This window comes from Bos mutus, chromosome X (assembly GCF_027580195.1).
Source record: "Bos mutus isolate GX-2022 chromosome X, NWIPB_WYAK_1.1, whole genome shotgun sequence".
Lineage (NCBI taxonomy): Eukaryota > Metazoa > Chordata > Mammalia > Artiodactyla > Bovidae > Bos > Bos mutus.
The window spans coordinates 14,877,519-15,165,876 of record NC_091646.1 but is presented as its reverse complement, the minus strand read 5'-3'; the positions used below and the strand labels follow the sequence as shown (position 1 = coordinate 15,165,876).

Sequence of the window (288,358 nt, the reverse complement as noted above, 5' to 3'; positions counted from 1 at the left end):
ATTTTGGAAATGATTCCTATTTTCTCATCCAAATAAGCAAAAATCAGCAAAAACACACCTGTGTTTGTATAGTTAACATAAAAATAAATAGCAGCACCTCCAGGCTTGAAAATAACAATTACCTCTCAAATAATCTCCCTGAAGCCTAAAATAATTTATTTGCATTTTCAGAAAAGGAAATTGAAGTTAAAAATGCACACAGATGCTCAGTAAATAGCTATTGAATGGAACAGAATTCTTGTTACAGTCAATAGAAAATAACTGTGGGTCAGCTAGCAGAGGTAGGTCAAGGATGTAGCTTGTGGTTAAAAAGATTTTTAAAAAAGCAAAAAATACAGAAGACTCTGTCATGGACTGTCAAGGTGTCAAAGGTCAGAGCATGACCAGAGCATCTGTGATTGTCTCTTATGGAAGGGATTAAATATGTAATTCCAAACCTTCTCAAGGGAGCTTTCAAGATATTTGAAAATGCACCTCTCTGGCATATTTGAAGTGTCTTATCTGTTACTGTTCCCCATTGTATCTTTCTCTTGTGAGAACTTGTATGTATGTACTGGTATATGTGTGGCAGGAACATGGTAACATTTTGAAGTAGGAACCAATCCAATGAAGTTTATCATCCTGAAGTTAATTTAATTCCCACCTTTACCCTTCATTCTATACTTCTAACTACAGTTCTGGAGAAGACTCTTGAGAGTCCCTTGGATAGCAAGAGATCAAACCAGTCAATCCTAAAGGAAAACAACCCTGAATATTCATTGGAAGGACTGATGCTATAGCTGAAACACCAATACTTTGGCCACCTGATGATTCATTGGAAAAGACCCTGATGCTGGGAAAGATTGAAGGCAGGAAGAGAAAGGGGTTGGAGGGGATGAGATGGTTAGATAGTATCACTGACTCAGTGGACATTAGTTTGAGCAAACTCTGGAAGATAATGAAGGACAGAGGAGCCTGGAATGCTGCAGTCCATAGGGTCACAAAAAGTTGGACATGATTTATTGACTGAACAACAACAACTATACTGCAAGGGAGCAGAATGTCTTCTAGATGATCTGAGAGCAGTTATACATGGTCTTCTGAGTTAGTGATCCTAGAGAGGCCCTACAGTCAGAATAAGGATGGTATACAGTGAATTGTATGGACAGATTCGGGAAGGTGGACTGCTGCTGTTGATAAGTTGCTTCAGTCATGTCCGACTCTGTGTGACCCCATAGACAGCAGCCCACCAGGCTCCTCTGTCCACAGAATTCTCTAGGCAAGAGTACTGGAGTGAGTTGCCATTTCCTTCTCTGCAGGAAGGTGGGAGAAATAGTCAAAACATTTCAGCAGAGACCTAGTTATTCATTCCAGCTTAGGCTTGAGCTAACATCATTGCTTCTATATACTATGCATTTAAGCACCTACAATGTGCCAGCAGTATGTAACATAACTTACAGAAGCCATCCACAACAGCCATACAGGTCTCCCAGGAATTCATGTTGTTATGCACATTTTTTATTGTCAAATTGAATCTTAAAATAAATTCTGAAACATCATGAAGCTAGGCAGTTAAAACAGCACAATTTGTTTCAAGGTCAGGGGGATTCTTGAGCTGCTACAGTACTTGGTGGAAAAAACAAAAGCACAGATTAAAGCAACCATTCTCAATGTCAGTGTTGTAACACATCATCACGTCACAATCAATTTTTATAATTGTAGTTGACTTATAATGTTATATTAATTTTATCTGTTATATTAACTTGCTTATTTCTGTGATGTAGATACTGGATAATTTTATCTGTTATATTAACTTGCTTATTTCTGTGATGTAGATACTGGAGGCATATCGAGGTATTTATGCAAAAAGTGCTGAATCTGCCTTGGGAAGAGATGTTCTCGGCCAGCTTTCCAGAGATGCATGGGCCAATTTCAGCATCATGGCTGCTGCACTAAAGTTTGAAAAATGGTTTCCATTTTTATATATGCTAGAGTGGATTCAGGACTATCCCTAAAATACCATCATGCTTATTCACTTGCAATCAAATACATTTCCTTTATTAGGAGAATATGCCATACATGTCATTATTATGCATATTAAAATAAAAAACAAAAAGCCAAGGACTGTATTTTGTATTGAACATTAGCAAGTCTGGCATTCTTATGTAGCAGTTTGTTGAAAACTATGTTTTCACATGCTGGTCAGTAATCTAACCACATCTGAGTTAGGTGAGATTCTGTTAAATTATAGATTCCTGTTCCATCCATAAGAAAAGGAAAATGGTCTGAAAATGGGACCATGAGACTGCAACATGACAGCATGCTTCAAACATGCATGAGTCATGTTGAATGTGAGGTTTCATCAAACTATTATCCCCTTTTCAAGAGCTATGTCAGTCAACTATTAGCCAGTAACATGAATGGGAACTTGACTCCAAAAGGACTTGGTGTCCTCAACAGCCAGTTGCCTAGTTACAGGGAAGCTGGGCTTGTTCCAGGACTCTTGGCTTAGCTCATATCCCTATGAAGATTTCTCAAGAAATGGATCCCTGCAAGTCAAAAGGGAACTATTGGGTATTTAGAAAAAAAAAATGAGATGGGGCTCCCACATCTATATATATATATCAATATGCTTATGGCTTGAACTAAGCTTATTAGAGGAACCTGAAGTAGAGTGCTGGGAATGTATCTACCAGTCACACACACATGGTATGCCAGTAGATGTTAATGTATAAACACAAAAGGCCCATGAAAAACCTAGCATTTGGAGATGTTGTATTAATTAGTCAAAAATAAATTATTGAAGGACTTCTCAGAGTATTTATTATTCAAATATGTTCTGAATTTCCAAAAAGGGGTTATGGTATGTGGTGCTTCTGATTCACCATGGAATCTTTTCTTGTGTGTGCATCTAAGATTAAGGTTCTATGGTTTGGGATATGCAAAAATAAGGAGATCTTGAGATATTTATTTTAGTCATCATTAAATTAAGTGGAAAAATTAAAGGTCTAGCATCCCATGATGCTCAATCTTCTACCTGGGAAGAAAAACAATTCTTGATCCATGCACATATTTCCTTCCAGACAATGTAGCAGAGTTAAAACTTCTACTTTTTATTAGACATTTTATAGATATTTGGATGATCTTTAATAGGATTTGCAATTTTTTAAAGGGCCACTTACTAAATATTTTAGACTCTGCAGGATACATATGGTCTCTGCCTCATACTTTATATATCTGCCAACCATCTATCTATATACATACTTATTTTATACTATTTTCAAATTGTAAAAAATCACTCAGCTTACTTACATATAAAAATATGCTTCAGACCAAATTTGACCCACAAGCCACAGTTTGCTGACCCCTGATCTACAGTGACAGTTTCAAAGCTCATTGAAGGATTCAACATCAAACTGAATGACAAGCTTTCAAGGTTCTCAAAGAGGCTTTCCACTCCTCTTCACCCAAGCCCTCCTGATATGACTGTTAAGGTCTCTAAGATCAGACCTATTTTCTCTATGCTTCTGGGAATATGCAGCCCCTTGTGTCAGCCAAAACCAATCATTTTTCCTCCCCTTGGATTGATAGATTTGTGTTGTCCGCTCCCAGACTATTATGCATCATCAAGAGAATGTGACAAACGTATGTAATATCTGAGGTTAAATTATAAACGACATTGTGCTGCCTGCCTCAGTTTCACTTTCCTTCTTGACCACTTGTTCTGTGGGAAGGCAGCTGTCATACTGTGAAGACACTCAAATGGCCCTATGGAGTGGTGCACTTCGTAAGGAACTAAGACTTCCTCCCAGTAACCAGCAAGGAACTGAGGAGTTTTGCCAACAGCCACGAGAGTTAGTCATCTTGGAAGTAAATCCTCCAGCCTCAGTCAAGCCCATGGATGACTCTGCATCCCAAACGACAGCTTGATGGCAACCTCACGTCACACTCTGTGTCAAGACCACTCACCTAAGTGATGCCCATATTCCTCACCCACAGAAACTATGAGGTAATAAATATTTGTTGTATTTAGATTGCTAACTTTGGGGATAATTGTTTACACAGCAATACATAATACCCTCCTTTAGCTAACCATTGTGAACAACTAACTTGATGGCAAAATTATGGTTTTTTCAATTTCCCATAGTCATTTTTTGTAGGGATATTTTGATGTATATTTTGTTAGAAATAATGGATTACACAAATTCAACCTCTGTTTCTAGCTGTCATCTAAATGGTTAGAGACAGGTGAGATAAGGGATAGGGTGAAACTTAGAATTGAGGTGAAGCTCAGGAATAAACTAAAAGTAGAGTAAGACTTCCGTATGGGCCAAGGATGGGGTATAGATCAGATATGGGTTAAAAACAACAAAATTAGGGTAAGTCTACTTACATCCTTTAATATTTTTTTCATAGCAATTGATTATTTTTTATTCACATATTATGTTAGTTTCAGGTGTACAACATAGTGATACAATACTTTTATAAATCATATTCCATTTAAAGTTATTATGGACCTGGACTTCCCTGGTGGCTCAGAGGGTAAAGCATCTGCCCGCAATGCAGGAGACCTGGGTTCAATCCCTGGGTCGGGAAGATCCCCTGGAGAAGGCAACCCACTCCAGTACTCTTGCCTGGAAAATCCCATGGACGGAGAAGCCTGGTAGGGTACAGTCCATAGGGTTGCAAAGAGTCGGACATAATGAACAACTTCACTTTCACTTCCACTTTTATAAATCATATTCTATTAAAGTTATTATGGACCGAGACTTCCCTGGTGGCTCAAATGGTAAAGAGTCTGCCTGCAATGCTGGAGACCATGGTTCGATCCCTGGGTCAGGAAAATCCCCTGGAGAAGGAAATGGCAACCCACTCCAGTGTTTTTGCCTGGAGAATTCCATGGACAGGGGAGCCTGGTGGGCTATAGTCCATGGGGTCTCAAGGAGTTGCATACTACTGAGCAATTTCACTTTCATTTTCACAGACCTAGAAATTATCATACTATGTTAAGTAAGTCACACAGAGACAAATACCATATGATATCACTTATACGTGGAATCTAAAATAAAAGATACAAATGAACTTATAATTTTAAAATGACTGTTATTTTTGGCTAAGCCTGTCTTGATTCCTTCTGCTTCATTTTTTGAATAACCAAATTATTACTGTACACTGACAGAACAACAGACTTTACATATGTCAATTATAGTTAACTTAGTAATTTTTCTATACCCCTACCATCCCTTTATACCCATAATTACTTATTTATATGTTCATGAATGTTTATCAAGTGAAATAAATATTGAGTTGGCCAAAAAGTTCATTTGAGTTTTTTTATAAAATGCCATGGAAAAACCCAAAGGAACTTTTTGGCCAACCCAATAAAAGCTACTTGAGGGCAAGTGTCCTTAGTTCTCAATCTTACTATCCTTCCCAATGCTTAATGAAGCTAGGCAGAACAAAGTACACATAATATAGGACTGAGCATTGCAAAGTATCACTTCTAGTCCCATTTGGTAGCTTACAAGAGTCGTTTTGATTCTTTGAGTCTCAATGACCTAATAGGAAAACCAGGATAATAACTTTCTCACAGGGATACTTTGAGGTTAAAATGGAATGATGAATGTGAAAGAGCTTTGGTAACTTGGAATCTATGGAAATGTTAGGTGTTATTAAAACAGAGATCCAAATACACACTAAGTTAATTTATTCAAATGCTTTAGAGATTCTGTTTTTGTTTTTTTTTTTTCTAATAATGAGTCGTTTCTTTAAATGTATCAGTTAACAACTGTGTTTTCCTATTAAAGTCTTGTCTACATTTTAAAGAAGAAATAAAGCATATGGAAATCCTGATATAATCCATCTATATTACCATAAATATATAAGGAGGAAATATCAACATCTTATGTATGCTTTGTTTTTGTTGTTTTTAAAAGTTTTACTCTATAGAAATTAGGACATATCCCCACCTGTGATTAAAATGCATGACTGAAATTTAAAAACCTATTTCAGTCTCTTCAAGAATGTGATGTTAAATATGTTATCTCTCCCAATTATATGGTGAGATGCCTGAGATGGTGCATTTTCTTTCATTACAATTCAGTGCTCTTGCTCCAAATTCCTCTTTGTTTCCATTTCTTAAATTATAAAATCAGTGCATGCTGCTTCGTAATGGATTTGCTATTTGTTATTTTCTGTCACAGTAGTAGCTTAACTAAACCATTCACAGTTCATCAGTCTAAAAGAAATCCCACTCCAGCATTGCCATAGGGTGCAAGGAGGTGATTAATTAAGAAAACTTACAGATTTCTTATATGTGATCCCATGTGTTTCAAATCCAATGAGAATGAGAGAGTTTTTTGATACTGAAAAGAAAATTTGATCTTACAGAAAAACTTTGCCAGTAGTTCCATTCTCAGACTAGACAGACTACATTTCACACAATTGAACAGATTTTGGCATCAATGCATGTAAAAAAGAACCCTTTATGTTTTCAAATAGAGTTGAAATGTTACATGTTATCTGAAAAATGCAATAAACATTTCTGTGTCCATTTGATGTAGTCATGTTCCTGTGTACTGTGTGAGTATAGATGTGATCTTTGGAGAGGCGGTCCTAAGATGGCGGAGAAATAGGATGGGGAGACCACTTTATCCCCCACAAATTCATCAAAAGAACATTTGAACGCTGAACAAATTCCATAAAACAACATCTGAATGATGGCAGAGGACATCAGGCACACAGAAAGAGCCCATCGTCTTCGAAACAAGATAGGACAAAATATAAAAGATAAAAAGAGAGACAAAAGAGGTAAGGATGGAGATCCATCCTGGGAAGGGAGTCTTAAAAGAGGAGAAGTTTCCAAACACCAGGAAACACTCTCACCAGTGTGTCTGTGGGGAGTTTTGAAATCTCAGAAGGCAACATAACTGGGGGGGGGAATAAATAAAACCCACAGATTACATGCCTAAGGCAACTCTCAGCACCCCTAGCCACCACCAGCAAGCAGGGGCTGAACAGGGAGGTGCAGGCTGCATTGCTTAGGATAAGGACCAGGCCTGAATGCCCTGAGGGAAATCTAAGGGAACTAACGTAAGATAGCAATCCAAACTGTGGAATAGCCAGAGAGACAGGGAAAAAAAGAGAGAGAGAGACACAAGTGTGCTTAGAAAAGCCCTAACCTAAGGCACTGCCAGGCCCACTCACAGAACAAGGGACTGAACGAATACCAGAGGAGGGCTAGCAGGCTGTGGACCAGCCTATCCCCCAGCAGAGACAGGCAAGCGGGGGGTAGCCAGAGTCAGAAAGGGGCAATCTCAGCCCCACAGAGGCATCCTCTACCAAACTGCAAGCAGGCTCCATTGCTAACCAAAACTTCTTGGGGATTCTGGAAGGTTGACATCCTTCAGGAGGGTCCCAGCCAGAGATCAGCTCCCCAGAAGAGACACACGGCACACCTGACAAGAGCACGCCTGCAATCACCCAGAAAACCGAGCGACTGGAACGCGGGAGGTGATTAGACGCACCCCCCACCTGGGGGAGACTGCGCTTGCCAAGTACCTAGTCACCTGAGCTGCTCAGACCTGGGAAGGGCACAAAACGCAGGCCCAATCGAGTCTGTGTCATTGTGGAGTACCCAAGAACCTGAACCTGAGTGGCTTAGACCTGGGAAGTGCACCCAACCCAGGGGCCACCTCAGACAGTTCCCTGGCAGAGTGACCTAGAGCTTGAGAAGTGTAGACCATGAAAGCACACATGCTGTGATAGGGGGCAAACCCAGTGTGGCCAAGACACTGCGAGCACTCCCCACACATGCCAGTGATATTTGTTTGCAGCATTTCTCCCTCCCCACAGTGCCACTGAACAAGTGAGACTAAATAAGTGACCACCTTCACCCCCTTGTGTCAGGGCGAAAACTAGACAATGAAGAGACCAGCAAACAGAAGAAGCTAAAATAAAATAAAGAAAACAGAGGAAGTGACAGGTGCAACAGATTAAAACCCTGTATTTAGCACCGACTACATTGGAAGGGGCCTACAGATCTTGAGAAGTATAAGCCGGATCAAGGAACTATCTGAAACTGAACTGACACCACAATGTCTGCAACAGCTCCAGAGAACTTCCTAGATCTATTTTTACTATTATCATTTTAAAATTTTTTTCTTATTTTTAAGTCTTCTATTACTCCTTTAATTTTCATTTTTATAACCTATTACCTTGCAAAAAGACCTTATTTTTAAAGCAAACTTCATATATATATATATATATATATATATATATATATATATATATATTTTTGTGACTTTGTATTTTTTTTTTAATATCATATTTTTGAGAGTCTAACCACTACTCTAGATTTTTAATCTTTGCTTTATGGTATTTGTTATCAAATTTTGTACCTTTAAGAACCCAATCTTCAGTACTCATTTTTACTTGGGAGTGTGATCACTGGTTTGATTGCTCTCTCCACCTTTTGGATCTCCTTTTTCTCCACAAGGTCGCCTCCATCTCTTCCCCCCTCCCCTTCTCTTCTCTACCCAACTCTGTGAATCTCTTCATGTGTTCCAGGCTGTGGAGAACACTTAGGGAACTGATTACTGGCTGGATCTGTCTCTCTCCTTTTGACTCCCCCTTTTCTCCTCCTGGTCACTTCTGTCTCCTTCCTCCCTCTTCTCTTCTCTGTGTAACTCCATGAACATTTCTGAGGGGTCCAGACTGTGGAGAGCACATAAGGAACTGATTACTGGCTAGCATGCTCTCTCCCCTTTTTATTCCCCCTGTTCTCCTCCTAGTCACCTCTATCTCCCTCTTCCCTCTTCCCTCTTCTTTTATCCAGGTAACTCTGTGAATCTCTCCAGGTGTCCCTCACTGTGGAGAAACTTTTCATCATTAACCTAGATGTTTTATCATCTGTGCTGTAGAGATGGAGAGGTCTTGAGGCTATTGTAAGAAAAAGATGGAAAACCAGAGGCAGGAGGCTTAAGTCCAAAAGCTGAGAAAACCAGAGAACTCCTGACTCCAGGGAACATTAATCAATAAGAGCTCATCCAAAAGCCTCCATACTTGCACTGAAAACAAGCACCACCCAAGAGCCAACAAGTTCCAGAGCAAGACATACCACGCAAATTCTCCAGCAATGCAGGAACATACTAGCCCTGAGCTTCAATATACAGGCTACCCAAAGTCACATCAAAACCATAGACATGTCAATCTCACTACTGGAAACTTCATTCTACTCCAGAGAGAAGAAATCCAGCTCCACCCACCAGAACACTGATGCAAGCTTCCCTAACCAAGAAACCTTGACAAGCCACCTGTGCAATCCCACCCATAGCAAGGAACCTCCACAATATATGAACCACAAACTGCCAGAATACAGAAAGGCCACCCCAAACACAGCAATCTAAACAAGATGAAAATGTAGAGAAATACTCAGCAGGTAAAGGAACAAGATAAATGCCCACTAAACCAAACAAAAGAGGAGGAGATAGGGAGCCTACCTGAAAAAGAATTCAGAATAATGATAGTAAAATTGATCCCAAATCTTGAAAACAAAATGGAGTTACAGATAAATAGCCTGGAGACAAGGATTGAGAAGATGCAAGAAATGTTTAACAACGGCCTAGAAGAAATAAAAAAGAGTCAATCAATAATAAATAATGTAATAAATGAGATAAAAAACACTCTGGAGGGAACCAACGGTAGAATAATGGAGGCAGAAGATAGAGTAAGTGAGGTAGAAATTAGAACGATAGAAATAAATGAAGCAGAGAGGAGAAAAGAAAAAAGAATTAAAAGAAATGAGGACAACCTCAGAGACTTCTGGGACAATGTCAAACGCCCCAACACTTGAATCATAGGAGTCCCAGAAGAAGAACACAAAAAGAAAGACCATGAGAAAATATTTGACGAGATAACAGTTGAAAACTTCCCTAAAATGGGGAAGGAAATAGTAACCCAAGTCCAAGAAACCCAGAGAGTTCCAAACAGGATAAACTCAAGATGAAACACCCCAAGACACATATTAATCAAATTAACAATATCAAACACAAAGAACAAATATTAAAACCAGCAAGGGAAAAACAACAAATAACACACAAGAGGATTCCCATAAGGATAACAGCTGATTTTTCAGTAGATACTCTTCAGGCCAGAAGGGAATGGCAGAGCATATTAAAAGTGATGAAAGAGAAAAACCTACAACTCAGATGAGTGTACCCAGCAAGGATCCCATTCTAATATGAAGGAGAAGTCAAAAGCTTTACAGACAAGCAAAAGCTGAGAGAATTCAGCACCACAAAACCAGCTCTTCAACAAATGCTAAAGGATCTTCTCTAAACAGGAAACACAGAAAGGGTATATAAACGTGAATCCAAAATAACAAAGTAAATGGCAAAGGGATCATACTTATCAATAATTACCTTAAATGTAAATGGATTGAATGCCCCAACCAAAGGACAAAACTGGCTGAATGGATACAAAAACAAGACCCATGTATACGTTGTCTACAAGAGCCCCACCTCAAAACAAAGTACACATACAGGCTGAAAATGAAGGGCTGGAAAAAGATATTCCATGCAAATAGAGACCAAAAGAAAGCAGGAGTAGCAATACTCATATCAGATAAAATAGACTTTAAAATAAAGGCTGTGAAAAGAGACAAAGAAGGACACTACATAATGATCAAAGGATCAATTCAAGAAGAAGATATAACAGTTATAAATACATTAGCATGCAACATAGGAGCACCGCAATATGTAAGGCAGTTGCTAACAAGTATGAAAGGGGAAATTAACAATAACACAATAATAGTGGGGGATTTTAATACCCCACTCACACCTATGGATAGATCAACTAAGCGGAAAATTAACAAGGAAACATAAAATTTAAATGATACAATCTATAGGACATTTCACCCGAAAACAATGAATTTCACCTTTTTCTCAAGTGCACATGGAACATTCTCCAGGATACATCACATCCTGGGCCATAAATCTAGCCTTGGTAAATTAAAAAAAAATGAAATCACTCAAAGCATCATTTCTGATCACAATGCAGTAAGATGAGACATCAATTACAGGAGAAAAACTATTAAAAGACCCAGAGGGATGGTATGGGGAGGGAGGAGGGAGGAGGGTTCAGGATGGGGAACACATGTATGCCTGTGGCGGATTCATTTTGATATTTGGCAAAACTAATACAATTATGTAAAGTTTAAAAATAAAATAAAATTTAAAAAAAAATTCCAACATATGGAGGCTGAACAACACACTGCTGAATAACCAACAAATCACAGAAGAAATCAAAAAAGAAATCAAAATATGCATAGAAGTGAATGAAAATGAAAACACAACAACCCAAAACCTATGGGACACTGTAAAAGCAGTGCTAAGGGGAAGGTTCATAGCAATATAGGCTTACATCAAGAAACAAGAAAAAAGTCAAATATGTAATGTAACTTTACACTTAAAGCAACAAGAAAAGGAAGAAATGAAGATCCCCAGGATTAGTAGAAGGAAGGAAATCTTAAAAATTGGGGCAGAAATAAAAGCAAAAGAAGCAAAAGAGACCATAGCAAAAATCAACAAAGCCAAAAGCTGTTTTTTTGTGAAGATAAATAAAATATACAAACCATTAGTCTGACTCATCAAGAAACAAAGGGAAAATAATCAAATCAGCAAAATTAGAAATGAAAATGGAGAAATCAAAACAGACAACATAGAAATACAAAGGATCATAAGAGACTATCAGCAACTATATGCCAATAAAATGGACAAGTTGGAAGAAATGGACAAATTCTTAAAAAAGTACAACTTTCCAAAACTGAACCAGGAAGAATTAGAAAATCTTAACAGACCCATCACAGGCACAGAAATCGAAACTATAATCAGAAATCTTCCAGCAAACAAAAGCCCAGGTCCAGACGGATTCACAGCTGAATTCTACCAAAAATTTATAGAAGAGCTAACGCTTATCCTACTCAAACTCTTCCAGAAAATTGCAGCTGAAGGAAAACTTCCAAAATCATTCTATGAGGCCACCATCACCCTGATATCAAAACCAGAAAAAGATGCCACAAACAAAAAGAAAAATACAGGCCAATATCACTGACTAACATACATACAAAATTCCTTAACAAAATTCTAGCAAACAGAATCCAACAACATATTTAAAAGATCATATATCATGACCAAGTGGGCTTTATCCCAGGGATGCAAGGATTCTTCAATATCTGCAAATCAATCAATGTAATATACCACCTTAACAAATTGAAAGATAAAAACCATATGATTATCTCAATAGATGCAGAGAAAGCCTTTGAAAATATTCAACATCCATTTATGATGAAAAAAAAAAAATCCCTCCAGAAAGCAGGCATAGAAGGAACATACCTCAACATAATAAAGGCATATATAATAAACCCACAGCAAACATTATCCTCAATGGTGAAAAAATGAAAGCATTTCCCCTAAAGTCAGGAACAGGACAAGGGTGCCCACTCTCACTACTACTATTCAACATAGTTTTGGAAGTTATGGCCACAGGAGAAAAAGAAAAAAAAAAAGGAATCCAGATTGGAAAAGAAGAAGTAAAACTCTCACTCTTTGCAGATGACATGATCCTCTACATAGAAAACCCTAAAGGCTCCACCAGAAAATTACTACAGCTAATCAATGAATATAGTGAAGTTGTAGGATATAAAATTAACACACAGAAGTCCTTTGCATTCCTAAACACTAACAATGAGAAAAAAGAAAGAGAAATTAAGGAAACAATCCCATTCACCATTGCAACGAAAAAATAAAATACTTAGGAATATATCTACCTAAAGAATCAAAAGACCTATAGATAGAAAACTGTAAACCATTGGTGAAGGAAAGCAAAGAGGACACAAATAGATGGAGAAATATACCATGTTCCTGGATTGGAAGAATCAATATAGTGAAAATGAGTATACTACCCAAAGCAATCCATAGATTCAATGAAATCCCTATCAACCTATCAACAGTATTTTTCAGAGAACTAGAACTAATATTTTCATAATTTATATGGAAATACAAAAAACCTCGAATAGCCAAAGCAATCTTGAGGAAAAAGAATGGAACTGGAGGAATCAACCTGCCTGACTTCAGGCTATACTACAAAGCTACAGTCATCAAGACAGTATGGTACTGGCACAAAGACAGAAATATAGATCAATGAAACAAAACAGAAAGCCCAGAGATAAAGTCATGCACCTATAGACACCTTATCTTTGACAAAGGAGGCAGGAATATACAATGAAGAAAAGACAATCTCTCTAACAAGCAATGCTGGGAAAACTGGTCAACCACTTGTAAAAGAATGAAACTGGAACATTTGCTACTATACACAAAAATAAACTCAAAATGGATTAAAGATCTAAACATAAGACCAGAAACTATAAAACTCCTAGAGGAGAACACAGGCAAAACAGTCTTCGACATAAATCACAGCAGGATCCTCTATGACTCACCTCCCAGAGTAATGGAAATAAAAGTGAAAATAAATAAATGGGACCTAATTAAACTTAAAAGCTTTTGCACAACAAAAGAAACTATAAGCAAGGTGAAAAGACAGCCTTCAGAATGGGAGAAAATAATAACAAACGAAGCAACTGACAATTAATCTCAAAAATACACAAGTAGCTCCTGCAGCTCAATTCCAGAAAAATAAATGACCCAATCAAAAAATGAGCCAAAGAACTAAACAGACATTTCTCCAAAAAAGACATACAGATGGCTAACAAACACATGAAAAGATGCTCAACATCGCTCATTATCAGAGAAATGCAAATCAAAACCACAATGAGGTACCATTTTGTGCCAGTCAGAATGGCTGCTGTCAAAAAGTCTACAAGCAATAAATGCTGGAGAGGGTGTGGAGAAAAGGGAACCTTCTTACACTGTTGGTGAGAATACAAACTAGTACAGCCACTATGGAGAACAATGTAGAGATTCCTTAAAAACCTGGAAATAGAACTGTCATATGATCCAGCAATCCCACTGCTGGGCATACACATCGAGGAAATCAGAATTGAAAAAGAGACATGTACCCCAATGTTCATCACAGCACTGTTGATAATAGCCAGGACATGGAAGCAACCTAGATGTCCATCAGCAGAGAAATGGTTAAGAAGGCTGTTGTATAGATACACAATGGAATTTTACTCAGCCATTAAAAAGAATACATTTGAATCAGTTCTAATGAGGTGGATGAAACTGGAGCCTATTATACAGAGTGAAGTAAACCAGAAAGAAAAACACCAAAACACTATCAGTTCAGTTCAGTTCATTTCAGGGGCTCAGTCGTGTCCGACTCTTTGCGACCCTATGAATCGTAGCACGCCAGGCCTCCCTATCCATCACCAACTCCTGGAGTTCACTGAGACTCACGTCTATCGAGTCAATGATGTCATCCAGCCATCTCATCCTCTGTCACCCCCTTCTCCTACTGCCCCCAATCCCTCCCAGCATCAGGGTCTTTTCCAATGAGTCAACTCTTCGCATGAGGTGGCCAAAGTATTGGAGTTTCAGCCTCAGCATCAGTCCTTCCAATGAATACCCAGGACTGATCTCCTTTAGGATGGACTGGTTGGATCTCTTTGCAGTCCAATTGACTCGAAAGAGTCTTCTCCAGCACCACAATTCAAAAGCATCAATTCTTCGATGATCAGCTTTCTTCACAGTCCAACTCTCACATACATACATGACCACTGGAAATACCATAGCCTTGACTAGATGGACCTTTGTATACTAACGCATATATATGGAATTTAGACAGATGGTAATGATAACCCTTTATGTGAGACAGCAAAAGAGAAAAAGATATATAGAACAGTCTTTTGGACTCTATGGGAGAAGACGAGGGTGGGATGATTTGAGAGAATAGCATTGAAACATGTATATTATCATACGTGAAACACATCACCAGTCCAGGTTCAATGCATGAGACAGGGTGCTCAGGGCTGGTGCACTAGGATGACCCTGAGGGATGCAATGGGAAGGGAGGTGGGAGGGGGCCTCAGGATGGGAATACATGTACACCCATGGCTGATTCATGTCAATGTATGGCAAAAACCACTACAATATTGTAAAGTAATTAGCCTTCCATTAAAATAAATAAATTTAAAAAAATAGATGTGATCATTGCCCTTTAGGGGCTTGTATATTAGAAGATATATAAATACTTTGTTTTATATGAGACATAGTAAATGTTAAATCCAGGTATAAGTTTGTTTTCTGGATGCAGAAGGACAAATGATTGATTATGAATAGAGAGACCAGGGCACTGAATATGTGCATGACGGAAGAGAGAATCTATTAACAGAAACCAAAGGGGGCATATAGCCATATAGACAGAAGAACTGTCTAAAAAAAATGCTGAAGCACAAAAGTGTTTAGAGTCCATAGAGAGTTAAGTCCTTTATTAAGGATTGAGTTTCATATTCAAGGGAGAGTAAATTCAGAAGTGGAACTGAAAAACTGGTTTGGAGGTCCAATTGGGGAATACCATGCTAAGAAATTTGGAGTTTATTTTGAAGGAAATTGGGAGTCACTGACAGATTTTGACAAACAGAATTTAAGATGTCACCTTTGCTTTATAAAGACAATCCTGAAATGAGTATAAGGATTGGTCTAAGGAGATAAGAGATTGAAAAAAGAGGTGCTAATAAGCCCAGAAAAAAGAAGTGTGTCTGAACGGACATAGTGGCAATCTGAATAGAAAGGACTGGGACTGATATGGGAAACACTGTAGAGACAGGATCACCAGGATTTAACTGACTGGGTAGGTAGGAAAGTACAGATATGAAGTCATTTAAAATGAATCTGAAGTGTCCACCACGGGTAACTAGGGATTGTGATATCCTGATGATGTGGAAACTGAACAATCCAGTTACAGCAATGGTGTTGTCAGAGGTGTTTACATACACAAGAATCTACTTGTGGATTGGAAAAAAAAGAAAGAAAGAAACACCAATACAGTATACTAACGCATATATATGGGATTTAAAAAGATGAAAATGATAACCCTGTATGCGAGACAGCAAAAGAGACACAGATGTATAGAACAGTCTTTTGGACTCTGTGGGAGAGGGAGAGGGTGGGATGATTTGGGAGAATGGCATTGAAACATGTTTAATATCATATATGAAACGAATCACCAATCCAGGTTCGATGCATGATAACAGGATGCTCAGGGCTGGTGCACTGGGATGACCCAGAGGGATGGTATGGGGAGGGAGGTGGGAGGGGGGTTCAGGATTGGGAACACGTGTATACCCATGGCGGATTCATGTTGATGTATGGCAAACCAATACAATAAAAAAAGAAAGAAAGAAAAAAGAAAGAAAGAAAGGAAGGCTGGAAGTGATTGATCTTCCTTATAGAAAAGGAAAAGAGCAAGACACATCCAAAAGTCAGGTGTACATAAGTTAAACATGGTGACTTTTAGTAAAAAGACATTTGTTCACTTTCACATGGAGAAATGAGGAAGAAGTCAGCACTTAGCACATAAATCATGGTTTCTGCTTAGGTGAATCAGGCTTACAGTCAAAATGGTGGCCAGGCTTCCACATGGTCTACCCAGAAGAGTGGAATATACCCAGAAGAGGAGAATATAGAATCATCCTGAAGGAATGGACAGTTAAAATTACAGGAGGGATTTTAGAGACTTGGAAACAACCCAGATAGAATGACTTCTTAGGTATTCAGCAAAATAACAAAAGCTACAGTTAACCTTGATTATCTATTATGTGCCACATACTGAGCTGGGTAGTTCACATCTATCATTTCATTTGACCCTCACAACAATCATATTAGGTGATGATTGTTACTCCAAAATCTTAGATAAGGAAATGGAATGTGAATTTAAGACATTTTCTCAGAGTCACAAAATGTAATTGTTGCTGACAGAAATTGAACACGTATTTCTTTTATCTCAAAGCTCATTTTCTGCTTTGACTCCAGGTTACTATTCAGGAAACTTCTATATAAAACTGAAGAAGGAAAGTTAGGGAATTACAGATATTAGTCAGAAAATCTCTGGGAAGAGGCAGACTGTGATTGTGGAAGCAGGCAAGAAACTTGAACTGGCACAAGTTTTTCCATGTGGATGTGTGTGAGGGGGAGAAAAGCACAAGGAAGGGAAAGGGGAGCAGAAAACATCAGCCAAAGCCATACTGAAAGGTACACAGGGCTTCTCCTTTTTAGAACAGTGACCAACTTCAATCAATGAACCTCTGGGATCCTTAGCTGAGATGTAGCAAGATCCCGTGGGTGATTTGTTCCTTCCACCTCCACCTCAGCCCAAGTGTTTAATTAGCTGAATGCTCCTAGAAATCTGTGCAAGTGTAAACAAACTGGAGCATAATATATGTGGAAGCAACTTCTAGCTGTGAAAAGCTTACCCAGTGGGCAAGTAGTTCTCAGGTTGCTGCTAAGAACAGTGCAGCAGTTTCAGTTCTGAAGCCCTGCTGGAAGGCTGCAGCTACAGATATGTGTGTCAGCAAACAACTGTCACCTAGCCCAGCGGAGGTTACCTGAATGGCAATGTCCACTGAAGTAGCAATGTCCTGGGGCTGAGCTTCAGGTGGATCTGACTGTAGTCTAAGATTGTTATCTCATATCCTTTATTGTATCCTTTGATGAATGCCTTAATGAGTCCATTCAGGACCAAAATTATGGGAGAAACCTGTTACTAAAAGCAATGGGCCCTGGCGTGCTGCAGTTCATGGGGTCGCAAAGAGTCAGACCCAACTGAGCAACTGAACTGAAGTGAAAATCAATGGGTTCCCAACAATTTGTCTGACCCAATCTCTATGCTTTATGTTAAGGAAACAGAGACTATGACATTCATTCATTCATTCATTAAAACTTTTAACTCTCCATTTCAAAAACTATGGTAATCAGTGAGAGCAGGATACAAAAATTAATATGCTGGTCTATGCTTATTATAAATTAAAGTATAGAAAGAAAGATTGCATATCTTGATATAATATATTGTCTTGCTTCTCAAAAGAGGGCCTGGGGACATATTCTTAGGGTTCAGAGATGAATCTATCAGATTGTGCATGTGCAGATAGATGTGTGACAGAAACTTACTGAGTAATACAATCCTATTTGGGTATCTGGAAGCCTACTTTATTATAACATGTTATATATGGTATAATATGCTATGCTATGTTGAACTACACCATATGTTATAATAATGTAACTTGAAATTTCAGAGCCCAGATTTGTGTTTTTGTTCCAAAGAAGGTCAGTGCCATATTTGTGCTCATTTTTTAATCAGGTTGCTGCCAATTAGTACCCTTTTTGCTGTCATAGAAATGAAAGGAACAGTTTTTATAGTACAGATAATGAGTTCAGGCCCTGCAAAGGTCAAATCATAGCATTATGTGACATGCAAACAAAAGTAAGATAGGAGATTACAGGAGCATTGAGTCATTACAAAGTTCAAACAATTGGACAAGGTACTTTATAAAACTGTAGATTAGTTCTAAGATGTACTTTGATTTCCATACGATAACATCATTGCATTAAATTATTTGAATTGTGTATTTATGTGTTTAAATACTTTTTTGGTCATAACATATACATAATTTTAGGTTTGGAAGTATTTGAGTAACAGGATAAAAATAATTTGTTATATGCTGATTTTTCCTTTAAAAATTGTCCATATATTACCTAAGATTAGAAAACATTGTTATACTGTTCAGTATTATCTATCCTGCCTGCCTCCATCCCCAAGTGCACTGATAACGATCACGAGATATTGATTTCCTAATAATCCACTTTTATGGCCTCTCACTAGTCCTCATCTTTATTGACTCTTCAGATGTATTTGGTAGTGTTTTTTTCATTTCCTTCTCTTTGAACTCCTTTTTACTCTGACTACTGAGAAATTACTCTTTTCTTCTGTTCCCCTGGCCACTCTTTTTTAGTCTCCTTCTGGAATTATTATTCTTGTCAGCCTAATGGATATTGACATGTCTAAGAGTTTTTCCATAGTTTATCACCTCTTACACTTGTGTTCCTAATGTTTCAATTACTATCTATTCAATAATAACAAAATTGAAATATTAATAATGTAGCTAAATCTCTCTCTGAAGCACCATACTTGTACAACTGTCTGCTGGAAATCTTCACCTAAATGGTCCACAGCCTTCTCAAATTCAAGATGGACAAAACGGAACTCATCAGCTACACACACACACATACACACACACACACACACATTCTCTCTCTCTCTCTCACACACACAACCACTCACTTCTTACTTTAGTGTCCTCCATCTTGTGAATGGCAGCCATTTTGCATTCCTTATCTCTTTCTACCATGTATCTGAGTCAGAAATCTTCAAGTAAACTTAAGAAGCTATGTTACATTGTAAAGCAACTATATTCCAATAATTGAAAAAAAAAAAAAAAAGAAGCAGCAGCAACAGCTATGGTTCATCAGATGCAAGCAGACAGCAACTTCATTCTTTTCTTTTTCTGTTTCAACTTTATGCTTATAACTTGTTTTAATACAGATAAATTAGGCAGTTCAAATTGCTTTTTCATTTACTTTCAAATTCTAGTGAGAACAGGGTCATTTTGTGGTTTTTGTTTATTTTGTTCACTGCTAACTCCTAGATGCTGGGGAAGAAAATGGCCGCCCACTCCAGAGTTCTTGCTTGGAGAATCCCATGGACAGAGGACCCTGGTGGGGTTCAGTCCATGTCATTGCAAAGAGTTGTACACAACTGAGTGACTGAGCACAAAAAATCTTTCTGCTGTCTAGTGGTTTACACTTTTTCTGGGATCACCTAGTTCTCCAATCATCCTTTTGGACAGAGTCCCTATCCAATAGGACTCAGCCTGCCTCTCTTCCTTGTTGTTGTTGTCCAGTTTCCAAGACTTGTCTGACTCTGCAACCCCATGGACTACAGGATGCCAGGCTTCCCTGTCTATCACCAACTTCCGGAGCTTGCTCAAACTCATGTCCATAGAGTCAGTGATGCCATCCAACCATCTCATCCTCTGTTGTTCCCTTCTCCTCCTTCCTTCAATCTTTCCCAGCATCAGGGTCTTTTCCAATAAGTCTCTTCTTCATATTAGGTGACCAAAGTATTGGAGCTTCAGCTTCAGCATCAGTCCTTCTAATGAATATTCAGGGTTGATTTCCTTTAGGATTGACTACTTTGATCTCCTTGCTGTCCAAGGAACTCTCAAGAGTCTTCTTCAGCACCACAGTTCTAAAGTATCAATTCTTCAGAGCTCAGCCTTCTTTATGGTCAAACTCTCACATCTGTACGTGACTACTGGAAAAACCATATAGCTTTGACTATATATATATAGCTTTGTCGACCTCTCTTCCTATGGACTCCACATCTGGCCCACAGGAAAACAAAATTCTATATTTTTCACCACAAACTCCAGAAGTACACACCAATCATCATGCAGCCCTATGTCTACATTCTGCATAAATAAGATTAACTTAAACCATAGCTTTTTTAGTTGCAACTCTTCAGATATGAGTCAGATGACAAAACCTGAATCCCTTAAAACTCCAAGGAATTCATGTCAAATTCTTCCTGAAGCATCCCTGACTTGATTTAAGGTAGGTGGAAGCTTGCTCCTCTCCTCACCCAGGGGAAGCAAAATACATCTACAACTCTGCCCAAATAAACCTGAATCCCTTTTTCAACGTTGCATAAATTCATAGCCATTTTCTAAGAAAATGGTTGGTGGGCTATTGCTGGCAGAATCAGTTTGTGGCTATTCCTTTACAAGTGCTATAAAAATGTCTACTTCAGTTCAGTTCAGTCGCTCAGTCGTGTCCAACTCTTTGCAACCCCATGAATCACAGCACACCAGGCTGCCCTGTCCATCACCATCTCCCAGAGTTCATCACGTCCATCAAGTCAGTGATGCCATCCAGCCATCTCATCCTCTGTCATCCCCTTCTCCTACTGCCCCCAATCCCTCCTAGCATCAGAATCTTTTCCAATGAGTCAACTGTTCACATGAGGTGGCCAAAGTATTGGAGTTTCAGCTTTAGCATCATTCCTTCCAAAGAACACCCAGGGCTGATCTCCTCTAGAATGGACTGGTTGGATATCCTTGCAGTCCAAGAGACTCTCAAGAGTCTTCTCCAACATCACAGTTCAAAAGCATCAATTCTTTGGTATTCAGCTTTCTTCACAGTCCAACTCTCACACCCATACATGACAACTGGAAAAACCATAGCCTTGACTAGATGGACCTTTGTTGGCAAAGTAACGTCTCTGCTTTTGAATATGCTATCTAGGTTGGTCATAACTTTCCTTCCAAGGAGTAAGCGTCTTTTAATTTCATGGCTGCAATCACCATCTTCAGTGATTTTGGAGCCCCCCCAAAATCATGTCTGACACTCTAAACAAATAAATTATTATATTAAATCTAAATAAAGACTTCAAATAAAAATCAGAGATTGTTAGACTGACTAAAAAAGCAACTGTGTGTTGATTATAAGAAACACATTAAATACAGAGAAACATACAGGTTAAAAATAAAAGGATAGGAAGATACGTATCATGGAAATACTAAGCATAAGAAAGCTGGTATGGCTATGTTTATGACAGACACAAGAGTTCAAGATGAAGATTTACCAATATCAAACAAAAGTATTCTGCAATGCTAAAAGGATCAATTCATTAAGAAGAGAGTGATCTTACCATATTCACCTAACAATAAATCTGTAAGACACTTCAAGCAAAAATGACAAAAGTAAAAAAAAATAAATAAATAAATCCATGATTATAGTTGGAAATATTGATCATCTTCTTTTAGTAATTGATAGATCAATTACACAGCAAACTAGCAAAGATATAGAAGACACAAATAACACTATCAACAAAAAATTGACATAATTTATATTTATAAAATGGACATGAATTTGAGTAAACTCCAGGAAACAGGGGAGGATAGATATAGAGGAACCTGGTGTGCTGCAACCCATAAAGTATCAAAGAATTGGACAGGATTTAGCAACTGAACAACAACAACAATGAAATACTACGCCTGAAAAGTGCTAAATACAATTGCTAAGATACACACAGACAAATCAAAACAATAGAATATATATAGGCCATTAATCAAGTCTAAATAAATTTAAGTGACTTTTGAATCTTATTATTATTTTTCCTCTTTAAAGCTACAAAGCAAAAGAAGCCAGACAGAAAGAGTACAAGATGTATAATTCTACTTATATGAAGTTGAAAAAAGGCAAATCTTATCTATGGTGACCCATCAGACTAGTTGTTGCATTGAGGTGGCAAGGCAGGTGGTGATGGGCTACAAAGGATCATAAAGGAACATTCTGTGGCAATATGAGTTCCTCAGCCATATACATTTGTCCCAATTTATTTAACTAATTACACATTTTAAAAGGTTTCATTTTATTATATATAAATTATGCCTTAAAAAAGAAAAAAAAATCATGTCTCTCATGTATAATAGGTGCCAGAGTAAATACTGGGGAAGGAGTTTTACCATGTGAAGGAGTAGGTAGTTGCCTGAAATCATCCTATGCATTGTGATTAAGACAATCTGGAAGGCTGTGTCAGAAGAGAGTAATAAGGGATGTTCTCTGGTCTCACCTTCCTTCTAAAGTGTCTCCTAAATTCACTAGTGATGCCCATTTAGGTTGATTCTGGTTGTGAATGCTGAGTAAATATGTTCCTGTAATCACACACTTCTTTCAGGTTTTATCACCTATCTTCTCCTAGAAACCTGTTAGAATATGTGCTCAGTCGCTTCAGTCGAGTCCAATTCTTTGCGATGCTATGGATTGTAGCCTGCCAGGCTCCTCTGTCTAAGGGATTCTCCTGGCAAGAAAACTGGAATAGGTTGCCATGCCCTCCTCCAGCAAATCTTCCCAATCCAGGGATCAAACCCATATCTCTTGCGACTCCTGCATTGGCAGGATTCTTTACCATTGTGCCACATGGGAAGCCCCTGCTAGGATATGCATCCACCAAATTTCCATAATCCTTTACCATTTTACTCTCCCTAAATTTAGACCAGATCACTTTCTCATTTCCTAATATTAACCTTCCTCATGATACTCCAGTATCTCAGGATATATCCCACTTTTACTTCTATTCCTTAGGGACTGTTTTATTTACTATATAGTAATTTGGGTACATTTGCATCTCCCTTTTTTATATTTCCAACAGAACCACTGCTACTTATGTTATTTCTACATTTGGCATTGAAGTTGCTGAAACAGAGTGTCTCATTACAGAAGTCATATTTGATTTAGAACGTAAAGGATAAAGAGCTTATTTCATATGTTGATGAGGAATTAAAAAAACATTTTAGGTGGAGGGAAAGGCATATGTCAAAAGACAGAGATGAAAAATCTCAGGTTGTTTATGTAGTATAATGAATCTTTTTTATTTTCATGAAAGCTTAAGGACAAGTGATGATGTTGCAAAGATAGTTTGGGGCAGTGTTATGCTGGTAAACGCATAGTAATTGACACTAGGAGTCAGAGCTGGGACAGGAATTCCTCATTTATAGCATTTGCCAGTTTCCATCATGATCAATTTTAAACTATCAGTGTGCCATCACTGAATACAGAGTTGCAAAGAGATATGAACAACCAGCTCGTACAAGCTGGTAAGAGCTACTTCAACCATGTTGCTGGCTGGCGTCACTTCTAGAAGATCATCTTATGAGAACAAGTAACAATCTCAGTATCTAAAATAAGGGGTCCTTGGGGACTTGCCTGGTGGTCCAGTGGTTAAGAATCCATGCTTCCCGGATCAAGGAACTAAGATCCCCATGACACACGGCGTGGCCAAATAAATAAATAAAATAAGTGATTCTCGTTTCCTAACACATACAACCTCACTCTTGTTCTCAATGGATGCTTCAAGAGATGCAATTAGTTTCAAAATTTTTTGAAAGTCTCATTCAATTTATTCTGATAAATGAATGCCTGTATTCATTATGGAGAATGTCAAAACCCAGCAGTTTCTTCTGAACCTTCTTTTTAAACAAGCATTCCATCGAACGCTAAATCATTGAAAAAAATGAAGAAAAAAAGCAAATGTTTTTTGCTTATTTTGATAAAAAGATTTAGGAACCACTTTGATGAAAAAAACTAATTACTTGAGTCAAGAAGGAAGATTTTCTACAATTATTGAAAGCAACTCAGTATTTATATTATTACTAGACTTTAATGATTTTCAATAGTTGTTCTACTCAGTAATGATCATTTCTTAATATTGTTTGGCACAAGGTCATTTCATATAGAATTGTATTATAGGAATGCTGATAAATTGGTACTTATTTAACCTTTTCCAGTGGGGCCTATGATATCACTTGAAACTGCTGCTAAGGCTTTAGGAGCTATCTCTCAGAAATAACACTCACTCTCACTCCATAGCAACTGAACTTGCTGATGCTAAAATCTGGTCCAGCAAGCAGAGTATATATGAAAGAGATCTTATTAGGACTACTTTCAAATCTTAGCTCAGACCACTCATACTGTGGTCCCATAATTTGCTGTACTGTTTGGAACCAAAAGCAGATTCCCGCCCCCCTCCCCGAAATCATATCGTTATGGGGACTTCTAAAGGAAGGATGGTGTTATGGGTTGAATTCTGTCCCCCAGAAAGATAGTTTAAAAGTCATAACCCCTTAAATATGTGAGTGTGCCCTCATTTTCAAATAGACTGTTTACTGTGATAACCAAGTTAAGCTGAGGTCAGAGGCTGGCCATAATCCAGTATGCCTAGTGTTGTTATAAGAGGAGAAAAAAGAGATAGACACTGAGACACAGGAAAAATGTGACAATGGAGTTCTGTTGCTGCAAGCCAAGAAGCACCTGGAGCTATCAGAAGCTAGAAGAAGCAAGGCAGGTTTTTCCCCTAGAGACTTCAAAGGGAGCTTGGCCCAGATAACACCTTCATTTTGAATTTCTAGCCTACAGCTGTGACAGAATAAATCTCTGTTGGTTTAAGCCACTAAACTTGCAGTACTTTGTTACAGCAGCCTTAGGAAACTAAGACACATAGCAAAGCCTATTGTACTTTAATGGAGTTCAGTTTTAGAGCTCCAGTTAATACATTATGTAACTCTCCCTTACCATGCCCAAAAGTGTATTTATTGAAAGATGTCTCTTAAGGTTTTACTTCTTCAGGTTGCAATGGGATATCAGGGTTCTTCCCCTGAACGCAAAACTACTGACCAGTGGGTACAAAGATAGTGACTGCAGAACGAGGAATCTGAAAGAGATAGACACTCCAATATTTAGAGTGAATAAGCCATGGAGTAGGGTTTCCTGGCATTTTAAACTCCTGGGAACATTACTCAATCCTGGCTCACTCTTTTTAACTGATTTATTGTCTACTGAGTGCACCTAGGCCTGGAATGACTCTATACTTTACATAGTTTGTAACTTCTAATTAATGGAATGGGAAATGTAATTAGAATCATTGATGTCGACACAGTGGCCATAATTAAATAGGATTCAAAGATGGTAACGTTACTTCCTCATAAAACATCTGGAACACAGGGTCTTTTCGTTTGTTTTCTGGAATTAATTAGAACTGTTGTGATGGTTTAAGGTCTACAGTTTACAACTGTCCTAATAGTTGCTTTTAGATGGATTCCCACTGTTCGATTTGCTATCTTTTTTCTTTTTCTTGGCCAGAGCCCAAACTTTTCCTTGACCTCATTTCTTTCTTCTTACTTCCTTTCTGTGCACATCTATGTTCTTAAGTTATTTTGGTATGCTTCCTTCCATAAATCAAGACAAAGAACACACTAAATGACTCAACCTCTGATGGTGACCCCTCTCCACCTCCTTTACCCTGCAAGTGCATCTGTATTCACCACCCTAATCATTTCCATTGTGTTGGTTTTCTTCTAAGAAAACTGACAATACTCACAGTAATTTCTAAGTAAGATCCAGAAAATTGTATTCAACAGAGAAAATTGGAAATGCATACTATTACTGTATAGTTATAGGACAACAAAATAATCAGGCTGTTTCGACATTCTTATAATAATGATGACCATATAGTTGTTCCATTTATTTCTGTGTGAGAGCTGGCTACACTTGACAGTCTTATTCTTTATGGATATTAATTTTTCATGTGAATTTCTTTTTTTACTACTAGAAATACAGAAAATATTAATAAAATGAAATCAGAGAATTTGACATGACTACATATTTTGTAACTTTCTTAAAATAAAGGAAAGAAATGTTGGATTTATTTTTACAAAATGCCTCTGCATTTGGTAGGCACTTCTGTATTTTGTACAGTCTATTAGTAGCCTCCCTTAATTCAAGCTAATTTTTTTAAATTAATGTTGCCCCAATGTAGTCAAAATACTATTGAGGTTTAAGCTCTTATTTTTGAAAGTGGAAGTCAAGGATTCATAACAGATTAGCATGTTTTCATGAGATGTTACATAAATCACATATTATCAAAATAGTGGTGTGAGTATGATCATATTCTAGCAAAGGCCTTCTTCTGGGTTTCAGCCTGCCTATTTGTTGCTGTGTCCTCATATGGTGGAAGGGGTCCAGGGAAACTCTGTGGAGTCTCCTTTATAAGAAGAGTCCTCATGTTCATGAGGGCTCCACCTTCATGACCTTCAGTTCAGTTCAGTCGCTCAGTTGTGTCCAACTCTTTGTGATCTCACAGACTGCAGCACACCAGGCTTCCCTGTCCATCACCAACTCCTAGAGCTTGCTCAGACTCATGTCCATCGAATTAGTGATGCCATCCAACCATCTCATCCCTCTGTCATCCCCTCTTTGTGACCCCATGGACTATACAGTTCATGGAATTCTCCAGGCCATAATACTGGAGTGGATAGCCTTTCCCTTCTCCAAGGGATCTTCCCAACCCAGGGATCGAACCCAGATTTCCCACATTGCAGGCAGCTTCTTTACCAGCTGAGCCACAAGGGAAGCACAAGAATACTGGAGTGGGTAGCCTATACCTTCTCCAGCGGATCTTCCTGACCCAGGAATCGAACCGGGGTCTCCTGAATTGCAGGCGGATTCTTTACAACTGAGCCATCAGGGTATTCATGATCTTAGCATGTTCCTAAGACGCCACCTTCCAATACCATTATCTTTAGGGGTTAGGCATTCAACATATGAATTTTAGGTGGCCACAAACATTCAGATCATAGCAACATGACACCACTCTCCTGTACATATCCCCAAAGAATTTATCCTCAAGGATCATGCACGCCATTTGACAGCTGATCCTTGCTAACCAAGCCTTCATTCTGGAATACCTTTTCCCATCTATACAGATAATATTACTCCTTAAAGGCTTCTGCATATTCGTACTGTCATCTTCAGTAAGGAAGAACAGAGACTTCAACCATTATACTAGACATGCTTATAATAAATAATTTCGTGGGTTCTAACAAAAACTCTGTAAGCTATTATTTCTGCACTTTACATAAGAAACTGAGTCTCAACAGGTTAAGTATGTTGCTCAAAGGTACACAGCTAATTCATGTAGGAATCAGCAGCTACCATGTCCAATTCTAACTACAAAGCTTGCCTGCTTTCTATTGTATAGTGTTCTCTCTAAAGCATCATACTCATAATATAAAAAAAGACGTTTTCTCCCCCCTGTAATGTGAAGTGGATTCAAGAAACTAGTTCAAGAGTGTCCACTCCTGTGCTAAGCAATGGCAAGAGAATGTCAAAACAAACTGTGTTTATCACTGTTCTCCACAAGATAAGTAAAGCCAGTTATTTATCTAGTAGACCTTGACTCCATAGCTAGGTTGACCAACTGCCCCAGTGTCAGTGAGACAGTCGAGTTTTAGACCTTAAGATGCCCCATGTCGTGAAACAAGTCAGTCTTGAGCAAACTAGAAGAGTTGGGTTGTCATAACTCCACCTTCAGAGTAGAAACACCATGGGTTGTTTTTAACACTCATAATATGACCAATTAAATAAGATGGGGTATCAAAGGTCAGATTTTTTTTTTAAGTTGATGGAATTCAGAAACACCATTCAAAAGCAGTAGTTCTTTTTGAACCAACAGCATACACATCATCTGGACACTTGCTAGAAAGTATACTCTGACTCCACCCCAGACCTACAAAATCAGTTTCTGGGGGTGTGGCCCTGAAATCTATGTTTTAACAAGCCCTCTGAGTGATACTGAAGATTCATCATTCAGCCTCAAAATTCATGTGGACTTTGCTGTCTACTTCTAACTATATTCATGTCTGTTTTATTGTAAAAATTATTTCCTCCCATTTTCAAGTAAAAGTGACTCTGCAATAGGACCTCTCTCCAGTTTGTTATCCTTTAGCTTTATGCCCATGGAGTGCATGTATTTCTGGCTGCAAAACACAAGAGAGGTGACTCCATTTCATTCTAACAATGACCTAGAAGTGTTAAATCTCACCATTACTAGAGAGGATATGAGGGCTCTGAAAGGTGAAGCCTTGGCCACAGTGTGGGAAAATGTCTGAATCACACATGTATGACTAAAGGTCTGTTTCTCTCATAGGTTACATATTTATCTGACATTTTATTTTATTGTTTGTTTTTTTATTTAATTTATTATTTATTTATTTTATTATTTGTTTTTAATTTTTTTGGCAATACTGCATGGCATTCAGGATCCTAGTTCCCCGATCAGAAATTGAATCTGGGCCCCCTGAGTGGAAGCGTGGGGTATCAACCACTGGACCACCAGGGAAGTCCCTCTAGTCTATAGTCTAGTCCCTTTAGACTATAAATCACTGAATAATAAGGACTATTTTATATTCTATACCTAATATAATACTTTGTACAATATCATATATATATAATATTGTATGAATGATTTAAGGGAAAAGGGAAAATGAAAGTCACTCAGTTGTGTCCAACTCTGTGTGACCCCATGGACTGCAGCCCACCAGGCTCCTCTGTCCCTGGGATTTGCCAGAGAAGAATACTGGAGTGGGTTGCCATTTCCTTCCCCAGGGGATCTTCCCAACCCAGGGATTGAACCTGTGTCTCTTACGTCTAACCTCCATTGGCAGGCAGATTTTTTCCCATCTGAGTCACCAGGGAAGTAAGTGTATTAGTAATTTAAGAAGCTGACTATTTTTTTTTCTTTTTATTCCCTAACATTTCCTTTTTATTCCCTGCAAACTATGGAAATATTTGGAAGGACAATTTAAACTCCATAGATATAAGTTAAAATGGAAAATAAAGTCATGAAAAAGATTATGGGTTTTGACTACTAGATTAAGGACCCATGAGTATTAGAATTCAATATCTCACCATGGCCACCCTCTCCCACAGGGTCCCTGAAACATAGATGTATGAGGTGCACTGGCAAAGGACACTCAATTTACCAGTGTAATGTGAGCCTGGCTTATATATGCAAATTCAGGGAATGTGGGCACATTGTTTAGGTCCAAACTCACATACTAGGATCTTACCAAACTCTACCACAGCCAAAAGAGAACAGAGCATGAGACAGCCAGGGTGGTCCAGGAAAGAAGGCTCTACTTCATTGTACCACTGTAGAGGAAGGACGATTTGGAAGACAACAGGGGAAATATGTGCATGACCTTTGCATCCCTGCTAATGGGTCAAGAATCCATTCATGGAGGAAGGAATTTGGAAATGAGAGATACTGAACTTTCTCCATCACCTACCCCCAATTCCCATTTGGAATATTGGAGTTAAAAATAACTACCCATTTGGAATACTGGAGTTAAAAATAAATATTAGTTCTATATTTAGGCAGGCAGTCTAGCATAAAGTAGCATTTTTCAAAATGTTTTCTTTGGAATAAAGGTTTATTTTGTCAATTAAGTTTGGGAAACCCTGGGCTGTATGGTTTCTTTACTGAAAGTTTTATTCAGAGCCCTGAAAATACTACGAGCATCACGAATCTTTAAAAAGGGTTATAATATGCAACTTCTTTGAAACCTATTTGTACATTTTCCCCATTGAAACACCCATTTTATTGAATACATTGTAGGGATGCCAATCTAGAGGAAAGATTATGGGATTTGGCATTTCACTTCATGCTACAGCACTTCCTAGTTGCATTAACATGATCTGATCTTGCAATGCTTCAGAGTTTCTGTTTTCTCACACATTATTCTGCCACAGAAAATAACCTGCATGAACAGGGAGAATACTACACTAAATGAAATAAGCCAGACTCAGATGAATAAATATTGCATGATCATACTTACACCTGGAATCTACAACAGTCAAACTCATAGAAGCAAGGTACAATGGTGATCACTAGGGGTAGGTGGTAGGAGAAATGGGGAGATGTTGATCAAAGGATACACACTTTCAGTTATAAGATTGAAAAGTTCTCAGGATCTAACATACAGCATGGTGTCTAAAGTTAATAATACTACATTATACAATTGAAATTTGCAAAGTTAGTAGATATTAAGTGTTCTCGCCACAGGATAAAAAATGGTAATGATGTGAAGTGATGGATATGTAAATTAGCTTGACTACAATAAGCATTTCACAATATATAGGTAAATATTTTGTATTATCACTTTGTACATCTTAAATAAATACAAGTTTTATTTGCCAAATACTGCTCAACAAAGCTGGAAAAAAAACAAATAAGGTTCCTGCTCAAAGAGCTCTCTATCCTCTATCCATGTAATTCTCCAGGCAAGAATACTGGAGTGGGTAACCATTCTCTTCTCCAGAGGATCTTCCCAACCCAGGGATAGAATCCGGGTCTCCTGCATTGTGGGAGGACTCTTTACTCTCTGAGCCACCAGGGAAGTCCCTATTTATAGCAAGGCTGACATATCTGTGTAACCAGTTATAGTACAAGGCAGAGTTGAACAAATTCTAAAAGTTGCTATATACATATTCTCAATTCTGACCAAGAGTGTTAGGGAATGTTCCTTTAAAGGAAGTGGTATTAAAGCTAAGTCCTGAAGTCTGGTTACAAGTTTGATACTCAAATAATGCTAGGAAAAAATGTAATTTAGGACCCTGCATATTATGAACTTTAGTATAGGCTGACTTAGGGGTTTAGATTTGTCTAGAATAACTTCATGATGATGGACAAGTTCCATATCAGTGCTGTCCAACATGGCAGCTGCATCCTGATGTGCCTGCTGAGATCCTGAAATGGGGCTGGTGAGACAGAGGGAAAAAATTATTCTATTTAAATTTAAATAGCCATATGTTTCTACTGGCTACCATATTGGAGAGCCAGTTTTAGGAATTATTGACAGTTCTCTATACCTTCTCTTCCCCCAAAGACAACCTCAAGACTTTTCTAAATCTCTAATCACACAGCTGCATTTGTGCAGGACATTCTTGGACTCCTTGCTTTTACTTGCAACTCTTAGAGAAAATTATTTCCATGGATAAAAACTCCCTTGAATTTTTTCAAGTTCCAGAATGTCTTGATATGGCACTGTCTTGAAAACAATACATTTTTGGAGCCAGCCTAGGCTGAGAAATTCAGAATGAGAGCATGATTTAAATACCATGGTGTTTGTAGCCCTTCAGGTCAGAAGACCAGTTTTTGCCTTAATGAGCAAGTATATCTGTTAGAAGGTACTTCTTTTTACATCATCCCTGTGAATGTAATACCAAAGGCCAAGTAAAGGAGATAATTAAATAGAGCCAGAATCTGTGTTTTGACTGTTTCCTTTAACTTCCTAAGATTCCGTTTTAGGATTTGTGGGATTTGGGGAAACTGATTGGGGATGGGGCCAGAGACCTGCATTGTTACCTGTCTCTACAGCAAGACAGGTATGACTTGTACAGGTAGATTCTTCCCTTAGTGGAAAAACTATGCACTGAGGACTGGTTCCTCTCAGGCCTGCCATCCCTGAGTGGAAGGAGTGGCTTCAAAGCAAGTTATGAATAGATGATGCTTGAACACATAGACATCTCAGATAGATTCAACAACCAGGTGATTCTAACCCCACTCTTTCACAAATGTTGATGAGCTATGTTAATAGAAATTAGAAACTGTGTTCACAATGATGTTAATATCTTAAGTATTTTGTCCAACATTCTTTCTCAAAAACTTGGCTTAAAAAAAATGAGATGATCAAGATCACAGTGGTGGAAATGACAAGGCAGACAGATTTTGAGCTCAAACTTTTATGTGCCTGACTTTAAGCCAATTGCATATGACTACATAATGCAGGTGTATACATTGATCCTTGAAGCAAAACCCTGCTGGATTTAGTTCCCAAATCTCAGAAAGGTAACTTGTGTAACTGTGCCCTAACATCATATCTGTTGATTAGATATTTGCAACCCCCTTTTTTTCCCTCTGTATCTACATATCACATCTGATCCTTATACACTCCTAGAGCTGCATGATACCAGGATAAACTCATTCTCTCTCATCCAATCCCCCAAGCAGGAAACATATTTTTGTGTAGGTAATGATGGTTGACATGGACATGACAGGCAATCTTTTTTTTTTAATTTTAATTGGAGGGTAATTATTTTACAATACTGTGGTGGTTTTTGCCATACATTCACATGAATCAGCCATGGGTGTACATGTGTTCCCCTTCCTGACCCTCTCTCCCACTTCCCTCCCCATCCCATCCGTCAGGGTCATCCCAGTGCACCAGCCCTGAACACCCTACCTCATGCATCAAACCTGGACTGGCAATCTATTTCACAGATGGTAATATATATGTTTCAATGCTATTCTCTCAAATCATCCTACCCTTGCCTTTTCCCAAAGAGTGCAACAGTCTGTTCTTTACATCTGTGTCTCTTTTGCTGTCTCACATATAGGGTTATCATTACCATCTTTCTAAATTCCATATATATGTATTAATATACTATATTGGTGTTTTTGAAGGAACAATATATCACCAGTACATGGAGACAAGCAGGACAGTGGGAGTATGGAGGAAACATTCTAGGCAACTGGCCTTAATTTATCAGCAATAGCACTTAAGCAAGATCCCTTTACACATTTCTAACTTTTAACACACTCCACATGAACCTTCAGTTTATGTTATAAATGTACTCATCCTTTGTAATCCATTAGCAGTTAGCCATTTGATATTTATAAAACACTTACTAAGCAACAAGTACCTGTTAGATGTTAATGCATTTCATAAATCTGACCAATGAATATGATTTTAGGACCAAAAGGGTGAGAAAAAAAAAAAAAAACAGTGTAGTATTAATAGATGTTACCTTCGATGCAGGAGAGTGTTTCTGGCTAAGGAGAGACTGAACTGGGATCAATTCAAATTTCTTCTGCTATAAGGGTTGCTGGGAAAGAGATGGAACTAGACCTACTGTGAGTTGGAAACTGACAAACTCTTGAAAAATACTGTGTCCTGTAAGCTTCTAACAGCCTTATGAGGTAAACATCATTATGGTCTTTATTTTATGGATGAAGAAACTTAGGCTCAGAAAAATGGTCACTTATCCAGCATCACAGTTAGTGAAGGGATGAACCTGATTCTGATGCTTGTGCTCTCTACCACTGTGATCCACTGTCTACTTCTCTACTTAGGGGCTCCTGTAAACTCTTTTCCTTGTCAAATTCTCTGCCTTGGAAAATTTAGAGGAGTTGTGTTCAGAATTGGTAGGAATGCTTTTGACCTGACAAAGACTGGGGATATTTTTTTTCCAGATCTAATAAAACATAGAACATGTTTTATTATTGGGAGAAAAGCTATGACCAACCTAGACAGCATATGAAAAAGCAGAGACATTACTTTGGCAACAAAGTTCCATCTAGTCAAAGCTATGTTTTTTCTAGTAGTCATGTATGGATGTGAGAGTTGGGCTATAAAGAAAGCTGAGCACTGAAAAATTGATGCTTTTTAACTATGGTGTTGAAGAATACTCTTGAGAGTCCCTTGGACTGCAAGGGGATCCAACCAGTCCATCCTAAAGGAAATCATTCCTGAATATTCATTGGAAGGACTTATGCTGAAGCTGAAACTCCAACACTTTGGCCACCTGAAGCGAAGAACTGACTCACTGGAAAAGTCTCTGATGCTGGGAAAGATTGAAGGAGGGAGGAGAAGGGGACAACAGAGGATGAAATGGTGGTTGGATGGCATCACTGACTCAATGGACACGAGTTTGAGCAAGCTCTGGGAATTGGTAATGGACAGGGAAGCCTGGTGTGCTGCAGTCCATGGGGTCACAAAGAATTGGACATGACTGAGCAACTGAACTGAACCGAAAACATGTTCTTCATAGCAAAAAGAGTACCTACTCAGGTTGGTTTGAACACAAGTCCAGAGATGAGGCTCTGGGAGATGACTGACCATGACTGATATAAGAATAATAAACATTATCGCTTACTGAACACTACTGTTTTTCAGAACCATTTCATATATTTTCTCTTGAACTCCTCATAATGAACCTGTGAAATATGGATTATTTGTGGACCCATTTGATAGATGAGGACAAAGAGGCATGGGGGTGTGGGGGGAGACTAGCTAGCTAATTTAACATTGACTGTGATCTGCTCTTTAGTTTTCTGTCTCCTGCATTAATTGTATCAATTTGACTGCATCATAGGGTGCCCAGGTATCTGGTTAGGCTTTATTCAGGATCTGTATGTTTCTGGAAGAGATAACATCTGAATCTGTAGAATGAGAGGACTGCCCTCCCCAGGCTGGGTGGGCATTAAGCAATCCACTGAAAGCCTGAATAGAACAAAAACCTGAAGAAAACAGGATCCTTCCTTCCGGCCTGCCTCAGCTTGGACACTGGTCTTCTTCTGCCCTTGGACTGGAATTTACACTGTAGATTCACACAGTTCTTAGGCCTTCAGACTCCAGCTGGAATTACACCACTGGCCTTCCTGTGTTTCCAAATTTCAGAAGGAAGATCATGGGACTTAGCTTCCATAATTGCAATTCCTTATAATAAATATTGTTATTTATGTGTATATATACATGCATGCGTCCATGTGTGCTCAGTTGTGTCTGACTCTTTGCAACCCCACAGACTGTAGCCCAGCAGGCTCCACTGTCCATGGTATTTCCCAGTCAAGAATACTGGAGTGGATTGCCATTTCTTCCTCCAGGGATCGAACCCAGATCTCCTACACTGGCAGGCAGATTCTTTACCATCTGAGCCACCTGAGAAGCCTTTACATATGCATTCACATGTACATATCTGAACATATACACTTGTGTGTGTTTCCATTTGGTTATATTTCTCTGGAGAACCCTGACTAATATATCCATCCCTAAATGATTATACCCTTTCCCTACTCTAACACCTTGCTACAACTAGTTTGCTTCCCATCTTTTTAACTATACCATTTTAAAATGCTGTGTAAATGGTGGGGTAATACAGTATTATAACATTTAGGATGGGCTTTTTTCCCTCACCATAATGCCCTTGAGAACCATTCAAGGTGTTGCTTGCACCAATAATTTGTTCTTTTTCATAGCAGAACAGAATTTCATTGTACAGATGTGTCATTTGTTTATGCATTCACCAGTTGAAGGACATTTGGATTGTTTCCAGTTTGGGGTTATAACAATTAGGGCTGTTATGAACAAAAGTACACAGGATTTTTTGCAGACATTAGTTTTTATTTCTATGTGATAAATACCCAGGAGTATAATTACTGGATTGTATTTTAGTTGCAAGTTTAGTTTTTCTTAAAAATATATATATTATTTTTCTGCATGGTTTTACCATTTTACACTCCCACCAGTAATACACAAGACCTAGTTTCTCACATCATTGCCACCACTTTGTATGGTCACTATTTTTTTTATTCTAGCTGTTTTGCTAAGTGTATAGTCACATCACATTGTGGTTTAATTTGCATTTCTGTAATAGCTAATGGTATTAAACATCTTATTTTTCATCCATATATTTCCTGCAGTGAAATGTCTCTTCATGCCTTTGCCCATTTTCTAATTGGATTGTTCATTTTCTTTTGTTGAGTTTAGAGGTTTTAACAATACATACTGTAGATACAAGTCCTCTCTCAGATTTGCAGTTTGCAAATATTTCCTTCCAGTTTATAGCTTGCATTTTATCTTTGCAACAGGGTCATCTGTGAAGCCGATTTTTTGGAGGTCTACCATATTTGTTGTTTTTGCCTTGCTGGACTGTGCCTTTGTTGTTATATGTACGAACAACTCTAACCATAGGTCATGAAGGTTTTCTCCTATGTGGTCTTCTAAATTTTTGTTTTTTGTAGATCTATGTTTCACATTTAGATCTATAATCTATCTTGAGTTAACTTCTGTATAAGTTTGGGGTTTGGGTAGTAGTTAATTTATATGCCTATGGATTTCTTTTAATTTATTTATTTTAATTAGAGGCTAATTACTTTACAATATTGTATTGGTTTTGCCATACATCAACATGAATCCGCCATGGGTGTACACGTGTTCCCAATCCTGAACCCCCCTCCCACTTCCCTCCCCATACCATCCCTCTGGATTTCTTAGATCTAGGAGTTTGAATATGCTTAGTACATACCAAGTTTTGAATAATGCAAAAATGACAGAAAAAAAAAGGTATAGGAGAATAACTAGGGAAGCAGGAATAAAAGGAAAGGGTTCTTTAAAACATAATTTACCTAGAAGAGTTTTGGTGTGTGAGCAACGGCTAATAGTTTGCTGCTAATGTCCATGAGATTTAGCAAAATTGCATATTGTGCCTTTACTGAAAATGTCTTTGCAAATCCAGGGCTGACTCCATGTATCAGCAGAAGAGTCACAGAGGACATCCCTCATGCTGAGAAGGGACCTCTCACTGCAGTCAATTTTCTGAAACTCTTACTAATTTGATCTTTGAGTTTATATTCCATAACTGAAGTCTGATGGCACAAGGAATATGTTGCTCAGGTTGAAGTCTCAGCCCATGTCTGGTTCTGTCACCCTAACCACACAGGATAGCTTTACCATTGCTGGCTCGCCTGCCCTATATGGCAACTGCTGTCACTCTTTGCACTTGAGAGCAGCCTAGGCATGAGAGGGTTAAGTTTGGGTGCATGTACTCTGCTCATTAAGACACAAGGCACCTGGAAGAGTTTGTGCTCATCTCTTGAGAGTCACAGTATTCAAGGCGCCACACTATTAAATGCCAATAAAAATCATGTGTGGCAGAACCAATACAATATTGTAAAGTAAAAAAAATAAAATAAAATAAAAATAAAAATCACCAGGACAGGTTGAAAGAGACAACATACAAAAATGTTTTTCCTGTTTTTTAAGGAAGGGACCCTACGTTTTTACATCAGACTCCACAAAATATGCATTTAGCCTAACACCAAAATTGCAACTTATTTAATTTATGTGCATAGGAATTCTTAGAATATCAGAATTACAGTCAATAAAAAAGAAGTAATATACATCTATAAGAAGCTCATAGACATACATAATTCCCAGTTGAGACACTTACAGATTTAATACAGTAGACAAAATTTCAGTGCCTCTACCTGCTTATTTCAAAAGTTACCCAAAAGCTAAGATAAAAAAATGAAAAGAACAATATAAAGCATATGTTCAAAAAAACAAAAAAGAGACATTTTTGAAGCCTCAACAGACAAAATAGAAGGAAAAACTGCCAAGAGTAATGAAGGTCAAACATATGAAGGAAGTTGCAGACAGAATAAGCCCATGAATGCAGATCCCCCCAAAAAAATATGCAGAGCACACTATTCCATGGAGTGTGGTACACCTAGTGGTATAAAACCTACCCACATTCCTGTTTGCAAAACTCGACTAAAGTGAAAAACTGGCAAAGGATAGTTTCTCTAGACTTTATTTGGTTCTTCACAGTAGAAATAGGGATGAATGAGAAATCAAACAGGCAAAGTGATATTAACAAAAAGCAGTGAGGTAGTAAGATAATGAATGAAGGAGATTATGCTGCCAGCTGCCCTTCAGTGCAAATTGTGAGTAGAAACTTAAAGAACTCACTCACACACACACACACAAACTGTGAGAAGGTAAAACCTTCTTAATATGAAAAGAATATTACCTCTTCTTTGGTACAAATTGCCTGCATTTAGTTTGCCCAAAATGTAACCATGTATCTGGACAAACATAAGATATAAAAGGAGGAACAGAAGATTTAAAAGAAAAACAACCAACCAACGAACAAAAAAAAAAAAAATATTAGGCAAAGAACATTCAAGAAAAGAATGTTGCAATAGAGCTGATAAAAATTGTAAACAAGCATGCTGTCAAGAATTTTTTTAAAAACCAGTAGTCCAATTATCTCTATTAAAAAAATCTCAAAGAAGAAATATAATAATCCAAAAAATTTGGTTAGGCAACAATGCCAATAATAAAATAAAACAAAGTGCAGAATTCAGGGAGGAAATTAAAGAAAAATAGCAAATGTTAAAATTAATATTAAAAGGAAAACATGGAAATTTTTGCATTTTGTGGTGAAATGTGTGAGGGTAATCAAAAGTTACAAATTTAAACTTCAAAGATAAATAAGTCTTGGGGAGGTCAGGTACAACATGATGACTATATGTAATAATACTGCACTGCATATTTGAAAGTTGCTAAGAGACATGGATCTTAAAAGTTTTTTGCAATAAAAAGAACCACAACTATATGTGGTGATAGATTTTAATGAGATATTATAATGATTTTTCAATATACATATGTATCAATTATGTGTACATCTAAAACTACTACAATGTCCTATGTCTATTATATGTGTATGTCCATTACATATTAATACAAAAGTAACATGTGAAATTAGAACCAACACAAAGAATAATAGATATTACTGAAAATAATGCAAGAGATATGTAAAACCAAGTTAGCAAAAGTTTGCAAAATAATAGAAAAAACAGATTTAAAAAGGTAGAGAAGTATAAATATGCAATATATTATATTATCACATATATCTAGCACATATTATACATATATGCAAATACTGAAGAGATCTAACATGTGTGTTTTAGCTTGTTCTTGTAGTGTAACACACTTCCTCAAATCATAGTAGCTGTAGGAGCAATAGACATTTATTTTCCTGTTTTTGTATGCTGAATTCAGAAGCATCTGAATTCTAAGAAATTTGCCATTAAGATGTCATCTGAAGGCTTGCAATGGGCTAGAATATCCACTTCCAAATTAACTCACACAGTGTGCAAAACTCTGAGAGAGAGGGCCACACTTTTGTGCATTTTACCTCCAGGAGCCCTAGCAGGTTTTTACAGTGAAGATGCAGGAAGGGCTAAAAGTAGCTGTTTTGAAAGATGCCCAGAGCATTCTGTTCTTCCTAACAAGTCCTTCCTCAAGAGAAACAAATTTACCAGAGTCTCACCTAGAGCCAGTTATCCTGGAATGTGAAGTCAAGTGGGCCTTAGAAAGCATCACTATGAACAAAGCTAGTGGAGGTGATGGAATTCCAGTTGAGATATTTCAAATCCTGAAAGAAGATGCTGTGAAAGTGCTGCACTCAATATGCCAGCAAATTTGGAAAACTCAGCAGTGGCCACAGAACTGGAAAAGGTCACTTTTCATTCCAATTCCAAAGAAAGGCAATGCCAAAGAATGCTCAAACTACTGCACAACTGCACTCATCTCACATACTAGTAAAGTAATGCTCAAAATTCTGCAAGCCAGGCTTCAGCATTATGTGAACCGTGAACTTCCAGATGTTCAAGCTGGTTTTAGAAAAGGCAGAGGAACCAGAGACCAAATGGCCAACATCCGCTGGATCATCGAAAAAGCATGAGAGTCCACGAAAAACATCTATTTCTGCTTTCTTTTTTTTTTCTTTCTAATTTTATTTTATTTTTAAACTTTACTTAATTGTATTAGTTTTGCCCAATATCAAAATGAATCCGCCACAGGTATACATGTGTTCCCCATCCCGAACCCTCCTCCCTCCTCCCTCCCCATACCATCCCTCTGGGCCGTCCCAGTGCACCAGCCCCAAGCATCCAGCATTGTGCATTGAACCTGGACTGGCAACTCGTTTCCTACATGATATTTTACATGTTTCAATGCCACTCTCCCAAATCTTCCCACCCTCTCCCTCTCCCACAGAGTCCATAAGACTGTTCTATACATCAGTGTCTCTTTTGCTGTCTCGTACACCGGGTTATTGTTACCATCTTTCTAAATTCCATATATATGCGTTAGTATACTGTATTTATGTTTTTCCTTCTGGCTTACTTCACTCTGTATAATAGGCTCCAGTTTCATCCACCTCATTAGAACTGATTCAAATGTATTCTTTTTAATGGCTGAGTAATACTCCATTGTGTATATGTACCACAGCTTTCTTATCCATTCATCTGCTGATGGACATCTAGGTTGCTTCCATGTCCTGGCTATTACAAACAGTGCTGCGATGAACATTGGGGTACACGTGTCTCTTTCCCTTCTGGTTTCTCAGTGTGTATGCCCAGCAGTGGGATTGCTGGATCATAAGGCAGTTCTATTTCCAGTTTTTTAAGGAATCTCCACACTGTTCTCCATAGTGGCTGTACTAGTTTGCATTCACACCAACAGTGTAAGAGGGTTCCCTTTTCTCCACACCCTCTCCAGCATTTATTATTTGTAGACTTTTGGATCGCAGCCATTCTGACTGGTGTGAAATGGTACCTCATAGTGGTTTTGATTTGCATTTCTCTGATAATGAGTGATGTTGAGCATCTTTTCATGTGTTTGTTAGCCATCTGTATGTCTTCTTTGGAGAAATGTCTATTTAGTTCTTTGGCCCATTTTTTGATTGGGTCGTTTATTTTTCTGGAGTTGAGCTGTAGGAGTTGCTTGCATATTTTTGAGATTAGTTGTTTGTCAGTTGCTTCATTTGCTATTATTTTCTCCCATTCTGAAGGCTGTCTTTTCACCTTGCTAATAGTTTCCTTTGATGTGCAGAAGCTTTTAAGTTTAATTACATTCCATTTGTTTATTTTTGCTTTTATTTCCAATATTCTAGGAGGTGGGTCATAGAGGATCCTGCTGTGATGTATGTAGGAGAGTGTTTTGCCTATGTTCTCCTCTAGGAGTTTTATAGTTTCTGGTCTTACCTTTAGATCTTTAATCCATTTTGAGTTTATTTTTGTGTATGGTGTTAGAAAGTGGTCTAGTTTCATTCTTTCACAAGTGGTTGACCAGATTTCCCAGCACCACTTGTTAAAGAGATTGTCTTTAATCCATTGTATATTCTTGCCTCCTTTGTCAAAGATAAGGTGTCCATATGTGCGTGGATTTATCTCTGGGCTTTCTATTTTATTCCATTGATCAATATTTCTGTCTTTGTGCCAGTACCATACTGTCTTGATGACTGTGGCTTTGTAGTAGAGCCTGAAGTCAGGTAGGTTGATTCCTCCAGTTCCATTCTTCTTTCTCAAGATCGCTTTGGCTATTCGAGGTTTTTTGTATTTCCATACAAATTGTGAAATTATTTGTTCTAGCTCTGTGAAGAATACTGTTGTTAGCTTGATAGGGATTGTGTTGAATCTATAAATTGCTTTGGGTAGTATACTCATTTTCACTATATTGATTCTTCCAATCCATGAACATGGTATATTTCTCCATCTATTAGTGTCCTCTTTGATTTCTTTCACCAGTGTTTTATAGTTTTCTATATATAGGTCTTTAGTTTCTTTAGGTAGATATATTCCTAAGTATTTTATTCTTTCTGTTGCAATGGTGAATGGAATTGTTTCCTTAATTTCTCTTTCTGTTTTCTCATTATTAGTGTATAGGAATGCAAGGGATTTCTGTGTGTTGATTTTATATCCTGCAAATTTACTATAGTCATTGATTATTTCTAGTAATTTTCTGGTGGAGTCTTTAGGGTTTTCTATGTAGAGGATCATGTCATCTGCAAATAGTGAGAGTTTTACTTCTTCTTTTCCAAATTGGATTACTTTTATTTCTTTTTCTGCTCTGATTGCTGTGGCCAAAACTTCCAAAACTATGTTGAATAGTAATGGTGAAAGTGGGCACCCTTGTCTTGTTCCTGACTTTAGAGGAAATGCTTTCAATTTTTCACCATTGAGGATAATGTTTGCTGTGGGTTTGTCATATATAGCTCTTATTATGTTGAGGTATGTTCCTTCTATTCCTGCTTTCTGGAGAGTTTTTATCATAAATGGGTGTTGAATTTTGTCAAAGGCTTTCTCCTCATCTATTGAGATAATCATATGGTTTTTATTTTTCAATTTGTTAATGTGGTGTATTACATTGATTGATTTGCAGATATTGAAGAATCCTTGCATCCCTGGGATAAAGCCCACTTGATCATGGTGTATGATCTTTTTAATGTGCTGTTGGATTCTGTTTGCTAGAATTTTGTTAAGGATTTTTGCATTCATGTTCATCAGTGATATTGGCCTGTAGTTTTCTTTTTTTGTGGGATCTTTGTCAGGTTTTGGTATTAGGGTGATGGTGGCCTCATAGAATGAGTTTGGAAGTTTACCTTCCTCTGCAATTTTCTGGAAGAGTTTGAGCAGGATAGGTGTTAGCTCTTCTCTAAATTTTTGGTAGAATTCAGCTGTGAAGCCGTCTGGACCTGGGCTTTTGTTTGCTGGAAGATTTTTGATTACAGTTTCAATTTCCATGCTTGTGATGGGTCTGTTAAGATTTTCTATTTCTTCCTGGTCCAGTTTTGGAAAGTTGTACTTTTCTAAGAATTTGTCCATTTCTTCCACGTTGTCCATTTTATTGGCATATAATTGTTGATAGTAGTCTCTTATGATCCTTTGTATTTCTGTGTTGTCTGTTGTGATCTCTCCATTTTCATTTCTAATTTTGTTGATTTGATTTTTCTCCTTTTGTTTCTTGATGAGTCTGGCTAATGGTTTGTCAATTTTATTTATCCTTTCAAAGAACCAGCTTTTGGTTTTGTTGATTTTTGCTATGGTCTCTTTTGTTTCTTTTGCATTTATTTCTGCTCTAATTTTTAAGATTTCTTTCCTTCTACTAACCCTGGGGTTCTTCACTTCTTCCTTTTCTAGTTGCTTTAGGTGTAGAGTTAGGTTATTTATTTGACTTTTTTCTTGTTTCTTGAGGTGTGCCTGTATTGCTATGAACTTTCCCCTTAGGACTGCTTTTACCGTGTCCCACAGGTTTTGGGTTGTTGTGTTTTCATTTTCATTCGTTTCTATGCAAATTTTGATTTCTTTTTTGATTTCTTCTGTGATTTGTTGGTTATTCAGCAGCGTGTTGTTCAGCCTCCATATGTTGGAATTTTTAATAGTTTTTCTTCTGTAATTGAGATCTAATCTTACTGCATTGTGGTCAGAAAAAATTCTTGGAATGATTTCTATTTTTTTGAATTTACCCAGGCTGGCTTTATGGCCCAGGATGTGATCTATCCTGGAGAAGGTTCCATGTGCGCTTGAGAAAAAGGTGAAATTCATTGTTTTGGGATGAAATGTCCTATAGATATCAATTAGGTCTAACTGGTCTATTGTATCATTTAAAGTTTGTGTTTCCTTGTTAATTTTCTGTTTAGTTGATCTATCCATAGATGTAAGTGGGATATTAAAGTCTCCCACTATTATTGTGTTATTGTTAATTTCTCCTTTCATACTTGTTAGCATTTGTCTTACGTACTGCGGTGCTCCTGTGTTGGGTGCATATATATTTATAATTGTTATATCTTCTTCTTGGATTGATCCTTTGATCACTATGTAGTGACCTTCTTTGTCTCTTTTCACAGCCTTTGTTTTAAAGTCTATTTTATCTGATATGACTATTGCTACTCCTGCTTTCTTTTGGTCCCTATTTGCATGGAAAATCTTTTTCCAGCCCTTCACTTTCAGTCTGTATGTGTCCCCTGTTTTGAGGTGGGTCTCTTGTAGACAACATATGTACGGGTCTTGTTTTTGTATCCATTCAGCCAGTCTTTGTCTTTTGTTTGGGGCATTCAACCCATTTACGTTTAAGGTAATTACTGATAAGTATGATCCCATTGCCATTTACTTTATTGTTTTGGGTTCGAGTTTATACACCATTTTTGTGTTTCCTGTCTAGAGAATATCCTTTAGTATTTGTTGGAGAGCTGGTTTGGTGTTGCAGAATTCTCTCAGCTTTTGCTTGTCTGAAAAGCTTTTGATTTCTCCTTCATACTTGAATGAGATCCTTGCTGGGTACAATAATCTGGGCTGTAGGTTATTTTCTTTCATCATTTTAAGTATGTTTTGCCATTCCCTCCTGGCTTGAAGAGTTTCTATTGAAAGGTCAGCTGTTATCCTTATGGGGATTCCCTTGTGTGTTATTTGTTGTTTTTCCCTTGCTGCTTTTAATATTTGTTCTTTGTGTTTGATCTTTGTTAATTTGATTAATATGTGTCTTGGGGTGTTTCTCCTTGGGTTTATCCTGTTTGGGACTCTCTGGGTTTCTTGGACTTGGGTGATTATTTCCTTCCCCATTTTAGGGAAGTTTTCCACTATTATCTCCTCAAGTGTTTTTTCATGGTCTTTCTTTTTGTCTTCTTCTTCTGGAACCCCTATGATTCGAATGTTGTAGCGTTTAATATTGTCCTGGAGGTCTCTGAGATTGTCCTCATTTCTTTTAATTCGTTTTTCTTTTATCCTCTCTGATTCATTTATTTCTACCATTCTATCTTCTAATTCACTAATCCTATCTTCTGCCTCTGTTAATCTACTATTTGTTGCCTCCAGAGTGTTTTTAATTTCACTTATTGCATTATTCATTATATATTGACTCTTTTTTATTTCTTCTAGGTCCTTGTTAAACCTTTCTTGCATCTTCTCAATCCTTGTCTCCAGGCTATTTATCTGTGATTCCATTTTAGTTTCAAGATTTTGGATCAATTTCACTGTCATTATTCGGAATTCTTTATCTGGTAGATTCCCTATCTCTTCCTCTTTTGTTTGGTTTGGTGGGCATTTATCCTGTTCCTTTATCTGCTGAGTATTCCTCTGTCTCTTCATCTTGTTTAAATTGCTGAGTTTGGGGTGTCCTTTCTGTATTCTGGCAGTTTGTGGAGTTCTCTTTATTGTGGCGTTTTCCTCACTGTGTGTGGGTTTGTACAGGTGGCTTGTCAAGGTTTCCTGGTTAGGGAAGCTTGTGTCGGTGTTCTGGTGGGTGGAGCTGTATTTCTTCTCTCTGGAGTGCAATGAAATGTCCAGTAATGAGTTATGAGATGTCTATAGTTTTGGGGTGACTTTGGGCAGCCTGTATCTTGAAGCTCAGGGCTGTGTTCCTTTGTTGCTGGAGAATTTCCTTGGTATGTCTTGCCCTGGAACTTATTGGCCCTTGTGTGGTGCTTGGTTTCAGTGTCGGTATGGAGGCATTTGATGAGCTCCTGTCAATGAATGTTCCTTGGAGTCAGGAGTTCCCTGGAGTCAGGGTTTGGACTTAAGTCTCCTGCTTCCGGTTATCGGTCTTATTTTTACAGTAGTTTCAAAACTTCTCCTTCTATACAGCACCATTGATAAAACATCTACATTAAAGATGAAAAGTTTCTCTACAGTGAGGGTCACTCAGAGAGGTTCACAGTGTTACATGGAGAAGAGAAGAGGGAGGAGGGAGTTAGTGACCCAAATGAGATGAGGTGAATCAATAGTGGAGAGAGTGGGCTAGCCAGTAGTCACTTCCTTATGTGCACTCCACAACTGGACCACTCAGAGATGTTCACGGGGTTATACAGAGAAGAGAAGAAGGAGGAAGGTAACAGAGGTGGCCAGAAGGATAAAAGGGGGGAATGAAAAGGAGGGAGACAGATCCAGCCAGTAATCAGTTCCCTAAGTGTTCTCCACCATCTGGAACACACAGAAATTCACAGAGTTGGGTAGAGTAGAGAGGGGTTAGGGAGGAGACACAGGCGACCTGGTGGAGAAAAAGGAGGGTCCAAAGGGAGAGAGAGCAGTCAAGCCAGTAATCTCACTCCCTAGTGAAAATGGGTCCTGAAGATTGGGTCCTTAAAGGTACAAAATTGGTAACAAATACATAAAAGCAAAAATTAAAAATCTAGAGTAGAGTTTGGAATTTCAAAAATACGATGTTAAAGAAAAGAAGAAGGAAAAGAAAGAGAGAAAAAAAACGAACAAACAAAAACAAACAAGGTCATAAAATTATAAAGAAAGTACAGGTACAAAATTGATAACTAATACCAGAAAGCAAAATTAAAAATCTGGAGTAGAGTTTGGAATTTCAAAAATACGATGTTAAAGAAAAGAAGGAGGAAAAGAAAGAGAGAAAAAACGAACAAACAAAAACAAACAAGGTCGCTAAAATTATAAAGAAAGTACAGGTACAAAATTGATAACTAATACCAGAAAGCAAAAATAAAAAAATCTAGAGTAGAGTTTGGAATTTCAAAATACAATGTTAAAAAAAAAAGAAGAAGAAGAAGAAAAAAAAGAGAGAAAAAAACAAACAAATACAAATAATGTCACAAAAAATTATAAAGAAAATACAGGTACAAAATTGATATCAAATACCAAAAAGCATAAATTAAAAATCTAGAGTAAAGTTTGGAATTTCAGATATACAATGTTATATAAAAGAAGAAGAGAAAGAAACAGAGAAGAAGAAGAAAAAAAAAAAAGTCACAGAAATTATATATAAAAAAAAAAATATAGGTACAAAATTGATAACATATACCAAAAAGCAAAATTAAAAATCTAGAGTAGAGTTTGGAATTTCAAAATACAATGTTAAAGAAAAAGAAGAAAAAAAAAAAAAACAAAAAAAAAAAAAACAAGGTCAAAAAATTATAAAATATATATATATGAAGTTTGCTGAAGAAGAAAAAAAAATAGGGTCTTTTTTTTTTTTTTTTTGCAAGTAATAGGTTATAAAAGTGAAAATTAAAGGAACAATAGAGGACTTAAAAATTTTTTTTTAATTAAAAAAAAAAGAATGATCGTAAAAATAATAAAAATATATCTAGGACTTTTTTTTTTTTTTTTTTTTGTGGGTGTTGTGGGTTCAGTTCATTTTTGGCTAGTTCCTTGGTCAGATTTATATTTCTCAAGATCTGTAGGCCCCTTCCTATGTAGTCCGTAGTAACCACAGGGTTTTGATCTATTGCCTGTAGCTTCCAAGGTGTTTCCCTCTGTTATATCTTCTTCTGTTTGCTAGTCTCTTCAGTGTCTGGTTTCCACCCTGACACAAAGGGCATGGTGGAGGACACTTTTTTTTTTTTTTTTTTTTAGGCTTACTTGTTCAGTCGCGCTGTGGGGAGGGAGGGAGGGATGCTGCAAACAAATAACACTGGCGTGGGCTCGCAGTGCCTCAGCCACCCTGGGTCTGCCCCTGCTCACGGCGCGTGTAGCCTCCCTGTCCACACTGCTCGGACTCTAGGTTGTTCCGCCGGGAACAATCCGAGGCTGGCCCTGGGCTGCATGCACCTCCCAGGTCCAAGCCGCTCAGGTTCAGGCACTCGAGTAGTCCTCAGAGGCGCAGACTCAGTTGGGCCTGCATTTTGTGCTCTTCCCAGGTCCGAGCAGCTCAGGTGATGAGGAGTTTGGCGAGCGCCAATGCTGCGACTTATCGCCTCCCCGCCACTCGGTTATCTGGGTGTAAAACCGGTGCACCTTCTCAGGCAGATGTTGACCGTCCAGACCCCCAAGAAGTTTTAGTTAGCAAAGAAGCCTACTTACAGTTTTATAGATAATGTCTTTCTGAGGCTGCGATTGCCCCCTTCCGGCTCTGGCTGCCTGTCACCGGAGGGGGAAGGTCTGCAGCCGGCTATCTCTGTTCAGTCCTTTGTTCCGTGCGCGGGCCTGGCGGTCTTAGGTTGGGGCTGGCTTTTCGCGTGGTAGATATCCCACAGTCTGGTTTGCTAGCCCAAATTATTTCGCTCAGATAGCGCTCAGGGTATTCAGGCCAGATTCTTACTCTCAGCGATGCAGCCCACGCCGCGCCTCCCTGCCCAGCCCCCGCTTGCTAACGGCGGATGCAGGCGTCTGCGCTGCTTCTCCGCTGGGGAGTTATCGTAGGGCCTCGCAATCTGCGAGTTTTAATTATTTATTTATTTTTCTCCCTGTTATGTTGCCCTCTGTGCTTCCAAAGCTCGGCACAGATTCGGCAGTGAGAAGGTTTTCTGGTGTTTGGAAACTTCTCTCTTTTTAAGATTCCCTTCCTGGGACAGAACTCCGTCCCTCCCTCTTTTGTCTCTTTTTTTTGTCTTTAATATTTTTTCCTACCTCCTTTCGAAGAGTTGGGTTGCGTTTCTGGGTGCCTGATGTCCTCTGCCGGCATTCAGAAGTTGTTTTGTGGAATTTACTCGACGTTTAAATGCTCTTTTGATGAATTTGTGGGGGAGAAAGTGTTCTCCCCGTCCTACTCCTCTGCCATCTTGGCTCCTCCCCTATTTCTGCTTTCTTGACTATGCCAAAGCCTTTGACTGTGTGGATCACAATAAACTGTGGAAAATTCTGAAAGAGATGGAAATACCAGACCACCTGACCTGCCTCTTGAGAAATTTGTATGCAGGTCAGGAAGCAACAGTTAGAACTGGACATGGAACAACAGACTGGTTCCAAATAGGAAAAGGAGTACGTCAAGGCTGTATATTGTCACCCTGCTTCTTTAACTTATACGCAGAGTACATCATGAGAAATGCTGGGCTGGAAGAAACACAAGCTGGAATCAAGATTGCCTGGAGAAATATCAATAACCTCAGATATATATGCAGATGACACCACCCTTATGGCAGAAAGTGAAGAGGAACTAAAAAGCTTCTTGATGAAGGTGAAAGAGGAGAATGATAAAGTTGGCTTAAAGCTCAACATTCAGAAAACGAAGATCATGGCATCTGGTCCCACCACTTCATGGGAAATAGATGGGGAAACAGTGGAAACAGTGTCAGACTTTATTTTTGGGGGCTCCAAAATCACTGCAGATGGCGACTGCAGCCATGAAATTAAAAGACGCTTACTCCTTGGAAGAAAAGTTATGACCAACCTAGATAGCATATTGAAAAGCAGAGACATTACTTTGTCAACAAAGGTGTGTCTAGTCCAGGCTATGGTTTTTCCAATGGTCATGTATGGATATGAGAGTTGGACTGTGAAGAAAGCTGAGCACCGAAGAATTGATGCTTTTGAACTGTGGTGTTGGAGGAGCCTCTTCAGAGTCCCTTGGACTGCAAGGAGATCCAACCATTCCTTTCTGAAGGAGATCAGCCCTGGGATTTCTTTGGAAGGAATGATGCTAAAGCTGAATCTCCAGTACTTTGGCCACCTCATGCGAAGAGTTGACTCATTGGAAAAGACTCTGATGCTTGCAGGGATTGGGGGCAGGAGGAGAAGGGGATGACAGAGGATGAGATGGCTGGATGGCATCACTGACTCGATGGACATGAGTCTGAGTGAACTCCTGGAGTTGGTGATGGACAGGGAGGCCTGGCATGCTGCGATTCATGGAGTCGCAAAGAGTCAGACACGACTGAGCGACTGAACTGAACTGAACTGAAACTACTGAGATTTTCTTTTTACCAGAGCCTAATTGATATGGGGGACAGGAAATATCCAACTCCTGTAGTATTCTCCAGCCTTCATGTGAGGAAGAGGAATTCCCAATTTAAGCCCCACATAGCTTTCCTTTCTTACCTACGTGGGAAAAGGAACTGAGAAGTATCTCAGTATACTCAGTATAACGATGGACATAGCCCAGCAGCACAGGCTTACTAAAATACTAATACTTCATAGGACTATAGAAAATATCCCCTCCACACATGCCTTACCACCACATCAATGGGGCTCCTGTATAATAACCAAGGAATACAACTGAAGGAACCGAATGTCTCAGATTTTATTAAAACTTAATACTCTATTTATTATAGAGTATTTATTAATACTTAATACAAAACTTAAGTTTCTAGGGAAACCTAAAGAAAACAGAGTAGATGAAAACAAGTATCTGATAATGTTAGCAGATAACATCTGATAACATCCTATAGCATTAGCAAATAGAAGAAACATAGCCAAACTCCTAGTCAGATAAACACAAATCCTCACTCTAAATCCTTTTTTACCACAGTTCGTTTTGCACAATACTTCATATTTGCCTTTCAAAAATTTACAAAGTATATTACAGTGCAAAAAATATAGTATGAAAAGGCAGAGAAGGCATGAAAACCAAATTGAGATAAAGCAGAGATGTTGGAATTATGAGATCAAGAATTAAAAAAAAAAAAAAAAAACCTGATTCACATGCTAAGGGCTTAATGGACAACGGGGATAATGAGGAAGAACAGATGGATAATGTAAACTTAGAGGTGAAAATTCTAAGAAAGAATCAAGTTGAAATGCTAGAAATAAAAAGCAGTTATAATAGAAATAAAGAATGCCTTTGATGGGCTTGTTAATAGACTGGATATGGCCAGGGAAAGAATTAGTGAGCTTGAATAAAAGTCATTAGACATTTCAAAAACTTAAATACACAGAGGAAAGATAGAGAAGAATGTTTATGACCTGTGGGACAAATACAAAAGATGTAAAGTAAAATCAAAGAAATAAGGGATAAAGCAAAATATATAATGTACTATAGAAGGGGCTTCCCAGATTAACAGAAAATGGAAAAGCAATTGAAGCAATGATACACACGAGACTTGTTCTCAAAAATTTCAGTAAAACAATAGAGTAACTGACTGACAATAAAGCCAGTTGCTTTATTATCAACAATAACAAATATACAAAATGAGGATTAATAATTGGAAAACAAATATCATATGAAATAAATTAAAAGAAACTTAAATGAATACTTTTGTAAATCACATGCAAACGCACATGAACACAAGTTTAAAACATATATCCAAAGAGGCAGAATATCTGAACACATCAAATATCACAGAAGAAACAAAACTGTCAAACAGCAAATCTCCCTAAACCACATGAGGTAGAGATGATTTCACAAGTGACTCTCACACAAAATTTTAAGGGAGAGATAACTATAGCACTACATAAATTGTTCCAGAGCTTAGAAAAAGAAGAAATTTCCAAGGAATTTTTATAAACTATTCTTTACTTTGATGTAAAAGAAAAAGTCCTAACAGGTATTGCATAGACAGAAAAATATGGACCAATGTTACTTATCAACATCAAGGTAAAAAATTAGTGCTCAAGTATTAGCAGTTGAATCCAGCAACACATATGTGATGACCAAGTTGAGTTCATTACCAAAATGCAAGCACTGTTTGGTATTAAGAAATTTTGTTATCAGTTTAATAGATTAAACCACACAGCTGGTGTGTGGTGTCAACTGAAAATTGGCACATCACCTGGCATGTCCGAGGTCAGGGGCGGCGGCCAAGAGTGCCAGGCTGCGGTGGCGCAGGAGTGGCCAAGAGGAGCTACCCCACGTCTGAGGTCAGGGGTGGCGGCTGAGAGGAGCAACCCCACGTCCAAGGAGCAGTGGCTGTGCCTGCACAGGAGGGCAGAGAGGAGCTACTCCACGTTCAAGGTCAGGAGGGGCAGCGGTGAGGAGATACCCTTTGTCCAAGGTAAGGAGCAGTGGCTGCGCTTTGCTGGAGCAGCCATGAAGAGATACCCCACGTCCAAGGTAAGAGAAACCCAAGGAAGACGGTAGGTGCTGCGAGAGGGCATCAGAGGGCAGACACACCGAAACCATAATCAAAGAAACATAGTCAATCTAATCACATGGACCACAGCCTTGTCTAACTCAATGAAACCAAGCCATGCCATGTGGGGCCAACCAAAAAGGGCGGGTCATGGTGGACAGGTCTGAAAGAATGTGGTCCACTGGAGAAGGGAATGGCAAACCACTTCAGTATTTTTGCCTTGAGAACCCCATGAACAGTATGAAAAGGCAAAATGATAGGATATTGAAAGAGGAACTCCCCTGGTCGGTAGGTGCCCAGTATGCTACTGGAGATCAGTGGAGAAATAACTCCAGAAAGAATGAAAGGATGGAGCCAAAACAAAAGCAATACCCAGTTGTGGATGTGACTGGTGATAGAAGCAAGGTCCGATGCTGTAAAGAGCAATATTGCATAGGAACCTGGAATGTCAGGTCCATGAATCAAGGCAAATTGGAAGTGGTCAAACAGGAGATGGCAAGAGTGAACATCAACATTCTAGGAATCAGCGAACTAAAACGGACTGGAATGGGTGAATTTAACTCAGATGACCTTATATCTACTACTGTCACCAGGAATCCCTTAGAAGAAATGGAGTAGCCATCATGGTCAACAAAAGAGTCTGAAATGCAGTACTTGGATGCAATCTCAAAAATGACAGATTGATCTCTGTTCGTTTCCAAGGCAAATCATTCAGTATCACACTAATCCAAGTCTATGCCCCAACCAGTAATGCTGAAGAAGCTGAAGTTGAACGGTTCTATGAAGACCTACAAGACCTTTTAGAACTAACACACAAAAAAGATGTCCTTTTCATTATGGGGAACTAGAATGCAAAAGTAGGAAGTCAAGAAACACCTGGAGTAACAGGTAAATTTGGCCTTGGAAGATGGAATGAAGCAGAGCAAAGAGGTTTGCCAAGAGAACGCACTGGTCATAACAAACACCCTCTTCCAACAACACAAAAGAAGACTACACATGGACATCACCAGATGGTCAACACCAAAATCAGATTGATTATGTTCTTTGCAGCCAAAGCTGACTGTGGCTCAGATCACGAACTCCTTATTGCCAAATTCAGACTTAAATTGAAGAAAGTAGGGGAAAACCACTAGGCCATTCAGGTATGACCTAAATCAAACCCCTTATGATTATACATTGGAGGTGAGAAATAGATTTAAGGGACTAGATCTGATAGAGTGCCTGATGAACTATGGACTGAAGTTCGGGACATTGTACAGGAGACAGGAATCAAGACCATCCCCATGGAAAAGAAATGCAAAAAAGCAAAATTTCTGTCTGAGGAAGCCTTAAAAATAGCTGTGAAAAGAAGAGAAGCAAAAAGCAAAAGAGAAAAGGAAAGATATAAGCATTTGAAGGCAGAGTTCCAAAGAATAGCAAGAAGAGATAAGAAAGACTTTCTCAGTGATCAATGCCAAGAAATACAGGAAAACAACAGAATGGGAATGACTGGAGATCTCTTCAAGAAAATTAGAGATACAAAGGGAACATTTCATGCAAAGATGGGCTCGATAAAGGACAGAAATGGTATGGACCTAACAGAAGCAGAAGATATTTAAGAAGAAGTGACAAGAATACACAGAAGAACTGTACAAAAAAGATCTTCACGACCCAGATAATCATGATGGTGTGATCACTCACTTAGAGCCAGACATCCTGGAATGTGAAGTCAAGTGGGCCTTAGAAAGCACTACTACGAACAAAGCTAGTGGAGGTGATGGAATTCTGATTGAGCTATTTCAAATCCTGAAAGATGATGCTGTGAAAGTGCTGCACTCAATATGCCAGCTAATTTGGAAAATGCAGCAGCGGCCACAAGACTGGAAAAGGTCAGTTTTCATTCCAATCCCAAAGAAATGCAATGCCAAAGAACACTCAAACTACTGCACAATTGCACTCATCTCACACACTAGTAAAATAATGCTCAAAATTCTCCAAGCCAGGCTTTAGCAATACATGAACCGTGAACTTCCAAATGTTCAAGCTGGTTTTGGAAAAGGCAGAGGAACCAGAGACCAAATTGCCAACATCTGCTGGATCATCAAAAAAGCATGAGAGTTCCAGAAAAACATCTATTTCTGCTTTATTGACTATGCCAAAGCCTTTGACTGTGTGGATCACAATAAACTATAGAAAATCCTGAAAGAGATGGAAATACCAGACCACCTGACCTGCCCCTTGAGAAACCTGTATGCAGGTCAGGAAGCAACAGTTAGAACTCACATGGAACAACAGACTGGTTCCAAATAGGAAAAGCAGTACATCAAGGCTGTATATTGTCACCCTGCTTATTTAACTCATATGCAGTGTACATCATGAGAAACCTTGGGCTGGAAGAAGCACAAGCTGGAATCAAGATTGCTGGGTTATTGCAATGTCAATAACCTCAGGTATGCAGATGACACCACCCATATGGCACAAAGTGAAGAGGAACTAAAAAGCCTCTTGATGAAAGTGAAAGTGGAGAGTGAAAAAGTTGGCTTAAAGCTCAACATTCAGAAAATGAAGATCATGGCATCTGGTCCCATCATTTCATGGGAAATAGATGGGGAAACAGTGGAAACAGTGTCAGACTTTATTTTTGGGGGCTCCAAAATCACTGCAGATGGTGATTGCATCCATGAAATTAAAAGACGCTTACTCCTTGGAAGAAAAGTTATGACCAACCTAGATAGCATATTGAAAAGCAGAGACATTACTTTGCCAACAAAGGTCCATCTTGTCAAGGCTATGGTTTTTCCAGTGGTCATGTATGGATGTGAGAGTTGGACTGTGAAGAAAGCTGAATGCGGAAGAATTGATGCTTTTGAACTGTGGTGTTGGAGAAGACTCTTGAGAGTCCCTTGGACTGCAAGGAGATCCAACCAGTCCATTCTAAAGGAGATCAGTCCTGGTGTTCTTTGGAAGGACTGATGCTAAAACTGAAACTCCAATACTTTGGCCACCTCATGCGAAGTGTTGACTCATTGGAAAAGACTCTGATGCTGGGAGGGATTAGGGGCAGGAGGAGAAGGGGATGACAGAGGATGAGATGGCTGGATGGCATCACTGACTCGATGGATGTGAGTTTGAGTGAACTCCGGGAGTTGGTGATGGACAAGGAGGCCTGGCGTGCTGCAATTCATGGGGTCAAAAAGAATCAGACACCACTGAGTGACTGAACTGAACTAATAGATGAAAATTAAAAAATCTTGTGTGCACATTTTAAAGTGCTGAAAAGACATTTCAGTTCAGTTTAGTCAGTCAGTCATGTCCGACTCTTTGTGACCCGATGGACTGCAGCACGCCAGGCTTCTCTGTCCATCATCAACTCCTGGAGCTTGCTCAAATTCTTGTCCACTGAGTCGGTGTTGCCATCCAACAATCTCATCTTCTGTAGTCCCCTTTCCCTCCTGCCTTCAATCTTTCCCAGCATCAGAGTCTTTTCAAACGAGTCAGCTCTTCGCATCAGGTGGCGAAAGTATTGGAGTTTCAAGTTCAACATCAGTCCTTCCATGAAAACCCAGAACTGATCTCCGTTAGGATGGACTGATTGGATATCCTTGCAGTCCAAGGAATTCTCAAGTCTTCTCCAACACCGCAGTTCAAACGCATCAATTCTTTGGTGCTCAGCTTTTTTTATAGTCCAACTCTCACATCCATACATGACTATAGGAAAAACCATAGCTTTGACTGCTGCTGTTAAGTTACTTCAGTCATGTCCGACTCTGTTCAACCCCGTAGACGGCAGCCCACCAGGCTCCACTGTCCCTGGGATTCTCCAGGCAAGAATACTGGAGTGGGTTGCCATTTCCTTCTCCAGCGCATGAAAGTGAAAATAAAACTGAAGTCGCTCAGTGGTGTCCGACCCTCAGCGACCCCATGGACTGCAGCCTTCCAGGCTCCTCTGTCCATGGGATTTTCCAGGCAAGAGTACTGGAGTGGGGTGCCATTGCCTTCTCCGAGAAGCAACACTATGAAGTGAGTATCATTAGTGGTAACCTTTGAGTCATTTTTTTCTATAGAGGTTACATATTTTATTAGATTTTACATCAAGAATGGAAATTGAATTTTATTAAATGTATTTTTTATAAATTTCATAAATGGAAAATGCTGGGCTGGATGAAGCACAAACTGGAATCAAGATTGCCAGGAGAAATATCAAGAACCTCAGATATGCAGATGACACCACCCTTATGGCAGAAAGAGAAGAGGAACTGAAGAACCACTTGATGAAAGTGAAAGAAGAGAGTGAAAAAGCTGGCTTAAAACTCAACATTCAGAAAACTAAGATCATGGCATCTGGTCCCATCACTTCATGGCAAATAGATTGGGAAAAAATGGAAACAGTGGGAGACTTTATTTTTGGGGGCTCCAAAACCATTTTAGGTGGTTACTGCAGCCATGAAATTAAAAGATGCTTGCTCCTTGGAAGAAAGGTTATCATCAACCTAGACAGCATATTAAAAAGGAGAGATATTAATTTGTCAACAAAGGTCCATCTAGTCAAAGCTATCGGAGAAGGCAATGGCACCCCACTCCAGTACTCTTGCCTGGAAAATCCCTTGGATGGAGGAGCTTGGCAGTCTACAGTCCATGGGGTCGCTAGAGTCAGACACGACTGAAGTGACTTAGCAGCAGTAGCAGCAGTGTTGCTTCTAAAGACCATTATGTCAAAAGTGAAGGGATGCCTTGCCTGTGATTAGTCTAAGTTGTATAAGACCTCCTGGAAGACTCTTGAATGACTCTCCTTTCTGGCTAGATGAAGTAAGTAGCCACAGTGGGAAAGCCCATGTGGCAACGAAATGTGGACAATCTCCAAGTCATAATCAACATATCCCAGGGCCCACTAACCCTATTATGACAAGGGAATGACTTTTGACAAAAACCTGAGTGAGCCTGAAAACAGATTTCCCAATTGAGCCTCCAAATGAGTAAACAACCTGGTCAACAACTTGATTTCAAACTCATGAGACATTAAACACAGGACCTAGTTAAGTCATATTGAGAATCATAATCTATATAAACTGTAAGTTAATAAATGTGAGTTTTAAGTCAATGAATTATGTTTTACATAACATTTCATAACTAGTACAACTCCAAAGCCAGAATCTGATGAAACACTGAATGGTTTTCCATTAGAGAAAGGAAAAAGAGAAGACTGTCTCATATTGCCACTTTTATCAAACATTGGTCTGAAAGCACAATCCAATGAATTTATGTAAAATAAAGTAAAAACACATAAAATTTGGAAAGGAGCATTGGGAATGGTAAGTAGCTGAGTAAATATTTTTTTAAAGATTACTTACTTCTCTTGCTGCTGCTACTGCTGCTAAGTCGCTTCAGTCATGTCCGACTCTGTGCAACCTCATAGACAACAGCCCACAAGGCTCCTCTGTCCCTGGGATTCTCCAGGCAAGAACACTGGAGTGGGTTGCCATTTACTTCTCCAATGCATGAAAGGAAAAGGGAAAGTGAAGTCGCTCAGTCAAGTCCAACTCTTAGCGACCCCACAGACTGCAGCCTACCAGGTTCATCCGCCCATGGGATTTTCCAGGCAAGAGTACTGGAGTAGGTTGCCATTACTTCTCTTAATTTCTTGCAAATACAGAGTACTGTTTAATATAAAATTTATAACATTTTTTCATGGAGTTTCTTATGTGTGTGTATGTAATACCTATGACAACAATAACATAAAGTCACAAAGCAAGGGTAGAAATATTCCTATACAGTTGTTAGTTTTCCACATTTTAGTTGACATGCTCAAATATGAACTCTGCAAGACATTTGCAAAGAATTAAATATGAATATTTGAAAATAGAGCAAATACTAAAAAAAACTGACATATAGTTATAAGGTTTTGTAATTTGCTTTACAGTAGAAACTAACACAACATTGTACAGCAACTATACTTCAATTAAAATTAATTTTAAAAGACCACTGAATAAAAATATAATAAATATTTAAATAAAGACAAGGTGAGAATAACAAATGACATTTAAGAGCACTATTAATTAAACTGTTATCAATAATTACATTAAAAGGCAATTATTTTAGGCAGGGTTTGGCTAAATTAATTTAAAAATCACAATATTTAACTATATCCTGCCTACAAGAGCAGAATATAAAGACACAATTAAATATAAAGACACAAACTGAAAGTAAATGGTTGCCCATTGTTATGACATGCCAAAAAAAGTGCACGTTGGATGGCTGGGGTAGTTATGATGTCAAGAACAAAATTATTACCAAGTATCAAGAAGAAGAGGGATTTGCATAACTCAGTGGATCTATGAGCCATGCTGTGCAGGGCTAACCATGATGGATGGGTTGTAGTGGAGAGTTCTGACAAAACGTGGTCCACTGGAGGAGGGAATGGCAAACCACTCCAGTGCCATAATAATCCCATGAATGGTTAGGTCCATGAATCAAGGTAAATTGGACATGGTCAAACAGGAGATGACAAGAGTGAACATTGACATCTTAGGAATCAGTGAACTAAAATTGACAGGAATGGGTGAATTTAATTCAAATGACCATTATATCTACTGCTGTGAGCAAGGATCCCTTACAAGAAATGGAGTAGCCCTCATAGTAAACAAAAGAATCCAAAATACAGTACTTGTGTGCAGTCTCAAAAATGACAAATGATCTTAGTTTGTTTCAAAGGCAAACCACCAAGTCTATGCCCCAACCACTAATACCAAAGAAGCTGAAGTTGAAAAGTTCTATGAAGGCCTGATACTTGGAGTAACTCACAAGTTTGGCCTTGGAGTACAAAAATGAAGCAGGGCAAAGGCTCACAGAGTTTTGTCAAAAGAACATACTCGTCATAGCAAATATCCTTTACCAAGAACACAAGAGACGACTCTATATGTGGACATCATCTGATGGTCAATATCGAAAGCAGATTGATTATATTGTTTGCAGCCAAAGATGAAGAAGCTCTATACAGTCAGTAAAAACAAGACCTGGAGCTGACTTTGGCTCTGATCATGAACTCCTTCATTGCAAAAATCAGGCTGAAATTGAAGAAAGTAGGAAAAACCAGTAGACCATTTAGGGATGATCTACATCAAATCACTTGATTACACAGTGGAGGTGACCAATAGATTCAAGGATTAGATCTATTCAGGTACAGGCACAGAGTGCCTGAAGAACTATAGATGGAGGTTCCTAACACTGTACAGGATTCAGTGACCAAAACCATTCCCAAGAAAAGAAATGTAAGAAGGCAAAGTGGTTGTCTGAGGAGGCTTTATATATAGCCGAGGAAAGAAGAGAATCAAAAGCAAGGGAGAAAGGGAAAGATATATCCAACTGAATGCAGAGTTCCAGAGAATAGTAAGGAGAAATAAGGCCTTCTTAAATGAACAGTGCAAAGAAGTAGAGAAGAATAGTAGAATGGGAAAGATTAGAGATCTCTTTAAGAAAACTGGAGACATCAAAGGAACATTTCATGTAAAGTGGGCATGAAAAAGGATAGACACGGTAAGGCCCTAACAGAAGCAGAAGAGATTAAAAAGAGGTGGCAAGAATTCACAGAAGAACTATACAAAAAAGATCTTAATGAACTTGATAACCACAATGGTCTGGTCACTCACCTAGAGCCTGACATCATGGAGTCTGATGTCAAGTGGGCCTTAAGAAGCACCACTACAAACAAGGGTAGTAGAGGGATGCAATTTCAGCTGAGCTATTTCAAATCCTAAATGATGATTCTTTTAAAGTGCTGCACTAAATACGCCAGCAAATTTGGAAAACTCAGCATTGGCCACAAGATTAGAAAAGGTCAGTTTTCACTTCAATCCCAATGAAGGGCAGTGGTAGAGAATGTACAAACTACCAGATAATCGCACACATTTTGTATGCTAATAAGGCTATGCTCAAATCCTTCAAGCTATGCTTCAGTAGGATGTGAACTGAGAATGTCCAGGTAGACAAGCTGGGTTTAGGAAAGGCAGAGGAACCAGAAATCAAATTACCAACATCCACTAGATCATGGAGAAAGCAAAGAAATTCCAGAGAAAAACACCTATTTCACTGACGACACTAAAGCCTTTAACTGTGTGGATCACAAGAATGTGTGCAAAATTCTTTTTTTTTTTTTAAATTTTATTATATTTAACTTTACAATATTGTATTGGTTTTGCCATATATCAAAATGAATCTGCCAAAGGTATACATGTGTTCCCCATCCTGAACCCTCCTCCCTCCTCCCTCCCGCCTCCCCATACCATCCCTCTGGGTCGTTCCAGTGCACCAGCCCCAAACATCAAGTATCGTGCATCAAACCTGGACTGGCAACTCGTTTCATATATGATATTTTACATATTTCAATGCCATTCTCCCAAATCATCCCACCTTTGCCCTCTACCACAGAGTCCAAAAGACTGTTCTATATATCAGTGTCTCTTTTGCTGTCTCGTATACAGGGTTATTGTTACCATCTTTCTAAATTCCATATATATGCGTTAGTATACTGTATTGGTGTTTTTCTTTCTGGCTTACTTCACTCTGTATAATAGGCTCCAGTTTCATCCACCTCATTAGAACTGATTCAAATGTATTCTTTTTAATGGCTGAGTAATACTCCATTGTGTATAAGTACCACTGCTTTCTTATCCATTCATCTGCTGATGGACATCTAGGTTGATTCCATGTCCTGGCTATTATAAACAGTGCTGCGATGAACATTGGGGTACACATGTCTCTTTCCCTTCTGGTTTCCTCAGTGTGTATGCCCAGCAGTGGGATTGCTGGATCATAAGGCAGTTCTATTTCCAGTTTTTTAAGGAATCTCCACACTGTTCTCCATAGTGGCTGTACTAGTTTCAATTCCCACCAACAGTGTAAGAGGGTCCCCTTTTCTCCACACCCTCTCCAGCATTTATTGCTTGTAGACTTTTGGGTCGCAGCCATTCTGATTGGCATGAAATGGTACCTCATAGTGGTTTTGATTTGCATTTCTCTGATAATGAGTGATGTTGAACATCTTTTCATGTGTTTGTTAGCCATCTGTATGTCTTCTTTGGAGAAATGTCTATTTAGTTCCTTAGCTCATTTTTTGATTGGATCACTTATTTTTCTGGAATTGAGCTATAGGAGTTGCTTGCATATTTTCGAGATTAGTTGTTTGTTGCTTCATTTGCTATTATTTTCTCCCATTCTGAAGGCTGTCTTTTCACCTTGCTTATAGTTTCCTTTGTTGTGCAGAAGCTTTTAAGTTTAATTAGGTCCCATTTGTTTATTTTTGCTTTTATTTCCAATATTCTGGGAGGTGGGTCATAGAGGATCCTGCTGTGATGTATGTAGGAGAGTGTTTTGCCTATGTTCTCCTCTAGGAGTTTTATAGTTTCTGGTCTTACATTTAGATCTTTAATCCATTTTGAGTTTATTTTTGTGTATGGTGTTAGAAAGTGCTCTAGTTTCATTCTTTTACAAGTGGTTGACCAGTTTTCCCAGCACCACTTGTTAAAGAGATTGGCTTTAATCCATTGTATATTCTTGTCTCCTTTGTCAAAGATAATGTGTCTATATGTGCCTGGATTTATCTCTGGGCTTTCTATTTTGTTCCATTGATCTGTATTTCTGTATTTGTGCCAGTACCTTACTGTCTTGATGACTGTGGCTTTGTAGTAGAGCCTGAAGTCAAGCAGGTTGATTCCTCCAGTTCCATTCTTCTTTCTCAAGATCGCTTTGTCTATTCGAGGTTTTTTGTATTTCCATACAAATTGTGAAGTTATTTGTTCTAGCTCTGTGAAGAATACCGTTGGTAGCTTGATAGGGATTGCATTGAATCTATAAATTGCTTTGGGTAGTATATTCATTTTCACTATATTGATTCTTCCAATCCATGAACATGGTATATTTCTTCATCTTTTAGTGTCCTCTTTGATTTCTTTCACCAGTGTTTTTTATAGTTTTCTATATATAGGTCTTTAGTTTCTTTAGGTAGATATATTCCTAAGTATTGTATTCTTTTCGTTGCAATGGTGAATGGAATTTTTTCCTTAGTTTCTCTTTCTGTTTTCTCATTATTAGTGTATAGGAATGCAAGGGATTTCTGTGTGTTGATTTTATATCCTGCAACTTTACTATAGTCTTTGATTAGTTCTAGTAATTTTCTGGTGAGTCTTTAGGGTTTTCTATGTAGAGGATCATGTCATCTGCAAACAGTGAGAGTTTTACTTCTTTTTCCAATTTGGATTCCTTTTATTTCTTTTCTGCTCTGATTGCTGTGGCCAAAACTTCCAAAACTATGTTGAATAGTAATGGTGAAAGTGGGCACCCTTGTCTTGTTCCTGACTTTAGAGGAAATGCTTTCAATTTTTCACCATTGAGGATAATGTCTGCTGTGGGTTTGTCATATATAGCTTTTATTATGTTGAGGTATGTTCCTTCTATTCCTGCTTTCTGGAGCGTTTTTATCATAAATGGATGTTGAATTTTGTCAAGGGCTTTCTCGGCATCTATTGAGATAATCATATGGTTTTTATTTTTCAATTTGTTAATGTGGTGTATTACATTGATTGATTTGCAGATATTGAAGAATCCTTGCATCCCTGGGATTAAGCCCACTTGGTCATGGTGTATGATCTTTTTAATGTGTTGCTGGATTCTGTTTGCTAGAATTTTGTTAAGGATTTTTGCATCTATGTTCATCAGTGATATTGGCCTGTAGTTTTCTTTTTTTGTGGGATCTTTGTCAGGTTTTGGTATTAGGGTGATGGTGGCCTCATAGAATGAGTTTGGAGGTTCACCTTCCTCTGTAATTTTCTGGAATAGTTTGAGTGGGATAGGTGTTAGCTCTTCTCTAAATTTTTGGTAGAATTCAGCTGTGAAGCCATCTGGACCTGGGCTTTTGTTTGCTGGAAGATTTCTGATTACAGCTTCAATTTCCGTGCCTGTGATGGGTCTGTTAAGATTTTCTATTTCTTCCTGGTCCAGTTTTGGAAAGTTGTACTTTTCTAAGAATTTGTCCGTTTCTTCCACATTGTCTATTTAACTGCCATATAATTGCTGATAGTAGTCTCTTATGATTCTTTGTATTTCTGTGTTGTCTGTTGTGATCTCTCCATTTTCATTTCTAATTTTATTGATTTGATTTTTCTCACTTTGTTTCTTGATGAGTCTGGCTAATGGTTTGTCAATTTTATTTATCCTTTCAAAGAACCAGCTTTTGGCTTTGTTGATTTTTGCTATGGTCTCTTTTGTTTCTTTTGCATTTATTTCTGCTCTAATTTTTAAGATTTCTTTCCTTCTACTAACCCTGGGGTTCTTCATTTTTTCCTTTTCTAGTTGCTTTAGGTGCAGAGTTAGATTATTTATTTGACTTTTTTCTTGTTTCTTGAGGTATGCCTGTACTGCTATAAACTTTCCCCTTCGGACTGCTTTTACAGTGTCCCACAGGTTTTGGGTTGTTGTGTTTTCATTTTCATTCGTTTCTATGCAAATTTTGATTTCTTTTTTGATTTCTTCTGTGATTTGTTGGTTATTCAGCAGCGTGTTGTTCAGCCTCCATATGTTGGAATTTTTAATAGTTTTTCTCCTGTAATTGAGATCTAATCTTACTGCATTGTGGTCAGAAAAGATGCTTGGAATGATTTCAATTTTTCTGAATTTACCAAGGCTAGATTTATGGCCCAGGATGTGAGCTATCCTGGAGAAAGGTTCCGTGTGCGCTTTAGAAAAAGGTGAAATTCATTGTTCTGGGATGAAATGTCCTATAGGTATCAATTAGGTCTAACTGGTCTATTGCATCATTTAAAGTTTGTGTTTCATTGTTAATTTTCTGTTTAATTGATCTATCCATAGGTGTGAGTGAGGTATTAAAGTCTCCCACTATTATTGTGTTATTGTAAATTTCTCCTTTCATACTTGTTAGCATTTGTCTTACATATTGTGGTGCTCCTATGTTGGGTGCATATATATTTATAATTGTTATATCTTCTTCTTGGATTGATCCTTTGATCATTATGTAGTGACCTTCTTTGTCTCTTTTCACAGCCTTTGTTTTAAAGTCTATTTTATCTGATATGAGTATTGCTACTCCTGCTTTCTTTTGGTTCCTATTTGCATGGAAAATCTTTTTCCAGCCCTTCACTTTCAGTCCGTATGTGTCCCCTGTTTTGAGGTGGGCCTCTTGTAGACAACATATGTAGGGGTCTTGTTTTTGTATCCATTCAACCAGTCTTTGTCTTTTGGTTGGGGCATTCAACCCATTTATGTTTAAGGTAATTATTGATAAGTATGATCCCATTGCCATTTACTTTATTGTTTGGGGTTCGAATGTATACACCCTTTTTGTGTTTCCTGTCTAGAGAATATCCTTTAGAATTTGTTGGAGAACTGGTTTGGTGGTGCTGAATTCTCTCAGCTTTTGCTTGTCTGTAAAGCTTTTGATTTCTCCTTCATATTTGAATGAGATCCTTGCTGGGTACAATAATCTGGGCTGTAGGTTATTTTCTTTCATCACTTTAAGTATGTCTTGCCATTCCCTCCTGGCTTGGAGAGTTTCTATTGAAAGATCAGTTATTATCCTTATGGGAATTCCCTTGTGTGTTATTTGTTGTTTTTCCCTTGCTGCTTTTAATATTTGTTCATTGTGTTTGATCTTTGTTAATTTGATTAATATGTGTCTTGGGGTGTTTCGCCTTGCGTTTATCCTGTTTGGGACTCTCTAGGTTTCTTGGACTTGAGTGATTATTTCCTTCCCCATTTTAGGGAAGTTTTCAACTATTATCTCCTCAAGTATTTTTTCATGGTCTTTCTTTTTGTCTTCTTCTTCTGGGACCCCTATGATTTGAATGTTGTAGTGTTTAATATTGTCCTGGAGGTCTCTGAGATTGTCCTCATTTCTTTTAATTCATTTTTCTTTTATCCTCTCTGATTCATTTATTTCTACCATTCTATCTTCTAATTCACTAATCCTATCTTCTGCCTCTGTTATTCTACTATTTGTTGCCTCCAGAGTGTTTTTTATCTCACTTATTGCATTATTCATTAAAAATTGACTCTTTTTTATTTCTTCTAGGTCCTTGTTAAACCTTTCTTGCATCTTCTCAATCCTTGTCTCCAAGCTATTTATCTGTGATTCCATTTTGATTTCAAGATTTTGGGTCAATTTCACTATCATTATTCAGAATTCTTTATCAGGTAGATTCCCTATCTCTTCCTCTTTTGTTTGGTTTGGTGGGCATTTATCCTGTTCCTTTACCTGCTGGGTATTCCTCTGTCTCTTCATCTTGTTTAAATTGCTGAGTTTGGGGTGTCCTTTCTGTATTCTGGCAGTTTGTGGAGTTCTCTTTATTGTGGCATTTCCTCACTGTGTGTGGGTTTGTACAGGTGGCTTGTCAAGGTTTCTTGGTTAGGGAATCTTGTATCTGTGTTCTGGTGGGTGGAGCTGGATTTCTTCTCTCTGGAGTGCAATGAAGTGTCCAGTAATGAGTTATGAGATGTCTATAGTTTTGGGGTGACTTTGGGCAGCCTGTATCTTGGAGCTCAGGGCTGTGTTCCTGTGTTGCTGGAGAATTTGCTTGGTATGTCTTGCCCTGGAACTTGTTGGCCCTTGTGTGGTGCTTGGTTTCAGTGTAGGTATGGAGGCATTTGATGAGCTCCTGTCAATTAATGTTCCCTGGAGTCAGGGTTTGGACTTAAGCCTCCTGCTTCCAGTTATCGGTCTTATTTTTACAGTAGTCTCAAAACTTCTCCTTCTATATAGCACCACTGATAAAACATCTAGGTGAAAGATGAAAAGTTTCTCCACCGGGAGGGTTACCCAGAGAGGGTCACAGCGTTACATGGAGAAGAGAAGAGGGAGGAGGGAGTTAGATGTGACCCAAATGAGATGAGGTGGAATCAGTAGAGGAGAGAGCAGGCTAACCAGTAATCACTTCCTTATGTGCACTCCACAACTGGACCGCTCAGAGATGTTCACAGAGTTAGACAGGGAAGAGGGAGGAAGGAGACAGAGGTGGCCAGGAGGATAAAAGGAGGGAATGAAAAGGAGAGAGACAGATCCAGCCAGTAATCAGTTCCCTAAGTGTTCTCCACCGTCTGGAACACACAGAAATTCACAGAGTTGGGTAGAGTAGAGAAGGGTTAGGGAGGAGACACAGGCGACCTGGTGGAAAAAAAGGAGAGTCCGAAGGGGGAGAGAGCAGTCAAGCCAGTAATCTCGCTCCCTAGTAGAAAACGGGTACTGAAGTTTGGGTTCTTAAAGGTACAAAATTGGTAACAAATACCTAAAAGCAACAATTAAAAATCTAGAGTAGAGTTTGGAATTTCAAAAATACAGTGTTAAATAAAAGAAGAAGGAAAAGAAAGAGAGAAAAAGGAAAAAAAAGTCACAAAAATTATAAAGAAAATATAGGTACAAAGTTGATAACAAATACCAAAAAGCAAAAATTAAAAAATCTAGAGTAGAGTTTGGAATTTCAAAAATACAGTGTTAAAGAAAAGAAGAAGAAGAAGAAAGAGGGGAAAAAAAAACAAAAACAAACAAAGTCACAGAAATTATAAAGAAGATATAGGTACAAAATTGATAACAAATACCAAAAAGTGTAAATTAAAAATCTAGAGTAGAGTTTGGAATTTCAGGAATACAATGTTAAAGAAAAGGTGAAGAGAAAGAAAGAGAGAAAAAAAAAAGTCACAAAAGTTATAAAAAAAAAATATATAGGTACACAATTGATAACAAATACCAAAAAGCTATAATTAAAAATCTAGAGCAGAGTTTGGAATTTCAAAAATACAATGTTAAAGAAAAGAAGAAAAAAAAACAGGGTCACAAAAGTTATTAAAATATATATATATGAAGTTTGCTTTTTAAAAAAAAGGGTCTTTTTTTTTTTGCAAAAGTTATAGTATATTATAAAAGTGAAAATTAAAGGTGTAATAGAGGACTTAAAATTTTTTAAAAAATTTAAAAAGAAAGAAAGAAAGAATGATCATAAAAATAGTAAAAATATATATGGGACTTTCTCTGATGTTGTTGTGGGTATTGTGGGTTCAGTTCATTTTCGGCTAGTTCCTTGTTCCGGCTTATATTTCTCAAGATCTATAGGCCCCTTCCTATGTAGTCGGTACTAATCACGGGGTTTTAATCTATTGCCTGTCGCTTCCAAGGCAGTTCTCTCTGTTATAGATTCTTCTGTTTGTTGGTCTCTTCGGTGTCTGATTTCCGCCCTGATACAAAGGGGGCGGTGGTGGACACCTTTTTTTTTTTTTTTAAGGCTCACTTGTTCAGTCGTGCTGTGGGGAGGGAGGGATGCTGCAAATAAATAAGACTGGCATGTGCTCGCAGTGCCTCAGCCACACTGGGCCTGCCCCCCACTCACGGCGCGTGTACCCTCCCTGCCCACACTGCTCAGGCTCTAGATTGCTCCTCCGGGAACCATCCGCGGCCAGCCCTGGGCTGCTTGCACCTCCCAGGTCTAAGCCACTCAGGTTCAGGCACTCGGGTGGTCCTCAGAGACACAGACTCGGTTGGGCCTGCCTTTTGTGCCCTTCCCAGGTCCGAGTAGCTCAGAAAAGAAAGACAAGACATATACTTGTCTTTCAATGATGAAGTGTTTGGCGAACACGGTTGCTGCAACTTATCGCCTCCCTGCCACTTGGTTATCTGGGTTTACAACCGGCACACTTTCTCAGGCAGATGTTGACTGTCCAAAACCCCAGGAAGTTTTAGTTAGCAAAGAAGCCTGCTTACAGTTTTGTAGATAATGTCTTTCTGGGGCTGCGATTGCCCCCTTCCGGCTCTGGCTGCCTGTCACCGGACGGGGGGACAGTCTGCAGCCGGCTATCTCTGTACAGTCCTTTGTTCCGTGTGTGGGCCTGGCGGTGTCTTAGGTTAGGGCTGGCTTTTCGCATCTACTGTGGTAGATGTCCCACAGTCTGGTTTGCTAGCCCAAATTATTTCGCTTAGGTAGCGCTCAGGGTATTCAGGCCAGATCATTACTCTAAGTGATGCAGCCTGCGCTGCGCCTCCCTGCCCAGCCCCAGCTTGTTAATGGCGGATGCAGGCATCTGCGCTGCTTCTCCGCTGGGGGATTTACCGTAGGGCTCATAATCTGTGGGTTTTAATTATTTATTTATTTTTCCTCCCTGTTATGTTGCCCTCTGTGCTTCCAAGGCTTGGCACAGATTAGGCAGTGAGAATGTTTCCTGGTGTTTGGAAACTTCTCTCTTTTTAAGACTCCCTTCCCGGGACGGAGCTCCATCCCTCCCTCTTTTGTCTCTTTTATTGTCTTTTATATTTTTTCCTACCTCCTTTAGAAGACAATGGGTTGCTTTCCTGGGTGCCTGATGTCCTCCGCCAGCATTCAGAAGTTGTTTTGTGGAATTTACTCGGCGTTTAAATGTTCTTTTGATGAATTTGTGGGGGAGAAAGTGTTCTCCCCATCCTATTCCTCCGCCATCTTAGCTGCTCCCCAAAATTCTTAAAGAGATGAGAATACCAGACCACCCTACCTGTCTCTTGAGAATCCTGTATGTGGGTCAAGAAGCAACAGTTAGAACTTTACATGGAAAAACAGACTGGTTCAAAATCAAAAAAGGAGTATGACAAGGCTGTATGCGGTCACCCTGTTTTTTTTTTTTTTAACTTCCATGTAGAGTATATCATGAGCTGTACTGGATAAATCACAAGCTGGAATCAATATTGCTGGGAGAAATATCAACAACCTCAGATATGCAGATGATACCACTCTAATGGCAGAAAGTGAAGAGGAACTAAAGAACCTCTTGATGAGGGTGAAAAAGGAGAGTGAAAAAGCTGGCTTAAAACTCAACAGTCAAAAATCTAAGATCAAGACATCCAGTGCCATCATTTCATGGCAAGTAGATGCAGTGACAGTTTATTTTCTTTGGCTCAAAAATCACTGCAGATGGTGATTTTAATTTCAGCAGAAATTAAAAGACACTTGCTCCTTGGAAGGAATGCTATGGAAAATCTAGACAACATATTAGAAAACAGAGACATCACTTTGCTGACAAAGCTACAAATAGTCAAAGCTATGGTTTTTCTAGTAATCGTGTATGGATATAAGTGTTGGACCATAAAGAAGGCTGAGCACCAAGGTTGGATTCTTTGGAATTGTGGTCCTGGAGAAGACTCTTGAGAGTCCCTTGGACTACAAGGAGATCAAACCAGTTAATCCTAAACTAAATCAAGCCTGACAAGTCAATGGAATGACTGATGCTGAAGCTGAAGGTCCAATACTTTGGCCACCCGATACAAAGTGCCAACTCATTGGAAGGATTGGATGCCAATTCACTGGATGCTGGGAAGGATTGAAAGTGAAAGGAGAAGAGGGCAGAAGAGGATGAGACGGTTGGATGGCATCACCGACACAATGGACATGAATCTGAGCAAACTCTGGGAGATAGTGAAGGACAGGGAAGTCTGGTGTGTTGCAATCCATGGGGTTGCAATGAGTTCAGACACGACTGAGTGATTGAACACCAACAATCAAGAAGAAGAATTCATATGGATGGAAATATCAATTAGTCAAGAAGGAATATAGTCCATAATACCTATATCATGTACCTAATAACAGAGCTTCAAAATACCTGAAGTAATACTAACACAATGAAAAGAATAATTCTATAATCATGCTTAGATTGTTCACACCAATTTTCAAAAATTTATGGAATAATTAACAAAAGAAAAAAATGAAGATCAGTGGAACCATAAATGATCTGTAAAACAGTATCAACTTTTCTGACTTATGTCATATTTGTAGAACAGTATGTACAACATCTGTAGAATATCCTTATTTCCAAGTATACACGGTACCCTCCCAAAGATAGACCTTATGTTTTGCCATAAAATAAGTCACAATACATGTGAAAGGATCCACATCACATACAGTAAGTTCTCTAACTAAAAACTAATTAAATTAGAAATAAAGTTAAGATATCTAGAACAACTCTAAATATTTGGAAATCTAAGAACAGACTTCTAAATAAGCCATAGTTCATAGAAAAAATCATGAAGGAAGTTAGAAAATATTTCCAACTATATGATAATAAAAATGCACATTAAAATGTGCAGGACACAGAAAATGCAGCATTAGGGGAAAACATAATTACGATGCTTATATCAGAATATAATAGCCTAAATTCAAAGACCTAAAAGTCATCTTAAGAAGCTAGAAAAAGAAGAATGAAAAGCCAAAGTAAGTGGATGGGAGGAAATAATAAAGATAATAGTAGATATAAATGAAATTGAAAACAACCAACAGAGAAAATAGTACCTATTCCAAAATTAGATAGTGCTTATTGTTGCACACTCCTACAATGTCCTGAAAACATGAATTCTACATTTTAAATAGGTAAAATTATGGTATGTGGATTATATCTCAATAAAGCTTTTTTAAAAAGTTGGTTATAGTTATTTGGAAAGATCAAAAAAGTTTGACAAACCCATAGATTGACTAACCAAGGAAAGGAGAGAAACAAATTATTAACATCAGCAATGAAAAGGATTATAAATACAGATCCTATAGACATATAAAATAATGCTAATGGATTTGACAAATAGATCAAATAGACAAGTTCCTTCAAAAATGCAACTTGGCAAAAGTGACATGATGGAACAGAAAATCTGAATAGCCCTCCATCTATGAAACCAACAATTTCATTATTATAAAAATTTTCACAAAAAAATCTAAAGCCAAAATTATTTCAAAAGTGAACCCTATCAAACATTTAATGAGGAAATAAAACTCATTTTGCTCCAACCCCTTATAAAAATGAGAAAAGAATGCTTCCAGACATGTTGAGACCAGAATAACACCAATATCAAAAGCAGACAAAGATGTTACAATAAAAGTATTGACTAATACTCTTTTGAACACATCAGAAAAATTCTTAATATTAGCAAAACAAATCTAATAATTATAAAATTTATTAAAATATACATATTGACCATTTAGTGTTTAGCTCATAAAAACAAGATAAGTATAATTTTTGAAAAAAATCAAAGCTATTTATAATATTCTATATCTTGCTATTTTTGCATTTGTTGAACAGTTAGGATGTACGTATTTCCTATTATGTATGTTTTATCTCCCAATTTTAAAAATCCCATAAATAAATACTGAAGACTAGTTACTGCTACACATACTGAATACTTCAAAGTTTATTATGTCTGTAACTTATTTTGAAATGCATTAAATAGTTTTAGATTGCTAGAGAGAGATATAAATAGCCATTTGATAAAGCAAATATAGTGAAATGTACATGGTAGAATGTATGTGACTTACCTATGGGAGTTTACTGTATAATTCTTCCAGATTATAGGTATGTTTGAAAATGTTATTAACTATATTGGGGGAAAGAATGACATAAATGTTTTAAAAACACTGTTGAGAAATATAAAATAATACACGAGTGATTCAAATAGCATACCATGTTTTTGACTAGGAAAACACACTGCATAAACACATCAGTTCTCTTGAAGTAAGGGGTAGTAACTGGAAAGGCTGATTTGAAAATCCATGGAGAAAAACAAAATAAAAGGAGGAGGAGGGGGAAGAGGAGTACAACTAGCTTTAATAAGTATTCAAACACATTATAAGCCTTTAATAATTTAAAGAGTATGACTCTGGCTCATGAATAGATAGATCAATAGCACAGAGTACAAAACTGAGGTATGTATGCAAGTATATACATGAGAATTTTTAATGATGCAATACCCTGTTTGTGGGTAAAATCAATTATTCAATAAATGGCTTGGTATCTGGAAAAAACTAAGTTGAATCTCTCACCTCACACTTTAAACAAAAATAAATTCCACACGGAGCAACTATTTACATGTAAATAATCAAACCATAAACATTCCAGAAGGACCTATGGAATCATTTTTCCCCTAGTAATTACAGGCTAGAAAAGGCTTAAAAGAGTAACAATAACTGAAGTCATCAAAGAAAAGACCATAAAATACTATATTTTTAAAATTACATGAAAAAGGACACAGTGAAACTCAAGAAATTTTAAAACAGTAAGAAAACACATTTTTAAAAATTTGTAATTCACACTATAGAATGCTCATTTCCTTACTGTATGCAAAGCTCATGTAAATAAAGGAAAGCTTAAAAACTCTAGAAAATTGGGCAAAGGAGTTTAACAGACAAGATAGAATTTTAAAAAGAAATGGAATTGAATGATTTCAAGGTGTTCTCAGAGCCTGTTTTGCAATCTTTTCTGGATTTACTGCTGATGCCCTGTATCACCTGGATAGGTATGTCCATCTTAGCAAGGTTCTCTTCTTTGTGCTTCTATCTGAAACTGTGTAAATCCAAATATTGGCCAATGCCTAGGATCGTGCTGTCCTATAGGGCAACCACTAACCATATGTAACTTTCAATTGAAATTAAATTTGTAATTCAATTCTTTGTCACACTTTGTTTCACTCAAGAATTTAGCTAGGAGCTTCTGCATTGGATAATGCAGATATAAAACCTTTCCATTATCACAGAAAATTCTGTAGTGCAACTCTGATATAGAGTCCAGACTGCAAATTTTTTCCCTAAACCTAAAATACGTCAGATTTGCCAGAGAAACTTATTAAAATATGTACCATCTCTCTCATATGTAAATTGCACATGCATGCATACATGCTAAGTCGCTTCAATCGTGACTGACTCTGTGCAACCCCATGGACAGCAGCCCACCAGGCTCCTCTGCCCATGGTATTCTCCAGGCAAGAATACTGGAGTGGGTTGCCATTTCCTTCTCCAATTTAATCGCTAAGTTACGTCTAACTCTTTTGAAATTCATGGACCATAGCCCACTGGGCCCCGCTGTCCATGGGAATCCCCAAGCAAGAATACCAGAGTGGATTGCCATTTCCTTCTCCCATAAATAACACACTACTGCTTAAAAACCTGCTGCTGATGGTTCCTTATCACTAATATCAAGGATGGGCAGACTATGGACCTTAGGTCAAATCTAGCTCACTACCTTTTTTGTCAAAAAGATTCTACTGGAACACAGCTCTCATCACTCATTTACATATTATTTACCACTGCTTTTGCCAACAAAAGCAAAACTGAGGTAGAAATGAATAGTTGCAACAGAGAAAGCATGGCTAGCAAAGCCATCTTTACTATATGGCAAAAAAAAAAAAAATTGCTAATCCCTGACTTATGGGACAAAGTCTAAGCTTTGGCTTGGCCTACATAAGTGATACCTATGGTCCTCAAAAATCTAGCTTTTGTTTAACTCTCCAGCATCATCTTTCCATGTCATGAGACAGCAATAACTAACCTGTTTTGTCTTCTCGAGCATGGCATCCTAATTCTTTCCATTGTGCTTCATCCATACCATGTCTTATGCCCAGGACGTCTCCCCTGATTCTCTGTTTCTTTTGCCTCCTTTCCAGTACATCTCAACTCGGTTCTCACTTCCTTTGTGAAACTTTCCTAACCCCAGTCAGAGAAGGCAATGATACCCCACTCCAGTACTCTTGCCTGGAAAATCCCATGGATGGAGGAGCCTGGTGGTAGGCTGCAGTTCATGGGGTTGCTAAGAGTCGGACACGACTGAGCAACTTCACTTTCACTTTTCACTTTCATGCATTGGAGAAGGAAATGGCAACCCACTCCAGTGTTCTTGCCTGGAGAATCCCAGGGACGGGGGAGCCTGGTGAGCTGCCGTCTATGGGGTTGCGCGGAGTCAGACACGACTGAAGTGACTTAGCAGCAGCCTAACCCCAGTGCTAAGTGACCAGTACCTCCTATGTTACTATCCAACGCCCTGACTCTCCTTCTGTCCTACACCACAGTGTAAGATAATACACAGGAAAATCACATTCTTTAGTTTTCATTCTCTGCCAAGGGCCTACCAACATTTTAACGGCCCCAATCAGTTGTTAAGGAAAAAGAAAAAAGATTCCTTACTAGTACAGATTCAGAATATAATTTGTTTTAAGCATCCCCACTTTTCTCCATGTATGATGGCACATATTTTGCCTATCATTCCCATACATATTTTGGTCACTTCTTTACCATAATATTGCAGTTGCCTGTTGACTTGTCTACTTCCTTCAATAGATTGGGAGTTCCAAAAGGAAGGAAGCCTCACATTAATCTCTGTGACTCCAATACCCAGGACAAGACCAGCACTGAGTCAGTGTTCTGAGAACACCAGTGAGATAAATTTCCCTCACACACAAGAATTCATCTTGTGGAATGAGGCAGAGGGAATGAGGGAAGAGGCAGAGGGGCTAGATGTTGATCATTTTTCCTATGTCCTGTGAAGCTAAAATCCAATTTCTGGTGCCCTCAAGGCAGTAAAAAGTATTTTGGAATTAGCATATTATTGACTTTCTTTTATTATGTTTGTTTTATCTAGTTTAATGTATTTTAATTATTTGTTGTAAAATTCATACCTTGAGGTAACTTCATATAGCAAATGCAAGTTTCAAAGTCTAATATATGAAAAAGATAAAAGTGTTTATATCTCTAATGTGTCACCCATGGAATAAAAACAACTGATGTGATTCCAGATATTAATACATTTGGAATTTAATTTGGATCAGATGTAGCTGGTAAATGGGGCTTTGTATGAAGCTCATTTATTAGAGGTTTCTATGTAATACCAATACCTGTATTTTTACAGGATTTTCAAGGCTTAATTTTGTTCTAAGTATTCGGGACACCAAAGCAGAATAATCTGATAGCCATCTCTTGCTGTGTAAGCAAAAGGAAGATAGGATTTGAGACAGGCTGGAACCTGGGACATTTGGTTGCAGTGCTTGCACTCTGAACAAATATCTCCTCTAGCAAGAAAATGCAAAGGAAACTATAAGGTACTAAAAATAACTGTGTGCATAGGCAGTTGGGAACAAATTATGGACAAGATACAAAAAGACCAAAAAAAAAAAAATCCAACTTGAACTTCTAATGAACTGGGAGGAAAAACAGGGTGTCAGGAACAAAAGCATCATACTGTTTATGCACCACCCACCCTGCACTCAACAGCACCTAAGAGTGGATAATCCACCTAAACTACCCCTCTGGCCTGACTCCTGGACACACCACACCCTCACTCCATATAAAGAACCAGCTCGCCTCCCACCCAGCCCAGTGACTAAGGGAACATATGTTACTTGTTTTTACTCCCCTTTGCTGCAGCAGGGTCCCCAATAAAGCCTTGCTTGAATTTGTCTAGACTCTTATCAACTTCTATTGATGAGGAAGAACCAGCCCAAGAACGCTGGTTTATATCAGGTTGATTGGTGGCTGGTAGGGGAGGTTTTCAGGTTTCCAATACTGGAATCCTTAAGACCTACAAAAATTCAGATTGCTCAAAGCTTTTACAGATTTCATTTCAAGATATGTTTTTCACATGAATTGTAGAACTATGAATTTGCCCTAAATCTATACTATTAGATCCATATTATTGAATTCAACCATCTAGAATCAATGGCTCTTCAATGTTGCCATATCTACCTACATAATTGAGTTCAGTTCAGTTGCTCAGTCATGTCTGACTCTTTGTGACCCCATGGGCTGCAGCACACCAGGCTTCCCTGTCCATCCCCAACTCCTGGAGCTTATTCAAATTCATGTCCATTGAGTCAGTGACTCCATCCAACCATCTCATCTTCTGTCATCTCCTTCTTCCACCTTCAACCTTTCCCAGCATCAGGGTCTTTTCCAATGAATCAGTTCTTCACATCAGGTGACCAAAGTACTGGGGTTTCAGCTTCAGCATCAGTCCTTCCAATGAATATTCAGGACTGATTTCCTTTATTATGGACGTAACTGAGAGCACATCTTCAATCCAAGAGAAAGCATCTCCTCCCCCAAGAAATTTGAAATAAGATGCTCTGTGTCAGAAAAGCTTTGTCTTGAGACCCTGCTTTCACACACAAGGGCAAAATTGCCACACTTTATATCATGGCTTTGATTTTGAATTCTCTTGAATTTCTACCTTTGCTCAAGTCAAAACATGTTTTAAATACAAAGTTCATATACAACATGATTAAAATGAAGTAGAAAAAAAAATAGTAGCTTTCTGGCAACTTTGATCCATTCCCAAGAGAACTCAATTAAAAAAAAAATACTTAGTATTAATGAACCATGCCTCCACTTAACACTCAGAAAGGGTCTACTGCTCCTTCAGTGCTCAGCTCAGACTGACTCACCAGTATTGTTGTGAAGGTCTGCTCAGTTTCATGGCTCATCCTATATTTGCACACATTATGTTGACTTTTCTTCTATTTGTTGTTTGATTATATAATCTAGGAGAGATAAAAACTATATTCTTAAATCTTATCAGCTGGCATCCTCTTAGGAGAGTATGGTTTTTTAATTTTATGGTTACTGAATGTGTCAAAGTAAAACCTTCCTCCCCAGCCCTTGGCCACCTTAGAGCACTTTGGAAATGGACTAGGAGGAAAAAAAAATTTAAGAGCCAAAACATCCTATTTAATAAAATTGTAGAGGTTGTTCTTGTTCTGGAACAGTCTAAAAATGACATGAAAAAAGTGCTAATAATCAAAAGGGAAAAGGGACAGAGAGGGTTTAGCAACAGATGGACAGGAATCCTGAGGAGCTGAGTCAAGTAGCACAAGGGTCCATGTGATAAGAATGACCATGGGATTTAAAATCTATAATCATACCTTCCTATGTAAGTCAACATCTTTGCTTTTTCTAATTTTGCTTCCATTACCAATGAATCTATATCCATCTACACGTGACTCTGAGTGGGAGGTGTTAGTTAAGGGTAAATTAAGAGAAAGATGGTAAGGTCGGAGTCACCAGATCACATACAGGATGATAATTTAAATTTGACTTTATGAAATTCTAATTTAACTGGATGTCTTTTTTAATTTGCTAAATCTTACAAATCTAATGAGGTTACATGTCTAGATCAATATAGGGTGTATAAAAGGGAACAGGCACGAGAAAACAAGACATGGAGAAGATAGAGAATTCAGTTCGTGTAAGCCCTCTGAGGTGTTGGACTGGGATGGGGCCTCTGTTTTCCTCCACAGTGAGTACAACGATTTTAAATTAAATATTTAATGGAAAGGTAACTGCATGGGGCCGGAGAACTTGGGGATACCTAGTCAGCAGAAAGTCCAGTTAAAATTCCTTCAATTTTGTGTATATGTTACTACTTTCAAAAGCATACTTCTCACATTAGAGGGAATTCCAGAGGGTTGAGTTCCACACAACTGAGAGGGACATTGTATGTGGTTGTGACATCAACAGACTTAGGGTAGGTAATTCAGATAACTCCAGTTTCCCTTATATTTTATTTTTTTTGGCTGTGCGGGGTCTTCATCACTGCACAGGCTTTTCTCTAGTCGTGGTGACCAGGGGCTTCTCTCCAGCTGTGGTGTGCCAGCTTCTCATTGTGATGGCTTCTCTTGTTATGGAGCACAGGCTCTAGGACGCACAGACATGGTTGCAGCACATGGGCTCAGTAGTTGCAACTCCTGAGCTCTAGAGCACAGACTAAACAGTTGTGTCCACAGGTCGAGTTGCTCCGCAACATGTGGGATCTTCCCGAACAGGGATGAAATCTGTCTCCTGCATTGACAGGTGGACTCTTTACTACTGAGTCACCAGGGAGGCCCTCCCCTATACTTACTATTCTGAACAAAGCCAGAGTCCTGAAGCCAGAACAGAGATATCCCTGGTCCCTCAGTGAATGTGATCTTGTGGAAATCAGAGAGAATCAAAACCGTTTCTGGAAAGGACATCCATAACTGACAACAGCAGTGTTTCGACTAGAAGTTCCTGAGCACAAGGACATACCCCTCATGGGGTACCAAGAGTAGTTTCCTTCATTTTATTTACATAATTATTTATAAATAGATGTGCATGTGTGTACTGCTGGTTTCAACACCTGGCTGTAGAATAGATTCTTTTTTTTTTTCCTATTAAGGTTGGTTTTACTTGTTTTCTCTCCACATCCTTTGTTATCTTGTTTATTCCTTTTGCCCTGTTCCAAATGGAGAGATTATGTCAATAACATAAGCTCAAAATTATGTAGTTTCTCAACCAAAAAGCTTTATTACTATCTTTCCTCGTATTTATTATATGTATGATTTTGCTGAGGCCAGGATTTGACTTAATACATTGCCAAGCTTATGTAAAGGGACACATTGCTTAGCTAGTAAGTCAGTCCAGCCATCTGCCCAGTATAGCCTTCTTGATTTAGCTCTCTCCTCATGTCAGAGAGTGCATATTTTTGTGGTGGAATGATAAAGTCCTAGTATACTTTCCTTGTGAATGCAAAGATTTAGTATGCGATACAATGATTGAGACAGACAGATGTCCTCATTCCTATGAATGAGAGGCACACCAAACTCAGGCTGAACCAGGTAGTGTCCAGGAATTTCCCCAGAGGAGAGGATGCTTGTGTCAAATCATGAAGCTACCTTTAGGGGAAGTAGCTAGAGAAGGAGGGGAGAGGGGAATGGAGGGGCAGGGGAGAGAAGGAGGGGGGAGAAAAGAAGGTGGGAGGGGGAGGAGAAAAGGGGATAAACTTTCAGGCAGAGTGAACAGCATAAACAGAGAAGCAGAATGAAGGAACATGGTTTATTTTGAGAACTGGTAATTGCTATGACTGTGGTCGAGAATGTGAAGGGGAAGATGAGTGAAGGCATGGCAGATGTGGGTGATATCTAGAGATAGTACAGATGGAAGAAGTCAGGGATAGAAAACTGACAAAGTATAAACATCTGCACCAAGAAATTAGAGCCCACCTTTCTTTTACTTCAATTGCTTTATATATAGGTAGCTATTGGGACAATGAAGCTAGAACAATAAAACTATACCAGGCCAAAGTGGAGCTGAGGGTGGGTGCAGAAGTATCCTTTCCCTCTCAGCAGCAGGTTTAGTTTAGTCTTCAAAGATCTTAACTTTCATAACATTTTTTTAATGTTCTATGCTTTTTGACTGACCATATCAAAGTTATATTTCACACACTGAAATGAAAAGTGTCTGCATTGAATCTACAAGGAGGAACCCCTCCCCATAACAGTCCTGCTGGTATCATACATGACCAGCAATGGTTGACATGGATCAGAGGTCATGACACTCAAAGAGATTAAGTAAATGTCTCTTGTCTCTTATACATTTCAAGCACAAATGATCTAATCTGTGACCTAATAATCAGTACTCAAAGATTCATCAATTAAATTAACGATATCAAAAGTAAAAGCTTCTTTGAACCATTTCAACTTGTGTTCATCTGAAAGTGGGTGATGTATGATGTTGATTAAGAGGATATCAACTTAATAAGTCTTGCCACATACAAAGTTCTCTATTGCATGAAAATCTTTGAGCCACAACATACTAGAGACTAATTATGAAAATTGACTTTTCAATTTGCTTCTCACTATAATTATCCAACTATCATACATTATTTGCTTGGAGAAATTTCTCCTTTGTAAAATGGTCTTTTTATTATCACCAGAAAAAGAGTCAGGTGTGACTAGTTGAAGAATCTATGTCTTTTTAATATTTACTCCAGTATAGAGATGTCTGGGTGAAAAGAGAGAAGGTTACATAAATAATAGACTCAAAAAAAGGTTTCTAAATAACTTATTGAAAGAAAGTGTTAGTTGTTCAGTCATGTCCGACTCTTTGCGACTCCATGGACTGCAGCCCGCTAGGCTCCTCTGTCCATTGGATTCTCCAGGCAAGAATACTGGAGTGGGCTGCCATTTCCTTTTCCAGGGGATCCTCCCTACCCAGGGATCGAACCCAGGTCTCCTGAATTCCAGGTGGATTTTTTACCCTCTGAGCCACCAGGTACTAGTAATAATATACATGATGATACATATCTTTCAAAGTCAAGTCATTCAATATGAATTATGTACCAAAAAGCTTGAAATCAAAAGCAATCACTTTCCCCACACTCCCATTTGCTGCAGCATCCATAAACATTAAACCCATACAACTGTCCAGCAAGGTAGATAGGATTTTCTTCACTGTACTCAGGATGCAGTTGAATGTTGAAGAATTTATATAATTTATTCAATATTTTACTGAGAAGTTACAGATTCAGGCTTTGAATCTAACTCTACCTGACTCAGATACCCATGTTCTTCCTGTTTCATTGGATTGCTGGCCACCTCCATATACACTTATTCTAACCTTGGTCCAGGCCTTAGGATGAAATGAAGAATTTGGTCAAATGTGCTATGAATTAGCATTCCCCTCTTTAACTAACTCATAATGCTATTAAAATCAAAGGGCAGCTAGTTTGTGTGAACTGTTCTTAGTTAGCCCAGACCTATTTTTAGTGAACATTACTTTTCTGCTAGTACTTTCTAAATGTATATATATATATATATATAAGTACATAGCACTTTCTACATAAAAGGCACTGTTTTAAGCATTTTATATTCATTCATTTTATCTTCACAACAACTTTACAAGACAGGTAATATTATCATCTTCATTTTAGAGTGAGGATTCAAATCCAGCAAGATCGATGCTCTTAACTGTCGTGGTAGACCAGCTACACTTACCCATACATTTGTTGAATAATTAATTTTGAAATCTTACCACCAATTGCTCTCACGCTTACTGATCTCTGTTTTCCAAACTCAACATTTTCCCTTTTAATAAATCAGGCAATGTGTGTTTATCCCCATTCTGCTGGTTTTTCTTTAATTTTCCACAGCTTCTCAAGGGTAAATTAGTTATTGCTTTTGACCTTGATAATTTATCTGCATAAAGAGCCTTCAACACCTTTAAAGAGTTTAGATAGTCAGAAATGTCTGACTTGGATCTCAATTCTCTTTTATCCATGTTTCCTCACTCTATTCAGTTTTAGGATTATCCTCTTTGATGTAAAAAAAAAAAAAACAAAAAAAAACTGAGGACTTGAGCAGTTCTGCTTTTTTAATTCTATCACCATATGCCTTTATTACATACAAGGAGGGTATCACTCCTTCACTATTTGCCTGAGTATTGCAAAGTTAGATCAGGATTTTGTGATTATGAGATACAAAAGCTTGGGTTTCTACGGAATTCAGTCAGTACTATGGTCAGGGATCCAGGAATGTCTGAATCACATGTTGCCAGGCACCCTTCTTCCCTATGGGGAAACACACACTCACACACGATATTAAATGAATAACAATGTGCTGCCTTATCAGTAGCTTTACAAGTGTCTGACTCTCCTCTACACAACTCCTTAAAAAAGTTTTGTTGGAGTAGATGACCTTGCCCAAACATCCATAAGGGCCTCTTGTGCATCTAAGTTTAAGATTCAAATCTGTGCCCTTATCTCTTTCTAATTGCCACCTAGGAAAAGAAATTATATTGATTCAGCAGATTACAAAAATGTTTCTTGAATAATGACTATATTAGTGAACAAGGAAGGAAACAAAGCATGTGTAGAGAATAGAGAAAAAATTCCCTTCACCATGGAAGGATTTTCTGCAAGAGCTAGTTAAACCATTCTCTAAGTGGTCTCTAGGAGTCCTAAATCCATTCTTCATCACATATCAGAAGTTTTTAATTCCAAATTACATCAGAGTTTGTAAGTCTTCTTCACTAGAAACTTCCAGGGTTCTCTATCTGGTCACCAGTCTTATGGATAGGAGAGAACATAGTTACAGAAGCAGTGGTGACAGGAGTGACAGCCCCTTGACCTCTTGATTGCAGTTATGATGCTGTAACCCTGAAATCTATCTCATCACAGACCCTCAACTTCCATTCTTCATGCTCTTACAATAATTTGTAAGCATGTAGCTTCCTGTATCAAATGTATTCCTGCTTTAAGTAGCTAGAATGTTTTGTCTGTACTGACTTACACACATGTATTAATAGAAATAATGAACTAAGATAAAAGAAATTATAATGGAAACCAAATGTTCCCACCCAAAACCTCTCTATCCTTAGACCTCTACCAGAAGCAATCTGTGATGGACATTTGTGTTTAGTTCTCATGCTTACCTCCACTGCGTTATATAAAGGCTCTGTGTTAACAGTTTCTCAATTTATGAACTTAAGACAGAGAGGACTACAATCCTTTACACCACTTGAACTTTTTCTTTAAATCCTACCCCAAAACATGAATAAACTATCCACATTTTAGTTTTGTTATTATAACCGTAACCTTCCTAACCTTACATCAAATGCATAAGTCTCTCTGTCTCGTCATTCTATCACCTTTAACAGTAGCTCTGGCTGTTCCATCATGCAAAACTGTGATATGACTGCCCTCCACTCTTTTTCTCCTGGCCCCATTTCTGTCAGCTAGCCTTTGCAGTGCTGTAGAATCAACGCCCCCATCTCTCTAGAGAAGAGCATTCCTAGCATTTGTTTAAAAGTGCATTCAGGATTGCCTGTTCTTCTGTCACTCATCAATCTGCAGGAGTAGGCAAGTTGACACTGAAGGCACTTGTCCAACTTATTCTGTAAACAGTATAAAAGAAACCCCCTGTTTTCAGCACCACTAATAAACCCTGTTACCTGTAACTGCCAACTCCAAGACCAGACCTAGAAAATCTATTGGCATTCGCCACAGTCTTCCCCTGGGCTGTTTCGTCTTCCATTTGACTTCATTTGCCAATGTTTCTATCTTCAGTCTTCCAGAAATATGTTGAAATACCTTCATCACTAGAGATGCCCTTCCCAATCTCCTTCCTGATATTGATTCATTCCTGTTTCAATTATCTATCAACTCAATAACAATGCATGACAACAAAGCACAAGCCCTCAGTGGCAAACAACCATACACATTTGTTTAGGTTATTTTTCCCTGATGTTCAGCTAATCTGAGCTGGGCTGACACATGCATCTGCAGTCAGCCTCAGAAGCACTAGGTGCTAGTCGTAGCTAGGCTCCCTCAGGTGTCAGCTGGGGCAATTCTGTTCTGCTTTATGTGTCTCTCACATCTCTCCAACAGGCCAGCCCAGACACATTCTCATGGCAAAGGCAGAGAGATTAAGAGCAAGCAAACTCAATTCTGCAAGCACTTTTCAAGTCTCTGCTTGTGTCACATTTGCCAACATCCTGTCAAAAAAATCATACTCTGGCTGACTTGAGTCTGAACAGGTAGGTTTCCAAAAGTTGCATGGCAAGAGGTGTGGGTAGGTAAAGAATTAATACCATGAATGGAATCCATTGACCGCATATTATTTTGCCTTCTTTATTCTTATATTCATAGTGTTTCTGGAGAGAAGGCAGACATATGAGAATGATGAGTGCACCAAATACAATGGGAAACCTTTATGCTCTTTTAGTCCGCATACTTGACCCATATCATTTCCTAAATCTAGAATGACTCTTTCACTCCTTTCATCTATTAATATTCTAACCATCTTTCAAAGACCAGATCAAGTGCCATCACTTCTTGGAAGCCTTCTGTAGATGATATCAATTTTTTCTTCCTACTTATCAGCTATTCTCTAGCGTTCTAATAATAGAACTTCAGTTTCACTTTGGAGAATTGACATTTCATGTCAGTTTTTAGGATTTCCCGCATCAGTTTTTAGGGTTTCCCATGAGACAGAACTCATTATTCAACTTAAGCAGTGGGTGTATGATTTGGCCAGTCAGCATATGACACACTGTGGTGGTAGTGGTTGGTTCGGTATAAGCATATGGATCAAACTGGTCCAAATCAAATAATAGTACTGTGATTTAAGCTAAAACAACAGGATCATAGGCTGATGCATTTCACTGGAATTGCCAAGTTATTGGCATAGAACCCTAAACCTTCCAGTGATCACCTTTCTGACAATAAGGACAGAGCAGATAGTGAGTAAAGGCAACACTACAAAAAAACAGAGCCAGAAACCAAGAGATAAACATCTAGATCTAGATTTAGCTGATATATATATATATATATATATATATTCTTTTCATTTACTTTTAATACTTTTTAAAATCCCTGGATGTTTCAGTTACTTGAATCAATAAATTTCATTTTAACTTGGACCCATCACTTACAGTCCAACACATTCTGATGAATAAGATTTTACAAAATCTAACCCCTGCATATACTTTATTATGACTATCAAGTGCATGGATCTTGAGCCTTATTCCATCCCCTACTTTCTACTTTGGAGTTTCTTAGTGGAGGAACATATCCAATGGAGACATACAGAATCACCAGAGGAGAGAGCATTTTCTAACTACAACCCCTGATCTGAAGATTCAGATATGCCTTCCAGTTGCCAGTTAATTCTAGAGTGAACTACTATGAAAGTGAGCTTGTTGAGTACCTAAGCTGTCTTGTTGATAGAAGTAGGTAGGTTGTATCATAGTGTGCTCTTTGCAAATTACTACTTATTTCTATGCTTGATAAATATCTTTTACACTACATTGTATGCTTTATAATGGCAGTACCCAGATATGTTTGGCTCATCTGTACTCTACACTGTACAGTAGAGTACATGTTAGGGACTCTGGAGATATTTGTTGCATTAATAAATGTTGAAAATAAATTCTGTTTCTTATTTATCTCTATACCACAACAGCAATGAACTCAGTAAGTGCTTGCTAAAATAAAATGAAAATAAATGACACAATCTGTTTCAAGTCATTGATTTATTTTACAGTTCACAACCATCATTTCACCCTCCTCTCCATCCTCATCTTCTCTCCACAAAGTCCTTTCTGTTCATACTTAGCACTTAAATAGATTTAGAGATTCTCAAAGTTAGCCTTCCTAGAGATTTTCCATGTTCGTCCTTGGTTATGTGCTTCTCCTTATATTTTTTACATGACTTTTTAAATTAGAGATCTTTCTTCCTGTGAAACTTACATCATTTTCTTTAATGTCTTCCCTTTTGCTTTTACAATGGTTATAATGTAGGTAGCCCAAATTGCATTTTTCCAGCTTCCTTCCTGCACTATAGCATTCTTTATACATTTTTCCAGTTTCAGTCCACTGAATTATAACTACCTTTCCTATGACCTTTTGGATCTAAAAGTCAAAGTTAAACACTACCTCCACCCTGTTTCTAGACCACCATCATTAGGAGAATAGAGAGAACCCCAGAGCTAGTCACCTCAGGATTAAAACATCTTGCACCTGATTTCCTCATATCATTTATTGAAGAAGAAACCGTAAACCCCTGTGTGCTCCAGAGGAGACTGTTCCTCTTCTAGTCTCCAAATTTCCATTGAATGGAGTTAAATAAATGAGCACCTTCCTCTTGTATGCTTCTAGTAAGACGCTCATTCATCCCCTCACCCCCATCATTTTACCTTTAGACAACCAGAAGTCGTCTTACTATACTCTTCATTTGCTGCTGCTGCTGCTAAGTCATTTCAGTCATGTCCAACTCTGTGTGACCCCATAGATGGTGGTCCACCAGGCTCTCCCGTCCCTGGGATTCTCCAGGCAAGAACACTGGAGTGGATTGCCATTTCCTTCTCCAATGCAGGAAAGTGAAAAGTGAAAATTGAAAGTGAAGTCGCTCAGTCATGTCTGACTCTTAGCAACCCCGTGGACTGCAGCCTTCCACCAGGCTCCTCCGTCCATGGGATTTTCCAGGCAAGAGTACTAGAGTGGGGTGCCATTGCCTTCTCCAATACTCTTCATTTACTTACATCAAATTATGATAAGCAGCTAGATCTGCCAGGGCATTCTTTATCCTCTAGATTATAATATTTATATTCTTCAGAATAAAATCCTTTTCTGACCCCATTGCTTCTCCCTTTGAACTTCTGAAGACATACTACTGTGCTTCCTGAACCTCGTGGTACATATTCAGTGAAAAACCCCTATGTTTTTAATCTCTTGTCTGGAAGTTTCCTTGAGCTTCTTGCTCTAAAGAAAGTCTGGCTCTCCCCTTAGGACCACATCCTCTACAGTATTTCTTCTGATGACTGTTCTATACTCCTTATACATTTTATTCAGAAAGTGAGTTCCTTGTTGTCATTTTCAGAATATGAAATTCATCCCTCCATATACATGTGCTCTGCACTCACAATTAGACCAACCATGACTAAAATTATTTGGGGGGATAATGTAGAAAGTCCTCCCCCCAAAAAACTTGAATTTTCCACATACTGGTAATTATTTACATAGAATTTACTTTGTATTAGTTATTACAGGTAATCTAGAGATGACTTAAAGTAAGTGGGAGGGTGTGTGTAGGTTATATGCAAAGACTGTGCCATTTTATATGAAGGACTTGAGAAACCGCTAATCTCAACATCCACGAGGGGTGGGTCCTGTAACCAACTCCCTGCAGATACTTAGGGGAAACTATATTCATTTCATTTTCCTAAAACCCCTGAATTTTTTATCTCAACTTACCAGACTATACCACCTCTGCCCTTTCTTGTAAAAGACATGTGTTGATAGTCTAGGTCTTTATCTTAGAACTGAGTTTAGCTCTTGCCTCTTTCAAGTTTTCTCCAACACTACTATTGTCACAATTTTTGGTGATTTCAATATCCACATAAGTGATAATCCTCAGAAAAATGTGCACAATTTATTGACTTTTCCTCATCTCCTCAACCCTGTTTTAGCCACTTACTTCCATGGTTGTGCTCTGTATCTTCTCATTATTAATCAATCCAACTCCCTGATTTCAATAATCCTTTGATTCACCAATATCTTCAATCCACTGATACAAACACCTTCTCACTGCCTTCATTCCTTTGATATCTTCACTTCCCTTTTTTCCCACCTTTAAATTCTACAGTCCATCATTACGATCACTTTTTCATTCAGTCTTACAAGTTACAGTCCTGTAACTTTCTTAGTTTTCTCTTGATTCATTGTATTCTCATGGCAGAATCACAAGCTTAGCAAGCCAGATCACTACCTACTCTATGTCTAAACATGTACAGCAGAATGTAGCTGTGGAAAAAACACAACCATGCTGACTTGTCTCACTTTAAATTTGTGATAATTCACCTCAATGGAGTACTTAATTTGTACCTTTTCTCATATTCATATTCCTGTTCTCTTGGAGTGAGACACTCATTGGAGTGTCCCAGAGATCAAAGCTTGAAATATTTTTATCTACTTTGACTTCCATTTAATGATTTTATAAAATTTCATGACCATAAATTAAGATTTCTACACAAACCAAATGCATATTGCAAGAAAGTCTCTTTGCCTAAAATCTAGACTCTTATATCCTACTAGATACTTGTCATCTATAGTATCTGTGACCATAAACTTAACATTTCTAAAGCAATTTCCTCATATTTGCTCCAAACCTACTCCTGATGTTCTCTCCCATCTCAGTTGATGGCAACTTCATCTTTACATCTGAACAAACCAAATCCTTGGAGACATCTTCTTTTACATTCCTTTATTGAGTCCATGACCAAAAAACCATTGGTTTTAAATATATTCAGAATTGAACCAGTTCTCAATCCACTCACCACTCTCATTCTTAACCACAATATGATGATATTTTATTTTTGTATTTTTGATAGCTACCTAAATGATATTCACTCCATCCTTGCCTCATCCAATATATTTTCAGTGTATCAGCCAGCATAATCCTATTTGAAAATATAAGTCAAACCATGTCATCCCTCTGCTCTAAATCTTCCATGACTCCCCATCCCATTCAGAATAAAAACCAAGTCTTTAAAATAGACTCAAGATTCAATGTGATCTAATCCACCATTTCCTCTGTAACTTCATCATCTACTAGTTTTCTCCTGCTCATCACACCGCTCACCTGCTTTCTATTCCTCAAGTATCCTGCAAATACTTCCACCACAAGACCTTTTAACATATTCTTACTCTTCCTGAAATGCTCTTCTCCAAGGTATTACCATTACTTGCTCTTTTACATCTTCCATTAGCTCTTTGCTCAAATATTACTTTTAAGGCTTTTCTTTATTGCCATTTTAATAATTATAGTTTCCAATCTAGCATTCCTTATTCCTCTTTTACAATCTTATTTTCCATCCATGGCACTTGCCATCATTTTATCAGCTAAATAATTTAATTATTTGTGCTTTTCTTGACCCTCAACTCAATCTAAGGGCCAAGAGGGTAGCGTTTTATACGCTAATATGGCCCCATCACCTAGAACACTGCATATCATAGAGTAATCGCTCAATAAAAATTTCTAAAATGTATGAGTAAATACAGCTATATATGGGTTCCCTCCTTCATTTAATGCCATAAAATATAATAAAATAGCACTTTATTTTTGTTGTTCCCAAACATATAAGCTTTACTTCTTTATTGGTCAGAATTCAGAATTGGGTGGTGGAATTCTCTTTTTATTATCTTTTGAACAGGCCAAGTCAGTAATTCATTATCTGACCCTCTCCTAGCTGATAAATGCTTCAGTACATATTTCCTATCATTGGCATATTATATTTCACAGAATACTTTTAACATCTATGAACATCAAGAAAATTTCATTTTTGTCTCCTCAAACACCAAAATGAGTCCTGCTTTGTATTTTATTCTTATTGAAACTATCCCAGGGGTGGGGAGGTCCTAAGATGGCAGAGGAACAGGATGGGGAGACCACTTTCTTCCCCACAAATTCTTCAAAAGAATATTTTAACGCTGAGCAAACTGCACAAAACAACTTCTGAACATTGGCAGAGGACACCGGGCACCCAGAAAGGCAACCCATTCTTTTCTAAAGGAGGTAGGACAAAATATAAAACATAAAAAGAGAGACAAAAGAGTTAGGGACAAAGACTCGTCCTGGGAGGGAGTCAAAAAGAGGAGAAGTTTCCAAACACCAGGAAACCCTCTCACCAGTGGGTCTGTGGGGAGTTTTGGAATCTTAGAGGGCAACATAACTGGGAAGAAAAATAAATAAATAAATAAATAAATAAAACCCACAGATTACATGCCTAACAGCAATTCCCAGCGGAGAAGTAGCCCAGACGCTCCCATCCATCACCAGCAAGCTGGGGCTGAACAGGGAGGCACTGGCTGCATTGCCTAAGGTAAGGACCAGGCCTGAATGCCCTGAGGGCAATCTGAGGGAGCTAACCTGAGATAGCAACCCAAACTGTGGGATAGCAGGAGAGAGAAAAAGAGAGAGAGAGAGAGAGACAGAGAGAAAAATTTCCCACAAAAAGCCCTAACCTAAGGCACTGCCAGGCCTGCTCACAGAACAAAGGAATGAGTGAATACCAGAGGAAAGCTAGCCAGCAACAGACTGGCCCATCCCGCACCAGAGGCAGGGAGGCAGGCGGGCAACAGCCAGAGCCAGAAAGGGGCAATCTTGGCCCCAGAGACAGCATCTTCTACCAAACTGTGAGCAGGCTCACGGTTGCTAACCAAGTCTTCCTGGGATCCTGGAGGGTTGACACCCGCTGGGAGGGTTGCACCCAGAGATTAGCTCCCCAGAAGAGATACACAGCACACCTGAGACGGTGCTCCCACTATGCACCCAGGAAACCAAGAGGCTAGAACAGGAGAGGCAATAAGATGCACCACACCTGGGGAGTGTGCGCTTGCCAAGCACCTGGTTGCATGAGCTGCTCGGACCTGGGAAGGGCACAAAATGTAAGCCCAACTGAGTCGGTGTCTTTGTAGAATACACAAGAACCTGAACATGAGTGGCTTAGACCTGGGAAGTGTGCGCAACCCAGGGCCCACTTTCGACAGCTTCCCTGCAGAGCAACCTGGAGCCTGAGCAGTGTAGACTGGGAAAGCACACATGCCATGAGCAGGGGCAAACCCAGTGTGGCCGAGACACTGTGAGCACTCTCCACACACGCCAGAGATATTTGTTTGTAGTGTTCCTCCCTCCCCACAGCATGACTGAACAAGTGAGCCTAAATAAGTGACCACCTTTGCTTTCTTTTTGTCAGGGCAGAAATTAGACACTGAAGAGACCAGCAAACAGAAGAAGCTAAAATAAATAGAGGGAACCACTATAGTAGTGACAGGTGTGACAGATTAAAACCCTGTAGTTACTACTGACTACATTGGAAGGGGTCTATCGATCTTGAGAAGTATAAGCTAGAACAAGGAACTATCTGAAACTAAACTGACCCCGCACTGCCTGCAACAGCTCCAGAGAAATTCCTAGATATATATTTTACTATTATCATTTTTTACATTTTTAAATTTTTTTATTTTATTTTTAAATCCTCTTACTCCTTTAATTTTCATTTTTATAATCAACTATTACCTTGCAAAAAAAGACCCTATTTTTAAAGCAAACTTCATATATATATATATATTTTATATTTTTTTTGATTTTTTTTTTATATTGTATGTTTGAGAGTCTAACCTCTACTCTAGATTTTTAATTTTTGCTTTTTGGTATTTGTTATCAATTTTGTACCTTTAAGAACCCAGTCTTCAGTACCCATTTTTACTTAGGAGTGTGATTAGTGGCTTGATTACCTTTTATCCCTTTTGACCCTCCTTTTTCTCCCCTATGGCACCTCTATCTCCTCCCTCCTCCTTCACTTCTCTACCCAAATCTGTGAATCTCTTTGGGTATTCTGGGCTGTGGAGAACACTTAGGGAACTGATTACTGGCTAGATCTGTCTCTCTCCTTTTGACGCCCCTCCCCTCTTCTCCTCCTGGTCACTTCTATCTCTTTCCTCCCTCTTCTCTTCTATATGTAAATCTGTGAACCTTTCTGGGTGTTCCAGGCTGTGGAGCACACATAGGGATTTAATTACTGGTTAAATTGCTCTCTCCCCTTTTGATCCTCCCTCCTCTCCTCCTGGTCACCTCTATCTTCCTCCTCATCCTTCTCCTCTCCATGTAGCTCAGTGAACTTTTCTAGGTGTCCCTCATGTGGAGAATCTTTTCTCCAGTAATCTAGATGTTTTATCAACGGTGCTCTCTATATGGAGAAGTCTTGAGGTTACTGTAAGAATAAGACTGAAAACCAGATGCAGGACGCTTATGTCCAAAATTTGAGAACACCAGAACACTCCTGACTCCAGGGAACATTAATCAATAAGAGCTCATCCAAAAGCCTCCCTATCTACACTGAAACCAAGTTCCACCCAAGAGCCAACAAGTTCCAAAGCAAGACATACCACAGAAATTCTCCAGCAATGCAGGAACATAGCCCTGAGCTTTAATACACAGGCTGCCCAAAGTCACACCAAACCCATAGGCATCTCAAAACACACTACTGGACTCCACTCCAGAAAGAAGAAATCCAGCTCCACCAACCAGAACACCAACACAAGCTTCTCTAAGTAGGAAAATTTGACAAACCACTCATCCAACCACACCCACAGGGAGAAACCTCCACAATAAAGAGGAACCACAAACTGTCAGAATACAGAAAGGCCACCCCAAACACAGCAATCTAAAGAAGATGAAAAGGCAGAGAAATACTCATCAGGTAAAGGAACATGACAAATGCCTACCAAACCAAAAAAAAAGAGGAGGAGATAGGGAGTCTACCTGAAAAAGAATTCAGAATAATGATAGTAAAAATGATCCAAAATCTTGAAAACAAAATGAAGTTACAGATAAATAGCCTGGTGACAAGGATTGAGAAGATGCAAGAAAAGTTTAACAGGACCTAGAAGAAATAAAAAAAGAGTCAATCAATAACGAATAATGCAGTAAATGATATCAAAAACACTCTGGAGGGAACAAACAATAGAATAATGGAAGCAGAAGATAGGATAACTGAGGCAGAAGATAGAATGGTAGTAATAAATGAAGCTGAAAGGAAAAAATAATTTAAAAAACGAGGACAATGTCAGAGATCTCTGTGACAATGTCAAATGCCCCAACACTCGAATCATAGGAGTCCCAGAAGAAGACAAAAAGAAAGACCATGAGAAAATACTTGAGGAAATAATAGTTGAAAACTTCCCTAAAATGGGAAAGGAAATGGTCACCAAAGTCCAAGAAACCTAGACAGCCCCAAGCAGGATAAACCCAAGGCAAAACACCCCAAGACACATATTAATCAAGTTAACAAAATCAAACACAAATAACAAATATTAAAAACAGCAAGGGAAAAACAACAAATAACACACAAGGGGATTCCCATAAGAATAAAAGCTGATCTTTCAATAGAAACTCTTCAGGCCATAAAGGAATGACAGGACATAGTTAAAGTGATGAAAGAGAAAAACCTACAACCCATATTACTGAACCCAGCAAGGATCTCATTCTAATATCAAGGAGAAATCAGAAGCTTTACAGATGAGCAAAAGCTGAGAGAATTCAGCACCACCAAACCAGCTCCCCAACAAATGCTAAAGGATATTCTCTAGACAGGAAACACAGAAAAGTTTTATAAACTTGAACCTAAAACAACAAAGTAAATGGCAACAGGATCATATTTATTAATAATTACCTTAAATGTAAATGGGTTGAATGCCCCAACCAAAAGACAAAAACTGGCTGAATGAATACAAAAAGAAGACCTCTATATATGTTGTCTACAAGAGACCCACCTCAAAACAAGGGACACATACAGACTAAAAGTGAAGGGCTGGAAAAAGATATTTCATGCAAATAGAGACCAAAAGAAAGCAGGAGTAGCAATACTCATATCAGATAAAGTAGACTTTAAAATAAACACTGTGAAAAGAGACAAAGAAGGACACTATGTAATGATCAAAGGATCAATCCAAGAAGAAGATGTAACATTTATAAATATATATGCACCCAACACGGGATCACCACAATATATAAGGCAAATGTTAGTAAATATGAAAGCGGAAATTTGCAATAACACAATAATAGTGGGAGACTTTAATACCCTACTCACACCTACGGATAGATCAACTAAACAGAAAATTAGCAAGGAAACACAAACTTTAAATGATAAAAAGGATCAGTTAGACCTAACTGATATCTACAGGACAATTCACCCCAAAACAATGAATTTCACCTTTTTCTCAAGTGCACATGGAACCTTCTCCAGGATAGATCAGATCCTGGGCCATAAAACTAGCCTTGGTAAATTCAAAAAAATGAAATCATTCCAAATATCTTTTCTGATCACAATGCAGTAAGATTAGATGTCAACCACAGGAAAAAAAAAAAAAAAAAAAAAAACTAATAAAAAGTTCAACGTATGGAAGCTAAACAACATACTGCTGAATAACAAATCGCAAAAGAAACAAAAAAAAAATATGCATAGAAACGAATGAAAATGAAAACACAACAACCCAAATCCTATGGGACACTGTAAAAGCAGTGCTAAGAGGAAGATTCATAGCAATACTGGTTTACCCTCAAGAAACAAGAAAAAAGTCAAATAAATAAACTAACTCTACACCTAAAGCAACTAGAAAGGGAAGAAATGAAGAACATCAGGATTCATAGAAGGAAATAAATCATAAAAATTAGGGCAGAAATAAATGCAAAAGAAACAAAAGAGACCATAGCAAAAATCAACAAAGATAAAAGCTGGTTCTTTGATAAGATAAGTAAAATAAAAATTATTATTTAACAAATAATAATAATAAATAAATAAAAATTCATTTAAAAATTATTATTTAACAAACTGTTAGCCAGACTCATCAAGAAAAAAAAGGAGAAGAATCAAATCAACAAAATTAAAAATGAAAATGGGGAAATCACAACAGACAACACAGAAATACAAAGGACCATAAAAGACTGCTATCAGTAACTATATGAAAATAAAATGGACAACTTGGAAGAAATGGACAAATTCCTATAAAAGTCTAACTTTCCAAAACTGAGCCAGGAAGAAATAGAAAGCCTTAACAGACCCACAACAAGCACAGAAATCAAAACTGTAATCAGAAATCTTCCAGCAAACAAAAGCCCATGACCAGATGGCTTCACAGGTGAATTCTACCAAAAATTTAGAGAAAAGCTAACACCTATCCTACTCAAACTCTTCCAGAAAATTGCAGAGGAAGGAAAACTTCCAAACTCATTCTGAGGCCACTGATACACTAATACCAAAACGAGACAAAGATGCCACAAAAAAAGAAAACTACAGGCCAATATCACTGATGAACATAGATGCAAAAATTCTTAATAAAATTCTAGTAAACAGAATCCAACAACATATTTAAAAGATCATACATCATCACCAAGTGGGCTTTATCCCAAGATGCAAGGATTCTTCAATATTTGCAAATCAATCAATGTAATACACCACATTCGCAAAATGAAAGATAAAAACCATATGATTATCTCAATAGATGCAGAGAAAGTCTTTGAAAATATTCAACATCCATTTATGGTAAAAAAAAAAAAAAAAAAAAAAACCTCCAGAAACCAGGAATAGAAGGAACATACCTCAACATAATAAAAGCTATATATGACAAACCCACAGCAAACATTATCCTCAATGGTGAATAATTGAAAGCATTTCCCCTAAAATCAGGAACAAGACAAGGGTGCCCACTCTTACCACTACTATTCAACATAGTTTTGGAAGTTCTGGCCACAGAAATCAGAGCAGAAAAAGAAATAAAAGGAATTCAGATTGGAAAAGAAGTAAAATTCCCACTGTTTGCAGATGACATGGTTCTCTACATAGAAGGCCCTAAAGACTCTACCAGAAAATTACTAGACCTAATCAATGAATATAGTAAAGTTGCAGGATATAAAATTAACACACAGAAATCTCTTGCAGTCCTATACACTAACAATGAGAAAACAGAAAGAGAAATTAGGGAACAATTCCATTCACCATTGCAACGAAAAGAACAAAATACTTAGGAATAAATCTACCAGAGAAGAAAAGGACCTATATATAGAAAACTATAAAACACTAATGAAAAAATCAAAGAGGACACAAATAGATGGAGAAATATATCATGCTCATGGATTAGAAAAATCAATATATTCAATCCCTATCAAGCTACCAATGGTATTTTTCACAGAACTAGAATGAAGAATTTCACAATTTGTATGGAAATACAAAAAAAAACCTCGAATAGGCAAGGCAGTCTTGAGAAAGAAGAATGGAATTGGAGGAATCAACCTGCCTGACTTCAGGATATACTACAAAGCTACAGTCATCAAGACAGTATGGTACTGACACAAAGACAGAAATACAGATCAATGGAACAAAATAGAAAGCCCAGAGATAAGTAGATACACCTATGGACACCTTATCTTTGAAAAAGAGGTCAAGAATATACAATGGAGAAAAGACAATCTCTTTAAAAAGTGGTGCTGGGAAAACTGGTCAGCCACTTGTACAAGAATGAAACTAGAACACTTTCTAACACCATACTCAAAAATAAACTCAAAATGGATTAAAGATCTAAATGTAAGGCCAGAAACTATAAAACTCCTAGAGGAAAACATAGGCAAAACACTCTCCGACATAAGCCACAGCAGGATCCTCAATGATCCACCTTCCAGAGTAATGGAAATAAAAGCAAAATAATCAAATGGGACCTAATTAAACTTAAAAGTTTTTGCACAACGAAGGAAACTATAAGCAAGGTGAAGAGGCAGCCATCAGAATGGGAGAAAATGATAGGAAACAAAGCAACTGACAAAGAATTAATCTCAAAAATATATAAGCAACTCCTGCAGCTCAATTCCAGAAAAATAAATGATCCAATCAAAATATGGGCCAAAGAACTAAACAGACATTTCTCCAAAGAAGACATACAGATGGCTAACAAACACATGAAAACATGTTCAACATCACTCCTTATCAGAGAAATGCAAATCAAAACCACAGTGAGGCACCGTCTCATGATGGTCATAATGGCTGCTATCCAAAAGTCTACAAACAATAAATGCTGGAGAGGGTGTGGAAAAAAGGGAACCTTCTTACACTGTTGGTGTGAATGCAAACTAATACAGCCACTATGGAGAACAGTGTGTAGATTCCTTAAAAAACTGGAAACAGAAGCTCCATATGACTGAGCAATCCCACTGCTGGGCATGCACACTGAGGAAACCAGAATTGAAAGAGACATATGTACCCCAATGTGCATCGCAGCACTGTTTATAATAGACAGGACATGGAAGCAACCTAGATGTCCATCAGCAGATGAATGGATAAGAAAAAAGTGGTTATGTACACAATGGAATATTATTCAGCCATTAAAAAGAATACATTTGAATCAGTTCTAATGAGGTGGATGAAACTGGAACCTATTATACAGAGTGAAGTAAGTCAGAAAAGAAAAAACCAATACAGTTAGAACTGGAAATGGAACAACAGACTTGTTCCAAATAGGAAAAGGAGTACTTCAAGGCTGTATACTGTCACTCTGCTTATATGCAGAGTACATCATGAGAAACGCTGGGTTGGAAGAAGCACAAGTTGGAATCAAGATTGTGGGGAGAAATATCAATAACTTTAGATATGAAGATGACACCACCCATATGGCACAAAGTGAAGAGGAACTAAAAAGCCTCTTGATGAAAGTGAAAGAGGAGAGTGAAAAAGTTGGCTTAAAGCTCAACATTCAGAAAATGAAGATCATGGCATCTGGTCCCATCACTTCATGAGAAATAGATGGGGAAACAGTGGAAAGAGTGTCAGACTTTATTTTGGGGGGGGGGGCTCCAAAATCACTACAGATGGTGAATGCAGCCATGAAATTAAAACACTTACTCCTTGGAAGAAAAGTTATGACCAACCTAGATAGCATATTGAAAAAGCAGAGACATTACTTTGCCAACGAAGGTCCGTCTAGTCAAGGCTGTGGTTTTTCCAGTGGTCATGTATGGATGTGAGAGTTGGACTGTGAAGAAAGCTGAGCACCGAAGAATTGATTGTTTTGAACTGTGGTGTTGGAGAAGACTCTTGAGAGTCCCTTGGACTGCAAAGAGATTCAGTCAGTCCATCCTAAAGGAGATCAGTCCTGGGTGTTCATTGCAGGGACTGATGCTAAAACTGAAACTCCAATACTTTGGCCACCTCATGCAAAGAGTTGACTCATTGGAAAAGACCCTGATGCTGGGAGGGATTGGGGGCAGGAGGAGAAGGGGACGACAGAGGATGAGATGGCTGGATGGCATCACTGACTCGATGGACCTGAGTTTGAGTGAACTCTGGGAGTTGGTGATGGACAGGGAGGCCTGGTGTGCTGGGATTCATGGGGTCGCAAAGAGTCGGACACAACTGAGTGACTGAAATGAACCGAACTGAATGTATATATATATGGAATTTAGAAAGATGGTAACAATAACCCTATATGTGAGACAGCAAAAGAGACAAAGATGTATAGACCAGTCTTTTGGACTCTGTGGATGAAGGCGAGGGTGTGATGATTTGAGAGAATAGCATCATCAGTTCAATTCAGTTGCTCAGTCATGTCCGACTCTTTGCAAACCCATGAACCATAGCACACCAGGCCTCTGTGTCCATCACCAACTCCCGGAGTTCACTCAAACCCATGTCCATTGAGTCAGTGATGCCATCCAACTATCTCATCCTCTGTCATCCCCTTCTCCTTTTGCCCTCAATCTTTCCCAGCATCAGGGGCTTTTCAAATGGGTCATCTCTTTGCATCAGGTGACCAAAGTATTTAAGTTTCAGCTTCAACATCAGTCCTTCCAATGAACGCCCAAGACTGATCTCCTTTAGGATGGACTGGTTGGATCTCCTTGCAGTCCAAGGGACTCTCAAGAGTCTTCTCCAACACCACAGTTCAAAAGCATCAATTCTTCAGTGCTCAGTTTTCTTTATAGTCCAACTCTCACATCCATACATGACCACTGGAAAAACCATAGCCTTGACTAGATGGACCTTTGTTGGCAAAGTAATGTCTCTACTTTTCAATATGCTGTCTAGGTTGGTCATAACTTTCATCCCAAGGAGTAAGCATCTTTTAATTTCATGGCTACAGTTACCAACTGCAGTGATTTTGGAGCCTAGAAAAATAAAGTCTGACACTGTTTCCCCTGTTTCCCCATCTATTTGTCATGAAGTGATGGGACCGGACGCCATGACCTTAGTTTTCTGAATGCTGAGTTTTAAGCCAACTTTTTCACTCTCCTCTTTCACTTTCATCAAGAGGCTCTTTCATTCTTCTTCACTTTCTGCCATAAGGGTGGTGTCATCTGCATATCTGAGGTTATTGATATTTCTCCCAGCAATCTTGACTCCAGCTTGTGCTTCTTCCAGCCCAATATTTCTCATGACGTACTCTGCATATAAATGAAATAAGCAGGGTGATAATATACGGCTTTGACATACTCCTTTTCCTATTTGGAACCAGTCTGGTGTTCCATGTCCAGTTCTAACAGTTGCTTCCTGACCTGCATACAGGTTTCTCAAGAGGCAGGTCAGGTGGTCTGGTATTTCCATCTCTTTCAGAATTTTCCAGTTTATTGTGATCCAAACATTCAAAGGCTTTTGCATTGTCAATAAAGCAGAAATAGATGTTCATATGTGAAACAGATCGCCAGTCCAGGTTCTATGCATGAGACGGGGTGCTCAGGGCTGGTACACTGGGATGACCCTGAGGGATGGCATGGGAAAGGAAGTGGGAGGGGGGTTCAGGATGGGGAACACATGCATACCCATGGCTGATTCATGTCAATGTATGGCAAAAACCACTACAATATTGTAAAGTAATTAGCCTCCAATTAAAATTTTTTAAAAAAGAAAATATCCCCACCAAGATTCCCTCTCACATGTGTAGAATTCTATATATGAATCAATATTTTCAAAACTCTTTTGGAAAAATTTTTTACTCCAACCACAATTTATATCAAACAATTTTGACATCTATCAAATGATATTTACCTTCTTATGATAAAAATAGCATGTTTGCCTGGATTTTTATTACTTTGATTTTCTGGAATCATGGAAAACAATTAGATATTTTACTATGCAAGATATTTTCATATTTTATATACATACGGATTTAATGCTTCTGTAAGATTGAGTTAAACAAAGGAAGGAAAATGTCACAATCCCCAAAAGTATCAGAAAATTGTGGTATCATTATAGTTTCACATATCCATCTGACATGCTCTGAGTCTAATTATAGTATCATTACACTTGTTCTGACTGTTATAGTAGTACTGGATTCCCTGTCCTGATCCAGTTCCAATACATTGCTACTGCTACTGCTAAGTCACTTCAGTTGTGTCCGACTCTGAGTGACCCCATAGATGGCAGCCCACCAGGCTCCCCCATCCCTGGGATTCTCCAGGCAAGAAAAGTGGAGTGGGTTGCCATTTCCTTCTCCAATGCATGAATGTGAAAAGTGAAAGTGAAGTCACTCAGTCATATCCAACTCCAATACATTAGTAAAGAGCAAAAGAGAAAGACTTATGGTTAAAAGTGGTTGATTGAGCTCACACTTTTACCTCTAGTAAGTCCCACGGAAGCAACAAAACTGATAAAAGAAAAATCTATAAGACAACCCTTCTTCTCTCACACATCCCTCTATCCCAGCACCTAGAACAGTGCCTGTCACAATGCAGTGGATCAATATATATTTATTGAATAAGTGAATATATAATAAAAATAAATTTTTCCACAATAAATCTAAACAATAGGGAAGAGGTTAACAATTCATACTTTGTATAATGTATGGATAAATGAAAGCATATATCAACAAAGAAACAGAATGGAGTAAACTAAAATGGGAAATATTCTAGAAAAACTTTCTGGAGTATGCTTTTTTAAATTTTCAATAAAAAAATCAGAAAAACACTAAGTTTGGGGGCAATATGCAGGTCAGGAAGCAACAGTTAGAACTGGACATGGAACAACAGACTGGTTCCAAATAGGAAAAGGAGTACATCAAGGCTGTATATTGTCACCCTGCTTATTTAACTTATATGCAGAGTACATCATGAGAAACGTTGGACTGGAAGAAACACAAGCTGGAATCAAGATTGCCGGGAGAAATATCAATAACCTCAGGTATGCAGATGACACCACCCTTATGGCAGAAAGTGAAGAGGAACTAAAAAGCCTCTTGATGAAAGTGAAAGAGGAGAGTGAAAAAGTTGGCCTAAAGCTCAACATTCAGAAAATGAAGATCATGGCATCCGGTCCCATCACTTCATGAGAAATAGATGGGGAAACAGTGGAAACAGTGTCAGACTTTTTTGGGGGGGGCTCCCAAATCACTGCAGATGGTGACTGCAGCAATGAAATTAAAAGACGCTTACTCCTTGGAAGGAAAATTATGACCAACCTAGATAGCATATTCAAAAGCAGAGACATTACTTTGCCAACAAAGGTTCGTCTAGTCAAGGCTATGGTTTTTCCTGTGGTCATGTATGGATGTGAGAGTTGGACTGTGAAGAAGGCTGAGCGCTGAAGAACTGATGCTTTTGAACTGTGGTGTTCGAGAAGACTCTTGAGAGTCCCTTGGACTGCAAGGAGATCCAACCAGTCCATTCTGAAGGTCAGCCCTGGGGTTTCTTTGGAAGGAATGATGCTAAAGCTGAAACTCCAGTACTTTGGCCACCTCATGTGAAGAGTTGACTCATTGGAAAAGACTCTGATGCTGGGAGGGATTGGGGGCAAGAGGAGAAGGGGACGACAGAGGATGAGATGGCTGGATGGCATCAGTGACTCGACAAACATGAGTCTGGGTGAACTCCAGGAGTTGGTGATGGACAGGGAGGCCTGGTGTGCTGGGATTCATGGGGTCGCAAAGAGTCGGACATGACTGAGCAACTGACCTGATCTGAAGCATCAAAAGCTGATTGTCTTTTGGAGTTAAAATAGGAGAACTAAAGTAAAATAACTCCATGAGCAAAAATTCTAACATTTATTAGTAATATTACTGCATGAGAACAGTCAAAGGATTATAAAAATTAAATTTAAAGAGGAAAGAATGGGCCTACCATATAGAAAACATACAATAAAACTATAATAAGTAAAACAGCACAGAATCCACAAATTATCCAACTTTCTTATGTACTCAACTTCTTCCCCAAATATCCTTCAATCTTCTTAACTAAAATCTAGCTTTCCTCTCAGAACATTATTTTGTTAAGCCCTTTCATAATCCATGCACTCTATAAAATCACTAATTAAGAAAATTAAGATGTACCTTCCTTGTTGCCCTTTCCTACTTACAGATGGTTCCTTTAAAATCTCATTAAAACCCCCCAAATATTAGAATCTAAGCAATTTGACTTATATCTCCTTCTCCATGTCACTAGTATTATTGTTTATGAACCTGTCAGGTATTTTCCTAACTATTCAAAGACCTTTTCTCTCAATCATGCTGCTGCTGCTAAGTCACCTCAGTTATGTCTGACTCTGTGCAAACCCATAGATATCAGCCCACCAGGCTCCTCTGTCCCTGGGATTCTCTAGGCAAGAATAGTGGAGTGGGTTGCCATTTCCATCTCCCTCTCTCAATCATAACTTCTGACAAGTGGACAGCTTTCCTTAATAACCATGAATACAAACTTCTAAGATTCAGGCTTCTAGGCTCTTTGACCTCAGTGGAAATTTTAGTCTGTCATAACATCTTCTCTTTATTCGTTCTATATTTGCTTTCAATTCTGTGGTTCTTCATGTCAATAATATATTCATTAATACTCTAAATTAAAAGGTCACTCTGCCCTTTAAATTCATGTTAAAAACCAATCCCTGAAATAACTAAATTATCTACATTCTCTGTGACCTCACCCACAAAGAACAATACTACTAAATAAAGTCCAACAACATGGCAGACCCATTCCACTCTAAGAACAAAACCACAGACAGTGAATGGGCTCATAGCACTAATATCAATCCTATTTCATTCTGTAAGTTCAAGCTCCCTTTACCCACAACAAATGTAACAAAACTTTACTCATCAAGCATTCAATGTTGTACCTCCCCTCTGACTGCCAAGATAGGATCTTGCTTCTAACTTACAAAGAGACAGAAAAGAAGAACAGAAATACTTTGTCCTCTTTGCTTATTTGCAGCCAGACTCTCAATCTAAACAGTGTATTTAATCCTTATACCATTTCTTAGGAAACTGACATTATTGATAATCCCCTCTTTTATCTGTATTAAACCATTCCCTCTCTGTCAATTATTTTTCTTATATCACTATTGAGACAAGTTGAAAGCTGTAGAAACTGTGTTAAGGTGTGATCATGTTTTTTAATACAAAAAAAGTATATGTGTGTGAAAGCATGTACACAGAGATGTATGTAAAGATACACTTCAAATTTTAATGGGAAACTTGAACTTTTTGCTTCATAATTTTGTTTTCACTCTCTAAAAACTATCTTATTACTAGTTTTTTTTTTTTAATATAAACTTGAAGAAGAAAACGTAAATCAGATATATCTTCACATTTAGTGAATCAGTCCCCAGGAATGAGACTGATCAAGTGTGTTTTTTAAAGCTCAAGAGGTGATTCTGATGCACAGTAAGAACTGAGACTGTAGAAAACAGTCTGGTGCACTTTATAACATTAAAGACTGAATTACCATATGACTGATCCAAGCATTCTACCCCTGAGTATATACCCCAAGAATTGAAAGTAGGCATTCAAACAGGTACTTAATATACCCATGTTCATAACAGTATCACTCACAATAGCCTAAGGGTAGAAAAAAACCCATGTGTCCACTGATGGATGAATGGATAAACAAAATACAGTATAAGATACAATGAAATATTATTAAGCCTTAAAAAGAATGAACTTCTGACATCTGCAACAATGGGGATAAACAATGAAGACATTATACTAAGTGAAACAAGTTAGACACAAAGGGACACGTATTGTATGACTCTTCTTATATGAAGTACCTGGCGCAGTCAAATGACACAGAAAGCAGAATGGTTTTTGCCACTGATTTGTGGAGGGATAAATGGGTAGTAGTTGTTAAATGGGTACAGAGTTTCAGTTTGGGAAGTTTCCCAAATAATTTGACCTCATAAGTTTAGAGTAAAAATACAGAATCTGAAATTTTGAATACACATATATAAAAATCTGAGCACCTTATTCAATGATGCCTATGTCAAACATTCTTTAGAACTTTCCTTGTTCAATTACACATTGCCTGGTTTGTGAGTTGGTGACTTTAAGGTACAACGAACTAATGAACAAAAACAAGTAATAGGTTAATGTGGTCAGTTCAATCACAGAAATCCACAGTTTGGGAGATGGGAATGGAATCAGCCCAAATTCTCCTGTTACCCAAATACCCTGAGTAATTTGTACTAAGGCAAGGTGCTTTTATTTAGCTTGCTGAATAATTTTTACTCTGATGACTAAGCTTGAAGAATCTACTATATGTTGTTATCATCAACTGGTCTCTCAATATTGCTTTGGAGTAGAAGTTATATAACTTAATAGACTAGACTTTCCAGCATCTGAAAACATCCCAAATATAAATACTCCTCCACTTCTGAAATTTCAGGGTTTTAGATTTTAACCTATTTCAGGAATAGTCAACCTCAAATCTTAGCATACAGTCAATTAAAATGCCTTCTTAGGCATTTTAATGTAAAATGAAGAGATTTAGATGGAAGTTTTTTTCATGGTTTCCTATAATTCTTCTCTATTTGCTCAGAAACCAAATGCAAATCAACATTAGCTAGAATATTATATATATAGTTCCTAAACACAAATTACAACTACATTTTGATTAAAACAGGAATTCACGCAGTATTAAAAGCTCCTTCTACCCATGGCATAGAGTGCCAATTTCCTTCTGTCCATAAAATACAGCTGATTTACTGTGGCATATATGAAATATTCAGTTTTCCTGATTTATCTTATGTTGTATCTTCTGAGTGACACCTAATAAGTAGAAAGGAAGTAGGGATGTGGATGTCTTGCTGTGCTCTAAGTGTAGCTACTGGATAAAGGGTGAAGGTCCAGTGGTATTCATGCAGGGATGATAATTTTTTCTTGGACTCATCCTCGGCAGGAGGTGGGCCAGAAGCAAGCTAATGTTCTCATAAAAGTAACGTTGACTGACACCAAGGTCCATTAGAGACCGGTTCTCCAAGGTGTTTTACATAAAAGGCAACGTACTCAGGGTCGGGTACCTAAGTAAAGTGAATGCTGGGCACCTAACCTTACAACAGGCATGAAAAGAGCCACAGTGATGCCTAGCCTGCGTAGAGAAGTCTAGGCCTGAGATTGTTAGGCTCAGTTGGTTGAAAGTTATATCAGTACCATTATCTTCTGTCATTAGAGCTTTTCAGTCATTGGCATCAGCACTACTGGATGATTACATATCATATCAGAGTAGGTGCCCCATTTTCTTTGTGGGAGAACTGTTAATTAACATTTTGTAGAGGTTAATGGATTTGCAGCTAAGTAGGATAAGAGCAATACTGTTGATCCTTAGTAACTACCAGAGTCTTATCTCTCACTTCTCTGCTACACATATCTTAGGTTCAAATCAATTTAACTTTTCCCTGAATACGCCCCCATAATGTCATAAAATCACATCTTCCTTCATGATAAATCTACCTAGAACCCATGACTGCCCTCAATCCCCACTGAAAATTGTCAATAATATACTCATTCTTCAGACCTTCTACCAGATAGGATTCCAATCATGGTTCTTATTTAATTCAACACTTTAAAATAGTTACCAGGTGTCTTCCTATGTGATGAAGATCCTTTCTTTGTGTCCACATTTACCACATTTATCATGAATTGCCTCACATGACAAACACAATTGATGTAAAATCTTCAGCTATACTTTTCTAACTCTTATTTAACACTAACTACCCGGGGGCAAGGACAAACCCACACTTTAGCCAACAAGAACTAAAGGCAGTGTTTAGCATTAGCATTCAATAAATGCTTATTGACTGGAATAGCACAAAAAGATGACTGTTAAAATCATAAAAGTATTTTTATTCAAAGTTATATCCACAATGTACTTCCCACTTTTTAAAGGATACTTTATGAGATTTCTAAAATAGTGCATAGTAGAAGTATTTATAGCATCTCCTACATGAAACAGACTAATGGGGAAAAGAATAAGGCTGAAAAAATAAAAGTCCATCGTCAATTAAACTAGGAAGTAGTCTTTCTCTCAGAGAAGGCAATGGCACCCCACTCCAGTACTCTTGTCTGGAAAATCCCATGGACTGAGGAGCCTGGTAGGCTGCAGTCCATGGGGTCGCTGGGAGTCGGACATGACTGAACGACTTCACTTTCACTTTTCGCTTTCATGCATTGGAGAAGGAAATGGCAACCCACTCCAGTGTTCTTGCCTGGAGAATCCCAGGGATGGGGGAGCCTGGTGGGCTGCCGTCTATGGGGTCGCACAGAGTCAGACACGACTGAAGCAACTTAGCAGCAGCAGCAGTCTTTCTCTCAAACCTAAATTATGAAGAATACATGTCAAGAAAAGAAATGAAAAGGACTTCTGTTTTCCAGTTCCACATGTAAGGAGCTTGGAAATCATAACTCTATCCTAACAAGTAAAAAGCTAAACAGACTGAAAGATTGGTAACTCTTCTAAGATCCATAAGAAAAGGGGAGGACTGCACAAACCACTCCCTATTTGCAAGATTTCAGAAAGACAGGTGAATACAGGGAGTCCTGGCTTAAACAGAATAAAGACACATGAGTAGAAACCATGAGTAGATGAACCAGAGCAGGGACAGAAAACCCTGAACTGTAACTGTCAAATCATTGCAGGCTTAGTGTGGAAACTGACAGCTAAAGACTTCAGGGGACAACTCCATCAAAAGGGCATCCCCACAATTTTGTGAGATTTACCTCCATTGATTTGACCAGATTCCCACAGTAAATGTCAGGAAAAAATTCTCTCATGCTTCCATCGGGGGCAGAAGAAAAGGAACCATTCTGAAAAATAGATTCCGAGGCCATCCCTCAGGGGAAACTAGTTAACCAGAGCCTAACCTGCTAGCATATTATAAGAACCTGCTAGAATATTATATGGTGGAAAGGAGATATTCAACTCAAGTCTCCTCTATCTGTCCTCTGCCATCTAAGGATAGAGGAAAAGACTCAGAAAAATTTGAGAAGTTCACAATTCAGAGGCAAACATCCAAAATACAGGAGAGAGGGGGAAAGTCATGTTCATGTACTAATGATTGGAGCTTAAATTGACACTTTTTTTTTTTTTTTTTTGCAAGGGAGTAGAGACAGAAAGAGAGAAGGCAATGGCACCCTACTCCAGTACTCTTGCCTGGAAAATCCCATGGATGGAGGAGCCTGGTAGGCTGCAGTCCATGGGGTCGCTAAAAGTCAGACATGACTGAGCAACTTCACTTTCACTTTTCACTTTCCTGCATTGGAGAAGGAAATGGCAACCCACTCCAGTGTTCTTGCCTGGAGAATCCCAGGGATGGGGGAGCCTGGTGGGCTGCCGTCTATAGGGTCACACAGAGTCCGACACGACTGACGTGACTTAGCAGTAGCAGAGACAGAAATAGAAGATTGGGATTAATGTATACACATTACTATATATAAAACAGATAATCAACAAGGACCTACTGCATAGCACAGGGAACCATACTAAATATTTTGTAGTAACAGATAAGGGAAAAGAATCTGAAGAAAACATATATATATATATATGACTGAAAAGCGAAAGTCTTTCAGTTGTGTCCCATTCTTTGCAACCCCATGAACTATACAGTCCAAGGAATTCTCCAGGCCAGAATACTGGAGTAGGTAGCCTTTCCCTTCTCCATGGGATCTTCCCAACCCAGGAATCGAACCGTGGTCTCCTGAAAGGAAGCCTGTGTGACTTCAATATAAGTGAATCACAGTGATAAATAACTGAAACTAACACAACATCACTGATATGATGCACATGAGTTTGAGTAGGCTCCGGGAGTTGGTGATGGACAGGGAAACCTGACATGCTGCAGTCCATGAGTTCCATGGGGTTGCAGAGTTGGACAAGACTGAGATACTGAACTGAACTGAACACAACATTGTAAATCAACTATACTTCAAAAAAATTGTTTATAAAAATTGATGTGAATGGAAATAAAAAAATATTCAAAATAAATTAAGGTAATCATGTATGTTGTAGAAACCATAAGTTATGATCTCATTTATTTTTTTAAAAATACAAAAAAAAGTACATGCCTCTGTGTAGACACATGTATGTAAAGATAAGCTTCAAATGTTAATGAGAGATTTTTACTTTTTGCTTCGTATCCTTTTATTTTCACTCTTTAAAAACTACCTCTTAATAACTTGTCACTAGTGGTTTTTTAAAAATATGAATTATAAAAAGAAACAGCAGTCAGATGTATCCTCACATCAACTGAATTAGAGTCTCCAGGGGTAGAGACTGAGCAAGTGTGTTTTTTAAAGCTTAAGAGGTGATTCTGATGCACAGCAAGAACCAAGACTGTAGAAAACAGTCTGGCAGCACTTCATAACATTAAAGATAGAATTACCATATTATCCAGCAATTCTACCTCTAGGTATATGCCCCAAAGAATTGAAAGCAGACACTCAAACAGATATTTGTACACCCATGTTCATAATATTGTTGTTCACAATTGCCAAAGAGTAGAAAAAACCCAGGTGTCTACTGATGGATGAACAGATAAACAAAATACAGTAAAAGATACAATGAAGTATTATTCAGCCTTAAAATGAATGAAATTCTGACATCTGCTACAATGTGAATAAATCTTACAGACATTACACTGAGTGAAACAAGCCAGACACAAAAGAACAAGTATTGTATGATTCCTCTTAGTACTTGGAATAGTCAAATTTAGACAGGGAAAGTAGAATGCTTTTGCCACTGCCTTGTGGAGGGAGAAATGGAGAGTTATTGTTAAATGGGTACAGAGTTTCAGTTTGGGAAAATGAAAATGTTCTGAAGATGAATGGTAGTAATTGTGGTGCAACAATGTGTGAATGTACTCACTGCCACTAAACTGTACACCTAAAATGGTTAAAATCTGGTATTATATCAATATACTTATTTTTACCACAATAAACAATTTTAATGGAATTACACCAACTCAATAAAGAAAACAAGGACAGATAAGTATCTTTACAACCTCTAGTAGATAGGAAATTCTCTAAAACCAAAATAACTTGGTTGCTGAAAATTCTAATCAACAATTATTCATTTATAATAATGATATCCAGAGGCTTAGACAGACTCAATAAGAAACTGAGTCTCTCTAGTGAGTGTCCTTTCTAAATCCAACACTGCAAGGGGAAATTTAGTGAGAAAAGAGACTGCATGGGAATTCTTGCTTTATTTTTTGGCATTTTGTCCTGAAATATGTAGAAAAGTCATAGCAGCAATACAGTTTGGAGGACATAGTGGAAGGTGGAATCAGATTTGTAACTGTTGACCAAGGTTTATTGAGCAAAAAAAGTGAACAGGAAATCACACCAAAAAAAAAAAAACAGTGAGATACAGGGAAAGGGACCATGACATTCACCCGAGTTTATTTGCTGATTTCAAGAAGACAAATAATGGAAAAAAAAAGAGAAATATATTCCTAGGTAAACAAAGACCTTTATAGACAAAGTCCTCTGAGAATATATCAACAAACCCCAAGTCATTCTGCTCAGTTCTTCCCACAGTGATTTAAGTTATCAGGAAAACTGACAACAAGAGGAATAGCAAAGAGGGTCACTGTACCTATGAATAGATACTTTCTCCGAAAGGAACAAATTCTGATCAAAACCCATAAATAATATAAAACAGAGGAAAGACGTAATTTCCTCTAAAAAGCTGTCTCTTGACTCCACACCATTTTTTAAATTCAAATTTCTAAAAGAAATTGTCCAGGTTCACTGTCACCAAAATCTTGGATCCTTTCTTGAACCTGAGCCGATCAGACTTATCTCCTACTACAGCTCTGGAAGTGTTCAAGTGATCAAGGTTACCAAGGAAACTTTGGTTGCCATATATACTGATCATTTCTCTTATTATCTGACAATCAGAGCATCTGACACAGTTGACTAGTCTCTCTTCACTGACCTTCATTTTTCACTTGACCTTAAGGATACCCATTTTTACCTAGTAGCAAATTTGGTCTATTCATTCTTTGCTCTTTTCCTAGACTGTAAAAGGCTGTAAAATCCCAGGCCTCAGTCATTTTACCTATTCTCTCTTATATTGTACTCACTATTTTGGTTGATTCATCCTTAATACCATCTATACATTGATGACTCACAAATGTCTATCTTCAGCACAAGCCTCTCTTTGGAAATCTAGCTTTCTATAGCACATTTTTAACTTAACATCTTCATTCACTTGGCTGACGGGAATGCTAAACCCATAAGGTCCAAAACTGAGCTACTAAACTTTGACTTTAAATCTGTTCTTACTTAAATATTCTCCATCTTAGTTGATTTCTTTGAGTTACTCAGACCAAATACCTGGGTATCCCTGCTTGTTGCCCCTCTCTTTATCATTCTACACCCGATATATATAATAGGATTTATAAGATACAAACCCTATCAGTGCCACCTTCAAAATATACTATATCCAGAAATGAACCACTTCTCCCCATATCCACCACAACTCCCCTGGTCTTCACCATCATATGATCTTACTTGGATTATTGCAAAGGCTCATTGCTTGTTGTACTGCTTTTACACTTGCCTCATTTCATCCAATTTCCATACAGCAGTCAGAATGACCCCGTGTCATTAGAGAATAAACTCTTTTTTAAATAATCATGTGCCCTGTATTACGATATGAATAAAACCTTGAAAATGCTCCCAAAGTAGAAAATGTGCAGATAAGACTAATCAAGCATAGAGCTATAAAACCAGAGGTTTAATTAAATAAAAACAGACCAAATATACTGATGTAGAAATTACAAGAAGCACACTAATTCTTATGTCTCATAGGAAACTAAAGGGAAATGGCAGATATCTGGAAAATGCAGAGAGTGAAAAGTTTATATATCACAGGTTTTGACCAAAGCCACGTCAGCAGTCATTAACATTGTTACACAAAATTATACTTTTAAGTATGGAAGGATAAAAATTAAAACAATTCAATAACTAAAACCAAAAGATGAAGTTAAGGTAAAGCAGAAATAAATGATTAATAATGAGAAATAAGATATTAGTGATTAAAAGTGGCAGAGCAATTAAACACTCTCAAGAATTTATGTGAAAAATCAAGAAGATACACAAATCATTGGCTAACATAATCAGCAAAGAATTGAGAAATCACAAAAATAGAAAATTGCAAATTACATGGGGAAAATAATTTTAGATACAAAAAGTATTTTAAGTAAAATATAACAACTGGCATAAATTTTATGCAAATAAACATTAAAATAAAGATTAAATGACTTTCTGAAAAAATATAAATTACCTAAATTGATTCATGTTGATAAGACCTAAGCAATCCACTAACCACTATCCATGGAAGAAACCGAAAATATTTTATAAAGAGCAAATCTTCCCAAACATTTCCCACCCATATACTTTCACAGATGAGCTCTGGGAAACAGAGAACAAACATAATTCCAAGGCTATTTAATCAGGTACGGAATACAAAAGAATAATTCAAATTTCAATATATTTAAAAGGTCAGCACTATATAGACAGCAAAATTTGACAACACAATGAAAACTGTAGAGAACTGACCTAATCTCATGTATTATTGATTTAAAAAACTTACATAAAATATTGGGTAGATCTTCCTGTAGCATATTAAGAGAGTAGTATCAAACAGTCCTTGTGGTCACAGAAGACTAGGACAGAACTTAGCAACTAAACAACAACAATCAACCATATTACACGTCAGTGTCCTCACTTAGACAAACGGTTCAGTTCAGTCACTCAGTCGTGTCTGACTTTTTGCAACCCCATGGACTGCAGCACGCCAGGTCTCCCTATCCATCACCAACTCCCAGAGAGCTTACTCAAACTCATGTCAATTGAGTCAGTGATGCCATCCAACCATCTCATCCTCTGTTGTCCCCTTCTCCTTTCACTTTCAAACTTTTCCAGCATCAGGGTCTTTTCCAAGGAGTCAGTTCTTTGCATCAGGTGGCCAAAGTATTGGAGTTTCAGCTTCAACATTTGTCCTTCCAACAAATATTCAAGACTGATCTCTTTTTTTTTTTTTTAATTTAATTTAATTTTTTTTTCTGGACTGATCTCTTTTAGGATGGAATGGTTTGATCTCCTTGCAGTCCAAGGGACTCTCAAGAGTCTTCTCCAACACCACAGTTCAAAAACATCGATTCTTTGGCACTCAGCTTTCTTTATAGTTCAACTCTTACATCCATACATGACTACTTGTAAAACCATAGCTTTGACTAGACAGATGTTTGTTGGCAAAGTAATGTCTCTGCTTTTTACTATGCTGTCTAGGATGGTCATAGCTTTTCTTCCAAGGAGCAACCCTCTTTTAATTTCATGGCTACAGTCACCACCTGCAGTGATTTTGGAGTCTCCAGAAATAAAGTCTGTCACCATTTTGTTTCCCCATCTATTTCCCATGAAGAGCATATTTCTAGCTAGACCAGTTGCCATGATCTTAGTTTTCTGAATGTTGAGTTTTAAGCCAACTTTTTCACTCTCTTCTTTCACTTTCATCAAGAGGCTCTTTATTTCTTCACTTTCTGCCATAAGGGTGGTGTCATCTGCATATCTGTGGTTATTGATATTTCTCCTGGAAATCTTGATTCCAGCTTGTGGTTCATCCAGCCAGCATTTTGCATGATGTACTCTGCATGTAAGTTAAATAAGCAGGGTGACAATATACAGCCTGATGTACTCCTTTCCTGATTTGGAACCAGTCTGTTGTTCCATGTCCAGTTCTAACTGTTGCTTCTTGACCTGCATGCAGATTTCTCAGGAGGCAGGTAAAGTGATGGTCTGGTATTCCCATCTCTTGAAGAACTTTTCACAGTTTGTTGTGATCCACACAAAGGCTTTGGCATAGTCAATAAAGCAGAAGTAGATGTTTTTCTGGAACTCTCTTGCTTTTTCGATGATCCAGTGGATGTTGGCAATTTGATCTCTGGTTCCTCTGCCTTTTCTAAAACCAGCTTGAACATCAGGAAGTTCACGGTTCATGTATTGCTGAAGCGTGGCTTGGAGAATTTTGAGCATTACTTTGCTAGCATGTGAGATGAGTGCAATTGTGCAGTAGTTTGAGCATTCTTTGGCATTGCCTTTCTTTGGGATTGGAATGAAGACTGACCTTTTCCAGTCCTGTGGCCACTGCTGAGTTTTCCAAATTTGCTGGCATACTGAGTGCAGTGCTCTGACAGCACCATCGTTTAGAATTTGAAATTGCTCAGTGAATTCATATGTTGCTATACACTTAGACAATGAGGAGATTAAATAACCTTAGAGAGACTTTATGGGGGTCAAATGAGTCAATCGGTGTAACAGACTTGAAAAATAGCCCCTGGTTCATAATATGTGGATGGATGGATGGATGCACAGAAAGATAAAGGTAGAAAGATACAGATAAATATTTATTTACATTTATATTTGATTTATAATTAAAGTATTTACACACCCACATCTCATACCATATTGCAAGTCCCCTGTATTCATATATCTCCATCTCCAAAAGATGTTACTATCAGAAGAACATAGATCTGCAGTCAAAAATCAATTTAATGAAAGCCAATATTTAATTTATTCGGAGAAGGCAATGGCACCCCACTCCAATACTCTTGCCTGGAAAATCCTGTGGATGGAGGAGCCTGGTGGGCTGCAGTCCATGGGGTTGCTAAGAGTCAGACAGGACCGAGCGTCTTCACTTTCACTTTTTACTTCCATGCATTGGAGAAGGAAATGGCAACCCACTCCAGTGTTCTTGCCTGGAGAATCCCAGGGACTGGGGAGCCTGGTAGGCTGCCCTCTATGCGGTCGCAAAGAGTCGGACACAACTGAAGCGACTTAGCAGCAGCATTTAATTTATTTCTTTAACATTGTGCTAAGGACAGAGGTCCAAGAAATACTTTTTCAAATCATCTTTCTTTCCTTCTCTTATCCATTTCCATCATATTTGAAAACTATTTCCATGCCTATGTCCTCAGAAAACCCTGAAAAGTGAACAAAGTTCATCAGTCTTTAAATTCTTCCCACCTCATCAAGACCCACCCCTCAACACTACAGTACTGGCTTAATCAATTGTACTTAACCCTCTTCCCTCCTCCTTTAGCCTTTCCAACCATGTTTTTCTCTTCACATACTTAAATTTAAAGCACAAAAGCTAGAAATATGCTCTTGTCAGACAGACCCTCTTTCACAGGTCCAGGAAAAGTAAGAGTAGACTTCCTTAGAACCCAGATTTTCTTAATTCAAGAGAAGCACCACAAATGCTGAGAAAACTCAAACAATGGTAACTTTTATCTTGTTTCCCTATTATGGACTTTATGCATGTGTACATGTACACACACACAGAATCCATACACATTCTGATAGAACTAGGCATCATTCCATAGCAGTGTAAATAGAATTACTATCTTCTTTTAAAAGGATAGACAATATTTCATTGTTTGGCTGAAACATTATTTGATTCCTCTCCTATTAGTAGATATTAGTTGCTTATAGTTTATTTTTGCTTAAATATACTACACTAAACATCCTTATAAGTACCTCCAGATACCTTTTAATTTGTGAAAATGTTTATGTGCTTGTGTGTGTGAATATGAGTGTATATGTTTGTGTGTGTGTGTGTGTGTGTATATATATATATATATATATATATATATATATATATATAGGATAAATCACTGAAGTAGAACTGCAGGGTCAAACAATATATGATTTTAACATATTGATAATGCTGAACTGATTTACTTTACATGGCAAGTGCTCAAGAACCCCCATTTCTGCCTATCCTCACCCATTTAAACTACTTTCCAATTTTATACTGAATAGATGATTTTTCATAGTTATTTTAGTTCATAGTAGCTCAATCATGATTGAGATTAATCACATATGTTTATTAGTCATTTGTATGTCTCTTTTCTGTGACCTGCTTATTCACATTCACTGGGCATTTTCCTATTGTGTTATTTTTATTGTTATTAATGCATTAAATCACTTTATCCATCAAAAATATAGTAATTTGTCCTAAATGTAAATGTTTTCCAGTTTGTCATTTTCTTTTTGTGAATATAAATTTGAAATTTTTACAACATAGTTGATCTTTAATGTTTTAGATTTTCTATCATTCTGAGAAAACTCATACCCACACAATTTGTTTTCAAAAGTCTTATTTTGGTCTTGATTTTCTCTTCTCCTTTTTAAACTTCTTAGGCAATACTTTCCTAGACAATTGTCCCAAGGCACTCACTTAAAAAAAAAAACCACCTCCATATTTTCCCACAGACTTGACATGTAAAATTTATGTTGCTGCTGCTGCTAAGTCACTTCAGTCATGTCTGACTCTGTGCGACCCCATAGACAGCAGCCCACTAGGTTCTCCGGTTCTTGGGATTCTCCAGGCAAGAATACTGGAGTGGGTTGCCATTTCCTTCTCCAATGCATGAAAGTGAAAAGTGAAAGTGAAGTCACTCAGCCATGTCTGATTCTTAGCGACCCCATGGACTGCAGACTATCAGGCTCCTCCGTCCATGGGATTTTCCAGGGAAGAGTACTGGAGTGGGGTGCCATTGCCTTCTCCGAAAATTTATGCTATGACCCCACAGATGTTTGGGCCTATTTCTTGATCCTCCATTCCGTTGCTATTTCCTGCTCTATTACAAAACTCTTATTGTTGTTCAGCTACTGAGTCATGTCTGTCTCTTTGTGACCCCATGGACTCCAGCATGCCAAGCCTCCTTGTCCCTCACTATCTCCTTAAGTTTGTATTATAACTAAAATTTTGTAAGATATAGATCCAGATACTCTTCATTAATCTTTTTTGCATAGTTTTCTAGTTGTACCCCTCTAGCTCCTGCCCCTTTCTTTCCTCTACTTCCTCACAAACTCCTCATCAAATATGCCTATAGTCAGATTTCCTCTCGTCCAATGCATTCTTGAGCTCAATGGCTTTTTATAACTCTAAAATTCATTTCACATGCCCAAATCTCTTCTCCAAGTTCCAGCACAGTGTGTATAGCATGATTCTGTGTGTGTGTGTGTGTGTGTGTGTTATGCATGGAGTAGCATAAAAGTGATTAATGTATGAATGCAGACCAACTATTGTTTCCTCGGTACCCAGTTGTAATATGTATTTCTTTATTTACATATTGTCTGTCTTACTTTCTATACCACAAGATCCATATACCAAGGACTCTGTCTTGTACCATGCTTCATCTTTGTTCCTAGAAGATATTTTCACTGGGTATGGGATGGCATTATATCTTACACTTATAAAATTACTGACTTCCAGTGAATTCTGTAAACCAACTGGTAGAGAAACAAACTTTGTTCTTGCTGCCAGCTCCAGCAGATCTGAACATGACAACTTTCTGCTTCCCTGTGAACCTGTGGATCACTTTAGCTTAAGAAGGATTGCTTACATGAAAACTACCTCTTGGAGAGGGCAGTTAGCTTATTTTGGCAGGTGTGACATCATTTCCCTAGAATGCAAATAAGACTACTTGAGGATGGGGTGGAATGTATTTTCCAGGCTCTCCTCAACCCAAGCCCTTCAACTGAGTACTACAGGGTACTAGAGTACTATTTTCTCACCTGACAGGATCTAACCCACTTTCTCAGAGCCAGAGTTGCTGGGTTAGTAAGTCTCCTCCTGGGTATGTATGTGCTTCATTGAAATCCATTGGAGCCACTCATCAGAGAACTTAATTGTGTGTCCCTATGAGGCTGTCAGCCATAAGAACCATGTCATTGATTCTAAAGGCAAAAAGTGATGGTCTGAAGCTGTTCCATTCTTAATGGATGGGGTGGCTGTCATCAGTGACATTACTAAAACTCATGCCTGTTTAGGGAGAATAGAGTGTCCTATTTATAATTATAGGACTTCATTAGGGCATCCACTCCTTGGTAATTGACTTTTCAAAAAGCTTTCTGCAGTTTGTCATAACCAGGCCTATAGGTCTGATTTTGACAAGCCTAAGTTATCTGAAGGGCAGATTAAGCTTCAAAAGCAAAGTCAATCTAGACAACATCACAGTTAAAAGATACCTTTAAGATCACCTACTCCACTTCCAACATTTTACATTTAAAAAAAAGAATGAGAGCCGGATTCATTTTGATATTTGGCAAAACTAATACAATTATGTAAAGTTTAAAAATAAAATAAAATTGGAAGAATTAAAAAAAAAAAAAAAGAATGAGAGCCTGGAAAGGCAATGCATTTTCTCCAGCATACCAGCACACTTCCATGCCCATCTTCAATAAATGCATATGATTGATAACCATAAAATGAAGATGTACTTAATAATCAGTTCCAGCTGAGTGATACCAAATAAGCAGCCACATTTATGAAGGATGTGCCACATTTAGAACATCAGGAGAAATTCTGATCTGAAACGGCATATAAAATATAGTAGTCACTTCTGGAATGGCAGAGGAAGGAATTTCAAAAATCTATTCTCCCAGAAAAACAAGAGAAATACCAGCAAAAATTGTCAAAATCAACCCTTTCAGGATTATGGAAATTCACAAAAGGCTTAAAACGATTCAAGAAATGTTTATTGGAGAAAGACAGCTGAATTTCAGTAAGAACAGTAAGTTCTATTGCATTTTAGTTGTTCTATCTCCACCCAGCCATGCTCCATACACTTAAATACTCAACAACCTCACAACCACAACACTTCTTAAAGTCATCAACCTAAAAGCCACACAAGGCAGAATGTGTTTGGAACTCCCCATTTCACCTAACCACTAAAGAACTGTTATTATTTGACGTGTTTGGCAATTCCCTTGAAAAGCCTCATCCACAATGCTTCTCTTCATTTGTGTGAGTCAGAGTTTCCTCAGGTGGAAAAGCCCATCCCCATGGTGTTTGCCAAAAACAACCAAAAACTGTTTAATACTGCAGCTATAAGAAGTAGTAGTGATACCACTTAGATCAAAGGAGAGACTGACCAAAAGGTAAAACAAATACTTGGTAAAACGATACTATTTATTGAGCACTTTGAAAAGCAGGATGTTTTCTGAAAATCTAGGAGTCAATTCACACATGCAGGGTTGTGTGAGTACCCAACAGATACCTGAAAAGACTCAAAACGTTCACCACAGATTGATCTTAGGGTCCTACACAGGTAGGAAGTGAAAGCTAAGACAGAATTGTCAAATGTCTGCCTGAGAGTTGAAGGCATGCCTAAGCACACATATAGGGACCCCTGGAGAAAAAATCACGGAGAAATACTAATTCAGACATTTACATAAACCTCTATTCAGTCACCCTATTTGCTTGGATTGTCAGAGAACCAAACTGTGAAGGCAGCATAAAAATAGTAAATCAGTATAGCAGATAGGCACTCAATGAAAGATGCTGGAGAAAAGGAATCAGGTGATCTATGGGTGGGGATCATATTTTGACAGGGCATTTCATTTGCAAAATCACTAAAGGTGGCTTATATTGCTATTGGATGTAGTTCTTCTCAATCATCTGGACGCCATGGGTCAGTATAGGATAGGAATGTAAATACAGCCCTAGAGAGCAATCTACACAATGGCCAACACCAAAGGAGCTCTAACTGCCCTTTCTGCTGCCTCAGATTTCTCTGGAGTTCCACAGGACTCACCTGGGAATCTAAAGGCTCTATCACCAAACTGAAAGCAGTAGGTGAGGCTCATGTTTGGTCCAATTTCCTCCAAATAAAATGTTTACTGCATCTCTAATCTATACAAATGTATCTAATTCTTTCCCAGCAGATTTCAAGCATATATGTAAAAAACAAGATTACATGACTTCATCAGCATGTGAAACCCAAGCACTTATTTAGATTAACTGATGTTTTAAAATTTTATCTTATTTTTAAACTTTACAATATTGTATTAGTTTTGCCAAATATCAAAATGGATCTGCCACAGGTATACATGTGTTCCCCATCCTGAACCCTCCTCCCTCCTCCCTCCCCACACCATCCCTCTGGGTCGTCCCAGTGTACCAGCCCCAAGCATCCAGGATCGTGCATCGAACCTGGACTGGCAACTCGTTTCATACATGATATTATACATGTTTCAATGCCATTCTCCCAAATCTTCCCACCCTCTCCCTCTCCCACAGAGTCCAAAAGACTGTTCTATACATCAGTGTCTCTTTTGCTGTCTTGTACACAGAGTTATTGTTACCATCTTTCTAAATTCCATATATATGCGTTAGTATACTGTATTGGTGTTTTTCTTTCTGGTTTACTTCACTCTGTATAATAGGCTCCAGTTTCATCCACCTCATTAGAACTGATTCAAATGTATTCTTTTTAATGGCTGAGTAATACTCCACTGTGTATATGTACTACAGCTTTCTTATTCATTCATCTGCTGATGGACATCTAGGTTGCTTCCATGTCCTGGCTATTATAAACAGTGCTGCGATGAACACTGGGGTACACGTGTCTCTTTTAATTCTGGTTTATTCACTGTGTATGCCCAGCAGTGGGATTGCTGGATCATAAGGCAGTTCTATTTCCAGTTTTTTAAGGAATCTCCACACTCTTCTCCATAGTGGCTGTACTAGTTTGCATTCCCACCAACAGTGTAAGACGGTTCCCTTTTCTCCACACCCTCTCCAGCATTTATTGCTTGTAGACTTTTGGATCGCAGCCATTCTGACTGGAGTGAAATGGTACCTCATAGTGGTTTTGATTTGCATTTCTCTGATAACGAGTGATGTTGAGCATCTTTTCATGTGTTTGTTAGCCATCTGTATGTCTTCTTTGGAGAAATGTCTATTTAGTTCTTTGGCCCATTTTTTGATTGGGTCATTTATTTTTCTGGAGTTGAGCTGTAGGAGTTGCTTGTATATTTTTGAGATCAGTTCAACATCCATTTATAATAAAAACTCTCCAGAAAGCAGGAATAGAAGGAACATACCTCAACATAATAAAAGCTATATATGACAAACCCACAGCAAACATTATCCTCAATGGTGAAAAATTGAAAGCATTTCCTCTAAAGTCAGGAACAAGACAAGGGTGCCCACTTTCACCATTACTATTCAACATAGTTTTGGAAGTTTGGGCCACAGCAATCAGAGCAGAAAAAGAAATAACAGGAATCCAAATTGGAAAAGAAGAAGTAAAACTCTCACTGTTTGCAGATGACATGATCCTCTACATAGAAAACCCTAAAGACTTCACCAGAAAATTACTAGAACTAATCAAAGACTATAGTAAAGTTGCAGGATATAAAATCAACACACAGAAATCCCTTGCATTCCTATACACTAATAATGAGAAAACTGAAAGAGAAATTAAGGAAACAATTCCATTCACCATTGCAACGGAAAGAAAAAAATATTTAAGAATATATCTACCTAAAGAAACTAAAGACCTATATATAGAAAACTATAAAAAACACTGGTGAAAGAAATCAAAGAGGACACTAATAGATGGAGAAATATACCATGTTCATGAATTGGAAGAATCAATATAGTGAAAATGAGTATAGTACCCAAAGCAATTTATAGATTCAATGCAATCCCTGTCAAGCTACCAATGATATTCTTCACAGAGCTAGAACAAATAATTTCACAATTTGTATGTAAATACAAAAAACCTCGAATAGCCAAAGCTATCTTGAGAAAGAAGAATGGAACTGGAGGAATCGACCTACCTGACTTCAGGCTCTACTACAAATCCACAGTTATCAGGACAGTATGGTACTGGCACAAAGACAGAAATATAGATCAATGGAACAAAATAGAAAGCCCAGAGATAAATCCATGCATATATGGACATCTTATCTTTGACAAAGGAGGCAAGAACATACAATAGATTAAAGACAATCTCTTTAACAAGTGGTGCTGGGAAATCTGGTCAACCACTTGTAAAAGAATGAAACTAGAACACTTTCTAACACCACACACAAAAATAAACTCAAAATGGATTACAGATCTAAACGTAAGACCAGAAACTATAAAACTCCTAGAGGAGAACATAGGCAAAACACTCTCCTACATACATCACAGCAGGATCCTCTATGACCCACCTCCCAGAATATTGGAAATAAAAGCAAAAATAAACAAATGGGACCTAATTAAACTTAAAAGCTTCGGCACATCAAAGGAAACTATTAGAAAGGTGAAAAGGCAGCCTTCAGAATGGGAGAAAATAATAGCAAATGAAGCAACTAACTGATCTTTTATATCTCCCCAGAGAACAGTGATAGGTACACAATTAATGACCTGAGTATTTCATGTTTTCCAGGACAAAAGGGAGTTTCGGTTCAGTTCAATTACTCAGTCGTGTCTGATACTTTGCAACCCCATGGACTGCAGCACACCAGGCCTCCCTGTCCATCACCAACTCTCAGAGAGCTTACTCAAACTCATGTTCATTGAGTCGGCGATGCCATCCAACTATCTCATCCTCTGTCGTCACCTTCTTCTCCTGCCTTCAATCTTTCCCAGCATCAGGGTCTTACCAGTGAGTCAGTTCTTCGCATCAGGTGGCCAAAGTATTGGAGTTTCAGCTCCAGCATCAGTCCTTCCAATGAATATTCAAGACTGATTTCCTTTAGGATGGACTGCTTGGATCTCCTTGCAGTCCAAGGGACTCTCAAGAGTCTTCTCCAACACCACAGTTCAAAAGCATCAATTTTTGGCTCCCAGTTTTCTTTATAGTCTAACTCTCACCATCCATACATGACTCCTGGAAAAACCATGGCTTTGACTAGATGAACTTTTGTTGGCAAAGTAATGTCTCTGCTTTCTCCATGAGCGAAAACAGAATTCGTAGAAACTTTTAGAAGACAGATCACCACTTTAAAACCAAAGACATAATTTTAAATGAAGAAAAGAAATAACGCCTGTGTTTCATTAATGCACTCACAACATTTCTCTCCCTCCTCTCTTTCTCTCACACTGTTACCTAACTTTTAAGAAATATATAAGAAGATTAGTAGAAAGCTAGTTTGTATGCAAGGACTCTTACCTTTAATTTATGGAAAATTCTCCAAATCCCATGTGCTTCCATTTAAAGCAGGAGGTTCTATGTTCTAGTGAAACCTTCTATGTTTTCATATCACTTTCTACTCAGTCATGGTTGATTGGTTTTGCATGGATGACCAAAGTAGGGGAAATTTTAATACCTGACTGCACAACTACATGTTAATTGATCCAGAGTTAGGAACATAATTGGAGCTTAGTCAAACAATTCCAGCTTGATTTTTTTTTTAATTATTTTTTATTGGAGGATAATTGCTTTACAGAATTTTGTTGTTTTCTGTCAAACCTCAACATGAATCAGCCATAGGTATACATATATCTCCTCCCTTTTGAATCTCCCTCCCATCTCCCTCCCCATCCCACCTCTCTAGGTTGATACAGAGCCCTGTTTGAGTTTCCTGAGGCATACAGCAAATTCCTGTTGGCTATCTATTTTACATATGGTAGTGTAAGTTTCCATGTTACTCTTTCCATACATATCACCCTCTCCTCCCCTCTTCCCACGTCCATAAGTCTTGATCTTTTTATTTTTAAAATGTGGTGGAGGAAAAGAAATGGAGTCCCCTCCTGAGTATGATGCAGAATTGTGAAGCATGAGAAGTGCTAGTGGATATATTTTCTATAGTGTGGGGAAAAAATCAGGTAGGGTGAATAAAATCAGCACAGAAAGAGTAGATACGTGTGCTTCTGTGTTTGTATGAGATAGAGAGAAAGAATGAATGAATCCAACAGATATTGGAGTTTATTGCTCTAGGTATCTTTGATGTCATGGGAATTACTGTCATTTGTGTGGTTACATGAGCCTTGGAATAAATCTACCTGCTTACTTCAGCTGTTTAGAAATCTGTTTCTGTCAGTAGCCACCAAAAAAGCCCTGGCTAATATGCAAAGAAATTTAAGTATAGCCAAACAAGGAAAGCATTAGGTGAAGAGGACTTTAGAAAGATGTGCTATGTAGATTTTGAGGATAAGTAGATCATCACCTGTCAGAGAAGGAAAATAATATTGTAGTCAGAATGACATCAGTAGCCAAGACAGATGAGAGGAGGAAAAGTTTTTCTCAGTTTTGTGGGACATGGAGACAGAGAAGTTCAAAATAATCTTCAAGTATAATAACTCAGGAGAGAAAACTGGCCTACAGATATGACTCCAGTAGTTAAAACACCCAGTTGTTATTTGAATCCATGAGAGAGAAGGGACCACCTAAGGAGAGAGTGGAATATGAAAAGGAGAGACTTTAGACAGAACACTGAGGAGTGCCACATTAATTGATGAGGAGACTGAGGGGAGCCAGCAAAGGAGCTAAAAAGAAAAAATCAAAGATGGTAGGCTAACCAAAAGAAATCAATATCTCAAAATTCAAGAGAGGAAAAGCACTCAGTATGTTACAGGATAGAGAATTAACATAAGAAATAAATGATGAAGGCAGGGAGATGTTAGACTATTGTGCTGGTCTCGGCAAGAAAAAATAAGGGAGCAATTGTATGTATGTAGTGAAAGTGTTACTCACTCAGTCGTGTCCAACTCTGTGACCCTATGGACTGTAGCCCACCAGGCTCCTCTGTCCATGAAATTATCCAGGCAAAAATACTAGAGTGTGTGGCCATTCCTTTCTGCAGGGGATCTATCCAAGCCAGGGGTTGAACTCACATCTCCTGCATTGGCAGGTAGATTCTTTACTATCTGAGCTTCCAGGGTAGTGGGAAGGATTTATTAGGTAAATATTTAGGAGCTGATATTGTCAAGACTCAGAATTACCTGTATTCAAAAGGTCAGAAAGGAGAAGTCATGGATCTTGCCCAGATTTTCAACTAGGTCTATTGAGTACATAATTAGTGCCAATCACTGAGACAAGAAACATAGAAAAGCTGTTTGGTAGAGATACTGATAAGTTCAGTTTGGGATATTTTGATTTTTAAGTGCCTATTCAACTGTGTGTGTGTGTGTGTGTGTGTGTATTTATTTATCAAGTATACAGCTGAATACGGTCAACCCTCTGTATTTACAAGTTACACACTCAAGGATTCAACTAATTGTGGATCAAATTGCCATTGGTTGAATCCTTGGAGATGGGACCTGTGGATACCAAGAGGCAATGGTACTACACCATTTCATGTAAGGGACTTGAGCATTCATGAATTGTGGTATCCACAGGGGATCCTGGAACCAATTTCCTGTGGAAACAGGGATGACTGTATACAGTTGTGGAGTTCAGAGAAAAGATCTGCACTGGATATACAATATTGTGAGTCTTGTTGTTCAGTGGCTAAGTCGTGTCCAACTCTCTACGACTCCATGGAATGCAGCACACCAGGTTCCTCTTTCCTCCACTATCTCCCAGAATTTGCTCAAATGCATGTCCATTGAGGATATTTTGAGTCATCTGCTTCTAACTGAATTCAGGAACTTTATGAGATTGCCCAAGGCCAAATTGACAAGAGGGACAAGGAAAGGTCCCTCAGGAATGCCAACATTTAAGGGTCTGCTAAAAGATAATGAGTCTGCAAAGGAGAATTTTTCAAAAGCAGCTAGAGAGGCAGCAGGAGATCCAGACATATGTGGTTTCTCAGAATCCAAAAGAGCGCTCATGAGAGAATAGTCAATTCTGTCATATGTAATAGAACTGTTGGTGGATCAGGGCTTCCCTGGTGTCTCAGTGGTAAAAGAATCCCCCTGCAATGAAGGAAATACGGGTTTGATCCCTGGATAGGGAAGATGCCTTGAAGAAGGAAACAGCAACCCACTCCAGTATTCTTGCCTGTGAAATTCTGTGGACAGAGGAACCTTGCAGGCTACAGTCCATGGGGTTGCAAAGAGTCTGACACAAGTGAGCTATTGAGCATACTGTGAAAAGAAGACTACAGCTATGAACTGGACAAACATGGAGGTCATCAGTTACCACAGAGACATTCTGTGGGAAGATTAATGGTGGAGAAACAGGAGCACGCTGGAGGGCTTTAAGAAGTTAATACATCATCATAATCAAGAGAACAAATACAGGCAACTCAGGAAGTTTGCCTCTAAAAGAAAAGAGAAACAAAGAATTAGTTGAAGGGGGAAACTTTAAGTGCAATCCTGAAAGCATCTATAATTTTTTTTTTCATATGCCTTCTTATTGATAGTAGTGTGAGGCTGGGGTCAGACTACCAAGTGTCTTAAATGGCATTCTAAGACATTGAAGGCTTTTTTTTTCCCCTCTAGCCAATGTGGGACCATTGGGAATGACACAAAAAAGTCTAGATTTTCCAGAGAGTAAGAGGGTTTTTAAGGATAAGATTAACAAAAAGAGACAAACTAGGTATCTTTTGTAACAGTCCAGGTGAGAGAGATTGTCTTGAATAAGGCAGTGTTAGTTTATTTAGGACTATTAATGAAATGTAACAGGGTGTGGATATAAAAATGAAGAAAATACAAGGATGACTTATAAATATTAATCCTGAGTAAATGGCTCAATGGTGTTGTCACATACAGATGTGGGAACCCAGGAGGGACAAGCTTATGGGTAAAGTAATGGTGGGATTTGAAAATATTGGACTTGTGAAATGGCCAAGTGGAAATGTGTAGTAAATATATGGGAGACGGAGAGAGAACAAGAGGTGAAGGAATAACTACATTTAAGGTATTTTACCACATAGAAGCCTAGTGTAAATTCTTAATTTAAACTAAACACTTTTTATATAACTTGAACCTATATTTATATAGTTTGAAGCTTTATTGATATAGTTTGAAGCTATTTTTATATAGTTTGAAGCTATATTTATATTTCCATTTGCCTCAGTTGAATATATATAATCATAAAATGTACAATTTCATTAACTTAAAAGATGTTTGATCTCTAGGAAACTCTGTATATCAAGAGCTCTATAAAATAGTTGTGTAACTCAGTAACATCCCAAAGGATACTTAGGGGGAGAAATGGCTACCAAAAAACCCAAGACTTTTGGACAACTTTAAATAATATACTTTTGTTTTCACTGAAAACTAAAAAACTCTTTTGATTAGTTTATTATTAATAAGGTCTCTCTCATATATGCTTGAAAATTACCATTATGATTGTTATTTATTCTGTCTGATTATATAGCTAAAGCCATACCATGAATAATGAATTTGCTTTCTGATGTAAAATCTATGAAGTATATAAGTGATGGGAAGAAAGGGTCAAAGTCTTCCAGCCTCTAGACAATAAGAAACTCACTCAAAGCCAATCTTAGTGTAGAGAATTTAGCAACTGAAGGATGATTTTATATAAAAATAAGTATAGATGTATTTAAATCAAAGAAAAAGTGGGAAAACTTCATGCCTTAGAGCAGTTTTGCAGGCGTAAATACAGGCTATTGATGTAGCAAGCTGAAATGGGAAAAAGATTAATTATTCAAATTAATTTTAAGTTAATAATTCAACAAGAATATATTGTACATATGGCATAATCCTTGATACTCTGCTGGCAGTGCAAAGCTATAACTGATTCAGTACCTAACCTCACAACGCTGGTTACCTAGGGAAATGAAGACATAAATTCAGGTCATTACAATACCAAACAGACTATAATGGATGCTAGAGCAGACGTTCAAAAACAGTTTAGGAACATAGGGCAGGAGAAATTCATTTGACCAAGGATTCACAAAGAAAGGAACATTTAAATTAGATATTTCCTGGAAGGACAGATACTATTTTGACAGAAAAACATGAGGAGGATGGTAGAAGAAATGGCTCAAAAGTGGAAAGAAACACATTAGAAAATTGCAAGCAGCTGATGTAAGCAAGGCTAAAGCACAGGGTACAGGATGTAGCTGGTGTTTACTGTTTGGGCTTGCCAGCATCTCTTTTTCTTCTAGTAATGGCACCCCCAACACTGTTTGGAGTCAATATTATATATTCTGTTCCTTTTGTTCAATTGGAAATGAAAGGAGTCCGATGATGGAGCAGAAGACCCAGGTCTGGGCAATTGAGTCACAGAATCCCTTTTGCCACATTGTTTACTCAACGAGTACACATGTGACCTCAGCGAGTCCAATTAGACTGAAGCCTTGAACTTTTACACACTTTACCAGGAAAATATATACTCTCTTTTCCAGTGTACATGAATTTGTGAAGTCAAAAGTCTGAAGATTCCGCAGGTTGCCATGTGGAGCCTGATAATGAAGCAACACAGGTGAGAGAAGAGTTAACAAGTGGAGATGAATCCAGCCAGGATAACACTGTTTCAGCTCCTAGCTTGGTGTCATTCAAGATTTTTTTTTTAACATACACTAACAAAATCTCCTTTTACAAAGCCTGTTTGTGTTACGTTTTCTGTCACTTGTATCCAAGGGTTACTGTCTAACAGTTGCAGGATCAGAGGATGAAGAAGAGAAGAAATGTCTAGAAAATTAGGGTATAACCTACATCAGATACTTGCCAGGTTGGCCTCTTTTGGCTCCTCTCCTACCCTCCTAAGGGCTTCCCTGGTGGCTCAGAGGTTAAAGTGTCTGCCTCCAATGCAGGAGGCCTGGGTTCGATCCCTGGGTGGGGAAGATCCCCTGGAGAAGGAAATGGTAACCCACTCCATTATTCTTGCCTGCAGAATCCCATAGATGGAGAAGCCTGGTAGGCTACAGTCCACGGGGTCACAAAGAGTCGGACACGACTGAGCGACTTCACTTTCACTTTCTACCCTCCTAAACACAAAGGCTGGTTTCTCAAAGATTTGAACACTGCCAATGGGCCAGTAAACGAAGTATGAAACATCCATGCAGGGGCCTCAGCAGCTCATTGGTCTAACGATGGGGTTCTTAATTTTTCCCATCTTTGTAATAACCACTTAACAAGCAGCCATTCACAGAGATCCCAAGTGCCTCACTACTGCTGCTGCTGCTCCTGCTGCTAAGTCGCTTCAGTCGTGTCTGACCCTGTACGACCCCATACACAGCAGCGCATCAGGCTCCCCCGTCCCTGGGATTCTCCAGGCAAGAACACTGGAGTGGGTTGCCGTTTCCTTCTCCAATGCATGAAAGTGAAAATTGAAAGTGAAGTTGCTCAGTCGTGTGCCTCACTACTTTCCTTCAAAAAAGAAAAATGGAGACTCTGACAAGGAGTTTATTTTTTAAGCTTTTTTTAATGTTTTTGTACCATGGAAACTTATTTTTATTAGCATTATTTTTATTGGAGTATTTTACTGCTTTACAATGTTGTGTTAGTTTCTGCTGTACAGCAATGTGAATCATCCACACACATACATACATCCCCTCTCCCTTGGACGTCCTTCCCGTTAGTACTCAGCCATGAAAAGGAACAGAATTGTGCCATTTGCAGAGATGTGGATGGACTCAGAGGCTGTCATACAGACTGAAGTAAGACAGAAAAACAAATATTGTACATTTACACATATGTGAGGAATCTAGAAAAAAGGTACAGATGAACTTATTTTCTAGACTTTTTTTGAAATAAAGGTCCAGAGAAAGAAGCAAAGATAGTATAGACAGGTCTCTTGTATCCTTCCCCCAACTACCCTCAATAGCTACCACTTATATATCAACACTGTCAAAACCAGAAAGCTGATACTGATACAATGTAGGGCTACCATTCTATGTCTTTTGATTACACATGTAAGTTGGTGAAATGACCACCTTCCCCATTACCATAAAGATCTGCTTTGGATAAACCTTTTATAGTCACAGTCACTGCTCTCCCTACCTCCCCTCCTGTCCACTATCTCTAACTTCTTGCAATCACTAATATGTTTTCCATCTCTGTGGTTTCTATCCAAGACATTTATAAATCTTCCTGACCTTCAAAATTCAGTCATGAATCCATGTTTCAGCAAAACTGTTAGAAACCAGAGTTCTCCAGGCGAATACACTGCCACCAATTTCTGAATCATGAAGGAAGGTAGCAGAGCACATGTTTCCAGGGTGTAGTTACTATGCAACTTAAAAACAGAAACAACAAAGAGGACGCCAGTGGAGTCTGGATATCTTGTGCTGGCAGTGTTATTTTAACATGTGAGTTTTGGATCATCATTCAATATAGCTTAAGATATTGGTAAGAAGTTTTAATACAGAGGCTTTTTTCTTTTTACAAAGATGCAGAATCATCATCTCTGTATCCATCATTAATTAGTATCCAGAAAGAAGTTACTTAATCCTCAGTGTTGGGACCAAGTAAGAAAACATTTAGTGACAAAATCGGTGAACAGTAGACAAAAGAAGGTAGAGATATAATAAGAAGTATAGAAAGAGCAGATATACTGGTTCAACTTACTTAAAGACATTATATCTTTCATATAATGAGGCATCATTTGGGGAATACCATCAATGGATGTTTGTTTTTTCCACAGTTTTCTATGTGGTTAGTGAACTGGGTCACACTGTGTGCATTATCCATGCAGGATCCTCACAGGGTTTTTAGTGAGTCAGAACAATTTTCTGGCCAATTCTCAAGGCAAATGGTCTAATCTTCAGGATACAGTTCTCCTGCGGAAACCATTGTCTTGGACATCTGCTGAGCATAGAGGACATCTTTCTAGGCCAGAAAAAGCACATGTTAAACAGAAAAGAAATCATTATGAACTGGATTAATAGATGTGTAGAGAAAGAGGTTGAGAATCTGCCATTGGTAAGATTTGGCAACATGTGCAGGATATTCAAACCCTAATTTCTCATGAATGAGGAATGAACATCTGCTCAGAATAGCAATGGAAGAGAATATTCAGCTCTCTACCAAATACATTTGCAAAAACAGGAGCCATGGGACCATAACCAAGCTATTTTTTCTGTACCCATTTATGTGCTAGTTAATATGTCACTAACTCTACCCTGAGAAATATTCTACAACAAAAGTTCCAGTTCTGGTTCTACATTCTGATTCCCATTGGAGTTTATTTAAAATGACTACACCTGTCTTGCACCAACAGTGTACTGAATCAGAAAATCCAGGAGTGATGTTCTAGAATATGTATTGTTGCAAAGCTCTCCCACTGATTCCAATGTGCAGCCAAGTTTGGCAACAATTGCTCTAAACATTATTCAGTAGAACATGTCTAGAACTAAATTTTCCATTGCCCAACTTGATTCTTAGTCAATGAGCCGGCCGACCCATTTCAACTTGTATGTTTGTATTTCTTAATTCTATTTCCTCCTCTCGGGGCTTACTGCTACTGCCTTGGTTTCAGGCACATGAACTTGGTGCATTGCAATAGTGAGATAACTTGTCTCTCTAGCTTCAGTCTTGCACATCTCCATTCTATCCTCCACAACTAGAGAGTGCGTCAACACACGACATCTCTAGAAGAACCCATCCACCAATGGATAGGCTTCACAAGAGCCTTGCTTGGATGCAACACAGGTATACCCTGCTGTTCAAAAGTTTGCTTCATACCCCTTTTGCTTTTACAAAAGATCTACACTACTACCTGTTTTCACTTACCAAAGGAAATCTGAAGAGGATTTTTTGCTTTCAGGGAAAAAAAAAGGCAAAAAGTGAAAATAGTCTTTAGCAAGTCATTATAATGGCAGTGCAGACCCCAAGCAGTGAGAGGGTCACGGCAAAGCTCCTTCCCCGGGAACTACACTCAGCACCGTAGCATCCATAGCTTTGAACTGTGCCTCCGAGTGTCTGTGCTTTGTCTCCACTTATTTTTTGTGAATCCCTTAGAAAGATATGTTCTAAGGTAATTGCTTCTTGGTTTTATGCCACTTAGGATAAGGAAGTTTCATAGGATCACTCTAGTTTTGGATAGTGGGCGAAACCTGTATATAGCATCTGTTCTACTCCTGATGAGAGACATTATTTTAGAAATCCTAAAGGGGAGAAAAAAATGGGTGTAATGAGACAGCTGGTAGACAAGAAGCAGTGTGCTGTGGAAGAACATTCAAGAGTAAAGAATTTGTTATGCTGGGTATCTGATTTTGTCTTTCCCCCAAGAAATACTTATTTCCTTGCAATGCATGAAGATGTGAGGATTATATTTAACTCTGACCATGCCCCTACTAAAAACGTTTCACCAGCTCCCCCCACCACTGACCTAGTTATAAATTCTAGTTCTTTGTATGACACTTAATGAATTGTGCACTAGCTATCTCCCTTTCCTCATCTTCATCTGTTTTTATACTTAGTGCTTCAGTGATATGAGTTTTCTAAACTTTCGTCAATATACCAAGATGTTCTAAACCTTGGCACGTGATGTTTCTTCTGTTTCAACCTTTCCTAGTCTTCCTTCGAAGGTTCAATTCAGATGCTTTCTCCTTTGAGAGACTGCCCCTAAAACCACTCTAACCCTAAACATATTTAAGCATTTACTCTTCGGTTTATATACTTTGTACATAAATGCATCTACTCTGAGCTTAATTATTAACTTTTAATTATTTGTTTATGTGCCTATATCCCTACTATATGAATAGTTCCTTATGACAGGCTTTATTTTTCTCATAATCTTAAATATTTTTGGAACAGTTAAAACTTAATTGCTGCCAAATATTTTTTAGTTTATATAACTATTCCCCCATTTCTGGGATTTTAATATTATTCCCACATTTTCTTTTATAAATAACACCACAAAGACATCTTTATCTATAAATATTTGAGTGTTAGAGTGTATATTTATTTTGGAAATATTTCTTTTTTAAATTTATTTATTTTAATTAGAGGCTTATTACTTTACAATATTGTATTGGAAAAATTTCTAGAATTTGGATTAATATTTCAAACAATATGGACCATAAGACTTTTTGATTCAGATTTGTCAAATAGCACTACAGAAAAAATGTAAATTTTGAACTCCCATCATCAAGCAGTATGTCATGTCTCCTCACATTCAATAGTATTTTGTAGATCCTCTCTTTTCTACTGACAAACATTAATTTTGGTAAAATAATGTAGTGTCATATCTCTACATGTAAAATATATAATAAATGTAAATGTAAGATATATAAAATATAAATATATATAGACACACACATTTATATATTTACTCATAAGTCTGAATCTCTGACAGGCCCTACATTTTCTCTAGAACTTCAAACATATATATTCAAATGCCTATTTGACATCTCCAGAAGGCTCATAAAAAGGTATATGAAATTTAACAAAGTAAATAAGAACTGTTTATTTCCCCCATCAATCAACTTTTCCTTTCCCAGTCTTCTCCATTTCAGTAAATGACATCTCCCCACACCACATATTGCAAAATTGAGGAGTTATGCTTAGTTTTCCTCGTTTCCTTAGATTTCCATAGTCAATTCTTACCACATGCTATGGATGTTACCTCCAAAACCTATCGCAAATTTGTGAATGGATCTCCATCTTCCCTGCAGCCACTGTGGTCTCAATCATCATCTTTTCTCATCTGGACTGTTGCAAAGCTTTCTAACAGATCTCTTTGCTTCTAACCTTGATCCTTCCTGCAAACAATTCTCCAAAAAGCAGCCGGAATAGTTTTTTGGCAAACTCAACACATATGATATTATGCCCCTGTTTAAAACTCTAAAAGGGAATCTCAAATGTACTTTAAATAAAATCTACTTCTTACCCTATTATTACCTTACCTTATCAACATTTCAGCTAACTTTCCCTCTTACTGTAGTCCTCTTCAATCTTTACATGATTGACTTGTTATTCAGAGCCACAATTAAATACCTTCTCTTCAGGAATCTTCCACAACCACCTGTTAAGAAGTCATCCAGTTATATTGATTATCCTTTAACTATACTTTATCTATCCTTTAACTATCCTTTAGTTATATTTTAACTCTTTGCATAGCATTTATCCACATCTAATACTTACTTCCTTGTTTAGTCTAAGCTCTTCCCACTGAAAATAATTTCCATGGAGGCATGGCTTCTACATGCTTTGTTCTATAATACATTCCAAAAATTTCAAAATATACCTGACACATAGTTTTTCATTGTATTTTAGTTAAATAAATATTTTGGAAATTTTACCCAACTGAATGAAAGTATCTTATTGCTTTCATTTGCATTACTTTGTTTTCTGACAGGATTGAATATTTTTCATATATGTAACAGTTATTTATGTTCTGTCAGTATTCTGTTTCTAAAGCAAAATAAGTTTTGTAAGTCATTTAGTTTTTCTTAGAAGTTACCAGTGCTCTTACTCATAAGGCTTCTTAAATATTAAAGATACTTAGTACTTGTCACGGAGAAGGCAATGGCAACCCACTCCAGTACTCTTGCCTGGAAAATTCCATGGGCGGAGGAGCCTAGTGGGCTGCAGTCCATGGGGTCGCTAAGAGTCAGACATGACTGAGCGACTTCACTTTCACTTTTCACTTTCATGCATTGGAGAAGGAAATGGCAACCCATTCCAGTGTTCTTGCCTGGAGAATCCCAGGGATGGGGGAGCCTGGTGGGCTGCCATCTATGGGTTCGCACAGAGTCGGACACGACTGAAGTGACTTAGCAGCAGCAGCAGCAGTACTTGTCAATTACGTTGCACATATTTTACTAGTTTGCCATTTACCTTTAATTTTACTGATTTTTGGCACATGAAATATTTAATCCTGATGTAGTCAAATATACCAGTCTTTTCCTTTGCCACTAACTGTATAAAGTTATAGTTCATATTACATTGAAAAATTAGAGTGCTGATGAATTACTAATATGTTCTTTAAGTTTAAATGATTTTACTTTCTATACTAATTAATCTGCCAAACTTGTTATAAAATATTTAAAAAATGATCTGTATTTATGTTTTCAAATAGTGCATTTGATTAATAGCGACTAATTCTCCAGGGTTTTTAATATATTTCTCATAAATTTAATCCATGCACACCTGTGTATGTGTATAGTAATAGTAGGGGTGGCAGTAGTCACACTAGTGCTTATAGTACTAGTGATGTACACGGACTCTGGAGTTAATAAACTGGATTGGATTACTAGGTCAAGCAGTATCTATGTGACCGTGGACTTGTCCCCTATATTCTTTGTGTCATAGCTCCTTGTATATAATATGTGAATACTAATAGTACTGGATCATAATATATGTGGATTAAAAGTGATAATGTGTAGCAGAAGCTGCTAGTTGCCCAACAAAATCCATCTTCCCCTTCTTCAAGCCCACAGTTAGATTATCTTTTTTCCCAGCTACCATCCAGTTAGGTATAGCCACAGAACTAAGTGATACATGAAACTTCAAGATCTGGCCTACATAAACCTCCTCCATACTCTTTCTGCCTCTGGCTGATTGTGTTGGTGGTAACCATGGGAACCTTGGAAGCCACTTATGACATTGAAAAAGACAGAAACTCTGACAAGCTGGGCCCCTAAATGATTTACACAGACTACAGTAACCACTAATTTGGAATCTCTACTCAAGACTATTACATAAACAAGATACAAACTATTCTTTCAAGCTATCATATGCCTGGTTCAATTTGTTACCACAACCTAACCAACTGTAATATCACATATAAATTGATAAATAAATAACTTAATTAGCACATGATAAGAGCCTAATGGCTTCCTAGGTGGCACTAGTGGTAAAGGGCCTGTCTGCCAGCACAGGAGACTTTAGAGATGCAGGTTTGATCCCTGGGTCAGGAAGATCCCCTGGAGTGGCAACCCACTCCAGTATTCTTGCCTGGAAAATCCCATTGACAGACAACCCTGGTGGGGTATGGTCCATAGGGTAGCAGAGTCAGACATGACTGAAACAACTTAGCACAGCACACAAAAGAGCCTACACCATATACATACATAGCCAGATAAGAAATATACAAATACAGGTAGATATTAGGTACCAAATATGTGTTGCTTGTCTGTCTGTTCTGCTTCGTGACCCTTCCAATTCTTATAACATCAAAATATTTTGAATACTGTAAATTATACTGTATTCCTTAATATTTTCTAGGCTGAGTGCCACTTTGTTACTTTTCTATAAATATGTTGAGTTGTTTGTCCAAATGGATTTTTGAATCATTTCGTCAAATTGAAAGAATTACAAGGGATTTCTTTTATTGAATTGTTATTAAAGTAATGAATTACATTGGGGATACTTAATACATTTACTTTATTCATTTTTAGTGTATTGTTTATATCCACTTAATATGATTCTTTAAAATAAAGAAATACACATATGCTTTTATTAACTTCATTCTAATGTTTTTATAATTTTCAAATGTTTTGTAATTATTTTAAGATTTTCTTATATTGCATGCTCTAAAAGATTACTGCCCATTTAGAATTACCAATCATAAATATATAAAAGCACATATGGAGCAAAAGCTGCTAGCTATCCATCAAAATCCCTAGCTGCTCATTCAGTCAGACATGGCCGTGAGACTAAGTTGTCTCCAAAGGACTAGAAGTGGATGTTTTATATATACATACACACACACACACATATACATACACACATAAATATGTATACACACACACATACACACGTGATGTGCTTAGCTGCTCGGTTGTGTCCAATTCTTTGCGATCCATGGACTGCAGTCTGCCAGGCTCCTCTGTCCATCAAGATTCTCCAGGCAAGAATACTGGAGTGGGTTGCCATGCCCTCCTCCAAGGGATCTTTCCCTACCTAGGGGTTGAATCCAGGTCTTCTGCATTTCAGGCAGATTCTTTACCATCTGAGCCATATGTATGTCCAAAAGAGATATAGAAATACAGCTATAGATATATCCATGTCAAGGATGTGTATGCATGTGTATGACATTACCACTTTAGTGCACTTTCACTCTTTCTATTAATTTATATATTACTATAGTTCTTAATTGATTATCTTTGCTTCACTAAATTGTGATATGATTTTTCAATAAATCATCTCTTCCTATAATGCTATGCTCTTTTTGAAATGGCTATAATTTATAGAATACTAAGTATTAAAATTAAAACATGATACTGTTATATAGGTCCAGATTTTATGTAATCACCTCTATGGTTTCAGCATTTTGCTGGCTTTATGAGTCATATGTTTTTAACCTTACTAGGAACTGATGTATGTTTCCTATTTAGGATCCTACTTTAAGAGTTGTCTAATTTTTTGTGCTTCTTTTTAAAAGAATTTGATGCCAAGCTTATAATTTTAAAACAGATAAATTGTATATATTTTCTATCATTTGAAGCATTTTATAGAGCAAAGCAAAGGTGAATCACTCAGAAAAGTGTCTATTCTAAAGTTTTTTGGTTTCAGCTTTGTGATTACTTTCTTTGAATTGCCTTCACTAGATAATGATGTATTACTATTTTCTACCTTTTGAGAATTTCAGTCCTTTATATTTTCAGAGAAAATTATTGATTTCAGTTAGATTTTATAATTCATAAGTATACAATTGAACACAACATTTTCTCCCATTCCCTCCCACTAGTAGCCCTTTTCCTCCCCTCCCTCTTTTTCTCTCCCTATTTTCATGTCTGTGACTATATGCCATCCAAACGACTTTCCAGATATTTTATGTTTTTTTTCTTCATCATACTTTTCAGAGTTTTTTCTTAATTTATTGCCTTCCACCCCAAACTATCTTAATTATTCATTCATTAAATTTGTAATTATCTCTTTCTGTTTCTGGATGATTTACTTCCTCAACTTGTTTGAGGAAATGATTTGAGGAACACTAGCTTCTTTTCCTCGGAAAAGGTTCCAGTACTCTTGCCTGGAAAATCCCATGGACGGAGGAGCCTGGTAGGCTGCAGTCCCTGGGGTCGCCAAGAGTCGGATACAACTGAGTGACTTCACTTTCACTTTTTCACTTTCACGCATTGGAGAAGGAAATGGCAACCCACTCCAGTGTTCTTGCCTGGAGAATCACAGGGGCAGGAGAGCCTGGTGGACTGCCGTCTATGGGGTCACACAGAGTCGGACACAACTGAAGTGGCTTAGTAGTAACAGCAGCAGCAGCTTCTTTTCCTCATCTCTACAGGTTGTAAGCAACTGAGAAACATTGAGAGAATGCAAATATGGATGGAGTCACAATATGGGAACCCGAATGCAGCTAGCAGTGTATCAGTGTATCCAAGTCTCTTATCCTTTTCCTGATGTGAGCTTCAGGGACAGTCATATGCATGCATAAAGGGTAAGGGTATGAACCAGCTCCTGTAGTAGACTTTCATCATCACATGGTAGACAGGAAGCATAGAACATACTTTCCAGGGCATACCTGTGTAGGGTGAAAGAGAACAAAGGGAAGACGTGCCCATGATGCCTGACTTTTCCCCAGTGACCATCACTGAGTAACAACCACCTGGGCATTTGGACCTACGTGTTTTCACTAATCAGACATATACATCTTCCTCTGGTGGTGAGGCCTGTTGTAGGATTTAAGAGAGGAACCTGAAAGGATAACTCCAATACTTTGTCCTCCTGGGAAGTGGTATGGGCTCGGGAATCTGTGTGTGCAGTGTTGACAGCTGACAGCTTAGAGCTGAGTGCCTCCTGGAAATTCAATTAAGTGTAAAAGAGCTTCCATTCCCAAAGTCACACTCATTCCCCAAAGGTAGCCCACATATAGAGCTGTATGGATGTAAGGGTACAAAGATGTCCAGCTACCTTTCCTCAATGTGGGGTATCTACGCAGGGCTGTCCCAGCTCCAGACCTCCCTGTGGCAGAGATCTCTGCTGTGACTGCTGAAGTTCAACGTTGCCCAATCCGCTTTCTTCACAGGGGTTACTACTGAGAGCTTTTACCAAGAAACATTCTCTATTCAAATCTGTGTCACAGAGTGTTTCCTGGGGAACTCAACCCAAGACAAATGCACACTGGATATACTCGGGAGCTTTTTAATAACACTAGACCCCAACCCCAGACATTCTGATTTAATTGGTCTAGGGGAAAGCTTAAGTATTTTAAACACTCCCCAGATAATTCTAATGTGCACAATCTTAACCCATTGAGCTTAGTAATGAAGCATATGGTGTGGCCATACCCCTTGGGAAAGTAAACTAGTAATATTTCAGAGAAGTACTGTTCCAATTCTGTTGAGATACTCATCTCTACATTACTAGTATCAACCACTTCTACTTTATATATCCCCTTGGGACCAGCTATGAAGACAGTTCAAATTTTTGCCCTCAGAAGACTATAAGTTAGGTCAAAATGAGACATTAATAAAATTACTTCTATTGTGCATTATTCCCCAAGCAAAATAGTTTCTCTTTATTCTATTTTCCATTCAAATTAGGCCCATCTGCATTGTTTAACATAGCTCACCAGAGATTATGCAATTAGCCCAAATAATTACAACATGAACGATGTCCCAAATTTGAACACTCTGAATCCCCTTCAATTCTTTCTTTCTCAAGGAGAAATTAAAGAACAAAAATGAAATCCCATCAAATTAAAAGTCCAAAGAAATTAGTTAGAAATGTTTGCCTTGCCAAATTTGATATTCCTCTAGGTCTCAGAGGACTCTGGTGCAAGGGCATGTGTACATGTGTGTATTGTGTATATGGCTTTCCTTCTTCATCCGTAGCTAATCCACTGGAAATGTGCAAGTCCTTTAGTTCCATCTCAGAAGGTAAAATAATCCAGCTTTCTATTTCTCAATGTGTCTCTCTTTTCCAATGCAGTGCAGCACCAGGCTAATATTGAGAAGATTTGGGAATCAGGAATATTGATGGAGCTGCCCATAAATTCTCTTCAGCAACATTATATTCCTATAATCTGGCATTTTGTGTGTTACAAGTGCCTGTTTTTGTTAGCAGCCAGACACAGTTTGGTGTAAAACAAGTAGACAGAAAAAGCATGAGAGAAAAAATGGGTAATGGAATTGTTGTTTCAATTTTTATGCCTTTCTATTTGATAACTGATGATATTGAATATTTTTCATGCATTAATTATCTGAAATATTTATTATATAACAGCCTGCCCAAGACTTGAAGGACTTAATTTACACATGGAGTATACTTAGGTTCCTTGTAAGTGTGGGGCAATGAGAAAATCATAATAACCTTGGAAGTGGCTGGTTGTTGATTAAAAAAAAATAGTTCTAGTTTTCAATATGAAATTAGCCTGATTTAAGAACTTTCTGCTCAAGAAATAGATAGTGGGATCCTAATTATAATTGCATTAAACTTATATATGAACCCCAGAAATACTTTTGGATTCCAATTATAATGGCATTAAATTTATGCATTAATTTAAGAAATTAATATTTACTGGTTTTAAATGTTCTACATGGAAACATTGACATAAGGGGTATCTATTCATAAAGTTGATTGCAGTTTAAAGTATGAACTAGATCTATATCTAGCTATCTAGTTGTTTAGTTATACTTTAACCTAAATAAATCCAAAAAATTAAAAAAAAACAGGAATACGTAACATACAACAATTTTGTCTATTTAAAAACATGAAACAATGTATACTTATAAATACACACACACACACACACACACATATATATATATATATATATAGTAAAATATTTTTAAAAATAAGTAGAAAAGATGCATATCAACTCAGGGAGTCCTCAATTCCACAAAGGGAAAGAAGAGAAGTAGGATGGTTGAGAGGAGTTTTAGTTATGTGGAATTTGTATTTTAGTTTAAAAAATATTTGAAGCATATACAAAAATACTAATATTTATTCAACATAGATGTTGGGTACACAGGTTATGAAATTTTCTCTAAGTTTGAAATACAATTTACTCATTATTTGTTAAGTATTTTTTCTTAATTTTTGAAGTTCAAAAATCTCACTGGTGTATGGCTAAATGTTTTCTGGTTTTCTTTCACTCTGCTGGTCCTTACTGTGCCCTACTGAACCAAAAACACAAGATTCTATTGTAGCCTAGGGGCCCTTCTCTTCCATGATTTCTCCTCCATTTGTTTTTTCCTCTCTTGTCATTTCTATAATTATAGATTATCCAGTTCTGTCATTTATTTATCTTCTCACTTGTTATTCCCATTTTAACATTTAAAAAAAAATTGCTCTGGATTGTAGAATACGTCTTCCAGTTTATTAGGTTGGTGTAAACATAATTGTGGTTTGTGATCTGAATTTTAAATCATTCTAACTAGGCTCAAACACAGTTTCATGAATCAAAATAGGAATCATTACTGTCAAGACATTTTTGCCAATGAGAAATAAGTTTGTTTATTCCTGTGGCATAAAAATACATGCTTCAGGGTTCGATAAACTCTTGGAAAGTATTTTCTGTGTCCTGCTGGTTGTGGAAGCATTTTCCATGCAAAAAGTTGTCGAGAAGCTAGAAAAAGTGGTAGTCGGTTGGGGAGAGGTCAGGTGAATAAGGCAGATGAGGCAAAACTTTGTAGCCCAATTCATTTAACTTTTGAAGCGCTGGTTGTACCATGTGCAGTTGAGTGTTGTCATGGAGAAAAACTGGGCCCTTTTTGTTGACCAATGCCTGCTGCAGGTGTTAAAGTTTTTGGTACATCTCATCAATTTGCTGTTACTCTCAGATGTAATAGTTTTGCTGAGATTCAGAAGCTGTAGTGGATCAGTCCAGCAGAAGACCACCAAATAGTGACCATGATTTTTTTTTGGGGGGGGGTACAAATTTGCCTTTGGGAAGTGCTTTGGAGCTTCTTCTGTGTCCAACCACTGAGCTGGTCATTGCCAGTTGTCATATAAAATCCACTTTTCATCTCACATCACAACCTTATTGAGAAACGGTCCATTGTTGTTGTGGAGATTAAGAGAAGACCGCATTTCTAAACAAAGATTTTTTTGATTTCTGGTCAGTTCATGAGGCACTCAGTTATCCAGTTTTTTCACATTTCCAATTTGCTTCAAATGCTGAATGATTGTAGAATGGTTGACATTGAGTTCTTTAGCAACTTATTGTGTGTTCAATTCAGTTCAGTCACTCAGTTGTGTCCAACCCTATGGACTGCAGCATGTCAAGCTTCCCTGTCCATCACCAACTCCTGGAGCTTGTTCAAACTCATGTGCATCAAGTTAGTGATGCCATCCAACCATCTCATCCTCTGTCATCCCCTTCTACTCCCTGCCTTCAATCTTTCCCAGCATTGGGGTATTTTCCAATGATTTAGTTCTTTGCATCAGGTGGCCAAAGTATTGGGGCTTCAGCACCAGTCCTTCCAATGAATATTCTCATGTATTAGGTTGTTGCAAAATTGCAGTTTGAATTTGTAACAACTTTTTGCAGAGAAAACACTTCTACAACCAGCAGGAGGCAGAAAATGCTTTCCAAGAGGTTGTTGAATCCTGAAGCATGGATTTTTATGCTACAAGAATAAAACTTATTTCTTATTGGCAAAAATGTGTTGGTTGTAATGAATCCTATTTTGATTCATAAAGATGTGTTTGAGCCTAGATAGAATGACTTAAAATTCATCATCTAAAACTGCAATTACTTTTGTACCAACCTATTAATAGTAATAGACTTACAAGATAGGTCACAGAGATTAAACAAGTTACTACAAGAGGTACTTGGAACATTTTTTGGTACACAGAAAGCACTTGATAAGTGTTAGTTATTATTACCATGCTAACTAACTACCTATTGCCTTAATAGTCTACCTGTATATGAACAGTGATGTCAGTCCTCCCACTCACGGTGCACCTTGGATATTTCTGGAAGTTCTCAAATAAAGATGTCTCACATGTAATCACGACCAAGTCTGACTGTCTGGCATCTGTAGTCACTACAGAGAATCCTCCTTGATCTTGTTTTCTTGTTTTGTTTCCTTCATACTCACTGATAGTAAAAACCTCCTGGAGAAAACTCACTGATTCCACTACTTTCCATGGGCATATGAGTATCCATATCAAGAGTTGTTATCTCAGGAGACTCCCATAGAAAGAAATCCACCAGGTGCCCAAGTGTTGCTGGGTTCTATTTTGGGTACTCTGGGGAGGGAGACCAACTCAGAGATACATTTTTTAAACCTGGTCCCTGGAGGAGCTCTTCTTATGCTCAGCTTCTCACAAATTACTTCTTGAGTTAGTGTCATTATTAGCCTATGTCTTTACCTCTCTCCATTAAGGATGATCTAAGAATCTGCATGTTAAATGACCACTTTTTAATCATGCAGACACAGTTCAATAAAGTTTGATCTACCTGCTGTGCTTCTTCTCTGTATTTTTATAGACATGATCCTTCAAAGGGTAGGTTCTATTTCACTCTTTATTATAGTGGAGGGGTGGAACAAGAATGGGAAATGTGTTGTTTGAGAGGATACCTATCTTGGAGAGTCTGAAGAAACCCTGAAGTTTCTAGGTGGGGATCAGCATATGGCCAGATTGTGCCTGTTCAACACACAGATGGTGGGTGAAAATTGACCTTGACCACCGTCAGCCTCCAGCCCTAAAAAAAGCCATGTTGACCTTGACCACCATTAGCCTCCAGCCCTAGAAGAAGCCATGTTGATGCAAGCTGGTCTTGAGGGGGCTTGCTAGATCAATTGAACTAATCCATTATATTACCATATGGAAAGGTATTCCGCTTGTACTCACAGTACCTCAACAGCTACTGACTCACCACAGCCTATGAGACTCCAACAGTCTGACATGTAGAGACACTAGGAAACTCATTCCAGTGATTAATGAGTAGGCAGGGCTGTTTATGCCCACAACTGGGTAAGCAATGTAATTGCTTCACCTTTAAGGGGAATCAATAGCTTGGAGGAGGGGGGATCAAACTGAAACTTCAGTACAGAATTGAAACACATGCAATGGATAACAAATGAAACACACTAAGGTAAATTCTAGATTAGAATTGAAAAGTTACCACAAAAGTATAAATACAAAGATTTCTTTGATAAATGTTTGTTGAAATACAAAATTTGTTAGCATCAGGATAAAAGAATGATTTAGAAGATAATAATATCATACCCTATTTTACAGGTGAGGAAACAGCTGTAAAACATAACATGACTAGGCTAATAAAAATCTTCAAGACCTGTGAACTCTTTAATCTCTGTATTCTATATTATATATATTAGAACTATACACTTTACATTGGGAAAATATTGATGCTCATAACAATATCTGGTTGTAAACTAATAGGCACAAAGAAGAGTTTAAGGGCACATAAACTTCTAAGAGAGATAAGCCATCTAAGTAAGGCATAAGTTGTCAACATGTTGAACAAAGGGTGCTACAGCCAGAAGCCTATCACAGAAGGCCTCAGGATCAGATTTAAGTGACATCTGTTAAATACACTACAAACATTATTGAAGACACACCTGTGAAGATTTACTGAAGGCTCTTTTGGCTCAAGATGGTGAACTGACCCAAGAATTAAACTCAGATTTCATCAGGCAAGTATTTTAACATGTGCCTCAGATTCAATTGAAAATAAACTTATGAATTAACACAAGAAGTATAGAATGACTGGACTGAAGCAGAGGTAAATTGTACAAAATACGTGAAACAATACATTTTCAATTTTTTTCATTGTGGGAATAAAAGGACAACTTCATAGGAAATGGATCTAGCCCCTTGAAAACTTTGTAAGGAGGTTCTTAACGAAAATTTAGAAATGATACTTTGAATTAGCTAAACTACACAAGTTCCAGGATTCAGGATCTTGAACTCGTCTGAATTCTCTAAACTGTCAGAGTCAGATAACTAATTTCTCTTTGTAATTATATGAAGCTTCTTATATATAAAAAAGTAAATTTCAGATCTCAACACACCACCAACCTTATTAACTGTAAGGCTTGTCAAACAGAATGAATGGGAATCAGTCCATTTACATTTTTAGAGTTTACAGTAAAAATGGGTGACCAAAAATAGACCCAGATGTCTTTCTTCATGATTAGAAATACAAGTCGAATGTTTCAGAAAAGTTACTTTTTACCAAAAACACAAACAAGGAAAATGGATACCTAATCTGACCTGGCCTTTGTTACAAGCAAGTTAGTATTTAATATGTGATATAGCAAAGGGTTGTATATAAAATATTGTTAATATATGTTTGGCTGCTTAGTTTGTGATCAATTGTATGGTCTTCCCATGATAGTTATACAATCATTAGAGCTATAGAAATAGGTTCTTACCATTTCTGTCATTTATCATACCCATCTTTGCATGAAATGTTCCTTTGATATCTCCAATTTTCTTGAAGAGATCGCTAATCCTTCTCATTCTATGGGCATGAATCTGAGCAAACTACAGGAATAGTGAAGAACAGTGAAGCCTGGTATGCTGCAGTCCCTGGGGTCACAAAGAGTCAGACATAACTTAGCACCTGAACAACAACAACACAGAAACAAGACTGTAATGTAGGCTTCTTGTAGTTGATTTCGCTAATAATTAAAGATTTTGAACTATAATTCATCCATGTATTCACCATGTATTCATTCACTTAAGCATTTCTTGATCTCCTACTATGAGATGAAGATTATTGTTGTTGTTTAGTTGCTAAGTTGTGTCCGACTCTTTGCAGCCCCGTGGACTTTAAGCACTACAGACTCCTCTGTCACAGGATTTTTGAGGCAAGAATACTGGAGTGGGTGGACTTTTCCTTCCCAAGGGCATCTTCCCGACCCAGGGATTGAATCTGTTTCTGCTGCTTAGCAGGCAGATTCTTTTCCACTGAGCCACCTCAGTTGATGGAGATAAAGCACTAAAAAAAAAACAAAAAAAAATTCTTTCTAGCTAATACTGCAAGAATTGTATTTGAGTAAAACAATTTCTCTTTTCCTTATTAGTGCATGGTAGTTCCATGGCAGCTTCCTGAGAGTATCATTATGAATATGTACAAAGCAAATTCCAGTAGTATTGGTCAGGAGTTAGTAAACTTTCTCTGAAAATGTCCTGATAATAAATATTTTTATCTTTTCAGATTATATATTCTCTGTTGCAAATATTTGACTTTGCACTTCTATTAGCAAAGCTGCCAAATATTCCAATATAGCTTTAAAAAAATTAGATGTTTGCCTGAATTTGGCCCATGGGTCTAGGTTTTTGAGCCCTTATCTTGACCATTTTCAAGTTAAAATAATATATATATATATATATTAGAAATGGATTTTCATGCAAAAATGAGTTCATTTTATAGGTAAATTGAATGTACAATCCTAAAAGATGATGCTGTGAAAGTGCTACACTCAACATGTCAGCAAATTTGCAAAACTCAGCAGTGGCCACAGGACTGGAAAATGTCAGTTTTCATTCCAATCCCAAAGAAAGGCAATGCCAAAGATTGCTCAAACTACCACACAATTGCACTCATCTCACACACTAGCAAAGTAATTCTCAAAATTCTCCAAGCCAGGCTTCAGCAGTATGTGAACTGTGAACTTCCAGATGTTCAAGCTGGCTTTAAAAAAGGCAGAGGAACCAGAGATCAAATTGCCAACATCTGCTGGATCATCAAAAAAACAAGACAGTTCCAGAAAAACATCTACTTCTGCTTTATTGACTATGCCAACGCCTTTGACTGTGTGAATCACCATAAACTGTGGAAAATTCTAAAAGAGATGGGAATACCAGGCCACCTGACCTGCCTCTTGAGAAACCTGTATGCAGGTCAGGAAGCAACAGTTAGAACTGGACATGGAACAACAGACTGGTTCCAAATAAGAAAAGGAGTACGTCAAGGCTGTATATTGTCACCCTGCTTATTTAACTTATATACAGAGTACATCATGAGAAATGCTGGGCTGGAAGAAGCACAAGCTGGAATCAAGATTGCCGGGAGAAATATCAATAACCTCAGATATGCAGATGACACCACCTTTGTGGCAGAAAGTGAAGAGGTATTAAAGAGCCTCTTGATGAAAGTGAAAGAGGAGAGTGAAAAAGTTGGCTTAAACCTCAACATTGAGAAAACTAAGATTGTGGCATTCGGTCTCATCACTTCATGGCAAATAGATGGGGAAACAGTGGAAACAGTGTCAGACTTTAGTTTTTCGTCTCCAAAATCAGTGCAGATGGTGATTGAAGCCATGAAATTAAAAGACGCTTACTCCTTGGAAGGAAATTTATGACCAACCTAGACAGTATATTAAAAAGCAGAGACATTACTTTGCCAACAAAGGTCCATCTAGTCAAGGCTATGGTTTTCCCAGTACTCATGTATGGATGTGAGAGTTGGACTATAAAGAAAGCTGAGCACTGAAGAATTGATGCTTTTGAACTGTAGTGTTGGAGAAGACTCTTGAGAGTCCCCTGGACTGCAAGGAGATCCAGTCAATCCATCCTAAAGGAGATTAGTCCTGGGTGTTCATTGGAAGGACTGGTGTTGAAGCTGAAACTCCAATACTTCGGCCACCTGATGCGAAGAGCTGACTCTTTTGAAAAGACCTTGATGCTGGGAAAGATTCAGGGCAGGAGGAGAAGGGGACAATAGAGGATGAGATGGTTGGATGGTGTCACCGACTCAATGGACATGAGCTTAGGTAAACTCCAGGAATTGGTGATGGACAGGGAGGTCTGGCATGCTGTGGTTCATTGGGTTGCAAAGAGTTGGACACAACTGAGCGACTGAACTGAACTAAACTGAGGTAGCCTATGTAAATTAAGATACAAGGTTATGTAATGTTACAATCTACATGTTCATGCATTATAAATGGATTAAAGTAATGACAAAAATTATAGCAGAAAGCTGTTGAATGTACTGCCAAAGCCTATAGAAAATCTGTCTTTAGATCAAGCTCATATTTCAAGTTATTTTTCCCACCAAGAAGATATAAGAATCACCTTTAATAGCAAAAAAACAAAGAATTTTGTTCACATAGAGCAACTGAGCCATCAAAATATTCAGGTATGGTTATATAATATTCTGATTTGAAAGTTGCAAATCAGAGTTTTCATAGTATAGTTCCACAGAAGGAATTAATCCTTTTACTAGTAAAAAGTCAGACTACAAGAACTCTACTCTGAGCTAGTACATAAGCAAAAACTCAGTCTTAGCAATAATATTCTTGAAACTTCATTACTAAGTATGAGTGGGACAAAAGCATTAGGACACACAAAATAGAGCTCATATGAAACCATATCCCTTCCTTAGACCATACTGATTAAGGGTTATTAGAAATTTCTTTCTGAAGAAGAAAACAGGGAATGAGAATGAGAATCCCCTCTACCTTCCTGTATTTATCATTCCAGAGCCTGGCATAGTCGTTCTCAACTTATGCTTTTGTAATTTTTATTAAGTCTTGAGTAAAAAATCCACCTTGAGTGCAATTAAATATTGATATCTATATTTTTCAGGCCTACCTGATTATTAAAGTTAAGCCCCTGTTGCCCACAAAAGCCAATTCTATTGTGCTTCTGCTGATTCAGGATGGTACAGCTTGACTATCAAGAAGGATAATTAGTGCACTGGATTGATACATAGCAAATACACAAACATCTTTGAGTTCATAATAATACTAAGCAACTATTCATTGGACAACACTGGAGGTTGTAGACACCCACAAACTCATTACTATAAAAAATGATAAAGGGAAAGCAGCAAACATTTACTTTATTTTTTTATACCACCTCAGTTGAGTTCAGTTCAGTTCAGTCGCTTAAGTCCAGCTCTTTGCGACCCCATGAATTGCAGCACGCCAGGCCTCCCTGTCCATCACCAACTCCAGGAGTTCACTCAAACTCACATGTATCAAATCAGTGATGCCATCCAGCCATCTCATCCTCTGTCATCCCCTTCTCCTCCTGCCCCCAATCCCTCCCAGGAAATAAGATATTAGGAAAAACATTTTTGCAACCCTGAATACAGTAATAGGACAAAGCCATTATCATCCTGGTTGTTAAAATAATCAGAAGAAATATTGATGGGAACTCAAACAAGTTGGAGGAATCAGGTTGATGTACCTGAAGGCACTGACCAATCTTGACATCACTAAAAATGAAGCCACGTATTATATGTCTTATGATTTCTTGCAAGATAATACATAAAACCACATATGAAGTACTCATATAAAATTCAATTTAACTTAAATCTAATTGTGGCCCCAGATTTAACTCATAGCTTACAGGAAACACAACCTGAACATAATACAAAATATCAGCTAAAGCTAGAATGTGAACCATTCTATAGGACAAAGAACCTATGTTTTCTAACAAATCAAATGTATGATAAAGAGGGACTTGGGGATTATTACAGAACAGTGGGTTTAGTTGCTAAGTCGTGTCCGACTCTTGTGACCCATGTTTAAATTGTTGATACATGGGAGTTCACTACAGTAATATCATTTGTTCTAATTTTGTGTCTATGAAAATTTGGGGGATAAAGAGTTTAAAAATGGTGTTACCCAGACTGGCAAAACCAAGTAAACCACTCTCAAGAAAGTTAAGTGGGATTGGTTTTGAACTGGATGAGCGTGTATGCTATGTTCACATACAATCAAGTAGGCTATTTTTAATTTGAAATTACCCAGTATTTTGGCTCAACTTACTAGTCATTAATTACTAAATATTCAAGAAGCTAGCCTTACATTCAGTAAAGTAATTTCCTGTTTTCCCATTATAAATAAAAGGATCTGTGTTTCATTCTGTGTTTGGACATTCACGTTAATCAAATTATCAATATCTGTTCAAATCTCAAATACTCAACATCATACAAAGACAAAGAGCTGTTGATTATCAAGAAGTCAGAGACAGGTCAATGCATTAAAGAGTGTGTTTGTGCAGACATAGAGTCAATCAAGCTTTCATTACCAAAACCTAAATATGTAAGTAATGTCAATGGCATTTTTAAACAGAGGCATGACAGATACAGGGCAGTGGTAATATGGAGTCCAATCTCGAGGCAATTTAAAAGATGAGAAAATATACTAAATGTCAAATTTAGTATTCTCTTCATTGAATAGTATGTCTTTATACTGAGACAATAGATACATTTCTTCTTGAATGTCCTTTCATTTCAAATTTTCTTCAAAGATATATCATCTATGAAATCCAAGTTAATTATAAGAAAATAAATGTAAAAACAGGAAGATGTATGATACCTAGGTGATCTCATGAATGTGAGTTTAGTCTATGTATATAAAACACAAAGAAAAGGTGATCAAGAAAAAAAGTCCACCAGGTTTGCAAAGATTCCATTCTTTAAATATCTTAAGAAATAAGATTGTTTAGCTACAGACAATTTTTCTAGATGGGAATAAAGCTTTCCTTGTTGAAATTGTATTATGGACCAAGATATATGCAAAGAACATGAAGTCAGGGACTTTTGCCTGTTTTTCTTTTTTTTTTAATTTAAACTTATTTATTTTAATTGGAGGCTAATTACTTTACAATATTGTATTCTTCATCACATCATCTCTGTTACTTAGAGGAGTACCTGGTGCATAGCTGGCATTTAAATATTTGAAGAGTGAAGGAATAATTGAATGTATTTTCTCAGTCTTCCAAATAATCCTTTGAAACAGATGATGATAGAAGGAGGGTTGAGGGTCAGATAATTTGCACAAGATCACATGGGCAATATAAACTGGACCCAGAAGTCTCTGACTCCAAAAATGCTTGTACTATCCACATAAATTCACTGAAATTGTGTGTCTTGTCTTATAATATTATTTTATAATATTAAATTAAGATCATGGCATCTGGTCCCATCACTTCTTGGCAAATAGATGGGGAAACAGTGGAAACAGTGTCAGACTTTATTTTGGGGGGCTCCAAAATCACTGCAGATGGTGATTGCAGCCATGAAATTAAAAGACGCTTACTCCTTGGAAGGAAAGTTATGACCAACCTAGATAGCATATTGAAAAGCAGAGATATTACTTTGCCAACAAAGATCCGTCTAGTCCAGGCTATGGTTTTTCCAGTGGTCATTTTTGGATGTGAGAGTTGGACTATAAAGAAAGATGAGAGCAGAAGAATTGATGTTTTTGAACTGTGGTCTTGGAGAAGACTCTTGAGAGTCCCTTGGACTGCAAGGAGATCCAACCAGTCCATCCTAAAGGAGATCAGTCCTGGGTGTTCATTGGAGGGACTGATATTGAAGCTGAAACTCCAATACTTTGGCCACCTCATGCAAAGAGTTGACTCATTGGAAAAGACCCTGATGCTGGGAGGGATTAAGGGCAGGAGGAGAAGGGGACGACAGAGGATGAGATGGCTGGAGGGCATCACCGACTCGATGGACATGAGTTTGAGTGAACTCCGGGAGTTGGTGATGGACAGGGAGGCCTGGTGTGCTGTGATTCATGGGGTCGCAAAGAGGTGGACACGACTGAGAAACTGAACTGAACTGAACTGAGTAGGATTAAAGTGCACTAGTAGGTATCATTTGGAATCTTCAACCTACAATGAACTCAATAAACACTATAAAAGTCAGTCTTACTGTTCCAAGTTGTAGCATATTACAAGATTATGTGGAAATAGAGAAGGTTAAAGTCATGATAGTGAAAGAGAGTCACTCGGTTGTGTCCAACTTGTTGCAACCCTATAGACTGCAGCCTGCCAGGATCCTCTGTCCATGGAATTCTCCAGGCAAGAATACTGTGTGGGTTGTCATTCCTTTGTCCAGAGTATCTTCCTGACCCAGGGATCGAACCTGGGACATGCATCGCACAGATTTTTTTTACCATCTGACCCAACAGGGAAACCCGAGAACAGTCAACAAAAGATCTAGAAAATAAGTCTATATAATATGACTGTAGTTGTGTTAAAATTGGGTGATATGAATTTTAAGGCTTGTAGAACTGCAGAGAAGGGAAAGAGGATCCCATGACGTTGAAGGGACTGACCTTGAAAGTCATAGTGAAGAATAAAAAAGAAATTTCAGGTGAAGGAAAGAAAATGAGTAAATACAGGCAGGCAAGCTAAGAAGAGACCACTCAGCTCCACTCTATAATCTTAGTGAATTCTTGTCCTTCTCTAGATCCCAATTTCCTTGCATTGAAAGAGGTGGCTATATTAGTACAATAGAGACATATTTGTTGGCTGACCCATTTTGCAAATCTATTTTCTTAAAATTTCCCCTTCTCCCTGCCCCTCACTCCATTTTCTAGCATACAGGATTACAGAGGGAGTTGCGATGTTAACACAAGTTTACCCCATCTTCTTTTACCACAATTTTTATCCCAGAATTGGGGGGTGCATGAACCAAAAATGAGAATCTTTCTCTCATCAACTTGAACTAGAATTCTGAAATTCCAGTCTGACAGGTCTTCAGAAGAAAGGGGATGTAAAACCCAAGAGATGTGTAAAATGAAAGTTAGTCTGTATCAAGATTGATGAATCAGGCAGACAAGCAATGCAAAAAAAAAGACAAGACAATGAAAAAGACAGTGGCTGTTTCTATAAGATGTTCCACTATCCTTACAATAAATCTTTCTCACTTTTCTTAAGCTATCTAAAGCAGAACTTAGTTATCTACTGAAAAATTTCAGTCCCATACAACTAGAAACATAAAGTCACTTTTGGCTTTCCTATTCTCAAACTGCACAGGTTATGACAGTATTTCTCAGTCGTGTCTGAGTCCTTGTGACCCCATGGACTATACAGTCCATGGAATTCTCCAGGCGAGAATATTGGAGTGGGCAGCCTTTCCCTTCTCTAGGGGATCTTCCCAACCCAGGGATCAAACCCAGGTCTCCCACATTGCAGGCAAATTCTTTACCAGCTGAGCCAAACGGGAAACCCAAGAATATTGGAGTGGGTAGCCTATCCCTTCTCCAGCAGATCTTCCTGACCCAGGAATAGAACTGGGGTCTCCTGCATTGCAGGTGGATTCTTTACCAACTGAGTTATCAGGGAAGCCCATACTGTGCTGCAGTACACACATAAGACTGACTCAAGTGTGGTTAGAATGCAAGCCCTATGGTAACAGAGACCTTTGGTGCTCTCGCTGAGGTACCCTAAGTGCCCAGAACAGTCCATGGCACACAGTGGGTGCTCAATATACCCTGAATTAAAACAAAACTATATAGGAGATTAGTGAGCCATCTGTTTCCACTTTTCAGTGGAGCCAGATTATAGATAATTGTAAAGGGAGCCCTAAGAATAAATGTTATCTAGAAAGACTTAGCGGAGAAGGAAATGGCAACCCACTCCAATACTCTTGCCTGGAAAATCCCATGGACGGAGGAGCCTCGTGGGCTGCAGTCCATGGGGTCGTGAGGAGTCAGACACGACTGAGCAACTTCACTTTCACTTTTCACTTTCAAGCATTGGAGAAGGAAATGGCAACCCACTCTAGTGTTCTTGCCTGGAGAATCCCAGGGATGGGGGAGCCTGGTGGGCTGCTGTCTATGGGGTCGCACAGAGTCGGACACGACTGAAGCGACGCAGCAGCAGCAGCAGCAGCAGCAGCAGAAAGACTTAGGGAGTGTATACTGAACCACCAATATAACAAGTCAGGTTTCAGAAAAATATTTCAAAGAATTCCCACTGGTCTTAAAACAAATTTTAAAAATCCCTGTAATTGACTTTAAAAGCATATGTGGACTGGCCCCTAAAAGTATCATCCACAAAATGCTCAGCAAGCTTCTTTTCAAGTCAATGCTTAAGCCACACAGCTTTCCTTAATTTTTTTTTTTTTAAATGCCAGGTGCACTTATACCACAGAGAATTGTATAAATTATTCCACCTACCTGGAAAAGTATTCCCTCCTCAGCCTCCACAATTTTCCTGAATTCCATCCTTACTCATCCTTCATATTTTACCTCAATTATCACTCCCTCAGAAATGTTTCCCTTGTCATCATTAAGGTTGAAACTGAATATCTATGTGATTTGAAAAAACTAGCCACCGTTTTTCTTACTGGTGTGTATCAGAAAGATAATCAATCTTTGTTTACTTACCAGAGGACCCTCTGCTTCTAGGATATACCCAATATATACTGTTCCTCAATAACATTTTAATTAACCAGTGGATGAGGAAACAATTCCTGCAATTGTATTCAAGAGTAATTAGAAAAAGCAAACTAAGATGAAGGTGCCAGATGAGAGAAAGTGTTAATACCTGAGGTATGAGGACATTAACTTCTAGACTAGGGTTATGACACTGGTAATATAAAGAAATATAATTGTGGTGTTAATTTTCTTTTTTTTTTTTTTTCTCTTCTTTTAATAGAGAAGCATGGATGGTGGTGGTTTAGTTGCTCAGTCGTGTTCAACTCTTTGCGACCCCAAGAACTGGAGTCCACCAGGCTCCTCTGTCCATGGGATTTCTTTGGCAAGAATACTGGAGTGTGTTGCCAATTCCTCCTCCAGAGGACCTTCCCAACCCAGGGATTGAACCCATATCTCCTGTATTATGGACATATTCTTTACCAATTGAGGCACCAGGGAAGTCCAAAGAAGCAATACAATTAAGCTGCTCAGTCATGTCTGATTCTTTGAGACCCCATGGACTGCAGCACACCAGGGTTCCCTGTCCATCACTAACTCCCAGAGCTTGCTTAAACTCAGGTCCATCGAGTTGGCAATGCCATCCAACCATCTCATCCTCTGTTGTCCCCTTGTCTACCTGTCTTTGATCTTTCCCAGCATCAAGGTCCTTTCTAGTGATTCAGTTCTTCAATGCTCAGCTTTCTTTATAGTCCAACTCTGACATTCATACATGACTACTGGAAAAACTATAGTGTTGACTAGACAGACCTTTGTCACCAAAGTAATGTTTCTGCTTTGTGATATACTGTCTAGGATGGTCATAGCTTTTCTTTGAAGGAGGAAATTCAGTTCAGTTCTTCAGTCGTGTCCTCTTTGGGACTCTTTGCGACCCTATGGACTGCAGCATGCCCCATCTCCCTGTCTATCAGCAACTCCCAGAGCTTGCTCAAAATCATTTCCATAGAGTTGCTGATGCCATCCAATCATCTCATCCTCCATTGTCCCCTTCTCCTTCTGCCTTCAATCTTTCCCAGGATCAGGGTCCTTTCTGGTGATTCAGTTCTTCACAACAGGTGGCCAAAGTATTGGAGTTTCAGCTTCAGCATCAGCCCTTCCAGTGAATATTCAGGGCCGATTTTTTTTAGGATTGACTGGTTGGATCTCCTTGCAGTCCAAGGGACTCTCAAGAGTCTTCTCCAACACCACAGTTCAAAAGGATCAAAGCATCCAAGAAGCAAGCATTTTTTAATTTCAAGGCTTCAGTCACCATCCTCAGTGATTTGAAGCCCCCAAAAATAAAGTTTCTCACTGTTTCCTCATCTGTGTGCCATGATGTGATGGGATTGGTTGCCATGATCTTAGTTTTCTGAATGCTGGGTTTTAAGCCAGCTTTTTCACTCTCCTCGTCCACTTCATCAAGAGGCTCCTTAGTCCCTCTTTGCTTTCTACCATAAGGGTGGTGTCATCTGCATATCTGAGGTTATTGATATTTCTCCTGGCAATCTTGATTCCAGCTTGTGTTTCATCCAGCCCAGCATTTCCCATGATGTAATCTGCATAGAAATTAAATAAACAGGGAGGCAATATACAGCCTTGACATACTCCTTTCCCAATTTGGAACCTGTCCATTGTTCCACGTCTGGTTCTAACTGTTGCTTTTTGACCTGCATACTGGTTTTTCAGGAGGCATGTAAGGTGGTCTGATATTTCCAATCCTTTAAGAATTTTCCACAGTTTGTTGTGATCCCAGATAACCATGATGGTGTGATCACTCATCTAGAGCCAGACATTTTGGAAGGCAAAGTCAAGTGGGTCTTAGAAGCTAGTGGAGGTAATGGGATTCCAGGTGTGCCATTTAAAAACCAAAAAGATGATGCTCTGAAAGTGCTGCACTCAATATGGCAGGAAATTTGGAAAACTCAGCAGTGGCCACAGGACTGGTAAAGGTCAGTCTTCATTCCAATCCCGAAGAAACGCATTGCCAAAGAATGTTCAAACTACCACACAATTGCACTCATCTCACATGCTAGAAAAGTAATGCTCAAAATTCTCCAAGCCAGGCTTCAACAGTACATGAAACATGAATTTCCAGATGTTCAAGCTGGATTTAGGAAAGGCAGAGGAACCAGAGATCAAATTGCAAACATATGTTTGATCATCAAAAAAGCAAGAGAGTTCCAGAAAAACATCTACGTCTGTTTTATTGACTACACCAAAGCCTTTGACTGTGTGGATCACAACAAACTGTGGAAAATTCTTCTAGAGATGGGAATATCAGAATACCTTATCTGCCTCCTGAGAAATCTGTATGCAGCTCAATAAGCAACATTTAGAACTGTACATGGAACAACAGACTGGTTCCAAATCAGGAAACAAGTACGTCAAGGCTGTATAATGCCATCCTGCTTATTTAACTTATATATGGAGTACATCTTGGAAGTGCTGGGCTGGAATCAAGATTGCTGGGTAAATATCAATAACCTCACATATGGAGATGATACCACCCTTATGCCAGAAAATGAAGAAGAACTAAAGAGCCTCTTGATTAAAGTGAAAGAGGGGACTGAAAAAGTTGGCTTAAAACCCAACATCAGAAAACTAAGTTCATGGCATCCGGTCCCATCACTTCATGGCAAATAGATGGGGAAACAATGGAAACAGTGAGAGACTTTATTTTTTGGACTCCAAAATCACTGCAAATGGTGATTGCAGCCATGAAATTCAAAGACTCTTGCTCCCTGGAAGAAGAGCTATTACCAACCTAGACAGCATATTAAAAAGCAGAGACATTACTTTGCCAACAAAGGTCCATCTAGTCAAAGCTATGGTTTTTCTAGTAGTCATGTATGGCTGTGAGAGTTGGACCATAAAAAATGTTGAGCATCAAAGAACTGATGCCTTTGAACCGTGGTGTTGAAGAAGACTCTTGCGAGCCACTTGCACTGCAAGGAGACGAATCCAGTCAATCCTAAAGAAAATCAGTCCTGAATCTTCATTGGAAGGACTGATGCTGAATCTGAAACTCCAATCCATTGGTCACCTGATGCAAAGAACGGACTCATTGGAAAGGACCTGGATGCTGGGAAAACTTGAAGGCAGGAGGAGAAGGGGACAACAGAGGATGAGATGGTTGGAAGGCATCACCACCTCAATGGACATGAGTTTAAGCAAGCTCCAGGAGTTGGTCATGGACAGGGAAGCCTGTCATGCTGCAGTCCATGGGGTCACAAGGAGTCAGACACAACTGAGAGACTGAACTGGACTGAACTGTTGTGATCCACACAAAGTCTTTAGTGTAATCAATGCCTCTATGAAGTAGATATTTTTTCTGAAATTCTCTTGCTTTTTCTATGATGTAATGGATGTTGGCAGTTTGATCTCTGTTTCCTCTGCCTTCTCTAAATCCCAATTGAACATGTGGAAATTCTCAGTTCATGTACTGTTGAAGCCTGGCTTGGAGAATTTTGAGCATTAGTTTGTTAGCATGTGAGAAGAGTGCTATTGTGAAGTAGTTTGAATATTCTTTGTCATTGCAAGACAGTTATTATAAAATATAGAAGCCATAGTTATTATTAAAAAAATTCACACAGACTAGAAGTTTAATATATAAAAAGTAAAAGTTCCCAATCCTAATCATCTGAATCCCATGTTTCCTGTATAGTCATGTTAAGCTTTCTTGGTTTCCTTCCAGAACAAAAATGTAAGTAGGTATGTACACAAACATTCATGTTTTCCTTTCATTATATACATAACATGTACATATTGCCTCATATGTGCCTTTTGCCCTAATATATTCATTTTCTTTTTCTCTTCCACCCTGTTCTTTTCCTGAGACTGAAATGCATGGATTACATCACACTTGGTCTCTTGCCCTCTGGCTTTCAACTGGGTTCTGCCAATGGGAGGCTCTGGCAGTAGGTTAGGAAGGAGGAAGGCAAGTTATGTAGAATAGGTATCTTTCTGCTCCCACCTCACAGGGGTGCTTCATGCTTGCTGTGTCTTTCCACTGAAGAAAATTCTCCTCTCAAAACAATGTGCTTCACATGGTTCACTCTCCTCCCCATTTCTGCTAAATTTTTCCTTTTCTCATCACTGTGGCCCTGGGAGTGGAACCAGCTCTACTGCCAGGAGATGCAGGCTCCTACACTACTCCTTATGGCTACCCTATGACCCACCCACATCTTTGTAATTAACTGCTTTATAAATAAACCTTCTTCACATTACCCTAATTTTGGTGGATCATCAATTTCCTGCTGGGATCTGATTGATATAGGTACCATGCTCTATATAGTGTAGTGTCCTTGATTTTTCCACTTGCTTCATTTTACTGATTCTGTGATGCACATTTTTCACATTTTAACATCCTTGTAATTGGGATGCATTTTACAATTAATGTTGCATCACAGCTTAACTGGGTGTTTTTACTTCCTTAGTGGTACATAAACTAGCAGTGCCTCTCAGAATTGATGAAACACAGTAACATATCTTGGAACTGTGCATATAAATAAAAAGAGGTACAATACAGAACATTTGGAGAAGAAAAATAGTTGTGGGGGGCTTTTGAGAGATGAGGCAAACATAACGGCATATTCAAGCTCAGACACCTGGAAGAATAGTGGTGTAATTGACACAGCCCTGTCAATTCTTTAAAGCCCAGAGCAGGGATACCTCGTGCATAGAAGGTAATACTGAGTTTATAAAAGTCTACAGGGTACTTGGAGGGAAAGCATGAAGGCTTAGATTAGAGGACATCACCAGGGAGCTAGATGAACTTTTGAGAAAAAGCCAGAGTCTTTAGTGTGAACTTGTCTTAATCAGTTCAAGCTGCCACAACAAATACAACAGACTTTAAAAACAGACATTTATTTTCTCCCACTTCTGGAGGCTGGAAGTCTAATAAGATCAGGTGCTAGCAAGAGCTGGTCTTGGTGAGGGATGTCTTCCTGGGTTACAGATGGCTACCTTCTCGCTATGCTCCCACGGCCTTTCCTTGGTGTGTGCACATGGAGAGAGGGAGAGAGACAGAGATCTACAGAGCCACCCTTTCTATCAGGTTAGACCCCCATCCTTATGATCTCATCTAAACCGAATCACCTCTCAAAGATCCGTCTCCAAATACCATTACTTGGGGGGCTAGGACCTCAAATATATGAAATTTAGGGGGACATAGTTCTGTCCATACATTCTGTCCCTGTCCCCAGAAATTCATTTTCTTCTCACATCCAGCAGCCTAAAGAGTCTTAGTTCATTCTAGCATCAACTCTAACATCTGAAATTCAAAGTCTCATCTAAACATCATCTAAATTGGGTACGAGTGACATTCAAGGTAAAATTCATCCTGAGACAAAATCCCTCCTATTTGTGTACCTGTGAAATAAGACAAGTTATGTGCTTGCAAAATACAGTATTAGGACAGGTATGCAATACACATTCGCATTATGAAAATGAAGAAATTGAAGGAAAAATGTGTCAGGTCTAAAACCTAGGGAGACAAATACCATGACATCCAAAATCTTGAGAATAATCTTCTTGGCTCAGTGTCCCATCTTCCAATCCCACTGTGGTGGCAGCATTGCCCCCATAGCTCTAAGTGGGAATCTCTGCCCCGACAGTTCTGCTGCACTGGAGTCCTATTGAGTGTTCCAGCCCCTAGGCTTGCTCCAGATCTTTTAAGTGAAAACATTTTGCCACAGCTGCAATATGTATAGCTTTCTCAATTACCAAATAATCTGGAAAGTAGATAACATCAGTCAATTTATAATTCTTATACTATTTCCTATCTTCACACTGGTAGGCAGAAACAAGAATATATGGAATCAGAAATTAAGAAAAGGAAAAAAAAAAAGGTGGATCAAGAGTCAGCAATGAGGAAGAGCCAGTGATCTGCTGATCACTTTGCCTAGTACTTCAGAGGTGATTTTATATGTTGACATTTGGTGTCTTACCAACATGATTGTGAAAAATCAGCATAAGTAATTGTTGTTATTCAATCCTGGCCAACCACTTTATTCTCTGTTATCCTTTTATCCATATAATTTTCAGTTCAACAAGGATATTCTGACCAGGAGTTTTTGTGCCAAGTAAGTCTAAACTTTTTCAATACAGTGAAGAGTAAGACAGGGGCTATCCTCATGAAGCTCAGACACAAGCCGAGGGTAAGGACACATAAACAAGGCAATTATAATAAAGTGTCATTTTTACAAGATGGGAAATGACTTGGGTGCTATGGGAACATTGAGAGGCAGCCACCCCAGAGTGAAAGTACTGGAATGCCAGATGTTGGGGTGACTCAATCAAGGAAGGAGTGGAGTGTTCTAGAAGAGGAAACTGTGTGTGCACAGGTTTTGAGTTAACAAAAAGAACGTGGCATGCTTGAGAAAATTAGATACTTGACTTCTAAATCAATTAATCAATGTTAACCTTGGTATAGAACAGTGATTGTCAACTGGGAGTAATGTCCCCCTTTTCTTCTCCAGGGACACTGGACACCATCTGTAGACATCTTTGATTATTACAAATGGGTGACAGGTGCTCCAGGCGTCTAGTGAGTAGAGGCTACGGATGCTGTTGAACACCCTACAATGTGCTGGACTGTCCCCAAAACAAAGAATTATCTGACCCAAAACGCCAACAGTACAAGACTGAGAAACCCTGAGCTAGATTCTACTGTACTCCAATAGTTTTTTTTTTACAAGTTTAAGTAATTATGTTATTAATACTAGAATACTTTTATGGCTATCTGCTCTGATACACTGAAACTCCATGAGGTCCCAGACTGTGTCCTGTTCATTCATTCACATCCTGAATACGTAACATAATTTTTAGCACATAGTATGTATTCAATAGGCATCGATTGACTAGTTTAAAACGTGACTGATAACTGAGCAGGGATATGTGTGCTCATTCATTCAGTCGTGTCTGACTCTTTGCAGACCCATGTAGCCCACCAGGCTCCTTTGTCCATGGGATTCTCCAGGCAAGAAAACTAGAGAGGGTTGCCTTTTCCTCCTCCAGGGGATCTTCCTGACCCAGGGATTGCACCCACATCATTTGCATCTCCTGCATTGGCAGGCAGATTCTTTACTACTATAACACCTGGGAAGCCCAGAGATGAGTGTGTTGAAGTGAAATGAATTTTAAGGAGGTGCCAATCATGTTGGGTCATGCCTTAACCAATATATCCAAAGGGTGGCTTGGAAGAGGGGCAACCTTTTCAGCAATATATTGTTAGGCATCTTCCCAGTCTTTGGTATGGAAAGTTGACATTTTCTCAAAGTTTCAAAATGTGAAAGTCACTCAATCGTGTCTGACTCTTTGTGACCCCATGGACTATACAGTCCTTGGAATTCTCCAGGCTTGAATGCTGGAGTGGGTAGCTGTTCCCTTCTCCAGGGAATCTTCCTAAACCAGGGATTGAAGCCAGGTCTCCCACATTGCAAGTGGATTCTTTACGAGCTGAGCCACAAGGGAAGCCCAAGAATACTGGAGTGGGTAGCCTATCCCTTCTCTAGCAGATCTTCCCAACCCAGGAATTGAACCAGGGTCTCCTGCATTACAGGTGGATTCCTTACCAACTGAGATATCAGGGAGGCCCAAGTGTTGCAAAGTCTTCTTAAAACTGATTTTGTAAGTGTTGCAAAGAACAATACAAAATCAGATTTGAGATGAGTTCACTAACTCCTGATTCTGAGCATATTTATCACCATAATCCCCTCCTATAACTGTAAAAGCATTTGTTTTCTGTATATGATTTCTGGACATGCCACTGCTGTTGTATCAAGGGGCTTAGAGTTTTTCATGGGGAGAATGGGCAGTAACATGATCTAACATTCATTTTAGAACATTACCTCTTGCAATAATGTTAAAATGGTTTGATGGAGTAAAGATTGAATACAAGAAGGACAGTTAGCAGATGGCACTAATTCAACAAGAGATTGCAGAAGCTAAGACAAAAAGAGCTGAGAAGCGATGGATATAAATTTAGATCTATTTAAAAGGATTAGGAGGAGGCAAAAAAAAGAAGTAAAAAATGATCCCAGATTTTTGCCCTGGGAAACTGGGGGGATGTGACAGGAGAGAAAAATGAAAAGGAACAGATTTGAAGGTGAATATGATTTCTATTTTAAACATGTTGAGATTAGGTGTACATAAAACAGCGAAGAGTGGGACATGACATGGTGACTGAACAACAACAAAATATCTGAGTAGTGATGCCTGGTATCCTGTTGCCCCTGTTACTATGGAGTTCAGAGGCTGATCTGAGCTGGAAATACAACTTTGTAATTCATGAGAACATTGGTAATTTGAGCACTGGGAGTGTCTAAGACCACCCAGGAAGTACTGTGAATACTGGGACAAGAAGAGAGCATACAGGAAAACCCTGAAGTTCTGATATATAAATATTAAAGCAGTTGTTGTTGTTCAGTCCCTCAGTCATGTCCAACTCTGTGACCCCATGAATTGCAGCACGCCAGACTTCCCTGTCCTTCACCAACTCCCAAACATTGTTCAAATTCATGTCCATTGAGTCAGTGAAGCTATCTAACCATCTCATCCTCTGCTGCCTATTTCTTCTTTTGCCTTCAATCTTTCCCAGCATCAGGGTCTTTTCCAATGAGTCAGCTTTTTGCAAAAGAGACCAAAAAAGACTTGGACCAGTCTGCAATGCACAAGGAAAACCAAGAGAGCATGCTGTCACAAAATCCAAGCAAAGAAATTTTCAACACTAAGCCCACAGTCAAGTGTGCAAAGTAAGTATGGGCTGAGAAAAGAGTTGGGAATTCGCTGGTTACTGAAGAACAATTGAGAATATTTTCAGACAAATGATGAACCAGGCAGGAGTGGGTTGAGATATGAATAAGAAAAGGAAGTTGGAAAGGTACTCAAACTTTAAGAAGTTTCACTTTAATAAGTGAGGAGTAAGATAGGGCTAAGTTTGGAAAGAATCTGATGTTGAGAGGGGATTTTTTTTTAAGATGAAAAATACTTTTTAAAAGAGTGTCTAAATGGTAATAAAAGAAGCCAGGAGAGTCAGTGGAGCCAAAGCATTCAATGGAAGCCGATGGAAATGGGACTCTTCAAGCCAGAACTGGCAGAGACTGGGAAGCACAGTTTCATGCGAGAGTATCCGCAGCTGCCATTTCAAATGTCCTCCACATTCCTTCAACCTCTCTCTTTTATTACCTGCCCTTTCACTCTAGACAGATGGTGTTCTTTCCTATTTTACATGGGGGGAAATGGCTTTTCTAAACGTAACAGCTGGACCAGAAACCAGAAAGGAAAAGACCTGGCTACAAAATAATTTCAATGTTTGTGTAGAGGTGGTTGGTGTCATAGTTAAGTGCAAGGCAAACAGATTTGGTTAAGTGCAAGGCAAACAGACATCATGTGTCTGCCACTTACCAACTACAAGAGCTTGAGCAAATGACACAGCCTCATATTTGTCATCTACAAAACTGAATTGTAGCACTGCCTACTTACCCCCTGGTGTCTTTTAAAGTCTTAAATTAGATAGCAAAGCATTTTGCACAGTGTCTGCTATGTAGTAAGCATGCAATCAAATGTTTGACAAATAAAAGATAAATGTGCTGTAGAAAAATGGGCAAAGTCCAATTTGCAGCAAATGGATGGACCTAGAGATTATTATACTGACCGAAGTAAGACAACTATCATATGATATCATTTTTATGTGGAATCTAAAATATGCTACAAATTAACTTACTTACCAAATAGATACAGATTCACATACATACAAAACATACGGCTACCAAAGGGGAAAGTGAGTGGATGAGGGATAAATTAGGAGTTTGCAATTTGCAGAAATATACCACTATATATAAAACTGATAAATAAGAACCTACTGTATAGCACAGGAAATGGTATTCAATATCCTATTATAAACCATAATGAAAAAGAATATAGGTGTATGTATAACTGGCTTCCCTGGTGGCTCAGTTGATAAAAAATCTGCCTGCAATGCAAGAGACTGCCTGCAGGGCATGAGATCCAGGTTCAATCCCTCGGAGGTGAAGATCCCCTGGAGAAGGGAATAGCTAACCACTCCAGTATTCCTGCATGGGAATTCCCATGGACAGAGGAGCCTGGTGGGTACAATCCATGGAGTCATGAGAGTTGGACACAACTTAACAACTAAACAACCACTAAATCACCACCACCACCACCACCAAGGGGAAGGGGTGAGGGAGCTCTCTGGGGTCACTTTGATGAGGGCACTAATCCCATTCATTTTGGGGCTTCCCTGGTGGCTCAGATGGTAAAGAATCTGCCTGCAATGCAGGAGGCCTGGATTCAAGCCCTGGGTTGGGAAGATCCCCTGGAGAAGGGAATAGAAACCCAGTCCAGTATTCTTGCCTGAGAACCCCATGGAAAGAGGAGCCTGGAGGGCTACAGTCCATGGGGTTGCAAAGAGTCAAAGATGACTGAGCAACTAACACACACACATAACTGAATCATTCTCCTGTATAGCAGAAATTAATGCAACATTGATGCAAATATTAACTATGCTTAATTTTTAAAAAATGAGCAAAGCCTAAAGAGAAATTGCAATGGCCAATGTGTTTAGGAAAATTTGTCTAACTGATAATCTGAGCGACTTTCACTTCAACTGATAATCAAATAAATGCTTAGGAAAATATCCATGAGAGGTTTTCCCCCTGAGATGGAAAGTTTCAAAAATAATGCTAATAGCTAGCAAGGGTATGAGAAATAAATACAGTCATATACTCACTTTTCACTGGAACAAAAACAGAACATACCTAAATTGATATGACATTATCTGAAGGTCAAACTAATATAATTCCAAAGTCCTTAATTGAGGCCCTTTGACCCACAAACTCCTCTTCAAGGACTTTATCCTAAGAAAAAGCATCTTGTAACCACATAATTGCATACAGATTCATGAAAATTCTATTTATCATGTTGTCCATGATACTGGAAAAAATCCAACCAATTTAATATCCTTCAATGGCAGACTGTTTAAATAAACCATCGTATATCCTTCTATGGAATACTGTAGAACCATTATAAATGATGATGCAATGCAAGCATTGAAATGTATTTGGTATATTGAAATTTTTAAAAAGCAGGTTACTAAAGTATATGTGTATATTATATGAGAATTTCCTATGAAAGTAAAAACACATTAGTGAGTGTATTTAAATATTTTGTTAAAGGTCTGCAAGAACCCAAAAGTTAATAGAGGATGGCTCTGGGTGATGAGATTAGGAATTCTATTTATTTTTATGACTTTTCTGACTCTTCTTCACTGAAAATACATTAATTTTATAACTGAAAAATAAGACATTTTAAAAAGTGAGCTATATTCTTCATTATCTTGTTATTTCTCTGTATGGTGACAGAAGAAGATTGAGGTGTTTTTTTTTTTTTTTTTTTTTTTTTTTGCATTATGAAAGTATAACACATTTATAGGAGACTTGAAAAACACAGAGCAAGGTTACATACAGTGAAGTAGTCATTCAGTCATGTCTGACTCTTTGCGATCCAATGGACTGTAGCCCACCAGGCTTCTCTGTCCATGGGATTTTCCAGGCAAGAGTACTGGAGTGGGTTGCCATTTATTTCCCCAGGGGGTCTTCCTGATCCAGGGATCAAACCCAGGCCTCCAGCATTGCAAGCAGACGCTTTACCCTCTGAGCCACCAGATCAGATCAGATCAGTCGATCAGTCGTGTCCTACTCTTTGCGACCCCATGAATCGAAGCACGCCAGGCCTCCCTGTCCATCACCATCTCCCGGAGTTCACTCAGACTCACGTCCATTGAGTCAATGATGCCATCCATCCATCTCATCCTCTGTCGTCCCCTCCTCCTCCTGCCCCCAATCCCTCCCAGCATCAGAGTCTTTTCCATGAGTCAACTCTTCGCATAAGGTGGCCAAAGTACTGGAGTTTCAGCTTTAGCATCATTCCTTCCAAAGAAATCCCAGGGCTAATCTCCTTCAGAATGGACTGGTTGGATCTCCTTGCAGTCCAAGGGACTCTCAAGAGTCTTCTCCAACACCACAGTTCAAAAGCATCAATTCTTCGGCGCTCAGCCTTCTTCACAGTCCAACTCTCACATCCATACATGACCACTAGAAAAACCATAGCCTTGACTAGATGAACCTTTGTTGGCGTTGGCAAAGTAATGTCTCTGCTTTTGAATATGCTATCTAGGTTGGTCATAACTTTCCTTCCAAGGAGTAAGCATCTTTTAATTTCATGGCTGCAATCACCATCTGTAGTGATTTTGGAGCCCAGAGAAATAAAGTCTGACACTATTTCCACTGTTTCCCCATCTATTTCCCATGAAGTGATGGGACCGGATGCCATGATCTTCATTTTCTGAATGTTGAGCTTTAAGCCAACTTTTTCACTCTCCACTTTCACTTTCATCAAGAGGCTTTTGAGTTCCTCTTCACTTTCTGCCATAAGGGTGGTGTCATCTGCGTATCTGAGGTTATTGATATTTCTCCCAGCAATCTTGATTCCAGCTTGTGTTTCTTCCAGTCCAGCGTTTCTCATGATGTACTCTGCATATAAGTTAAATAAACAGGGTGACAATATACAGCCTTGACCAACTCCTTTTCCTATTTGGAACCAGTCTGTTGTTCCATGTCCAGTTCTAACTGTTGCTTCCTGACCTGCATACAAATTTCTCAAGAGGCAGGTCAGGTGTTCTGGTATTCCCATCTCTTTCAGAATTTTCCACAGTTTATTGTGATCCACACAGTCAAAGGCTTTGGCATAGTCAATAAAGCAGAAATAGATGTTTTTCTGGAACTGTCTTGCTTTTTCCATGATCCAGCAGATGTTGGCAATTTGATCTCTGGTTCCTCTGCCTTTTCTAAAACCAGCTTGAACATCAGGAATTCACGGTTCACATATTGCTGAGGTTACATATAGTTCTACTAAATATTACAATTTTTTCTAATAAATAAAGATTTTTAGCTGGAGTTTTGATATCAAACTCTCAGAAACTAATAAAGAAGTAGAAGGATACAGTAGACCTGAAAAGCCAATTCAACATAATTAAGATTTATACAATTTTCAGACAAAAGTAGAATACAAATTCAAGTTCCCATAGTCTATAAACTAGGAGACACTGGAACATACCCACGGACATAAAACAAGGGGCAAAAATGTCATGTTCTAAAAGTACTGAATTCATAGTCTGTCCTCTTATCATTGTGGAATTAAGTTAGAAATCACTATCAAAAGGTATTTGAAAATAACCCATATATTTTCAAGTGCAATGTGACATTTACAAAGAGAGATCTTTGACTTAGGCATTGAAGGCCTCAATAAAGTTAGAAGACTGAAAAACCATGGAAGGTGATTGCAGAGAAGAAAGCATTTAAATGAGAAGTTAATATCAAAATGAGAAATAAATAACAAAGATACTTTAAAAAACCCATGTATTTGGAAATTAAATGTTCACTTTTAAATGATTGGTATATATAAGAAACCATAACAAGGAAAATTAGAAAGTATTTGTAATGGGATAAAAATGAAAAGAGAATTTACCAGAACTTATTATATGCAGCTGAAGCTGCCCAATGCAACAAACACAGTATAGATTCTTGAATAAGGTATGAATACAAATAATGGATACGAGCATACAATTTTGTGAAATTTGAACAAAATCTGTACTTTAGTTAATAATACTGTATCATATGTTAACTTTATTATCTTAGTAATTTTAAAAATTGAATGAGGCTTGAAAATTCTTTTTTTTTTCCTTTTAAATTTTATTTTATTTTTAAACTTTACATAATTGTATTAGTTTTGCCAAATATCAAAATGAATCCGCCACAGGCATACATGTGTTCCCCATCCTGAACCCTCCTCCCTCCTCCCTCCCCACACCATCCCTCTGGGTCGTCCCAGTGCACCAGCCCCAAGCATCCAGTATCGCGCATCGAACCTGGACTGGCAACTCATTTCTTACATGATATCCTACATGTTTCAATGTCACTCTCCCAAATCTTCCCACCCTCTCCCTTTCCCACAGAGTCCATAAGACTGTTCTATACATCAGTGTCTCTTTTGCTGTCTCGTACACAGGGTTATTGTTACCATCTTTCTAAATTCCATATATATGCATTAGTTGACTGTATTGGTGTTTTTCCTTCTGGCTTACTTCACTCTGTATAATAGGCTCCAGTTTCATCCACCTCATTAGAACTGATTCAAATGTATTCTTTTTAATGGCTGAGTAATACTCCATTGTGTATATGTACCACTGCTTTCTTATCCATTCATCTGCTGATGGACATCTAGGTTGCTTCCATGTCCTGGCTATTATAAACAGTGCTGCGATGAACATTGGGGTACACGTGTCTCTTTCCCTTCTGGTTTCCTCAGTGTGTATGCCCAGCAGTGGGATTGCTGGATCATAAGGCAGTTCTATTTCCAGTTTTTTAAGGAATCTCCACACTCTTCTCCATAGTGGCTGTACTAGTTTGCATTCCCACCAACAGTGTAAGAGGGTTCCCTTTTCTCCACACCCTCTCCAGCATTTATTATTTGTAGACTTTTGGATCGCAGCCATTCTGACTGGTGTGAAATGGTACCTCAAAGTGGTTTTGATTTGCATTTCTCTGATAATGAGTGATGTTGAGCATCTTTTCATGTGTTTGTTAGCCATCTGTATGTCTTCTTTGGAGAAATGTCTGTTTAGTTCTTTGGCCCATTTTTTGATTGGGTCATTTATTTTTCTGGAGTTGAGCTGTAGGAGTTGCTTGTATATTTTTGAGATTAGTTGTTTGTCAGTTGCTTCATTTGCTATTATTTTCTCCCATTCTGAAGGCTGTCTTTTCACCTTGCTAATAGTTTCCTTTGATGTGCAGAAGCTTTTAAGGTTAATTAGGTCCCATTTGTTTATTTTTGCTTTTAATTCTAATCCAATTCTGAGAATATAAAGAAATATAATGCTGTTAAAAAAAGTAGATTGTTTTTTAATCAAAGTGACATATATTTTTATAAAATTCTACATATGGACTCAATTAATTGGAACAGTATAGACTGACAGAGACAAATTGTTTTTAGAATTTAACTGTCTCTAGATTTTAATACCAACTAAAACTAGTTTTATGTAATATGAATTCCTTATTTCTCTCCCTCCCCTTCCGTCTCTCTCACGTTAATAATACTCCTGAATCTCTACAGTATTATAGACTCACACACTGTAATAGAGATTTGGGGATGTCTTTAATGTATAATGGAGAAAGCAATGGCACCCCACTCCAGTACTCCTGCCTGGAAAATGCCATGGACAGAGGAGCCTGGTAGGCTGCAGTCCATGGGGTCGCTACGAGTCGGATACAACTAAGCGACTTCACTTTCACTTTTCACTTTCATGTATTGGAGAAGGAAATGGCAACCCACTCCAGTGTTCTTGTCTGGAGAATCCCAGGGACGGGGGAGCCTGGTGGGCTGCCGTCTATGAGGTCGCACAGAGTCAGACACGACTGAAGTGACTTAGCAGTAGCAGCAGTTAATGTATAAATAATTGATTCTAAGGAATGATGGTTAAGCTCCTTCCTGGTTTTTATAGTGTATCTCGTCCTAAAATGCCTTTGCTGAATTTGGAGTCTACCACATATCCTGGGTTGACCGAAACTGCTTTCAAAGAGCTGCATACCATCAATGAATTACTTTATTTGCCTTTAACCAGAAAGTTCATCTGAAGTTTCCACAAATGAGTGGGACAGCAAGGACATCTTGAGGATACCAACTTTGCCTACTTGGACAGAACTAGGCCAGTTCTACATGGAGATCTATTCCATGGACACCTATTAACTCTGAACACCTCATTCTTTTATTTTGGTTACAACTGCATGGTTTGTGGGATCTTAGTTCCCTGACCAGGGATTAAATCCTTGGCAATGAAAGCACAGAGTTCTAACCACTGGACAGCCAGGCAATCCCCTGGAGATCTCATTCTAATTCACTGTGTGGCTGAGGGTAAGTTTCATCCTTTCCTAGGGCTTCAGCTTCCTTATCTGTCAAATAAGATAGGTGAATGAGATGATCTAAGGTTTCTTACACCCCTTACACAGGCATATCTTGTTTTACTGTGCTTCACAGCCACTACATTTGTTTTAGAACAAACTGAAGGTTTGTGGCAACCCTGCATGGAACAAGTCTATTGGTGCTGTTTTTTCAACAGCAATTCCTTGCTTTGTGCCTGTATCACATTTTGGTAATTCTCACAATATTTCAAACCTTCCACCAGTGAAAAAAAAATTACAGCCTGCTGAAGGCTCAGATGATGGTTATCATTTTTAGCAATGAAGTATTTTTTAATTAAAGTGTGTACATTGCTTTTTTAAACATGCTATTGCATACTTAGTAAAGTACAGTCTAATGTAAACATTTATATGCAGTGAAAAAACAAAAAAAAATTGTGTGACCTGCTTTGTGATATTTACTTTATTGCACTGATCTGGAACTGAATCCACAATATCTCTGAAAGATGCCTATACACTCAATTCTTGCTAAACTAATTTGCACCAAAATACAAATGTGTGATGGACTACTAAGTCTAACTTGGGGATACAGGGATTTGTGAAGTCTTAAAGCAGCTACAATTTCTCCAGGAGTCCTGAGTGATGAGCTTGGCAAAGCCAAGGCCATCTTTTAATACAACAAACACTTCCAGCCCCTGGTGTGCAAGAGTCTTTGTTCAGATTTATACTACTTGACTTGCATTGTCTCCTTTTCAAAATTAGCACTAACTTTCTTGAATGTTAAAAATTTGGGACACAGTTACTTAAATATTTGCAGTAGCTATCAATAGTTAAATCCATCCATTCATATGCATGTGTGTGTGTGTGTGTGTGTGTGTGTAAGACTGTAGCATATGCTACCTAGAGTCAGTGCTTGGAAATTCAGAGGCAAACAGACTTGGCTCAGTACATGTCTGTTTAGGTGTTCTTTCTTTTCCTATGATGGAGTGTGGAAGTGCCTCACTTTACAAAAACCTGTGATATGAAAATCCAAACACATGGAACATGCAAACTAGCAAGTGATTATAGACGTGGTCAAAAGATTTTTTTCCAATTCCTGCAAACATATACTCAAGAGTGTTGGTTCCATCAAGACTGCATCTTCACAGCACCACTGGACACTCAGAGATGAGGAGGACTCTCACATGCATAGATATATGGTTTCCTTTCTCCCCACATATTTATGTGTGTGTGTCCATGTGTGTGAAGGGAGTGTTTTAGCTTTTTTGTTCTTTTCTGAGCCACTTTTTGCCTGTCGAGAAACAAGAAGAAACTTTAAAAGACTATCACCTAGAAATTAGTCACTACTGATGACCCCCGCACCCCCCAAAAAAAACACTCTTAGCAAGACAAAGCTGAGCCTTCTACTTCTGACTCATCTAATATGCCTTATGACTCCCTCCTGACAGTGTTCCCCCCAAAACAGAGAAGTAACATGTTCAGCGTCACTGAACTGAGCAGTGCTGTGCCTGATTGCTCCTTCTCACCCGGGTAGTGAACTCACAAGGGCAAATCACCAAGCCATGATGTAGGATCACCCTTCCAGTCATTTATGAAGAAAAATAGGGTCAGGAGACGAAAGCCACTGTTTTTCTATCTCAAATCCAGTAAAGTAAATAGGTTAGCTTTGTCTTTCAGCTAGGTGTCCAATTCACCTGATGTCCTACAGATATGGAGAGAAATTAATCATCTATTATCCCAGCTCAAAATTTGAAAGAATCACCCATATCCTTTCTGACTAATCAGGCCCAATAACTGCCTCAAGCTCAATCATTTTTTTCCAGAAAGTGTTAGTTGCAACACAATAATTGTTCAACAGATAAATCTCATTCCAATGTAATTAAGTCAAATATGAAAAAGCCACGTGAATGATTACACTAATTCATTATCATTTTAACAAATGTTTAGTTTTTTCATTGGTATTATCAAGATATTAAGTTTAATTTCAACTAAAAATCTAAAATATCACTTGGTAAGCAATTAAGACTTTTGCTATTTGATTAAGTCAGTAAAAATATTTTGTGTAAAATTACAAGTCTAAGTATCTTTCTGAAGTTTATACAGTAAAAAAAAAAAAATTCTCAAATATTCAATTTCAAGATAAGAAACAGAGTAGATGGAATTTAGGAAAATGGTAATGATGACCCTATATGCGAGACAGCAAAAGAGACACAGATGTAAAGAACAGACTTTGGGACTCTGTGGGAGAAGGCAAGGCTGGGATGATTTGAGAGAATAGCATTGAAACATGTATATTATCATATGTGAAATAGATCACCAGTCCAGGTTCAATGCATGAGACAGGGTGCTCAGGGCTGGTGCACTGGGATGACCCTGAGGGATGGGATGGGGAGGGAAGTGGGATGGAGGGTCAGGATGGGGGACACATGTGCACCCATGGCTGACTCATGTCAATGTATGGCAAAAACCACTACAATATTGTAAAGTAATTAGCTTCCAATTAAAACAAATTAATTAATTAAAAAATAATAGGAAAAAAAAGAAACAGAGTAGACATAGAAACATGGGTAGGTCTTAAAAATACTTCTGAGTGAAATAGTAAGAAACAGGGTATACAACAGATAAACTTAAAATGCATGCCCATAAACCATAGTGTGCATTTTATTAACACTCAAGCAAGAGGGAGGGTGTGCATAAAATTGATTAGAATGACTAACTGCAAGGAAAGGTAGAATGAAGCTGGGGAGTGGAAACAAAGGAGAATAAATGAGTAACTAAACAGCAGAGTCCTGAACAATTAACTCAAGGAGTACAATTAATTCAGTCCTCTATACTTCACGTCAAAACCTCGAATACCACACCAAGAAAGATTTTTGGAGACAGTTGAATATTTAATAACTGGCATTATTTAGAAATGTTGGCATACAGAAGAGATAATAAAAACAGGACTAGGTTTAAATTGATTTTATTTTCTTTTAAAAATTCTTGTAAGGATAAACAAGATCTGAATATATAGCACAGGGAAGTATATTTAATATCCTGTTGTAAACCATAATGGAAAAGAATATGAAAACAAATGTATATATGTGCAGAACTGAGTCACTATGCTATACAGCAGAAATTAACACATTATAAATCATCTAGATGTCAATAAAATACTAGATTAATTAAAATTTTTTAAATAATCAAAATTCTCAGTAGACAAGTCTTCTCATTATCACCTGCACCCTCCGACTGCTCCACCCTCCACTGGCCACTGCTCTTCCCCAAGGTTCTAGGCAAGAAAGTACCCTAATTCGTGTAGGGATTATGGCCTACAAATACCATCATTTTAGTGTTTATGGATGCTGCTGGTGACATTCAATAGGAGGAAGTTTTGGGGGTTTTAATTTTTCTGAGGGCCTTTAGTGGGTTATAGCATAGGATAACATGCAACACACACCTCTATGAAGTATGTGGCCTGGAGGTAATTTGTCTGCTTTTATGGAGGGTGTTCTATTGTCTCCCGTATACATCATATCTCAACTCATCTAGAGGCCCTCCACCACACACACACACACACACACACACGCACACAAAAGCAGATACTCCAAATCCTTTTCTTCCTGCAAATGGGATTAAGCATTTAGGAATCTGTCTTTAGCTCTGAGTTCTCACCTCATCCTTATCCTCGGTATCTGGCTAACTATGGCCCTGCAGGTCTGGCCCCTGACCCCACAGGACCCTTCTCCCACCCCTCTGTCACACCTGCCCCGCCCTTCCCTCCCTCTCACCCCAACAAACCAGAGAACTGGCAGGTACACACACAAATACAGCACAGTCTCTCCTTCAGATCTTGTTGATTTTGACCATCAGCTCCTGTGTACCCTCTCAGCACACCCCTTGATCTCTGCAAGGGTGGCCCTTTCTCCATGGACTCCTCTGGGGATGCGGCAGATGGCTGCTGGTGTCCAAGCCTCTGTATACACAGGACATTACTGTGACGGGATGGGTTCCCTGGGGTGTCTTGGTTCTGCTCCGGCTGGAGCTGTGCTCTCTTATTTTGATTCCCTCTTCTCATCAGCTGGAGGGAACAGTCGGATGTCACAGGCTTTGTTTCCCTCGTGTTTCTTCAATAGGTGATACATGATTCAGGGATCTTGGGGCTGCACACTCTTGCAGGGACATTTCTCCTCACTGGGGTACAGGGAGCACATTAGTTTGGGGGAAGAAGATGGAGACTGAGTGGGGAGGTTCTTCACATCCAGTGCTGGCTGAGCGGGGCAGCAGTGGGGGGCAGGGGTGTTGGTGTCAGACATGAACAGCATAAGCATCTGGGGTGGGGGAACCATGAGCAAGAATTGGATGGAGCAAGCGTAGGGTCATCTGACATTGGCACTGTCTCTGCACTTGGATTGACAGGGGTACATCCTCTCCTTCATGTCCTGAGTGGTTGTTTTGCACTTGTGGTTGGTTGTTTCATGCTAGGAGATGATTGTTCTTTGCCATAGTTGGCTGTTCAATATGTGTGCTAGTCTCCTCTCATTTGCAAGGCATCTCATCCATGTTGAAGCCAAGCACTGATCTCTCCCAGGTCTCCTATCCTTCCTATGTATACACCTCCCAAGTCAAGGAAGATCCCCTGGAGAAGGGAATGGCAACCTAACTCCAGTATTCTTGCCTGGGAAATCCCATGGACAGAGGAGCCTGGCAGGCTACAGTCTACGGGGTCGCAAAGAGTCAGACATGACTGAGCAACTAATACACACACACCCAAGTTAAAGAGAATCCATTACCCTTTGTTTGGTCATAATGTTACTGCTCCAGCCAGTGGTAGCCCTCCTACCACTCATCTAGAAGCACTGCTCCCAACTCCTCCATGCTTCTGGTGGTAGATGGACTGACGTGAAGGGGAGGTGCTTGGATGAAGGGGGATTCTTTAGCACCCTTTAAAGATGCATCCCAAAGTGACGGCCCATCTCTTACCTCCCTTGGCTCGATTTTGGTGGCACACATGGCAGGGAGAGAGTGTCTCCTCCATGCCTTTCCCCATGGCCATCTATACTAGTGGTTGATTCTGTTCCCTCCCATCTGTCACCATTATCTACTAACTTAGGTGTCTTATCTAAAATCCCTCCAAGGTAAAGTGGCCATATTTAAGTGGAAATTTGAATCACCCTACTTACCTTTTACAACTTTTTTTGTGTACCATGATGAACTTCTCGGCTCCTAACAGGGAACTTTTCTATGCCAACTCCCTTTCCACCTGTCCTTATAGCTCTCCCCAGTTTTCTATTTCCAGATTGAAATCTCCTCAGGCTATCAAAGTTTCTAGTGAATACACTTGTTCAACTAGGTACTCTCATCTTGTTTCAAGTCTAGGAGATTGAGTTCATTTAATGTGTAATACTCAGACTTGAATTTTACCACTATAGGTGAGTAGAGCGAAATATCCCCATGCTGGAAGTTGGACAAGGTGTTTTCTTAAAGGAAACTACTACCCGAGACTTGAGAATGAACCCAGGGAAGGGCTTGCCTTAAACATAGTCATGAGAACCTTATGTGAAAACCACTTCTCAGTATGGTTCCTCAGTCACCAGACACTTTCCCCACCTCATGTTACAGCTGGTACTGTGAATATCCTACCTCCTTTCCATTTCCTGGAGAAATGGCACTTATCTCACTCCTATGAGGAGGGACACTAGGAGGGGGTCACATTCATGAAAAGCTATATAATAAGCTTCCAGCTTCTTAGAAGAGCATTTGTGAGTATGTCTTGTCTGTTTAAGCTCACTAGCAAAGGCCTCTACTAATTGCAGGTCTTGGCCTTGGAGGAAATGGGTGGTAGCTTTAGCATAGGTCATAGGTTCCTAGGTTTCCCTGGTGGCTCAGTGGTCTACTTGGGTAGACCTGAGTTCTAATCCTGTGTCAGGAAGATCCCCTGGAGAAGGGAATGGCTACCCATTCTGATATTCTTGCCTGGGAAATCCCATGGACAGAAGGAGCCTGGAAGGGATCTCAAAAGAGTCCATGGGATCTCAAAAGAGTGGGACATGACTTAGCAACTAAAACAATATATATCAATAATATATAACTTTAAAAAACAATGAGACAAAGGATCCCAAAACTGATAGAAAGATGTGAAAAACACATGGACTGAAAATTTATAAGACAGGCATAGAACTGACTCTTAACCACCTGAAATAATGCTTAATCTCACTAAATAGAAATTCACATTAAAACAATGCTGAGATATGGAGATGAACTCAGAACTGACACAAGAATTTGAGTTAATGGCCAGGACATTTAAACAGTTACTCTAACTATATTCCATATGTTCAAAATGTTAAGTACAAACATTGAAAACATAAAAGGGTCATAAAGAAGTTTAAGAGAAGGAAACCACAGTACTTGAGATGATATAGTCACTGGATGGGATTAATGGCAGATGAGACATTACAGTAAGCAAGGTTTCTGTGTTTGAAGACATATCAAATGAAGCCATCCAGAGTAAGACAGGGAGAATGACCTACTATGTAAAATGGATAATATACTATGGCCAGGTAGGGTTTCCCCAAGGAATGTACCACTACTACTACTACTACTAAGTCGCTTCAGTTGTGTCCGACTCTGTGCGACCCCACAGACAGCAATCCACCAGGCTTCCCCATCCCTGGGATTCTCCAGGCAAGAACACTGGAGTGGGTTGCCATTTCCTTCTCCAATGCATGAAAGTGAAAAGTGAAAGTGAAGTTGCTCAGTCGTGTCCGACTCTAGCGACCCCATGGACTGCAGCCTACCAGTCTCCTCCATCCATGGGATTTTCCAGGCAAGAGTACTAAAGTGGGGTGCCATTGCCTTCTCCGCCAAGGAATGTAGTCTTGATTAAATATTCAAATATCATCTACACTTGAAACTAACATGATATTGTAAATCAACTATACATCAATAAAAACAAATATAGGACATATTAACAAATTTTAAAAAACATAATTTTATGTTCAATCATATTCAGTAAACACAGAAAATGTATTTGACCAAATCCAACAATTTTTCTTGATAAAAACACATAGAAAATTAGCAACAGAAGGCAACTTCCTCAACGTGATAAAGGGCATCCATGAAAAACTGGTAGTTAGCAGTATAAATTATAAGACTGAATTTTTGCCCTCTTGACATTAAGATAAGGATTTCTACTTTCTTCACTTCTGGTCAACATTGTACTGGCAAGTCTATCCAGTGGAAAAAGTCAATAAAAAGAAATAATTAATATTTACTTTGGAAAAGAAACAAAACTGTCTTTATTCACAGATGACATGATTATCTATGTAGAAAGTCCAATGGAATCACCAAAAAGATACCAGAACTAATAAGTTAGTTGAGCAAGGTTGCAGAATATAATGTGAATATGAGAAAATCAGTTATATTTCTGTATGCCACTGAAGAATAATTGGAAACTAAATATACAATACCATTTATACCAGAGCATCAAAATTATGAAAATATCTAATGAGAAATCTGACAAAGATGTGAAATCCTGTACACCGAACTATTCTGCTGGGTTTATTAAAGAAGGCCAAAATAAATGGGGAGGCATATCATATTCATGGATGGGATGATTCAACACTGCTAACATGTCAGTTATCCCCACACTGATCTATAGACTCAGTGCAATCACCTTCCAAATACCAGAGGTCTTTACTGTAGAAATTAACAAACTGATTCTAGAATTTATGTGGAAGTTTAAAGAACCAGAGCAACTTTGAAAAAGAGGAATGAAGAAGAAAGACTGCCATTACCTGGCTTCAAATTTTATTATAAAGGTGCAGTATTCAAGAAAGTGTGGTGCTGGTGTAAATAATAGAAAAATAGATCAATGAAACAATATAGTTTCCAGAAATAGACCCACACATATGGCCACATAATTTTTGACAAAGTGACAAAAGAAATTCAGTACAGATATGATGGAGGACAGCAGTAAGAAAGAAGGATTCAAAAAGGACACAGACTTTGGTGGGTGATGGGTATGTCACTCTCATGACTGTGGTGATATTTTTATATATGTCAACTTACAAAATTATGTAACTTTAATACATGTGGTATGTTGTGTATAAATTATACTTCAATGAAACTTTTCATTTCATTTTAATACATAGTTTTTAAGAGACATTTCTTTACTCAAATCTTGTTTTTGTCTTAACTATCTCTGGTGAAGTGAGTATCTCTAATCCTTTATCTTCATTTCTAAAATGGGAGTGATTACATTACCTACTCACAAAGCTCATTAAATTATTAACTGAAATAATACATGCAAATCACATAGCAAATGCTCAACAAATGGCAAATAATTGCAGTGTCTACATCATCTTGTTAAATGTTGCATAAAATCACAATTTAAATGTGTATCAAAATGTCTTTAACTCACCCTGATTATTAGCTTCTAATTCTTTAGCATTAAATACTACAATGACCATCCTTACATCTCCTTTGCCCACATGCATGATTATCCACTTACAATAAATATCTGCAAGGGAAATCTTTATTTCAAACCAAAAAGCATGCACATTTTAAATGTCTGATACATGTTGCCAAGTTTACTTCCAGAAAGCTTTGTGTTAATTTGCATTCCCAGAAGCTCTATATAAGAGTGTTGCTTTCTTTTCCCCTCTTCATATCCTAGCTGGAACTAAGTATTCATTTTTTTTATCTTTAATCTTATCTGATACATAAAAAAAAAGAACGTATTTTTAAAATCTTTTACAAAGTTCTTTAAACTTTTAAGAGAAGACTGAAGATATTATTACATAAATGCAGGTGCTACTGAGAGGCAATGGAGATCATTTCATAAAAGGATAGGGGCCAGTTAGCTTCAGATTTTGCTAGGCACTGTTGATCATCTACCCCATCCTATTCATCATCTCTTCTTCTTACTGATAGAACTTACTTTGCTTCAGCTAACCCCATCCACCATGCAGCTCCTTGACCTAAGGGGCAATCAAACAAAGGTGGAAGATGAGAACAGCCAAAATAAATATGAAAGTTTATAAGAATCTGCCCCACATAGCTTATTGAGGATCCACAGAGCTCAATTTCTTCCTCCAAAGAAACCTCCCAGTGAGAGATGAGTAAACCTGACCTGGAAATTTCACAAATTAACCCCCAAATTCAGAGTTTGGCTGAAGGGAAGAACTCATAAGCAAATCTGTTCAAAGATGCAGACGGTACTATTACTGAAAAACCCAAATCCCGAACCTCTCTTCCTCTAACCATGATCCGGAAAAGCTGCTAGAATTTGCTATGATTCTCAATTCCTTGCTGAGAGGAGAGCTGAAGGGGAAAACAGAAGGATCATAAAAACTCAGAACTCATTAGCATCAGCAATGAACAGGAAGTTAGTCAAACAGAAGACCAAGAAGAAAAGAAACAAAACCTGGAGGAGTGGGAGATGTGAGAAATGACATCTGAAAACACTGACTATCTCCTCCCAATGCAATGAGTCCTTAACACACAGCTGCCTTCTACTTGGCCTCTTATCTTCTTAAGAGAGTGAAGTACTGCTTGAGAAGGGCAAAAATGCTCCTTATGAGAAAAACAGCAAAAGGGAAACTAAACCTGGCTGACTCACTTTGCCACAGTTAAGACTTAATGTTCCACTACTGACAGGGTAGCCTATCTGATGTGCTAAGGTCTCTCTCTCTGGAAAATCTCAGGAAAAGTTCCAGGACATTTACCGAGATCTTAGAAGACAAGACAAAGCCCAAGTGTGGCAACCAGTTCTGCTTACAGACCCAACTGATGCTTTTTTTTTTTTTTTTTCCATATTCACTCCTGTAGTCTGGAGGAAACTCAGCTCTCAAATTATGCTTAAGAAGAAAAATACTTTCCCAACAAGGTGAAATGAGAGTCAAGAGAAATCCATTCAAAATATACCAAAAGAAACAAATGTACTGGTTAGAACTGTATATTTTTAGTATAATTAAGATTATTTTTCAAATTTTTGGCCATGCCACCCAGTATGTGCGATCTTATTCCCCTGATCAGGAATCAAACTCATGCCCCCTGCAATGAAAGAGTGAAGCCTTCCCCACTGGACCACCATGGAAGTTCCAATAATTAAAGATTTTTTAAAAAATATTAAAAAAAAAGAGCCAAGAACATACAATGGAAAAAGACAGTCTTTTTGATAAGCAATACTGGGAAAAGTTGACAGCTACATGTAAAAGAATGAAATTAGAACATTCTCTAGCACCATATGCAAAAATAAACTCAAAATGGATTAAAGATCTAAATGTAAGGCCACACACGATAAAACTCTTAGAAGAAAACACAGACAGAACACTCTTTGATATAAATTGCAGCAATAATGACACCTAATTAAACTTAAAAGCTTTTGTAAAGGAAACCATAAAGAAAACAAACAAACAAACAAACAAAAATATCAACCCTCAGAATGGGAGAAAATGTTTGCAAATGAAGTGACCAAAGAGAAATTAATCTGCAAAATATACAAAGAGCTCACACATATTAGTATTGAATAAAAAAAATCAAAATACAGGCAGGAGAATTAATTAGACATTTCTCAAAGAAGACATACAAATGGCCAAAAAGCACATGAAAAGATGTTCAACATCAGTAATTATTAGAGAAATGCAAATAAAAACTGTAGTGAGGTATCACCTCACACTAATTAGAAGGGCCATCATAAAAAATCTACAAATAATAAATGCTGGAGATGGTGTAGAACCCTCCTACACTGTTAGTGGGAATTTAAATTGGTACAACCATTATGGAGAATATGGAGGTTTCTTAAAAAACTAAAAATAGAATTACCATATGATCCATTAATCCCATTTCTTCTGAGGTGTTCCTGCCCGCAGTAGTAGATATAATGGTCATCTGAGTTAAATTCACCCATTCCAGTCCATTTCAGTTCGCTGATTCCTAGAATGTCAACATTCACTCTTGCCATCTCTTGTTTGACCACTTCCAATTTGCCTTGATTCATGGACCTGACGTTCCAGGTTCCTATGCAATATTGGTCTTTACAGCATCAGACCTTGCTTCTATCACCAGTCACATCCACAGCTGGATATTGTTTTTGCTTTGGCTCCATCCCTTCATTCTTTCTGGAGTTATTTCTCCACTGATCTCCAGTAGCCTGGGCATATATTAGGAGAAAAAAACTATAATTCAAAAAGGTACATGCACCCCAATGTATATTGCAGCACTGTTTACAATATGCAGAACATGGAAGCAACATAAATGTCCATCTACAGAGGAATAGATAAAGATGTTATACATATTTACAATGGAATATTACTCAGCAATAAAAAGAACAAAATAACACCATTTGCAGCAATTGGATGGACATAGAGATTGTCATGAATGAAGTCAGTCAGTCAGAAAAAGACAAATATCATATCACATATGTGGAATCTAAAAATATGGTACAAATGAACTTTTAAGACACAAGTAGAGTCACAGATGTAGAAAAAAAACAGTTAACAAGATGGAAAGGAGGGGGATAGATAAATTGGGAGATTGGCATTGACATATACACACTATATGTATAAAATAGAGAACTAATATGGACCTACTCTACAGCACAGGGAACCCTACTGTACTCTGTAATGACCTACATGGGAAAAGAGTCTAAAAAAGAGTGGATAGACGTATAGAACTGATTCACCTTGCTGTATACCTGACAACATTGTAACTCAACTATACTCCAATAAAAGTTATAAAAGACAAAACAAAACAAAAAATGTTAAGGTATCTTTGTAAAGAGTCCACAGAAGGCGATGGAGGAAGACGGACAAATAGCAAGCAAAACAGATAAAGGTTTTATTCAAAAGGAAATATAAAGGACAATCTCTTCAGAAAATACTGCTTAAATAGGAGGTAACTTAGTAAGAGCTCAAAATGAGATGATAAAACATCAAAATGAAACTTAAAAGGAATGGTAAAAAGCCAAGAAAATTGAGGACTAAAACATCATTATTGAAATAATATACAGTGTAGAAATAGCAAGTAGTTGACTAGTCACTGATGAAAACCAAATATAACCAGTATCCTTGAGGCAAAATTTCTAACTAGAATGGAAGTATAATCAAAGACATAATTAAAATAAAATCAGAACCTGAAGATCAAAATGTCATGCTTCACTTAAAAGATGGGTACAATATTATCACCATTCCATTATTACGGTTATACTATTTACTTTCAAGGGCTAAAAGATAATTTTTTAGTCTTCTAGGCAGAAACAGTAAGGAAAGGAAGATAAGAAGACCTCAAAGTTCTCCACAGCAACATTTGTCTGATAAAAAAGCAATATCTACAAAACGTCAAAACATAAAAAAGTATAACCCTGAAACATGAGGTTGATGCAAAAGTAACTGCAGTTTTTGCAGTGTTGGCATTTGCCTTTTATATTGGCATACATTTGCAAATGTGGTTATGTTAAACATCATTTTAATGCACACTTCTTGCTTTAATTTTTTTGGCAATGACATTACTTGTATGTATTTTATGTGTATTTTAGACTATGGAATTATTGTTAGACAAAAAACAAATTCAAGCGATTTTCTTATTAAAGTTCAAAATGGGTCACAAAGCAGCAGAGACAACTTGGAACATCAACAACACATTTGGCCTAGGAACTGCTAAGGAACATGTAGTGCAGTGGTGGTTCAAGAAGTTTTGCAAAGGAAATGAGAGCCTTGAAGATGAGGAGTGCAGTAGCCGGCCATTCAAAGTTGACAACAATCAATTGAGAGCACTCAATGAGGCTGATTCTCTTACAACTACATGCTGCTGCTGCTAAGTCACTTCAGTTGTGTCCGACTCTGTACGACCCCATAGATGGCAGCCGACTAGGCTTCTCTGTCCCTGGGATTCTCCAGGCAAGAATACTGGAGTGGGTTGCCATTTCCTTCTCCAATGCATGAAAGTGAAAAGTGAAAGTGAAGTCGCTCCGTCGTTCCCGACTCTTAGTGACCCTACTGCAGCCCACCAGGCTCCTCGGTCCATGGGATTTTCCAGGCAAGAGTACTGGAGTGGGTTGCCATTGCCTTCTCCGTACAACTACATGAGAAGTTGCCAAAGAACTCACCGTCAATCTTTCTATGATCATTTGGAATTTGAAGCAAATTGGAAAGGTGACAAAGCTCAATAAGTGGGTGCCTCGTGAGCTGACTGCAAATTTTTAAAAAAGTCATTTTGAAGTGTCGTCTTCTTATTCTATGCAACCACAATGAGCAATGTTTTGTTTGGATTTGATGTGCAATGAAAAGTCGATTTTATATGACAACCTTCAATGACCATCTCAGTGGTTGGACCGAAAAGAAGCTCCAAAGCATTTCCCAAAGCCAAACTTGCACCCAAAAAAGGTCATAGTCACTGTTTGGTGGTCTTCTGCCCATATGATCCACTTCAGTTTTCTGAATCCCAGCGAAACCATTACATCTCAAAAGTATGCTCAGCAAATCAATGAGATACACTGAAAACTGCAATGCCTGCAGCCTGCACTGATCAACAGAAAGGGTCCAATTCTTCTCCACAACAATAACCAACTGCATGTCGCACAACCAATGATTCAAAATTCAAACAAATTGGGTTACAAAGTTTTGCCTCATCCACCATATTTACCTGACCTCTCACCAACTGACTGTCACTTCTTCAAGCATCTCGACAACTTTTTGCAGGGAAATACTTCCAGAACTAACAGGAGGCAGAAAATGCTTTCCAAAAATTTGTTGAAACCCAAGGCTCGGATTTTTATGCTACAGAAATAAACGTATTTCTCATTGGCAAAACTGTCTTGATTACAATGGTTACTATTTGGATTAATACAGATGTGTTTGAGCCTAGTTACAGTGATTTAAAATTCATAATCTGAAACCACAATTACATTTGCACCAACCTAATATTTATTTAACTTGATATAAAGATGGCTAGTTTTCCATGAATACATTTTCTCCCCCTCTTCTAACTGAATTTTGAGTTGAGCATATGGGCATAAAACTAAACAATAGCATTTCAACCTTCTCTTTTACAGATGAGTGTGACTTTAAAACTAAGATTAAATAGTAGCCAAATGGATGTAACCAAAGTATAATGTTTCATTCTATATTATGTTCTTCAAGGCACTGAACATGCCCTATATAATTTTTCCCAATGTGTGGCTCAGATGTGGTCATGATGTTGAAATCACATTTTGGGTTCAATTGTGACACTCCAAAATGTACATCTTTAGAAGGAAACAGACAAATCATTATGGCATTGGATATGGCCATGGTTTCTTATATGTGACACAAAAACCATGAGCAATACAAGGAAAATATATAAATTGGATGTCATCAAAATGAAAAACTTTTGTACAAAGGACATTATCAAGAAAGTGAAAATACAATCTACAAAATGAAAGAAAATTATTTGTAAAGTATATCTGATAAGTTTAAGTATCCACATTATACAAAGAACTTCTATCTAAATAACAAAAGGACAAACAACTAAATATTTTCAATGGGCAAAGTATAAACAGATATTTATCCATGGAAGATACACAAAATGCCAAGTAGATATTTGTAAAGATGCTCAATATGATGACAAAGTAATTATGGAAATGCAAATCAAAATGATGAAGTACTACTTCACACCCATTCACTTCAGTTCAGTCTCTGTCGTGTCTGACTCTTTGCGACCCCATGGACTGCAGCGTGCCAGGCCTCCCTGTCCACCACCAACTACTGGAGCTTACTCAAACTCATGTCCATTGAGTCTATGATGCCATCCAACCATCTCATCCTCTGTCATCCCCTTCTCATCCTGCCTTCAATCATTCCCAGCATCAGGGTCCTTTCAAATGAGTCAGCTCTTCTGATCAGCTGGCCAAAGTACTGGAGTTTCAGCTTCAGTGAATATTCAGGACTGATTTCTTTTCGGAGGGATTGGTTGGATCTCCTTGCAGTCCAAGGGACTCTCAAGTGTATTCTCCAACACCACAGTTCAAAAGCATCAATTCTTTGTTGCTCAGCTTTCTTTATAGTCCAACTATCACATCCATACATGACTACTGGAAAAAACATAATTTTGACTAGATAGACCTTTGGGGGCAAAGTAATGTCTCTGCTTTTTAATATGCTGTTTAGGTTGGTCATAACTTTTCTCCCAGGGAGCAAGTGTCTTTTCATTTCATGGTTGCATTCACCATCTGCAGTGATTTTGGAGTCCCCCAAAAATAATCTCTCACTGTTCTCACTGTTTCCCCATCTATTTGCAATGAAGTGATGGGACCAGATGCCATGATCTTAGTTTTCTGAATGCTGAGTTTTAAGCCAACATTTTTTCTCTCACTTTCATCAAGAGGCTCTTTATTTCTTCACTTTCTGCCATAAGGATGGTGTCATCTGCATATTTGAGTTTATTGATATTTCTCCTGGAAATCTTGATTCCAGCTTGTGTTTCATCAATCCCAGCATTTCACATGTTGTACTCTGCATATAAGTTAAATAAGCAGGGTGACAGTACATAGCTTTGAGGTATTCCTTTCCCTATTTGGAACCAGTCTGTTCCATGTCCAATTCTAACTGTTGCTTCCTGACCTGCATTCAGATTTCTCAGGAGGCAAGTCAGGAGGTCTGGTATTCCCATCTCTTTCAGATTTTCCAGTTTGTTGTGATCCACACAGTCAAAGGCTTTGGCATAGTCAGTAAAGCAGAAATAGATGTTTTTTCTGGAATTCTCTTGCTTTTTCGATGATCCAACATATGTTGGCAATTTGATCTGTGGTTCCTCTGTCTTTTCTAAAACCAGCTTGAACATCTGGAAGTTCATGGTTCACTTATTGCTGATGCCTGGCTTGCAGAATTTGGGGCATTACTTTACTAGTGTGTGTGATGAGTGCAATTGTGTGGCAGTTTGAGCATTCTTTGGCATTGCCTTTCTTTGGGATTGGAATGAAAACTGACCTTTTCCAGTCCTGTGGCCACTGCTGAGTTTTCCAAATTTGTTGGCATATTGAGTGCAGCACTTTCAGAGCATCATCTTTCAGGATTTGAAATAGCTCAACTGGAATTCCATCACCTCCACTAGCTTTGTTCATAGTGATGATTCCTAAGGCCCACTGGACTTCACATTCCAGGATATCTGGCTCTAGGTGAGTGATCACACCATTATGATAATCTGGGTCATGAAGATTTTTTTGTATAGTTCTTCTGTGTATTCTGGCCACTTCTTAATATCTTCTGCTTTTGTTAGGTCCATACCATTTCTGTCCTTTATCGAGCCCATTTTTGCATGAAACATTCCCTTGGTATCTCTAATTTTCTTGATGAGATCTCTAGTCTTTCCCATTGTATTGTTTTCCTCTATTTCTTTGCATTGATCATTGAGGAAGGCTTTCTTATCTCTCTTTGCTATTCTTTCGAACTCTGCATTCAAATGGGTATATCTTTCTTTTTCTCCTTTGCCTTTCACTTCGCTTTTCACAGCTATTTGTAAGGCCTCCTCAGACAACCATTTTGCCTTTTTGCATTTCTTTTCCATGGGGATGGTCTTGATCCCTGCCTCATGGACAATGTCATGAGCTTCCATCCATAGTTCTCCAGGATGGCTGTAAAAAAAGGAAAAAGAGAACAGAATACAAGTGTTGAGAAGACTACATATAGATAAATGGAAACCCTAATTCACTGGTGGCGAGAATGTAAAATGGTTCAGCTGCTTTGGAAAACATTTTGACAGTTTCTCAAAAAGTTAAACAAAGAATATACCATGTGACTCTGAATTCCACTCAAAAGAACTGAAAACACCAACTCAATTATATATGCGTGTATATATATGTGTGTGTGTGTGTATTTGTGTGTGTGTTCAAAGGAGCACTGTTCTTAATTTAGAAAGCATCCAAATATCCATTAACAGATGGATAAACTAGAGTAAGTCCCCTACATACAAACGAGAACCATTCCAAGAGTGAATTCGTAAGTCCAATTTGCTCTTAAGTCCAACAACGTTAGCCTAGGTACCCAGCTAATATTTTGTCCTATACTTTAATAGGTTTATAACACTTTTCACAAATACATAAAAAACAAATACAAAAAATAAACATATTAAAACTTACAGTATAGTACATGGATGTGACTGGTGATAGAAGCAATGTCCGATGCTGTAAAGAGCAATATTGCATAGGAACCTGGAATGTCAGGTCCATGAATCAAGGCAAATTGGAAGTAGTCAAACAAGATATGGCAAGAGTGAATGTCGACATTCTAGGAATCAGCGAACTGAAATGGACTGGAATGGGTGAATTTAACTCAGATAACCATTATATCTACTACTGCGGGCAGGAATCCCTCAGAAGAAATGGAGTAGCCATCATGGTCAACAAAAGAGTCCATAATGCAGTACTTGGATGCAATCTCAAAAACGACAGAATGATCTCTGTTCGTTTCCAAGGCAAACCATTCAATATCACAGTAATCCAAGTCTATGCCCCAACCAGTAACGCTGAAGAAGCTGAAGTTGAATGGTTCTATGAAGACCTACAAGACCTTTTAGAACTAACACCCAAAAAAGATGTCCTTTTCATTACAGGGGACTGGAAAGCAAAAGTAGGAAGTCAAGAAACACCTGGAGTAACAGGCAAATTAGGCCTTGGAATACAGAATGAAGCAGGGAAAAGATTAATACAGTTTTGCCAAGAAAATGCACTGGTCATAGCAAACACCCTCTTCCAACAACACAAGAGAAGACTCTACACATGGACATCACCAGATGGTCAACACCGAAATCAGATTGATTATGTTCTTTGCAGCCAAAGATGGAGAAGCTCCATACAGTCAACAAAACCAACTGGGAGGTGACTGTGGCTCAGATCATGAACTCCTTATTACCAAATTCAGACTTTAACTGAAGAAAGTAGGGGAAACCACTAGACCATTCAGGTATGACCTAAATCAAATCCCTTATGATTACACAGTGGAAGTGAGAAATAGATTTAAGGGCCTAGATCTGATAGATAGAGTGCCTGATGAACTATGGAATGAGGTTCATGACATTGTACAGGAGACAGGGATCAAGACCATCCCCATGGAAAAGAAATGCAAAAAAGCAAAATGGCTGTCTGGGGAGGCCTTACAAATAGCTGTGAAAAGAAGAGAAATGAAAAGCAAAGGAGAAAAGGAAAGATATAAGCAGCTGAATGCAGAGTTCCAAAGAATAGCAAGAAGAGATAAGAAAGCCTTCCTCAAAGATCAATGCAAAGAAATAGAGGAAAACAACAGAATGGGAAAGACTAGAGATCTCTTCAAGAAAATTAGAGATACCAAGGGAACATTTCACGCAAAGATGGGCTTGATAAAGGACAGAAATGGTATGGACCTAACAGAAGCAGAAGATACTAAGAAGAGATGGCAAGAATACACAGAAGAACTGTACAAAAAAGATCTTCATGACCCAGACAATCACGATGGTGTGATCAGTGACCTAGAGCCAGACATCCTGGAATGTGAAGTCAAGTGGGCCTTAGAAAGCATCACTACAAACAAAGCTATTGGAGGTGATGGAATTCCAGTTGAGCTATTTCAAATCCTGAAAGATGATGCTGTGAAAGTGCTGCACTCAATATGCCAGCACATTTGGAAAACTCAGCAGTGGCCACAGGACTGGAAAAGCTCAGTTTTCATTCCAATCCCAAGGAAAGGCAATGCCAAAGAATGCTCAAACTACTGCACAACTGCACTCATCTCACATGCTAGTAAAGTAATGCTCAAAATTCTCCAAGCCAGGCTTCAGCAACTTCCTGATGTTCAAGCTGGTTTTAGAAAAGGCAAGGGACCAGAGATCAAATTGCCAACATCCGCTGGATCATGGAAAAAGCAAGAGAGTTCCAGAAAAACATCTATTTCTGCTTTATTGACTATGCCAAAGCCTTTGACTGTGTGGATCACAATAAACTGTGGAAAATTCTGAAAGAGATGGGAATATCAGACTACCTGACATGCCTCTTGAGAAACCTGTATACAGGTCAGGAAGCAACAGTTAGAACTGGACATGGAACAACAGACTGGTTCCAAATAGGAAAAGGAGTTCGTCAAGGCTGTATATTGTCACCCTGCTTATTTAACTTATATGCAAAATACATCATGAGAAACGCTGGACTGGAAGAAACACAAGCTGGAATCAAGATTGCCGGGAGAAATATCAATAACCTCATATATGCAGATGACACCACCCTTATAGCAGAAAGTAAAGAGGAACTCAAAAGCCTCTTGATGAAAGTGAAAGTGGAGAGTGAAAAAGTTGGCTTAAAGCTCAACATTCAGAAAACGAAGATCATGGCATCCGGTCCCATCACTTCATGGGAAATAGATGGGGAAACAGTGGAAACAGTGTCAGACTTTATTTTGGGGGAATCCAAAATCACTGCAGATGGTGACTGCAGCCATGAAATTAAAAGACGCTTACTCCTTGGAAGGAAAGTTATGTCCAACCTAGATAGCATATTCAAAAGCAGAGATATTACTTTGCCAACAAAGGTCCATCTAGTCAAGGCTATGGTTTTTCCTGTGGTCATGTATGGATGTGAGAGTTGGACTGTGAAGAAGGCTGAGCGCCGAAGAATTGATGCTTTTGAACTGTGGAGTTGGAGAAGACTCTTGAGAGTCCTTTGGACTGCAAGGAGATCCAACCAGTCCATTCTGAAGATCAGCCCTGGGATTTCTTTGGAAGGAATGATGCTAAAGCTGAAACTCCAGTACTTTGGCCACCTCATGCAACGAGTTGACTCATTGGAAAAGACTCTGATGCTGGGAGGGATTGGGGGCAGGAGGAGAAGGGGACGACAGAGGATGAGATGGCTGGATGGCATCACTGACTCGATGGACGTGAGTCTGAGTGAACTCCGGGAGTTGGTGAGGGACAGGGAGGCCTGGTGTGCTGCAATTCACGGGGTCACAAAGAGTCGGACACGACTGAGCGACTGAACTGAACTGAACTGATAGTACATTGAAAATTACAATTGTACAGTAGTTTAATAAAACATCTGGCATCAAGTGAACAGGGAGGAAGAGTTACTGACTGGAAGAGGGAAAGAGGCAGGAGATGGCAGAGCCAAAATTGTTGTTCAGTCACTAAGTCATGTCTGACTGTTTTCAACCCCAGGGACTGCAGCACACCAGGCTTCCCTGTACTTCACCACTCCCAGAGTTTGCTCAAGCTCATGTCCATTATGTTGGTGACGCCATCCAACCATCTCATCCTCTGTTCACCCCTTCTCCTCCTGCCCTCAATCATTCTCAGCTAAGGGTCTTTTCTAATGGCTCTACTCTTCATATCAGGTGGCCAAAGTATTGGAGCTTCAGCGTCAGTCCTTGCAATGAATATTGAGGGTTAATTTCCTTTAGGATTGATTAGTTTGATCTCCTTGCTGTCCAAGAGACTCTCAAGAGTCTTCCCAACACCACACTTCAAAAACATCAATTCTTCAGCGCTCAGCTTTTTTTATGGTCCAACTGTCACATCCATACACGACTATTGGAAAAACCATTAGCTTTGACTAGATGGACCTTTGTTGAAAAAGTGATGTCTCTGCCTTTTAATATGCTGTCTAATTTTGTGACAGCTTTTCCTTCAAGGAGCAGGCATCTTTTAATTTCATGGCTCGTTGAATCTCAACATTAAAAAAACTAAGATCATGGCATCTGGTCCCATCATTTCATGGCAAATAGATGGGGCAAAAGAACTGAAGGATTATCAACAATAGGAGCTAGAAGGCAAGCTGCAATTTTACTCACGCCTGATGTTAATGACACAGATTCCCGTTCCTTGGTGGGTTCAGTTCTATCTTGCAGTAGTCATGCATGGATGTGAGAGTTGGACTATAAAGAAAGCTGAGCACCAAAGAATTGATGCTTTTGTACTGTGGTGTTGGATAAGAATCTTGAGAGTCCCTTGGACAGCAAAGCGATCCAACCAGTCCTAAAGGAAATCAGTCGTGAATATTCATTGCAAGGGCTGATGCTAAAGCTAAAACTCTAATACTTTGGCCATCTGATGCAAAGAACGGACTCATTGGAAAAGACTCTGACACTGGGAAAGACTGAGGGCGGGAGGAGAAGGGGGCCACAGAGGATGAGATGGTTGGATGGCATCACCTACTCGATGGACATGAGTTTGAGCAAGGTCCGCGAGTTAGTGATGGACAGGGAAGCCTGGCACGCTGCAGTCCATGGGGTTGCAAAGAGTAGGACATGACTGAGTAACTGAACTGAACTGATCCCCTTAAAAAAAAAAAAAAACATGATCGAGTGATGTCTGGGTAGTAGCTTTTTTTTTTTTTCCCCCCTCATCATAGATAAGACGGTAACACTGTATTGCATTCTGAACAGTTGCTGAAAGCTTTGTATCCTGTTCTATGTTCAGGTCGTGTGCATCAAAAACTAACTGTGCCTTCCCAAATAGACCTAAGCTATGTGACTGGACAAGTGAATTGACGTTCACCTCTTTAAAAGTTTGCCACTTGAAGGCTCGTATATAGGGGACTTACTGTACACCTGTACAATGGATATTATCCAGCCATCAAAAGTATTGGCATATGCTTTAATGTAGTTGAACCTTGAGAACATGCTAAGTGAAAGAAGCCAAATGCAGAAGATCATGTGTTTTGTGATTTCACTTACATGAAATATTCAAAATGTCCATAGAAACAGAATACAGATTGGTGGTTGCCAGGGGCTAGGAGAAATTGGGAGAAACTGCTGAATGGTAAGGGGCTTTACTTTGGAGTGACAGAATTGTTTTTGAACTAGAGAGAGATGGTGGCTGTCCACTGTGAATATACTAAATGTCACTGCATTGTTCATTTCAAGTGGTTAATTTTACGTTATGTGAAATACACCTCAGTAAACTATTTAAGTTTCAAAAGAAATATTTAAGTTCTAACCCCTGGTGCCTGCTAATGTGACTTTATTTGGAAATAGGGTCGAGACCTAACTAAGTAAAATGAGGTCATGGCAGCCTGTGTGAACTGAAACCAATGGCTAGTGTCCTTATAAAAGGAGAAAAATTTGGACACAGACCCAAGAATAAGGTCATGTTACAACTGGAGCAGAAATCAGAGTAGCTGAAGTAGCAAGCCAAGAATGCCAAGAATTTCTTGGTAACCACCAGAAGCTGGGAAGAGGGTAAAAAAGGATTCTTCCCTAGAGCCTTCAGAAGAAGGGTGGTGATGCAACAACCTGTATTTCAGGTTTCTAGCCTCTGGAACTGTGAAAGGATAAATTTCCATTGTGTAAGCCACCTAGTAGTCCTAAGAGATGAATATAGATGGGCAGCAATGATCATGGCCCACAAGGTATAAGCCTCATGATGAGAACTACAGAATAATAAGCTATAGGGAGCCTGGGCATAAGCATTTTCTATGCAAATAAAGCAAATCTGTGTCCAAAAAATATAACTTAAGACGTCTTCAGGAAACAAACCATTGTAAGACACAAGACTGGTGTATGGAAAAGATGCGTGATGGAAGACTTAGTGAACTGGAAAAAGGGACTGTAACTTTTTTTTTAATGCAACTGAAATAAGTAACACCACTGTGAAAGGCTGTTAAGTGAAAAAATAAAATCACAGGCATCAAAATATACAGATGGCAAGTTTACAAAGGAGTGCCTATCAAGCATAGCAGAAATTATGTGTCTTCAACAAAAATAAGCTATTGCAAATTTCAGTTTCACCAGTAACACTGCTGCTCAGCATGTTAAGTAACATGACTGAGAGCTTATAGGAAAGGTATATGAAATGTTAAATGATGTGTGAAGTTTTCCAGTTTCATACATAAATGTGGATGTGAAGAAAAATGCTTTTAATTCTTTAATTTCAAACTCCATGAAGATAAATATATATTATTCAGTTTTATATTTTAAGTTCATATTAATAATATGAACCAGGTACACATAAGTTGTTGAAATACATTATAATACTATCCTATAAATTTAAAAGATTCCCTGGTGGCTCAGATGGTAAAGAGTCTGCCTGCAATGCAGGAGTCCCAGGTTTGATCCCTGGGTCAGGAAGATCCCCTGGAGGAAGGCATGGCAACCCACTGCAGTATTCTTGCCTAGAGAATTCCATGGACAGAGGAGCCTGATGGGCTATAGTCCATGGGTAACAAAGAGTTGAACATGACTGAGTGACTTCTGCTGCTGCTGCTAAGTTGCTTCAGTCGTGTCCGACTCTGTGCGACCCCATAGACGGCAGCCCACCAGGCTTCCCGTCCCTGGGATTCTCCAGGCAAGAACACTGGAGCGGGTTGCCATTTCCTTCTCCAATGCATAAAAGTGAAAAGTGAAAGTGAAGTCGCTCAGTCGTGTCCAACTCTAGCGACCCCATGGACTGCAGCCTACCAGGCTCCTTCATCCATGGGATTTTCCAGGCAAAAGTACTGGAATGGGGTGCCATTGCCTTCTCCGGACTGAGTGACTAACACTTCACAAATTAAAAAGATAATTAGAATAGACAAAATCTACAAATATCTCAACTAGTAACCCTAAGTATAAAAAATACTATTCTATTTTACAGAATCAAATGCAGATTCTATCCACATTTGGAAGAACTTATGCATTTGTAAATGGATGAGCTCAACGTCATCAACTTGAGTCTGTGACTTCCTCTGAGGTAAAACTCCCCAGCCTCTAGGCCACCATTAATGGGCTCCACAATTTGTCTTCTTTCCAATTCTTCTTTTATATCACCTCAATGCAAGGACTTCTGCTAGAGCAGAGTTTCTTTACCTGCTACTTTTGAATTTAGATAGGAACCATTTCATATTTCCTTTCATTAAACTTTAACTGAAATTCCACCTTCCCTTACATTATGAATGGAGACCAACAGTAATAGGAGTAGCTGTGACTCTGTCACTAATAGGAACCACAGATATTTAAGATCACATTACTGTTGTTGAAAATTGCTTCAAAAAAAAAAAAAAGAAAGAAAATTGCTTCAAATGTTTCCCAGATTTAGACAAGCTGCTGCTGCTGCTGCTGCTAAGTCACTTCAGTCGTGTCCGACTCTGTGCGACCCCATAGACAGCAGCCCACCAGGCTCCCCCATCCCTGGGATTCTCCAGGCAAGAACACTGGAGTGGGTTGCCATTTCCTTCTCCAGTGCATGAAAGCGAAAAGTGAAAGTGAAGTCGTTCAGTCGTGTCTGACTCTTTACGACCCCATGGACTGCAGCCTACCAGGCTCCTCCATCCATGGGATTTTCCAGGCAAGAGTACTGGAGTGGGCTGCCATTGCCTTCTCTGCCAAGCTGCTAGACCTTGTTATATAATTCACAGGGAGGGGAAATACATTTATAGTACTCTATCAAGCATTTGTTTTCTCTTAGGTAGTTCAGGGCTGAGGACTCCACAGATTTCCTCAGCAGCTATTTCACTCACCATGAGAAGGAGAAAAAAAGTCTCTTTATATCCAAATAGCATCTTTACATATGTCTCATAAAATTTGACATTACCTTGAATTTAGTAGAACAATATCAATAATATGGTCATTACATGAAAGATAATACAGAATAAAAAAACTTCTACAGTGAAAAATGACACTGCATGAACAAATTTTCCTTCAGAGCTACACAATCAGTAACACTGGGATGTCTTACAGGCTAGCTGTTATAATGAAATGGGATAACATACACCCAGGATGTTATTTGGCATACAAGACAATTCAGCACCTCTTAATAGAGGATTTTTAAATCATACAAGTGGTACAAATTAACAGTAGTTCCTAACTTCTTCTCCCTAAATGTATCTATTTTTTTAATTTGCCAGTTCAAAATGAATTTCTAAAACATGAAAGGCCACATCTCTCATATCTCAATTTAGTTCATAATTAAATTACTAATACTTTGAAAGCCAAAGTACAAAATGATTTAATAAGGACAATATTCAAGACCCAGATAACTATGATGATGTGATCACTCACCTAGAGCCAGATATCCTGGAAGTGGGCCTTCGGCAGCATCACTACAAACAGAGTTAATGGAGGTGATGAAATTCCAGTTGAGTTATTTCAAATCCTAAAAGATGATGCTCTGAAAGTGTTGCACTCAATATGCCAGCACATTTGGAAAACTCAGCAGTGGCCACAGGACTGGAAAAGGTCAGTTTTCATTCCAATCCCAAAGAAAGGCAATGCCAAAGAATGCTCAAACTACCACACAATTGCACTCATCTCACACACTAGTAAAGTAATGCCCAAAATTCGCCAAGCCAAGCTTCGACAGTATGTGAATTGTGAACTTCCAGATGTTCAAGCTGGATTTAGAAAAGCCAGAAGAACCAGAGATCAAATTGCCAACATCCTTCAGATCATCAAAAAAGCAAGAGAGTTCCAGAAAAACATCTACTTCTGCTTTATTGACCACACCAAAGCCTTTGACTGCATGGATCACAAGAAACTGTGAAAAATTCTTAAAGAGATGGCAATACCAGACCACCTTACCTGCCTCCTCAGAAATCTGAATGCAGGTCAGGAAGGTTAGAACTGGGCATGGAACAACAGACTGGTTCTAAATCAGGAAAGGAGTATGTCAAAGCTGTATATTGTCACCTGCTTATATAACTTATATGCAGAGTACATCATGAGAAATGCTGGGCTGGATGAAGTGCAAACTGGAATCAATATTGCCAAGAGAAATATCAATAACCTCAGATTTGGAGATGACACCACCCTTATGGCAGAAAGTGAAGAGGAACTAAAAAGCCTCTTGATGAAAGTGAAAGAGGAAAGTGAAAAAATTGGCTTAAAACTGAACATTCAGAAAACTAAGATCATGGCATCCGGTCCCATCACTTCATGGCAAATAGATGGGGAAACCATGGAAACAATGAGAGACTTTATTTTTTTGGGCTCCCAAATCACTGCAGATGGTGATTGCAGCCATGAAATTAAAAGACGCTTACTCCTTGGAAGGAAAGTTATGACCAACCTAGACAGCAAATTAAAAAGCAAAGACATTACTTTGTCAACAAAAGTCTGTCTAGTCAAGACTATGGTTTTCCCAGTAGTCCTATACGGATGTGAGAGTTGGACTATAAAAGCTCAGCACCGAAGAATTGATGCTTTTGAACTGTGGTGTTGGAGAAGACTCTTGAGAGTTTCTTGGACTGCCAGGAGATCCAACCTGTCTATCCTAAAGGAGACAAGCCTTGAGTGTTCATTGGAAGGACTGATGTTGAAGCTGAAACTCCAATACTTTGGCCACCTAGTGTGAAGAGCTGACTCATTTGAAAAGATCCTGATACTGGGAAAGACTGGGGGCAGGAGGAGAAGGGGACGACAGAGGATGAGATGGCTGGATGGCATCACTGACTCAATTTACATGGGTTTGGGTGAACTCCAGGAGTTGGTGATGGACAGGGAGGCCTGGCATGCTGCAGTTCATGGGGTCACAAAGAGTTGGACACGACTGAGTGACTGAATTGAACTGAACTGAACTGAATGTAAATAAATTTTGCACGTCCTTCACTCCTTCAACAAAGTTGGATTTTTTCTGCTTCAGCTTCTGTGTCACTATCTTTTTCCGATACATGCCCTGAAACAGTAGGGGTCACTTTATTGTGGAAAAGAAAATTAGAATTCAATGTTAAAGCAGTGAATGAGCAAATCTGTTAATCAAAAGATACAAATCATGAATCTTTACACAGTTGAATTTTATTGCACTGAAATATATAAAATTATGTCAAAAACATGAAAAATTGGCAACACTTTAACTATGATATAAGACTTTAACATATTTAATTCATTTTCTGACCAATTAGGCAAAAATAAAATTACAGAAGATGCAAGCAATAAAGCTAATAAGGTTAATTTAATAGCTGCATAGAATACTACATGCATAGTAAATAGAAAATATAGCTTCTTTTCCAAACCCTCATGGATCATTCATGAAAATAGATCAGTATTAAGCTAGAAAAATATCTCACTTCAACAAATACCTAAATTCAGAAACTTCCTGAGTTTTAAAGGTACTATTGAAAATATGTCAGTCAATGAAAGCTACAGTTGAGAAATACGTGAAAATATATTAAATTTGGTGAAATGTAATGCTTTATTTAATAACAGAGACTGAATGAAAATAAGTAAACATGTAACTAAGGTGAGAAAAAAGGAGTCTATATCTAAGATGAGAGTGAGTAAATAAGACAAAAAAGTGAAAATTACAAGCTATGAAAATAGAAAATTGAATAATAAGTGCAAGAGCTATTTCTTGAAAACCACAACAATAGAACAGAAAAAGTTTAGTAAGTCTTAAATGTTATCTTCATGAACTATTTATTTGCTCTGCTTCAGTTTTAACATATTATGTTTTTCTATACACACCCACATATAAATATAGATAATACATACAATACCTTATGAAAAGGTTACATCCTTGAGAAAGAAATGCAATCTAAAAACATGTATGTCAAGCCATTTTCCCTTATGAAATAACTGTAAAAGGTATTATCACATCCTTCCCAGAAAGCTAGCAGTTGTGTGCAATTATGAATTGCTTGCTCTGGCGTTCCCACAGGGAGCTGCTGAGGCCTGTCTTGCTCTGCCACACTGATGAAGAGTAAGAGTAACTGCTATTTAACTCGTGGGGAAGAAACCAAATGTCCCTATTTGTCGCCCTTCTCTGGCTTATGCAAAAGTCAATTAAAAAAATCACTTACATTATAATCCCAAAATAGAGTGGCCAAAGGAGGTTTAAGAACAGTAATGCTTAAATACGCCTTGTTAGGTTGTTTGCTTTGTTATAATATAAACATTTTGTGACATTCCCCAGATGTCCAGGAAAATCTACTGAACACACAAATGGTTTGTGTGGCAATTATAGGGCTAAATTCTACATTTGGGATGTCCCAGTGCAGATCAGAAACATAACAAGGGATGTGGTAAGATGGCCTTGAAGCAGAACCAAATCAGTAAGGAGAGATACAAAGTCAGGGGAGAACCATGTAAAAGGAAGCCACAGACATAGTCAGGAAACCATGGGTCTTTTCGCTAGGTATAGATTGTGGTTCAAGCCTAGCCTGAGATGCCTGTAAGGGTCAGTGATAACCAACTAATCCTTGGGCTATCTTTCAAAGTAACTGCGATTATTTTTCATTCTATATCCTAAGCTGTTTATCATGGATGGAAGTACTACAGGGAAATTAATCTCTTTAGTATTCTATTTACTCACCAGACTTATATTCTATAGACAGTATCCCAGCTATCTATCCTGAAAGTTATTAATATTGGATAAAGAGAGTTCCTTAGTTCTACTACAAATTAAGTCAAGGGTGCCCGAACTGTTCATATCTATGTATTAAAACCTAGTGGCTCAGATGGGAAAGAATCTGCCTGCAATGTTTGAGACCTGGGTTTGATCCCTGGGTTGGGAAGTTCCCCCGCAGAAGAGAACGGCTACCCACTCCAGTATTCTTGTCTGGAGAATTCCATGGACAGAGGAGTCTGGTGGGCTACGGTCCATGGGGTTGCAAAGAGTAGGACACAACTGAGCAACTTTCACTCATTCATGTATTAAAACCTAAGCCTACAGCTTCATTTAACTAAAACTGAAAGTATATATTTCCCCTCTGTGCCACATGGCTCATCATATAGAGGATATTTTACAACTATTTTGAACAATGATGGAGGTTTCTTAAAAAACTGGAAATAGAGCTACCATATGATCCAGCAAACAAAACCCACTCCTGGATATATATCTGGAGAAAACCATGATTTGAAGGGATACATGTGCCCCAATATTCAATGCAGTGCTGTTTAAATACAATAGCCAAGACATGGAAGCAACCTAAATGTTCATCAATGGATGAATGGATAAAGGAGATGTGGTACATATGTATTAACACAAGGAACATTATTCATCGATAAAAAGAATGAAAGAATGCCATTTCCAGCAACATGGATGGACCTAGAGATTATCATACTAAGTAAGGCACAGAAAGATAAAAATCATATCCTATTACTTATACGTAAGGCCTTAAAAAATTATACAAGTGAACTTATTTACAAAATGAACAAACTCACAGACTTAGAAAACAAACTTATGGTTATCAAAGGGGAAAGGTGAGAGGCAGGGATAAATTAGGAGGTTGGGATTAATGGATAAAAACTACTATAATAAAATAGATAATCAACTGTATAGCACAGGGAACTGTATTTAATATTCTGTAATAATGTATATAGGAAAATAATCTGAAAAAAATAGGTATATGCATAATTGAATTAGTTGGCTGTATACCTGAAACTAACATTATAAATCAACTCTGTGCATGTACTTAGTCACTCCAGTTGTGTCCAACTCTTTGCGACCCCATCGACTGCAGCCCGCCAGGCTCCTACTACAATATAAAATTAAAATTAAAAAAAAGATTGATCATACATCTGCCATTTCCCACAAGTTTCTCCATCCATTTTCTTTCTGTTAAGGCATTTCCATAACATTCAAAGTGCCAGAGATTACTTATTTATGTTAGAATTTTATTTAAAAATTCCAATCATAGCTACCTTAATGTTTTTCAGAAAATGAAATGACCTACCTTCTTATGCAGCACTTTCAAGGTAACATTAATTTTTCCCATTAAATTTACCCACTCAAAAATGGACAATGCAAGACTCCTGTAAGCATAATCTTTCCTAAATTGTCACATTATCTTAGAGCCTAGGGTATAGACATCGCTATAGTGAGAGTGGTTGTTTGCTAGTGGCTGAAATTCTAAATGATACTTAATTGCTTGACATAACCTTGAATATCTAGGCACTATGGGCTTAAATAGTCTCTAAATTATTTTGCTTCTTAAAATGAAGAAAATTAGGCAGTCTTCTACACTCTGTCTCACATGGTTTTCTTTGACAATAATGCTTCACATGGAGACAAGTTGCAAAAGATGAAAACACAATTGTTCTTTGGTTAGAGCTAGTTCAAAATTCATATCAGCATTAGCATACATGATATATTTCAGTGAATTATTCATGCTTAAACATATTCAGCATCCAGTATTTCCATGACATAGGTTACAGTGATTTATCAAAATCTGTTGGATGATCGGTATGTAACAACTGAAAATGCTATCTCTGTTTGCCTACTGCTGTGATACTAAATCACTTCACACATGAAGTAGGAAGGCCATGTGAAATAAAGTTCAGAGAACCTTTTCCTTCCACACAAATGTGAATTACCAGCTCAAGGGTCATAGGTAAAGAAAGTGGATTCCTATTTGGATTTGCTTCTCCAAGTCCCTTTCCTTGTTGCTGACTTTAGACAACCAAAGTGTGGACTTGATTCTAGCAGCACCATTCATCCTTGTTTCTTACAGGTATTTACACTCATCAGTATCTACTAGAGCACAAAGTAGCCTGCTCCAAGGGAAATGCATCACATTTGCCATTTTCCAGGGGAAATTATAAATATATTGAGTGAGAAAATAAAATAAATTTTCCAGGATAATAAGGATAAAGGTAAAGTTTCACTTAAAAAAATAGTGAACACTTCATATGCACTTTTATTTTCATTTGGGAGATAGTCATTTAAAGTCACAATAGTTGATTGAATGCCAATTCTGGCTGTGTCAAAGGGCTGGTTTTCAAACATACAGATGTGTTTGGCTTGGCTGTTGGCCTCTATTAGGTCCCAAACTCTATCGAAGTACATCGCCCTCACAGATTTGACTGAGAACCTTGGGATAAATGCTCCAAGAGGTATTTATACAAATTAAAATAGAAAGAAGATTAATTTTGATAGGGAGAACTGCAAGGATTATTAGAGCAAGTATGATCAAAGTTCATGTGGAAAGGATGGATAGATTTCAATAAGTGGAAGTGAGGAGGGTGGTAGTAACCAAGGATCACAGAGTAAAGGACACATTCAGGGAAGTAAGGGAAACTAAGATGGGGGTGACAGAGTATCCTGTATATGTATATGTGTGTTTTGGAAGGAAGTATATTGTACAGATATAGGAAAGAAAAATGCAAATGGCAAGGTTTTTGAGAATGGTAAGGGCATTATCAGAGCAAACCAAGAACTATCTACCTAAGTCACATCATCCTAGGCCTATGGATAGATGTTCTCTCTAACCAAGTTTTAGCTCTCTCCTCCATAGTCATTACTGGATGGAAAAGAATCAAATATCCATGATCTCTAAAGCACATACCTCTCCAGTGCCCCAAATGGTTGATAGAGACTACTAAAACTTGCTATACCACAGTCAGATGATAATTCTCTGGGGATTACAGCAAACAAGGATCAGTGATTGGCTATCTGTGAGCAGTGAGGAAATGGCAGAGATCAAAGAAAACTAACAGAGAGAACAAGAAGAAGTGATAATACTAATATGTTGTAGCCAATTCCTACTACTGTGATTCCCATCTTACTAAATTCACTAACATCAACCTAGTTCCCAAGCCAGAATCTAATAGCTATATTTGATTTCCCTCTTTTCTTCTCCTTTACATCTAAGTCACCAATGAATCTCATCCATTTTCCCTTTAAAGTATTTCTCATTCCATCCATTTTGCTCAATCTCAATCACCACTACTCTAGTCCCATCCACCATCGACTCTCAGTTTGGGCTACTTCAACAGGTTCCCCTGTTAACACCACTACCCCATTCCAAGACACCCTCTGCACTATAGATGTATTTTTCTAAAATGAAAATCTTTATCAAGTTACTTCCCTGCTTAAAATCTCGATTTCATTTTCCATTTCTGTAAAGATGAAAGCAAAACTCTGCAACATGGTTTTTAAAGCCCTTCTTGAACTAGTACCTACCTTTCAAACTTTGTCTCCACCGCTCCTTCAATGTGCATTCTGCAGTTTCAATACAACCCACCATTCGCTGTTGTATGGACAGGCCTTGATTTTCGTCACTGCAGCCTTTTTGTTCCCTGTGTCTTGATTCCCTTCCTACCATGTGTTGCCATAAGGACCTTATAAGGTGAAATTGAAGCCTCTGCCTCTGTTTCTGTTACTGTGTCTTCCATCTGTGAAGGACACCATTATCCAAAGTTCTGAGAACTCAGAAGTCAATAATGATTTATCTTAAAATGTTCCCTGTTCCTCACCTCACATTTTCAAAAGATTTTTACATCCTGTGGATTTTTAATAATGTAGAATCTAACATACCCCCCCTTATTTTCATGTGCATTTCCCCACCCTAGTTCAAGCTCTCATCAAATGTCACACCTGGATTCTAGAAACAGCCACTTAACTGGTCCCATGAAATCCCCATGCCCTTCTAGTACTTTCCATATCCTATAAACACAGAATTGTAGATTTCTTTACATCAAAGCAGCCTGGCAGGATCAGCTACAGAGCAGCTGGGATCAAAGCAGTTGGACTTCAAAGGTCTTAAGCCTCATCAATTGCAACTGCAACCAAGGAACCAAACAAGACTTTTTCAGACCTTCATTACGATGAGTTCTGCCCTACTCACTGCAGGTAGGTTGCAAGGCTACACATCTTGCAATTGCTATGATTCCATTCCTTAGCAATTGGGATTGACATGAAAGAATGAGAGATCAGCAAAGTGTAATCCATTATTAGGACAATAGAGAAAGGCTTCCTGATGTGTGGGAGACTAAAAGGAAATGGATGACAAGAGAACATAGTAAAAGACAGTGGATCAGCAAAAATTCAATCTGTTAAGTGTGCCAGGGTCGGAATGGAACTGTTACTCTTGCTTTGTTTTTCCTGCTGTCTCTGTCACTGAAGAGCTGTATGTCCTTAGGAAAGTAACACAACCTCTCTGAGCCTATTTCCTTACTCATGAAGTTGGGATAATTCTAAAATCTACCTCACAGGGTTTCTGTGAGTCTAAAATGAGGTAACATGAGTGACACACTTAATTTGGCACATAATCAGCATTCAGTAACCATTTCCTTGGCATTCATAAGTCCCTTGCCGCCACTCTTCCCAGGTTTGGTTTTTGTTTTGTTCCTTCTTCTCGGGCAATTAGAGTCAATAGTGAGAGATGACCAGGCCTTCAGACACAATATGCTTCTAATTTGTGCTTTGCTTAAACAGTGGCAATGCATCAATCTATCAGCTGGAAAACTAGTTTAATTAATTGGCTTCCCTGAGCTGTGCCTGCTGAAGTAGATTAAGATTTCTTAGAACACCAATATCCATGGGTAAGCAATCAAGCACTTTGTCCAGAACAGGCAAAGAGCAGCTTTTGCAGTAACGAGGGACTGGCGTGCTTTAGTCAGGCCCAAGGGATTCCAGGAGCCCTCCACAGAGTTCTTTAAGGCTCCACACATGCCTGGAAATTCTTAACAAAACCCTGGTTCCCTAAAAATTGTTCAGATGATAGAAGATCTGTGGTGCAAATAATATGTGGTGCAAAGAGCTTGGTGTAAGGCTCTTATTCTGGCTTTCCCTGAGCTGTATCTCATGGCCCTGAGGGTCCTCCCAGCCTGATTTGCAAAATGATTTCCATGATTAATGAGTGGTCATGACAAGATAGCCACAAGGAGAAATAGGAAAGAAAAGAGAGTGTTAGTGGAGTGGATACTCCCAGGAGGTGTGTGGAAATGAGTGGTAAATTTGAAGTGAAAGGCTGTAGGCAATAGCCAATTGACTGGAAAAGGAGAATGAAGGGCTAGTTTCCAAAAAGAAAACAAAAACACAAGCAAGTCAGCCAATTGTCCTCGAGAGCTGCTCATCTCCATTTAGTCAGATGAAATGTCAAAAGTCGAGGAGATTCTCAACAGAATTTCTAAAATAACCAAGGAAGATCTAATTTTTTCTAGGATCCCATTTTGTGTAAGAAACAAGGTCTATCAGTAAGGATACTCTAGAGAAAGAGAACCAAAATGAGACACTACACAGTTGACCCCAGAACAACAGAGGGATTAGAGACATCAGTCTTCCACCCAGTCAAACATCAGAAATCCCCACATAACTTACAATTGGCCTTCCACATCCACAGATTAAACCAACCACAGATTTTGTAGAATTTACTATTGAAAAAAATGTGCACATAAATGGACATGTGTAGCTGAAGCTGGTGGTGTTCAAGGGTCAAATCTGTTGATGTTATTTAGTCACTCAGTCATGTCCAACTCTTTGAAACCCCATGGACTATAGCCTGCCAGGCTCCTCTGTCCATGGGATTTCCCAGGCAAGAATACTGGAGTGGGTTGCCATTTCCTTCTCCAGAGAATCTTCCTGACCTAGGGACTGAATCCACATCTTCTGCATTGGGGAGTGGATTCTTTTGCCACTGAGCCACCAGCAAAGCCCAAAAAGGTCATCTTATATTATATTATATGTATTTAGAGATTTTTATTAAGGAATTGACTCATGCGTTTGTGGGGTGGGGGCTGGCAAGTCCAAAATCTCTAGGGCAGGCTGGTAGATTGGAAACTCATGCAAGACTTGACATTGCAGACTTAAGTTTGAATCCCATATGATAGGCCAGCAGGTTGCAAACTCAGGCAGAATTTGTATGTTACTGTATATTTTTTTTCTATGTTACAGTCTTAAGGAAGAATTCCCTCTATCTTCAAGAAGCCTCAGTTTTTGCTCTTAAGGCCTTCAGCCAATTGGACAAGGTCTACCTACAACGTTGATGAAATCTCCTTTAAGTGATTAACATTTGCTATCAATCAGACATTAACAAAACAGTCCAAAATACAGTACTTGGGTGCAATCTCAAAAATGTTATAATGATCTCGGTTTGTTTCCAAGGCAAACCATTCAACATCACAGTAATCCAAGTCTATGCCTCAACCACTAATGCTGAAGAAGCTGAAGTTGAATGGTTCTATGAAGACCTACACGACCTCCTAGAACTAACACACAAAAAAGATGGCCTTTTCATCATAGGGGATTGGAAAGTAAAAGTAGAAAGTCAAGAGATACTAGGAGTAACAGGCAAGTTTGGTCTTAAGAGTACAAAATGAAGCAGGGCAAAGGCTAACACAGCTTCATCAAGAGAACACACTGGTCAGAGCAAAAACTCTCTTCCAACAACACAAGAAACGACTTTACACATGGACATCACCAGATGGTCAATACTGAAATCAGACTGATTACATTCTTTGAAGCTGAAGATGGAGAAACTCTATACAGTCAGCAAAAATAAGATGTGGAGCTGACTGTGGCTCAGATGATGAGCTCCTTATTGCAAAATTCAGGCTTAAATGGAAGAAAGTAGGGGAAACCACTAGACCATTCAGGTATGACTTAAATCAAATCCCTTATAATTATACAGTGGAGGTGATGAATACATTCAAAGGATTAGATCTGGTAGACAGAGTGCCTGAAGAACTATGGACAGAGATTCATAACACTGTGCAGGAGGTAGTGACCAAAACCATGCCCAGGAAAAAGAAATGCAACAAGACAAAGTGGTTATCTGAGGAGGCCTTACAAGTAGCTGAGAAAGGTCTAAGGCAAAGGAGAAAGGGAAGATATACCCAACTGAATGCAGAGTCCCAGGCTCCTCTGTCCATGGAATTCTCCAGGCAAGAATACTGGAGTGGATTGCCATTTCCTTCTCTGATCTTCTTGACCCAGGGATCAAACCCAGGTCTCCTGCATTGCAGGCAGATTCTTTACTACCTGAGCTACAGGGAATCCTATTATTATATTAATATTATATATATATATATATAAAACATTAACATATATGTAACAATATAATACTATATATGTATAACATTGACTTGTTAGATCCTATTAATAGTTCTATGACATAGGCACTCACATTATGTCTGCTTTGCACATCAAGATTCAGGCTTAACTTTGTCTACACAGCAAGTAACAGCAACATTCAGAAGAGAATGACAAACTGTGAAGACATTTCTTTTGTTACCCAAGCTCTCACGTCTGCCCCTCATGCCTAGTACTTTTGGAGAGAGCGTTAGCCTGTGGCAAACCCCAGCCTTGTCTGTCCTATATGGCCCTAATGGTAAGAGGACAAGGCTGAACGTCAAAAATCCTCCATGCAAGCCTCTGTTCCACCACTAAATAACCCCTCTCTAAGCCCCAGTTTCCCAGTCTTTAAATCATAGATGCTGACTGCTTATTATCCTGGGTTCCAAGCACTTTGTCCCTGAGGAGCTGACAGCTAAGACCAAGGACAGGATGGTAACTATTACAAATAAACAAGATGAAAGACAGTATGCGCAGGGTTTTGTCTCTAGAGATCTCACCAGAAAATGTGCTAAGTAAGTTTCTGGAGGTTTGAATCTTAATGTATCAGTTAGAATTGGGTTTATTGTGTATAACAGAAACCAAAGTACAATGACTTAAACAAAAAGTGATTTTCTTTAATTTAACCAAGTCTGGAAATTCATCCTCCATGGCTGGTACTGCTTCTCACAAGGTTCATTCCAGCTTTCACCTCCGACTTCTACCATATTTAGCATGTGTGTTTGTTTTTTCTTTCTAGTATCAAGATGGTTACAAAGATGGCTATTTCCCTTTTAGGCAGTATTTCTACAGCTAAGTCTAAAGGAGGGTGTATTTCAGCAGAGACTGGCCCTTTTTTATCAGGTTAACAGCTTTATTGGAAACCCTACCCAGTATATTTATGATTATATTAAATTGCACAGAACTGTGTCACATACATAACCAAAGCTCCAGGAAATTCAAGAAGTTGAATTTTCAGCCAACCACATTTCTGGACTCAGTCATTTCTGACTCTTTGCAACCCCATGGACTGTAGCCCACCAGGCTCCTCTGTCCATGGGATTTCCCTGGCAAAAATACTGGAGGGGGTTGCCATTTCCTCCTCCAGGGGATCTTCCTGATCCAGGGACTGAGCCCACATCTCCTGTGTTTTTTGTATTTACAAGTGGATTCTTTACCACTATGCCACCCAGAAAGCCCCCATAATACATTTGAGCTTAGCCAAAATGCCAAGAACACAGTTGTACTCTGGAGGAAGAAAATCATTCTTTGGTAAGGGAGTCAAGGAGAACATATCTTAAGTAGCTGAGGGGCAGCATCTGACACAGCCAATTTCATTGCCAAATAGGCTTGCAATCTTAGATCACTTGTGTGAACACAGGCATGAAGTCAGCCAGCCCTCCCTCAATCATGTCTAGTTTTGTGGTGGTTTAGTCACTAAGTCGTGTCCACTCTTGTGACCCCATGTACTACAGCCCGCCAGGCTCCTCTGTCCATGGGATTCTCCAGGCAAGAATACTGGAGTGGGTAGCCACTTCCTTCTCCAGGGGATCTTCCCGACCCAGGAATCAAACCTGTGTCTCCTGCACTGCAGGCAGATTCTTTACCAACTGAAAGCCCCTGTCTTTACAATGGAAGCCCCTGTCTAGTTTTGTAAACCCAGACAAATTGCTAATCTTCTCTTGTATAATAATTACAGATGCAGAACCTATCAATATCCTCATTTTACAGTAGAGGAAACTGAGCCTCAGAAGGCTTAGCAAATTTGTTCAGGGCTGTGCAGTTCATTAATGGTGCAGCCAGAACTCAAACCAAGTTCTATGTTACTTCAAAGCCTTTGATTGAAAGCACCACCTATATTGCACCAATCTCAGATCAAATCACACAGGAAGGGTGCTGAGGGAGTATATTGCTACCTTTTCCCTATTACCCATATCCTTTGCAAAGCCCAGTTGACCAGGTAAACCCAAGTACCTACAAAAACACATGATTTCTCAATTGCACAGTCAGTGGGAAAGAGATAGGTCTCAAATAATGCTGAAGTTCTCATAGGCAGTTATGTAATAACTTTCTTGTATTTTTTCCTTATCTTTGGACTGCAGGTAGGTTCCAGGCAGTTAGTTCTATATTCAGGACAGTCCCACAAAACAAAATTAGGCCTATACAGACTCGCCATAAGATTAATACTGTGGGTTGTGGCTGGGCATTCTAAAGTCACCTTGTTTGGGAGTTCACTGCCGTCCTTCCTGAGTGATCACCCTCACGTTAGTTGGCTTTCTTCCAAGGGCATGCTGCAAACCATATTTTGCTTTCTGTGATCAAAACTATGCAAATGACCAGATGTTTGTTTTTCTTTATAGCTTATAGACACCAGTGGAGATTAAATTGACTTACCTTTTCATGGCCACTGTATTTGTGGTTTTGCTTTTTGCTGCAAGCCTGTATTTTCTTGGATTTTATTTCAAATGCACTATGTGACCTTGTGCACAATGTATTTTATCATTTTTTTCCTATCATTTTTCTCTCCAACACAGGCAAGTAAAGTGACTCACTCAAGCTAATACAGCTTATTAGTGGCATTGTGGGAACTGGAAAGCATTCCTCATATTCCTAGGGTTCTTCGCACTGTTTTACACAGCATTCTTAGTGTAAAAGCCAATTAATCCTTACAGTTAGTTTACTGATCATTTACAGATGTCTTAATGTAAGATGTCTCATACCAATTCCTTAAGATTTCTGCAATGCCCTCTGTGTTTTAATGCTACTCTATTAGAAAATTAGTGAGAGACCACAAATATATTTAGTATTGTTAATATCACCCGTCTGAAATCTTCCATAAACAACATAGTTTTCTGGGTTCTTTGGCCATAGAGAAACACAGCCTTTGACTGTGCAACACAAAATAAGTTATCAAATAAGAAAGGTGAATGAAGTCATATGCACTAAGGCTTCTTTAAGTGCCATAAAGTGGACTGAACTGGATGAAATGGCCACTTTCAGTGTGTTTACATAAAAGGATGCAGAGAGGATGGAGAACTTGACCTTCTTGATTTGGTCTCGTGACTCTCACTTAGTAATTTGTTTTCATTAGCAGAAGAGGCTAATGAAAGAGTTTTTTCTCCTTCAGCAATAGACCCAAAAGACTAGGGAAATCACATAAGATTTCAATGGAGCATCCACATGGATGCAATGTTGACAATTTTTAATGCAATCACCTTTTTTGTCAAAGTATCCCCATGTATATTTAATACATAGTGAATAAATGTCAGTGCTAAGACTCGTTTGTGCTATTACTATACTCTAATTTACCTGTTGAGGATATATTCAGCAACTTATGACTGAATTGAAAATGAAAATGAGATACTTATCGTGATGATAAGTGGAATTCACTCAAATTCAAGTCCAGAAGAAAAATGGCACTGCACCACAGCCAGAAAGTTTCACAGAAAAACAATTTCCAACAATATGACTTACGCTCATTTACCGTCCTAGAACTCTGTCTTTTCCAACAAAGCTTTGCAATCATTTGAGGGTGGCAAACCTGGAAAGCACATTATTCTCTAAACATGGCATTGCCCACTTGCATGTCACTGTAAATAAAGGAACCTTTGCAGAGTCTGACATGTGGGGCACCAGAGGGCAAGTTACCTCAAAATTAACTTCTGTCTAATATGATTAACAGTCAGCAGCTGCAGGTGACTCAATGCCTCTGACACTCCAGGAAGACCTAATTGCTTTTCTTCAAGAATAATATGCAGAGACTTTGAGCATGAAGTTATTTTTTAGACTCTTCTCAAGATTTGACTCTCCCAGTTCTTTTAAAGGAAAATAATTTAACAAAAATAACCTCATTACAGTAAATTGGCCATAGGGGAACAGATATATCCTACAATGTTGAGTGGAAAAAGAAGCATAATATTAAATTGCATGTAAATATGATCTCAAATAGCTAAGATACACACACATACTCAAAGCAGAGAGGATAATAAATCAAGATGCTAATAAATCAAGATGCTAGCCATAGCTTGTCTTCAGGCAGTGAAATTATAGGAAATTGTCGTTTTCTTCTTTGCAACTTTTTAGGTTTTTATCTTTCTTTTTAGTTTTAGCATGTGCTACATTTTTTTAGCAGAAAGAAAAAAGGTCACCACATTAAAATGATCAATTGGGAACATTTCTCCATAACTGTTGCCCGGTATGTCCAGTCGTTGGTTAAAGATCAATTTCTTTAGCCTAACTAAATAAAAAGAGAGAAATTCTTTCCTTTTAGTTTTCTGGCTTGAATATGGCACATGCATTCCTGAGAAATTCTTTTGTCCTTTGTTGGCTAGATGCAGGATAGCCCACAGAACCACCTGGCTCCTACCTCTGATCTGCTGAATCAGAATCTCTAGAGGCTACACCCAAGAATACACAACTAAACAAGTGTCCCAGGTTATTTTAAAATGCCAAAGCTGAAGTGCTATCACAATAGTTGTCAGAGAAATTATAGCTACTTTTATCACTACAGCTACTATAGGTGAGGTCTCCCTTCAGAATCACATACAAAACTAAGAAGACACAAAGGCTCACTTGGGAGCTATCACTTACTGTTCCCTTTTCTCTATATTTATGGTCACAGCTCACTGGGCCAAGATATATAGATAGTTTATGCTCATTAGTTCAGGGTAGAGGATGAGGAGAGAGCCTTTTCCTTCCCCATACCCTAGTTTACTGACTCTTTCTCCATACTGTTCAGATCATGAAGTTATTTTCTATAATTTTCATTTTTCCACATAAACAATTTCTTAGTACCTGTTATGAGCATGCTTGGTACTTTGCTAGTTATAAGAAACAACAGTGACTGAGATAGTACCTACCTGTTAGTTTGTGATTATTTCTGTTAACAGATTACCATAAGCTTAGTAACTTTAAACAACACACATTTCTTAAGTTGTGGAAATGAATAGTCTAAAATGAGTCTCGCTAGGCTAAACTCAAGGCACCGTGCTGAGAGAGCTGTGTTTTCGTCTAGTGTCTCTAGGGGGAAAAAAAAATCTGTGTCCATATTTTTTCCAGCTTCTAGAGGCACACATTTCTTGGCTCATAGCCCACTTTATCCATATTCAAGGCCCACAAAGTTAAATCTCTCTGACCCTTCTTCCTTCACCCTCACTGGCCTCTAACCACAGCCATGAAGGATTCTTTGATTTCAAGGGTGCATGTGAATAGATTGGGCCCATCAGGATAAGTGAGAAGCACTTTTTTATCGTAAGGTCTTTACCCTTAATCACATCTACAAAGTCCCTTCAGCTATGTGAGGTAACATATTCAAAGTTCCCAGTGATTAGGATGTAAACATCTTTTACGGGGGCATTATTCTGCCTACCACACTACTCAAAGAAATTCAGTTCTGGCAAAGAAAATATAAAATAAAAAAAAAAAATCACAGAGCAATGTGCTGCATCCTATAATAATGACATGTGCAAACACCCATGGAAGCTTTAAAAAAACAAAAAAAAGAACAACAAATTCACTTTTGGGAAAAGTCTGTGTAGGTTTACCCAAGAAGGTGATGCTTGAGTTGGTTTCGGATGATGATCAGGGAGAGAAAACAAGACAAGGAGTGATACACTCAGATTTCAATCCAGCTGTACCACTCATGAGCTCTATGATCACGGGCAAATTTCTTAACTCTTTTGAGCCCAGTGTCCTCAGTTATGGAGTGACTAATTTATTTCTCATAGTTTGCTACATGTATTAGCTAAGTTACAGGTGGTGAAAGTGCTATGCAAGCTGCAATGTTCAGTAAATGGAATGGGTTACATTCATTAATATGGCTTCTAAAGAAATAGAGTTTCTAGATATTACAAATGAAATACAGGCAGCCAGTAAAATTTGAATTTCAAATAAACAAATAAATTTTTGGAATAAGTATGCTCCATGCAATATTTGGGAAATACTTATAACTAAAAAGATATTTGCTCTATATCTGAAATTCAAATTGAACTAGGCATTCCATATTTTATCTGGCAACTCTTTAAATGGGGTTGTAATCACTTTCTGCTACTAAGAGAGCAATTGCTACATGCTCTTGGTCTTTTGTGAAAAAAAAATCTAGGAATGTCTTTTTATTCTACAAGAGAAGCTATTGAAATTGATGCTGTGCAAGATTCAGGGGCACTGGCTTTAAAGTCAAAAGGTCATGAATGTATCCCACAGCTCCCTAAAATGCCAGCAGAGCAATTCTTCCACTTCTGAGCTGGAGACAGTGGAGTGGAGAATGGATCATAGACTTTGGAGTAAGACACACCTGGATTTCAAACACGGCTTATCCATTTATAACCTTTGTGACCTTGGAAAACAACTTCATCTCTGAGTCTTAATGTCCCCACCTATAAAGCCAAGATAATCATAAAATAGCTCTATGAAGTAGATTCTAAGGATTCAATGAAGTCTTTCTCTTAGAGACTTCCCTTAACACACTGCCATGCACAGACATTGTGAAATCAATATAACAGAAATGCTAGAGAGCTTTATATTCTTAGGACAGAATCTACACTGTAATTAACTTTCATTTTATAAACAATAATGTTCCTAGTAAATCTAATGGCCTCATTATTGTGTGAGATATAATAGCGTCATTACTTTTTCACTACATCAGGATTCACTGGGCCAGGCACTTGGATGGGTCTTGAGGGGAAATAAGACAGAAACACATAGAACTTACTCTCACAGTGCTTAGTTTTGCTAGGGTATCAAGTAAAAAAGAAAATGGTCACAGAGCATATTAGAAATTGGTACAATTTTCACCCCATTCTTTATCCCAAATTACTCCTTTGAATCGTGGGGACTGAAAGACTGGGAACTACATTTCCCAGATTTCCTCGCCAGAAGGCTTCAAGATAGTTTTGCCAGTCTGAACCACAACTTGACATTTGTATGGCAGAAGAGAAGCAGAAGCCAAGCTACCCTTTCTCTGAAGCCACAGGCAGACACCTGGGCCTCAAACATATTGAAGATTGGATAGCTGCCTGTAGGCATTTCCACAGGGGCTGGAGGAAGCACAAGCTGGAATCAAGATTGTCAGGAGAAATATCAATAATCTCAGATATGCAGATGACACCACCCTTATGGCAGAAAGCGAAGAAGAACTAAAGAGCCTCTTGATGAAAGTGAAAGAGGAGAGTGAAAAAGTTGGCTTAAAGCTCAACATTCAGAAAACTAAGATCATGACATCCGGTCCCATCACTTCATGGCAAATAGAGGGGGAAAGAGTGAAAACAGTGGCTGTCTTTATTTTTCTGGGCTCCAAAATCACTGTAGATGGTGACTGCAGTCATGAAATTAAAAGACGCTTGCTCCTTGGAAAGAAAGTTATGACCAACCTAGACAGCATATTAAAAAAAAGAGACATTACTTTGCCAACAAAGGTCCATCTAGTCAAGGCTATGGTTTTTCCAGTAGCATGTATGGATGTGAGAGTTGGACTATAAAGAAAGCTGAGCACCAAAGAATTGATGCTTTTGAACTGTGGTGTTGGAGAAGACTCTTGAGAGTCCCTTGGAATGCAAGGAAATCCAACCAGTCCATCCTAAAGGAGATCAGTCCTGGGTGTTCATTGGAAGGACTGATGTTGAAGCTGAAACTCCAATACTTTGGCCACCTAATGTGGAGAGCTCACTCATTTGAAAAGCCCCTGATGCTGGGAAAGATTGAGGGCAGGAGGAGAAGGGGATGACAGAGGATGAGATGGTTGGATAGCATCACCGACACAACGGACATGGGTTTGGGTGGACTCCGGGAGTTGGTGATGGACAGGGAGGCCTGGCGTGCTGCAGTTCATAGGGTCACAAAGAGTCGGACACGACTGAGCAACTGAACTGAACTGAACCTCCCTAAATGCCACATAGCAATTGTGACCATATGCACCAGTGCCTTGCTATTTCCTGATCTAGGAGAAGTGTTCAAAGGGACCAGAGGGAGAAAGCAGCAACTTCTAGATTCCTGAGAGTAGACCTGAACCTGAAATCTAGTAGTGGCTTCCTTGACATTCTTTCATCTAGTTCTTCCAATTGTTTTGTGAGCACTTTATTTTCCATGGTGAATCTCTTTCTTGAAATGTCTGTAAAGGTGTCCATTTTCCTGACCAACCCTGATTAATAACAAGCAACTGCAGTACCATACCACAAACACAAAGTGATCTGGATATACATAATATGGACACCTAATAGAACCTTTAATGGAAATGGGGAAGTTTCTTTCAAATCAAAATGTAGCTCATAAGAGGGACATTAACTATTACTGCATGGCTGAACTCAGAGACAAAGGAGAAGAGTGGTGAACCCTATGGCTAGAGAAGTAAGGGAGGAAGGTGCTGGTTAGATTGCAAAGGGTCTTGTAAAATTATGCTACTGGATGATGGTAGGGCAAGTGGGATTAAAGGAATTTATGCAGAGGAATGATACAATGGCATCTGAGAAAAATTCTTCTACTTCTACTGTATGGAGATTGGTCTGCATAGTCTAACAACAGAAACAACACCAGTTAAGATAGCATTGTGACAGACCAGATGAGAGAACACAGGGACTTGGACCACAGACACAGAAATACAGATGTGGGAAGTGGTTAATTTCAAGATTTCATTTTCCTTTAGATTTGACAAGATTTGGTGATGGATTAAAATGTGGTTGGTGAGGGAGATAAAAGAAGTCTAGGATATGACCAGTTTCTAGCTTTGGGAACCAGATAGAGGTGTCATATACTGAAATGTACAAGTTTAATGAAATGCTCAGTTTGGGGAGAAAAACAGACTTTTGACTATTAAGCATGATGAAGAGAAACACTTTTTAAGTGTCCAATTAGAGATAGCCAGCCAGCAGTTGGATAGAGGCCTAGAATTCTAACAGAGGCATTTAAAGAGGTATTTTCACTGTAAATGAGATGCACTGGCATATATGAGAGTTTAACCTAGAGAAGATGTGTAAAGTAAGAATAAAAAGATGACTTAGTACAGATGTCTAAGGAATTTCAAATTTAGAGATTTCAAAAAAGTATGGTAAGCTGAACTTAAAAGCTCTATAGGTATCCAGTAGAAGTTCTCAAAAGAGATCCACTGGATTTATCCACATGCATGCCAGTCATCATCTTAATACAAACCTTTCCTGGTAAAGTGATGAAAGTAGAAGACAGACTACAGCAAACTGAAGAAAATATCAGAAGGAAGGGAAAAGAGTCAGCAAGTGCAGAAAATTCTGAAAAAGTCTAAGAAGAGTCATAAATCAAAAGGGCCATAACTAGTGAATGAAGTAGTAATGCAGTGAAGGGTGATTTTTACAAATTGAGCTTCGATGCTATTGTGTTGGGGCCATTAGTGAGGTTTCGGATAGAGGAGAGAGAAAGGATGATTGAATAACAATCCCAAGAAATGAGGAGGGAGTGGAATCTAGAACTGTGGTGCAAGATCAACCTCAGACTGGATAAGAGCTTTAAGAAGGATACATGAAAATGTAGATATCTATTGGCCAGGTGACAGAATATTGGGAAAATTACCTCTGAAGAGCATCTATCTTTACTGAGAAGTAGCAGGCCACTGAAATCTGTTGAGAGTAAGGAGAGAGATGGCAGCATTTTGAGAAGACTAGAATCAGTTTGAATCAGCCACACTTTAAAATTCATCTAAAAGGATAAATACCTTATCAGAAAAGAAAAGGACTAATAGGAAATGTTGCAGGCCCAACATCCATAGCATCTGAGAGTCCAGAAGCTAAATCCCAGCAATTGTTCTTCTGATCAGATGACCACTAGCATGCGAGCTAACTTGTATAAGTCAGTTTCCTTGTCTGTAAAGTTAATAAAAAATACCCATCACACACAGCTGTCATACATATTAGATTGATAACTGATGCAATGGATATCTGCACTTGTGCCCTCCCAACATCCCCCTTTCCCCTTCTTATATCAGAACACTTCTTTACCACTGGGTATACATTCCATGAAATTTGAGAGGGACTTAACCTGTCCCCCCTGTGGATATGTGATCCACACATGGCCAATAAGAATACTGACACCCCCCCAAGCCCAAGACCACCGTGATCAATTCATACATCTATGTCTATCTTTAATACAAGCAGAGCCAACCATTTTTCTTTGAGATTCCTGTTTAAAAGGAGGCATACTGCAATATACACCCAGTTTCTAGAGGCCACCTTTGCCACCATATTTGCCAAGAAAGGGGCTTCCCTCATGGCTCAGACAGTAAAGAATCTACCTGCAATGCAGGAGACATGAGTTTGATCCCTGGGTTGGGAAGATCCCCTGGAGAAAGAAATGGCAACCCACTCCATTGTTCTTGCCTAGAGAATTCCATGGACAGAAGAACCTGGCAGGGCTACAGTCCATGGGGTCACAAAGAGGCAGACACAATTGGGCAACTAACAGTTGTCAAGAAAAGGCTCAACCTTCCCTGATACTAAAAGTAATAGAGTAGAAGACTTAGCTGTGAAATGGAAAAAGGAACAAAACTTTTTTTTTTCATTTGAACATGCAGATGAAGTCATGTCTATAGAAAAAATCAACTTCTGGGCTTTAACTTCATGATCCAAGTAAATTTTTTTCTTACTGTAGTTAAGGTTATTTTTCTGTCACAAACTAAAGAACTCCAACTACATGACAATATAAAGTGTTTAGATGTTGTGTCTGGGACAAGGGTTTGATTAAAAATAGGTATTATTATTACTGGAGTAGTCATGCTTCCCGCCTTGGTATCCATAATTTGTTCTCTTTTTCTGCTTTGCAAATAAGCTCATCTGGATCTTTTAAAAAACCATTGCTGCCATTTTTTTTTTAATGTCGCCACAGAAAAAAGTGACAAAGTTGCTAGAAACTTCCTTGGTGTTGTGGGACAGTGCAACGAAGGTACGGAGAAGGGGTTGAAGATGTGTCCCTGATGTCCTGTCTAGATTTCAATCACCACTGGAAGATGTGATCCATTCTGTTGGTGGAAAGGATATAAAGTTATATGGTTTATGGAAAAAGAAATCCATTTCAGCCTATAGTGACTCATAAATGAACCAATATAATGAGTATAAAATAAATCGAGTACATTTGATAAGATCAGACAAATTTCAAGGTTAAAAAAGGATAACTGAAACAGACAACATCCTAAGAGTAAATAGGAAACTCAACCAGTGCTGGTAAAGGCTGATTGGCACAATACAAATTATCCCAGAGAAAGGTTAAATACAATAGTAAAATGGCACAGCAGGGTGCCAAGTGCTCTGAATAGGAAGAAAACAGGTACATCAGAAAGACAGTATCAAAGAGAAATGACTGAGGGAGCAGTGGGTCCATGTGTGCTCACGATTTATCAGCACTGGACTTGGCAGGATCTAGATGCAAGCTGAGTCAGGTAATAAAAGTCTAGTAGTTGTCTGAAGCTCCCTCAAAACATTATAGAGCTCACACTGTTAGCTTCTTCCCATTGGATGGTTGTCATTACAATGATTTTTATATAGTCTGTCTGTTCCCAATTCACCTAAGGAGCCCATGAAGAATGAGAACACTTTTTCACTATTACAGCAACTAAATGGAGTCACCATGAATGCTAATTAGTAGGATACTGGAATTTCTTCTCTACATTCACCACATTATTTTTTCTGATCAAATCTTCCTCTTTTGCATGCTGGGCTCCTATTGATTCCATTTCAGCAATGTGTAATCCTCAAGAAACTTATTTTGTCCTTATTTGGTAATTTTTCAGATTGTTCTAGATCTGTTTTGAGCTAAAAATCAAGAGATGTTGAACCACAAATTTCTAAGAATATCCAGGCACAACTGTGTGCATGTTCCAATGCAGGACAGAAACCAGGAACTCAGTGCTAAAAACAGTCACTCCATTTTATCTCAATTAACAGGAGATCCTGAGTTTTACAATAATACTGTAAAAGCACTGCTGGGTCAAGCAGAATCCCTGCACCTCAACTTCCCCTTGTGTGATGCTGATCCCTTCTGAACACTTCTGATGACTTGTCAAAAATTCATCTGTTTTTCAATATGAGATGCAGGGAAGATACAGATTGACTTATGTTTTTGAAAAACAGTAATAAAGAGAAAAACAAGTACACTTTCCAAATCTCTAAAGAAAAATCTCAAAGACAGACAATCATTACAAGAAAAGCCAGGGAATCACGATTAAGGTAAGCATACAAACACGAATACAAGCAGAATACCTAAAGTCATAGAATTCAAGTGGCAGTGATGACAGAGAGACAGTTTGTGGTGGGCAGTTTTACCAAAATTGTATTCTCTGTTCTTCAAAGCCACCCCAAACTCATAACAACTGCAACAATAAGCCCTATTTACTTGATTTTAACTTACTTCACATAAAGTGTCAAAAATCTTTAGAAAGATTTGACTTTTATTGATTTCTAAATTAAGTAAAAACCATGTCTTACATGGCTTTCCAGGTAGCACAATGGGTAAAAATCCTGCCGGCCAATGCAGGAGACAAAAGAGATGTGGGTTCGATTCCTATGTTGGGAAGATCCCCTAGATAGGAAATGGTAACCAATTCCAATATTCTTGCCTGGAGAATTCCATGGACAGAGGAGCCTGGTGGGCTATGGCCCACAGGGTCTCAAAGAGTCAGACATTACTGGAGCAACTTAGCACACATGCACATGTCTTACTACACAGACACTACTTCAGGACAAGCCTCCCAACCTTTCTTACAACCAGATACTGCCTTTGGGGCTTAGAACCTACCCATATTGGAATTCTGGAACAGAAAATATATTAAGTCAATTATTAAAATTCAAAGACTCATATTTAGGTAAAATATAGAATTAGATACCATATCATTAAAGAATACAAACCTAATGTCACTTGCCATACAACTTTTATTGGAAAAGGAAAGTGGAGCTAACAATATTTACTTCTCATAATTATTGTGATACTGGTATAAGAAAATTTATGTAAAAATAATACTTCCTTGCATAGTAGTTGACCAACATATGGAAGGTGCTTACCTTTATGTCTGAAAGCCTTGGTTTCAATAGCTGCTTTCTTCTGAGGTATCTTTTTTCCTGAAAGATCTGGGAAGCTCTTGAGTAGTCATAGAGCACTCAGGGGCAAACACAACAGAAGTTACTCTATTTTACTATAAATAGAAGTTAATGGTTTATCTACACCTTGCTCAAGGTTGATCTCAAGGAATTAATAATGACAATCAGAGAATTTTATTCCCACTGATATTTAATCTTATTCATCTTGCCTGGGGAGGCCGTCAGACATATATAGGCTTATTTTAGAGCCATACCTATTGAGAGTTCAGTTCAAACCAATGTAAAAGTATTTTTTGTCAACTGTCACTTGATTTCACCCATATTCTTTATTGTTTAACAATTATTTTATAACTTTTTTTCTGTGCTACTCTTTCAACAGGCTGGCAAAACAAGCAAGAAATCTATTATTGTATTATTCAAATATATACCAGACAGGATGGGTTAGGTTCTGCAGCAGTAACAAAGAATCTATAATCCTTAGAGGTTAAAAGAATAAAGGCCTATTCCTGGTTTGTACTCCATGTTCTCCTTGGATTGGCCAGGGGTAGGATGCAGGGGCAATCTGCTCTACATTATGTTCACATAGCAACACAGACTGAAAAAGGCTTCATCTCTTTGCTTCTGCCATGAAAAAAGCAAATGTAATGAAACCTGAATTAGCTTATGGAGATTCTGCAAAGAAGCTCTTATTTCCTGAACTAAAACAGGTCATTTGACTATGTGCTTAGTCATCCTGTCACATCCAACATTTTCCAATCCCATGGACTGTAGCCTGCCAGGCTCCTCTGTCCATGGGGATTCTCCAGGCAAGCATACTGGAGTGGGTAGCCATGCTCTCCTCCAGGGGATCTTCCCAACCCAGGGATCGAATCCAGGTCTCCTGCATTGCAGGCAGAGTCTTTACTGTCTGAGCCACCAGGAAAGCCTAAGTTTTGGGTGGAATGCCATTTCCTACTCCAAGGGATCTTCCTGACCCAGGAATCAAACCTGAGTCTCCTGTATTGACAGGCAGATTCTTTTAACCACTGAGCCACCTGGGAAGCTCCATTTGACAATGCCTATCTTCAAAAGGAATGGAGAAGTATAGACTGATCATGAACCTAGAAGGAAGAGAAACGAAATCTTTATGGAATAGCTTTAATGACTATTAGGGCTTCCCTGGTGGCTCAGATGGTAAAGAAACTGTCTGCGGTGTGGGAGATCCAGGTTTGGTCTCTGGGTCGGGAAGATCCCTTGGAGAAGGAAATGGCAACCCCCTCCAGTATTCTTGTCTGGAGAATTCCATGTACACAGGAGTCTAGTGGGCTACAGTCCATGGGGCCACAAAGAGTCAGACACTACTGAGTGACTAGCACTTTAATGACTATTATAGAGACAAATTTTGTTCTGCATCACTTATATATATATTAATTTCTAACTTACCTAATTATATTTTAAGATCAAACATACATAACTGCCATGACATTGGAGATCTTCTCCCCTGACAGTTAAGTAAGCATTCAATATTTCTCTCATGGTTTAAGATCACATTGGAATCAACAAGACAAAACCTGTCAGGTCAGGTGGGCCATATAATGTAACAATTACAGCCAAACCACTGGTGAATTTTAGATCTCATATTTCCCTGTAGACAAAGAAAATTATGTCTAATTAAAACTCTGAAAAATTTATCAAATTCTTACTATGTGCCAAGATTTACACTGAAAATAAAATAGCTGACAATTCTAACTGGTATATTCTTTAACACTCTTAGCCAATGTTATGCGGCAATGTATTCATAAAACATTTGCAAATTTCAAGATAAAAATGTCTTCCTCTAATTTACAAATGAGGGCTTTAAATTTGATTCAGAATGAGCTTGAAATTTAACATAGAAAAAAAATGACTCCATTGTAATTACATATCAATCTCTACCTTTTCATTTAAGTAGCAGAATAATTTTATACATGTACACATATGTTTTCCCCCTGGGTAAATGATACTGACTCTTGGAAGTGGAATCATGAATCAATACAATGCCATGTAGAATCAGAGGAAGTATTTGGACTTACCATTTTCAACTGTGCTATTTTATATTTTCATATTCGTGTGACTAATTGTTTTTGCATTCTAAAGTATAGCAAAGTAGAAATTTCACAGGATGAAAGCCAGCCATCTCTGCTTATATGACATGGCCATCTGATATTCCTTTGTGAGCTATTGTAGCTTAAAAAACATCAAGAATTCAAATGCAAGGAGCTGCTAGAATGATAATAAAGATCAAGAATTCATATGCAAGGAGCTGCTAGAATGATAATAAAGATAAGAACTGAAGAGTGCCACTAAATATCAAGGATGAACTTAAGGAAATAACTTAATAGTTGCAGAATAAGTTTTGGAAGATAATTTAAAGGTCTTGTAACTATAGAGAATATATCCTAGAATGTTATACTTATCAGATTTTTTTTTGAAAGCGTATGTTTTACTTACAAACATTTCTAGAGCAATAGCTGTGTACCAGCTACTTGCAAGAGGTTGGGAATATCGTAGACCTCCACCTCAATGGACAGGGAAGCCTGGCGTTCTGCAGTCCATGGGGTCGCAAAGAGTCGGACATGACTGAGTGACTGAACTCAACTGAAGCACCTCAAAAAGTTCATCTTTTTGTCAGAAAGGAACAAAAGAAAAGAGTAAGATGGTTATAAATTATATTCTAATTGAAGTGTTTATAAATATGTTTGGGGAAAACATAATTGATTGGTGGTCTGCAGGTATGGGAGATGCTGGATAACAAGTTCTTCTTGAAGAACAAGAAGGAGTTTGCTCAGGGGAGAAGAGGGGACAGGGAACAGAGAAGCCAACTCAAATTATGGGATCCCCAAAGAGCATGGTATGAAAAGAAAATGGCAAGAAGCTTGGTGTAACTGCAGCACAGTAAGGGGGATAGGAGGGGCAGAAAGAATGGCTCAAATAAAAACTGGAGCCAGTTCTTAGATGGAATTACATTTTTTTTTTTTTTTGAGGCTATGATGTTTCAATGGTAGCTCATAGAAGGTATGATCTTATTTATATTTTGGAAAGCACCCAACTACGTAGGAAGCCCTTGTATTAACCATATGGTCAAAGAGAAATCACCATCCTCCTGACTTTTTTTCTGAAGTTGAATTTTTTTCCTGATTAATCCAAATAAATAGATCACCCTCAATAATGCAGATGCATCATATCAGCTGACGGTAAGAACAAAAACTGGGGTTCTCAAAGAATAAATTCTACCTCAAGACTGTACCATTAACTCCTACAGCAATTTCTAGCCCACTGCCTGCCCCGTAGATTTCAGAACTGCCAAAACTGCCATAATCACATGAAATAATTACTTAAATACACACAAACACACATACTTCACACGCTTGACTTGTTCTGGTTAGCTGATATTTTTCTTCAAATTATGTAAGTTTTCAACTTTTCTAATCATTTTAGTTATAATACAATCAAAACCAAAATTGATATTTTTTACACATAAGCCCCCTTTCTATTATCCTATTACAATAGGAATTGCTCTCTATCTGTAGGAGAGCAGGAAAATTCATAGACTTCCAGATTCAGAGTGATTGCTTGGAGCTTGGTAAAAGACTTGGTTGATTCATGTCAATGTATGGCAAAAACCACTACAATATTGTAAAGTAATTAGCCTCCTATTAAAATAAATTACTTAAAAAAAAAAAGACTCTCTTTGCTAATTAGGACTAGTCCAACTTTCCAGGAGGAAAATTATTCTTCCATTATTGAGAATGTCTTGGAATATAGATCATTTTCCTTAATCATGGGCTAGAATATGACACAACAGCAAACAGTTCAAAGACTTTTTGGCTTATTAGAAAATGTGCACAAACACACAATTTCTTCATCTTGCTATCTGACCATTGCAGGTTGGCAGGGGGCGCTCTTCATTATAGTCATTTATGGAGCCATTCTGATGGAGCAGCCAGCACCTAAAAAGTTATAGACACCTGGCCATAGGGAAGAAAGATCTGAAGGGACCACTTCCCCTGGCTCCAACAGTTAAACTCAGCAAGTTTCACTTATCTACCCAACCGCATGAGGGCCAGGAAGTACAATCCCAGCATGCCCACAGAAGATGGATAATTGGTGAACAGTACTAATAGCAACCACACTTGCTAAAATGTTCTTCCTTCCTCCAACTACCTCACCCAGGAACCAGAGTAATCCAGAGACCCTGAAACTGGGGCAGGGCAATAATTTTGTATCACTGATGGTTGACCATGTAGATAGAGGTAAAAGCTGGAAAAATTGGTTTCTGGTCTGGGTCATTATTCTTCTTCCAACTTTTGTGTATAATAACAAAAAGATGGTCCATCTATATTTCACAACACATTCTAAAGTACCAAGAGTGTTACTGATTTGAGACAATCTATCTCCATTATAAACAAGTTGTTCATTACCTATGTTTATCGAACTGGATTCCCAGTATTAGATTGTTGGTTTGACTTTTTTTTTTTGGCCCATTTTCGGTTATTGTTCTTTTTTTTTTTTTTTCCAAATCCCACTGCCATGATCTTTAAAAAGCACAGAGATAAATCCATGCACCTATGGACACCCTAACTTTGACAAAGGAGGCTAGAATATACAATGGAGAAAAGACAAAGTCTTTAACAAATGGTGCTGGTAAAACTGGTCAACCACATGTAAAAGAATGAAACTAGAACACTTTTTAACACCACACACAAAAATAAACTCAAAATGGATTAAAGATCTAAATGTAAAACCAGAAACTATAAAACACCTAGAGGAAAACATAGGCAAAACACTCTCTGACATAAATCACAGCAGGATCCTCTATGACCCACCTCCCAGAGTAATGGAAATAAAAGCAAAAATAAACAAATGGGACCCAATTAAAGTTAGAAGCTTTTGTACAACAAAGGAAACTATAAGCAAGGTGAAAAGACAGCCTTCAGAATAGGAGGAAATAATAGCAAATGAAGCAACTGACAAGCAGCTCCTGCAGCTCAATTCCAGAAAAATAAACAACCCAATGAAAAAAATGGGCCAAAGAACTAAACAGACATTTCTCCAAAGAAGACATACAGAGGGCTAACAAACACATGAAAAGATGCTCAACATCACTCATTATCAGAGAAATGCAAATCAAAACCACAATGAGGTATCATTTCACGCCAGTCAGAATGGTTGCTATCCAAAAGTCTACAAACAATAAATGCTGGAGAGGATGCAGAGAAAAGGGAACCCTCTTACACTGTTGGTGAGAATGCAAACTAGTACAGCCACTATGGAGAACAGTGTGGAGAGTCCTTAAAAAACTAAAAATAGAACTGCCATATGACCCAACAATCCCACTGCTGAACATACACACCAAGGAAACCAGAATTGAAAGAGACACATGTACCCCAGTGTTCATCACAGGACTATTTACCACAGCCAGGACATAGAAGCAACCTCAGAGAAGGTGATGGCACCCCACTTCAGTACTCTTGCCTGCAAATCCCATGGATGGAGGAGCCTGGTAGGCTGCAGTCCATGGGGTCCTGAAGAGTCGGACATGACTGAGCGAGTTCCCTTTCACTTTTCACTTTCATGCATTGTAGAAGGAAATGGCAACCCACTCCAGTGTTCTTGCCTGGAGAATCCCAGGGATGGGGGAGCCTGGTGGGCTGCCATCTATGGGGTCAAACAGAGTCAGACACGACTGAAGTAACTTAGCAGCAGCAGCAGAGGCAACCTAGATGTCCATCAGCAGACGAATGGATAAGAAAGCTGTGGTACATATACACAATGGAATATTACTCAGCTATTAAAAAGAATGCATTCAAGTCAGTTCTAATGAGGTGGATGAAACTGGAGCCTATTATACAGAGTGAAGTAAGTCAGAAAGAAAAACACCAATAGAGTATATTAATGCATATATATGGAATTTAGAAATATGGTAACGATGATCCTTTATGCAAGACACAAAAGAGACACAGATGTAAAGAACAGACTTTTGGACTCTGTGGGAAAAGGCGAGGGTGGATGATTTGAGTGAATAGCATTGAAACATGAATATTATCATATGTGAAATAGATTGCCAGTCCAGGTTCAATGCATGAGACAGGGTGCTCAGGGCTGGTGCACTGGGATGACCCTGAGGGATGGGATGGGGAGGGAGGTGGGAGGTGGGTTCAGGATGGGGAACACATGTACACCCATGGCTGATTCATGTCAATTTATGACAAAAACCACTACAATACTGTAAAGCAATTAGCCTCCAATTAAAGTAAATACATTAATTAAAAAATGTTTTTATTGTGCCAAGTTACCAGGCTAACTGTATTCTAATGTGTGAAAGGCTTGATGTTACACCCTTGTGATACAGTATTGATTTCCCAAACAGATCAGACATGGCTGTAGTGATGTGTGGTATTGAATTTTGAAGGATTATTCATTTGTACATTTTGAGCCATTTAGTTTGTGAGGCTGCATAATCATAAATGCCAGGGAATACCTATCCATCTAGGTTCTTATATGATTTTGGGATTAGACTTGAGATTGCCCATGACGCCATGCAGAATTTTTACCTCTGCAGTCTAATTTTCCAATGGCATTCTCCCCAACCACAGAGAAGCAGCAGAGAGGAACCAATGGCAACACTGCTGACCTTATAAAGGAGTTGGAGACAGAACAAGCCCCCAACATGGAAGCAGACAGACTTTCTCTAAGCGTGGTGTCTGCTTAGTGTCAGAACTCTCTATTTCAGTGCTTCTCAAAGTCTAGTATGTATATGAATATCCTGGGGATCTAGTTACTTATATAGATTCAGACTCATTAAGTCTGGGTTGGAACCTGACAGCCTGTATTACTGCAAGCTCCCAGGTGATGCTGATGTTACTGGTCAATGCATCACACCTAGGATTGTAAAGATCTCACTCCCCTAATATCTTATAGTTTACAATCTATTCCTGAACTCTGTATGGGCCTCCAAATTTCTGTGGCAGATCAAGTTTTCATTCTTAACACCTTTCTTCCTGAGTATGGGCTGCACGATGACTAACAGCCACCTTAAGTGTTTTATAAATGACCACTTTAAAAAAAAAAAAAAAGAGTTACTTTTATTGAGCACTTAGGTTGTGGCAGTGGTAAATGTGTTGATACAATTTCTTATTTAGTGTTTCAGTATGTACTACTCTGAGATAAACAGTCTTATTTTCCACATTTTATAGGAAAAGAGAGGAAGGTTCTGGGAGATAAAATGACTTGCCTAGGTTTCAACAATTACCTGTGCCACTGGGCTTAAAACTTTACCCTACAATAATCCAGAGCCTAGGTTATGACCCTTGTAAGTGGGAATTTCATTTTTCTATTTATAGAAAGACCCCAACAAACCTTCCTTTCAAGTCTGCAAATGTACTGTGGAAGAAAAGCAAGGATGCCATTAGCTTAATAGAAAAAGTTACTCTTTTCTCAAGCAAAATATTCAAGTTTTTTTTTCTTATTTATTGCTCTAATGTCTCATTTTTAAAAGTCATGGTCACTACTGTGATTTATGTTTCTTATGATGTTATAATACTTAAATCAGTTTTAGGAAATTTAAGTTTTGAGAGACTATCTTCTTTTCTGTCTACTAATATTGGCTTAGTTAAATATACCCACAGTGATAAGTGTTTGGAAATATACCTGGTAAATTATTGCTGCAAAAATGTTGTGATACATTAATCGGAGCAACACTGAGTTTTAGGAAAGTTTTCATTTACACATACATCAATGCCCAATCAATATTCTATTATCATTATGCACAGTCTATTTTAATTGTAAACTTTTATATAGTTGCAGAAGTTAGGTTATTATGACTTTTCAAATTATATATGTAATTTAGAGCACTGAAAAGGCTACGTTAAAATTTTGTGAAGTGAAATTTTGTGAAATTTTTAAAGTAAAATTTAACTACGTTAAGATTAAGTGAAGTAAACTTCACTTAAAGATTACATTGCTATATCTTCAATAATCTATAAGGAAAAGAATCTGGAAAGGATGATACGTGTGTGTGTATTTATATAATGTATAACTGAATCACTTTGCTGTACACCTGAAACTAATGCAACATTGTAAACCAACTAAACTTCAATTAAAGATTTTTAGTCATAAAAAATGAAGATTATATTGCTATACCCAAAATGAAAAAATAAATATTAAAATCAGCTTAAGAACATATAGGGGCCAATTGTGATGTTTAGAATCAAATTGACTTCCTTCATTTTCTAGAATTTTCAACAATGAAAAAGTTAGGGTCGATTATTAAGAGACTCTAAATTCTTAGCATCAATAATGTATTTTCATGAATACCATACACTATCTTTTCTTCAAATAACTTTAAAAACCCTTTGGTGCATTTCATAAAATTATGTATGTGGATTTTTCCTTGTATTTGTTCTTATGACATTAATTTTTAAAAAGAATGTAACAAATCAATACTGAATAAATAAATTTAAAATTAGATACTCTTAAAAGGATACTTTTGGTTTGCAATCTGCAATGTATATCACTATGAGTAGAAACAAAAGTGTCTAAAAAACCACTACATATAGCCTCTAGTTGAAACTTTAGTGACATGAATATCTGACCATTGCGTATTTGACAAAAGCTTCAGATTTGAGATTAAATGTTTTTCAATATATTCCCAAATCTCATTGAAACTAAGAAGATATCATCTGGCTTTTGTTCTATATTCTAAAAATCAGTGGTGTCAAAAAGTATTTTATGTATTATTTACTCTAAATAGAAAGTACATAACAGGGAATATAGAAAACTTTAAAATCTAAATTTTGTCCAGAGTATAGTATATTGCAACCCCTTGCTTCCTATATACAGTTGAAAAATTGTTGAATGCTACCTCCCCACAATAGAGTGTATCTAGATTTAGTCTTTGTAAGTAGTCCTAAAACATGTGCATTATCTTTCTACAGATGTGTCATTCCCTGGGTCAAAAAGAATTCCAAATCTACAGATATAGAAATATGTGCTGTTGGGAAATTCACAAAATTAACAAAAATGTTATCTGCTCAATATGAATTGCAATAATGCATTACATACAAAAATAATGAAATAATGTCTAAAATTTATTATATTATTCAAAGTTATTTCATTAATCTCCTCTTACACTCCTGCTTACTATTTCGTTTTTACCTAAGCTTCTAAATAAAACATATTATATGTTATTTATGTTTGTACTGTGTATTTTGCCATACTGTTATAAAATGAGTCTACAGTTTCTTCCAATAAAGAAGAAAACTTCATATGACACGTGAGCATTGTCTGAATGTTAGAGTTTTTTATAAAAGTTGAACCATCAACCAAGAACAAAAACAAACCCCTGAGTGTAAAGAATCACTATCCAGAATTGCTGTATTACTTAAGATGCCCAGGTTTTGAAAACTCAAAGACCTAGAAAGAAAGCATAACTCCCACACAGTAAAACAAAACAAGGCAACAGAAAATACCCTTTGGGAAGGTCCTGAAGTCAAATTTAACAAAGACTAAAAAGCATTCATTATAATTATGTTTAAAGAACCAAAGTAAAACATGTTTAAAGAAGGAAAAAGAGCGACATCAGCACTATGATTGTGTACAATACTCATTCTTTTATCTCTCATTTTTAACAACAAATTAGACCTCCATTCACAAACAAGAGTGCCTCTGGTGGAGTTGGGGGTTTCAACACCATATGCCAAAGGGCCCAGGAAATGGACAGACCTAGGATGGGCTGCAGAATCAGCACAGCCAGCTAACTTGCCACAACCTCTTTTGCCATGGTTAGGAAAAATCGTGGAGTGTGCTGACCTGGGAAGATACCACAGAAGAGAGAATTTTCACAATTCCAGACTTCTCAAGGGGAAAGTCTATTGGAATCCATGTCACTGAAGCAAAATATATGTAATTTATATATATATATAATATATATATTATATATATACATATATATACACATATATATATACACACACACATATATATATACATATATATGTATATATACATATATACTTACATATATATATGTGTGTATATATATATACACACATACATATATATATATATATATAATTTGAATGATTTTGGATGCAAAACATACAGAAAAAGAACTTTGCCAAAACCACCCCTCCACAACTCCACTGTGCGTGGGACTGAACTACCCAGCAATGGCACCTCTCCCACTGGGGAAAAGGAGAGCAAGGAGTGAGTGTCAGGCTATCCCAGGAGCATGGAACATGCCAGGAGAAAACCATTTCTCTCCAGAAGTATTAACTCCACAGTATTAATACTACCAGTATTAACTCCACCCACAGTATTAATGTGAGGACCTCCATGACTGGGGGGGCTTCCCTTGTGGCTCAGCTGGTAAAGAATCTGCCTGCAATGCAGGAGACCTGGGTTTGATCCCTTGGTTGGGAGGATCCTCTGAAGAAGGGAAAGGCTACCCACTCTGGTATTCTGGCCTGGAGAACTCCATGGACCATATATATAGTCCATGGGGTCGCAAAGAGTTGGACACGACTAAGTGACTTTCACTTTCACTTTCTATGACTGGGAAAAAGGCCATCAGGAAAGAGGTAAAATAAATATCAAAGGGGATTAAAAGAACATCATTCCTGATGATTGTGCTCACGACTTCAGCAAGAAGCCTGCTCATAAGCCTCTGCAAAGACCTCACTGTACGGTTTCTAGAACAAGGTCCACAGGAAATGCCCTAGAACAAGGTCTATGGGAAACCCCAATGCCACCAGTACTAAATTCATATCTCCTCCCACTCTGCAGCCTATTTATAATAACTAAGATGCAGAAACATGAGTTTTGTCAATAGATGTATGTATTAAAAAAAAGTTGTGGTGTACATACACACACACATATTAGATTATCATTTAGCCATGAGAAAGAAGGAAATCCTGCCATTTGTGAGAACAAAGATAGAAGTGGAGAGGGCATTATGCTAATAGAGATAAGTCATACAGAGAAAGACAAACACAGTATGATGTCACTTAATACGTGGAAACTAAAAAGCTTAACTTATATACACAAAGAGTTGAATGATGGTTATGAGGGGCTGAGGGATAGAGAAAAGGGGAACTGCTCATCAAAGGATACAAACTTCTAATGAGAAGATGATTAAGTTCTTGGGATATAATGCTCAGCATGGCGATCAGAGTTAACACTATACTGTATACATGAAAGTCACTAAGAGAATAGATCCTAAATGTTCCCCCCTAAGAAAAACAGATGATAATTATGTGATAGAGGTGTTAGCTAATACTGTGGTGGGAATCATACTGCAATATATTAATATATATATACCAAATCAACACATGGTACCTCTTAAACTTACACAGTGTTATTATATGTCAATTGTAACTCAATAAGATTTTAAGACCTCTTTAGCTTTTTAAATACTATAGCAGTATTTTCATGTATAATAATAATTCCTTAGATGCTATTAAAGAGTAGAGTATTGTTTTGTGTGCCATTAAGTCGCCCATTACTATTTCTGAGGTTTAATTTTTAAAGACTGTTCATTGCTTCCTCAAGATCTACTGTCACTTTTTGATCCTATTTTAATTTCTTGCCTCAGATTTTCTTCTTTACATTAGACACAGCTGGCTATAGTAGGTCCACTAATGTGTGATAGTCTTTGCGACACTTACATTCTTATGGATTCATTATAGTTGTATATATGCTGAGAATGTCAAAATCCATACTCTGTATTTCTAATGTGATATAGATAGTACTCTATGCATTTATCTATTCTCAAGCTATTCAACTATTCATCTTTTAAAATGTATTTGTTTAATTGTAGTTACATTAAATGTATATATTTATTAATTGCCTTGTTTTTTATATATTTTCAATTATATGAAACACGTTACTGAGTAAAACTGACTATAAAATATTTGTAAAAAAGTAAAGGAAGTTATGATGAGAAGGACTCATTCAATAGAGAATAAATTGACAAATTATGAAAACGAGCTAAATGAATTTCTGGACTTTAATTAAAACAACTAAAATGAAAAAATTCAGTAGAGAGTTCAACGGATTTGAACTGGCAGAAGAAAGACTCAAAGCCATAGATTAATCAAAAGAAGGTATATAATTTGAAAATCATACACACAAAAATAAAGACAATATAATAGAGCCTGAGAAAAATGTGCAACACTATTAAGTGGAAACCGTGGCAGATTTTACTTTCTTGGGCTCCAAAATCACTGCAGATGGTGACTGCAGCCATGAAATTAAAAGACGCTTGTTCCTGAGGAGAAAAGCTGTGACAAACCTAGATAGCGTATTAAAAAGCAGAGACATCACTTTGCTGATAAAGGTCTACATAGTCAAAGCTATGGTTTTTCCAGTAGTCATGTACAGAAGTGAGAGTCAGACCATAAAGAAGGCCAAGTGCCTAAGAATTGATGCTTTCAAATTGTGTTGTTGGAGAAGACTATTGAGAGTCCCTTGGACTGCAAGGAGATCAAACCAGTCAATCCTAAAGGAAATAAAGTTTGAATACTCATTGGAAGGACTGATGCTGAAACTCCTATACTTTGGCCACGTGATGTGAAGAGCTGACTCACTGGATGTCATAAATATCCTGATGCTGGGAAAGATTGGGAGAAGAGGGAGACAGAGGATGAGATGGTTGGATGGCATCACTGACTCAATGGACAGGAGTTTGAGCACACTCAGGGAGATAGTGAAGGACCGGGAAACCTGGTGTGCTGCACTCCGTCGGGTGGCAAAGTGCTTGACATGACTTATCGACTGAACAATACTAATCTTCACAACATACCAGTGGCAGTACCATGATGAAAAGGGAAAATATGAAGCAGAAACTAGTATTTGAAAAAATAGCTGAAAACAAATTCACAAATTTGACTTTATAAGATTAATTTAATATATCTACAATACAAAAAGCTCAAAAAAATCCAACTAGAACAAACATAAAATAAAGAAATTCACACAGATACATCACAGTAAAAAAAAAATCTAAAAGCTTAAAAAGAATAGCCTCTTGAAAACAGCAAGAAAATTACTTAACATGTAAAAAGGAACACCAATTAGATTAACAGCTAGCTTCTTATCAGAAATAGTGTAGGTTGGAAGACAATGAGATGGTGTTTATTTATTTATTTTTTTGTACTTTCTCTTTAAAATTTATTTATTTTAATTGGAGGAAATGATGAAAGAAAATAAACAGACACAGAATCTTATATCCAGAAAAACTATTTTTCAAAAATGAAGGTGAAAGAAACACATTCCCATATTAAGAAAAAAAAATGTGTTATTAGCTGATTCACCTTACAAAAGAAGAGCCTACTGAAAGAAGTTCTTCAGGCTTTATGTGATTCCAGATTATAAACCAAATCTATAGGAAAAACAAAAGATATCAGTAAATATAATTATAAAACACAGTATAAATGTATCTTTTTTCTCTCTCTTCCCTTAACTGATTTTAAAAATAGATACAAGCATACATATATACTCATATATTCACATGTATATATGATTGCATATGTATATGTTTCCATTCTTAGACTAATAACATAGAGATATAATATACTTCACAAAAGCATAAAAGAGACCTTTGGGAGCAAAGTAAGGAAGTAATACCAAGATAACATGAATTCACAAAAACAAATGGAGAATCAATAATGGTAGAAGATTACTTATAGTAAGAGGATTACTATAAAAATTCTATAAATATAGATGTTCTTTCTTTGTACAACTTTATGCCAAAGCTGATAAAATAATTATAACAATGTGTTTTCTGTAATATATATATATATATATATATAATAGGTATAATAGTAAAAAAAGAGGATAAGTGAATACAACTATAGAGAAACAATGTTTAATACATCACTGGAATTAGTTAATATAAATCTGAAATAGATTCTGAAACATTATATAGTAAGAACTAGAATGACAAGAATAGGGACTAAAAATACATAGTCAAAAAAGATTTAAAAGAATTATTACACTAGAAAATATTCATCTAATGTATTCTTTTTAATGGCTGAGTGGATTCATTTCGATATTTGGCAAAACTAATAAAATATTGTAAAGTTTAAAAATAAAATAAAATTAAAAAAAAAAATATTCATCTAATACAAAAGAAAAGTAGTAAACAGAAATAGAGGGGGAAATGCATGAGACAAAGCACAAAAGTAAAATGGTAGACATATAGCCAACCATCAAAGACATACAGCCACAGAGTATATCAATAATAATATAGTATTAATGTAAATAAGCAATCCGATCAAAAGGCAGAGATTGTCAGATAGGATGAAACACACACACACACACAACAACAACCAGATGCAACTATGTGCTATCCACAAGAGACACATTTTTGTTTCAAAGACACAGAGAGGTTGAAATGAAAAGAATGTAAAAATATACATCATGTAAATAGCAACATTAAGAAGACTGGAGCAACTATATTAATATCAGATGAAATAGGCTTTAATAATTTGTTACAGAGGTATGAAGAGTGTGTTACAGTAATAAATGTATAAACCCATCATTATGGTAAAGTAATTTAAAATAGATGTTTATCTAACAGCAGAGGCCAAGAATATCAAGTAAACCTGACAGAACAAAATGAGAAATAAACATTTCACCAATAACATTTGAAGTCTTCAACATGTGAAATTCAGGAATGGATAGAATAACTAGGTAGAAAATCAATCAGGAAATACAAGTCTTAACCAACATCATAAATCAACTAGACTTAGCAGGCATTTCAAGAACACTCCACTCCCCAAAACAGCAGAATACACACTTTTGTAGTGCACATGGATCATTCGCCAGGCTAAATCATACATTAGTCCATAAAAGAAGCCTTAGTAAATTCAAAAGGATTCAAACTGTACAAAGTATTTTCCCCAATCACAATGGATTTGAATTAGAGGTTAACAACAGAAAAAAAGTCGGGTTAATTTGCAAGTATGTAGAAATTGAAGGACAGTTTTTAATAGTCAATGAGTCAAATAAGAAATCAAAAATTAGTCAATATATTGAGATAAATGAAACTACAGACACAAAATAACAAAACTTATAGGATACAGCTAGATTAGTGCTTAAGGAATCTTAGAGCTGTATATGTTCACATTATAGAAGATGAAGTAAACAGTCCAATATTTACCTTAACACACTGAAAAAAGACATTAAACCTAAAAGCAAGGAAAAGGAATAAAGGAAGAACTAGTGTAGAAACAAATTAAATAGAAAAAGCAATGTGTTAAATAAAAAGCTGCAAAAGCAATTCAAAAATATTTTGAGATGAATAGAAATGAAGATGCAAACTCATGCAACTAAGCCAGTGCTTAGAGAAATTTATAGTTACAAATGCTTACATTAAAATTTATACCTCAAATTGAACACCTAGCTTTTACCTTAAGACAGTATAAAAAATAACTAAATCTAAAGCAAGCACAAGGAAAGAAATAATAATTAGATCAAAACTAATAAAATAGATGATAGAAAAAACAGAAAAATTAAAAATGGTTCTTTGAAAGATCAGTAAAATTGACAAACTTTAGGGAAACTAAGTAAAACATGATTCTAATTACTAAATTAGAAATAAAGGAGGACATTACAATATGATTTACAGAAATAAAAGGATTGAGTGAATACTAACAATACATAGAAACAAATTAGAAACATTTGATGAAAATAGCAAATATCTAGAAAGATACAAAATACTGAAACTGATCCAAGGAGGAATATAAAACTAAATAGGCATAGGAAAACTAGAGATTGAATTAGTAATTTAAAGATTATCCACAACAAAAGCTCAGACCCAGATAGCTTCACAACTGAATTTGATCAAATATTTAAAGAAGTAGTACCTATTTTCACAACAATTCCACAAAGTATATACATAGTGGATGTTCATCAGTTACGATAAACATGGATCATTTAATCCTGACAACAGTCTAGGATTGGGAAGATCTTGCTCCAATTTTTAAATAAATGGCAAAAATAATTAGAGCTGACACTGGTCTGAATGCACTAAACACTGATCTATGTTCTATTCATATTGTCTCATCTAACCTTCATCCAATGGTCTAAAGTAGGTATTGCTATCATCTCATTCCCATTTTAGAGAGGGCAATTGAGGCACACAGCACTATCACAGCTCGACAAAGTAGTAATTTATTAAGCCAGCATGTGAACTTTAAGGTGTCGGTTCCAGATCCTTCTCTTAGTTATCACACTACTATACCCTTTGTTTCAGAGCAAGTCAGTATACGGATTATAGATTTAATCCAAAACTTCGAATTCCATATCCAGTGCATTTTCTACTGTGAAAACCTAGTGCCTTGCACATAGCAGACAGTTTAAGTATTTGCTGCTACTAAAACCCCTCCTTAGTTCCTGGCACCTACAGCTAGGTTTCCTGGTTTCACAGGCCAGCCATTCTTCCTCTTCCCTGGCCCACTGTTAACCACTCTAAATTTACCCAATCAACGAGCTAGAAGATAAAATAACTCTGAAGTATAAAGGTAATGTTTGGGGACTAAAATAAAATGCCTGGTGTCTGTGCCTCGGAAACTGAGAACTTCATAGGCTACCCAATTCTTAATTTTCATTTTGTAAATTCCTAAAGCTCCAGAGCAGAAAGGATGATTTAGCATCACCAACCTTGTTGAATGGTAGGTGACCCTGGCTACATATCACAATGGCCTGCAAAGTGTGTTAAATACAAATTCCCGGACTTTGATTGTATTTAATCAGATTTTGACTTACATTCCAGTTCCTCTCACTGCCCAATTACTTACTGCACCAGATATTCCCATACTTTCAATTTAAATAAAAAAGTAAATTCATTATGATATACATGCTGGCTTACAATTTTGTATATACAATCTGGCGGGCATCATACAAGATACAGTATTGCTCTAAAAGATAATGCAGAAACAGCCTCAAGAAGCATACAATCTGGTATGGGATATGAGTATACAAAATAAATGAAAACTGTACATAGAAAGTGACCATGTTCTAAAACAGGTGCAGATGACATACTTCAAGAGGTCGGGGAAAGAAATGATCACTTCTCACTAGAGCCATGAATAGGAGTTGGATAGATGTGCTAACACTTACTTCAGGGCCTAAAGGGAAACTAGGACTTGAAGGTGAAAGATCTAGAGGAAATACAAAGCCATTCTTGATGAGCAGGCAGTATGAGATGAAGAATTTAAGACTAGCAGTGTACATAAAACCGTCATCAACAGCAAAGTGTTCATCACTGCATTTTAAGTCTTGAATCTCCTGGCTCTCACAGAAAGACATTCATATACATGACTGCTTTCTAAGACAAATAGTGAACCAGGGAATCTTGCACAATGACTTTTGCAAGACAGCTTAGGCTTGTTCATGAACTGTACTCAAATAAAAGCAGTATGCCGTCAACCCAGACCTAACCCAGTTTGCCTTTGTTAACTGGGCCAGTTCCCACAGTACAGGATGGGGTGAGAATCTGCTGATCTGCGTGCTAGCCATCACCCACTCTGGCACATGAAAGGACGGGCATTCGTTTTCAGTATTCCTAGCTGAGCTGCAGTTCATGTTAGAGATGAGAGGAAAACTGCAGCCACTGTATTTCTTGGCAAGCTGCTTGAATAAAAATAGAGATCTGCTGACTAAGTATTCACTAAATCTGCAGACATTCCCCAGCTGGGAAAATAGGCTTTTTCCCCTAATTTTTTCCCTTTTGAATGTTCACTTAAATTAGCCCTTCCACCATACCTCCTCCATAAAAAAGATAAATTATTTTTCTGAACCAGTAGTTTTTTTAAATTAGTTATATTTTTAAAATTCGGTATCTGTTTCAACCATTCTTTTATGTTTTCATTTTTATTGGAGTATAGTTGCTTTACAACGTTGTGTTAGTTTCTGAGCTACAGCAAAGTGAGTCAGCTGAGTGTACACATAGATCCTCTCTTTTTTCATAATTTATTTTTATTTATTTTTGGCTGTGCTGGGTCTTCATTGCTACAGGAGCTTTTCTCTAGTAGTGGCGAGAGCGGGGCTACTCTCTAGTTCTGGGGCCAGGGCTTCTCATTGCAGTGGCTTCTCCTGTTGTGGAGCATGGGCTCTAGGTGCACAGGCTTCGGTAGTTGCAGCTCACAGGCTCTAGAGCTCAGGCTCAGCAGCTGTGGCACACAAGCTTTAGTTGCTCCCAGGCATGCAGAATGGGAGCTTCCCTTGTAGCTCAGTTGGTAAAGCGTCTGCCTGCAATGCAGGAGACCCAGGTTTGATTCCTAGGTCGGGAAGATCCCCTGAAAAAGGAAATGGCAACCCACTCCGGTATTCTTGCCTGGAGAATCCCATGGACAGAGGATCATGACAGGCTACACATAAATGCTGAATACTCCCAAACCAAGGATCAAGCCTCAGCAAGGGCAGGAGGATTCTCATATACTTTCCCACCAAGGAAGTCCCTAGGATTCACTCTTTTGGGGATTTCCTTCCCATTTAGGTAATCACAGAACACTGAGCTCCCTGTACTATAGAGTAGGTTCTCATTAATCTATTTATACATCATAGTGTATATATGTCAATACCAATTTCCCAATTCATCCCACCCTCCCTTCCTCCCTAGACAGACATAGAGACTATGATACAGATTGAAGTAAGTCAGAAAGAAAATCAAATGTCATATAATATCGCTTGTATATGGAATCTAGAAAAATTATACAGGTGAACTTGTTTCAACTGTTCTTAACTGTTAATTCTAAATCATGTTTTCCTTTTGGAGATAATAGGCCTCCACGTGTGAGCCTTTGAATCTACATATCAAATTAGCTTCTTTTTTATTTTTAAAAGGAAACAAATTTGAGCCCATGATGTCATTATTGAATAAATGTATGCTGGAACCATTGAATTTATAACTACCTAGGGATATTTTAGAAAGTATGGTATTTTATTCATTCAAACACTGTTAGGCTCTGTTATAAACACTGTGCATGTATTAAATTCCTTAATCCTTAAAGCAACCCTGTGAGATTAGTACTATTATTACAAGTGATTTTCCATTAAGGGAAATTGAAGCACAGTGAGACTGCACAATTTGTCCAAGGTCAGTCACTCGGTCAGACTGGAAAGCCAATGTAGGAGTCATACCCAGGCAGGCAGTCTGTGTGCAGGGCCATCTTCTCAAACATCATAGTATACTACTTCTCTGTGTAAATAATGATTTCCAGAACTGATATATTTTCACATCTAAAAAAAAAACCCAATTCCAAGTGGAACTATAATTTTAGGCTTTCTAAATTTTTTCTCTAGTCCTAATTAATGACAAGACCATTCATCTTTCTGTTTAGTGATAATATCAGGCCCCATAAGAGAGGTGTGAAGTGGTCTTGCCTCCATGTGAAGCTACTATTAAACACACTCTAGAGCAATACCCTTGGGGAAGGCAATGGCACCCGACTCCAGTACTCTTGCCTGGAAAATCCCATGGACGGAGGAGCCTGGTGGGCTGCCATCTATTGGGTCACACAGAGTTGGATACGACTGAAGCGACTTAGCAGCAGCAGCAGCAACAGGGCAATACCCTAGTGGAGGCGATGGAATTCCAGCTGACCTATTTAAAATCCTAAAAGGCAATGTTGTTAAAGTACTACATTCAATATGCCAGCAAATTTGGGAAACTCAGCAGTGGCCACAGGACTGGAAAAGGTCAGTCTTCGTTCCAATCCCAAAGAAAGGCAATGCCAAAGCATGCTCAAACTGCTGTACAGTTGTGTTCATTTTACATGCAAGCAAGGTTATGCTCAAAATCCTTCAAGCTAGGCTTCAACAATATGCGAACCAAGAACTTCAAGATGTACAAGCTGGATTTAGAAAAGGCAGAGGAACCAGAGATCAAGATGCCAACATCTGCTTTGTCACAGAAAAAGCAAGGGAATTCCAGAAAACATCTACTTATACTTCACTGACCACATTAAAGCCTTTGACTGTGTGGATCACAAAATATTGTGGAAAAGTCTTAAAGAGTTGGGAATACCAGACCAACTTACCTGCCTCCTGAGAAACCTGTATGCAGAACAAGAAGCAACAGTTAGAATCAGACACGTAAAAACGAACTCAATCAAAATTGAGAAAGGAGTACATCAAAGATGTATATTATCACCCGGCTTATTTAACTTATATGCAGAGTACATCATGTGAAATGCAGGACTGGATGACTTAAAAGCCGGAATCACGAGTGCCAGGGGAAATGTCAACAACCTCAGATATGCAAAAGATACCACCCTAATGACAGAAAGTGAAGAGGAACTAAAGAGCCTCTTGATGAAGGTGAAAGAGGATAGTGAAAAAGCTGGCTTAAAACTTAACATTAAAAAACTAAGATCATGGCATCTGGTCCCATCACTTCATGGCAAATAGATGGGGAAAAAGGCATAAACAATGACAAATTTTCTTTTCTTGGCCTCCAAAACCACTGGGGATGGTGACTGCAACCATAAGATTAAAAGACACTTGCTCCTTGAAAGAAAAGCTATGACCAACCTAGACAGCATATTAAAAATCAGGGACATCACTTCACTTTGCCAACAAAGGTCTGTATAGTCAAAGCTATGGTTTTTCCAGTAGTCGTGTACGGATGTAAGAGTTGGACCATGAATAAGGCGAGTGTCAAAGACTTGATGCTTTCCAATTGTGGTGAGGGAGAAAGGACTGATACTGAAGCTGAAGCTCCAATACTGTGGCCACATGATGTGAAGAGCTGATTCACTGGAAAAGACCCTGATGCTGGGGAAGATTGAGGGCAGGAGGAGAAGGGGGTGACTGAGGATGAGATGGTTGGATGGCATCATTGACTCAATGGACATGAGTTTGAGCAAACTCCAAAAGAGAGTGAAGGACAGGGAAGCTTGGTTTGTTGCAGTTCATGGGGTCACAAATAGCTGTACACAACTTAGTGACTGAACAACAATAACAAGGGTAATTGCAACCCCTAAATGGATAACAACACTGTAGCTCAGAATAGAGTTGTTGCACAGATTCAACGAGATAACACATGGGAACTTTCTTGTCATAAAGAAGGTAATTCATTCACATTAACTGAATCAAAAGGGACAATAGGGGCTTCCTTGGTGGTTCAGTGGTTGGGAGTTTGCCTTGCAGTGCAGGGGATGTGGACTAGACCCCTGGTTGGGGAACTGGGCTCTCCTATGCTGCTGACCAGCTAAGCCTGCACATTGCAACTGCTGTGCGTGCATGCCGCATCTAGAAGGCCCATGGGCCACAGTGAAAGCTCTCACATGATGCCACGAGGACCCTACATGCCACAGCTAAGGCCTAACACAGCCAAAATAAATACTTTAAAACCAGGAGGGGGGTAGTAATGCATGGTTTTCTTAGTCTCTTCCATCAAAAATATATTTTATATGTATTTATTTATTTGGCTGCAACAGGTCTTAGTTGCAGCACGTGGGATCTTCTTAGTTGCAGCATGTGGGATCTAGTTCCCTGACCAGGGATAGAACCTGGGCCCCCTACATTGGGAGGACAAAGTCTTAGCCACTGGACCACCAGGGAAGTCCCCCCAAATATTCTTAAGTTGTCTCCAAAAACACCTTCATTTACACAAACATTTACATTTGGATGCAATATATTTAAAGTATCTTTTATTCAGAATGAAGGATCCTGTACATGCTGCTGCTGCTGCTAAGTCTCTTCAGTCGTGTCCCACTCTGCACGACCCCATAGACGGAAGCCCACCAGGCTCCCCCGCCCCTAGGATTCTCCAGGCAAGAACACTGGAGTGGGTTGCCATTTCCTTCTCCAATGCATGAAAGTGAAAAGTGAAAAGGAAGTTGCTCAGTCATGTCCAACTCTTAGCAACCCCATGGACTACAGCCTACCAGGCTCCTCCATCCATGGGATTTTCCAGGCAAGAGTACTGGAGTGGGGTGCCATTGCCTTCTCCGACCCTGTACATACTAACCTCATAAAATTAGAAACATTTCATTTTGTTGATTCGTGAACATGCTTATGACTATGGCATTAAAGAAACCTTAATCTAGTTCTTAAGAGTATGGACTCCAAAACTCAATGGCCTGAATTCAAATCCAAGCTGTATATACTGAGCAGTTTAACCCAAGTTATCTGACTGCCTCAGTTGCCTTGTCTATGAAATGCAGCTGATAACAGGACCACCTCCATGGGTTTATCATGAAAATTAAATGTAGTGATTCATGTGGAATGTTTGGACCATTGCCTGGTAAATACTAACTACTATAAATGTTTTCTATTACTCTAAATAAACACACAATGCATGGATCTATAAACCATCTGCACATATACCACCTATTCAAAGAAGAAAACTTGTCGATGAGCTCTGTGCCCGGCATGGTGTTAAGTACACACACTTCAAGAACAATGCAATAAAAGTTCTGTTCTTTGATAGTATACAACCTTTGAGGGAGGGACATGAACATGTACAACGGAGGAGCAGAAAAGCTACAGTTACTTTTAAGGAGGCAGCTCCTCTTAAAATGGAGGCCCTTCTACTGAAGGTTATTAATGGGATATATTCAAAAGCAGAGACATTACTTTGCCAACAAAGGTCCATCTAGTCAAGGCTATGGTTTTTCCTGTGGTCATGTATGGATGTGAGAGTTGGACTGTGAAGAAGGCTGAGCGCTGAAGAATTGATGCTTTTGAACTGTAGTGTTGGAGAAGACTCTTGAGAGTCCCTTGGACTGCAAGGAGATCCAACCAGTCCATTCTGAAGATCAGCCCTGGGATTTCTTTGGAAGGACTGATGCTAAAGCTGAAACTCCAGTACTTTGGCCACCTCATGCAACGAGTTGACTCATTGGAAAAGACTCTGATGCTGGGAGGGATTGGGGGCAGGAGGAGAAGGGGACGACAGAGGATGAGATGGCTGGATGGCATCACTGACTCGATGGACGTGAGTCTGAGTGAACTCTGGGAGTTGGTGATGGACAGGGAGGCCTGGCGTGCTGTGATTCATGGGGTCGCAAAGAGCCGGACATGACTGAGTGACTGAACTGAACTGAACTGATTGGGACATACAATGGTGGGCTGGTAGAATGCATAGCTGAGAATGTAAAAAAAAAAAAAAAAAATATCCTTGTGCTGTGTTCTAGAGCAAAACGAACATGTGAATCCAAGGAATATAAAAAGAGAGGTGACAGAACAAGTTGCACAAATGGTCATTTTTATAAGAGCATGGATAACTTGACCTGTACCTCCTGCAACATTTGGTAAAGCCTGCCACACACACACAATTGGCATTTGTGTATGTGCTTTCTTGGTTCATTTTGAAGAAGTTATGGGAAGGGCTGAATCCCACCATCTAGGAAGATTTGTCACAGAACAGGGACAACACATATAGGATAATGACACAATCCCAAGCTTGAATTAATTCAGTGGGAATATTATTTCAGAGCCACAGTTGGCCAAGAAAGGTCCCATGAGTTTGTAAGTCTATCAGCAGAGTATTTTGGACTTCATATAATCAGTGGAAGTATACTGTTTACTCTTCACAACAACCCTTGGAGTTGGTTATATATTAGTTTTATTTTATAGATGAGGACACTGATGAAAAAAAGAAGTTAAACAACTTGCCAAATTTTATCTAAATTATTATTCAACCTCCACATCTTATAGTTGTGGAAAATTACAGTCAGTGAAATTAAAACAGCTAGAGCGTGCCAGTTGAGTTAGTAAACCAACGAGAATTTTGTCTGATCTTCAGTTCCAAACACTTGCCACTGCACTATGCTTCATCCTCTTGAAGAAAAGACTCGTAATTTACTGACTCCCCCAAAAACAAAAGTTGGGGGAGTCAATATGAACACTATGAAATGCATGAGATTGTAGAAGGTGGTTTAAACGATTCAAGAGAAAAAAGGAAGAAGAGGGAAACAATCTTCATTTCTAGCCCAGACGACTTTCCCAAATACATAGCTGGCTAAACTCGAAGCTCAAAAGCATGTAAAATAGATGTTTCTTCACTTTTTTTTGCCAAGAATGAAAATCCAGACAACCAGAAGTGTCCAAGATAACCAACCAGTCAGACAACCCCACTTTTATTTTTATTGTTGGCCTGACATACATGCATGTGAGCATTTACAAAGCATCTCTTAAAATTCAAGTAGGTGATAGGCTATTGGTTATAACAAAACCTAAAATTGCCTGCTGGTTTTGTATATGAGAAACTGTGCCTGATTAGTTCACTTCAGAGAGTCCTTCATGAATTAAAAGGACCATGTCCTCCTTATAGTATTAGAGCAATAAAGCCACTGCTTCCAGATGAACAATACAGTACACAGTGTGGACTGGTCAATTTCCCATCTCATGATATTCTTTAATATAAGTATTTGGTCAGAAAGAACGAGAATCTTGACCATCAAAGTAGGCCCTGAGCATATTTTTATTGCTTAACTGAATGAATGAGTCAACGAATCATATACCTTTTGCATATAGATTCTTAAAGGAAATATTGTCTATTATTTAGAAATGTATATATTTAAAGCCCTTGATTCATAAATATGACATAAGAACTGACATGCATGTGAACTCTGCAAGAGCTTCAAGAAACAAAAACATCTCTTCAGTTTCTATTTTAGTAGTTAAAAATGTTTCCAAGTAATTTATAGAGTCCAACAGTCCATTAGGAATTGATACAAAACAAAGCAATGAAGACAAATCATATTTTATCTAGTCATCATTTTGGAGTTATCTATCCTTGAATCATTCATTCCATACTGCCAGAGAACAGTGAATTACTTAGGTCAGGCCCCACAGTCAAAATTTAGCAGGAGGCTAAAATGGGAGTTTGGGACTTTTGACTAGTATAGACAACCAATTTGGATAAGGCTAGAGCTGAATGTGGAGAAGGCAATGGCAACCCACTCCAGTACTCTTGCCTGGAAAATCCCATGGGCAGAGGAACCTGGTGGGCTGCAGTCCATAGGATCGCTAGGAGTCGGACACGACTGAGCGAGTTCACTTTCACTTTTCACTTCCATGCATTGGAGAAGGAAATGGCAACCCACTCCAGTGTTCTTGCCTGGAGAATCCCAGGGACGGGGGAGCCTGGTGGGCTGCCGTGTATGGGATCACACAGAGTCGGACATGACTGAAGCGACTTAGCAGCAGCAGCAGCAGAGCTAAATGTGGAGAAGGCAACGGCAACCCACTCCAGTACTCTTGCCTGGAAAATCCCATGGATGGAGGGGCCTGGTGGGCTGCAGTCCATGGGATCGCTAGGAGTCGGACATGACTGAGTGACTTCACTTTCACTTTTTACTTCCATGCATTGGAGAAGGTAATGGCAACCCACTCCAGTGTTCTTGCCTGGAGAATCCCAGGGACGGGGGAGCCTGGTGGGCTGCCGTCTATGGGATCACACAGAGTCGGACACGACTGAAGCGACTTAGCAGCAGTAGCAGCAGCAAAGCTGAATGTGGCTTTTGCTCTGAATTTATGAAAGTAGGCTAAGTCAATACAAATTCCAAACTGGTAAATTAATTGAATAGTAAATCATGCAAATAGCATGTTTTATTGATCTACTAAAATCTGTCCAAATATGAGTTCTATGGAGACATGGGCCACTGTAACTGAAGTAGTCAAATCAGAGCTAAGGTCCTGATTTTGCCATCTACTAGCTGCAGGACCTCAGATGAGCTGAACCACTTTTGTCTCATTATTCTCATGGGGAAAACTAAGACTATTTCACAAATACATCCCAGGCTTGTTATCATCCTCCTATCATGCTCGGCTTTACCATTTGACAGTATGAAGAAAAGACTAAGAAGTACTGTATTTGGAATCTTTCAGAAACTGGGTTTGTAACCCTGGTTCAAAGCATGATGACTATCACTGCAAAAAAAAAAAATGCAAATATGATTTGAGAATGAGGTCAGTGGACTGCTACAGGAAACAAGCCTTTAATATCTGTTTGTTTTGGGTTTTTATTTTATTTTTTGGCTGCACTGTGTGGCATGTGGGATCTTAGTTTCCCAACCAGGGATTGAACCCATGCCTCCTGCAGTAGAAGCAGAGTTTTAACCACTGGACCACCAGGGAAGTCCTGAGCCTTTAATATGTGTGTGAATATATTTTTTTAAATCTGTATTAATTATCTACTACACAGAAGTAGTAAAACAATGTTGATTCTGGGCCCACACGAGGCATCCAGCATACTGTCAATTGATCCCACTAACGACTAATGAAAGACAGACATTAACCAAAGTTTACTTTTAGCCACCTAAGGCAAAATTTATAAACACTAAAGAAAACTGCTGAAATGCTTAGCTATAATTTATAGTGTACCATTTTCCAAACTGTGATTTGTTCATCTCTTTCCCAAGCTTTATTTTTTTTTGTTATCCCAATAACCAAAATAACTTCCTACATGCTACAGTCAGAAACAATTATAAATCCATCCCAGGGAACAGTATGTAAATTCATATATTCATTTCTTATATATTCATTGTTGTTGTTTAGTATAAATATTTGGGACCACTATGCAAAACGTTTTTAATGCTTTTACTTTGGATGATTTTCTATCCATATTCTAATTAATCAAATACCACAATGCAAAACAATACAATAATTATATAATTAGGCAGCATATAAGTTGTGGAACTTATATGTGGATGTATCTAACTTGAGGTCTCTGATTTGTAATAAGGACACCAGATGCTTTAACTCTCCTGGCCATCTGGCTTTATAAGAAAATCATCCATTTTCCTACTTCTTCCCTCAGAATACAACTCATAACTAAAACCATTCTCATTATATGTGTATGTGTGTGTGTGTGTGCACATGCATGCATGCTCAGTTGTGTCCGACTCTTTGCCACCCCATGGACTATAGCCTGACAGGAAATCTGTCCATGGGATTATTCTTCAGGCAAGAATACTAGAGTGGGTTGCCATGCTCTCCTCCTCCAGGGGATCTTCTTGACCCAAGTATCAAACCCACATCTCTTGTGGCTCCTGCATGGGCAGACAGATCCTTTACCACCCTGGGAAGCCCCCAGGAACTATGAAGACTGACACATCATAGCTTTGGTAATTAATACCAGATACCACCTTGGAAAGTTATAAAGTAAAAAGGCTAATGTAATATTTTATATATACTTAAGCATAGTATACAGAATATACCAAGATTCCTTCTTTTATTATAATTCACAGTGAAAGCTTGTCCATACTCAAATATTCCATTACAATGGTCATAGAGAAGGATAGAACCTGAGAGATCTATTTCAACCCCTTCATTTTACCGGTCAATAAACTATGACCTGGAGCTACAACTGGCCTTCTATTTTTCAGTGTACCCTCCATTGCTCCTTGCCACAATGATTTATAGAGAAAATGCTCAAAGATTTGACACAGTTAGAGTTTTTCAATGAAACACTGAACTTTCAAATATAAGAAAAAAGGGAATGCTCACTAAAATGAGAAGTTCCCTGAATTTTTATAACTTACTGTTTGAGAGCCTTCTCCTGTTCTACCAGGAACACTGGTTCAGAAGAACAAGCAGAAAGATCTGGGAACAAATTAGTTCTTCCAATGAAATGCAAAGGACGTGAGAAGTAGATTTTACACCATGCAAGTATTTTACAAGTGTGATATCCAAAAGTCAAAGCCATGCTTTTCTGAAAAGAGTATTCAAGCAATGCCTCCACATTCTCCTGTCTCAGATAGTCAACCTCAGCTGTAGTTACACTCCACACTAGCATCCAATAGCCCCATTCCTAGAATGAGAGCAAAGCTGTGGCTGACTGTGGCTCAGGGTAAATAAGCAAAAGAGGAAATTGACCTAGAATATACAAGCAACTCCTGCAGCCCAATTCCAGAAAAATAAACGACCCAATCAAAAAGTGGGCCAAAGAACTAAACAGACATTTCTCCAAAGAAGACATACATTGCCATTGCCAAGTCACTTCAGTCATGTCCAACTCTGTGCGACCCCATAGACGGCAGCCCACCAGGCTTCCCCGTCCCTGGGATTCTCCAGGCAAGAACACTGGAATGGGTTGCCGTTTCCTTCTCCAATGCATGAAAGTGAAAAGTGAAAGTGAAGTCGCTTAGTCATGTCCAACTCTCAGCGACCCCATGGACTCCAGCCTACCAGGCTCCTCCGCCCATGGGATTTTCCAGGCAAGAGTACTGGATTGGGGTGCCATTGCCTTCTCCAAAAGACATACAGATGGCTAACAAACACATGAAAAGATGCTCAACATCACTCATTATCAGATAAATGCAAATCAAAACCACAATGAGGTACTATTTCACGCCAGTCAGAACAGCTGCTGTCAAAAAGTCTACAAGCAATAAATGCTTGAAAGGGTGTAGAGAAAAGGGAACCCTCTTACACTGTTGGTGGGAATGCAAACTAGTACAGCCACTATGAAGAACAGTGTGGAGATTCCTTAAAAACTGGAAATAGAATTGCCTTATGACACAGCAATCCCACTGCTGGGCATACACATCGAGGAAACCAGAATTGAAAGAGACACGTGTACCCCAATGTTCATTGCAGCACTGTTTATAATAGCCAGGACATGGAAGCAACCTAGATGTCCATCAGCAGATGAATGGATAAGAAAGCTGTGGTACATATACACAATGGAGTATTACTCAGCCATTAAAAAGAATACATTTGAATCAGTTCTAATGAGGTGGATGAAACTGGAGCCTATTACACAGGGTGAAGTAAGCCAGAAAGAAAAACACCAATACAGTCAACTAATGCATATATGTGGAATTTAGAAAGATGGTAATGGTAACCCTGTATGTGAGACAGCAAAAGAGACACAGATGTATAGAACAGTCTTTTGGACTCTGTAGGAGAGGGTGAGGGTGGGATGATATGGGAGAATGGCATTGAAACATGTATATTATCATATGTGAAATGAATTGCCAGTCCAGGTTAGATGCATGATACAGGGTGCTCGGGGCTGGTGCACTGGGATGACCCAGAGGGATGGGATGGGGAGGGAGGTGGGACGGGGATTCAGGATGGGGAACCCATGGCAGATTCATGTCATTGTATGGCAAAACCAATACAATATTGTAAAGTAAAAGTAAATAAATAAATAAAAAGAAATTTATAGGTTGACACCTTATTATGCAGCAGGAAGAAGGCAACTTCTCTCCACCCTGACTGCCCTCCAATCTGAGCCTGCAGCAGCAGCAGCTCAATCAGCAAGAAGCCTCCAGCTTCCTTCAGGGCACTCTGGCAATTACAGCCCCTCCCAACTCCCTTCTTTTCCCTATAAAAGTCAGCTCCCTTTCTTTGTTCTCTAGATTTGTCTACGGTTTACAATAGTTTGCATATCCCGAATTGTAATTCTTCTAGCTATTCCCAAATAAATTTGCTTTTGGTGGTGAAAAAAAAAAAAAGAAATTTAGGGGTTGAGAAAAATTCCACTGAAGGAATATCAGGTCTAAAACTAATTATACTCTAAGTTGTTGGCAGCACTTTCTTTTTCCTTTTTTTGGCCACAGTGCATAGCATATGGGGTCTTAGTTCAAGTCCCCCAACCAAGGATCAAACCCACACTCCCCGCACTGGAAGCTTGGCATTTTAACCCCTGGACCACCAGGGAAGTCCCAGCAGCTCTTTGTAGTTCTGTTAATTTCCCTACATTTTATCTGCATTTAGCATCATCACTGTTGTTACCCAGTGGACGGTGATAAGCTGCTGTGGGTGATGTTAGCCCATTGCCACCCTAACAGCTGCTCAGCTGCCTGAGTATGCTGTCATCTTATTGAAAACAAATATCTCATTACAAAGCAAGGAAGCAAACAGATTTTGCTTTATTCAGCTTCTGGTACTGAAAGACTAACCCTCCCCAGAGTGTTAACAGAACAGCCAACGAGGAGGCCACTGCAGTCCCTCTGTGCAGGAGTATTACCATCCATCAGGAGTATTACCATCCATAGGAAGTTGAGGGAGTGATGATCCACCAAGCTTGGGACATACAGGTAATGGCTGAAGAAAATGTACATCAGTTTTTAATCAAAATAATTGTTGACCCTACGTAGGAGTTTGGGGTTCACTGATAAATCATTAACAGCATGGATCAGTGCAAGGTATTCCAGTTTATCCATTTGAGGTTTTTTGTTTTTGTGGTTTTTTGCCCTTGGCAATGTTGAGATCTAGTAAAATAAATACATACAAAAAAGTAATAGAAATGAAGTTTCCAGTGAGGCAAACAATACCTGTTGCAGATTCATTTTGACATATGGCAAAACCAATACAATATTGTAAAGTTAAATAATAAAAAAATTAAAAAAATAAAAAGGAATGAGAAAAAAAAAGAGAGAGAATAGTTTCAAAAGGCTAGGTTCATCAGGAAAACCCTCCTAGAGGAGCAGCTATCAAGCATAACTAGGATTTCCAGGAGGCTAAGCCAAACAGGGAAGAAGTCAAGGCAGGAAAAGTAGCATAAGTAAAGACAGTGAAGGTGAGAGGACAATGAGATACAGTGTATAGGCTTGTTATCAGGAGTGGATAATTCCTGGAGGGAAGCAGTGGGAGCCAGGTGGGAGTTCAGCATGAAGCAGTGAGTTTCATGCTGGATTGTGGAAGGCTGGGACTGCCAGGTTGGGTTTGGAATAAGGAATTATCCAGACATATTTTAAGCCTGGGGACTCTGTAAGCCTGTTTAGGTAAATTTGGTAGTTGCCAAAGGATGGATTAGAACTGAAGACAAACAGAACACCTATAAATACAAAGCTTATATTTATAGAGAAAGGTTTTTTAATAACTTTGAAATGTGATTTCTCCTGATGACGATACTTAGAATTATAAACATATGTGTGTTTGCATATATATACACATGTGTGTGCATGCTAAGTCGTTTCAGTCATCTCTGACTCTTTGCAACCCCATGAACTGTAGCCTGCCAGGCTCCTCTGTCCATGGGATTTCCCAGGCAAGAACACTGGAGTGAGTTGCCATTCCCTCCTCCTTAGGATCTTACTAGCCCAGGGATGGAACCTGTGTCTCTTATGTGCCCTGCACTGGCAGGCAGGTTCTTTACCACTAGTGCCACCTGGGAAGCCCCCGTACACAGGTGTACTTGTTATATATATTTATATAACATACATGTGCTTGTTAATTCATCTAAATCATGTAAAATGCTTTCTTCTTCAGATACTTTAATGAAATACTATTTTCATAAACCAGCTGATTTATATGCATTGGTTAGTATTCTAAGTAAAACCATCTTAAATCTTTAATTTTTTTAAGGCCTATCTAATAATAAGACAATCAGAGAGTGGAAAATTAGTCATTTAAACTATGTTTCAGAGAAGGCAATGCCACCCCACTTCAGTACTTTTGCCTAGAAAATCCCATGGACAGAGGAGCCTGGTAGGCTGCAGTCCATGGGGTTTCGAAGAATCGGACACGACTGAGCGACTTCACTTTCACTTTTCACTTTCATGCATTGGAGAAGGAAATGGCAACCCACTCCAGTGTTCTTGCCTGGAGAATCCCAGGGACGGGGAAGCATGGTGGGCTGCTGTCTATGGGGTCACACAGAGTCGGACATGACTGAAGCGACTTAGAAGCAGCAGCAAACTATGTTTGGGTAATTATTTGGCAAAAATATAAATGTTTATGATATAAATTTAAATGAAAATTCAACAGAGCATGACACATATGCACCTATGTTAAACACTGACAGACAAGTATTAGCAAGGAATGTGCACATTTACCGTTATGGAATTATGGAAGATCATTATATTTAAATATGTAGGTAAATTGTAATTCTTTCTATAAATTCAAATGATAAATCCAGACAAATATGTTAACAATTTCAATCATGTTGGAAATGGACAAAAGCCCTAGACTAGCCTCGAGTCTAGATACTAGTTTAACAGAGTTGACATGACAGTCCTCTGGCCTACATACCACTTCTCCATGCCATCTACAGCCAACAAACAGCTTTCTATAGCAGATACTCAATGGAGAAAACCTTCCATAAAATAATTAATGGATTGATGAATGAATAAATGCAACAGATAACCAAAACCCTATTTCTCTCTGGACCCTCAGCTTCATTTCCTTTAAGCCAAGATGTGTCCCAAACAAAGTTGCCAAATTCCTATCTGGGCATAATGAAACTGAGCAAGATTTTAGCAAATTCAAGTCTATTTGCCTTTTAAGCATTTTGGAGAAAATTTAAAGAAAATATTAAAACAACATACTAAGGGCTACTTGATTAATTCTCTGTATTTGCTTTGTCCATGCAGCTTCCAATACTTCAGTGAACAGTTCATTCACATAAAATATGCATTTGGAGGGACCACTAGCAGAATATTTAAGGAACATCTCAAAATTGCTTCCAATGTGGAAACATCTGCTAATGCACTTTCCCCCAATGTTAGGCTAGAGAAAACTTCTCTTTGTTCTTTTTTTTTTTAACTTTAAAAACAGCTGTGGTACATTGAATGTTTTCTTTTGTTTAAGTTTCTTGAGTTGCTTCAGCTATCCCTGAGCTGAAAACCTCAACTAGAATGATAAGAAGAAAAGTTTATCATGACCAGGAGACACCTTTGTGAGAAAAACACCTAATCACTGTCACCTCCACCTCCACCTCACTGCTCCCAAAGTGTCCTCTCTGGCATGTTCTAGCAACATACATGGATGTTCTAACAGAAAGGTAAGGTCCACATACAGCTCAGTGAGAAGTAAGGGCAATACGCCTTTGCTGCATTAAACCTCTTTTCTCACTGTAAGGGAAGAAACACCAATTTGGCTCCAAGGACCAAACACAGCTAGCACTGAAGAACAACAACTGTTTGAAATGTATCTGTGTATATGCTCTTTGAAATGCCCCTGTTGACTGGTCACTCTGAGTGTCAGATCAATACCTACTCATCTTCTTTGACTCAGCATACCTGCTATCTCCTCTATGCCACATTCCCGGAGAAGGCAATGGCACCCCACTCCAGTACTCTTGCCTGGAGAATCCCATGGACAGAGGAGCCTCGTAGGCTTCAGTCCATGGGGTCGCTAGGAGTCGGACATGACTGAGCGACTTCACTTTCACTTTTCACTTTCATGCATTGGAGAAGGAAATGGCAACCCACTCCAGTGTTCTTGCCTGGAGAATCCCAGGGATGGGGGAGCCTGGTGGACTGCCGTCTATGGGGTCGCACAGAGTCGGACATGACTGAAGTGACTTAGCAGCAGCAGTAGCAGCAGCTACGCTACATTCCAGGAACTCTAAACACAGTTAATTCTTCTCTTGAAAGCCTTTACCTCTTGGTGTTTGCTTCTGATAGAGCTCTTATCTCAGTTCATTAATCTCTAGCCTGTGAACACCTTGAAGGTAGGGCATCAGTTTCAGTAACAGTTTCCATAACCCCAGCAATGTGCATAATGCTAAGCGCACGGTAGACACTCACATTTTTTGCATACTAAGCAAATATATGTCTGTGCCATATATAAAGTTAGGGAGGGGGTCCTCTAATGAGATATCAAGCACCCAGGATACACCATGCAGTGTTCATCAAATGTTTGTACTCAGATGAAATCAGAACTGTGAAAGAATATCTAGGGCAACCCCTTGAATAGCACATAGTATATTAAAAAAAAGAAAAGTGTTCAAATAAATATTTGGCTAGCTGGAGTTGTGGGATAGAGGATAAAGTGATAACCTCTGTCTGTAATGGGCTGAGGTCATGTCAGAATTACATTAAATGAGCTACCCACTTTTCCACCACATGCTACCTCCCTGATTGTCTGGTTCCTACAGGCACACGTGCTTAAGTATGCATGCACAATTGCCTATAAGATTCAGGACAAAGGGGGAACTTGGATATCAGCCTAAGGAATTTGGACTTAATTACATGGGCAGTGAAGAGGTTGTGAAAATTCCTGAGCTGGAGAATAATAAACTCAGACCACACTTTAGATCATCGGTTCTTTAAACAGGGATGATTTTGCCTCCCCTCACTCCAAGGACATTTGGTAATGTCTGGAGACACTTTTGGTTGTCAAACATGGGGGTGCTGGTGTTCCTGGGATCTAGTAGGTAGAAACCAACAGGCTGTTAAATATCTAGCAATGCACAGGATAGGCCCCCCTGCCACAAAGAATCATCAGGCCAAATTTCATTAGTGCCAAAGCTGAGAAACTCTACTTTAGAGCCATGTTTCAGATAAAATATTTCATAGACATTGTTCCCCTGAGATGTTACTTGATTAAAATGTTTTTATATTTACATTAAAGTGGAAAATTGTGTTTACGATAGACTCATCTTTCATTCTTTTATTCTCTCAAATTATATTGAGCCATATACTATTTGATGGGCACCACGAGAGTATTCTGGAAGTATATCAATGAAAAAAGCAAATAAATCCTTTCTCTGATGGGATTAAATGTTATATTGAAGATTCATAAAATAAATTAACAAGCTAGAGTCTCTGAAGAGTCCTGTAACAAACATATTTTATTTTGTTTAGCTTAGCATTTCCAACAACATTTGACAACTCCCTTCTCAAGAAAAGCATACTCCTGATTGATATTCCTCAGAATTATCATTATTTGAAACAGTGTGAGAAAGACAGCTTTAATCTGATGAAGTGAGTACCAGTAGACAGGATTACTGGACAGCTTGAAGTCTGGATTCAGAATGGCCACATTGATTATTGTTATCATCAAAATAATAATGGCAATAGAATGAAGCAGAGCATCATTGGTGAAAATGGAGAGGAGAAGATGGTTCAAAAAGATATTTCAGAAGTAGAAGCAACAGAATTGAATGGGGTGGGTGGCAAGTTAGGGCGATGAATACAAGATAATTCTTTTTCTTTCAGAAGATGAGTTCTGATTTCAACATTTTGATATCAAAAATACACAGGCAGTAAAAAAATAAAATAAAATATGGGCTTGGATGTTAGAACTAGAGATTTTGAGAATACACATAAATCGGCTTTAAATTTGATTTCAAGGGTAACTGTGTAGAGGGCTAGAGAAAAGGAAAGCACGGGCAGAAATTTTAGAGACATCCACACTGAGGAGTGAGTCAACAAAAAGAAAAGTTATTGAAGAGGTAAAGAAATGGAAACAAAGGAAGAGGTCCAAGAAATCCTATAGGAGTCAAAGGAGCCTCTCAGTGGATTCCCATCCTTGACCTCTATGATGACGACATGACCAGAGGAAGGCTGCTATGTCTGATATGGTCTCCACTGTATAAGGCAGGAGCCCTTGGGCCCTGCTGTTGTGGCTACTGTTCTTAGAGTGTACCCTTCAGTCCTCCACAGTTCCTCACCATGGTGTTTGTCTTAGTCTTTGGACCTCAGTATACTCTGTCCCACATCTTTCTCAGGACCAGAATGCATACGTACCCAGGAGGTCAGAGCAGTTTTCCCAACTGTGCTACTCTTTTCTTCAACATTCCTGTGTCATGCCTGTTTTCACTTTCTATAATTTTGAATCTTCAATTTTCCCTTAGTCAATTGAGCTCTAAAAGGACTATCTCAGGCTTATCAACTTGATGCCTATTCTATCTTCACAGCCTACACCTAAGGGGAAAAAAATTAAGCATGACTGGTAGCTTTGGCCTCTGTTGAAAAGGTCATAATTATGTAGGGCATGCTGGAACTCTCACAGCTATTGTTTTTGTTATGCTTTTGGCAATTATCTTCACTGCCTAGAACATCTACTCTTTTAAGTTAGGTTCGTCTTGTTACTATTTTTTAAACTATCAAGTCTAAATTTGTATTTGATCATCAATGAACTCCAGTGATCTCATCTATAAAACAGAAATTGGGGATTGATGCTAGTACCTACTTCCAAGGTTTGTAGAGAGGATCAAATGAAATGACATATTAAAATGCTCTACAAACAAACAAACAAAAAAAAACATTGTAAAGCATTACTTATTAACATCCCTATCATTATTATCACCATCATTCTCTATCTTGCTGTGGTTATAGTCACATAATCTTCCCAGTGGAAAGAACTTAAACTTCACCCAGTACTTAGTGTAGACCCAAAATCCAGCAAACTCAATTCTTGGGTTCACTCTCACTTTATCTTTTTGTCCCTAAACTTCTCTACATTAAAAAAAAAAAAAAATCACTGTGTTGTAGGTAAAGACTTGGTCCTCTATAGACAGAAACTGCCAGGTCTCTACAAACTAGTCCTGGCTTCCTTGGAAACTTGAAAGGGATGTTTTGTTTCCTCTCAACCCATGAATTTGTGATCTTCTCAAATGCAAAAGGTCGCTTGCTCTTTACTCCTGCCCCACTGAGAAGCACAGGTTTGGGAGACTAGAGATCAGGACTAGAAGTGAAAAATAAATCAGAATACTCCATAACATACTAGCTGAGTGACCCTAAACAAGTAACTCAACCTCTCTGTCAATTTCTTCATGTACCGTAAGCATGATGACAATACCTACCTCATTGGGTCGCTGGGGTTGTCCAACATACTTTCTGTCAGGTATGTAGCACAATTTCTCCACAATGCAAATGATTTCTATTTTGAAATAGTGAAGATTATTTTTTTTAAATATTTGACTGCAGAATCTTTCATTACCTGCTCAAACAAAATACTAAAATAGAAGTTTTATACCTGCCACATTACCCTTTCCCTCCTTCCTCTCTCTGTGCATGTGCTCAGTCATGTCTGATTCTTTGCAACCCCATGTGCTGTAGCCTTCCAGCCTCCTCTGTCCATGGAATTTCCCAGGCAAGAATACTAGAGTGGGTTGCCATTTCCTTCTCCATCCCTCCTTCCTACCACTTAGCAATTCCTCCAAGATTTAATGTCTATTATACACTAGACCTGACTTTACATATAAATATACCTATACTTAACCCATGTCTGGCCCAAAGCATTTCTTTCTACCTTGTGAATAAGTAGGGCCCAATTCTTGGGTAATGGAGTCTCTAGTCTACTAGCAACTTTCCCAAATAGCTTGCTTCTCTCACACATAGTTCAATTTATCTCTTTTCTCTGTACTTTCAGCAATGTATTGGTGACCATCATGAAAAAGGCATATTTTACAAAAGGACATATGTCAAAGGCAACTTTAGTATTGAAAGGGGGATCTATGTATTTGCCTACTAGCTTTGTAAGTATTATCACATGAGACCAGTTAGCAACCATTTTATTTAGGAACTGTCGCTGAAAGAACTAGAAGCACATTTTAAACCTCCAGAACTATTTGCCCCTGGGAACTGCAGGAGGTGTTTCCAAGAACAGAATTTCTCTGTGTTTTAAAAGTTCTCTTAAAGCTGAAGAGAAAGATTCCTTTTGGATTTAGCTTTTAAACAAAGAGATATACACCCAAAGACACTGAATGAACCTTCCAGAAATGTTAAATGTTAAAAAAGTTACAGGGGATAAAATACTGAAGCACATCATTGCAAGACACTCAACCATGCAATTCTGATGTGTTTTTCCAAAGTAAGAAAAAAGGATTTGAGCCTATAAAATATCATTTCTGTATTCTATGGGCATCTTCTGAATTATCAGTGGTACGCTTGGTACTAAAATCAAGTTTATTTTTCTATTTAATGAATCAGTCACCTGTTACATATTGATGTCATTTTATAACTCAGTGATAATGGTTTTTAAGCTTTGCATACTTGAATGGTTAGACCAGTTATGATATAATGCAATGCCCATTTTAAAGGATATGACAGTGGATAATAGACTATATGGATATTTATATGTGAATTAATGTCCAGTTATGGAAATAAAACATAATGCACAAATACTGCAGACACAGCCTAAAATATATTCATATTACTAAAGAATGGAAGATGATACAGGAAAAGTTTTGCATTTGACTCTCATAATTCTTTTTATATAGACCACTGCTTAGCTACACAAGTTATAAGTGAAAAACAATTTGTAATTTCTGCATAAAATTGAAAAATCATACAGTTTAAAAGGCAACTTCAAGGCCATCTGGTCAAATATCCTCTTATGCACCTGAAAGAGAAGTCGCTCAGTTGTGTCCAACTCTTTGCAACCCCAGGGACTACAGCCCACCAGGCTCCCCTGTCCATGGAATTTTCCAGGCAAGAATACTGGAATGGATTGCCATTTCCTTCTCCAGGGGATCTTCCTGACCCAGGGATCGAACCTGGGTCTCCTGCATTGCAGCAGTTGCTTTACCGTTCCATGTGGAGTCACTAACAATTTTAATACCTTAAATGATATAGGCAATACGTGCACATGAGCACTGAGACAAAATATACCAAAAAATAAGAAGAATAATGTCAGACCCCATGACAGAAGAAAGAAACTTTATGTTTTGCTCTTAGGAAGAAATAGATACAGATCCATTTGAGGGAAAATGCAAAAGAAAAAAAGAAAAATGAATCCCTAAAACCATGGATATTGAGTGGCTGTAGGAATTCACTTAAGAGAAAAGATCAAAGAAATAATAGGTGAATTTGACTAAATAATGTCTAAGGAGTTGCTGTCTACAGGTATTTGAAAATCCTAATAAGATGGAAATTATAGGGATGATTTGAAGAGTATAATTAAAAATAATGGGATTAAATTGAGAAAAGGAAAATGTACCTAAATGGAAAAGAAGCCCCTAATTTTCAATGGATGGAATGTATTAGAGCAGGGAGTAACCTTCAAAAGGAAGCAGCAAAATCTTTCAATATTCAGCACATGGCAGCATAATACAGGTCAAAGCCCCCAAAACAGAAGCATTTCCCAAGTCCAAGGGTGGATAAAATGGCCTGAGGTGTGTGTGATCTCCGTTTTCTGATTCTTTCTCTTTAGTAACCTTATTTGACCCAAGGGATGATGGCTGTCTTTTCACCTCATCTTTTTGTTTCTCAGCCTATCTGGCAAAGGGTAATATCTGTGAACAAACAAGAGAAAACAGGAGTTCAGTTCAGTCGCTCAGTTGTGTCCAACTCTTTGCAACCATGAACCGCAGCACGCCAGGCCTCCCTGTCCATCACCAACTCCCAGAGTTTACCCAAACTCATGTCCATTGAATCGGTGATGCCATCCAACCATCTCATCCTCTGCCATTCCCTTCTCCTCCTGACCTCAATCTTTCCCAGCATCAGGGTCTTTTCAAATGAGTCAGCTCTTTGCATCAGGTGGCCAAAGTACTGGAGTTTTAGCTTCAACATCAGTGCTTCCAATGAACACCCAGGAGTGATCTCCTTTAGGATGGACTAGTTGGATCTCCTTGCTGTCCAAGGGACTCTCAAGAGTCTTCTCCAACGACACAGTTCAAAAGCATAAATTCTGCAGCACTCAGCTTTCTTTATAGTCCAAGTCTCACATCCATACATGGCTACTGGAAAAACCATAGCCTTGACTAGATGGACTTTTGTTGGCAAAACAGGTGTAGAGAACCCATAAAAATTAAAAAGTAATTTAAGTTTTTGCTTTTAATAAGTCTGATTTTCTTTACTCTGCTATGGTGGTCCTTTCTGCCTCTGCCATCTAAAAGAAGGATATATATTTGTCATATAAACTACATTTACATATTTTTATTATTGCATCATTATTAAAAGTACATGGAAATAATAATCCAGCAAGTACAAAATGGTACAAAATTAAAAGGTATGGTTTTTATATCTGCCCCACTAAAGCCTGTATTTCCCAGTTTTTCTTGCAGATAGGTGCAGTCATACGACTAGTTCTGTGACTAAAATGATGTGAGAAGAAGGGATGTAAGTGTTTCCATGTCATGCCCTTAAAGTAAAGGCATGTGTCTTCCCCTTCGAGTTTTGCTTATTCCATAGCCTGAAATGAAGTTATGATGGTTGAGCTAAAGCATTCCAGTGAGATTTATATATATATATATATATATATATATATATATATATATATATATAAAACAGGTGAAGACACCACAGCAACATAATCAAAGGAAGCTAAATCTGAGACCCCATCAAACCAACATATCAGCCAGGACCAACCACTTAAACTAATACATGAAAGAGGAAAAAACATTTTGGTATTTCTTTACTCTGGCAGCCTAACTTGTATTGTAAACAAACAAAAAAGTACTTATTTGGTATCCCCCACAAAAGATGATTTAACTCATCCCACTACTACATAACACTTTCTCTTTCAATTTTTGTAAATTACATGTTTTGAGTTGTTCTCCTTCCAGACATTATAACAATATATTTAATGATTGTTTCTTTTTTTTTAATTTTATTTTATTTTCAAACTTTACATAATTGTATTAGTTTTGCCAAATATCAAAATGAATCCATCACAGGTATACATGTGCTCCCATCCTGAACCCTCCTCCCCTCCTCCTCCCCATACCATCCCTCTGGGTCGTCCCAGTGCACTAGCCCCAAGCATCCAGTATCGTGCATTGAACCTGGACTGGCATCTCGTTTCATACATGATATTTTACATGTTTCAATGCCATTCTCCCAAATCTTCCCACCCTCTCCCTCTCCCACAGAGTCCATAAGACTGTTCCATACCTCAGCGTCACTTTTGCTGTCTCGTACACAGGGTTATTGTTATCATCTTTCTAAATTCCATATATATGCGTTAGTATACTGTATTGGTGTTTTTCCTTCTGGCTTACTTCACTCTGTATAATAGGCTCCAGTTTCATCCACCTCATTAGAACTGATTCAAATGTATTCTTTTTAATGGCTGAGTAATACTCTATTGTGTATATGTACCACAGCTTTCTTATCCATTCATCTGCTGATGGACATCTAGGTTGCTTCCATGTCCTGGCTATTATAAACAGTGCTGCGATGAACATTGGGGTACACGTGTCTCTTTCCCTTCTGGTTTCCTCAGTGTGTATGCCCAGCAGTGGGATTGCTGGATCATAAGGCAGTTCTATTTCCAGTTTTTGAAGGAATCTCCACACTGTTCTCCATAGTGGCTGTACTAGTTTGCATTCCCACCAACAGTGTAAGAGGGTTCCCTTTCCTCCACACCCTCTCCAACATTTATTATTTGTAGACTTTTGGATGGCAGCCATCCTGACTGGTGTGAAATGGTACCTTATAGTGGTCTTGATTTGCATTTCTCTGATAATGAGTGATGTTGAGCATCTTTTCATGTGTTTGTTAGCCATCTGTATGTCTTCTTTGGAGAAATGTGTATTTAGTTCTTTGGCCCATTTTTTGATTGGGTCATTTATTTTTCTGGAGTTGAGCTGGAGGAGTTGCTTGTATATTTTTGAGATTAGTTGTTTGTCGGTTGCTTCATTTGCTATTATTTTCTCCCATTCTGAAGGCTGTCTTTTCACCTTGCTGATAGTTTCCTTTGATGTGCAGAAGCTTTTAAGGTTAATTAGGTCCAATTTGTTTATTTTTGCTTTTATTTCCAATATTCTGTGATGTGGGTCATAGAGGATCCCACTGTGATGTATGTCAGAGAGTGTTTTGCCTATGTTCTCCTCTAGGAGTTTTATAGTTTCTGGTCTTATGTTTAGATCTTTAATCCATTTTGAGTTTATTTTTGTGTATGGTGTTAGAAAGTGTTCTAGTTTCATTCTTTTACAAGTGGTTGACCAGTTTTCCCAGCACCACTTGTTAAAGAGATTGTCTTTAATCCATTGTATATTCTTGCCTCCTTTGTCAAAGATAAGGTGTCCATATGTGCATGGATTTATCTCTGGGCTTTCTATTTTGTTCCATTGATCTATATTTCTGTCTTTGTGCCAGTACCATACTGTCTTGATAACTGTGGCTTTGTAGTAGAGCCTGAAGTCAGGTAGGTTGATTCCTCCAGTTCCATTCTTCTTTCTCAAGATCGCTTTGGCCATTCGAGGTTTTTTGTATTTCCATACCAATTGTGAAATTATTTGTTCTAGCTCTGTGAAGAATAATGATTGTTTCTTGATCCATCAACTCCAGAAAGTTATCTCTCAACTTTATACTCTCATTTTATACTCCCTGCTATACTACTTCTACTGCTAAGTTGCATTATATTACAGTCTGTTTTCACTTATGGTTTTCTATACCTTGTTTACAGATTTATTGATTTTCAATTAAAAAAAATCAAACTGCTAATCAATATCTCTTATCAAAATGATGCAAATAACCTCAACACACCATTAGCAAACTGAATCCAACAATGTGTTTAAAAACCATATGCACTGCAACAAACTGAGATTTATCCAAGATATGCTAGGCTGATTCAACATTCAAAAATCAATGTATTTCATCACATCAACAAGCTAAAAGACTCAGATGATCATGTCAATAAATGATGAAAACCCTTTTGACAAATTCCAACACCTATTCATGATAAAAAAAAAAAAAAACCTCTCAGCAAAATAGGAATACGATGTAACTTCCTCACCTTGATAAATGATGTCTACAAAATACCTACAGCTAACATGGTACTTAATGGTGAGAAACTCTAACTTTCCCACAAATATCTTGTAAAAGCAAGGATGTCCCCTCTCACCACTCCTTTTCAACACTATACTCAAGTTCTAGCTAATCCTCCAGGTTCAAAGTCAAAGAAGTTCTCTTTTCACTGACTCTGCATATTTCCTAAAATCGTGGCTCTTTTTAAGTTATTTCATTTTGTTTGTGGGCGACGACTGTTATGTATAACCTCATTCTTCCTGAAATTGCTAAAAGCCTTTCTATGTCTAATTTATAAATATGCCTTCTTTATCATGAAATATCATAGGGTATCATAGTTATGCCATTTGTTAAATACAACAAAATGCTTCCAAGTCATGTCAGAGATTGCTAGTTGCCCATCCCAAAATCTGTTTCCTTCCAGGTCCTATTTGAACACAATCTCCCTTGCAACTAGGTTTGGCCAATGACATTTAAGTCGAAGTTGTACAGTGAGACTTGCAAGAATTGACTTTACAGGTAGGTACTTTTTTGTCCCTTTTCCCCTACTGTTTCATCCTAGAATGCCAATGTAGTAGCTGCAACTGCAAAAGCCATTTGGAAACTTTGAAGTTATACTGTTGACACAATGCCAGCAACCTACTACCTCAACATTGTTCATAATATGAGAAAGATACTTGTATATTTTAATCATCACAGTCAGAACTGTCACCATCAGCCAAATACAACTAGAAACTATTATTCTAGGACTACTACACAGTTATAATCCTGGAAATTATTCCTATTGTACTCCTTAGTTCCATGTTTTACTTAGATCCTATTTCTACTCTTTTAATTTTGATTGGTGTGTAACCACAAAAACTTTTAATCTTTTTTTTTTGAGAAAATAATTTATGACAAACTCTTTGCATTTTTTTTAAACTGCTCACTCTTATTTGGCTGCGTATTGACTTTTAAATGCAAAATCATCATCTCTTGAACTGTAAGGTATTGCTCAGTGTCTTCCAGAGGCACATCTTATAAAATCTCTCTGAAAGAAAAAACTAGATGTTTTTAGTTCTTTTCTCTTCCATAAACAATACATACTTCTTCTTGAATCAGATGTTGTTTGCTGATCTTGGTCCCTTTCTTCTGTTAATTTTCCTAGAATTTTTGAAAATTCAGGTTTTTCTAGTTTTTTTTTTTTTTTTAAGAATAGTTGATTAAACTAGATAGTTCATAATTCCCTCCACTGTTAGCAGTCCTTATTATGAATAAGTTGACCAAACTTCTCATCTTTCTGCAAGCATATTTTTCAAAGCCCTTGACTTAGTAAAATTATCATTATATGCAGATGACATTATACTCTATATACATAACTCTAAAGGCTCCACACAAAAATTATTACAACTGAGAAATGAATTAAGCAAAGTAGCAGGGTACAAGATTCATATACAGAAATCTTTTCATTTCTTTACACGAACAATGAAATATCAGAAAGTAACAAATGCTACCATTTAAAATGGCATAAAAATACACATAGGAACAAATGAGGTGAAAGATTTATACACTGAGAACTGTAAGACACTAATAAGAAAACCAAAAATGATTCAAGGAAATAGAAAGATATCCCATGATCTCAGATTGGAAAGAATTAACATAGTCAAAATGGCCATACTACCCAAAGCAATCTATAGATTTGATGTGATCCCTATCAAATTATCTACGAAATTTTTCACAAAACTATTTCAGTTCAGTCGCTCAGTTGTGTCTGACTCTTTGTGACCCCATGAACCACAGCACGCCAGGCCTCCCTGTCCATCACCAACTCCCAGAGTTTACCCAAACTCATGTCCATTGAATCGGTGATGCCATCCAACTATCTCATCCTCTGCCATTCCCTTCTCCTCCTGACCTCAATCTTTCCCAGCATCAGGGTCTCTTGAAATGAGTTAGCTCTTTGCATCAAGTGACCAAAGTATTGAAGTTTCAGCTTCAACATCAGTCCTACCAATGAACACCCAGGGCTGATCTCCTTAAGGATGGACTGGTTGGATCTCCTTGCAGTCCAAGGGACTCTGAAGAGTCTTCTCCAATACCACAGTTCAAAAGCATCAATTCTTTTTTTTTTTTTTTAATTTTATTTTATTTTTAAACTTTACATAATTGTATTAGTTTTGCCAAATATCAAAATGAATCTGCCACAGGTATACATGTGTTCCGCATCCTGAACCCTCCTCCCTCCTCCCTCCCCATACCATCCCTCTGGGTCATCCCAGTGCACTAGCCCCAAGCATCCAGTATCGTGCATCAAACCTGGACTGGCATCTCGTTTCATACATGCTATTTTACATGTTTCAATGCCATTCTCCCAAATCTTCCCACCCTCTCCCTCTGCCATAGAGTCCATAAGACTGTTATATACATCAGTGTCACTTTTGCTGTCTCATAACACAGGGTTATTATTACCATCTTTTTAAATTCCATATATATGCGTTATTATACTGTATTGGTGTTTTTCCTTCTGGCTTACTTCACTCTGTATAATAGGCTCCAGTTTCATCCACCTCATTAGAACTGATTCAAATTTTTTTTCAATGGCTGAGTAATACTCCATTATGTATATGTACCATAGGTTTCTTATCCATTCATCTGCTGATGGACATCTAGGTTGCTTCCATGTCCTGGCTATTATAAACAGTGCTGCGATGAACATTGGGGTACACGTGTCTCTTTCCCTTCTGGTTTCCTCAGTGTGTATGCCCAGCAGTGGGATTGCTGGATCATAAGGCAGTTCTATTTCCAGTTTTTTAAGGAATCTCCACACTTTTCTCAAAAGCATCAATTCTTCAGTGCTTAGCTTTCTTTATAGTTCAACTCTCACATCCATTCATGACTACTGGAAATATCATAGCCTTGACTAGATAGACCTTTGTTGGCAAAGTAATGTCTGCTTTTTAATATGTTGTCTAGGTTGGTCATAACTTGTCCTTCCAAGGAATAAACGTATTTTAATTTTATGGCTGCAATCACAATCTGCAATGATTTTGCAGCCTCAAAAAATAAAGTATGACACTGTTTCCACTGTTTCCTCATCTATTTGCCATGAAGTGACGGGGCCAGACCCATGATCTTAGTTTTCTGAATGTTGAGCTTTAAGCCAACTTTTTCACTCTCCTCTTTCACCTTCATCAAGAGGCTCTTTAGTTCCTCTTCACTTTCTGCCATAAGGGTGGTGTCATCTGCATATCTGAGGTTTTTGATATTTCTCCCAGCAATCTTGATTCCAGCTTGTGTTTCTTCCAGTCCAGCATTTCTCATGATGTACTCTGCGTATAAGTTAAATAAGCAGGGTGACAATATACAGCCTTGACATACTCCTTTTCCTATTTGGAACCAGTCTGTTGTTCCATGTCCAGTTCTAGCTGTTGCTTCCTGACCTGCATACAGGTTTCTCAAGAGGCAGGTCAGGTGGTCTGGTATTCTCATCTCTTGAAGAATTTTCCACAGTGTATTGTGATCCACACAAAGGCTTTGGCATAATCAATAAAGCAGAAATAGATGTTTTTCTGGAACTTTCTTGCTTTATTGATGATCCAGTGGATGTTAGCAATTTGATCTCTGGTTCCTCTGCCTTTTCTAAAACCAACTTGAACATCTGGAAGTTCATGGTTCATGTATTGCTGAAGCCTGGCTTGGAAAATTTTGAGCATTACTTTACTAGCATGTGAGATGAGTGCAATTGTGCCGTAATTTGAGCATTCTTTGGCATTGCCTTTCTTTGGGATTGGAATGAAAACTGACCTTTTCCAGTCCTGTGGCCACTGCTGAGTTGTCAAAATTTGCTGGCATATTGAGTGCAGCACTTTCACAGCATCCTCTTTCAGGATTTGAAATAGCTCAACTGGAATTCCATCACCTCCACTAGCTATGTTCATAGTGATGCTTCCTAAGGCCCATTTGACTTCACATTCCAGGATGTCTGGCTCTAGGTGAGTGAATACACCATCGTGATTATCTGGGTCGTGAAAATAGTTTTTGTACAGTTCTTCTGTGTATTCTTGCCACCTCTTCTTAATATCTTCTGCTTCTGTTAGGTTCATATCATTTCTGTCCTTTGTTGAGCCCATCTTTGCATGAAATCTTCCCTTGGTGTCTCTAATTTTCTTGAAGAGATCTCTAGTCTTTCCCATTCTGTTGTTTTCCTCTATTTCTTTGCATTGATTGCTGAGGAAGGCTTTCTTATCTCTGCTCTTACAGATTTGATGTGGTCCCTATCAAATTATCTACAACATTGTTCACAGAACTAGAATAATCCTAAAACATATGCCAAGCCATAAAAAACTCAGAATTGCCAAATAAATCCTGAGGAAGAAGAACAAAGCTAGAGGTATAACCCTCCTAGACTTCAAACAATACTAGAAAAGCACAGTAATCAAAACAGCATGGTACTAGCACAAAAACAGATATGCAGTTCAATGGAACAGAACAGACAGTCCAGAAATAAACCCACACATTTGTGGTCAATAAATTTTTTGACGAAGGGGCAAGAATTTACACTGGAGAAAAGACCAGGTTTAGCAAGTGGTGTTGGGGAAGCTGGATAGGTGCATGTGAATCAATGAAGTTTGAACACTCCCACACCCCATACACAAAAATAAACTCAAAATGGCTTAAAATTTAAAAATAAGACATGACAGCATAAAACTGCTCGAAGAGAACATAGGCAAAACATTCTGACATAAATCATACCAATGTTTTCTGAGCTCAATCTCTCAAGGCAAAGGAAACAAAAGCAAAAATAAATAGTCAAACTTATAAGCTTTTGCACCACAAAGGATACCATAAACAAAAAGACTGCCTACAGATTGGGAGAAAACATTTGTGAATGATGTGACCAGTGGAGGGCTTAATTTCCAAAATACAAAAACAGCTCACACCATTCAATTAAAAAAAATAAGAAAAAAAGGACAGAATATCTAAATAGACATTTCTCCAAAGAAAGACATACAGATGGCCAACAGGCACATGAAAAGATGCTCAACATCGCTAATTATCGGGGAAATACAAACCAAAACTACAGTGAGGTACGACCTCACTCTGGGCAGGTGGCCGTCATCAAAAATTCTACAAGTAATAAATGCTAAAAAGGATGTGGAGAAAAGGGAACCCTCCTACAGTGTTGGTGGGAATGTAAATTGGTGCAGTCACTATGGAAAACAGTATGGTGGTTCTTTAAAGGCTAACAATAGAATCGCCATATGCTCCAACAAACACTCCTGGGAATGTATCCAGAGAAAACTAATTCAAAAAGATATATGCACCCAAATGCTCATAGCAGCACTATTTACAACAGCCAGGACATGGAAGCAACCTCACTATCCATATCAACAGAGGAATGGATAAAGATGTGGTACATACATGCAATGGAATATAGTCATAAGAAATGAAATAATGCTATTTCCAGCAATGGGGATTGACCTAGAGATTACCATACTAAGTGAAGTCAGAGAAAAACAAATATCATATGTTTCCCAGCACTTATATATGGAATCTAGAAAATACAAATGAACTGATTTACAAAAATAGACTCACAGACAAAAAAAAATACACTTATGGTTACCAAAAGGGAATGGAGGGAGAGATAAATTAGGAGTTTGGAATTAACAGGAAAACACTACCATATATAAAATAGGTAAACAACAAGGATTTACTGCATAGCACAGGGAGCTATAGTCAATATCTTATAATAACCTATAATGGAAAATAATCAAATTTATATATATTATATATACACACATTATAAACACTTCACAGTACCTCTGAAACACAATACTGTAAAATAACTATACTTCAATTTTTTAAAAAAAGGTAAACAACCTTTAAACAAACCAATCAAACAACAACAAAAAAACTTATATTCTTCTCACTTTCACTCTACATACCTGCTGAGTCTGGAAAATTGCACTGGGAAGAGTTTTCTTTACTTGAACCTCCATGTGCGGGTGCTCTGAGCTTTGTTTCACTCTGAGCAGGATCATCTGTGAATGACTTCCTGACCTTTCTATTCTCCCAGAATTCAACACAATCTTCATCCACTGATTCCTGATCTCAATCAGATTATTCACCATATTTTTCTTACTTTCTCCTCTATACTTTTGTTTTTAAAATGTCATTTCAATGGGTTCAGGGAGGGAGAGAGTAGGTGAAACTGTCTTCCATCTCAAATCAGAAATCACATATCTCTACTTTTAAGAAATTTTCTTAGCATAAGCATACTTTTGTATCCAGTTACTTGTGTCTTCAAATGTATCAGAAAACATATCCAAGAATGAACTTACTAATTCTATTAAAGAAAATCAGTTATCTGAAGCTCTTACTATATTAAAGATTATATTTACTAAAACATTTATATAATCTTTGTATTGTACAACATATTTTAATGCTTTGTACCATTTTAAATATTTCATTCTCACATCTTTTGAAATAGGTTTCCAAGAGCAAACAACAAATCCTCTATACAGCAGCCTACACAAAGTTTCCAAAATAGCAGTCAGTACAAGCTCAAAATCAGACCAAACACTAAAATTGACAAAGGCATTTTCCCTAACATTTACCTCATTAACTCTAAACTTCATTGAGGAATAAATCAATCTGGAAACCTCAGTGAATAGCTATTAATGCTGTTTCTCTAGACACAGTAATTGGCAAGGTTAGACCTCTGAACTGAAATGTCACAGAAAAAAAAGGAATTTTTAAAAGCTAACTACCATATATTTGGTGAGAGAGGGAAGAGGAAATTTGTTTTCTCTGTTTCTTAGACTTCAGTAAGACAAAGGAGTAAAACTAGCCCATTCCTCCACACTTGAAGAATTCTTTCAAGTGACAGGTGATTTTTAAAGCCCCTGGTTGAATTCAGACAAATGCCCACATGTGTCTTTATGATACCATATATCTCCACCATTACCATGAGTGATGATTATAATATCATGAATAGGTTAAGTTTAGTTCCCAGCCTAAAAGCCAATTGTCTAGAGAATGAGGCTTTAACACCATGCATATTAAGGAAGGAAGCAAGACACAAAAATCACATAAATCACCAAAAATTACTGAAATGTAACTTTTACCTTAATGTTTTTAGTGGAGGAAGGAAGATGGATCTTTGAAAATGTCATAGTTCAGGGGAACATAGTTAAATTCTAAGAATAATAAGTGACACTGAACCACTTGAAAGTACAAAGAGCTGAAATATGAACATCTCAAGGAGTCATTTTAAGAACATCTTGGGTGTGCTGCAAGCATTCTATTCTTATCTAATAACTGGGGATAGAATCTAAAGATTAACCACATTAACCTTTGCTGCAAGCAAACTTAATTGCTTTGATTTGTATCTCATTGTGATGTTTCCTGGCTCTGGGTAAAGGTTTTAAACTTTTAACATATCAGCATACCTACAGGAAGAGGATATTGTTTTTAGTCATCTTATTTCTCATAACTGTGTAGCAATTACCAGAAAGTGAATCAATTCATCACACTCTTACATTGAATTAATTAGACACTATAGAAAGGCTACAGATTCATTTCTATTATTGAAAGAAAAATCTAGTTTTATCTGATATATTCCAATCATTTTCTCTTTGGGGGTCTACTAAGTAATACCTAGTGAGATAGCAATTATCTTTGATGTTAATGGCCAAAGAAATTCCAACAGGCACTCAAGATAGTAAATGCATCAGCATATATGGTACAGAGAAAATTTCCTGCAAAAGCTTATTATAGCTCCATTAATCACCAACTATGTAAATAAAGTTGATGAGAAAAAGCAAAGGGGGACTTATTTTGCCAAGACAAACACAGCTCTGTGAAAGAAGGCAATAAGCATTAAATAGCAATTCTCAGGTAGAGGAAAGAAATTTCATTTGTAGAATCACATACTCCTGTTATTGTAGATGAAACAAAATGCATGTTCAAAACATATGAAAAAATTAAATGAGATGTAATTCAATTTCATTGGTATTTAGTAAGGTCATATAGGAGACAGAGGATAAACTACAAAGCACCCTGACAATAGGGTTAAGTGTAGAACAGAACAAGGCACCATTGATACAGGTAAAAACAAAAGAAGAGTGTTTATTTCCTAAGGAGTTGCCAGAAGACTGCACAGTTAGCTGGGCATAGAGAATAAACAGAATTTGTATTAGTGAAGAGGAGGAGCATGAACAATCCAGGAAGAATGAACAGAACTATGAGATAAAGGATAGATACCAATCTAAATGGGATACTTAGGATGTAATGGAAGACATGAGATTCTCCTATAAAACCTCCTATAATTTCTAAGTATCTCTATTGTGTATGAAAATATATTCATATATATAATCCCATGTTACCTTACTACTAGAATTTTACCCACTTGGCAAATGAGGAAAAGACATTTCAAAGAAGAGAAATTATTTAGCTGAGGCCTCATTGTTAGCATGAGCGGAAATAAGACTCAAATTTTTTCTTCTCTAACACAACATGACCCTATTATGGAAGTTTTGAAAATCTGTGAGAGGAATTTGATCCTACAACTGTGGATGCCTTGTCAAAAATATAAGATAGTTACGTTGGAAAATGAAGATTTTACTCATGTCAGTAATTATCTCTCATCTGCTTCCCTAAAAATACTTAACCATTAACCAACTTTTATATGCAGTAAGTTTCCCATTTGGAGAAGGAAATGGCAACCCACTCCAGTATTCTTACCTGGAGAATTCTAGAGAGAGAGGAGCCTGGCGGGCTATAGTCCATGGAGTCACAAAAGAGTCAGACATGACTGAGTGACTAACACTTTCATACTTTCATACTGTCGTTTACTATCTCAATGATCTTAGTAAAGTTATTTAACCTCTCTAAAATGCATCTTCACTATTAATGAAATTAAAGTATTAATATTTTACAATCTGGACTGCTGGGTGGATTAACTGAGATAATGAAGTAGAGCACCTACCCTGCTATGATTCTACTAAGTTTATAAAGGACACAGAATCTAATATGACCCTTCACAAAACTATGATATAGGCTGTTTCAGTTCAGTTCAGTCACTCAGTCATATCCGACTCTTTGCAACCCCATGAACCACAGGATGCAGGCCTCCCTGTTCATCGCCAACTCCAGGAGTTTACCCAAACTCATGTCCTTTGAATCGGTGATGCCATCCAACCATCTCATCCTTTATCGTTCCCTTCTCCTCCTGCCCTCAGTCTTTCTCAGCATCAGCGTCTTTTCAAATGAGTCAGCTCTTTGCATTAGGTGGCCAAAGTATTGGAGTTTCAGCTTCAACATCTGTCTTTCCAATGAACACTCAGGACTGATCTCCTTTAGGATGGACTGGTTTGATCTCCTTGCAGTCCAAGGGACTCTCAAGAGTCTTTTCCAACACCACAGTTGAAAAGCATCAATTCTTTGGCGCTCAGCTTTCTTTATAGTCCAACTCTCACATCCATTCATGACTATTGGAAAAGTCATAGCCTTGACTAGAAGGAACTTTGGTGGCAAAGTAATGTCTCTGCTTTTTAATATACTGTCTAGGTTGGTCATAAATTTCCTTCCAAGGAGTGTCTTTTAATTTTATGGCTGCAATCACCATCTGCAGTTATTTTTTGAACCCCCAAAAATAAAGTCAGCTATTGTTTCCCCATCTATTTGCCATAAAATGATGGGACCAGATGCCATGATCTTAGTTTTCTGAATGTTGAGGTTTAAGCCAACTTTTTCACTCTCCTCTTTCACTTTCATCAAGAGGCTCCTTAGTTCCTCTTCACTTTTTGCCATAGGGGTGGTGTCCTCTGCATATCTGAGGTTATTGATATTTCTCCCGGCAATCTTGATTCCAGCCTGTGCTTCCTCCAGCCCAGCATTTCTCATGATGTACTCTGCACATAAGTTAAATAGCCTTGAAGTACTCCTTTTCCTGTTTGGAACCAGTCTGTTGTTCCATGTCCAGTTCTAACTGTTGCTTCCTAACCTGCATACAGGTTTCTCAAGAGGCAGGTCAGGTGGTCTGGTATTCCCATCTGTTGAAGAATTTTTCACAGTTTATTGTGATCCACACAGTCAAAGGCTTTGGCACAGTCAATAAAGCAGAAATAGATGTTTTTCTGGAACTTTCTTGCTTTTTTGATGATCCAGCAGATGTTTGCAATTGGATCTCTGGTTCCTCTGCCTTTTCTAAATCCAGCTTGAACATCTGAAAGTTCACGTTCACATATTGCTGAAGCCTGGCTTGGAGAATTTAGGCTGCTTGCTATCATCATATTAGCTTGACAAGTGAACTAGAAATACAGAGATGCTAAGTGTCTTACCAAGTCACTTTGAAAGCCTGCAATAACAGGGTTGGACCAAAAAAGTAGCCTTGTGTGAAAACCCTAAAGATGATGGTGTGGTGTTAGCTGCTCAGTCATGTCCGACTCTTTGCAATTCCATGGACTGAGTCCACTAGGCTCCTCTCTCCGTGGAATTCTTCAGGCCTACATGCCCTTCTCCAGGGGATCTTCTGAACCAGGGATTGAATCCTGGTCTCCTGCATTGCAGTCAGATTCTTTACTGTTTGAGCTACTCGGGAAGCTAAATATGGTGAATAAACAGTAAAAGACTGCATACAAAGAAAGGTTTGTACAAAGTGGAAAATCTCACTGAGCACTTACTATATGCCAGGAATTTGTCTTCATATATCATTCAGTTCTCTCAACAACTCTAGGTTTGGGACTATGGGTTTCTCCATTTAATGGATGAAAAACTGAGGTTCAGAAACACTGAATAATTTTGGCCAATGGCACACAATTATTGTTTGTCAGAGAGGAGACTTTAACCTGGCTCTATCTTAGCTATTAGAAGGAAGTGTTTTTACACTATATGTAAAACAAATCTTACATACAAAATTGTTTCTTCAATATTGCCTCTAATTGCTGAGACAAATAATTCAAAGTAAGAACATACTAATAAACTGTAGTTATGAACGTCTATGAAGAAACCCCTGGAAGAAGCTAGTTTTATCCAAAGTGCCATTATACAAAAGGGCAAAGATCCACAGATCAAGAATTCTTTAATTCTTTAATTCATCAATCGTTCATGAGCACACAGACTATAGACAAACTAATAAGTCAAATATTGGCCACAAACCATCCTTACATGCTTAGCAAATTTAAATAAATAATCATTTGTTCAAATGATGTTGCTTCACCCAAGGGCAAAAATACCAAGTAAGGAGTCATTTGTCATTCTCCAGAATCCCCCTAATATGTGAGTAAAAAGCTCCACAGAGTCCCCCACCCCCATGCTACTGCTTTCATCTCAGAGTCCCACACAAAGAGGTGCAACCCTTAATTATCCTCAAATGTCTTTACTTATTATGAAAAATAAAATTAAGATGGTACTCCATTTAACTGTCCTTTCACACCTGGAAATTAAACATGGGATAAGTAATTTATTCATTAAATATCTGAGCATGTATGATTTTTTTAAATACTAACTGTTCCTATATTCTTGGCTAAAACATCCAGAAAGAAGGTATTATTTGCCACCAAAAGTCTCTGATGACTTGGATAAATAACCCCATCTTAAGTGGTGCTTATCCCCACAATATCACCATGAAAAATTATAAGAATGGAGCAGGGGGCAATTTGTCCCCAAACTATACCCAATCACATGATGTGACTTGAAACCCTAAATGAGGACTTGTCTCAGACTCATTGTGTACCTTAATAAAGCAACCGCAAATATAACCCTATATGTCCTCATGTTAGCTCAGTCTTTGGAACACCACTTGAAATCTGGAGTTGTGGCCATAGTCTGCCATAGACACTACCAAAAGCCCACATCCCTGCCCCCTACCTCAGAACATCCCTGTTTAAATGGAGAAACACTCAGTAAGGGTGTATGTATACCAGTAAATCCTCAGCCAGTTAATCCCAAGCAAGGAGTTCTGTCCCCAGTCAGTATCATACATGAAACAAAGATAAATTGTCCTCAAAACATCACCATACACAAGGCCAGGAAACCCTGCATGAGAAATAGCTCCTCAATTTGCTTTCATATACAGGCAAAGAGGCTAAGGAGTTGTCCTCTAGCTTTTCAATGAATGCTGCATCAGCAAAACCCCAATTTGGATTTACTCATTCTCAATCTGCCCCTGAATACATAGGAAAAATACTACTTATAAGGGCTGTTTTGAGTGAAGGAGGTGTTCAAATTATCATTACATTCTCAAGCAATGAGTCCTATGGGAAAAGCTATTTGTCGCCAAAAAAATCCCTGTATTCAATAAACTGCAAAACAGTTCATTTGTCATGAAGAAAGACAATAAGGTTCAAAATAGCACACACATATACATACAATATATCCAAATTCACCTTGTATTGGTTGACAAACATCCACTCGTTTGTTTTCCCTGTCAAATATAAGTATTTGTTTTTCTGAACAAATATAAAGGTTTGGTTTTTCTTCAGGCCCCAAAATACCACTTTTATTCATAGCTGAAAAGTATCTATAGACCCTATTTAAACTCTCTGAAGTCAAATGTTTGCTTCTGATGCCAGGGGTAAAGGATCAAGATCCTCCCTCAAAATTTTAAAGACACAAATCTGCCTTTAATAGATTACCATTAGTAAATCCTCTTTGCTTGATTGATTTCTCCAAGTCTTTTGAGGAACAAGAGCCTACCCTTCTGGCTCCCAAAATTAACGTTACATATAATCTACTTACATAATATGTGATGAAGAAGAAAGTCCTCTCTCTAAACCTGAATCAGTTGACCAGATTACTGTAACACCTGATATCAACTAACTTAAATTGCCTCCCTCCAAAAGTCCCACTACAATGAGCAAAGACAACATACCAAAACTAAGTGAAACAGGTATCCTCGCTGCAAAATTTTGTCCAGGTGCAAACAGATTGCATAAAAGCCTGCATTCAAATCCTGCATAAAATCCTGCATGTCTGGGGAATAAGTGGAAGAAAACCCTAGAAAAAGCCCACCAACACTTCCAAATTCTCATGGCAGGTACTAGAGTCAAATGTAAGATGAGGGATAGTTGTTTCAGAATAAATCTTAAACCTATAAGTATATCAAAATATGTATATGGAACCGTGTTGATAAAACAACCACAGAATTCACTCACATCTTAGAATCTGTGTAAGTGGTGCCATAATTAAAAGTGAGCACACTTTCGCCTGGCCTATAAACATGACTGTGTTTCGAGGATATAAAGGAGTGAAAAAAAGCTGAAAGCAAATTAAATACAAAGGAAAATTTATTGCAACTTTCCTTTCCCAGACCAAAAGGGAGAAGAAGGTACAGCATAATGAGAAGTCATGATTGTGGAATGTATGAGTTCCATGTTTCTGTGTAACAAATTGCCTAGAGGTATAAAAAAATCAATTTATCAACTCACAGTTTCCATGGGTTGTGAGTCCAGAACTCGTTAGCTGGGTTCTCTGCACAGAGCTTCATAAGTCTGAAATCAAGCATTAGCCAGCTGTGATTTCTTCTGGATGCTTAACTGGGGAAAGTTCTGCTCCCAAACTCCTTCAAGTTGTTGGTAAAATCACTTCTAGTGTGGTTGTGAGACTGAGGTCCTGGGTTTGTTGCTGGCTGTAGGCTGGGGACTGCCCATAGGTCCTAGGACATGCTCAGGCCCTTGTTACTTGGCTCGTTTCACAAGGCCCCTCAGTCTTCAAACCCCTCTCACCAGGAAGAGCCCAGAAATTTTTATAAAGCCTTGTGATTAGATCAGGTCCACTTGGGTAACCTCCTTAGTTAAAGTCAAGAAACTTAAGACAAATTATATCTGCAAATCTCTTCACAGCCGTACCTGTAGATTAAATAAATGGCCGAAGGTGGGTTTACAAGACATGAGAATCTTGGGGACCATCTCAGAATTCTTCAGACCACAATGAATTAACTGAAAAGCATGATCCTCCTGCTAATGAGTGGCTCAAACTAAGGTACCTCTCCTTTCATTAGTAGTTGAGCACTCCTCATTTCACCTTAAATATGCATTCTCTGTGGAGGCAATATCGCCCAAAAAGGGATGAAAATTAGTTTGGGTAAAGGGGTGAAATCTTAGATAGTATAATGGTTTGGGAGCCTCTGAAGTGCTATCTGATAAGCTTTTATTTGTCAGTATTTAATTTCTCTCATTAAGGAGAAATTAAGTGAAAATTATTTTAAATCATTCATTAGATGGAATGAATTAAATTCATTAATTTATATTGAATTTAAATTCATTTTTTCTTTTAGGAGACCAATAACAAAAGAAAGGTTGAGTAGCTCAGCTTCCAGGGATCCCCCTGAGTCTACATCTTAGACAATGTTCTATTCTAATTTCTGAAACTGTCACAGTTGCCTCTGTAACTTTCCTTCTTTTACAAAGGGAGAAAATTTACTTGCTGCCATCAATATGAAGTGTAGATGTCATGATAACTTAAACTTACTTAAACATTGGTCAATTACCTTCAGCTGAAATCCTCAATTATCTCCTCAGTAAAAGAGTCCAAGAAGCCAAATGAGTCTAATCTCTCTCTCAATAGTCCATAAAGCAAAAAGAAATATCACCTTAACCTTTAAATAATAATAATTTTTTGGCCAGGAATATTAAAATTTAGGTGCCCTTTACAAATGTGTCATGAGATTTAAAATTGGTCATAACTTTGACAAAGAAATCTATTCTAAGGAAGGAAATTGTCAAAGGTATGGACAAAAATTTATGTAAAAGTATCATTATTTCATATTGCTTATGTTAAGAAAATATATACATAAATAGTACAATGGTTCAATATCTTACATGATATCCATAGGATGACATATTAATCTAAATTGATATTTACAAATGATAGTGACAAAGATATATGAACATGTCCTAAAATGTGTAAGATATAATGCTAAGGGAAAACTGAAGATTGTAAAAACGTAAGGACTGTTTTATCATAATATTTCATATGTATGTACATGGAAATAAAAACAAAATGTCAATAGCAATGTGATTGTGGGTAATTTTTTTTTTCTTTCAAATTTCCTATAATGCAAATGTCTTACTTTTATATTTATAAAAAGAAAACTTAAAGCAGTGAGAAGGCCTAAGTTGAGAAACAATATAACGTCGGCATGCTTATTGAGTACAGAGACTCATATTATCCTATTACACACCTTCTGCTCTTCATTGCTGGCATCTACCAATCCCTATTTGTTCATGAAAATAGTGTAGTTCCTGGACCACTGTCCTCTTCTTCAACACTTATTAGCATGTCAAGGACATTTAATATCCAAGATGGTGACCCGTGCAACAGCTTAGACTGTCAACTTCTTTACCTCCCAAATAACTTTACCTCCAACCTACTGAAGATGTGCGTGCATGCTAAGTTGCTTCAGTCACGTCCAACTTTGCGATCCCATGGATTGTAGCCCACCAGGCTCCTCTGTCCATGGAATTCTCCAGGCAAGAATACTGGGGTGGGTTGTCATTTCCTTCTCCAGGACATCTTCCCAATCCAAGGACCAAACACAAGTCCCCTATGTCTTCTGCATTGGCAGGCAGATTCCTTACCACTAGAACCATCTGGGAAGCCCCTACTGAAGACACCCACTTGAATTATTACATTCAGTCAGACATAATTGGCTACTGAACAGTACAGTCTTGCTTGTCTCTGGTAACTGTGCCACTTTTGAAACTGTAATTTTAAGCATCCCTCTTTCTAATCCCCTATATTTTCAGCACACATTCTAGTAACTCAACGTGACAACACTTTAACATCATTGAAACCTTCACATTATTGAGACACACACTTTTGCCCAAATTGCATTGATAGATGAAACCAAAAAGACATACAGATGGCTAAGAAGTACATGAAAAGGAGTTCAGCTTTACTAATAATCAGTGAAATACAAATCAAAACCACAATGAGGGATCGCTTCACCCCTGTCAGAGTGGCTATTATAAAAAAGACAAGGGAAAATAAATGCTGCCTAGGATGTGGAGGAAAAGGGAACTCTTGTACACTGTGAGTGGGAATGTAAACTGGTACAAACATTATGGAAAATAGTACAGAAATATGTCTCAAAAAAATTAAAAATGAACAACCATATGACTGTGCAATTCCACTTCTGAGTCTACAGCTAAAGGAAATGAAATCAGTATCTCTTTAAGAGCTATCTGCACTCTCACATTCATTGCAACATTATTTGCAATAGCTGAGATATGGAATCAAGCTAAGCATCTACTGATATTATATATATATATATATATATATATATATATATATATATATATATATATATAAAACTGACTTTATGTATTTGTATGAAGAAGAGATTAAGAAGAGTTGGCAAGAATACACAGAAGAACTGCACAAAAAAATCTTAATGACCCAGATAACCACAATGATCACTTATCTAGAGCAAGATAACCTGGAGTGTAAAGTCAAGTGGGCCTTAGAAAGCATCATGACAAACATAGCTAGTGAAGTTGACAGGATTCCAGCTAAGCTTTTTCAAATCCTAAAAGATGATGATGTTGAAGTGCTGTACTCAATTTGCCAGCAAATTTGGAAAACTCAGAAGTGCTCACAGGACTGTAAAAGGTCAGTCTTCATTCCAATCCCAAAGAAGGGGAATGTCAATAATTGTTCAAACTACCATAAAAGTGCACTCATTTCACATGCTAGAAAGGTAATGCTCAAAATCCTTCAAACTAGGCCTCAGCAGTACGCGAACCAAGAAATTTCAGATGTACAAGGTGGATTTAGAAAAGGGAGAGGAATCAGAGATCAAGTTGCTAACATTTGTTGGATCATAGAGAAAGAAAAGGAATTCCAGAAAAACATCTACTTCTTCAATGTCTACATGAAAGCCTTTGACTGTGTGGATTACAACAAACTGTGGAAAATTCTTAAACACATGGGAACACCAGGCCACTTATCTGTCTCCTGAGAAACCTGTCTTTGGATCAAGAATCAACACTTAAAACTGGACATGGAACAACAAACAGGTTCAAATTTGGGGAAGGAGTACATCAAGGCTGTATATTGTCACCCTGCTTATTTAACTTATATGCAGAAATGCCAGTCTGGATGAATCACAGACTGGAATCAGGATTGCTGGGAGAAATACCAACAACCTCAGATATACAGATAATACCACTCTAATGGCAGAAAGTGAAAAGTAACTAAAGAGGCTCTTGATGAGGGTGAAAGAAGAGACTAGAAAAGCTGACTTGAGATTCAGCATTCAAAAAACTAAGATCATGGCATCCAGTCCCACCACTTCATGGCAAATAAAAGTGAAAAAAGTGGAAACACTGATAGATTTTATTTTCTTGGGCTTCAAAATCCTGCAGATTGTAACTGCTGCCATGAATTTAAGACATTCACCCCTTGAAAGAAAAGTTATGACAAACCTAAATGATATATTAAAAAGCAGATACTTAACTTTGATTATAAACATCTGCCTTATAAACATCTGTCTAGTCAAAACTATGGCTTTTGCAGTAGTCATGTACAGATGTGAGAGTTGGACCATAAAGAAGGCAGAAAACCAAAGAATTGATTATTTCAATCAGTGATTCTGGAGAAGACTCTTAAGAGTTCCTTGGACAGCAAGGAGATCAGACCAGTCAATCCCAAAGGAATATTCATTGAATATTCATTGGAAGGACTGATGCTGAAGCTGAGGCTTCAATACTTTGGCCACCTGATGTGAAGAGCCGACTCACTGGACAAGACCCTGATTCTGGGAAAGACTGAGGACAAGAGAAGGGGGTGACAGAGGATGAGATGGTTGGATGGCATCATTGACTCAGTGGAAATGAGTTTGAGCAAACTCCGAGAGACAGTGAAGGACAGGGAAGCCTGGTGTGCTGCAGTCCATGGGGTGGCAAAGAGTTGGACATGACTGAGTGACTGAACAACAATTTGCCATGAAGTGATGGGACCAGATGCTATGATCTTAGTTTTTTTAATGTTGAGTTTTAAACCAGCCTTTCACTTTCCTCTTTCACATTCATCAAGAGGCTCCTTAGTTCCTCTTTGCTTTCTTCCATTAGGGTAGTATCACCTGAGGTTATTGACATTTCTCCCAGCAATCTTGATTCCAGCTTGAACTTCATCCAGACTGCCATTTTGCATGATGTACTCTGCATATAAGTTGAATAAGTAAGGTGACAATATACGGCCTTGATGTAACCCTTTCCTAATTTTGAACCAGTCCATTGTTCTACGTCCAGTTCTAAGTGGCGCTTCTTCGTAGGCATACAGGTTTCTCAGGAGGCAGGTAAGGTGGCCTGGTATTCCCATCTCTTTAAGAACTTTCCAAAGTTTGTTGTGATCCACAGAGTCAAAGGCTTTAGCATAGTGAAGCAGAAGTAGATGTTCTTCTGGAATTCCCTTGCTTTTCTATGATCCAATGGATGTTGGCAACTTGATCTCTGATTCCTCTGTGAAGACTGAAAGTCACTCGGTTGTGTCCAATTCTGCGACCCCATGGACTACACAGTCCATGGAATTCTCCAGATCAGAATACTGGAGTGGGTGGTCATGCCCTCCTCCAGAGGATCTTCCCAACCCAGGGATCGAACCCAGGTCTCCCGCATTGCAGGCAGATTCTTTACCAGCTGAGCCACCAGGGAAGCCCAAGAACACTGGAGTGGGTAGCCTATCCCTTCAGTGGATCTTCCTGACCCAGGAATCAAACTGGGGTCTCCTGCATTGAAGGCAGATTCTTTACCAGCTGAACTACCAAGGAAGCCTATTCTAAATCCAGCTTGTACATCTGAAAGTTCTCGGTTCACATACTGTTGGAGCCTAGCTCAAAGGATTTTGAGCATAACCTTGCTAGTATATGAAGTGAGTGCAAGTGTGTGGTAGTCTGGACATTCTTTGGCATTGTTCCTTTTTGGGGTTGAAATGAAAACTGAGGTTTTCTAGTCTTGTGGCATACATACCTAAAATATCATAATTCCAGATATGCACTGAAGGAAAGCTAAGAATTAACCTGGAGGTATGAAATATTAGTGTCAGATATAAGTAAAGTTTCATGGAGTAAATGAGTTATAACTTGTCATTTCTTTTAAACGGTAAATAATCTGACAAAATGTTAAATATAAATCTTTTAGGAATAAAATGTGATATTAGCTTTGTCTTAGAACTGGTGCATTGAATCAATAGATATTTTGTAAATAAACAGTATTTAGAATAAGTGTGTGAATATTAGAAGAAAATAAAGTAACTGTTTTTCTCAATAAGTCAGTATCTCAATACATAAAGATCTGATTATTGAAAACTAAAGAAGACTGACACTCTGAACTTCTGAGCTAATCTGTTAGTGAAAGATGTTTCTCTGTATCTGTATCAACTGACTTTATAGATTTTAGTCTAACACTAGTTTTTTGGTTCTATATATGTCTATAACTTTTCATTCCTTTATCTTTACAAGTATAATGAAGAAAGTATAAGTAAAAATACATTAAAAACACTGGACCTTAAAAAATCAAAAAGAAACATAGCATTATAGGTATTGAGAATGCTAATGATTTCTATTCTTATCTATTACTCCTTGTTTCTATTGATTTCATGCCATAATTTTGTCCTTTATGGAAAAGACTATGATCGTTAAATCACAATTCTGCACCTTGGGCAACCTCTTACTTTTAAAGTCTCAATATTTTCATCTGAAAAAATGTGATGATGATAGCATTGCTTGTATTCAAAATGGGCTTTATAAAAAATTTGAAGAGACAATATACATAAAACTTTGAGCACAAGGCATCTACAATGCCTTACATGTAGAAAGTATACAAAGAAGTTAACTGTTATCATCAGTGGTGGTGGTGATAGTAGTAGTATCAACAGCAACTGTAGTAATAGACAATTGCCAGCTACACAGTCAGAGTGTACCTCTTTTCTGCGTGAGCTGAGCATAGTTCTGTGTGTCCAGGTACGGAAAGGCAGGTAAGAATAACCTGCTTGTGTCCTGTTCATTGATAGAGTAGGTATTTGCATTCAACAAAAAGTTTGTTTGGATTTTTCCATAAAATGTTATGAAAAAACCCAAATGAACCTTTTGGCCAACCCAGTAGAAGGCAGGAGATGATCAGATTCTTACTCTTCCAGGTCAAGTTGAAAGCAAATCTTCTCTTCCTTTTCTTTATAACAAATCAATAAAACTAAATTCATTAAAAACTATTAAGTGGTAACAGGATACTAGCTTCTCCTAATTCATTCTCACTTCATCATTTATCTGGAAGGTTTAAGCTAAAATTATTTTCTGAGTCTAGTATCTCGGCAAAGGTAATGTTGAGTGAGCATAGTATATGGCCCTCTGCCAGATTTCCAGGGTAGATATCAAATTAGGAGAAAATCACCTCCTTTCTGTGACCAATGAAAAATTCTTTTTAAAAGGATGAGAAAATTTTTAAAAGAAATCTTTCTAAAGGTGAGAAATTCTCAAAGCTACTGCTGTGTCTCAAGTTTTTGATGCTGAGAGCCTTGAATTAATACAGGGAGGCACAGAATGTAAACACCTTTATTGAGCATATCCTATTGAGCTAAATGTCTATGTAAGTCAAACTCTCCCTTAAGTCTTTTTTTCAGGTAAGAAAGTATTTTGTTGTTGTTTAGTCATGTCTGATTCTTTTGTGACCCCCATGGACTATAGTCCACCAGGCTCCATGGAATTTTCCAGGCAAGAATAGAATACTGGAGCGGGTTGCCATTTCCTCCCCCAGGAGATCCTCCCAACCCAGAGATCGAACCTGTGTCTCTGGCACTGCAAGTGGAGCCACCAAGGAAGCCCTAAGAAAGTATTTGAGAGTGTATGCTCAGTCATGAGGCTCTTTGCCATCCCATGGACTGTGGCCCACCAGGTTTCTCTGTCCATGGAATTTTCCAGGCAAGAATAGAACACTGGAGGGGAGGAGCCAAGATGGCGGAGGAGTAGGACGGGGAGAACACTTTCTCCCCCACAAATTCATCAAAAGAGCATTTAAACGTCGAGTAAATTCCACAAAACAACTTCTGAATGCCGGCAGAGGACATCAGGCACCCAGAAAAGCAACCCAACTCTTCGAAAGGAGGTAGGAAAAAAATTAAAAAAAACAAACAAACAAAAAAAAGAGACAAAGAGGGAGGGACGGAGTTCCGTCCCGGAAGGGAATCTTAAAAAGAGAGAAGTTTCCAAACATCAGGAAACCTTCTCACTGCCGAATCTGTGCCGAGCTTTGGAAGCACAGAGGGCAACATAACAGGGAGAAAAAATAAATAAACAATTTAAAACTCGCAGATTGCGAGCCCTACGGTAACTCCCCCAGCAGAGAAGCAGTGTAGACGCCTGCATCCGCCATTAGCAAACCGGGGCTGGGCCGGGAGGCGCGGCGTGGGCTGCATCGCTGAGAGTAAGAATCTGGCCTGAATACCCTGAGCGCTATCTGAGCGAAATAATTTGGGCTAGCAAACCAGACTGTGGGATACCTACCACGCAAAAAGCCAGCCCTAACCTAAGACCGCCAGGCCCGCACACAGAACAAAGGACTGAACAGAGATAGCCGGCTGCAGACCTTCCCCCTCCGGTGACAGGCAGCCAGAGCTGGAAGGGGGCAATCGCAGCCCCAGAGAGACATTATCTATAAAATTGTAAGCAGGCTTCTTTGCTAACTAAAACTTCTTGGGGGTCTGGATGGTCAACATCTGCCTGAGAAGGTGCGCCGGTTTTACATCCAGATAACCGAGTGGCGGGGAGGCGATAAGTCGCAGCATTGGCGCTCGCCTGGGAAGAGCAAATTGGCGCTCGGACCTGGGAAGAGCACAAAACGCAGGCCCAACTGAGTCTGCGCCTCTGAGGACTACCCGAGTGCCTGAACCTGAGCGGCTTGGACCTGGGAGGTGCATGCAGCCCAGGGCCAGCCTCGGATTGTTCCCGGCAGAACAACCTAGAGTCCGAGCAGTGTGGACAGGGAGGCTACACGCGCCGTGAGCGGGGGCAGACCCAGGGTGGCTGAGGCACTGCGAGCCCACGCCAGTGTTATTTGTTTGCAGCATCCCTCCCTCCATCCCCACAGCGCGACTGAACAAGTAAGCCTAAAAAAAAAAAAAAAAAAAGTGTCCTCCACCGTGCCCTTTGAGTCAGGGCGGAAACCAGATACTGAAGAGACTAGCAAACAGAAGAAGATATAACAGAGGGAAACGCCTTGGAAGCTACAGGCAATAGATCAAAACCCTGTGGTTACTACGGACTATATAGGAAGGGGCCTATAGATCTTGAGAAATATAAATCTGACCAAGGAACTAGCCAAAAATGAACTGAACCCACAACACCCACAAAAAAAAAAAAAAAAGTCCTAGATATATTTTTTATTATTTTTACGATCATTCTTTCTTTTTCTTTTTTAAAAAAAAAAAAAAAAAAAAAAAAAAAATTTTAAGTCCTCTATTGTTCCTTTAATTTTCACTTTTATAACCTATTACTTTGCAAAAAAAAAAAAAAAAAAAAAAAAAGACCCTATTTTTTCTTCTTCAGCAAACTTCATATATATATATTTTATAATTTTTTGACCTTTTTTTTTTTGTTTGTTTTTTTTTTATTTTTGTTTTTTCTTCTTTTCTTTAACATTGTATTTTTGAAATTCCAAACTCTACTCTAGATTTTTAATTTTCGCTTTTTGGTATATGTTATCAATTTTGTACCTATAGTTTTTTTTATATAATTTCTGTGACTTTTTTTTTCTTTTTTTTTTTTTTCTCTGTTTCTTTCTCTTCTTCTTTTATATAACATTGTATATCTGAAATTCCAAACTTTACTCTAGATTTTTAATTTATGCTTTTTGGTATTTGATATCAATTTTGTACCTGTATTTTCTTTATAATTTTTGTGACATTGTTCGTATTTGTTTGTTTGTTTTCTCTCTTTATTTTCTTCTTCTTCTATTTTTTTTTTTTTAACATTGTATTTTTGAAATTCCAAACTCTACTCTAGATTTTTAATTTTTGCTTTCTGGTATTAGTTATCAATTTTGTACCTGTACTTTCTTTATAATTTTCATGACCTTGTTTGTTTTTGTTTGTTCGTTTTTCTCTCTTTCTTTTCCTTCTTCTTTTCTTTAACATCGTATCTTTGAAATTCCAAACTCTACTCTAGATTTTTAATTTTCACTTTCTGGTATTAGTTATCAATTTTGTACCTGTACTTTCTTTATAATTTTCATGACCTTGTTTGTTTTTGTTTGTTTGTTTCTTTCTCTCTTTCTTTTCCTTCTTCTTTTCTTTTTAACATCGTATTTTTGAAATTCCAAACTCTACTCTAGATTTTTGATTTTTGCTTTTATGTATTTGTTACCAATTTTGTACCTTTAAGGACCCAATCTTCAGGACCCATTTTTCACTAGGGAGTGAGATTACTGGCTTGACTGCTCTCTCTCCCTTTGGACCCTCCTTTTTCTCCACCAGGTCGCCTGTGTCTCCTCCCTAACCCCTCTCTACTCTACCCAACTCTGTGAATTTCTGTGTGTTCCAGATGGTGGAGAACACTTAGGAACTGATTACTGGCTGGATCTGTCTCCCTCCTTTTCATTCCCCCTTTTATCCTTCTGGCCACCTCTGTTACCTTCCTCCTTCTTCTCTTCTCTGTATAACCCCGTGAACATCTCTGAGTGGTCCAGTTGTGGAGTGCACATAAGGAAGTGACTACTGGCTAGCCCACTCTCCCCACTATTGATTCACCTCATCTCATTTGGGTCACCTCTAACTCCCTCCTCCGTCTTCTCTTCTCCATGTAACCCTGTGAACCTCTCTGAGCGACCCTCACTGTAGAGAAACTTATCATCTTTAATGTAGATGTTTTATCAATGGTGCTGTATAGAAGGAGAAGTTTTGAAACTACTGTAAAAATAAGACCGATAACCGGAAGCAGGAGACTTAAGTCCAAACCCTGACTCCAGGGAACTCCTGACTCCAAGGAACATTCATTGACAGGAGCTCACCAAATGCCTCCATACCGACACTGAAACCAAGCACCACACAAGGGCCAATAAGTTCAGGGCAAGACATACCAAGCAAATTCTCCAGCAACAAAGGAACACAGCCCTGAGCTTCAAGATACAGGCTGCCCAAAGTCACCCCAAAACTATAGACATCTCATAACTCATTACTGGACATTTCATTGCACTCCAGAGAGAAGAAATACAGCTCCACCCACAGAACACCGACACAAGCTTCCCTAACCAGGAAACCTTGACAAGCCACCTGTACAAACCCACACACAGTGAGGAAACGCCATAATAAAGAGAACTCCACAAACTGCCAGAATACAGAAAGGACACCCCAAACTCAGCAATTTAAACAAGATGAAGAGACAGAGGAATACTCAGCAGATAAAGGAACAGGATAAATGCCCACAAACCAAACAAAAGAGGAAAGAGATAGGGAATTTACCTGATAAAGAATTCCGAATAATGATAGTGAAATTGATCCAAAATCTTGAAACTAAAATGGAATCACAGATAAATAGCCTGGAGACAAGGATTGAGAAGATGCAAGAAAGGTTTAACAAGGACCTAGAAGAAATAAAAAGAGTCAATATATAATGAATAATGCAATAAGTGAAATTAAAAACACTCTGGAGGCAACAAATAGTAGAATAACAGAGGCAGAAGACAGGATTAGTGAATTAGAAGATAGAATGGTAGAAATAAATGAATCAGAGAGGATAAAAGAAAAACAATTAAAAGAAATGAGGACAATCTCAGAGACCTCAGGACAATATTAAACGCTACAACATTTGAATCATAGGGGTTCCAGAAGAAGAAGACAAAAAGAAAGACCATGAGAAAATACTTGAGGAGATAATAGTGGAAAACTTCCTAAAATGGGGAAGGAAATAATCACCCAAGTCCAAGAAACCCAGAGAGTACCAAACAGGATAAACCCAAGGAGAAACACCCCAAGACACATATTAATCAAATTAACAAAGATCAAACACAAAGAACAAATATTAAAAGCAGCAAGGGAAAAACAACAAATAACACACAAGGGAATTCCCATAAGGATAACAGCTGATCTTTCAATAGAAACTCTTCAAGCCAGGAGGGAATGGCAAGACATACTTAAAATGATGAAAGAAAATAACCTACAGCCCAGATTATTGTACCCAGCAAGGATCTCATTCAAGTATGAAGGAGAAATCAAAAGCTTTTCAGACAAGCAAAAGCTGAGAGAATTCTGCACCACCAAACCAGCTCTCAACAAATACTAAAGGATATTCTCTAGACAGGAAACACAAAAACAGTGTATAAACTCAAACCCAAAACAATAAAGTAAATGGCAACGGAACATACTTATCAGTAATTACCTTAAATGTAAATGGGTTGAATGCCCCAACCAAAAGACAAAGACTGGCTGAATGGATACAAAAACAAGACCCCTACATATGTTGTCTACAAGAGACCCACCTCAAAACAGGGGACACATACAGACTGAAAGTGAAGGGCTGGAAAAAGATTTTCCATGCAAATAGGGACAAAAAGAAAGCAGGAGTAGCAATACTCATATCAGATAAAATAGACTTTAAAACAAAGGCTGTGAAAAGAGACAAAGAAGGTCACTACATAATGATCAAAGGATCAATCCAAGAAGAAGATATAACAATTATAAATATATATGCACCCAACACGGGAGCACCGCAGTATGTAAGACAAATGCTAACAAGTATGAAAGGAGAAATTAACAATAACGCAATAATAGTGGGAGACTTTAATACCCCACTCACACCTATGGATAGATCAACTAAACAGAAAATTAACAAGGAAACACAAACTTTAAACGATACAATAGACCAGTTAGACCTAATTGATATCTATAGGTCATTTCATCCCAAAACAATGAATTTCACCTTTTTCTCAAGCGCACATGGAACCTTCTCCAGGATAGATCACATCCTGGGCCATAAAGCTACCCTTGGTAAATTCAAAAAAATAGAAATCATTCCAAGCATTTTTTCTGACCACAATGCAGTAAGATTAGATCTCAATTACAGGAGAAAAACTATTAAAAATTCCAACATATGGAGGCTGAACAACATGCTGCTGAATAACCAACAAATCACAGAAGAAATCAAAAAAGAAATCAAAATTTGCATAGAAACGAATGAAAATGAAAACACAACAACCCAAAACCTGTGGGACACGGTAAAAGCAGTCCTAAGGGGAAAGTTCATAGCAATACAGGCACACCTCAAGAAACAAGAAAAAGTCAAATAAATAACCTAACTCTACACCTAAAGCAACTAGAAAAGGAAGAAATGAAGAACCCCAGGATTAGTAGAAGGAAAGAAATCTTAAAAATTAGAGCAGAAATAAATGCAAAAGAAACAAAAGAGACCATAGCAAAAATCAACAAAACCAAAAGCTGGTTCTTTGAAAGGATAAATAAAATTGACAAACCATTAGCCAGACTCATCAAGAAACAAAGGGAGAAAAATCAAATCAACAAAATTAGAAACGAAAATGGAGAGATCACAACAGACAACACAGAAATACAAAGGATCATAAGAGACTATCAACAATTATATGCCAATAAAATGGACAACGTGGAAGAAATGGACAAATTCTTAGAAAAGTACAACTTTCCAAAACTGGACCAGGAAGAAATAGAAAATCTTAACAGACCCATCACAAGCATGGAAATTGAAACTGTAATCAAAAATCTTCCAGCAAACAAAAGCCCCGGTCCAGACGGCTTCACAGCTGAATTCTACCAAAAATTTAGAGAAGAGCTAACACCTATCCTGCTCAAACTCTTCCAGAAAATTGCAGAGGAAGGTAAACTTCCAAACTCATTCTATGAGGCCACCATCACCCTAATACCAAAACCTGACAAAGATCCCACAAAAAAAGAAAACTACAGGCCAATATCACTGATGAACATAGATGCAAAAATACTTAACAAAATTCTAGCAAACAGAATCCAACAACACATTAAAAAGATCATACACCATGATCAAGTGGGCTTTATCCCAGGGATGCAAGGATTCTTCAATATCCATAAAATCAATCAATGTAATACACCACATTAACAAATTGAAAAATAAAAACCATATGATTATCTCAATAGATGCAGAGAAAGCCTTTGACAAAATTCAACATCCATTTATGATAAAAACTCTCCAGAAAGCAGGAATAGAAGGAACATACCTCAACATAATAAAAGCTATATATGACAAACCCACTGCAAACATTATCCTCAATGGTGAAAAATTGAAAGCATTTCCTCTAAAGTCAGGAACAAGACAAGGGTGCCCACTTTCACCATTACTATTCAACATAGTTTTGGAAGTTTTGGCCACAGCAATCAGAGCAGAAAAAGAAATAAAAGGAATCCAAATTGGAAAAGAAGAAGTAAAACTCTCACTATTTGCAGATGACATGATCCTCTACATAGAAAACCCTAAAGAGTCCACCAGAAAATTACTAGAAATAATCAATGACTACAGTAAATTTGCAGGATATAAAATCAACACACAGAAATCCCTGGCATTCCTATACACTAATAATGAGAAAACAGAAAGAGAAATTAAGGAAACAATTCCATTCACCATTGCAACGGAAAGAATAAAATACTTAGGAATATATCTACCTAAAGAAACTAAAGACCTATATATAGAAAACTATAAAACACTGGTGAAAGAAATCAAAGAGGACACTAATAGATGGAGAAATATACCATGTTCATGGATTGGAAGAATCAATATAGTGAAAATGAGTATACTACCCAAAGCAATTTATAGATTCAACGCAATCCCTATCAAGCTACCAACAGTATTCTTCACAGAGCTAGAACAAATAATTTCACAATTTGTATGGAAATACAAAAAACCTCAATAGCCAAAGCGATCTTGAGAAAGAAGAATGGAACTGGAGGAATCAACCTACCTGACTTCAGGCTCTACTACAAAGCCACAGTTATCAAGACAGTATGGTACTGGCACAAAGACAGAAATATTGATCAATGGAATAAAATAGAAAGCCCAGAGATAAATCCACGCACATATGGACACCTTATCTTGACAAAGGAGGCAAGAATATACAATGGATTAAAGACAATCTCTTTAACAAGTGGTGCTGGGAAATCTGGTCAACCACTTGTAAAAGAATGAAACTGGACCACTTTCTAACACCATACACAAAAATAAACTCAAAATGGATTAAAGATCTAAACGTAAGACCAGAAACTATAAAACTCCTAGAGGAGAACATAGGCAAAACACTCTCCGACATACATCACAGCAGGATCCTCTATGACCCACCTCCCAGAATATTGGAAATAAAAGCAAAAATAAACAAATGGGACCTAATTAACCTTAAAAGCTTCTGCACATCAAAGGAAACTATTAGCAAGGTGAAAAGACAGCCTTCAGAATGGGAGAAAATAATAGCAAATGAAGCAACCGACAAACAACTAATCTCAAAAATATACAAGCAACTCCTACAGCTCAACTCCAGAAAATAAACGACCCAATCAAAAAATGGGCCAAAGAACTAAATAGACATTTCTCCAAAAAGACATACAGATGGCTAACAAACACATGAAAAGATGCTCAACATCACTCATTATCAGAGAAATGCAAATCAAAACCACTATGAGGTACCATTTCACACCAGTCAGAATGGCTGCGATCCAAAAGTCTACAAATAATAAATGCTGGAGAGGGTGTGGAGAAAAGGGAACCCTCTTACACTGTTGGTGGGAATGCAAACTAGTACAGCCACTATGGAGAACAGTGTGGAGATTCCTTAAAAAACTGGAAATAGAACTGCCTTATGATCCAGCAGTCCCACTGCTGGGCATACACACTGAGGAAACCAGAAGGGAAAGAGACACGTGTACCCCAATGTTCATCGCAGCACTGTTTATAATAGCCAAGACATGGAAGCAACCTAGATGTCCATCAGCAGATGAATGGATAAGAAAGCTGTGGTACATATACACAATGGAGTATTACTCAGCCATTAAAAAGAATACATTTGAATCAGTTCTAATGAGGTGGATGAAACTGGAGCCTATTATACAGAGTGAAGTAAGCCAGAAGGAAAAACATAAATACAGTATACTAATGCACATATATGGAATTTAGAAAGATGGTAACAATAACCCGGTGTACGAGACAGCAAAAGAGACACTGATGTATAGAACAGTCTTATGGACTCTGTGGGAGAGGGAGAGGGTGGGAAGATTTGGGAGAATGGCAATGAAACATGTAAAATATCATGTAGGAAACGAGTTGCCAGTCCAGGTTCAATGCATGATGCTGGATGCTTGGGGCTGGTGCACTGGGATGGCCCAGAGGGATGGTATGGGGAGGGAGGAGGGAGGAGGGTTCGGGATGGGGAACACATGTATACCTGTGGCGGATTCATTTTGATATTTGGCAAAACTAATACAATTATGTAAAGTTTAAAAATAAAATAAAATTGGAAGAATTAAAAAAAAAAAAAAAAAGAATAGAACACTGGAGTGGGTTGCCATTTTCTCCTCCAGAGGATCTTCCCAACTCATGGATCAAACCCATGCCTCCTGCATCTCCTGGATTGGTGGAAGCCCAAGAAAAATTAGGTGTGTGCAAAGTGTGGTGTAGCATCCAGATGACGTCTTATCCTTGGGTGCGAGTTCTTGGTAGAAGAGAAGGGAGAAGAAGCTGGCTTGGAGACTATGCTGAAGACACAAGAGGAAAGTGTTGCAAGTGGACAGCCAGGGTGTTGGGGGCTGGCAGGGAAGGGGGGAAGATTATGAAGACACTGAAGGAAAATGGATGAAAGGCCTAAGAGAGTGATTTTTTCTCATTCCAGGATTAAAAAAAAAAAAATACTGGAAGAAAATGTCTCTTGACAGCACTTCCCACAAATATCCAACAATGAATTTATCAAATCTGTGAGTACAGCCGCTCCAATAAGAGGCAAATTGGAGGAGGGTGGGGAAGGATGATCCTAACCAGGAAATATGGATACTGCTGAAGGGGTTCTGCTCAGCCAACAATTTTGCCTCTCCAATATTCTTGATTCTGGAAAAAGAGACAGTCTGGACCCTGCTTTGGACTTTGAGGGATCTGAATAAGACAGGGGTGCTTGTTTTCCAGGGCTTCCCTGGTGGCTCAAACAGTAAAGAATCTGCCTGCAATGCGGGAGTCCCAGATTCCATCACTGGGTCAGGAAGATCCCCCAGAGAAGGGAATGGCAACCCCCTCCAGTATCCTTGCCTGGAGAATCCCATGGACTGAGGAACCTGGCAGGCTACAGTCCAGGGGGTCACAAAGAGTCAGACATGACTGCAGCAATTTAGCATACACACACATATGTTTCCCAGGAGGAAAATTGTTCAAACACTTTTTT

At 38.2% G+C, this 288,358-nt stretch overlaps 1 non-coding gene across 1 annotated transcript; it reads left to right on the top strand.

Moving 5' to 3' along the window:
- The first annotated feature begins 125,714 nt into the window (after nucleotides 1–125,714).
- On the top strand, nucleotides 125,715–125,786 carry TRNAW-CCA (transfer RNA tryptophan (anticodon CCA)). Its single transcript has one exon. It is a non-coding gene; the product is annotated as a tRNA-Trp (tRNA).
- The last annotated feature ends 162,572 nt before the right edge of the window (nucleotides 125,787–288,358 follow it).